Consider the following 288358-nt stretch of genomic DNA (forward strand, 5'->3'; position numbering starts at 1 on the left):
GATCCCAGTAACCCACGTTTTCGGCTTCAGGAAAACGCTTCCCATTTTCCTGGCTTCTATGCCATCTGTGAACAAATTGTTTCTACAAGCTGGGGACGTCAGACATCTGGGGAGCAGCAGCCCGAGTGGACAGGCAGGAGGAACCCAACTGAACGCAGATGTAGAGAGATCTAAACAGATAGATATGGCTACACAGTGTGAATGTAGCTATATGCAGACAGGTACACATGCGCACACAAATATGACACCCTGATAGGAGGAAATTCTACAAGAGAATCCCTACACCCCCCCCTCCCCCCGCCCAGCTTAACGCTCTCACTAGTCTGGTTCTACAACAGGGGTCACTGTTCAGCCAAAGCAAATCCGTCAAGCCCCCAAAGCGAAAGATACAGTTATGCATTTTCCGAATCTTGGTTAAGAAAATATTTATCGAGCGGGGTTGCTGCCCCGTGGCACAGGTGGTGAGAGAGGAAATCCGGGTATCTGACGGGGCTAAGATGGGCCAGAAATGACCCCGTCTCTCCAGGTGTCGAAACGAGAGACAGAGACGCGTCTGACCTAACATGGAGGATTCCTGGAATCGGGCACGCGTGGGAGAGCGAGGATGATACCCGGCTGGCCTCAAGTGAGGCCATCTTTCCCATGAGGAGGAACCTTATTGGAATAAGAGACACACAATGTTCCAAAAATTGCACGTACTATACATACTAGTATATCAACAATTATGTGAAATAACAGGGATATATGCTTTATAGGGGCAATAAAGGTACCGTCAATTGCACAGTTCATGAAAGCAGAAAATATTCTTTTCATCTGTTTTATTTATTTAGACACTGGAAGCTTTTTGTAATGACAAAAGCAAAGCAGTCTCTGATGGTGGGGCTCCCAGAGTCCTGCAGCTCTTATACTTATTTAATAAGTTGGCGGGGGGGGGAGCCCTAAGTGCAGATACTTCTCTGCCTGAGGCTTGAACCAGCGACCTCCTCGATCGCAGGCACGGTCACTCAGTGTGTCGCGCCTCCATCCATCCTCCGACCAACCAACCCTTAAGGGTTCAAAATAATGATCTGCCGGGTGACGTGACGCAATAACAGATACTGCTCTGCCTGAGGCTTGAACCAGTGACCTCCTCGATCGCAGGCATGGTCACTCAGTGTGTCGCGCCACCAACCAACCCTTAAGGGGTCAACATAATGATCTGCCGGGTGACGTGACGCAATAACAGCTAGTACTCTGCCTGAGGCTTGAACCAGCGGCATCCTCGATCGCCCCCTTATCTCCCAAACCATATGGCCCCCCCCAACGGCAACACGTGGCATAAGCATATATGTTATATGGAGATAACCCCTCGACCAATCAGAATAAGGGATACGCCCCCTCCCGCTTATGACGTCGGAAGTGGAGCCAAATGTAAGCTCCGCCCATTATACCAGGTAACATCTCTGCCATGTGACTTCAGTGGCACTGCAGAATAAGCCTTGCTCCAAACACACAGAGCTTAATAACGATTCCTAACTTCAATGGACTGATCAGGTCAACTATGTAATATGGCTACTGTATTCAGTGTTTGTTTTTTTTAATCAAATGCACGTCTCTGAGAGGTTTATTTTGCTGTCTATATAAAGACTCAGACATGTTAATCAAGTGTTAAGGGATCCGTCCTTGTGGGATTGTCTGTCAGAATCTTTGGATGGTAGAGTTAGCCTGGAACGTTGTGAGCGACTTGATGGATTACGGGAAAACACAAGAATCCCTGTGTGCCTTTTACAACTGGCAAATGAAGTGTAAGTTGGAAGGCGGGGGGAATAAGCCTTAATTATGCAACATCTGCCAATCCTAATAGCACACAGCAATTTTGTCTTAGTCCAGCCAGATTATGACAGAACTCCAGTTGTGTGGCGGACGGGCAGACATGCTGCAACACATGGGGGTCGTTTGAGGCAAAAGTGGTGAAACTGTGTCATCTGTGAAGAAAATAAGGCCGTGAGATTGTGGCTGAGGAACCCTGGGGAACGGGGAAAGTGTGATCAGAGGCATCCTGCTTTAGATGCTGATGATCAAGGCAGCATTTAATCGTGGGAGGGGGGTTTGGTGCCGAGGCGCCTGCTGTCCTTTGATTGGGCATTAAAAGTAAGATGGAGATGTTGGGGGGGGGGGGGTCCTTTTTCTGTGTATAGGAAGAAACTCGTGTTTCACTTTGTGTCCTGTGGTGACAGGTGTCTCCAAAGCTCTCTTTCAATGGACATGTGATTCAGTTCAATCACTCACTGAACAAGCCCTAAATATATCCTCTGGTGTGCAGTGAGGCGGAAGGCAAGGGGTGGGGGGGGGCACTGCAAGTTCATCATTTTGTGGCATTTTTCTGTGTTGAGTGCTCTGTAGGGAGATGCTTGTGGGGGCAGAGTGAGCCTTGGTGGATTATGACACCATACCTGTGATCAGAAGGGCAACTGATTCAAATCCCAGTGTCGGCAGAGTGATGTCACCACTGGGAACTTACCCCCCAATTGCACCACGGCCAGGGATTGTCTGAACCTGCTTTCTCAAAAAAAAGACAAAAAAGTATGTCACTTGGGGGGGAAGTGAAGTGTGAGTGTAGGTGCCCAGTAATGAGAACACAGAAAGAGATATGTGTTCCCTCCAGAAAGAGCTGGAATAACACCCTGTGCTTAAGCGTTAATCTGGAGTCTGTCTGTTCACTCCACTTTCTGCCAAATCAGAGTCACCCTGCATTGTATGCACACTAAATCCAGAGTCACTTTCATCTACTGGAGCTAGCATTTAGATCACTAGCTCACTGTCCTCCCTTCCTATTGGGCGACTAAGCAAAGCAGCGCTTCAACATGTCCACTGCCAGTTCTCTTAGCTCTCTTGCGCAGCACCCTGAGGTCCTGGTTCCTTCCGGGATGCCTGACAGTCCGCTGGAGAGGACTGTGCCCCTCTTACTCCACGGCTTCCTGCTTTCGCGTCCGATGTTTTTTTGGCCGGCCCCAGCTCGCAATGTTCTCCTTGGCATAGGGAGATCCTCGGTGCAGAGCCAGGGAGCATGGAAACCTCAGGCAGCTAGGCAGAGCAGATGGCGTCAAATAAACACTCTGTATGAAACTCATGTGGATGGCCAGCCTGCTGTTTCCTTTCCCCTTTAAATCTTACATCTCCTTTAACAGTCTGCACTGGGGACACCCTCCCAATCGACTGTGCTTCCCATTCGATCAATGTGTTGGAAACTTCAGTCGCTGGGCATTCAGGGCAGAATGAGTGAAACGGCACTGAAAGACACAAAGTGATCTGGTCAGCTCCAGCTGGCACATCTTGGTCTCCCCTGGGAAACCTCACCATCGCTGGGCGCTGCACCGGGCCACAGGAAATCGCTGTAGAGCACTCCCCTCAAGATGGCCGTACTAGGGATTAGTGCAATGTGCCAGGATCTCTGAGGCAACGCCATTAAAGTGGGCAATGCATCCCCATCTGGAGAAGTGCATAGTGTTGAATTAACATGCAATTTTGGTCAGGCCCGGATAGGCGCCAATCCATTTCCCAAAATGCACCTGGTGCCCCGTTAAACCAAATCAGAGTTAATGCGCTGAGTCATTACAGGGGGGCTTTTTCTAATGGCAGGGAGCACACTGGGAAAACGGAACAATATGCCGCACCAAATGTTTTCAGACGCAAGACGCGCCGTTTTTACAAATGCGGCTAATCTGTGAGCACGTGGCAGGGGCAGCCAAGGCCCTTGCATTTGAGTCTGCTTGTTAGTGGGTGCAAAAAATGCATGGCGGGCACAAGTGGGGGGGGGGGGTGATGCTGGAGAAATCAACGTCGGATCGCTGTGTGACACAATGAGCCATCCTCAGTATTCCTCACCTGCGCTGGTATACTGGAATTGGCAGCGGCCTGCTCCGGGTCGCACCTACCCGTAGTGTTGATCCAGGGGCCCCCGCACCCAGCCTCCGACGGCAGCCCCACATTCATTTTCCGCCGCCCTCATGGCATTCCTCTCCTGCGAAAACACTCCCCGTCCACTTTTTTCCCGTCGTCAGGGTTCCTCCCGCTGCTGGAATGCGGGAGCGGCTGGCGCTGCTCGCCGGGAGGAGGCTAGTGTGCAGCGGCCGCCATCATCGCCTCCAGGAGCCGCCATCTGACTGGATTCGCTCAGAGACCCAAACCCAGGAAGTGCCACACTGCATGTCACAGGAAACACTTACCAGCTGCCTTTCCGTGGGCCGTTCACTTGATAATACAACCAAAAAAGAAAACTTTATTAACATTATAAACATTTTTAGGCTGTTATATTTTACTGGTTCCCTTTTAATTTCCCCGAGATGCTGCAGTGGTAATTAAACAGAAACCTACAAACCCCATCCAGGGCGTCCCGCACGCTGTGCTCCACACCCCCCCATGTTCCGGTCCAGGATAAATGGTTAGGGTAAGGATAGATCCCTAAATCCCTGGGGGTCCAGACCCTGGAGAAAGAGGATGCATTCAGCAGAAGTGGCTTGCCTGTAAAGAGCAGGCAGTCCTGATATGATGGATTTGCTCAGGTGACAGAAGAGAAAGTGTCAGGTGGCCCAGAGACTGGCTATTTCAAGGGAAACCCGTTTCTTTCTACTGTCTCTCCAGCATGACAACACTATTATTAATGTAGGTAATCCTCCATAATTTTAGAGATTACACACTACCCCAACATGTTTACCCTCAATCGGACATACCCTGGTATAATCTATATAACAGTAATCAAATGCCGAGAGGGCTATTTGGCGCCCCCTAATGGGGGGGGGGGGGGGTTTATTTTGCCACATTTGATTGTGATGTACAGTAGTATACCTGAAAATTAATTCTGAAGTTAATTACAAGTAAATATTAATGCAGTTAAGCATATTATATTTATGATGATTGTTTGTCCATGCACCCTTTAAATAACGCAATCCATCTACTTATTAGATTTGTGGTAATTGGCCATCAGGGATACCTAGCAGAATGGGGAATAGTCCAGTAGAAAATGTGAGTAGAATAAACATTTGTGGTGCTGCAAAAGATGATTAATGCTTGCTTCCGAGAATGGCAACATATGGTGTTTAAGCCGGCTTTGACTGTGTAATCGAAGGACCTTCCGTTGTGTGACAATGAGGTTCCCTATTTTGTGATTTATTAAGACACAATCCCATAAAGAAGTTTCCATCTGTACAGCCTTGGCTAAAAGTTTTGAGAATGACACAAATGTGAATTTTCACAAAGTCTGATGCCTCAGGTTTAATGATGGCAATTTGCATAAACTCCAGAATGTTATGAAGAATGATTAGATGAATTGCAATTAATTGCAAAGTCCCTCTTTGCCATGAAATGAACTTAATCTCCCCAAAAAAAAAACATTTCCACTGCATTTCAGCCCTGTCACAAAAGGACCTGCTGACATCATTTCAGTGATTCTCTCGTTAACACAGGTGAGAGTGTGTGCGAGGACCAGGCTGGAGATCACTGTCATGCTGATTGAGTTAGAATAGCAGAATGGATGCTTTAAAAGGAGGGTGGGGCTTGAAATTATTGTTCTTCCTTTTGTAACCATGGTTATCTTCAAGTAAACACTTGCAGTCATCATTGCTTTGGACAAAAAGGGCTTCATAGGCAAGGATATTGCTACTAGTAAGACTGCATCTAAATCAACCATTTATCAGATCAAGTACTTCAAGGAAAGAGGTTCAATTGTTATGAAGAAGACTTCAGGGTGGCCAAGACCATCTCCTAAAGTTGATTCGGTTGCGGGATCAGGGCACCACCAGTGCAGAGCTTGCTCAGGAAAGGCAGCAAGCAGGTGTGAGTGCACTGCATGCACAGCGAGGCGAAGGCTTTTGGAGGGTGGCCTGTTGTCAAGAAAGGCAGGAAAGAAGCCAATTCTCTCCAAGAAAAAAAATCAAGGACAGACTGATATTCTGCAAAAGGTACAGTGATTGGACTGCCGAGGACTGGGGAAAGTCATTTTCTCTGATGAATCCCCTTTCCGATTGTTTGGAGCATCCGGAAAAAAGGTTGAGAAGAAAAGGTGAGTCCTACCATCAGTCCTGTGTCATGCAAACAGTAACACATCCTGGGACTATTGATGTGTGGGGTTGCTTCTGAGCCATGGTAGTGGGCTCACTCACAATTTTGCCTCATAAAACAGCCATGAATAAAGGATGGTACCAAAACATCCTCCTACAGCAACTTCTCCCAACCATCCAAGAAGAGTTTGGAGATGAACAATGCCTCTTCCAGCATGATGGAGCACCATGCCTCAAGGCAAAAGTGATAACTAAGTGGCTCAGGGAACAAAACATCGACGTTTTGGGTTCATGGCCAGGAAACTCCCCAGACCTTAATCCCATTGTGAATTTATGGTCAATCCTCAAGAGGCGGGTGGACAAACAAAAACCCACAAATTCTGACAAACTCCAACCATTGATTATGCAAGAATGGAGTACCACCAGTCAGGATTTGGCCCAAAATTTGCTTGACAGGATTCCAGGGAAAATTGCAGAGGTCTTGAAAAAGAAGGGCTGACACTGCAAATATTTAATCTTTGTATAATTACTTAATGTAAAAAAAAATGCAAAAAAATATATATACTTCAGTATACCATACAAACATCTGACAAAAAGGTCTACAAACATTGAAGCAGCAAACTTTGTGTCATTCTCAGAACTTTTATCCTCGAGTGGGCGCTGAAAAGACCATTATTATTTAATAATCTTGCGGAATTATTTACAGGACACGGTAACCCAAAGCGACATCCCGCAGTGGGACACTTGTGGGGAGATCCCTCGGGAGCTGCTTTGCGGTGTACGCCGCAGAGAGGACACTACATCGTGTTGTCATTCTCGCTAAACGTCTACCATCTCACTTTTCGCTTGATTAATATTGAATGAGGCCACGGTGGCTAGTCAAAGCTGCAATATGTATCCATTAAAAATAATTACGACAGAATGATATCCGTTCTCCCCCGAGGGCTGATGTTTTCATCATTATATCATTATAAAACAATCTGACGGATGAGTTTCACCCATGTAACTGCTGGAGGCAGCAATACTTCTGACGCTCGTTTATTAATGGCACCCGATATTTGTAAGGATTTTTGGAAGCGGGTTTGTAGTCTACAGCACAGCTCGCACGTCTCCTTACAAAAAAAAAGTTTTTCTTATGGACGATTCTTTTTTGGGAAATTCAGACATTGCATTTGGAGAGCGAGGTGCAGACTCTAATGCCTAAACGTTTCGTAGGTTCGGAAAAGACAAGTTTTAACCACCCAGTACGTCGATTATAAACGCATGCAAAAATAAGAAAACTTTCCGCAACCACTAGGTTTTCCCTCCTTTCCTCAAATGGGCGTTTTGGGATGGATGAAACGCTCATCCCAAATCCCGGAGGCGGCGTTACGCCTTTCCCGGCTGTATCCGCGACGCACCCGGCACTTCGCCAGGGAGAAAATGCCGACACTTGATCTCTCATCGCCTTTTATTTTTCCTCCAGTCTACGAAGCGATCGGCACTCCGAGCTCAGCTTCTCTCCTCCTCCAGACATCACATCCGGGTCAGTTGCCTGGGAGTGTGTGCGGAGCAGCTCCTCCAGCACGGTCAGAGTAATGCAGCCCCAGCCAGCTGCCGCGGGAGCTCGCTGACATGGACGCGGCCGCCGGCGCGCAGCGTTCCTGAAACCAGCAACTACTTCACTAAGTAGCGGGAACAGAGACGGGACTGGCAACTTGATGCCCGGACGCCCCGGTCTGATGGTATTTTGTTCTCAACCATGTCAAAAAGCCTGAAAAAGCAAAACCACTGGACCAACAAAGTCCATGAGATCGTCCTCGGCAAGAGTAAAGAAGGGGAGCTGGGGTTCGAGCTGAAAGGCGGCGCCGAGAACGGGCAGTTTCCCCACATCGGGGAGCTACGGAACGCCAAAGTGGCCGTTCAGAGTGGCAAGTTGTCCCAGGATGAGCTGCTTCTGGAGGTCAATGACACGCCGGTGGCCGGACTGACCACTCGGGATGTGCTGGCTGTTGTCAGGCACTGCAAAGACCCCATTAGGCTCAAGTGCGTCAAACAAGGTGAGGCGGAGAGACAGCGTGATCCCGGGCGTCCGCGGGCGGCCAGGGGAACATACTCGGTGCGCCCGACAGGGCTCTGCACTTTCGGTGCCGGTGTGCTTTTCCTGACCCGTCGGGACATGTACGATTGCCATGTCTCAAGAAGGCGGCCAACTCTCCTAAGGAGTCGCTGAAGTTTCGCAGATCCCCAAAGCTGGAGGAGAGGCCACGCAAAACTTTGCTTTGTCCCGTTTCGATATAGTTTTATAGTTTTCGAGGGGCGGACGCGTTACAGAATAGTGGAGGTGCGATCGCTCGCCGTAACATCGCAGAATCAACTCGACCGCGAAGTTGCTCATTGTCGCCAAGTAGCGGATCTGATGCCATGATTAAAGGGGGTGTGTTCGCCCTGGGAAGGAGTAACCGGAGCCGGGCGGCAATCTGTGGCTTCCCCTGTATCATTCATGTATCTTTCATAATGTATACACGCCTCCCTTTTCCTCTTACCCTGCAGGGACTCGAGATTTATGCCATTTGTTGCTTTAAAGAGGTTTAGCTGATCGTCCGAGAAGTGAGTTTGTGGCCCCTATCGCACGTTAGTGGGCTGATGGGTGTGGCGCGTTCTTATAAGTTTTCGTTTATCTGAACTATGAAAGTAAAACGAATCGCCAATAAAGTACAGTTTAGTTTTAAGTAGCCTAGTTACGAGGGGGGGAGGGAGGGGGGCGCAGAGACTTGCGACGTGACCCTGTACTTCCCAAAGTTACGCTGCTGAAATGTACCCGAAGGCTTCGCGATGAGCAAACGGCTGCTGACGGCTAAGCGGCGTGGCAGTAATTAGTAGTATATAATTTTTGGCTTTAGCGAAAAAATCAGCGACGCTGGAAATTGTCCGGTGTAAAGACTGGCGCTGGACGGCACGGAATAAACGGAATCACGATGTCACTGTGTACTTTTCAGGAATAATATGCAATAAACAACCAGGGAAACACATAATCAATTTATTTCATGGCGAGTTTTCATCGTCATCATCATCATCATCATCATTATTATACTTATTATTTTTTATTATACTTATTATTATACTTATTATTATTGCCTGCTAATTAACGTTATTATTGGGTTATGGTTAAATACTTAAGATCTGCATAAGATTGGTGTGTGTGTTTCAATAAAACATCCGCAAAATCTATGATATATGTCACATTTTATATTTAACATACTAAGGTACATATTATCTCTAATGTCAGGGGTGTAAGAGATCTTACAATCTACAGCCTTCTGCGTCGTCTTTATCTCTGGATGAGAAGCGTGTCTGACACGGGCTTTGGATTAAATGCACGATTTCTGCACTAAGTGGCTCGAAAGCGGCTCTTCATTAGAAGATTTGCTCGTATTACGGATATAGAGCCGTCGTTCCGACCAGACGCGTTCAAAGCGCAACACCTACGCTGCGGATGTGGATTCGGCTCCCGCACGGTGCGTCTTCCAGGGATCGCACCAGCTCCTTCCTCCCCGATCTAGGGAGCCTTCACGAAGCTTTCATTTTCGCTCCGTGGCGTTGGGTTTTATATTTAGATTTCACACTATAAACGCTCTTCAGTTGGAACACCATAGGCTAAGCGATACCCCCCCCCCAACACACGCAGGCGCGCACAACTATTCAAGTTGATTTTCTTTTTGTCATGGTACAACACTCGCTATTTTTAGTACTAGTAAAGATGTCGGATTCAGTGACTGTGTCGAAGCCCCGCTCGGGGTTTTAACCATCTTCCTTGAAGGAGGCAGTCTGGTGTGCAGGTGCACACAGGGGATGCGACCCTATTACCCACTCTGAAATCCGATACAGTCAGCTGGAGCATTTCCGTTTTTTTTTTTTGTTCTGTGGAGAACTTTAAACCTCATTACCTGTTATTGTAGAATAGGGAGGTTATTTTTACACGCAGCACACCACATCTCCTCCAGCGCCAAGCTTCTGTGGGGGGTTTTAACGTTAACCATGTCAGTATCATTATTACCTGATGAGACAGATTTGTTATGGTTAACCACCCCCCCCCCCCCTCCACTAGTGATGGACATGCCCATAAATGGCAGGACAGACCCATAGAAACAATGTTCAGGGTTTTTGCATACTGGAGGCCTTGGGGATCTTGGCGATTTCTCCATGGGGGGGGGGGGGGGGGGGTTGTCCATCTGAGCAGCCAAGCAAGTTTGATTAATCGTGTCATTAGTGTCTTAGGGGGAAAAGGGGCAAATAGTCATATTTGGGGCTATTTCAGAGGGCCTGAAAAACCGTGAAATTCCAAAAATGTCACTGTGACTTGGGGGAAGCCGCACAGTTCTGTGTGATGTTATTCAAGTAATGTGATCCGCAATTTACATCGATGGTCTTTTTCTTAATGTGATGACACATCCCTTAAGGAGCTGTACTCTTTCCTTCCCCTCCAATGGTGGTGTGGATAAAACAAGGCTTCGGGAACGCCGGGTGTTTGTAATCGATCTCTCTGCATGATCAGTCCCGCTCCTGTGACCTACCCGTCTTAATGCACGGCAGCTTTGCCCACGAGGGTCCAACAGCATTGTCCCACCAATGGACCGCGAGAAACGTGGGAATCGAATTCCCATCTGGAGGCATCGTAGACGCCCGATCCAGCGAGGACCCACAGTTTTATTCCTCACGAATATCACCCAGGGACCTCCACAGACAAAGCAACACCTACGCGTGGATCATGGCTCTAAGAAAAACTCCTCTGTACCTACCTCTGAAATAGCCTTCGATCACCTCACGACTAAAGCCTTTGAATCGCACGGCGTTCAATCTGTACATGAGACTGCCCCATTTATTATGTTTGGGGGTTATTTTTGCCGTGATAGTGGCTAATGTGGCTAAAGGTTATGTCCCCTGCAGCTGTGGTTGATTTCCGATGTGTTGGCGTGTTTTCCTTGCGTGGGATGCTCTGCTGAGACTTATTTGACTGGCTGATGGAATGAAAACGAGAGACTCGGCTTTCGTGCCGGGTCAGCCGATCATACACCCAGCCCCCGTTTCTCTCTTAGTAGTAGGCCGGCCCAGGCACCTCCTAGAGTTGAACTTGAACTCTACATGGTTACGGAATCTGCTGTCTCTCCAGTTGTGTGATGTAATGACCATGAGCTCTCAGTTTGGAGTCCCACTGCAGTGACAATACCCTATGATGCAGAGAGGCTATGGCCTGCTAAGAGCCTGGGGACGGTGTAGAAACTGTCCGCTCTTGGGTCTCTGGTCAATGTTAATGACATAGGAAACATTTTCACTGTTTCTTCTGTCTGCCTGGGGTTATATGTCCCCTGTATTCATGCTGCGATGCTATCTAAAGGTCTTTCTGGTGTGACGTAACTCTTGTTCTGTCTGCATGTGTGGGCTTTTCTGTCTATAACGGTGAATTAGAGTCCAACTGTTCATCATGGTACTCTGATCTGATATCCGATCCGTTTAGTTTTCAGACAGCGGGCAGCGTGCTTGTTTACTCACGCCACGTGAGCTGTCCTGACAGTGACGGAGCTGGCTCTGAGAGTGTTGAGAAGCCGGTTTCGTTTAACAGCAGTGCAGCGTACTTGCTTCTCGGTTCAGCCCCGCAAGTCAAGCCTGCAGTAGTTCCTCTGTTATCTCCTGTAGCTGCTCACTTCAAACACGCAGCCTGCACCTCAACTCGCTTGGCAGTGAAGCCGAGGCACGACCAGAAATCGCGGTGGAAAAAAATGTGCTATAGTTATTTCATTCTTGTTATGATCTGATTTGAAGGCTGCTCAACACACAACTAGGAATCGTCCCCTATGAGGATCCACCCAAGAATGCCTGAGTGCTAGTGCAGCATGTGGATCCAGCCAGGAACGTTTAAACCCCCCAGGTCAGCATTTAAATGTGGATCTGCACAAGAACATCTGAGCACCTGATTAGCATCCATATAAAGAACTGCCCAAGAACATCTGACCAAGGCATCAGCTTCTATATGAGGATCCACTCAGGAACATCTCAGCACCAGCTCGGCATCCATACATGCTCCTATGCCTGGTTTCGAACAGCATTTTCACATTTTAGAAAACAGAAGAGGGTGAGAACTTCCCCCCTCCTGCTCCATCACACAGTCTTTTCAGTTCTCCAAGTTGTGTGTTTTTTCTTTCTTTAACACATTGGGATGCTAACCCACGTAGCTCAAAGCGGAAGATCATTTCTAGCTCTGGTTCAGTCGATCTAGTACCGTTGCTTTTTCCCGTCCCTCAGCAGACTTCATGGTTTCCAGTATTTTTTATTGCTTTAGCTGGGTCTCTGTCTTTATATTTCACAATTTTGTATTATATTCAATTGAGTATAGATCTGTTTGGCTGTTATCCAAGCACCTCAGAATGTGTCAGAATTTACAATAGGAAATCCAGTTCTCAGAAAGATGGTCTGCTCCTTGGATAAGTATTTGTGGATGTCTGATCTGGATGCTACACTCAGACCATCTTGTAAAGCCCACGGGCCCCGGTTGCCCAACATCAACCATAATATTGCTCAAAAATTTCTACTGGGGACTTAAACTGACTAATGATTCAGTCCATCATCATGGGCAGACCCTGCAATAGAGGCAGCAGATGGGGCTGTTGGGTCAACACAACCATGGCATGGCCAGCCGCGCAATGGTATGAGCAAAGACCCAGGTGGAGGACCAGCTATCACCTTGCATCAGCACTGCTGCAACCTGTTGATAAAGCAGATGTCCTGCTGAAGGTTTTTGGAAGGAAATTCTGGTGCCATAATGAACCCGAGACACAGTACTGTTCAGAGAAGCAGGTGACCTCATTGCATGGAAGATGGAAACTGTATAGGGTTTGACATCATGCAAAAATATCCATAAATGTGCAAAGAAGAATCAGTTCACTTGGAAGAACCCTCCTCTTTCCCCAGTCTCTCCTAGCTTTAATCCATCACTCTTCCTCGGTATACAATGCTCACCCTGTTTAAAACCCAAACTGATCTGTTAGTCCAATCATGGTCAGCCATCTGTCATTCCTTGGGCTTCCCGGGCATGAAGCATACCGCACTATATCACAGTGAATTCATCACAGGCCTGTTTTTCAGGATTGTACCGTTTCATCTGTCTGCCAGGTACGTGATGTCCTGTGTGACTGTTATAGCCCTCCTACTCCAATACCTCTTGTTGAGCCAATGTACTACGTTCTTTCTTGTCCTTGTAGACGTGATCAGGAACAGGCATGTTCTGTGTCTTCAGCTAGGATGGGAACCCGAGTCTCTGCTTCCCTTCCTTGCAGGGGGGAATAAGTGATTTGTCAATAATAAGAGCAGTAATGATATTTTGTTGCCCGAAAGCAGCTCTGCCATGAAATCATCTGATGTTTACCATCTGGTAACAGTGAGCATGTCGGCTAGCAGAGGACGCTATCTGCTTCCGAAGGCCTGTAGGAAGCACGGGCTTGTGCTCTGTAAACATGCAGCCTTTATGGTGGACATCGGGATGCTGGTGCTAAGTTGGGTGGGCCTTCAGCAGATGTTGATTGCAGGACTTACATGTGTGATGGCTGGGTGTGTAAAAGAGACTCTGAACCAGAGTGTGGAGATTCCTGTTCCCTAAAGCCTGGGGTCTGCAGGTTTTGGGGGCAACATTTTAATTAGGGACTAATTTGCACTCGGCTTACAGCAAATGGGGGCTTTGGTCGAACAATTAGTACGGAATTAAAGGCTGTGCAGCCAGAGGCCTGAGATCGGCCCGGTTCTGTTCTGGGTCTGCTTCACACTGCTAGCGTCACCAACAGTCTGCCGGGAGGTTGCAAGCATGTGCCAGGCAGTGGAGGGAAGCGTGTAGGAATTAACGAGTCACGTCGAGCGATTAGACAGAGAGACGGGAGCTGAGACTTCATGGCATAGAAGAACGAGGCAGAGAGAGAGAGAGAGAGAGAGTTCAGCTCGAATCTCAATAACCCTATCACTGCCAATAAGAGGAAGCGACCAGCTTTGTGGGTGTCATCAATCAGGCAAGCAGTTCATCACCCAGGGGCATCCTTAGAGATTTTGGGTCCCATGAAAGCACATTGTGCTGGGCCCGCAACCCAGACCAGTCATATTATGATCCAAATTTTTTAGAACCCTGTTGCTCAGGGGCCCTTAGTATCATCCCAACTGTCCTACCCTTTACCGTGCCTCTGTCATCACCCTGTCAGTTACTGCACAAAACTCCCCGACACCTCAACATGTTTTAGAACAAAAGGAATCGCTGTAGCGTGAAAGGGCAGGTCATGTGACACGTATACATTCAGCTGTGGAGGGACTTGCGGTCTCAATGGGCAGAGTGTACATTTTGCTTCTGGAAAAAATGCCCTCTCCCTGCACAAATTAAGGATTTATTGGTATTTTTGGTGTTGCTGCTTGGAATTGAACTATTTTTATAGCTATTCTCTTTGCAACTTCTAATGGCAGTAGTGAGACTGCTGTTTCATGCCAGAGAAGTAGATGGAAATCAACAGTGAGACTTAAGTAAAGCTGGGTGAGTGTGTGAGTGAATAAGTGAGTGAGTGAGGGGGCAGACAGAAGCAGTATTAATTTGAGCTGATCGGCTGAACGGGCAGGTGGTTGGGGTGGGTTGACAGTAGGTTGATGGGCGTGGCCAGTTCTGTTCAGTTGAGCTTGGCTGTACCAAGAGCGGTGGAATTTGGTATATGGGATGCATTTGCCACATTTGGCTGCAGTGTCTCACTCTCACCACTAGGGGACGCCCCCAGGATCTTTCTGCAGGCATCTGACAGACCCCATACACGGTGACACAAAAATAATGTCTTCCTCAAAGCTGGTAAAAAATATTAATTCTAAAATAAAAGCCTTATGGGATGTTATATATCCAGGGGATTAGCGAAATCTAATTTTAAGGGTTAGATCTGTTAAAAACAGGGTCCCATCTGAACCAGGCAGGACTGCAGTCCTACCAGCATGCATCTCTGCCAAGGCGAAGAGCGGCAGGACAGCACGCAGCTAGCGGAGCCGGGCAGCCATCCTGCTGACCTCGTTAACACCCGTAACGAGACTGTAGACGCTGAGCGATGGCATCGTAATATCGGGGCTGTCTAGACAGGGGGTGCTGTTTTGGCACCGTGACCCAGCAGAGACACTCAGAACGCTGACAGCTGAGGGATCTCTTTCTATTGACCCTGATTGGTGGTTTGTGGTGGAGCAGAGACTTATGGGATGCGTATGGGAATCATGTAGATTCTCCCAGACCCTGGCTGAGGGACTCGCTCAGCTAGAAACTCGGGGCCTTTTCACTGATGGTTTCTTTTGGGTGACGTGTTTGATAATTAGAGAGTCTTGCAGCTTGAAACATTCAGGATTTGGGATTCAAATCCTACCCTGAGTGTGCAGTTTCTCCTTGAGTTTGTATGGGATTCCTCCCACATTCTAGAAGGTTGCTGTTTAGCTGAGTTACTATCTCTAAACTGCCAGTAGTGTGTGTCTGTGTGTGTGCCCTGCGATGGACTGGCATCCTGTCCACACTGTCCCCTGCCTTGGTCCCTCTGCTTCCTTGGGGAGGTCATATGATGGAAGGTAATGCCCCCCAGGTCTCGGGACACTCACTCAGTAAACTCTGCTACCTTTTTTTGGGTTCAGGATGACCGCAGTGTCTGTAGAACAGGGCAGCATTGTCCGGGGATGAGAACAGAATGTTCCAGTAACCGATAACGTTCTCTGGAATCGCGTGGTAATTTACTCTGTTAGGTTTGCCCTGTAGCCTGGCATTGGTGACTTGTTAGTGTGTCATGCCTGTCGGAGACCATCAAGCAGTGTTTTTACCGCAAGTGCACGTGCTCTCTCTCTCTCTCTCTCTCTCTCTCTCTCTCTCTCTCAGATTCATCTACTCTCATGCATATGTTTCTGTCTCTTTCTCCCTGTCTCTCACACACTCTGCAAGCATAAACACCCGCTCCTGTACCATATGTACCTCTCTCACACTCGCAGACACTCTTTCGCTCTGCTTCTATCCCACACAGTTCTCTCTCTTTCCCTCACTCTCTGTTCCTCCCTCTCTCTCTCTTTCTCTCCCTGTCTTCTTCCCCCTTCTCTCTTCGTCTCTCCCTATCTCTCCCAGTTTCTCCTTCTCTCTTCCTTCCTTTCTCTCTCTTCCTCCCTCCCTTCTTTCTCCCCTGTCATTCTCTCTTCCTTCCTTTCTCTCTTCCTCCCTCCCTTCTTTCTCCCCCTGTCATTCTCTCTTCCTTCCTTTCTCTCTTCCTCCCTCCCTTCTTTCTCCCCCTGTCATTCTCTCTTCCTTCCTTTCTCTCTCTTCCTCCCTCCCTTCTTTCTCCCCTGTCATTCTCTCTTCCTTCCTTTCTCTCTCTTCCTCCCTCCCTTCTTTCTCCCCTGTCATTCTCTCTTCCTTCCTTTCTCTCTCTTCCTCCCTCCCTTCTTTCTCCCCTGTCATTCTCTCTTCCTTCCTTTCTCTCTTCCTCCCTTCCTTCTTTCTCCCCCTGTCATTCTCTCTTCCTTCCTTTCTCTCTCTCTCTTCCTCTCTCTCCCCTTCTCCCCCCCCCCCCATCTGCCCAGGCTCTGGGGGGTGCCCTCATCTGCAGTACAGTTGCATGGTTTAGCCCCAGTGGAATGTCTCCACGCTCTCCTGCTTTTTCCTTTCCTCTTGTCCTATTTGTGCAGGGATAGTGCAGCCTTTTTAAAATAAATTCAGCAGGAGGGGGCAGTCGGTACCCCCTCACCCCCGTGTGGCAGTGACAGATAGACATTTCTGTGTTGTTCCCTGTGCTCAGTGACTTGGGGTTCTTTGACACGGTGACCGGGTCCAGGCAGGGGGCCGGAAGGTGGAGAGACATTGGTAACACTACAGCTTCTGCACGTTCAGATGGGATGGACGTTATGAGTGTGGCGACCTTTGACCTGAGGGCAGGATGGGCAGCCGTGCCCGTGACGCGTGTCCCTTATTAACACCACAGGGGGCATTTAATCATCAGTGTGTCGGCGTTTATATGCCCGTAGCCAGCAGTAATTATTGCTATCGCTTAATTCTCTCTCCATTTGGAGCAGATGGTCTGGAGACAGGGTGGAGTTTGTGTGGAATAGTGTGGGGGGGGGGGGGCTGGCTTAGTTGCCAAGTCGATCAGACGGTTGGGGAGGAGGGTCGTGAGAGATTTTGATGTGTCGGGTTGGTGCATTTTCGTACCTGCCTGGAATCTGCTTCTTTTACAGGCAAGATGGTAACTGTGCATGATTTGGCCCTGAAATTAAGCACACCCCCCCCACATTGGTCCAGCCCCCTATTCTTCTCTCCTCTCACTATCTCTAGCTTCTTTAATATAATTTTTTTCTGGAATGCCCAACAGCCCCCGCCTCGTCTCCTCCTCTCAGCCTGTAAACCGCAGCCTGCGGTTTCCTCATGGCTAAGGAATGCGTGGCCTTCTTCGCCGATCACTAGCCACCCCCCCCACGGGGTCCCTCGTCGGATGTGTCCCGTTTTAAGAAAAGGAATGCCTCAGAATGAAGCAAAGCAATTCCTCATTCGGGAAGTGCACAGGACTTCCGTATCTGTGCCAAGACGGGTCCTTTTAAGATGGTGCTTCTCAACCCGGTCCTCGGCGACCTCCGGACCGTCCGCGTTTTTGCTCCCTCCCAGCTCCAAACCAGTCAGGAACACCGAATACCAGGTACAAGCGCACAGGGAGCTGGAAGGGAGCAAAAATGCGCACTGGCTGGGCGTTCCTGAAGACTGAGTTGAGAAACACTGCTTAAAGAGACGGCTGGATCGGTGCCCGGAAGCTCAGCGGGGACTGTGGTGGCTTCTATCAGTTGACCCGCGTCTCACAGGCTCCCAAAGAGGAAGCAGCATCATATCGGTCACTGAACTGGACCTTTATTACTAAGTCCTTTGGGTGAATAAGCAATGCGGGTGTGCTGTGGATAGCTCTGTCATCATAACAGGATAATTACCACCCCCCGGCCGCATGCACATTACTTTAACCACCCCTCCCCTCCATCGAATAAACATCTCGGTGCCTATATTATCATGCTAGTTTACTTTAAATGGTTCCAGTTACCTGTATTCTAATTATTATAGCCATTCTGTAGTCTATTAAGGCTTTCCGTATTGGTAAAACTTACAGGCAGTATTGACGAAATGTTTTGTGTTCGTGGTCTGTTTATTTTATGAAGATAGCCTGAGATGCGTTTCTAGGTCGAAAAAGCTATGGCGGATTTTCAATATAAAATCGATATGCAAGTGAGAGAGCGGCCAGTCAGATTGCAGCTTCATCATATCGCGTTATGGACGGCAATCTTAGGAAATGAGAGGGCAAACAAGCCTGTTTAAGGCGTTACTCTGTGTCTCTCAACTGCTGGGTTGTTTTCCCAGAATTCCTGGCATGTTGGTGCGTTAAAGAGTGATCCGCTGCGGAAATCTGCCAGCGGTGCATGGGCACAGCTGCTTCAGGGGAGTTTGGCTTGCGATGGGTATCACAGGGGTGTGGAAGATTGCATTTAAAATTACATTTAAATGCAGTGCATTTTAATACAAGTCTGCTTGTCAGGACACGTACCTCGAAATCCTGGCAGTGGGTGTACATTTATTTATTTCTGTCCAAAGAGACATATTTCTGAGAGAGACCGTGTATCACATGTATGCGCTGTCAGTGAGCCAAGCCCCCCGGACATGATGAGCTAGGCAGGATTAAACTCCTCGTCGGTGCAATGTGGCTATGATTCTGCCTGACAGAACCTGGGTGATTTCCTAGTAATTTATTGAGTGTGTGGTGTAAGTTCCATGATCTCGCGGGTGATGAGTGTCTTGCGAACTACGCAGCCGTGATGGATGCCATAGCGGGTGTGAAAACGCACTCATTCAATGCTACGATTGGCTTTCGATTTATTTATTTCGCAGATGCTTTTAGCCAACATGATATACAGTTGGCAGCATGATCAGCCAGTCCCTGGAGCAATAATGGGTTATGGGCCTTGCCTAAGGGCCCCATGGTGGGTTATGGGCCTTGCCCAAGGGCCCTGTGGTGAAATCACTCTGCCAATCATGGGATTTGAACCAGTGCCCTTGATCACAAACACACCATCCCAACCTTCCCGCTGTTTGAGGGGCTTGTTCACTATTACAGTAGTGACAGCCAAACGAAGCTTCATGAACTATTTTTTGTATTTTTTTTTTCACCCCACTAGATGGCCTTGGTTTGCTGTGGGGTATGCTTAAGCCCCTTATTGGAACAGGGAACGCCATCTAGTGGTGGTAGAAAATACAGCAAATGGTTCATGAAGCTTTCATTTGACCATCCCTATACTGTGGTCTTGTAGGGTATACTATGATATTTATTGAGGGTACCCCTCCACCCCCCAGCCTGCCCGCTTGCTTGGATTTGTAATAAAGATTACAGAATTTTCTGTTGGTTTTGAAGATAGCATTAAAATACCATATACCATGGTATAATTCATCCATCCATTTTCTGAAATCACTTCTCATATTCAGGGTCATGGGGGGTCCGGAGCCTTTCCCAGAGGTTACGGGCACAAGGCGCGAAACAACCCAGGATGGGGGGCCAACTCACTGCAGGGTGCACTCGCACACCACTCACCTACACATGCACAGCTATGTAAGGTTGGGCAGGTTGTTACATTTCCCTCAGTATGTTTTTGGACTGTGGGGAGAAACCAGAGGAAACCCCACGATAACACGGAGAACATGCGAACTCCACACACGGAACCCTGCTGGAGTCTTGTACGCAGGTCGCAGAGGCATGAGGCAACAGTGCTAACCACTGCACCACCGTGCTGCCCTTCTGCCATGGTTTCATACGGATTGAAATATTGGATACCACCCACGCTTCCATGGTTGTTCCACTTGCTTGTTCCCTGCGTCGTCTGGCCTGGGCTCCAGGCGATCCTGTCCAGGAGAACTGGTTGGATGAATTGATACCATTCTAGCAAATTGAGTACATGGTTTTGTTATTTAGCGGTACAAAATCGCTCCCTGCCACTGGATTCTGTGCTGAATACTGACGTCGGCAGAAGTAACAGCCTTTTGGAGAAACATTTGGAGAAACGAAAGTTCACCGCTGGCCACTTGTCCTTACTGTAAGGTCTCGCTCTGTTTCACACTCTGTCATATATTACATGTAATAAATAGTGTTTGAATGATCCATGAAGACCAGGATAACAGAATTAGAATGAGAGGACATTTAAGTGGAAGTTTTAGGTCTTTTTATTGACCTTGGCGTCTGAAATAATAAACGGCAGATAAGGATCTTTATTGGAGGGTATTAGGCTAGACCTAATTGGCCCCATCCCATACTGAGAAGCCAATCTTTTTATTTATTTTTTGTATTTCAGGAACACTTGATTTTTGGCAGGGAAGAGGCACGACTCTGAACTTTAAGGAATTTAAGCAGGTCACAAGCTTTATCCGAGCATCGCACTAACCGGAGATTGGGGTGTGCGGCAGATAGCGCGTGAGGCTAATGGCCTTGTAGATGCGGCCTTTCAGCCGCTCGGTCTCGCTGTCAGCCAGGCTCCGGTCTGTGTGCCGACGCAGGCTAGTGCCATGATTCTGAATCCCTCCGACCTTCCCCTAGGGGTGGGCATTGGGTCACTGCCCACAGATGTCCTTTGCCCTTCCCAAGGATTAGAGTCTGGGTAGGACGGGTTGGTCTTCCACCGTGGGAATGTCATGGCAGGAAAACGCCCAGCAGCCCCCCTGCTGTCTGTCTCCCGCTATATCAGGAAAACTGATATTTGGGCACAGATGGGATTTTCATGTTTTTAGGAAAAGCAAGAAAATTCACCATTCTTAATAATTTATTCAGTCATCTACATTATTCACATTCTGCCTCGTGTACAGTAAGAGTATTGGTGTAATTTTAAATGAATGTCACACACATTTTAGAGAACAACAATACTGATTGCTTTTTTTAATGTATTTTAATCATATGACCTCCCACCCAGACCTTGTCCTGGGAGAGGGTAAAAACAGAGAGGTGTGCAAAATAAGGCAGGATGGAGTGCAGAGAGGGAGGGAGAGAGAGTGAGCGAGCGATAGTGTAGGTGTGCGAGCGCTGGCCGTGAGACATGGGGTGGGCCTGCATGGGGAGAGGCCGCCTTGGTCCCTTAGCTAATGAGGCTGATACAGCAAGGCAGAGTTCAAACGGCGGGGAATTGGGGTGCTTCAAAGCTCACCTGCCATGTGTGCGCTCACGCCCCCCCTCGGGTGTGTCTGAGATACAAGACAAATCACAAGGACTTGGCGCACTTTGGTGTATCGCTGTAATCATCTGGTCCAACACTGGGTGGCGCTGTGGCGCAGTACATAGAAATGCATACTGATTAGCCCCAAATTAATCTGAATGTGGCCTGGATGATTTGTTTAGCTATTAGATATTTAAACAAACATTCTCTCGTTTGAGAACAGGGTCTAAGCCGGATGTCTTAAGATCCTAGCGACGGTCCTATCTGTAGGGAATGCTGAAGTTCTATGGCTTGATGAATCAGAAGGAGAGGCGCTTGGTGAGCCAGGGCAGGGAGCAGGCAGACTTGCTTCTTAGTGGGGACTGGCATTTCTCCCCGGTAACAGTACATTAGGCCCCCCCCCTCCCCCCCCCCCCCCCCCCCCCCCCACCCCCGTGGCTTGGAATGAAGGGCCGTCTCGTCAGGACGACACGGGGGCTGTTTTTACAGCTGGGCTTAATGCTGTATAGGGGAGCTTCCCCGGGCCACCGGAACCAGCCACTCTGGGACAAATACCCATAAATAACCATGATTTGGTTTTTAATATCCTCAGGTGTCCTGTTGAGGTACTTCTGGCTGTCATGTGACACACTTCTGCTTGTCACATGACACGGGTAGTTCGGATTCGGCGTTGGCCACAGGGTGAGGTGTACCGGGGGTGTAGCTCAATATGCGTACTTGAAAGTACTTGCGTTCTCATGTACCTGTCTTGCATCATCTTCCAATACTAAGAACACAAGTTCTTGAGGACAGTAAAAATCCCAGGATGTTGGTCTTGCTTCCCCCCCAAATATCAAGTCGATCAGCTGCTCTGACCCTGAAATCTGAGGGATGTCTGCAACAAAGATAGGGCCCCTGGTGTCAATGTTCAGCCTCCTTATACGGAAGATTTATCACATCCTGTCTCCAGCGGTGAGTTATGCTCCATTAACAATATTAAACTCCCAGCTAGGATATGCTGGAGATGACAAGGGTAGGTCCTGTTTTATTAATTGCGTGCCTTAATTAATAATTTACAGTATTGACATTACCTGCAAAGGCCCTTGGCACTGTCATTTAAGCCATTCGACGAACATTACATTGATTTGCCGTCGATGGGAAGAGGTTTACTGCTGCCCGCGTGTGAAGTTGGGCCAGTGGGCTTTGATGGGTTCGGAGTGGGGTCCGCTAACCCGCCAGAGAGGCATTAATTTCCATAGATTTGTGGGCACCTGAGCGTGGACAGTGCAAATGCCCTCCTGTGTGTTGTTTGTAAGCGGCCCTGAGGTCTGTCTTTGGCTTAAAGCAGCTAAGCTCCACAGAGAGGGTCTGTCAGAGCCATGCCAGGCAAAAGGAAGGCTGCTTCCTGTGTGCTTCCTGCTCTGGGACTCATCCCCCTTCTAGTTAATAAAGCAAAGTGCCCGAAGCGGCGTAGAAAAAGTTCCCCAGTATATGCATTGGTCCAGAGCATAACCGAAAGAGAGGCTCGGATAGTGTGAGCCCTCTAGTGGAATGCGGCGGAACTGCAGCGTGGGGGCATATTTGCTGTATTTGCTGAAGGAGGCTTGACAAGCAATAGCAACCTTCCACTAAGCACTTGGTCGAGGGCCTACAGCTTATTCCAGGCCGCATAAGCCACAACCTGGTATCCACCTTGGACGACAAATAACAAATGGTACAAATATTCACATACTCACATAGAAAATGCAGAGTTTCTGTATAGTAAATTTATGTCAAGTCATTTTATTGTCATTGCACATGTGAAACAAAATTGCAATTCTGTGGAGCATCAAACAGCTTGGACAAGAACCGCTGAGCAATAAATACTGGGGCCAGAAGGGATACATTAAAGAAAAAAGCAATAACAGCAATATACAGTTATGGCAACAGCAATGATCAGTGCAAGTAAACAGTGGGGCAGGAGAGTTCATGTAGACCAAGGCTGCCCAACTCTGCTCCTGGAGACCTACCACCCTCATTTAACACACCTGATACAGATAATCAGGCCCTGCAGTTATATCTCAGTATGAGAACCAGCTTAACTTCAACATAGCCGACTCTAATACTGAGGTGATACTGAATTACCTGATTATCTGTGTCAGGTGTGTTAAATGAGGGCTGTACCTAAGCTCTGTAGGCTGGTAGCTCTCCGGGAGCAGGATTGGGCAGCCCTGATATAGACAGTAGACTGTGCAAATAACAGAAATTATCAGCTTTTATGAGCTAGGTGGAGCTACATGTTAAAATTAAAAGCAAGATTGAAAAGAATGAGGTTGAATGTTCTTAGGCTTGTAGTGCAACATCTGGTTGGTGAGGCCCCCATACCTGAATGGCAGCAGTAACATCTTTGGTGACTCAGTGGGGGTCCCTGGTTCAATCTCCGGGGGCCCCTGCATGCTGGCTGACCCTCTGCTGTGACCCCCACTTGTACACATGATGGGGTGGGCAAAAAGACCATTTACACGCAGCGATTAATAAAATATCCCTGTTCTTTTCCATGTGAATCAGAGGGCCAACCCTCCTCTCCTCCTTCATACCTACAAACGCTGCCCATAGTCCCATGGGCCCTCGTCGCTTCAGTCTGTGTCACCATGTGTTGGCAAGCTATCAAAGAATTCACTCCCCAATAGCAATCAAAATATTTGTCATTCTTTCTTGCGGTCTGTATGTTTTCCCAGCCTTCTCTCCGTCTCTCTCTATCTCCCTCCGATACACAGGCGTCTGTAGCCACAATGCTTCTGTCACAATGCCAGCCTTGGCAAGGCTGAATACTGTCAATGTCCAGTACAAGCAAATACCCACAATTCTCGCTGTTTCTTGATCACAGCAGAGCTGGTCCCATAGCTGACCCTATAGCTCTCATTAAACTGAGTTCTGATTGACTCCTGTAGTTTAACAAGTAGAGCTTGACATTAACAAGGTAGTTTTTGATCCCAGTGAGTGCACACAGATTGTAACCCTTTGGATGAAAGTGTCAGATAATGATTAAATGAGCTGCCTTTCACACCAAAATACAGGACAGCCCCTTTGTAAAAAAAAAAGACTGTTTAGCAAAGGGTTTAATTATACATTAGAGCCTGTGTAGCGAACATCACTAGACGTGTAGATGAGAACATGTTAAAGCACACGCCCACACACATAGGTCACACAGTGCGCCGCATATTAAATCTGACACTCATTAAAGTCCATTTGCCAAATGCCTTTTTCTTCAACGCCATCCTGAACGCTTTCAGGGGAAGCTGAAAGAGCTGTAAGCTGTAATGGAATCATTTCATTCTCAAAGTGTTAAATATCTGCCACTAGGGGGTGCTCCACCCTGGACCTCAGAAGGCCAGAGCCCGTCTGGGTTTACATTTTAATTAATGCCCCGCAGACACCTGAGGTGCTAGGTAAGGTCACTTCAGTATGCAAATAGCAACCTTAATGAATGTTCAGAGGGGTTAACGAGCAGACAGAGCAAGAATAAGCTAACTGTGATGGCTCAGGCTTCCTGACCTCACAGACATACCGGTACAGGGTCTGCCCAAGGCATAAGTGAATTAAACAGCTTCTTAGGGCCCAGCGGCCACCTGCATCCCCCCCCTCCCAACACACACGTCTGATTAGCCTATCAGAATGGGAAGGGAGATAACAAAAAACAGCTAGGTAAAACTGGGCCGGTCCTATACCGGTGGGAGAGCAAGGACGTGGTCTTGGGACAGGAAAAGTCACAGTCTGTGTGGGAGGAGCACTGAGTGCCTCCCAAATTCACAGAGCCTTGCCCAGGTTTCCACAAGCCCGCCCAAGCCCTGCCCCCATTCCTGGTGTGGGTGGAGTTATCAGCAGTGAGGGGCGGGGCCTTTCATCCCAGCAGCTCCCGGCTGCGCTTCCCGTGACCCGCCATGTTTCTGCGGTTTCTCGGTTCACCTCCTCTCCAAATTGGTCAGGCTCGACTGACTCATTGGATTTCAAAAGCTTGAAACAGAAGTCTCACTGAAACCCGATTACTTATTTAAGTTCTGCGTTAAATCACATCGTTGCAATGGCAAAATATTACTACTTGTTTCTGATTGTCTCTTATAAATACCCTTTAAATAAATTATATACTTATTATTTTTCTGATGAAGAGTGAATGGTTAGACATTTGTGTCCCTTGAACAATTCACAGAAGGATTTATTTTCTCTGTTTGGTTAATTAGATTAAAATCTGCAGCCGGTCCCGCAGTAATGTATTCCTCCGTGTTGTGAGTCATGCGAAGCTTCCAGTAACTGTCTCAGGCAAACCTAATTTAAGAGCTCGGCTGGGGCAGAAGGCAGCACACAGCCGGGGGAAGCAGGCCTGGAAAGCGACGTTTAGCTGCTTGTGAGAGCATGATTACCGTCCTCACATTCGCGCAAGCTGGGAGGTGGAAAGGGGACAGGGCTGCGGTCAGGTGACTGGCTGTCCGTAGGGATCTCTCTCTCTCTCTGTCTCTGACCCTCGCTTGGTATAAGTCTGCATGCTCTATTTTGTTTCGCTCCCAGTAATCTGGACCAACAGAACCGTTGAATCTCGCGCTGAGAAACATGGTGCTCTATTTTTTTCTCCATCCCTGCCAAAACAGCAACTTTATTTTTGTCTTCCCCTAAAGTCCTGTGCTGACCTGCCCCCACTATGTTCCAGTCTGTCCCCAAAAAGGGGAGACTTAAAATAAAGCCCCGATGTGTGTCCATGCCACCTTATCTCTTCACATAATGCCATGTGCACACTCCCATTGCTGGCCTTCACATCCTGAAATATTTGTTATCCCAATCACTAGTGATGGGCAAATCATGAACCATTTTCTGTATTTTCTGATCCCACTAGATGGCGCTCTTGGTTTGCTTTGGGGCATGCTTTCAGCCCTTTTTTGAACAGAGAGCACCATCTAGTGGTGCCAAAAAATACAGCAAATGGTTCATCAAGCTTTATTTGGCCATCATTACAGTCTCGGCTGATTCTTAGCTACCCACCGTCAGACGGGTGGAGTCCGGTACATTCGCACTTATTCAGTATCCGAAGCTGTCTGATGTTTGAACAGACTTGAAAACATCCCCAGCCAATGGGTGACGTGGTTATCGGGATTGATCCGAGTGACCTGATGCTGTATCAGGTGACATAGTTGTGGCCTCAATGGCAGCTTGGTGTCAGCTTCCAGGGCGAGGTCATGTCACCTGTAGGCGGCCGACATATGTAGTTCTGTATGTCCTGGACGCGGTTGTTGGGTGGTAACAGCCCTGGATGTAGTACCAAAAGGTTGCTGATTTACATGCCATAGATAAAAGGAGGAAATTGACTCATAATGTCTACCTTGTGTCATGTGACTGATTCATAACTAATGACAAGAACATCATGTCCCATCACTGTACGTCACGACGGGAACCTTGTGCCAACTGACTAGACTGTACTTCATGACGACAGCCTCGTATCACATGACTAAACTGTACTTCATGGTGACAGCCTTGTGTCACATGACTAGACTGTAACTCATGATAACAGCATCATGTCACATGATTAGACCGTAGCTTATCATAACAGCTTCGTGTCACGTGATTAGACTGTGCTCCTTCCCACAGTGGCATTTATTTCTGTTCTCTATGCCCCCCCTGCTGAGCCTCCTGGTGAGTCCCCCCCGCCCCCCCTGTGGACCTGCTGAAATTGCTCGGTGCCGAGACGTTGGGGCTGGAGGCTCTGTCAGTGGCAGCCGGCCTTTTCTCCTGTCAGGAAAACCCTTCCCAGGTTATTACTCTCATCTTCTGATGGCTGCCTACTGGAGGCCTTGCAGCTTTGAGTTTTACTGTAGCCTTTTCACAGTTTGGAAATAAAATGCTGCGTGCCCCCCTGGAGGGGCCTGAGTCTGCAACCTCCCTCCTTCCCTCCCACCATTCATCCCTCCATACATCCATCATCATCCATCCATCATTCATCCATCCACTGTTCTCTCTCATCCCCTCCAATGATATATGTTACCTGACCCCCTCCCATTTAACACCCTGAATGACTTGTAATCCCTTTCAAAAAAACTCACAAACAGATGGCTCTTTTTTTTTTAAGTACTTTTTCGAAGCAAACAAAGGTGTAAATAAAAAAGGTGTCTCCTTTGTGAGCGTGTCCCTGGAGTGCGCGTCGTGGGTGTTACTATCTGTCTGGGGACATTTTAGGTCACAGTTACACACACACACACACACTCTCTCTCTCTCTCTCTTCTGCTGAGTACCGATCATTCTGGAGGGGGTTGCAGTGCGTGTGAGCTGCAGGCTCCATTCCACACAGGCGCGTTGAGCCCAGGGCGGTTGTGCCTCCATGACGGAAGCTGCCCTGGCTTTTCGGTTTGGCTGTTTTGCTCTCAGCAGGACTCTGGTGCTTATGGCCGCTCAGCTGATTGTGTGTTTCTGCCTGATATGTTGAGGTTGCTGCTCCATCGACCCGGGGGGGGATCGGAGTGACAGTCGAAGGCACGAATGTGTTTCTGTAAGTGAAGGAATGAGTCACACACTGTGTGTTTGTGTGTGTGCGTGCCCACGCAGATTCCCCACAGTCCTTTGTGATCACATCAGTCGGCTGCCATGAGCCCCCCCCCCCCCCCAAGGCCCTTCATCACCCCTGACCGCCCTCTTCACCTCTCCCGCTGCACTCCCTCTGTTTTATAGGAATGGCCTCCCATGTGACAGAATCGAGACAGCTGATTGGATGGTGGCAGGCTTTTGTTAGAACCCCAGACTTTGCCATTTCGCACTCTAATTCGCCGATGCGTGTCTTTCTGCACTGACGAGCGTCTCTCTGCTCCACTTCCTGTCCATGGGGGAGCTCGGCTTGGAGGTCATGTAGCGCCTCGTTATCCCAAGCAGGGACACCGTGTGCTTCATTACCTGTCTTTGCCTCACCACGGTGCGGCAGGCGGTCACCCTTGATTAGCTGCCGCTTTGCTTTCTGTTCTGAATCTCGTCATTCAATTTCCAGTTCACTCAGCACCTCGGATAAATACAGTGACTAAGTTAATGTCATCAGCGGTGTGTTTAAATGGCACAGTGGTGGGGTGTTGTTCTGCTAGAGGCCAAGGTGACCCTAGCAACGAATACATCATTTGCAAACAAAGACTGTTGGAAGTTGGACTCCATTTGCTTGAATCACCCTGCAGTAGCATTGACTACACTGTGTCAGGAAGGGTAACACCTCAGCGTGCCACGGCGGGGTGAAAGGTCAAAATTTGTTAAGGGGGGGGGGGGGCTGCCACGTGCGGTGGCATGATTAGTCAGATTTATGCCCTTCCTGTGCTACTTCAATAGTCAGCCAGGCTGACGGATTGCAGAGCCGATTTTCATAAGACTGAATCTGTCGGGATCTTTATATGTGTGTGAGGTTGTTCACCGGTGTGAAGATGCTTAGGTGTTAGGATGTTTATAGGTGTGTCTGAGTGTGTTGACAGAAGTGAGAGGATTTTATAGGTTCATAAGAGGGCTTTTGCAGGTTTATAGCGAGACCTACAAACAGGTAAAACACACTCAGTCTGCCACTGTATGTTTTTCAGGCTGTGATGAACCTCAGTCACTGAGTTGGTCTTGGTTTCAGATCCTGGAAAGATCTTATTCTACTATTCTGCACAAAGAGACGTGCGTAATGAGGCATGGGAGGAGGAGGCAGACGGGGGACAGCAGAGATGCACAGTGCGGCTGGGAGGTCGGAGCCCCAACGGGCACCAACCAGAACGACCGTTTTAATCAGTTCAGAAATTCCAAGTTTCCTTCTGCCCTGCCATTGGACAAAAAAAGCATATCTAAGATTTCTGTGATGGAATTAATCAGAATCAAATGGAATACTGCCCTACTGCACTTAAGAAATTATCTGCCTTTGCACCTTGCATTATTCATTACTTCTAAGCTCATTCCCTAAAAAATGGTAATAAAAAGGGCAATGTACAAGTTTAGGGAGGAATCTTCACCTATATCAGTGAAGGGGGACAGGCTTCACAAACCGTGGGTAAGTTCTTTCATCTCCCGGTAGTACGATGCTTCACCCTGTTTTTATCCTATAGGTCCAGGATGTGGCTCAGGGGAACAGGAGCTGCTGCCTCTTTCGCTGGCTTCCTCACACAGCTGCCTGCATAGTGACAGCATCGTGAGGCAGATCTACGGAGATGATCAGACATAAGGCTCCCTGTGCTGATCTTCTTACCATCTACCCCTTAGTTGTAGACTAGGTGGGCTTACTGTCAGTGCCGGGGGTGTGACACACGCCACGTGACATGCAGTGGGAAGGCTTTATAATTCTCTGAGGGTGGGGGCCAAATGTCATTTTCCTGGGCCAGCACTTCGGGGTCTGTAGCAGGGCTGCACAATAAGTCATAAAAAAAAAAAACGCGACCTGGATTCACACCTTCATGCCATCTCATTTCTAAATGACAACGCTTCTTCAGCATTGTATTATGTCAAGTGCTCCTACTCTTCCCCAGAGAGTCTCAAGCGTTCCATAATTCTGCATCCTCTTAAAAGGGTGCATTCTCTTTTCCACCGCACCACATACCTTACTTTTGGTGCTTCGAGAAAGTACCAAAAGTATGGTACTTAACGGTGTTGGTTTTCCACTGGCGTAAAAGCTGATACCAACGCTGAATGACATCACAACGCAAGACAGGTATTTTGTACTGAATTCGAAAAATGACTATAGTATATTATAGGGCTGGCCGTTATGCGGTATTAATACCAACATTGCATGTTGTGCAATTCTTACTTCGCCAGTCAGCTAGATTAAGATCGGGCTTTTTCTCACTGTCAATTCCGTAAACACTCATTATAGTGCAGGAATTTTAGGTTTCGATTTTTACTCTGACATAAGAAAAAAGCTGGTCAAGTTTTGCAATTTTAATTAGCATTCCTTTTCAAGATTATCTGATATGTTTAAAATCGGTTTAAAGTTCACCTGCGCTGCTTTTGCATGAGTGCTGCATGCGTTCTCCAAGACAATCGTAATCATTTTCATCCTTGCTGTTTACGTCAGTCATAGACGGGTTTGTGGCGGGTTGTGGGGAAACTTATGTTGAACTCTTTTTTTGTTTTATAAATTCTCCGATGTTTATTACAACAAAATCACATTGCAATTCTTTTATGCTATCCTGATCTCGGGTTCTTCTGACCACATCGGAGTTAAAGCTTTCGTCACTTCACCTATCCACGCATCTGTTATTATTTTTTATTTTATTTTTTCTTTTTACATTTTTTTTACCGTTTTATCATTGTTTTCTGAGTGCGCAACTGTTTTCAATACAACGTTGTATTCAGTTTCAGAGGCAGGCTATTTGCTATTTGCATTTGACAAGCATTTCAAGTTCCACACCGAAGTATCAAAAAAGTACTCCATTGGCACTTTTGGTACGGCTGTTTTGGTTACCCTAATTGAATGGCCAATTGAGCGTTTCCTTTCTGTTGTCAGAAGTTGATATGCTGGTTCTGCATGAATCGTATGTTTAGGACAATCGTGTTTTGTTTTCTTTTGCAGTTGAGTGCAATAAATATTTTAATTTGAGAAAAAAAATCATTACAGAGAATCGTGATCTCAATTCTAAGCAAGAAAAAATTATGGGCACGGTAATCTCAAACCATGGCCATCCTGTATGTTAGGGTGGCTAGTAAGGTGAAGGTGGTGGAGGAGCATTGGGAGGGCTATGGGAGTCATATGACATGGGAGTCACATAACATGGGAGACTGGCATGGTGATGGTAGGCGGAGGGCTATGGGTGTCACATGACATGGGCATAGTGTATGTTAAGGAGACTGACTTCTGGGAGCATGGAAGCATCACTTTGGCCCCCAGGTGGATTTTGCGTCACTTTCCCGCTGCCCCCTTGCTGCTGTCTAGACCCAGAGATGAACGGGGGCTGGGACTGTCTGTCATGAGTCTGGGGGATGGTGGGCTTGGCTTGTCCTGAGCCCATCTGCTGCTGCTGGAAAGGGCTTCCAGAAAGCTGATTCCCTGGGTCTGGTGTTCCAGTGTAATTTGCTCGCCGGCCAGGCAGGTAGGGGGGGGCTATGGTGTTGGGCCATCATCAGCCGTCCGTGCTGCTGTGACGCACACGGAGGGCGCAGGCACGCCTATACACACATTGTCCTCCCAGCCGCTGCAAAGCAAACACAGAAATGTGATTAACGTCTTGGTCTCCAAAAGCTGTGAAAATCCAGAACAAATCATCTTTTGATGCGATTGGGCTGGCGTCCATTACGAAGCAGTTACAGTCCTCCTATAGAAGGCAGTAGCGGGTTGCAAGAGAGCAGTCAGTCTCTGCAGTAAAAGCATTTCAACACATAACTAATTAAGATGGTGATCATGTGTACTGGGGCGGATAAACTATGGAATCCATCCCTAGCGAGGGCCAGCAAGCTTAATGCCAGGCACTGATGGGATTCCTGGTTTTCATTACCGTAACACTTAGGAGGATGATGGGCCTTTCAGTTGGTATGAGGTATGATTGAGATACTTCAGTGTGGGGGCGGGGCTGCATGGGATTATATAAAAGGAGTGGCTCAGAGTATCTGCAACATGATTGGAGGGATGGTGGGAGGGCGGGGCTGCATGGGAATATATAAAAGGAGTGGCTCAGAGTATCTGCAGCATGATTGGAGGGATGGTGGGAGGGCGGGGCTGCATGGGATTATATAAAAGGAGTGGCTCAGAGTATCTGCAACATGATTGGAGGGATGGTGGGAGGGCGGGGCTGCATGGGATTATATAAAAGGAGTGGCTCAGAGTATCTGCAACATGATTGGAGGGACGGTGGGAGGGCGGGGCTGCATGGGAGCATATAAAGTGGGTAGCTCAGAGTATCTGCAAAGTGATTAGATGGATGTGGAAGGGTGGGGCCATGGTCTCCATCTGTTTGATTAAGGTTTAATGTGTCGCTACTGGTAATGAGAGCTCTCAGGTCCTGTCATTTTAACTTTTATGTTTTATGAGTGTGGTATTGTTTACATGTACAATGTCACTCTCCATTTAATTTATTATCTTGCTGGCTGCACTGGAGCAGGCCTATATTGCTGTTGTAATTTATTCTGCTTAGATAATTGACAGAAGGAAATATGGGGATCTACTCCTTTGTATCACTATGAATGATAAAAAAAAAAACGAATGTCTTAATGAATTGTGACACATCCCATCCAGGCTGTACCCCAGCCTTAAGTCCTCTGTCTGTCTGGGATAGACTTCAGAGCCGCCCATCACCTTGACCAGGACAAGTACTTAGAAGATGGATGGACGAATAAATGGTGATGATGAAATATTTGGCCACTGCCTTGAACCACTGTATGGACTTTTGTAGCAAGAAGAAGAGATGTCATTGGACTTGGGGGTGGGGGGGTGATTATTATCGCGTGTCTATATGGAGCCTTAGTGACAAGGGCTGCTGGTGTCAGGTGATGTTGACGCTTTCCCTACATATTCGCACGTCATCTTCAAGGGACGTCTGTGGATTGTGGAACGATCTCTGTGACTGGGACATCCGCGCCTTTCCTTGCAATGTGATGGGATCCAGATGTGCTGCGTTGGAAGACTGGCGCACATTTTCATCCAGAGCTGAATCATTTCAGGCTTGACCAGACGGGAAGCTTCCCCATCCGCCAAGCGAACACTGGATGGTTTGATGAGCCAGAAAATGCTATAAACCAGCCACGTGTCATGGCCGCCCCAGTCAGCAGATCTCCACTTGTGGGAGAATCTGGCGCTGTCAAGAAAAATTCAGAGTAATGGGATGTCTTATGGGAGAGAGGTGCCCATTCCTCACAGAGACCCAGACCCTCAGCGTTGCGTTTTGTATTCCAGGCAGCTTCTATGTCCGACAAAGCCATTCTCACCTGGATGCTGGCTAATGCGCACACTGCCTCCTCAATAGGTCAGACCGGCTAACTTTACATTCGGGATCATCGATCCTGTGGTACCTCTGAAAACGTGCACGTTTGACAATGTTGTACATTGTGAATAATTATTGTGGTGCATTGAGCAGCTGGATAAAATTAAGCCTATGATCTCAAATTCACTAAATGGCTAAGCTAACCTTTGCCATGTGATATTCAATGGCATTGAGACAGTGTTCAGGAACCATCACTAAAAAAGATGCGAGGGGGGCCTACCCATGGTAAACCCACAGATCCTCAGTATTTAAGTTGCATGGCTGCCTCGCAGCATGAGGGTATCATACTTACTGACCTTGAGAGCTCTTCTCTTAGCTGCCTTGCCTCCAATCTGATTAGCCGCTCACCGAACGCAATATAATTAGCGCTAGATCTAATTGGCTGCTCACCTTACCCGATCTGATTGCCGTTTGATCTGATTAGCTGCTCACCCTGAGGAGTATAATTGAGGACCTCTTTGTCACGGCATACGATGGCTCCCTTGCCTTTAATCCACCAGGGCTGGAGCGCGTTGCTTTTTGATCTTGTGTGTCATGTGCAGGCGGCCATTAGCCTTTCTGCAGAGACCAACGTAACCATGGGTCTCCTTCATTCTTCTCCTGTTTTTGATTATATTCTTCTGTTTTCTGGTGCGATATTTAATTGAGTACTCTGCTTTCCCGGGGCATTGTTCTGCATTTCTTGCCTGCGTCAGATAAACTGGAGGAGGATTATCAGAAATGACAGCAGTTTGGCTCGACAAAGGCAATATCACCTGTCACATTGATATTCATTTCATCTGCATACAGATAAGTTGACTGGTGCAGCTGTCTGGCCCCTCCTACTTTCCCATCATCCCCAGGTGGGGTGAGAGTCATAAGAAGATTAATGACAAGCAAACTTGTGAGCTTCTGAATGTGAGCTAAGATACAGACCTTTGTCATACGCCTTTACACTAACTAGTAACTGGGCCACGAGCAAACTTCATCCTGACAATGGGTCCAATTAAACCTGTTCATAGCTACCATGATGTGGGCACACTGGTAAATTTGATGGGCTCAATGGGACCATGGATGCCAATTTGGGTGGAGCATGTAGTGAATGGTCAGAGGAGCTGAGGTTTCTGGGTGAATGTTTTTAAGGAGCCGTGTATCCTGTGGGCTGATATCTGAGGCCATTTGTTCACAAACACACACACACACACACACGGTCACACAAACTGGGTTTCTGGTTCAGCTACATCTGTTGACACAGTCACACACTCACAAAGCATGAGCTAATATCTAAAAATGCATGCAAACACAAGCACACGCATCTTCACGTCCGGATGTGCTGGAATTTGCATCAGTGTGACTGGGGAAAGATGGAAAGCAGTGCGTTTGGGTGCATTTTTGGCCAGGTGTTTCGGGATCCACCCGAGATCGTTCTGCTCCTTGCAGAAGCCACATACAAGGACACCATGAACCCATGAATGATCTTTCAAATAACACAGTAGCACTAGGAGTCCATCACACCCTCCTGATTTTTGGCTCTTGGGTTATGTCACCTTCACATAGGGCGTGGCCCCCGCAGCCGTCCATGCTGCAGGCGTTACTGTAATCTATTTTCCCTATTCTTTGTAGGGAGGGGTTTTGCCCGCCTTAATTACCTGGAGGCTTGAAGTTGGCTGTCGCTGAATCCTTAATTAACCTCCTGACAGCTGCCGAAAATCGACACCGAACCTCGAACATCATAGCCTCGGAGGGTCGACCGGGTTGTGCGCTTCATCCAGGGGGTGGCTGGCTGGCTATATCCAGAACGAGGGAACATCTCATCTGTAAGCGTGTGCACTCATGTCCTTTTGGCATATTGATGCGGCTCGTCTGAAGGTTGTGATTAAGTCGGGATCGCCAGGGGCGGAGCGAGAGCCCATCGTCATTCTGCAGTGATATTCTACTGTCCTCACACTGGCTTAACTTGAGATTTTATGTACTTTTAACCATCCTCACTGTACCAGGCAGGTCCAGTTGCTGGCTTGCAAGATCCCTGACAGCAAAGCACACGTCGACAGTTGCATAAATTGTATTTTGCGTATGCTCTGTGCAGAATTCCACTTGTAAAACACACCTGAACTCCCCCCCGTGAAAAGCCTTGTGTTGAGTTTAAAGCCTTTGCAAATATTTTCACCGTGACTGCCTGCTGCAGCTCGGGGCCTCTGGGGGGGATGTGCCGACAACACTGTTACCCCAGCAGAAAACAGCACCTCAGCGTGAAATTCTGGGGGTCACTTCTGATTGGATGGTGGGGCCGAGGCTGCTGACTCTGATTGGTCCTGGTGCAGCAGTGCTGTTCTGGGAGTTTAATGGGCAAGAGTGTGTATTCTCACCTGTTGCCTTTTCTCGAGTGGGATGCGTGTCAGTTCTCTGTATGCCTCCCCTGTCACGTCTGTCACCTCACCGTGCCTTGTTATGTCTGTGTGTGAGCTGTTCAGCACCTTGTGCCGTGCTCTCCCTGCATGATCTGCTGTGTGCCACTCATGATCGCATTGCTTCTGTCTGGTAACACATATGAGTTTGTTTGTTAGTGTGCAGTACTCTGTATGTAGGGAGTATGTCTGCGAGACCTACTTAGGGATGTAGATTTATATTCAGAGGCTCATTACCATGGGCAGCGGCCCCTGATGGTGGACCTGTCGCGTCACATATTGGATCAAAACGAGATACGACGTTTCATTTTTCAATATGGGGCAAATCCTATAACATAGTTAGCAGAGGCCCCTGGGCTTTAGTCTGGGTAACCCCGAGCATTAAAGAGCCCCTATATCTGTCAAAAAGGTCAGTAATAAAATGTAAGTTTCATGTTAAGCTGTGTCAGGCTCCATGAGACTGGTCAGACTCTGCTGGTTTCCTGAAAGCGAGGTTCCTTCCCGGGACGGCTACCTGGCAAAGACGTTGGAATACAGCAGGAAGAAGAACCAGCCACGATTGCGCTTTAATACCCCGCTATCTGCCTTTATTGTGGCCCCGGGCGTCCCTCAGACTCGCTGCGAGCGGTGCAGTCGATTTGCCTAGCGCAATAATAAAAGTCGCATGTCAGCGAGCGAGGAGCAGTGATGTCGCACATTAATATCAGCGTGAGAGCGGTCTGCGTGCCCCGCACGCCGGGCTGTTAATCATGCCGGCGCCGATGGTCTGCTGGTCCTGGAGAATTAGGGAGTGACCCAGGGAGATGATCGAATTACGTCTGAGGGGCGGGTCGCGGTGAGGGCCCGCGGAGCAGCCGGCGGAATCGAGCTCCGAGACGATGGAGGCTGAGGAGCATCTCAATGAGCTCAGTTTCTTCGGATTTCTTCATGTGCACTCCCCAGAAAAACCATGCTTTTGATCTCACTAGGATTAGGAGTGGATTCGTATTTCCCTTGGTGTGTGACTGACCCCAGAACCAAAGCCCCCTGCCGCTCTCATGTCCTTCAGCAGCAGGGGGCTGATCCGCCAGTGGCAGACTCTGGGAGGTGACGTTCCCCTCTCTCAGTTTAGAACTTATAACCATCCATCCACCCACCTTTAAAGCACTTCCTTGGGTTGTGGTCGCAGTGTGCATACTGGCTAGACCCCTTTTTCCAAGGTCACTGACCTGGGGGGATCTCCAGGCATTCCCAAGCCACCTGGGAGGTCCGATCCTTCCAGCGCATCCTGGGTCAGCCAGGGGACTTCGCCCAGTAGGACACGCCTGGAAAAACTCGTCCGCTGGCTCCCCTCCACCCCCCCGCCTGATGTCGTATAGTTGCTGGAGTTTTATGAAGGTCATGGAGCTGAGAAGATGACGTGAAGTATGTAGACAGGGGCTGCGGGCACCTTCCTTAAGGGGGAAAACGGGATTAAGCGTCAAGCGGGCACCTCGGGTGAACAAAGGATCTTCTGCACCTGGTTTGGTTGAGAAACGGACGAGGGAAGATGCTGTTATCTGTTTGTCTACCCTGAGAAGGGATGTTTATTGCAGGATAATTGCTTGTGAGCATATGAGAAGATGTCAAGCCTGACACACAGAAGGTGCCAGAACAATATCTTTAAGTATGTATGTGTTAGGATCTGACATTCTTGCTTTATATAAGGAGATTGCTTTGCTAAACACAGCTTATCCTACTGTAATTTGTCTAGGGATAGTGTGTGTGTGTATGTGTGTGTGTGTGAGGGCAGAATGAAAAGTGATTGCTTCAGAGCAAATAAAGGAGGCGGGACCAAGACACCTGATTGGTTGGTGTCATTTCCTGTATTTGCTTGGGCCCACCCACTCTACAATCTGATTGGCTGTCTTTCTGAATCAGTCATCTGCCCTCAGAATAAGTAAAGCTCCCATGAGTGACTGTGTGTGTGTGTGTGTGTGTGTGTGTGTGTGTGTTTTTCTTTACAGACTATATGTTGCCACATTGCCAGTTTGGACTATGACAGCTTTGGGGTCTTCCTGTCTGAATGACTTTGTAAATTAAATCCAATTTACATTTACACATTTAGCAGATGCTGTTTTCCGAAAGCGACATACAATTGGGGCACATTTCAAACATACGTGCTACTGGGGAGCTAACTAAGCATAAGTGCAGCTCGGCTGTGCTTACAATGAATTCCCAGGTATAGGATTAAGCAATTACAGGGCAGGAGCTACACAAATTCTAACAAATCAATGCAAACAATTGGTTCAATGCCAGTTTTGTCTCATTTCTACATCCCTGCCATAACTGTAGTGTTTTGATCCCATTTATAACAAGCTCTCTGCATGATCCATCATCTCTCTACATTTTACTCATTTATCTGACACCTTTTTTCAAAGTAACTTACAAGGCAGGGATGCGTTATAATTTATTTGTGCTCATGGGGATTTGAACACACAACCTTTGTATTGCTGACACAATGGTCTACTGCTTGAGCTACAAGAGTAGCTCTTCTCTTTCCTGTAACTGTGATATTCTGTGAGAAAAGGGTGCACGTTAGTTAGTGTCACACAGTCGACACACCGAACAGAACATGCTGCAAACACAGAGGCACCCTGTGACGTGAGGGTGTTTTTTTTTGTTCATTTAGTCTTTGAGGGTGAATTTGCATCTGAAAGCACTTCTACACCCCTCTTCCAGGTCATCACCGGAGCTGGCACCTTGCCAGTCAAGCGGGATGAATAACGTGATTGACAGCTAACTGGAGTGAGATGTAACGATGCGGCCACCCATTTGTGATTATTTGGTGATGCCCGCCTGCTGTTTTCTCTCTCTTTTTTTTTTTTTTACTGTTTTGAGTTCTCCACCCCCAGCCATTTCATGTACATGTGCCGTAATCGGGTAGCACAGTTGACAGTCGCGTCAAATTATCAGTTTTGCTCTTCGCTTGATTCGCCATCCTGTGCATACCAGTCTCCCGCTGTGATGTCCAAATCAAACAGAGCTGCAGACTGGCTGCATGGTGCAGCCTGCAAACACAGACCCCCATGTGCTGCTCTCCAGTATTGCCAGTCGGTAGTTTAGACACCAACATTCTACCTGTACATCTCTGTAATTATAGAAACAGCCATGAAGTATGTTGGCCTTAGCCTTCTGTTTTTACTTGCGAATTTTGTCACCTGTGCCCTCACTCTGGGAGCAGAGGGGATCTAGAAGTGTCTACGCCTCACCGACTCTTGGTACGTAGCCTGGCCTTCTGTGGGACGTGCCATTGGCTCTCCGACCCTGATGTCATCATATTTACACGTGATTTTCTCTAGGTAACACCTGCCTGCTCTCTGCGTGATATTTGATTGGGTGACCATTTTGGCACAGCAGGGGGTAATAGGTATGCATTTACTGCGACACGAGAGGACGTGTGTGTGCATGTTTATGCGCGATTGCTGGGGCATCGTCAGGTGGCCACTTTTGCACACCCTGTGCTTGTGGCTGTTGAATTGAAGCTTAGAAGTGGTTGGAGCCCAGCACCCCCCCCCCCCCCCCCCCGGACTCGTGGCTGACTGTGTGCCTGTGAGGCCGCAACCCGTGCATAGACTCCCCTGAAACAGCCGCCCCTGCTTTCACACTGGGAAGAAGTTCAAGTGCCCCGCCCTCTCCCATTCTGTTTTTGAATGTGTATTACTGTAATCGAGTGGGGGGGGGAGGGGTGGTGGTGGCTGTTTTCTCTTTGAATTTGAGCTGAGGTCACAGAACTTATGGCAGATAAACCCTCCCGTGTGTGTACATATCTGTGCATGTGTGCGTAGGGCCGCATGACATCACATCGCAACATGTGGAATTTCCGCGAGAAAATTTTTTTTCGAAAACAAAAAAAAAAATTGATTCAATTACCCAAAATAAACAATGGCCTAATAGAACAAATAGTGTTGCCACAAGTAAGCGGTGACGACAAATGCGACGTGATTATTGCGCCTGTGTGCGTCGTGATGACGATGCCGAAATGATATATTTGCAGCCCTGGTGTGTGTTTGTGTCTATGTGCATGTGTGAGTGTGTGCATCTGCTCACACTGGCGTTTGGTTCTCTCCCCACAGATGTCACAGTTCCCCGCACTCGGAGGAAGCCTGCCTCTCGGGGATACTGCACATAGTGTTTAAACTCGCTCCGGGCGCCATCTGACCAAAACATCAACAGGCTGCCTACAGGCGGCGTTGCTGATGCTGTGTAGCATATCGGCTCTTCGGTGCCACCCCTGTGTCCCCCCCTCACTGTGGATGAGTGGGGATCTGTGGTTTGGGCTGATGCCGTGGGGGCTTTGAGGATTTTGGAGGCCCCTGTTACGGGACACTGCCTTCACTGCTTCCGGCATATTCCTTTCATTGGCTTGTTTCTTGGTGTCTTGTATGGGATCTGCCCTTTTTCCTCTGTGGAGACTCGGCTTACAGACCGGGGCTCGTGCCGCAAGCTTCCGCTAGGTCTTCAACAGCAATCCAGCATGGACGTCTTCTGTGGACCCTCCCCCCCAGCGGCGGTATTGTCATGCAGGCGGTGTCAAGCTCCCTGTGGTGTACATCTGATGGCTTGGTTTCCACGGTGATCAGCAAGTGTAGGCCACATGGGTGGGAGAACGGAAGGGGGGCAGCTCCTCCATTTAATCTTGCGCGTGTGTGTGGTGGGCCAGGGTATATAAGAGTCGGGTCACCTCCGGAAAAATGTGGTGATTTTTCCGGCGAGAATGGGAAGGGGCTGGAATCTGTGTTCGGGGTGGAGATGCTGTCCTGAATGCAGCTGTCCCTCTTTATCTGATAAGAAGGAAAATAGCAAACAGCTGTCTGACTGTCTTTGAATTTGTGACACGCACACTTCACATATTCGTCTTTAAGGGGACTCTCCATTCATTTCTCTAGGGATAACCTTAATCCCAAAGATGACAACCCCTACCCAGCCCTAACCTTAACCATGAGTTACAAAGAAAATACAAGTCTTTTGGCATTTTGAGTTTTTTTTTTATTGAATTCACAGAAATGTATAAGTTTGCACTTGGTATCCTTGTTGGGACCGGAAATCTGGTCCCCACAATGTAATAATTACAAACACACACACAGACAGACAGTGATGAGGTCTCACTGTAACAGTACATCTGCAGATTATAACAGCTACTGGGCTGTAGTGACGACATGTGGGGGGGGGGGTGTGAGGCTGAATGAGTAGGGTTGTTACACACGACTGGCTGCTGGATGATATTTAACGTTTGGTAGCATCACCTCCCTGCACAGGAGGGCAGATGTTGCTCAACCCAGCTGCTTCACTACCTCACATCTTCTTTCGCCATGTTAGTGGGGAATTCCTGTGCAGAGCGTGCGAGGATCGTTGCTTGTAGGAAAAACAGGTGCATTCTGTGTTATCTCTAGTGCCCCATGAGGACTGTCGGTCCTGGGTTCGAATCCAGGCGATCTGAGCGCTGATAGCTATCCAGTGCCTGGTTTTCGTTACCCTGAAAGTGTCGTGGAGCCTTGGATTGAGTGCATATTTTGGTGACACACTTTCTACTGGCTTAAAAGCCAGCTCTGATGTTCCTTCTGTGCCCCCCCTCCTTGTGCGATATCTAAATTTGGAGAGTGGTGCCTGGGGTGTTGGGGGGGGGGAGGGATAATTTCCATCATTAACCCTGCACGCACGAGCTTAGATTCTCCATCATTCTCAGTTAAGACACCGCGATTCACCCCTCCTTAACTGTGAGTTTCGCTGAGTTGCATCAGTCCTGATGCTCTTGGGACGAAGCGGCCGCTGTCTCCCCAATGACGCGCGGCCCTTTAAGGATCCAAGCGCTGCCTTGGTTAAACGGCAGCAGCACCGCCGAGTGCTGTGCTCTAATCCCCACCAATCGGCACGAAATAACCAACAACTGAGGTGTTCCCCATCTCCCGCCTGAAGGATCTCCAGTATGGCAGATGTATCTCTCACTCTCTCTTTCTCTCTCTCTCTGTCTCGCACGCACACACACACACAAAAGGAAGGTTTCGCCCAAAATACGATCGGCCAACAGCAGCAGACGTGATCGAGCAAACAGCCGGCGCTGCTCTGTGTGAGGTTGTTGGGGGAATGGCTCCTGGCTCCTCCCGCTTGGCGATGCTTCTCCATCCCCTGGGCCCCTGGTGACTCCGGCTGTGCCTCTGTGGTTCCATTTGCTGTACCTCCGTGATCCACTGTTTTCTTTAGCAAGTTGCGTTGTGTTCAGGGCCCGCCCTGTGGTCCGTCGTAGGTCTCAGTTGGATCTGTAGTGCAGGAGTGTGTATGTTGCCTGTACCTATGCACTTCAGGGGTCACAACCTGGTCAGCCTTAATGTTACGTGGTTCAGTCATCGCCAAGGGCACGTACACCCCCTCAAGGGGTCACCTTGTGCTCCTACTCCATGATGGTGGCAGTCCCCTGGGTGCCAAGCCGACCCCTCCCCCCAATGGATGCTAGGCGATGCATTTGTGATTTGGAGTAATCCTTTCCAGCCCTAGGAGCTCCGTCATTTTTTCGGAATGCATTTTTTCCCCCACATAGGCGTGTTGTCTCATTGGTTTTTCTGACTTCATCGGCAACAAACTTGCAGACATGCCAGCGACGTCTCTGCGCGATGATTTCACACGACGCCGGGATATTGGACCGCGTGCCGGTCGCAGTGCCCAAAGCCACCAAAAGGGGGCGCTCCAGGACCTCCGGAGCCTGGTCGTCCAATCAGATGCAGGCTATCGCAGCGCTAGGTCCCCCTAGGCAGAGCGCTTCTTCCTCTGTTGCCTCCCCGACACTCGCCGTCTCTCCTTCTCTCCCCCCCCCCCGTTTCTCTCTTCTCCGCCGCGTACCCGATTAACCGCGCAGGGCAGGCTGTCCACCTCGTCGGGGAGACAAACTCGTGGACGGGAAAGGCGCCGGGTGGTGAGCGCGGGGCCCCTTCCCTTTCCCACCCCTAGGGGAGTTAGCGACGGAACGATCTAAGCGGCTCATCCCGGAGATTTACCTGAGAAGAACGGCGGCCACGGGCCGGTGGCCGGGAACATCTGTAGCAGCTGGAGAAGAGCTCCGTCAGCTGCCTTTGTGAGAGTGCTTTTTAATCCTTATCGTGCATGTGTGTGTGGGTGACAGCGAGAAGCTCCTGGCTTCATTGCAGCATCTTTTCCTGTCTTTTAATTGATCCCCTGAAAAGCGGCAGACTGTTGATGTAATGATGCGCGCGCTTGGCTCGCGGGATGCGCGCGCGGCTCCCAGGCTACCCTTTGCATAGCGGCATGTATTTATTCTGCCACATGCCTGATTAACATCAGTTGAGTGCTGTGTGTTTCTGTGGGTCTTTGCCACTGGATGATACGTTTTTAGAGCATGTCTCTTCAACTTGCTCTCTGGAACACTTGCCAAAGATTGTATTATTTCTGTGTGTCCAAAAAAGAAAAAAAATAGCCCCGTGAAGCTTTAAAGCTTGCCACTTTGCGTTGTCAAGCTGACGCGACGGGTCTTTTGAAGTATAAAATCCGGACGTCGCTGCTGGTGGCTGGAGATTTGTCCCGCCATCTGAATCGATCGCCAGGTACGGTTTCAAACGAATGTCCTTAGTTAGAAGACGGCGGTTGGCAGCTCCGTGTTTATCGCGTCCGTGTTTCTCCGCATGCCGGATGGCAGTTGCAGTGTTTTATAATTTAGACCCGAAAGGCTGAGCGATTATCCTGGTTTGCTTCTGCACATCTGGGGGTTGGAGGGGGCTCACACGTCTTATAACTATCTTTCATCTAATAGGAAAATACAGTTTTTAGCGAATAAAATAAGACATGCCTATCACCCCCCCCCCCCCACAGATATATGCCCTAGTCACACCTCTCCCAGTGAAGTAGTATACGGTGATTTCTTCAGTCTGTAGCATATATTTTCATCACTGGAGTGTAATGGGGAGGTGTAGTGGGAGGGGCTGGGGAGCAGAGTCCCCCCCATCCCATCTCAGGGATTGGCTTTCGGATGTATGTGTTACCCAAGCACGTCCTTAGTAAACACACTCCTGGCTTGCTGAGTCCATAGATGTATCTGCTCACCAGGTGGAGGGTATATTATGGCCCTTACCCTCCTCGACAAGCAGCTTTTCCTGGATTAGAGAATAGGAGAGTGGCGGGCCATTTCCTGAGCCGGTTCTACACCACAAATGTGTTTGTTCTGTCGCCGGTCCTGGGTCTGACAGTTGTCAAGGTGCTGAAGGAGTGGGGAAAGTAAACAGCAATTAGTGAAGCCTGGGTGTTCCCCACTGAGACTATCTCGTTATCTGTCTCTGCAGGAGGCATCGTTGACAAAGACCTCCGGCGCTACCTCAACCTCCGCTTCCAGAAGGGCTCCGTGGACCACGAGCTCCAACAGACCATCCGGGACAACCTCTACCTCCGGACTGTGCCCTGTGAGTTTTCTTCACGTCTCTGATGCGATCTACTGGGGTTGGTGAATTGTTGAACTGACACGGGAGAGGTTGTTTTCCCAGCTGCATGAAAATGTGATTTGCTGTGGTAACAAACTCAATGGATAATTGAAGCCTTCCCTGGGCTATGAAGGATTATTATTTGCTGCTGGTGTATGAATGTGGTGTCCATGTTTCCTTCCTCCATATTGTCTGGACAGAAATGACGGCTCTATAACGATGATCTGTTTTGGTGTAGAGACTCTTTCTACAGTATGTGGCTTTAAGGTCTTTTTGTGCTGTGTTTGTGCTGTAACATACACTCCGCATGGCATCCACCACAAGGTCGCAGAACAACAGGCATCGGCACAGCCTGTGTCGAGAGCAAACGTGAATCAGCAGTCCTTAAGATGAATGCCAGAATTCCCATGTTAGGGTGCATGAGTGTTTGTCCAACATCCTTGGTCAGCCAAGCGAAAATTTGCCCCTTGAGAAACAAACGACAAACACGTTTTTGGACAGTCTGCTCACCTACTGTTAGGTATTGTTGGTGAAGAATGACATCACTGGTTGACCTTTTCTTGTGCTTCTGCCATCCTTGGTGCTTTCTGGGACATATTGAATGCTTTTTGTGCTGAGTGTCATTTTAGGCTGCTGGTCCTGGGAAACATGAAAGCACAGAATGAATGTTTATAGTTTGCGCCCACTGTGTTGGGGGGAACCTGCGTGTAACAGGGGCAGATATGTCTGAATGTCCCAACAGGCTTAAAAGAGGCTGTGTCCGAGTGGTATTACCAACCTGGTAAAGTCTCTTTCCACCCAGGCCTCTCTGCATTCACCTGGGATGCGGGGGGGGGGCTGCTGTGAGATTGCTTTCATTTGTTGCTGGTGACACTGGCAGTGTGACTATGAATGGCTTGTACTGTGGTGAATTATGACCCAGTTTGGCTTTTAAGGTTATGTAGAATGCCATCATTGGCTGCTATGGATCGTACTTTAATATTGCACAACACAATGGCTGTATACCAAGCATGATGAAGGGTATGTCTGTCCTGCTCCTGTACCGGTTAACTATGTTAATGACCTCCATGTAATCTTTTTTTTTCTTTTTAAAAGAACAAAAAGCAAGCGGAAAGGGCGATGGTGAAAGAGTTTGAAAGTGTCATAATATTTAAGGACAGTAACAGTGAATGAGGCATAATTGTAAAGGACAGTATCAGGTGGTTTGAAAGTGTCTGAAAATGTCATGATATTAAAGGACGGTAACAGGTGGTCTACTTCTCTCAGCAAGTGGCATGTGGAATATGGAGTCTATTATTCCATTATGTGTCTTTTAAGAATAATGCTTTCTTAAGACAAATAATAATAAGATATAATCATTTATAAGGTATAATAAGTGCCATTAAAAGTATTAGTTTCTCTTTTTTTGCCTTCATAAAAGGAAGATAGTTTAATGAACGTTTCACTAGGGCCTCATGTACATTACTGAAGTATATCCTTAACGGTGTGTCCTTCAAAACTCTCCTGTACTGTGGATGCAGTGGATAAAAGATGTAAATAAAGCCCTTTTGGAGTGGAACTTCAAGTAGCCGTTTGAAGTGTCTGTACAGAGAAGGAATATCTTAACTAGAGGGTTTAATGATCCCTTTATAATCGCCCCTCAGGTTCCACCTAAGCATGAAGTGTTGCTGTACACGCCTGTAATTTACTGGGTGTGACAGTGGGTTAAAAGATGCTGGATGTGGGCAGGGGATATGGGCCGGGGAATGTTGGGCTGATCCTTGGTTGTGGGGCTGGCATGCTGATCTTTTTGTTTGGCTTTTAGGGGCTTCAGTATGTGAAAGTGAGAGCATTGAGTGCCTTAAGTCAAGAGAGCCTTTTATGTCAACTCAGGGCAGTGGTTCTCAAACTCGGTCCTCGGGACCCACTGCTCTGCTTGTTTTCCAGCTATCCCTGCCCTACACACTGCTAATTACCTGGATCAGGTGTGTTCAGTCAATGAGAAGCTGAAAGACAGCTGGAACTTGTGTGTGGGGCAGGGATAGCTGGAAAACAAGCAGGGCAGTGGGTCCCGAGGACCAAGTTTCAGAACCGCTGACTTAGGGAGTGTGAAATCATGGAGTCTTCCTCTAGTGAGGAAAAGCAGGGTTACACTCAAACGTCCCAAACGGGATTGTCACCTTATCCTGGCACCTGACTTCCACAGTACCTCTGACCATCTTGGTGAAGGAGAAATATTAGTTACAGGGCCCAGGGTGGTACTTTGATAGGTGTTTCCTGGGGTTTAGTCTATGTAGAAGGGCCAAATTGGGTCAAGTGTCACTTGAGTAGTAGAGTCCAGAAGCTCTTGGTTTAGAAGGATACAGTGATCATTTGCCAAGTAAAATAAATTTAAGCATGAAGCAGAGCAAGGGGAACAATAACTGTGGTGTCTAATTCAGCCTTAATGGTGTTTTTGATGGGACCATCTAGCTCTTGCCTGATTGTTTGCCTTGGGAGTTTGCCAACACCAGCCATGTGCGGTGTTGTGTCCAGGTCTTGTGGTGGAACAGGGTTCTTTAAATCCAGTGGGTTGTGAGTGACCGCTGCCTTGTCCTGCTCCACAGCACATGTTAAATTCTGCGCTTTGGTGAGTTCTGTGTTCGCTCATGTCCCTCGAATTCTCATGGAGTGACAAGGGGCCAATAGCAGAGTTTGGCATGGAGGGTGAGACCTGCACTCCAGGTCCTGGGTGAAATTGGCTACCCAAATCACTAATCTTCAGTTGTCATGGCTCTTTGCGGCAGCACTGGTGAATGCCTGACATTACATGAATAGATCAGCATTTACACCCCCCACCACCACAACACCACAAGTGGGCAGCCATACTAAGGCTTCATGTTCTCCCTTGAAAAAGTATAGGTCAGACGCTCGGTCAGAACCAATGACAGCATATGCACAGGATCGTGGAAACCCTCAGTTGTGATGACACACTGTTGATGACCAATCCTGGACATGTGAGACCTGACTTGGCCGTACCGCTTTCACGCCTTGTTCACTGTACCGCTTTGCTCACCCAGGCTGGGAGGGAAGGTGGGGGCACATTTTTCCCATTTCCTTGGAAAGCTTATGGAGTACGGAATCCCGCCCCAGTTGCCCTCTCCCTTTTAGTGTAAATGTAGCCTCACTGTGGTGACTTTACGTATATTGACTCTGTAGGAAGGCCAGCATCGTGGAAGGTGGGAGGAGAGGCGATGGAGATTTAGCGAGGTGTGTTTTTAGTGGAGAGTGTGACATGATCTACGAGAAGGGAAGGTGGCAGGGGCACACTAATGGGGAGCTTGACTGCACTCTCTCGCTGAGTGGTGCTGACGGAGATTCCACTCCCAAGCTGAGATCAGGTTTCCCACGCTGCCAGTGTTTATCCCCTCTGCGTGGGCATCAGTCTCATCCTGCCTCCCAGAAGGATCTCATTCCCTCTCCCTGTTTATGGGTGTCAGATTGATTGATGACATTGATGATGATGATAATCGTCCGCACCCAATTTCTAAATTATTCATGGCAGCTGTATTGGATCAGGGCCACCCAGTGTTATGAAGATAGCCCCGCAGCTTCCAGGGCCATGCCTGCAGGAAAGACCTTTATTCAATTTGAATTTAAGGGAAGCAATGCCAAGCTCGTGACCTCCTTCTTTCCTTCTGTTGTGCCCATCCTCATCCTTCTCGTCATCTTGTGGGGATATCCAATGGCCAGCAGCCACGCATTCCTATCAGCTCCATCCAAAATCCAGGCTCCCACCCCAACCATCCAGCCCCCTCTCACTCTTCTGATAGCCCGAGGACAGCGCCCACCAGTTCGCTCCTTCACGTCGCTCCAAGTCTTGCTCAGGGTTGCCATGGAAACCACTGTCCCCACTCCCCCCCCCCCCCCCCGCATACGTCAGAAGGAACCCCCCAGTTATCCCCCCCCCCCCCCAACACACTTCTTGGCTGTTCCTGCTGTAGATGTGAAAGACACAACACGTGGATCACAGTGCACTGGAGGCCTCCTGCTGCTTCTTGTGAAGTACAGTGACCGTTATTGGTTATTTTTATCACCCCACGAAATTTTCTGGAACGTTCTTTGAGGTCGGCAATGTCCAAGGGGAAGCTCTCTGCTACGATTTGCCGGGGGAACGCAGATGTGGTAAACGTGTCGAGAGAGTCCGGGTGCGGCCAGGCCTCCCAGCAGAAGTACACCTGGAGCGGCAGGCTAAACAAGATAGGATACTGAGGCTAACTGAGATAATATCCCGCTAATATCTCAGGTTCCTGTGTTGGGCCAGTGCAGGACATATGAGGGTCGTGGAATATCTGGATCAGATGGCTTTTACCTGTAGGAGATACAGTCTCTCCCACTATCACTGTGTAGCAGATTAGCATTCAGGAACTGCCATGTTTGCCAGAACTTGTTTGCTGTCAGGACCAGATGGCCAGGTGAGGTCACACGGATGTAGAACTGAATAGGTTGCTGAACTAAGTGATCACTTGCCCAAAATGGTGCTGCAGCATTGCCCCTGGTGTCTGAATCAGGTTAGGGCTTTCGTGTGCTGCTCCTGCTCTCCTAATATCACTTGCCTTTTTCTTAATTTTTTTCATGATACTGCTGTGGTGGTATTGCGTAACAAGTCCTGCCATGCCCCATTTCTCTGAGAGATCCAACCTACCGGAAAAGGGTCTCAATTAAATGCTAATCTCAGAGAATTAAAACCCACTTGCGGTTCCTGTGGTCATTCTCGGCATGGAGCAGAGCTCCCCTGTTCCTCCCATCTGGCTCAGTTTAGACAGTTTTACCAGCTTTCAGAAGGTTTCGTAGTGCTGATATTGTGTTGTCCGGGTGTATAAAACGTCTTACCTTATAAATACTATGTTTTCAGCCTTTGCGTGTGGCCTTTCTGAAGTGGGAAAGTTTTTTTTTTTTTTTGAGTGGGAAAAGAGGAACAGGTGGGCTGCCTGTTTGTTCTGTAGCGGAACAGCAACGGGGTACTGTAGGCTGAGATGATGCCGCATCATATTGCCACGGTTTTGTTCACCACTTGATTGCTGTGTAGGTGATGTTCGGCCCACGAACCCAGCCCTTGTGGTTCTGGGAGTGAAACTGGACCCCAGGGGTGTACAGTGGCAGGCTGTTTCCTGGATCAGCCTTCTCAATGGGGCCTTATTCCCACCCAGCACTGGGGGGGGACAGCTGGGGTCCGGAGGAGAGCTGTTGAATAAGCCTTTGAGACCGCCCCCTGGCTCGGCCCCGGGGCCCCAAGTCGCATGCGGAAAAGGAAGGACGCTGCCGGGCAAGAGAGATGAGATTGTTCCCGCCGCCCATCAATATTCATGTGCTGGGCTGTGAGACGGGCGAGGCTGCGGGGCCACAGGGCTGTGGGTGGAGAAGCGGAGCAGAGAAATGCAGGAGAAAGAGGAGCAGAGGGGAGAGGAAGGGAGTGGGGGGGCTGTGTGCCAACTCTGCCCCGGGGAGGTGCAGTAGAGCCGCTCATTCGGAAGCAAACGCTTGGGACATCTATTATTCACCTTGGTTGGACCTGCTCTCACACACACCCCAGTACATACCATGTTTGTGTTCTTGTCAATGCGTATGTCCACCCAAGTAAACATACCATAGCGCGCTCTATCCTCAAATAAACATCACCCACACCTCAAAGGGTCTTGCTTGATCTCATTTCGTTGCTTTGCATAGTCTCTCATCTCTCGTGTGGTGGTGACGGTTAACCCTACTCCTATAAGCCCTTGTGGCTGAGGAAGGTGCTGGCTTTTGGTTGCTCTCGGTCACCTACCAGTTACACATCAACATTGGATCCCAGTCACTATGGGATGCCTATTAACATGGGTCGCATTTTTTTAGCCCATGCTGTTAGAAGGTGTATCCATCCAAGCCTCATGATGGGGAAATTCTTGGGGCAACTGAAGTCTTGCTTTCACAATGTTTTTTAATATGGTGTTGTCATTATCTTGCACCGGGTGGTATCGTCCACATTGGCCTTGCCATCTGTCTGTGAACCTTCTGTGAACACCTAGACAGTTATCTAAGTGGGACTGTAGAAACATCTCCATTTTGACCATGGATATTCCCACTCAGACTTCCCTGAATCCCATAATGCAAATCTTCCTTCTCTAATACTGATTGAAAATAAGTATAACAAACAAACCAACCTCATACGAGGGTTGTTCTCCATCTTATCATGATTTGATAACCTTCCCTGTGTCTCCTTCCTTGCAGATAGAAATATCAGAGCAGGGCACTGAGTTGTGCCGATATCAGCTTCAGTCTATTTCATACCTGACTCTTATGCTAATTCAGCAAACTACTACATTTAGGCGGAATTGTGGCTTCACTTGTTACAGACGTAGGTGGTACTGACTGAGCTCGGTGATGCTTTCCTGAATATAAAAAGGAATGATTCGGGTTAAAGTGTGACCTGGCATGTGGTCTTCTTCTTCTGTGGTTCTTGGGGTGGAGTGTACGGTCTCTCAGGATTTCGTCGCGCCTGTCATTTCCGATATTGCTTCTGTGTGGGTCCCTGTTGTCACCCAACAAAATCAAGCCTTCTGGATCTGACCATTTTTGCCAGTGTGCATAATTGTGCCCCCACCTCCCTGCCACTTCTACCCCCCACTCCTTCATCTCTGTGGGTGGGACAGTTGTACTCTTGAAGCTTCTCATTGTATCGCTATGTATTAATATAGAGATCAGTGGGAGCCGGGGACTCAGAGGGATGCCTGTTGTACCAGTTTGCGTTTTTTAGTGGGTAGCGCTGTTGGAAGTTGAATCCCACCCCTGCTCATTGTGTATGGAGAGGTATTCCTCTATCCAAAGAGTTGCCAGTAGAGTATTTTTATGTGTGCATGTGCCCTGTGATGGATTAGCATCTTATCCCCTGCCTTGTGCCCTGTACTTCCTGGCACAGGCTCCAGACGCCCTGTGGTCCTGTACTGAATCACCAGTTGGATGATGGATGGATGGATGTTGGGGGGTCATTTTCTTAAGCTCTTTCTTTTTGCACAGTTTTAAAGAATACTTGCAAGTCTGTATTTCAGGACATCTGATCTTTGGCTCCTTGGTGCAGCTATATTGGGAAAATAAATTGAATTGAATTGAACCGAATTCATTGAGTCATTGCCTCACAGGACCTGTCGCTTAGATTTGTCTTCTGCAAGAAGAGAACTTAATTTGTTGAATTAAAAAAATGACATGGGATAATTTTCTTTTGCGGTTAATTACTGGAGTTTCATTATCAAATCTGCTCTAGATTCTGTAGTGAATTTTGTTTACATGCGCGTGCATATGCATCTAGAATATTCCTCAGAATATTTCCCATCTTAGGCCGTGAAGGGACTATGACAGTTTTGGTGGGGAAGCTGTCTTTAGGTGTCACACACTGTCCCACTGTCATGTCAGCTGCGGCCATGGCCAATCATGTGAAAAAGCTGACTTACCCAGAATGCACTGCTCCTTTCCCTATCACTGTGAATTTTTTTCAGTGCAAGTGGCTTTCCTCTGCTAACTTTTTGTCCTGGTCTTGGAATGGGGCTTCATGTCGACTGTCATGCGGTAAATATGAGTTAAGCTGGTGGCTGACTATTTTGTGTGTGTATGTGTGCAAAATATATATTTTTAAATTAAAATCTATAATAGAGCCTTTATACTGGTGAAGACTTCACGTGTGGCTGTGTCTCGCCTTAATGGCACACCCCCCATCTCTAAGTGTCTGCTTGTCTCTCTGTCAGTCCCTGTGGGCTGAGCCCCTGAGTGACTGACAGCTGCCAGGGCTTAGCTGCAGACCATGTAGCGGTATGCTGGTGGATTAACTGGGACAAGACAGCAGAAAGCCCAGTGTAAACAAGGCGTCAGTGCGGAGAGTCACGCAGAAAAGCAAGGTCATGTGAGCTGGGGCCAGAGCACAGTTAACTTCATGTGGAAGGGAGGATCATGACCAGAATACATGAGGATGACTTCAATAGCCCCTCCCACTGACTAGTCTTTTAGAAAGAGCAAAAAGATGCTGTCATGGCTTGGAGTTCCAGATGCTTCACTGCTGTTACTCCTTCAAATACTCTTCTTCCCAATAGGAAAGGAGCTTTAAATCTTCCCTTGAATACAAAGGAAATCGAATAAAGCCCAGGGTGTCTCCCTGGACAAGGGTGTGTGCCAAATAGTTGTAGTGCAAAGCTGTGTGCCGTTACACACCCACCCCACCCCCCTTCTGCACTTCAAAGCCCTGGCCTGCAACGTTGCTTGAGGTGACTCACAGTGAAGTATTTACTTACACAAGTGGCTCTTATCTCATTGGTTAGCTGGAAGCAGCACGCAGACACACACTCTCCACACATACACATTGTGCAAAGGGACCTTTTCACGAACAATTCACTGGGACCTGAGATTTCTATTGAGAGAAAGCAGGGGCCTGCCTTGCGATCCTATGATGAGGAATGCGATTTAACTTGAAGAGAGTGTCTATCCATAGGTCAGTCTGCTTATCCAGCATAGGGTTGCTGCGAGTCTGGGGCCTATCCCAGGATCCACGGGGACCGAAGCATGGGACATTCTGCATGGGATGCCAGCAGTTAGAGGGTGCATGTTCGTTCTGGATTTGGATGCCATCAAATGGTGCCAGCATGGTGCTTGAGCTTGATATTTGGTCACGTCAGGATGGTGCTGCCAAAAGATGTGAGGAAGCCACAGCCCATTTCAGTGAGGATCTCTCCAGGCCTATCACGGTGCATTGAGTGCCTTGAGGTGCAGATTCTGCATAGATGCTTGGGGGGCTGTCACTCAGAGAGTGGCTCACAGACATCTGTTTTGATCATTTATCCCTTGGGGTTTGTGTGATGTTCAGTTTTCTGGGGTGCAGTCGCCATGCGCGTTTGACAGGGGGCTCCAGAACATGAGCACGCAGTTGTCAGGGGCCCCCATTAGCGTCCTGAACACTGCTTTATGGAAGGCGACCCCCACGGCGGCGGGCGCTTCCAGGAGTAACTCGGAGACATGTGTCTGTGGCCCTCAGAGCCGGCAGCACGAAGCCAGATGGGGAATCGGCTCACTGAGCAGAAGTGGGGGCTTCTGCACGCCATCTTTGTCCTTAACGGTGGACAATGCAAAAATTTCACAGCAAACCATTTGAGCTTAACGTGATGGCCTCTGTCCTGTGTTGATGAAAGCCAATCATATCACAATCAAACAAAGTAAATGGAATTTCAGATAAGTCTTTCGACTGTGATACTCATGCATTTAAGTTATTTATAGAATTAAAGCACTTTTTATTTATTTTCATGTGTGGCCTCTGTCCTGTGTTCATGTGTGTTCATTTATTTATTTCCTTTTGTATCGATGTCATTCTGAACCAGCTAGTTATCCCTGGAATAATTTGCAGTACAAGACTGGATAAATGGGCAAAATGCATAGGCCAGCTAGCCTTGGAAATTCCCAGAATGCACAGTTGTATAAATGGCAAAAGCGTCAAACTGTGCGAGAAAGCGATGAATAATAATAATGATGAGCGTTAGATTCATTATTAACATTTAAAAATAAATATATATTTTTTGCATTCAGAACATCGCTCTATGTCTGAATTAATTCTTGAGAATGTTTAATATCACTATAACAGCATTGTTTTGGTTTGTCACCCCCAACCTTAATATAAACATTGATTAACAAATTAAAAAAGGATTTGTAGTGCATGGAAGCACATTCCAACAGTGCCTGGTTGACTTATGGAATGCCATTCAGGGAAATACTCATTCCAGACTGAGAGGGGCGTGTCATTGTGTCACTGGCCTGAATACTGTTTTTTATTTAAAAAAAAAAAAAAAAAGACTAGAAACGATGTGTTTAGGGTGCAGCTTTTTCTTTCTCATCTTGGCTGTTCACCCGATGCTCCTAATAACCAACCTGCGTTCAATTATTAGCATTTAGATTTGGTTGTCCTGTAATTCGCCATAAGTTGAACATGGTAAGTGTAAATTGGAGTTGAACATGGAGTTATATTTCTCACATGCTACTTGTTCACTTTTTCATGATTCTGGTCTCATCCTCCGTTTGGACGAAATGAGTTAAGGAGACAGAAGAGCGAGGGGCCCAGGCTCTTTCCAAAATCAACTTTGCCTGCTCTAAATATAGAAGCTTTACTTTTTTTTCCTGGCAAATGGGTCGCAGTGGGTGAAAGTAAAAGCTGTCACTTGGGCTTGTGTCCTCCTGCGTTACAGCGGAGAGATTGTCCTCTGTCGACGGGAGGTGATGTGCCGGTGTGAAAAAACGTTTTCTGTGCTCAGCTAGAACCTCCCCCCCTTCGAAGAGGAAGTGTAACTGAACGTCACTGGCAGATTTCCCTGAGGGATGGGTCCGCTGTACATCCTGCGCTCTCCAAGCGTGGGGATTGTAATGAATAAACTTTCCAAAGCCCCGGTGGTCTGACGACAGCGGACCTGCTGCAACTCGCTTTCCAGGTTCCTCCTGACCTTTCGTTCCAATGAAAGGCGGTGTTTTTTACCAGAATGAAGCTAATCGGTAATGTGTCCAGGTAAATGGACCCAACCACTCAGTCCCCCATCCATTGCCCTTGTTTCCAGGGCAACTGATGGCACCGTGTTCCTTTATTCTGTGTTTTTATGCACAGACGTTCCTGACATTTTTATTCAGACTATTTTCGATGGCAGGTCAGCCCAGAAGGGTTCTGGACGTATGTCTGCGCAACCCCCACTTACAGGATGGCTGCACTTCTTCGGTGGAAAACTCCAGCTCTTATTGCCATGGAAATGCAAATGGAATGGCACAGTGTAGGGCCTTTGGTAGTTGTGTTGGGGTTATTTGCTGGAATTCTAATGAAAGGAAAAGTGTGAGTTGTCACGTCATTTGATTCACGGTATGCAAGCATGTGGGCATGTTCTTAAATGGTGACTCGGCACAGCAGGAAGACCTGAAGGACACCTTGATGGTGGCCATTGTCTACAGACGGTGACTCACTCGTGTTTATCTTCACTGCTTTCTTGAGTAGGAACAGTTGGTGGGCAGGTAAACACTCTGCTGTGTGCCTGAGAAGCAGTCAGGTTTGGAGTGGGATGTGACACTGCTGTGGAATTGGGCTAAAAAATGCATACTTTTTTGTTTCCCGTGTGTTTTTCTGAAGTTGGTGTGAGTTTTATTTCCTCAAGCACAGTGTCTTAGTCCTCTATTATGTTTGCTGCGCAGAGAAGGAGGGACTGTCCCCTGTGAGACATAAACCCCCCCATATGGGACACTTTCTTGACAGTGGTGTTTGTTGCAATGCTTCTTTGCGGGCAGCTATGAGAGTCCAGTGATGAGACGGATACCCCTTCATCCCTAGTCTTCATTGCCATTTCCAGGGAGGGAACTCAACCACATGTGAAACAGAGGACAGCACAGCAGCGAAACTGCACAGTGTGCTCAGGATAACATGGATACACAAAATGAACACTCAATCCCACTCTGACCAAAGACTTTCTGGACTGTTGAGATTATAGACATTGGTTGATGTTTGTGTGGTATTAAGCTTACAGCCTTGGAGATCTGCTTGTTCACGACTAAAATGACAGTATTCAGCATGGGATCCCATCCTCCCAGTGAAGCGTCCCAGGTTTCCACGCAACGTTCTTCTCAATGTTCCTAAAGCGCTGCGCCTTCGACATATTTGCTAGTGTTTACAAACAAACGGACTGCAGACCGTGTGATCTACTAAGTCTGATAGCTTTTGCCATAAGAGCGTTATGTAACCTGCCCAACATTATTGTTGCATAACACAAAGCTAGAAAAATGGGAAAGAAAAGCATTGGATCAAACGTGGCCATCTTACAGAAATGGCAGTATAGAAGAAGCCTGGGAGAAGTCGAGCTCGTTACGGCATGGGACTCACACATGTTCCCCATATGTGTGATAATCTTACAGCCAGTAATGGGCCAAAGGAGGTTTGTGGAAGCTCAGTGTCAGACAGCCACCTTGAGAGGGCTGGAGCTGTTAAAATAAGACCGACAGGAAGGGTGAGTGCCTGCAAAACTCATGATTAGTAATGGGCAGCAGGTGCTGCGATGCATACGGACCAGGTGGCTGGCTCAGTCGAACCTGGTGCTCTTGGCCTCAAGCGACACATTGATGAATTGCATCAGTAAACATATCCAACTGCATAAATGTTTTTCTTTTTGGGGGGGTGGAGACTGTGACCTGTGAAAGGATTAACATTTCCGAGCCGTCATCGATCAGAATCTATGTGTCCTCCCCCTTTCCCATACCAAAATTCAAACCAGACCCTTCTATTTGCCGGTGACTGTGATGGGGGGGGGGCATGTGGGAATAGCCCCAGAGGTGTTTTGACATCAGGGTTAGGGGCTTGTCTACATCCCCGTTTTGTTGTGTTGGTGCAGGATACCTTCTTATTGGCTCATAGTTTTGTCCCCCCTACACATGCGCACACACACACACACACAGGCTTTGTGGGGACCATCCATTCATTTCTATGAGCAAAACCCAAATCCGAATGACAACATTAACCCATAACCTTTACCATAAGTAACCAAACAAAATAGTTTTGTCAGATTTAGTTTTTTGATTGCAGAATTCACAGAATTTTATAAAAATGAATTTCCCCCTGTGGTGACTGAGAAAATGATCCCCATAATGACAGAACAGGTCCCCCCCCCCCACTACACACACACACACACACACAATGGTGGCTTAATGGTTAGGGAATGGTTTGAATACCCGACCAGCAAGACACCAATGAGGTACCCTGAGCAAGATACCGCCCCCAAGCACTGGTCCCCGGGTGGTGAATTAGCTGCCCCCTGCTATGTCATGATGTCATATATGGATTAAATGCAGAGGACACATTTTGTGGTTGTGTGCTGTGGTGTGTCAACAATGACCACTGATCACGTATGATCACGATCACCTCATAATTCTACATTCCACACACACAGCCTTCAACTGTACGTTTCCTCTGTTATGCATGAGTTCTATCTTTAGTTTTCCTCCGAATGGAGGGTGGCCAGAATCAGAGATCACAAAGGGTGAGTCGGGGAACGACCCAGAAAAGCATCCAATTTTTGTCACAGGCAGGCGGAGAATCTTCCCTCTTTGGCCTGAACTCCGGCAGTTACCGTGGCCCTGTTAGCTGAAAATGACTCCCTCTGATGGCGATCGTTGATTATGTGGACCGCCTGGCTGATTTGGGGCTACCTGGGAGCCAGTCCCTGCGTGGCGTGACGTGTTCCGCGCTTCTGAGGCTGAGTGTTTCTGCCAGAGAGCTCCTTTTTCTCGCCGTGCCCGCGTAGGATGTTCATTTCACAGGTCATTGCTCAGGAAACACAAAAAGACCACAAGTCATAGAGATAGCCACTCAAACCCAGCAGCTCTGTAACCGAAATGTCATTATGGAAGTGTTCTGTATCCACATACTTGCGTGTGACATTATGTCCCTCCCCCCCCATCCCATCCCCCTGCCCCAAAACTCTCCAGGAAAGAGCCTCTTTTGTCAGCCTCTTCATTCTGCCTTGGGCAGTTTGGTGAAAAGGCCTATCAGTTTGGGTTATGATGTGACCGTGCTATTTGAGTCCACGTGCGCCTGGCTTTGCTCTGTGGGTGATGCCACATGCCCAAAGGACAGGACAGCCCGTTGTCTTTGTTAATACTGGCTGACGGCTCGCCCTGTAATTTGGGGAAACGGCATTTACGCAAGGAAGCATGGGTAGGCGGGCTGGCCAGCTTATGGGAGTGCTCACGCATGCTACCTTGCAAATCCTGACTGCATTGTTTCTCTTCTGATTTCCTGATGCAGTGCTGGCTGTATAGATTCTGGTCTCTGAGATCAGCATGCCAAACCGCATTAAGCATGCCTGTGACATGAAGGGAAGGAGTCTGAATCTGTCATTCTCAGAAGCCTTGTGTGTTAATGCTACATGCACTCACGAGCTGTGCAGTACTGAGACACCTGTGTTTTTAAAAGCCCTTCAGCAGGTGTTCGGTACTCACATACCTGATATTTTAATTCTAAAAGTCTTTGAGCAGGTATGCAATACTGACAGAGCTGTATGTTTAAAAGGCCAAGAGCAGGTGTTCAGTAGTGACACACTTGTTCTTTTAATTCTAAAAGGCCTTGAGAGCAGGTGCACAGCTTCAGTACTGGCATGGGCCTTTACACCCTTATCAGGGCTAGTATCCACCAAGTACACAAGGCCATGAGGGATTTGGGGTCATCAGGTTCCAAGGTTGATGCTGATGTCTGTGAGCAGAGCCCTCCCTCCATTCAACGGGTCATGCCAAGAAGCAACAGCAGGCCGCAGACAGCCTGCCACCACACTCAGCCCCAGTACCCATCAGTACTGCATTACATGGCATAACAGGTCCATGGGATACAGGTGACATTGCAGTGTCATTACCTGCTGTCACGTGCAGCTTGGACTCGGTCGTCTTGATGTTTTTTTTTTATAGTGCCTTACAACTTTTCGCCATTCGGCTAAAGAATGTGGGGCAGGCCCCACTATGCTGGTAATGAGTGCAGGTATGAGCCATTTCCTGTCTGTGCCTCGTGTTTACGCTTGATCCTGGCAATAATGGGCATCTGCTCTGTCTTTGTAAAGAGCATGAGCTGTTCTGTGTCTGAATCCCAGGAAGTTTACCACTGGATGGCTGTCCATATCCAAAAGGCTGAGGGTGGAATATCAAAGCCCGCCCTTCGTTAATGACATGCGGAGAGGGTGGAGCTAAGTGTTGGGGGGGGGGGGGGGGAAAGAGCAATCTGACAGTGTGCCAATTGCAGGCTTCAGTGGCTGCTTCCTGCTGCCAGGTTTGAGGGATTTCCTGCCTCAGTCCTTTGCCTGCTGTGCTTTTCCATGCCACCTTGCCCATGACTGGGGCAACACTGACCCTTTAGTCTGCAGGTGAGGGATGTGCTGTATACTGCACTGGACAAAGCTTTATACCTAAAAGCACAGTGACAGTGTTTAGGAGTAACAGTGTAAAGGAATTTGTTTATTCATTATATATCCAGTGGTACTTCTAAGGGAATGTTTTATTATTTCAGTGGTATCAGCGAGGGACATTCATTCAACACCAAACTTACTTATGAACAAAGGACTGATTTGTTTTAGTTTTTGCTAGCCTAATTTGTCCAAATTCCTGGAATGAAAATGTTGGCTAAAGGAAAAATAGAACAGAGATATCATAGGGTGACTTACGACACCCGAAAGTGATGCTGGTGGAGTGTAGGGGAATCTGTGGACAGACCAACTGGGGAGGGCAGATGCTGACAGCGGTCTCTCTCCATTGGATAGGCCTCATGGCCACGCCTCCACCGCTTCTCTCTGAGTAGCCACTCTCCTAGCAGCCTCTGTCCAGGCTGTCTCTCTCCAGGCAGCCTCCAGGCAAGTTCTCTCTGAGCAGCTGCTCTCCAGGCAGCTGCTCTCTGTGCAGTCTCTCTCCGGGCAACCGCTCTCTGGGCAGCCTCTCTCCCAGCTGTCTCACTCTGAGTGACCTCTCTCTGGGCTGTCTCTATCCGGGCTGTCTTTCTCCGAGTGGCCTCCGGACAGCCGCTCTCCATGCCGTCTTTCTCCAGGCTATCTCTCCAGACTGACTCTCTCCAAGAGGCCTCTCTCTGGGCTGTCTCTCTCCGGGCAGCTGTTCTCTGGGCTGTCTCTCTCCGGGCAGCTGTTCTCTGGGCTGTCTCTCTCCGAGCACCTGTTCTCCGGGCTGTCTCTCTCCGGGCAGCTGTTCTCCGGGCTGTCTCTCTCCGGGCAGCTGTTCTCCGGGCTGTCTCTCTCCGGGCAGCTGTTCTCCGGGCTGTCTCTCTCCGGGCAGCTGTTCTCCGGGCTGTCTCTCTCCGGGCAGCTGTTCTCCGGGCTGTCTCTCTCCGAGCAGCTGTTCTCTGGGCTGTCTCTCTCCGGGCAGCTGTTCTCTGGGCTGTCTCTCTCCGAGCAGCTGTTCTCTGGGCTGTCTCTCTCCGGGCAGCTGTTCTCTGGGCTGTCTCTCTCCGAGCAGCTGTTCTCCGGGCTGTCTCTCTCCGGGCAGCTGTTCTCTGGGCTGTCTCTCTCCGGGCAGCTGTTCTCCGGGCTGTCTCTCTCCCGGCTCCCTCTCTTTAGGCTCTCTCTCTGGGTGGCTACTTTCTGGGCAACTGTTTTTCGGGCTGTCTTTCTCTAGGATGCCTGTTTTTGGGTAGCCGCTCTCCGGGCTGTCTCTCTCCCAGCAGTCTCTCTTTAAGTAGGGCTGATACATTAACTACTACTGTTGGACGATATATTGCCCCCAGAAATAATTGTGATAAATTATGTCATTGTTATTTTAAGATCATTTTATGCCACTGATATAATGAAAATATAATAGAATACAAATATATGTACACCCTTTTCTTTTCTAATTCTTAAAGATATTGAAACACTGGAATCAGAATGTCAAAAAATGTAAATATCCTAAATAAATAAAACAGAAATAACACCACACAACATAAAAATAAAAAAGATAAAATGGACTCTCAGGCTTTGTTACCAAAAATGCTTTATATATTAAACATTCAGAACATGGGTATAAAGAGCCATTCTTTCCTTTACAGGCAATATATTGCCAACCCAGTTTTGGGGCGGCTCCCTTCAGTGAACCTCGAGAGTTCATTGGCCATAGGAAAAGTTGCAAGAAGTGAGAAATAAGTCTGGCCAAAGACAGTTGACTGGGAAAGCCTGGAAATACTGGCATTTATATTGCAACTAAAATAAAATGCGTATATATTTTTGTGTCAGTGTTGTTATAATTTCGATTGTTCAATTTTGTTTTTATATTATTTTAAATTTTTAGTTGAAGTGTAGTTTAGTTTTAGGTGTGCTTTCATTAGTTTTAATTTTTATTTTAAAGATGTAAATCTAGTTCTTACTTACTTTACTTCAGGTTTTAGTCATTTTATTTCTGGGAACAGACGGAGGGTTGTACAACTTTGCTGGCTACTACAAAGTATCGCAGTGTGGTGACAGTGGCTGTTTCAGTGGTTCAACTTCATTACCTAAAAGTAAAGAAATTATTATTTTAACAAAATAATATTTGAAAATGCTAATGGAAAACATTTGTATGTCTTTTATCACAGTTGGTTTTAGAATCAATATTTATAATTGGGGTTTATTTTATTTTCTTATCTTTTTTCAGTTTAAGTGTTTTCATTAATGATTGTAACCCTGCCTTGTGTACTGTAATTACATAGTGCGTGGTTGGTTTCAGTAAAACTCTTATTAATTCTTAAAACATACATACCACACTTCATAACTGTAACTTTTAAGAGTAGCTTTGTATTGCGTGTTAGCGCTAAAAGTATGAACATTCAGGAGTGTGGACGCTTTCAACTAAAGCATGAATCTGCGCTCAATACAGAGAACAGACAAGAGGGCAGAAGGAGCCCAACTGGCTAAAATGTTAGGGGCATTCATTCTTATGTAAACATAATTTGCCAATATTGAGGTCAGAAAAAAATGATCAAGGTTATGTTCATTTATCGTGCGATAAATTGATAACATGATTATCATGACAGTCCGATCGCCGGGCAGCCTCTGTCTGAGGACCCTTTCTCAAAGCCTCTCCCCACCAACGCAAACATTTAATGGGTTACGATGCTGTTGGCTCCTACCGGTGGTGTGCATTAATGTGACACGACACTTTGTAATGAGTGTAAACACATGTCCCAGCGTGCCGATCCGGCTCTCTGGCTGAAAAGCCAAGCGGACCTTCCCAGCCCATGCCCCGTCTCCTCTATAATCGTATTATTTAGCTGTGATTTATGTCCGAAACGAAACGGTCCTGGTACCGAAGCACATTCGGTGGCAATTTCAGTATGTTTCTGCTGACGCACACAAATCTTTGATGCCTGTAACAGTGAGAGATTTCAGTGTGATAGGGGAGTCTCTTAGGGCTGGGTCACGTGACCCTCTGAAAGTGCCGTTACACATGCCGTTGCTAATGCCACCATTTTTGCATCTGTAGCCCCCATCCCAACATGTCCTTCCAGCAATCATACTCATCCCGGGCCATTTACGAATATGGAAGTGTGATTTGGGAAGTGGGAACAGCGATTCCCACTACAACCTTAACCTCTGAACAAACTGAACAAATTTGGCTGATATTAGACATGCCCTTCTCAGTGACATGCATTTTCCCGAGGAATAGGCATCCTGGAGCCATGCCGCATGACTTATGCGCCTCACTAATGGCCAGCGTTTTTCCTACTCTGCCCTTGTAAGCTTTTTTTTTGACATAATTCTCATCAGTGTCCCATCCCCCTAAGCCATCGCATGCAGCACATCTAAAACCGAGTGCAGAAATGTAGCACCTCCAATGCGTCTGACACAGTGTTGGTGAAACAGAAGGTCACTGACAGGCACAGTGAACGTCTCAATTAGCCCTGTGATAACGTGTCATCTTGAGGCTTTATGCATTCCAGGCTGTTGCAAGTTGATGATGATGAGTCAGGCTGTCAGGGAGTGCTTTTGGAACAAGATATGGCTTGGAATAGTTATTTTTCTGGCCTGAATTTCCTGTACAGGTGGGTCGGACTTATATATATTACCTGGTGACAAGTAGCAAGTAACTTTTCTTTTGGGTTTTTTCTGAATTCCAAGTATCCATGTTTTGCCATGTATCGTTTCTGTGGTTATCTTTACAGTTCAGCTGGAATGTAGAGTAGATCTGTGAACCGTTCCGGAAGTTGAAACAATAGCATGTCCAGTGCTTATAGTGGAGACCTGTAGAATACTCTGGAGCCTGTAGAATTAGTTTGGAAATGTCACCTTTGGATTGGATGGGTTTGGTCCATGTCCTGCAGCTTTGAGGCTCCAAAGAAAGTATGGAGCAGCTGAAATTCCAGTGTGTGTTTCCAGTGTGAATCAGTGTTTCCACTGGGATCTCACCACAGTGTGACTCCTGATTCTATAATCCCACCAGTCCAGAAGGTGGATGCGTGCTTCTGTGAATATGGTACTGATGAAAATAGTTTCACAGGTTGCACATGACTGCGTCATGAAACTGTTCTGTTTACTGCAAGCCTGCACGATTTTGCAATCTTCTAACTCCCATGCTATGAACTGTTGTTCCTCTTGAGGGTGGGTGTGGTGTGTGGTGTAGTCTGGCAGATATGAGTAGCATTGCGTGTGGTTTGATGGTTCATAAGGGGCTCTGGACAGGGTAGCTGGGTATCTCCAAATTATGCTGGAACGACTGCCAGTGAGAATGGTCCGGTCAAAACTGAAACAAGGGGTTTATAATCATTTATATGGAGATACAGACCAGTCAAAAATTTGTATAAATTTAATTTATATTCCAGTTATGTAAGAAATCATGACAATAAACATGCCATTGGGCAGCCTGAAATGCCATTGGGCAGCCTGAAATGCCATTGGGCAGCCTGAAATGCCATTGGGCAGCCTGAAAACCTAGACAGAGAAGAGAAAGTTCCTTAGGTTTGCTGCCTATATGGCTGCCAGTAGTCAGTTTCGACTTGATGGCACCTCATACTAATACCTAAGGCATACCATCTGGATAAGCGGAGTGGAAAACCTGCCAGGCTGCCGGCAGCCAATCCCTAGGCTGTAATTAGTGCCGCGTGTAACTGATTGGTTTATTTAGCCACTCGGCACGACGGCTCAATTGGTCACATATCATGATTGGAATGGCCATTATAGTCAAGTGCAGAGTCACAGCGGTGCAGCGCTTAAGCTACATGTATGTGGCCCAGTGAGGGACGTCCTTAAATGCAGTTCGTGAAGCAGTCAGGTAGGGGAAAAGCCTCGCTTCTGAGACAATTTCATCCTGGCTGTAGAGCTGTTTTCCTTCTTAGCCTGGAACCAGAGGTAATATATCGGTGCTGCTAAAAATGGAGGCCTCTCAGAGCGAGCAAGAGACATCAAAGGGAGCCTTGTTCTTTCATATTTCCCTCTCCATGGTCAATTGCTCTGGCATTTAATGTTGACAGGGAGACAGTCCTGCATCCGAGTCATTTAAAAGGCCCTCGTAGGTCTCGTTCTCAGCTTCTCCCGCGCTGCTGTTTTGCACGCCTCATTTTGCATGCTCTTGCATGCTTTTTCCAAGCTTGCATGCCCCTGGGCTGTGGATGAGTAGCTAGATTTTACCTACACGTGGGAGATCAAGGGAGAGAGATGCAAGCTGTCTGTCTGACTGGCTCCTTCTCATCCCCCCACAAGTCGCTGTTCACCTGGTCAACAGCTCGCCGAGTATCGCAAGGCTAATGGAAAATGATCTGTCTTGACAAACTAGTGGTCAGTATGGCTGTGAAGTGTGTCTTTGACCCTCTTGCAGAAATCAGGGCTTGGGAAGTGTAGCACAGAGAACTCTGCTCTTCAGATAGCTCTGTGCCACTTAGGCATCCCTGCTTCTTAATGCATGCAGCCTGCTCCTTTTAACAAGAAATCTTGTGGATGCAACTCAATATATACTGTATGCAGATGGGAACCAGAAGTTCAGATACGTTCAGGTATGTGGCAAAACGTTTAATCTGGTATGAGTGTTGATGCTAGATATGGTGGTCCTGGCATCACAGAAGCCTTCCTGGGATATTCACACACAGTTTCTACAGTTTACAGATATTGGTTTGGTGAACAAAAAGCAGCCACTCACTGGCATTTCTGTGGCCAAAAACACCTTGTTAATGAGAGTGGTCAGAATTATATTTAAGAAAACAAAACTCATTACCCTTTAGTTAAACAATGAACTCTTTATTTAACCAAATAACTGTATATTTAGCTTGGTAGCAAAATATTTACTTAACCAGTAAGGGTGTCACAGTACACAGTATATTATAAAATCGTCTGGTACGATACCACGGTATAACGATATGCCTGTCATTTTCCTGTACGTATTGGCGCAATTATAAAACGGCGGTTTTTCCCAAAAGAAAAAAATACATCACAAAACTGGGGTCTTCTTTTCGAGGGCTCGAATTTAAATGTCATTATACAACAGCAGATGGCATACCAAATGGATTAATTAAAGGGTGATGTGTTTCTTTTTTTCCTTAAATATAAGGATGCAGAATCCTTACCGTTACCATGGTCCCAATACTGTGATGCATGCTGAAATAGTATCGTTACACCTCTAACTCTTTTTCAAGCCCTCCACATCTGGTTTGATTGTTGTGTTTATTTTTTATGTACATTTTTATATAGCAGATGCTTTTTGAGACAACAGGGTGTGCCAGTTCCTGGAGCAGTTGGGGTTGGGGGCCCAAAGGTGAAATCATTCTGCCGACCTTCAGTTTAAACCGGCAGTCTTCTTATTACTGGCACAGCATCCTAATCTGCTGAGCCACGCTCCGCCCCCATTGTATGTAGAGCAGGGACAGGGGTGTGGGGCCCTGGGCTCAGCCTGACCATAAATGGGCCAAGGCAAACCACCTATCCTTGTGATTAGAATTATACACTGTAAATGGCAGGATGTTCAGAGAGAGCAAAGAACTTAGTGGAAAAAACTCTGAGTCCCACTGCTGATGAACCCTGAAGAAACAGTCTTAATATTTGCTCTTCTAGTCAAGTATCCAGTGGTATGAACCGATGAGGTGATGAACTATAAGATAAATGGTTCATTTTGGATTTAAACTGTTAGACAAATTTCTCAGCTATAGGGATTAATAAAATAAGGCTTATCTTGTCTTGTCTTATCTTGTTTTATCATCTTAGATACAAGTGACTTCTGTGCAATGGACTGACCATTACATTATTGTCATAGATGGTGCTTGTGTGGAATTGAAAGTAAAATGACATACATACTAGGGGTAGGTGGTACACCAGTGTCATAGTGTATTTGCAGCATATTGGTGACACTGCAAGAAATCTACAGACTGTTTATAAAAAATAAAACATTTTATTTTCTTTAAAGCTTCAGTTGTAATCTGAATACTTGTAACCGGTTTATCTGTGTTGTGTGATTTTTCTATTACACACTCTGATGGGGTGTCGTGGTAGTAAATTAACAAATTTAAAATAAACAGATTTTGTGTAATTTCACACATTGAACAAAATAACCTTGTTACATATATATAGTACCAAAATAAAGAGTAGACCATATTCACTGTATTAGCATATATATGCACGTCAGCCTTCATGCAAGGTGCATAATAAAAGGCACAACTACCCAGTTAACACTAGAACCACCGCTTTCCCATACCAGTGAGCATCAGACTCCTTTAACCTCCAAGCTAGATGTACTGTACTTCGGCGTATGCAGCCCTTTTGTTTGCACTAATGTGACATTAGTGTTAATAACAGCAGCGATTCGAACACCTCCAACCAAAAAGCCGTAATGTTCCTAACGCGCTGCTCTGTCACAAAATTATAAAGCTGAAAAGTTTTCAAACGCAGTATATAGTTTATAAAATGTTGGATAAATTGACGTAGTTTATGATTTTAGTTAGTGATTAATTGTCATTGTTGATACTGCCTCCAAGCATGTATGATGTATCTTGCTCAAGGTACCTCAGGAGTATCTTGCTGATCAGGGATTCAAACTTGCAATCTTTCAATTACAAGTGCGCTTCCCTAACCATTAAGCCACCACTGCCCTTTAGTGGCTTAATGTCCGTCAAACTTTACTTTACGTCTGCTTGACTAACTTTGTCGGGAGTTTGAATTGAAAGGTCCTTTTCATACAGGAAACTTAATGGGTCTCTGGAAACCTCAAGTCTAGAAACAACATATAAAATGCTGCTGATTCAAACACGAGCTGGGTTTATGGTGTGGTGAATGTGTCAGATGTGGTGCCTCCTGGAGAGGCTATGGGCTGCCTGTGGTACATCTGATGTTCATGACTGCTGCTGGCTGAAGAAAGGTGCACTGTGAAGGTTCAGATTAGGAAGCTGTTGTTGCATTTCCGCCTCTTATATAAAGAGTATGATGGTCCCAGTGCTACCTAGTTTGGGATTGGTTCCAAGTATGGGGCTGACAAAGCTTGTATTTAACTGCTTGTAGGTGGACACTTTACCATTTTCTGCCCTGTCAGGTAGGCCATAATACCAAGTGACTGGCTACTTTCTCATGGGTATTCACTGTATGCTTACGATTACTGATTATGATTAGGATGATTGTAAATAAAAATCGAGAAATAAAATAAAATGTATAGATTGGGGGGTCCATTGACAGTATCGCTGTGACCCCGAAATTCTTGCTGCATACCTCTAGCATTAGTTCACGGTCTAATAGGGAGCCGGACAATATGTCTTTAGCACGAGTACAGAGATTTTATTGTTGAAAAACATAGAAATGGAGGATGTTGCACTGATATTGCATTGGTGTTATGCACTTATTTTGGGACGAGACATGGGTTTTCAGTAGAGATGCATCGATCAACTGGCCAGGGATCGGAAACAGCCGATTTTCAGCATGCTCGGACTGGACCAAAGACCAGCTGGTTAGTTTCCTGTGTTTCCGATACCAAACCTGTATATTTTATGCATGTACCTCACGTCATATGCACAGCGGTGCAGGCAATAGCCTCACTGCCACAGGCACACTCACAGCCATATGGTAACATGTCGGTAAAATTTTGCACTCTGAGTGAAGACGACACAAAGATTTGTAATACATGTGAAGCCAGAGTAAACCATAGGGGAGCCACCACAAAAACGTGGTGAAACATTGGAGGTAAACTGATTATTAAACATATCCTAGGTAGTTGGAAATAGTTTTCAGAGAGGAATGTGCTGAGCAGAGGCTTGGGGGGGATCATCAAAACAAAAAATGGGTTATTTCCGATTTTGGTTTTTCCACTATAAAACGAAAATCCATTGGCCGTCATATACGCGGACCGCCTTACGACCCTTTCAGAACTTACCGGGACCCGTGGGTTTAGTATCGCTGTAGGGGGTTATACAGAGTCACATTCTCATAGCTATTTACTGAAGGGGATCATACAAAGTGACTGGCTACATTCTCACAGGTATCTACCGTTGGTGCTCATACAGAGTGACTGGGTACATTCTCACAGGTATTTGTTGTAGGAGGTCATGCAGAATGACTGCCTACTTTCTCACCGGTATTTACTGTAGGGGGTCATACAGTATGACTGGTTACATTCTCAGAGATATTTCAGTAGGGGGTCATACAGAGTCGCTGGCTACATTCTCATAGGTATTTACTGTAAGAGGTCATATAGAAGGACTGCACTGGCTACATTCTCATAGGTGTTTACTTTAGGAGGTTATACAGAGTGACTACACTGGCTACATTTTCGCAGGTATTTACGGTAGGAAGTCATACAGAGTGATAGGCTGTGTTCTTGAAGTTATTTCTGCACAGGTCACAGGTACAGAAGTTGGTTCTGGCTATAGGCACAGATGAACAGACATAAAAATCACTTGCATCTTTTTCCATGATACCATCATGTCTAAGTTGTGGGAAAAAGATGCACAGTGATCGACAGGGTAAATTGTGGAAGCACAGGTCATCTCCACTCCATCGGAGGGGCTACAACATGACTGATCGAGCTGACTGATAGCTCATCATATGAAGATATTGGTTGTCTCCGGATGCTCAGAGTGCAGAGGGGCTGGGCTGTTTCCAGAAACCCCTGAAGGGTGCTGCCTGGGGCTTGGAGGAGAGAAGGTAACAGATCAGATTGGCCTGATAGTGTTTACCTCTTGATTTCTGTGATGGCAGAGTAGGTCTGATTGGGAGGATTGATTTTCCTTGGCTTGGCTGAGCCTCTTGCTCCTAGCAACCAATCCCCATACTAACACCAGCTGGCCTAACATCAAACATAGGTGTGTACATGCACACAAATACACACGCACTCGTATTTGCTTATATGCACCTTGGGGGTGGGTAAATAATTTAATCAATGATGATACAATATTGATGTAAATGTAGAGTCTATGTTTGATGTCGTACAATGACAACAAAATCATACTGAAAATGTTACAGAATTATTGGAGACTTTACCACAAGTACAGATCTTCAGATTTGCTTTTCTTGCAAGATAATGGTTTTGGCGGCATTGTTTACTCTCATTGATACTCGGTCATTACTGCTGTGTATAGCATCATTAGGGCTTTGTGTGAGTTTTATTTAGGTTTTACTTACAGCGTGTACGCCCATTTTGGGGGGGGGGGGGGGGTGGCAGTGGACTTCTCTCATGATGGGAGACGTTTCTGACTGGAGACGCATAGATCAGCCAACACAATGCGCCCCAGTCACATGCGCGTGTCCCCAGCGCCCTGTGCAGTAACCGTAACTCCTTTACACTTCATTTCGCTCTAGTGTTCTTAGGGTAGGAAGCTGCACTAAGCCCTTCTCCCTGCTGTACCAGACACGCCCCAGCGCCGGGGAGAGCTGCAGCTCTCCGCGAAAATTGCGTCTTGGTCTGAGGGCTCGCCGGGAAATATGAGGCAGAGACTCGAAAGGCGTGCCATTACAAACGTTCGAAGGCGGCACCATGTCAGACTTTGATTGCCGCTAACAGACTCTAAGCCCTGTCTGGTATGCAAAAACTGATCACTGCCTTTTTTTATTTTTGGAAAAGAAAAAAATAAATAAAAGAGGCAGACTGGTGAATATTCAGTGGCTGGGCACTGTGACGTTTTCGGCCTGTGTGATGTGTCCAAAAATAAAAATTGGCCCATACTTTTTTTCTTTTTTTTTTTTATAGCAAGTTGGATTTCAGTGTCCATGCAGGTGTACTTTCTCCTTCATTACCTCATACACACACACACACACACACACACATACTCATTCACTCACTCACACACATAAACCCCACTGGTGTACAGCAAGCACAAGCATATAATCATATCTCTCACATGCCTCTTCAGGAAAATAACAGGGATTCTGAGGAGCTCACTGGATTCTGGAGGATGATGAAGTTTGCTTGTTTTTGTGTTGCTCATTTGTTCTCTCTCATGGTCTCTTTAGGTCAGTGCAGTGTTAATGTCTAGGGCCCTCTTCTCTGTTCCTTTCCTACATGAGTGAGTAAATATATGGGGACCCACAATAAACATGATGAACGTCTAGCCAATGCTCAGAGAACAAGTAGAGGTAGCAGTCGAATGACCAACGCTAGAAATATGAATGTAATTTATAGAATTCTTCAGGCTGACCAGCGGTTAAAAAACTACGAGGAGAATCTCTCTGCCAGGGGGAATCAGAGAGTTGTGGGCAGACACAGTTGCTGCTAACTGCAACCGGGTAATAGCAGGACCGATGATCCAGAAAATGTCCGGGCCTTTTCTTAGAATCTCACTTAAAGCCACGGGGGAAATCTGGTTGAACGTGGCTGGTGTGAGGAATTAGGCTGTGTCCAGTTGCAGCAGTCTGATCCGCTAAGTGTGGCTTATTTCTGGGAGCATCCTTTGGACTGGGGATGCAGAGATGATCACCAAAAAAGCTGCACGGTCGTCCTCTCAGGACCGTCCCTGAAACAAGTCACAGAAACTGATTATTACATTCTGAACTTCATCATTCCCTGCACAGCACACAGCTGAATCTGTATTCTTGATCAAGCATCATCAGCTATTTTTTATTTCTGGCCCCATTTTTGTATGTGTTTAATATTTCTAATGGTGGTTTACAGAAACACAAATAACTGCGGTCCAGGTGTCTGTTGAAGGGCGCCGCAGTGGAGGAATGCAGCCATGTTAGGTGTTGTGCAGGAAGTGCAGGAAAACGTGCTTCAAAACATACCACAGAAAGTAAATCTCTCTTACATACACACACACACACACAGAGGAGTGTGTTTATGACAATTTTTGACCATTCTATCAGGAGAGCATTTGTGAGGTCAGGCACTGTGTCCGCTCTACTTTATGTCAAAGGTGTTCTATCTGGTTGAGGTTAGGGCTCTGTGCAGGCCAGTCAAGTTCCTCCACACCAGACTCACCCATCTATGACCTTATGGACCTTGCTTTGTGCGCTGGTGCACAGTCATATTGGAACAGGAAGGGGCCATCCCCAAACTATTCCCACAAAGTTGGGAGCATGAAATTGTCCAAAATGGCTTTTAATGCTGCAGCACTAAGGGGCCAAGCCCAACCCCTGAAATATAACATCACACCATTTTATTCCCTCCATTAAACTTTACACTTGGCACAATGCAGTCAGGCAAGTACCGTTCTCCTGGCAACCGCCAAACCCAGACTTGTCCATCAGATTGCCAGACAGAGAAGCGTGATTCGTCATTCCAGAGCACATGACTCCACTACTCTAGAGTCCAGTGGCGGCGTGCTTTACACCACTGCATCCAACGCTTTGCATTGCACTTGGTGATGTAAGGCTTGGATGCAGCTAGTCGTCCATGGGAACCCATTCCATGAAGTTCCCTATGCATTGTTCCTGAGCTAATCTAAAGGTCACATGAAGTTTGGAGGTCTGTATTGACTCTGCAGACAGTTGACGACTCTACACACTGTGCGCCTCAGCATGCGTTGTCCCCACTCTGTCATTTTATGTGGCCTGTTGCTGTTGTGCCCAATTGCTTCCACTTTGTTATAATACCACTGACAGTTGACCATGGAATATTTAGTAGTGAGGAAATTTCAAAAATGGATGTATTGCACAGGTAGCATCTTATCACGATACCGCACTTGAACTCAGTGAGATCCTGACAGCGAGCCATTCTTCCGCAAATGTTCGTAGAAGCAATCTGCATGCCTAGGTGCTTGATTTTATATAACTATGGCTATGGAACACCTGAATTCAATGATTTGGACGAGTGTACCAATACTTTTGCCAATATAATGTATATATCTCAATAACATATCACAAAAAGCAGGTAAGAGAGAAGTATTCATTCTTACCATGAGGAGCCACTGTGTTCAAGGCAAAAATATACCAAGTGTCTTTTTTAACAAGGTGGTTATCCCGATCCCCACCTCCTGGGGACTGCTTAATCACCTCTAGACCCATAAATCTTAAGGAGATACTATTGTGACCCTCATTGCGGTTTCTTATTTTTCATTTATGTTCAAAATTCTGTACCATGGAAGAGCATCACAGACCTGTTTACATCACAGCCATTGCAAGTCACTGTATTGGTACTCTCTCTTTATTCTCCGTTTGTCTTTAAGGGAGGGACCTGGCCAGTATTCAGAAGCCACCTGTAGCATCGATGCATCTTTGTTTTTCTACAGATCATACTGTAACCTCTCGCTGGCGCCTGACGGCATGCACTCTCATTACTCCCATAGCTGCCGCCAAACCCTGCTGTGGTGTTTGATTAATGAACCTGTTATGGAAGCATAGCAACAGACTAACTTCAGCAGCCATATGCAATGAGTGAAGCTCAATACCTGGTCAACAGGTCACGTGATAAAATGTTCCAGTCGTTATATTTCAGGCTTTAAGATCTTTATCACCTTAGTTATGGGTTCTTTATTTATGAAATTAAATATTATAATTATATAATACCATAATATTTTTATAATAAAAGGCAAGGCCCAATAATCAGACTGTATAAAGAAAATGATGCTTCTCAGAATCTTAAGTGTGATCCAGTTCTGAGCAGTAATGCTTTCATTTTGTGGAGGAATGCAGACTTTCTACATTCTTTTTTTGGTATCTGTTGCTGGCGGAAGTGGAGACATTTTTATATTTTGTCTGAAAATAGATTTTTTTTTTTTTATGCTCTGGTTTGGGCGAAAGACCTAAAAATGACCCGTATACCATTATGTAGGGACCACATGCTTTATGTAAAATGACCTGCATTACTTTTTTACGGTTTGACCCATTTGACGAGGGCTGCATCAGTAGGACCCATTTCTAGAAAGTTTCTGGGTAAATATACTATTTTGTAAAGATCTCTTACCATCTTTGGCTGCTGTACCTTCTACCATGCGGAACAGAGGGATTGCTCACCTTTGCCACACCGCGATTATCTCCAAGAGCACCTGAGCACCAGTCACACACCCGTTGAGAACCTGTAATGCAAAGACTTGTCATAGGTTTTTCTATTCCAAAATTTTGTACATTTCTCGTGTCAGTAAATGCATTTTAACTTTTCGACATTTGATTTGACGTGGGGTCTGCCGTTTGCTTTAGACCCAACATTCAGAGCAAAAAAAATGCTGTTTCGGCATTGTGATTCAAGATGGCCCTTATTGCTGTTCTGTCTACATGCGTAGGACTGCCATCAAGAGCCCAACACCGGACCTCCAGCTCTAACCTATGTATAAAGAAATGAATAAAACAAAATTGAACAGCTGACCTGAATGAGTAGCTCTGGGTGGGCGACGAAGTTTGCAGGGCTGCATGAATGTGGAGATGAAGTGAAGTTTAATTCGCTCTGCCTATTTTGGCTGGGATACCCACCAGAGCTCAGGATACAGCTTCTGCATGTGAAACATGGGAGAACACGAATGAAGAATCTTTATTGACATTTATAGCTATCTCAAAGATGTCATGCTTATGGCCTTAAGTTGTGTTTTTTCCGAGTGTTGTTTATAAATTTAGAGACCTGTGGCAGCTTTACTGTGGGTGGACGATTCCCCTGTCATTGCTCCTCAGTGGACAAGGACACATTTTCAGGAACATCACTCCTCTGTCTAGTGGCTTAAGTACCAAATTCTCCGCACCTGCACCACACCGTGTCCGCCGCTCACGCCCAGGCGAGTGCTTGTTATTTACAGTCATTAATCTTGTCATGAGACGCCTCTGTCCCTGAGTTTCACGCCTACTGGACGGTCTGATGGCAAACGTCGTTCATGTGATTGGCTCTCCATCATCGTCCCCGCAATGCCACTACATATCATTGGGCAAATGATTTGTATTTGCATTCTGTCACCAGATTATGGCAGTGATTATGGAAAAGTACATATCGATGATTGGACGCATGAGAGAGTGGGCTGGGCATGCAATTTCATGGCATGTGTTCAGTGAGGCTGGACACTGACCATCACTGAAAGGGTTTTTTATAGTTCACCATAAAAGATGTCCCTTGGGAAAAAAGAAAGTGTATATATAGCAGTTCATGATTTCTTTGTGGGTGAAATTGGATTAGCTCCGCTGTAAGACCGAAGGGGTCTAACTCTCAGAAGGTGCTTCTATGTGCTCCCAAGGAGGCAGGTACCATAGTCATTTAACTGAAGAAAAATCATTGCATGCCAGAAAGCAGACGTGGTGTGCAACTTTAAAGGATCCAATTACGCTTTCTGCCGAGCCGGCGGGCTGATCACAATGGCACCATGGATTATTCATGGGATCCAGTAGCTCCTGTCCCTGAGGTGGCGAGTTCAGCACTGAGGGGGGTGGCACAAGCATCAGGTGGGATGGAGGACAGGCCGAGTCCTAAAGGGGGAGCTTCTGGGAGACTGGCAGCATGTGTCTGAGCACCAGCTCCTATTCATGGCCAGTGGGTGGGGTCTAAAAGTTGTCGGTGCAGGGCTCATCATTGAAACGGCTTTCACATGCGATGTGGTGTGTAAGGTACAGGGTCTCTGGCTAACAATTTTCAGGATCTCATAAAGGGAACTACGGCTGTACCATTTGCTGATGTGCTTTAGGTGCATCTAACAGACTCATTAAAATATATATAAAAAATATATATTTCATTCTACTGTGAGCTTACAATAGTGCTAAACAGAATTTATTAGAAGAAACAGGCATGATTTAAAGGGACTTAATTCACTGAAATATTCATCAGGGGAGATGTACTTACCTGGCCAGTTTTGGGTAATAAAAGGATGTGAGGCAATTGGTTGAGACGTGTCTCGTGGTAGGCTCTGACATCATTTTCTGCTCATTTGAGGAGACATTTGAAATGAAAGTGTAAAACATCTAAGGGAGAATGGCAGAGAGCTTATGAGCACTGGCTGGGGGCAGATAAATGCATGTTCCCAGAACGCGTGCGTCTGCTTCAAATACATATTGTTGTGGTCCCAAAATGTGCTTATACATCCTAGACCTAAGCCAAAATGAGAAAATTGAGGAAATAGGAAGAAAATAGGAGAAAGATGGCATTCCACAGAAATACACAAAAAGAATTGCAGTCTGTTTCAAAGGCAGCAAAAAAGGGTATTATGAAAGATATTGTGGAGATGTGAAAAGCTGCAGAATCAAGATCTTTCCTGCTGTTAGTAAGATGCCATTAAAAGCTGAGGTTAACCTGTGAGACAATAAGACCTGCTGCCAGAACACAGTAAATCATATCTACAGATACGTGCCAAATGCTAACGATTATAATGTTACTGTATCAAGAGGTGATATGTGGTGTTTAGTTAATCCTGGCAAAACCTCATGATATGATTTATGCAGGCAGTCAGTACAACTTAACGTAAAAGGTCATTCCTAAAAGTAAAGCAGGTGAGGATTCAGGATGCTATACTTGCTTTGTGGTAAAAATGGCTGTCACCCAGGAAGCAGCTTATTATTTTAAGTGGCTCAGGCTCCAGGTTGATGAGGGTAATCAGCAGAGTACCACAGGGGTCCGTATTGGGGCCCATTATGTTTATGAGCTTGATAATAAACGTCAAAGTTAATAAGATGGAATAATGGAATGGACAGACACTTCACAGGCAGAAGAGGAAGTATTTCATATGGGGAGCGCCTCACCCGTCCTGCATGAAGAGCAGAGCTGTGCCTTCGAGAAAACGATACGTACCAGATGCAAGATAGTCACCATATTACTGAGATGAAGTAGGCAGACACAAGGTTTGGATATATCTTTAAGGGTGCAGAATTTAAGCTCAGTGAATTGCAGTCACTCTGCAACCTTCCACTGGGTAACTTTTTGGAAGATTGAGGGGGGGGGGGCATAAAGTGCAATGATGCTTAGGCTACACAATGCTCTAGTACACAGGATTCTAGTATGAGATCTTGCAGCTATAGTCACCCTACCTGCAGTTCGGGTAGCGTGCTTTAGAACACAGTGTGCCCTGTGCCAGTGACGTTCTTGGTCTTACACTCCCACGTCCACACTGCCTGCGTGCATCATCAGATCCCACACCCATGTTACTAAATGCACTAATTCAGTCCATTCACACACACACATACTGTAGTTATTTTCCCTCAAATAATAATTTACTCCTTACGGCTACTTAGTTTGCAGGAACACATGTTTTGCCCAGAGCAGCAAGTTGAAATCCAGAACTTGGGGAAAAAAACATGAATAATGCATTACACGTCTGTATATTATTGATGGTGTTTTTCTATTAATGTGTAGATGTTAAACGTGCCGCGGAGACCTGGACACTGGGTTGTGACCCGTGACCTTAGAGGTGAGCAGGGTGTTAATGGCTGCTATTTGCTTGCCAGAAATTTGCTGGGAAACTTTGCAAAAATAACCAGGACAGCAGGTCACCACGTAAATCTTGCGGATTCAAGGCCCAGTATGAATTCTGTTGATATACCCAGGTACCTCGGTAAAATGTTAGTGGATATACTATAGGTATCTAAATGGAGTGATTTAGATTAGATATTCAGATCATGAGCTGGGAAAAATCAAATTTTTATCATAATGGTAAGTGATAATAGGCTCACTGTTTAAGAAGAAAAAATCAACTCAGAACATATTTGTTAATTTCAGTCGTTATTAAATCGATGTTGATAAAATGGTAAATATGAAGATTTTGCTAGTAGAAAAAAAGAATTAGGACTGTAGATTAATCTCCGGGGGGGGGGGGGGGGGGTTTGCCTCTCCTAATTTTGTGAGGGGGGAGACAGCTCTGCATAGACATCTTCCTTGTGTTTATGTGGGTGTCCTCCCATAATCCAGAAGCACTTGATTTGCTGGACAGTCCCTAAATTGCCAGTATTGTCTGTGTATGTGTCCTGTGTTGAACTAGCATCCTGTCCAGGTTGTCTCATGTCCCATGCTGTCTGACAGGCTCCAGGCTGACTGCAATACTGTACTGGCTAATCTGTCACAAAACATGGATGGATGGATGGATGGATGGATGGGGAGTAGTCTCTCTACATTGCTGTAAATTGTATGGTTATTAGTTATGACTTGCATGCGAATGAGTAGGAGTAAACCAGCTCAATGGTCCCTTTTCTGGCAGAACCTTGCTGAACATTTCATGAGTGCAGTCGGAGATAAAGGGTACAAAATCAGGGCCTTTCACGAAAGCCTGCTGCCTGGAAGCAATGTCTGCCAGATATTAGGGACAAACGATCGGCCGCAGGACGTCCAGCTGTGTCAGACTTGCGAGTGCAAATGCAGTCCAGTATTTGTTCCCTCATGCACTCCATATTTCTCTCATGTTAAGGGCACACGCCGCTCAGTCTTTTAGTCAGGGGGTGGCCATATGCTGAGGGCACCATTTCCATTGCATGTCATGGTGCCTGCAGGGGGCAGAATTGTGAAGGAACTGACCAGATGACCGTTGAGATGCTGATCTCAGCTTCCTTGTGCCTGAGTTGCTGTACAATCTATTTATATGTAAGTTGTGCTCAACAAGAATGACCACTAAATTGACGGTTTATCCCTTGGAATTGTTTCTTTGTTGTGCCCTTGATGGCAATGTCCCTCTAAGTCAATTGTAACATGTAAGTGGAAAGTTGTTGAGGAAAGTGGCACCACACTCTGAGAGAAGTCACCTGAGTGGGGTGCTGCTCCAGATTGGGATCTGGCCCCGTTTAAAATGATGGGCTAAAGTTCTGAACCAGTCACCCCTGATTGTTTGTGGATAATAAAAAAACATGAAGAGGAGCCCCGTCTCCTGGCCACAGATTGTGTCATCGGGTGGTAATGTGCTCACGCTCAGCCGCCTGATCCAGAAGATTAGGCTGACAGCAGCGTGCCCAGATTCCTCGTGCCGTCCGCGTGTCTGTGCAGCTCCGCAATCACGGCGTGCAAAACCACCATGCTGTAGCATCAAACCTCCTGCCTCGCTTCAATTTCCCGCCCACTTTTTCCCTCGTATGCTGACATCTCATCCCTCGTTGGTTTTCCCATAAAATGGGGGGGACTCTGGAGTAGGCCACAGCTGGGCTTTGGGACCTATGAGGTTAGAGACGGCTGCACTGGAATGCGCTGACGCCTCCCTCCCCCTCAGTGAACCATAGGCCAGGTTCGAACACTGTGAGACGAGCCCTTGGGAGGATCCCACATGCTTCTGGGGCACAGCAACATCAGAGGAAGTGTTTATGGCTGAGTAGGAAGAGTAATACACAGAAGAGGCACCAAAGAAGGTAACTGGGAGGATCTTCAGAATGGTGACCCATAAGCATTCTGGGAATTAGGTGCCTGGTAATGCAGAGGGTTTGCGAATCTTCACAGTGAGGGCTTTGAAAAAAAAAAACACAGGTAATAATCAAATGTCCTTTTCTTACTCTTGCTGTTCAATTGGCTGATGTTCTCAGTAATTCTCAGTAGTCTGCTTCCTCGAAATGATTTTGAACAGAACATCAGGTTGTGATTTGCCAGTATGCCTTGCCATGGAGAAAGGCCAAAAAAATCTTTCCGACTCAAATTAAAATGCATGAAGGACACATCTCAAATAAGCACGTTAACACTGAAATCCCATTGCCAGCACCGAGCCTGAACTCTGATTCACCACGGGGGCCGTATGTATGGTTTCTTGGGGTAAGGTGGTGAACACCTTAGAGCTCCCGTTGTCTTCTTGGAGTGTCGTAGAGGGAGATCTCAATCAAGCTTTTTTTCCCAGAGCGGTGCTGATTGATGAGTTCTGCCTCAGCAGATAAGGCTTGATTCAGATTATTGCTTCTTTTCTGTGTATCCGGTTAAAGAGCCATCCCAGGCTGCTTGGAAGATCACATGATAATTGTCCCTGTATCCCGCACTCTCCTGGTAGAACTTTGGCAATTGAACATCAGTGCATTTTAAATATTTTTAGCTAGTATTTGTTTCTTATTTAACCAGTTCTCTGTGGCTTCATCATTGTGTTAAACTGTTCTTTCTGAATTTAACACCTGTTAAGAAATGGTGTTTTCCATCTGTCCTAGACTTAATGATAACTTGGCGGTTCCGTTTCGGCTGGTCCCTTTCAGTGATGGAAGCACCTAGATTTGGGTGGTATCTAGTTTTACATATCATCTAGATATACTGAGGTACACAGTACTTTGGTGATATTTTTTTGTGATATTTCTGTTAAGCTTGGTGATAAAATTTACTGAAATTCCAAATGTTCAAAATATCACAGCATATCATATCCCAGACCTATCCTATCCCAGAGGCTAAGGGTTCAAGGCAGGAAACAACCCAGGATGGGGTGCCAACCCATCACAGGACACATTCACACAAGCACACCTACAGATAATTTGGTAACTCCAGTCAGCCTCGGCATATTTTTGTGACTGTATCTGACTGAGTCGGAGTACCTGGAGGAGACCCAACGACAACACGGGGAAAACATGCAAACTTCAGACACTTGGAGCCATGGTGGAGACTCAAACCCTGGTTCCAGTGGTGTGAGGCAACATTATTGTCCTCTGCACCACCATGCGGCTCATGTAGCTGCATACCCAAAATGTTATTTATTCTAGCATAGTATCACCCTGACCTGGACTGTAATATTCCCTTGTGATGTAAAAGTAGGTTGCACCCTGGATCACGTCACCAGTTGTTTTTTTGTTTTTTTGCGGGTATGCTTGTTTTCCACGGAGTGTTGGGATTCTACTAACGTCACAGTCTGCAGTGTATCAACCGAGGTCCGAAATCATTTCTTCTAACTGAAACACCCAAGCAGTGATGTCAGGGAGAGTAGACTGGTAGCACTAAATTCCAGAAGTGATTGGTGGGGGCTTATTGCCATGCCAACTAGTCCTGGAATGAGTTCTGCGTCATAGCTGTAGGCTGCTGGATGGGACAGGATATACTTGCCTTCTCAGCTGTCCAAAGCCCGCAGTGCTATAGCCTTGTGAAGAGAACTGGCCAACTCTGAGCTATAGTCGGTATTTCACAAATATTTTTTTTTCTAAATTTGGCACCTAATTGCTGTTTCTTGCAAAGCTAAAGGTCAGTTATTCAACTGCTGTCTCCTTCCCGGTTTTACAGAAGTGTAGTGTTCGTCTGCCGGCTTGTGGCTCAAGTTACATTTAACATTTCAGCTTGTGAGATGCTGAATAGGCAGGGGGATTTGGCTGTTTTGCATTTAGCCATCGTTGGTACCTTGGCCTCCAATTATCGCTTTTAAACACAGTAAACGTGTTTCTTTTTTGAGCAAGTAAGCGTGCTTCACGTTGCTGAAAAGACGGGCTTAGCAGACATGCAGCATCGAAACACGACTCATTATTAAAATATGCACAGGAAGCAGGTTTTCATTGTGAGGTGACCAAAGAGACCCCCACCCTACCCTTCCCGACAGCATTTCCTGTGCTCAGGCCAGTGAATGATGCCCTAATCCAGCCCTTTAGCACACCGGCATTGGGGGGGGGGGGAGCTGGCACCCTAATTACCAGATGTTTAGATTAGCGTCAGCGAAATGTACGTCCTTGCGCAAACAGTGATTGAGAGTGTGAACCACAGTGTTGCCTTAGTGGTGCTGTACCCAGGCCTGGCCCCACCTAATCACTGCCCCCGCTGCTGGCATTGCCAGGTCATAAAGGTCAGAGCTTACTAGGATACGGCCACTACACAGCGCTTACATCAGGTAGGCTGCATGTTTTGGTTAACCATGTGATCCGCGTCAAGTACAGGGCTGAGCCTTAATAAAAAGATCCAGGTGTTAAAAATGTGTAGACTGACAAAAGCATGTGTGCCAGACAGCCAGAGAAAGAAAGCTGTTTACAGCTGGATACTTTTACTGCCCTGAAGGCAGAGAGGCCCTGGGGAGTGTGCATGCGGAGATGAAACGTGGACCAAGGGCCTGTCCCACTGCTGTCTGCACACCATGTTTTCTTGGGTTAGTTTTAGAAGACACTCTATCTCTCCATGCAGATTTGTCCATGCTGCATGTTTTCAGCACTGTTAAAAAAAGTTATGGCCAGCGTGTCTGCGGAGAGCATAACCAAGGACTGTGTCAATTCACAACTGAAGAAATACTGTAAAGCATGACAGAAGCAGATGCTTGGTTAGATGCAAAATACATCCTATGACAAATGCAGCCATTCATCCATCTTTTAATGATTTATCCAGTGAATGATGTCCCAGGAATTACAGAGCACAAGGCAGGGATTGCCCTGGACTGGAGGCCAGTCCAATGAAGTGTGCAAACGATGTGGGTGATATGGGAATGAAAACAGACTAGAGGCTTTAATTGTCACACCACTACCTTTGCGTGCGGGGGCCCTTTTGACAGGAACAGGCTGCTCCTCCAGTTCTGTCCTGGCCTTGCATGGAAGTGAATTAAGAGGCGCTGCATGGCCCCACAGGCAGCTAGTCGGACTGACCTGAAGCAAATTGGTGCCTGGGGGCTCAAAACTGAAGTCCGCCCCCCAGCGAAGAAAAATTGGAAGGTGGTAAATCCCAGCAGTGACAGACATACCTGTGGGAGACCATCATCAGGCATGATTCTGGGAGGGACAGACAAGAGGACAGACCGGAGAGCAGGGATCCTTAACCAATTACCCAGAATGACTTAATTATGCCCCAGGAAGAGAAGATAGAATGAAAAAGCTGGTTAGTAAAATGTGCTGTAGCGCTCCTTGCCTGTGCTAATGGATGGACAGAGAGGGACTTCTTACAATATGAATATCTTTCACCACTTCCATGGTGAACTGCCTGGGTCCTTCCAGTGTGTCAGGTGGACGTGGGTTCTGGTACTGAAGTTAGTTCTGTGTGGGCCTTAGTAGACTCAGCCCCGCAGCTCTGTTAGTAGACACCACAAAGACTCTGTCAGCCCTGATGTGCCTCCTGGTGATGTAGTTTCAGTTCTGAACACAGAACTGCTGGACTGACCTTGTCCATGAGGAGTAAGTAGGTTTAAATACACACAAATTTGGAGCATGGGGGGCCTTTGTGGGTGAGGCTATCCTCTCTTCAGTTTCACCCCTTATATTGAGGACATTGTTGTCAGCGTGTCAGATGGGCATGGCCATGCGTGTGGATCTGCGCCACCAACCTCCCACTGACGCACCAGGTGAACACAGAGCGCCCCGGCCTTGACTGTTCCCCTGCCTCCTCTGTGGGTGCAAGTCAAATTGGTAACACTCTCATCTTCCAGATTAACTTTTTTATTATATTTTTCTTATTTCCCTCTTGTTAGGGGAGATGGGTGAACAGGAAGTTGTTCAGCACTTAGAGTATTTCCCCAGTACAAGAGGCGGTTGTTTTTACAATCACCTCCAAACTACATCCGTTTTGGGAAGGGGAACGTTGGACTCATAACTACAGTAGGTCTTAGTCTTACAGTAGGTCTTAGTAGGTCTTTAATTTGAAGCTGCGGTGTCCATACTTTACAGTTGAGCCCTTGCTGTAATTGTTTAATAAATGTGTATGTACTACCTCTCCAGTATGCTGCTAAGTGTGAACACTTGACTCTTCCATGGGGTGAATCTGTTAAATTGAAATTGTTAATCAAGCCTTGAACTACATCAGGGCAGTGATGGGGCCTGAAGGAGCTACATACTTTAATATCTCCATGACCCTATCCATCAGAGGATGAAGTGCTGAATCCAGCAGCTAATTACAGTCTTGCCGTGTTTTGCTGTCATGGCTTGCGGTCGGAGAGGTCGGCACAGGAATACACTCACTGGAAAACTCCACCCATGTGACACACGCATGCATAAAGCATAAAGCTGCCTGGCTGGTCAATGTCTGTTTATGTTTATGCTGAGGAAAGGTTTCTTGCTTATTTTCTCTCCACATCTTTAATAATTAATTACCCAGAGGGGAAGGAGGCCAGACTATTCTAAGGAGGTTATTATTTATATTTTATTCTTGGGTCTGGATGAAAGATAATCACAATACCTTGCAACAAAACAACATGAATTTAAGAGTGTTCTTTTTGGTGGAGGCTCCGAGCCTGTGTGGATTCCCAGAAGTCAGATGTCAGCTCTAGATGCCTCACATGATTGGCATCATCTAATAATGTCTCATTTAACAACAAAAAATGCTGTTTGGCACCAAAATCTTCCACACATAGAGATCAGCCAGGGGGTCAGGTTCTGTAAAGCTATTTTCTTTTCCTATTTAAGAATTTATTAATCAACAAATGGGGCTCCGAGGCAATGTTGCCAAGCAATTTAATGGCTGTAGTGGATTCATTTTCTTTTCATTACATTATTTCATGGTCGGACAGGCAGCGGTGGGGAGAGATTACAGCGCCAGGGCCAAGAGATGGTCAGTATGGCGTATTTGGACCGTCAGGCGGGATTATTGGTGGAATTGAGAGGATGGATTTAATTTGGACTGCACGGAACAGGTCGCTGCATCGCCGGTATTCCTAACAGGTTTCTGGATAAGACGACAGGCACAGAGCTCTAAGCTGTAAGCCGTGATGTCGCTGAGGTCTCTAGCCGAGGTGATGGAGGTCAGACCTCCCCAGGTTTGGGCTCCATGTAGCAGTCTCAGCATCAAACGAGTCATGTCAGGTATGTGTGTCTTGCGCCCCACGCAGATCACGCACAGCAGGCCAGCATCCACGGAGCTTTGCAGCGCCTGTCAAGTAGGGATGGTGTCTGTTGGCCAGAGTTTTCCAGCATGCAACTTTTAAACACTTGTGGGGTCAGGCTTGTGGCAGCTCAATCGTACACCATCAGTGTGCCCCGGTTTCCAAGAGCAGTGTGCGGCTTTCAGGAAATCTCAAAGGGTGCACTGAGTTCTACCGCAGCCTACTTAGCACCTCGGTGTTGCATATGCCCATGCTGACACCAGCAGTTGGCAGGACCTCCGGAGGTGATGATTAGCTAATTACCGTAATGTGGGGCGCTTTGAGAATTTTCTGCCTTGCAGGGTCGTGCATGTTGCACTTTCACAATTAAATTAGATACTGTTGCTTTTGCTTGGACTTTTGCTTCTGGTTTTTAAACGCTCTTTTGGTTCTAAGGCCAGATTCCAGAGGACATTGTGGCTGGTTCTTTGTTTGAGGGGCCTTGCGTGGATTCCGCTCCTACCTCCGTCGTGAAACTGCCTCATTTTCCACCAATATCGAAATGGATTCGTTGCTCATCCCTCGCTATGGATAAGAAAAACTATGCTTATATGAGATAATGACAGGGCAGCTACCATAGGTATTTATCCATTAACCGTTTCCTGCTAAATGCAGAATCTGATACAGTGTCAGTCAGTGTTTGAGGGCACAGTCTCTTATTACTGTAGTGTGTAGAATTAGTGCATGTAAAACACCAGGAGATTTAAGGTAAAACAAGCTGAATTTTGATGGGGTTAAAACGTAGAGATGTAGCCGATATAGTCTTACTGGCAAATATGGATCCCGCCTCGGGACACTCTTTGGCAGAAGCCTTTATGGATCCTGTCTTGCCGTGTTTGGACCTTGAAGGTGACCTTCGTTGTCCATATCCGAGAAGAGTTAACTCTTAGCTTCTTTCTCTCTGTGTCTACAGGTACAACGAGACAACCCAAGGAAGGAGAGGTCCCAGGGGTGGACTACAATTTTGTGACCGTTGACCGGTTTATAGAACTGGAGAAAAGTGGGGCCTTACTGGAGAGTGGAACATATGAAGGTAGGAGGGACGTTTGTACTTCCTCCTGTCCTCGCGGTTTGACGTGTCGCAAGTGAATCGAATCCTCCTGTCCTGTCCCTGTTCCTGCTTGTCCCCTCCATTGTGAGTACACTGGTACACAGGAATGAAGAGTATTGAGGGCCAGGTTCCCTTTTCCCTAGGAGACCCACTTCCCTTTAGGTAGGGCACCCAGACCTAAGGAATGACCTCACTGCTACTTGTTTCTCAACACTTAAGAGAAGCCTTAAAATACATTTAATCCCTTGACTGTGTGGCTTCTGGAGAGCTTCCACTCGGTCACATTTAACCCCCTGCTGAGAGCTAATACCTTGACGAGTTAAGGGAGGGATGTATCTTACAGACTAAGGGCAAATGAGACCCTAGTCCTCGGCAGCTCGAAGCCTTGTGTCTTTGAGTTCTTTGTTCCTCTTCTTTTCGGCCGGGCTTGTGATTCGACAGCATGTGGGCGTCCTGCCCCATGTGAATGTAGGGATCTCATTTCCTCCATGGCCAACTCCAACACATCTTGAAACAAATGGTTCTACAGCTAATAGTCCTGGCTTCCGCTTCTGATAGTTATTCACTCTTAGTTAAAACAAACAAGGGGAGATGCAAATGATGCTTTGGGCCCGTGAGGCCGAGTGTTGCATTTCTCTGTCGTTTTCTTTTCGAAAAGTAAATTGCAGATGGTCAATTTAACGGTTGGCTGACGACATTACAGTACCCCCCACCCCGCCACTCACCCCCCATGCGAGATTTGTTCCTTGTCTCAGTGTCTTCGGATGGATTCTCAGGGAGCGCCGTCCTCTTTCTGGATCGCTGCTCCTCCATCATTCGCCTGTTAATTTGTGATGCAGATTAAGGGAGACGAAGGGGAAGAGGGTGAGAGAAATTATGACAGATTGATAGTGGTGAGGAGGGCAAGGGTCCCCCCCACCCCTACATAAACGCCGATATCTGTCAGTGGGCAGATGAGATTCCAGCTCGTGGGGTTTCAGACTGCTGCAGTCGCAGTCTTTCCCATTGGATGATTGCGGCCCGTGTGAAGATTAAAGCCCTTTCTCAGGTTCACTCTCGTGTCTGCACTCAACCCCTTTCTGTAAAACACCTTAGCTGGAGGTACGCCGGGGCTCCTCCCTGCTCTCTGAGTCAGGGACGTCCGGCAAGCAGCTTGCGTGGAGGCCGTCGGGGCCCCCACTGGGATTCCAGAGCCTTTCACCCAGACTGGCGTTGGTCCTCCGGATAGAAATGCCGTCGGAGGCTGTTGTGTCTGGGATGGCCGGAAGTGGGCGGGAATGTCGACCGTGGGTGTGGAGCTGCTGAGCCTCCACTCAAGCTGTTGGCGAGCGGATCTCAGCCTCGGCTCCCAGCCACTCCATCTGGGTCTGCCCCTCATGTGAGTCCCGTGGCAGCCACGTGACGACTGCATGCACTGGGGGAAACGCTCATCACGCTAACGGGGGGCCTTGGCACGGACGTCTCCTCCATTGGGACGCTGTTGTAGCCAGCGCAGGTACCTCTACGTGGGCCTAGTACCCAGGATTTGGACCTGGACCCAGGGGAAGGAGTGAGTGGGTGAAGTGTGAAACAGCCACACAGGAAGGGTGGGGTAAAAAAAACACTCGGGAGGGCAGGGCTCTGTGTCCGGCCAGCTCACCGTCTGCAGGAAAGGACTGACATGCCGGATTTCTCAAGTGTCATGCAACCAGTTGGAACACTGGTCGGCTGGATTGTGCTTTGGGGGGACGATTGTATACCTGTGGGGTTAATCAGGCTGCGTTAGGTCTGTTTCATGAAGGGGTTTTCGTTTTGAACACCGGCAGTCAGCGGTCCGCAAAACAAAGAGCAACACACGCCCTCCTCCTGTCCCCCCTGCAGATAACTACTACGGTACCCCCAAGCCCCCGGTGGAACCCACCCCTCTGCTGCTAAATGTAACGGAGCAGATCCTGCCTGGCGCCCGACCCAGCGCAGAGGGCAAGAGGAAGCGCAACAAGTCCGTCACCAATATGGAGAAGACTGGAATTGAGCCCCCTGAGGAGGAGGAGGAGGAGAGGCCCATCGTCAATGGCAACGGCGTCAACATCACCCCAGGTTGGTTCCCTCCCGGCCGTGTGCCTGATGTTGGGGCAGCGGTGCAGTATTAATCACCTGTCAGGGAGACACCATCAGAGAGCCAGGGCTGCCTACAGTAATGCCTGTAAAAGCAGAACAGGCCTTCACCACCCATGGCCTTTGTGGTCAGACTCTGCTGGTGAAGGCCATACTGACAGATTATAGGGCCTCTGGTACAGAGCATCACCTCTCACGGCATGACATTGTCACGCATGGTTCTTTTTGTCATGTTTATATAGTTTGGTAAAAGTCATACTTACTTCCTGCACACCATAATGCCGAATAGGCAATTCTATGGCAGAGGTAATTCCATTATCAAAATGTCATGCATTTGGTGAAGAGTGCAACCCATTATGAGGTATAATTTGATAGTTGATGGTATTTCAAGCCAAGCGAGTGACGTCTTTTCAAACTGTAGCCAAGTTCCATTGCAATCCTGTTATCGTCGAACTGGCCAAATATATAAAATAAATATGAGACGACAAGTGAAGCAGGCGATGAATCCAGAACAAAAATTATTAAACAGTGCACAGCAGAATCCCTGAGGCTCGGGGGAGAGTTGTAGTGCAGGACCACTAGGGGGCACTGCTCATCTATCTGCACCATGCAACTCGTGGGTTCAGGTACAGCATTTCTTTGGGTGTGAATTCGGGACCCCTGTCATCTTCAAGGCCCTGATGTGCATCGGCAGCACGGGGAGCTGACCACTTTGCCCAGATCGATTTCCGGGAGTATAGAAGGATTATTCCATTATCCGTCGCATTTTTCTAAATTAGCAAAAGACCCGTTTTTCTGATCCAGTAACGAGGAGAGCAAATCAAGCCCCTTATTCAGTTATGTGCCCGTATCGATCCGTCAGAGTAATTGAGTTATCAGTCTCTGTTTTGTAGATCCTGTGGACTTTCAAATGAAAAGCAGAGAAGCCAGAGGCTTGACAACAAACAGAACGGAAAAGTCCTGGTATCCCAAGCCGCCAGCTTGGAACTGTTCCACTTTGCTAGAGGGGCGGGGTTGTAACGCAAGTGAAGCATTGGTTAGGGAGGTAGCTCTTCATTAGAGACAAAGTAATCACTTTGTTTGTGTGTGGGCTGGCAAACTAACGAATGACTGCTGATTTTTTTCTTTTCTTTGTTTTCTGATCAGCAGATCTAAAGGAAAGCAAGTCTTCGTATTCATTTTTTTCCATGGCTCCTGGGCGCCTAGTCCCAGTGATGGGCCAGGTCGATACGCTGACTCTATGATCTCAGCAGATAGCTCAGCTTCATGGATTTCTTCTTCACGCTGTCGTCTCTGGCTCCCACTCTCTCTCTCCCCCGGGGGCCGTCAGCAATCAGAGCTCTATCGAGCACCGGGGCCCCTTTCTCTCACTCTGTCTTTCTCCAGCTTGTCTGTCTCACACAATCACACACTTGCACACGCTTTCTGAGTTGTGATTCAGCGATGCCTTGTTGGCAGGAAAGAATTCGTATTGCCGGCACACTTGAACAAAAGCACTCATGAACAAAAAGATGTATAGATAGATGGATTCATATATATAACAGGCATGTTGTATTAGAGACACAAAACAGCCTCCTTTCAATATAGACTTTGTGCCCAGTCCGTTTACATCACTGCCTTTTATCAGTACTTGTCCCTCTGGCTATGGAATTCAGTCATGCCCTGAGCTCTCAGTTACGCACAGAGCCTTGTCCTTCTCTTCTCTCTCTGACTTTGTCAGTTCATCCTCTGCCTTTCATTGAGAGGGGCACGTAGCAAGGATATCAGCTCTGACTTACCTGCCGTTCTTGCTCATAGAATCCAGCGAGCATGAGGACAAGAGCACGGATGCATCGGGCGACAGCACCACCCAGAATGAGCCTGCTACACTCGCCTCCATGGAGGTATCCAAGGAGGAGGGAGATCCCCCCAAGTCACCCCCAAAACCGGATGAGAATGATGAGCTGGGGCCCTTACCTGACAATTGGGAGATGGCCTACACAGAGAAGGGAGAAGTCTACTTCATTGAGTAAGTGTAACTGCCTTTAGAGAATGGAGAGGCCTGGTCCATTGAGTCAGTGTGATTGCCTGGAGTGGCCTGCCTCATTGAGTCAGTGTGACTGCCTTCACAGAATGGAGAGACCTGGTCCATTGAGTCAGTGTGATTGCCTGGAGGGGCCTGCCTCATTGAGTCAGTGTGACTGCCTTCACAGAAGGGAGAGACCTGGTCCATTGAGTCAGTGTGATTGCCTGGAGGGGCCTGCCTCATTGAGTCAGTGTGACTGCCTTCACAGAAGGGAGAGACCTGGTCCATTGAGTCAGTGTGATTGCCTGGAGAGGCTTGCCTCATTAAGTCAGTGTGACTGCCTTCACAGAATGGAGAGCCTGCCTCATTGAGTCAGTGTGACTGCCTTCACAGAATGGAGAGGCCTGGTCCATTGAGTCAGTGTGATTGCCTGGAGAGGCCTGCTTCATTAAGTCAGTGTGACTGCCTCCACAGAATGGAGAGCCTGCCTCATTGAGTCAGTGTGACTGCCTTCACAGAATAGAGAGGCCTGGTCCATTGAGTCAGTGTGATTGCCTGGAGAGGCCTGCTTCATTAAGTCAGTGTGACTGCCTCCACAGAATGGAGAGCCTGCCTCATTGAGTCAGTGTGACTGCCTTCACAGAATAGAGAGGCCTGGTCCATTGAGTCAGTGTGATTGCCTGGAGAGGCCTGCCTCATTAAGTCAGTGTGACTGCCTTCACAGAATGCAGAGCCTGCCTCATTGAGTCAGTGTGACTGCCTTCATAGAATGGAGAGGCCTGGTCTATTGAGTCAGTGTGATTGCCTGGAGAGGCCTGCTTCATTAAGTCAGTGTGACTGCCTCCACAGAATGGAGAGCCTGCCTCATTGAGTCAGTGTGACTGCCTTCACAGAATGGAGAGGCCTGGTCCATTGAGTCAGTGTGATTGCCTGGAGAGGCCTGCTTCATTAAGTCAGTGTGACTGCCTCCACAGAATGCAGAGCCTGCCTCATTGAGTCAGTGTGACTGCCTTCATAGAATGGAGAGGCCTGGTCTATTGAGTCAGTGTAACTGCCTTCAGAGAATGGAGAGGCCTGGTCCATTGAGTAAGTTTGACTGCCTTCACAGAGAGTGTGGACTGACCTGCCTCATTGAGTTAGTGTGATTGTGTTCTCTGAGATAATTGAGAGGCCTGCCTCTTTGTGCTGGTGCGTGAGGGAAGTCTGCTCCAACAGAATTGCACATACATCCCTAGCTTTGAGCATGGCGGGCAGAATGTTTACAGACAAACACAGGCATTGCACAGTGTTGAAGAGGAGTGGTTCTTGGTGTGAGCACAGCAGTGTGCTCTGTTTGTTGGCTGGGAGGGGGTAGCTGAGCAGGATGCAGCATTTCTGTTTAAAAGGTGGTTACGTCTCATCTCCACAGTGGGTCTTGTAGCAGACAGCTGCGGACGGGTCCTTGATTACATGGGCACTCAGAGGTGGGGCTCAATATGGCAGTGCAGGCCGCTAGCTGCTATCCGGCATGCTATGTGCCGCATTCGAACACCCCTTGCCCCAAGGACCATACCCTCTAGGGATGTATTTGGCTCGATGAGGGGTGCAGCCGAAGTGAGGGGGAAGGTCAGCTGAGAAGCCGTGTTCTGGGAGGCTGCTTGTCTGACAAGATGTCATACCACTGTCATGTTTATGATAGCAAAAAGCAAAAGATCAAGGCATCAGTGCATATGTACCTCTCAAAGATGCAGCTAAGTGCTGTTTTTGCTCGCTTTCTCGGCACAGAGGGCGGCTGCTCCCCACTGCTCTCTGCTCTGCATATGCTCAGACGCAGAGGTGCTAGCTCCGTGGCCCTAAAGTAATTATCCAGACGCTTCGTTCACGTGCGTTTTCCCAACTATTTATCCATTTCACACCTTTAAGTCCTATGTGGAAATCAGGTCATGCTCAACCTGAGATCCGTCCCTATGCACGACTTCAGGTCTCATCACGGCATCGTCATAGAGCTTGGTAACCAGCAGGAGGCGCCATCCGTTCTAGACCACGCCTCTGGTGGGATGGAGGAACGTCTCTCTTTTCTAGACTACTGTAGGACGCGGTCCAACCCCTCCCCCTGGCCCTCCGCTCCCCTGCGCTCCTGCCCCCGGTCCTGTCATCATCTTGAAGGGAGCGCATTGTGGCTTTAGACGAGCTCAACAGATTCATTGAAGTTTTCTTGGCTGCCGCCCTCATCTGATCTCCGTCCAGTTTGTGCCGTGGAGTCGCAGGCGTGACGTGATCGGCCAAGTGCACAGCTGTTAGTTCCCATCACTCACACGCCTCTCTCGGGATAATTAGGAACCGTAAGCAAATTAAATGTGCCGACGGTGGTTTTGAGGAGCGTTGTTTTCCCTTTTTTCCGCCCATCGGTGAGGGAAAAAGCAAAGGTTCAGTTCTTTTTTGGAGAGAGCTTCCTCCATACCGCTGAGGCTCTTTCTCTCTCCCTCTTTCTCTCTTTCTCTCTCTCTCTCTCGCTGTAGCCACAACACCAAGACCACATCATGGCTGGATCCACGACTCGCCAAGAAGGCTAAGCCACCGGAGGAATGCAGAGAGGATGGTGAGTCTGCCTGGCCGCCGCGTGTCTCTGCTGTGATGCTGCTGCCCATTTGGTCTTGTTACACTATTTCTCTTTTTGTTTTTTTGTTTTTTTTGCATTTTTGGATCTGTTTTTGATCAGGGTCATTGGTGCTTGGGACATTGAGCCAAAGGTTTTAGGAAAAGGTTTAAGGGTTACATAGGATGTAGCGGCGGAGGAGAATGTTCTGGGGGACATGGAGGGACCGGGGCTCATGCACTGCTTTCGCAAGGAGCTGCTCTTGCTGAGTGTTTGCTGACCGACCCACCAATCATTAGCGGGACGGCCTGCCTCTAGAACAGACTCGTCTTTATGTCCCCACCACCCTGAGCGCTCTGCACACTGGGAGAGAGTCCCATTGCTTTGTGTGTGTATGTTGGTGGGGGGTGTGTGGGGGGGTGTAATCGTCCACGAGCTTGGGAAACGAAAACCCAGCTCCGCAATTGGTCACCATTAGGCCCCATCGATCTGCGGTCTGACTCTCCTGAGGAATTGAAAAGCAATATCTCTCTCGGAAGATTTAAGTGCTTTGTTGTGACGTGAATTTCAATGCCGCTTCCCTGTAGCACACCAGGGTCCAGTTTCATTTCTGCATTTAGGGAATGGGGGGGGGGGGGGGGGGGGGGGGACGACTGCAGGCTGACTGCTGAGGATGCTTGGGCGAGCTTCCTCGGGCACTGGGAGGGGTCAGCTCCGTATAGAGACCACGCTAGCTCACAGAATACTGCCGATGACCACCGTGGTGCGCAGCTGACATGCGAGTGGCATGATGCAGTCCGTGACTCTCTGGGCTGATGGACGCGCCGCCTCCATAGCACCTGACGCTGGGACCTGCCAGGCTCCCCATTTCTATTGCTTTGGTTATGCCCTGGAGGTGATCGGGCTGTGCTTTGATTGGTTTTTACAGGATTACACTGGCTGGCCTCATTGGAACATTAACCTTTATATGCCCGGGAGAGGGGGTGTACAGGGCAGTTAGGCAGACAAACACACACACACACACACACACACATACAGGTTTGTAATCATGTCTTTGTGGGGACTTTCCATTCATGTTTATGGGGAAATCCCTAATCCCAACATGACAACCTTAACCCTTACACAGCCCTAACCTTACCCATAAGTACCCAAACAAGACTTTTGGCATTTTAATTTTTTTGACTGCATTCACAGATCTTACTGAGGACCTAAAAATGGTCCCCACAACATCAAAATAACAGTTTTTTTTTACATTGCGGGGGACATTTGATGCCCACAATGTAATATAAATGCACACACAACCCTCTGATTCAATGCTCTAGACTGGACTGACAATATATAAGATCCAGAATAGTATCCAACTATGTGTGATTAAATCAGATGTGCTTGTCCATCCTACTGTGTGGTGAAGGGAAACTAGTAGGTATGTTAGCTGTTTGCCCCCTGCCTCCCCAGTGTCCCTTTCGGGAGGTGGGGGGATGTATCTGATTGCTGTCTCAGGAGTGAGCGTCATGTGATCTGAATATTCCATATTTCCTGTTGTCGGTATGGATTTGAAAGCTCTGCTTTTCTGGGCTTCGGATCGCAGATCAGGCCCCTTGGCCCATCTCGTCCATTTAGTACTCCTCTTTTTACCAAACTGATACAGAGATGCTGTATTAAGGTGATGTATTCTAGTGATTCAAAATAAAAAGTAACACAAATGCGTAAGTTAATGGCACAAAAACATAATGTGCCGTCAATGCGTCGAAAACCAATGACGCATGCGCCGCATATGTCAAACCTTGCGCTCATGCGGCCGCAGATCGGACAGGTGCCACAGATCAGGCAGCGACAGTGGTGTCAAAAAACCGAAGCGTGATCTTTTTAACTCGTCCACAAGGAGCCGCCTCCTCGCTTCTCTAACGCTCAGCTTCCACACTGATGAGCCCCTTTAGGCTCTCTCTGGTTCCGGAGTTTACAGTAGTGCATGATTTGTGTTTTTGTGTTTTTTTTTTTAATACCACCATATGCCGTATACTGGGGTGAAATGTGCAGAAGGTATGACTATTAAAAAATATATACTGCCCAAATCTAGTGTCCAAACCCCCCGCCCAAAAATATAGTTTCCTTTAGTTTCCTTTCTCATGTTCTCTGTGTTGTATTTGCTGCCCCTACCATACTACCCTTGAATGGGGCACAGATTTTGTCACCATAAAGACTCCTACCCGGCCTGCCGGTTTCAGGGATTTGGGTACCGTTTCTCAGCCCTTTTAATGGGTGGTCCAGCAGAGGTAAGGATCCTCCTCCTGCGGTTGTGTTTAGGTTTTCATGGGTGTCCTCTGGTGCCATCTGCCCCACCGGTCTTGAACCATGCATCTGCTCGTCGTGGACTGCCTGAACATGGCCTGTCTCGTTTCCCAATAGTTTAGAACATGGCAAGGAGCCAGGGAGGATGTAGTGACTAGAAATATCTGTTTACTATTTGCGTGATCCCTGTCAGCGACCTCCCCCCTAGCCGTGCGTGTGCAGCGTCTGTCTGTGTGCGTGCGCGGGTGCTCGCGTGCAGCACGTCTGCCAGCAGGTTCCCACTCTTCAAAGGCGCGTGGGGACCAATCTGCCATCAGCGTGAAGTTCTCCGGTGTGTAATCTCGCCTGCTGCTTCCACTCGTTTGAGACAGGAAAACGAAGTAACAAGAATGTCTTGCAGTCGAAGTAAGGCGCCCTCTCTTCCATCATCCACATTATGGAAGCGTTACTGCATGTTTACCAGCTGGGTATCTTCATGGGGGACCTCTTCCCCCTCTGTGTCTCACCACCTTCTATGTCGGCTCCCTCGTCCCATTGCAGCCAACCCACAACCCTCTCCGTCAATTGGGAGATTTGAGATTTTCATTCATGTCTTTGCCCTTAAACAACAATTTCCATTCAACTTATGTCTGTTTGTATTTTATTTTATTTTACTTTGCTTTTAGCCCTCTTACCTCCACAGTTGGCATACTGTGCCTGACACTGATGTAGCGAGAGCAGCATCGATTATTATCTTAAGTCTTGCTCAGTACAGAGGGTAAATCAATGCCTTTAATAAACACAGAGATACTGTTTATATTGTTGTATCCATAAGCCCTTGGCTAAGCGATCCAGTTGGATCAGAACACACGTCCCACCTAAAGGGACTCCAGGCCTCCCCCCTGGCTTTGATGTGTCCTATTTGTACAGAGATGGGATAGTCTCACTCTCAGGTGTTGACATTATCCGTCAATAGATTGGCCCCATCTTCCAAATGCTAACCTCTTAGCTTCCAAGTTGACAAGGTCTCCTGAATGCTGGGATTCTGTGAGACACACTTGATTCTTTTTTTTCCTGTTTTTTTTATGATTTGTTTGTTTTTTTTAATTTTGGTCTTTGCTGGAGTTGATCTCTGGTCAAGACCTCACTAGCTGTTTTCCAGGGGTTTATGTATGTTGTATGTGTTAAGCATTTTTGAGGGCATAGAAAAGAGGGAAAACACGGCACCCTCTGTAATTCCGGGGGGGGGGGGGGGGGGGGAGGATTTCTCTCCCTTTTGTGATCGACAGGTATGTTTTGACAACCAGCCAGCTTGCTGGCTCTCAGAACAGACCACCTTGCGTAATATCAAGTTTTCACTTCTCATTTTTGACACGGAAGAGTCAGTCTTCATACCGATTGACAAGGGTGGTTTTGACAACCGACAAACCTGTGAGTCTCTTTAGCTCTCCGGACGTAAATATGCAGAACTGGAAGCAGTCTTCATGATATTTTCTTTTTAATTTTGCGTTTGTTTTTGACAAGGGGGAGGAGCCTGTGTCAGGATAGACAGGACTTTTTTTATTTGGGACGCCAATATAAGGGCTCGGATCAAGATAACAGGAGAGAAGCAGGTCGCAGAGGGGCCGCGGCGGGGCGCAGCAGTGGAGGGTCAGCATCCACAGGCCTTTCAGAGGCATCGATTCTCACCTTGGAGGCCCTGAGGTCCGGCTTCTGCATTCCAGTCACGTCGCGGATCGTTCAGGGAGCCGTTAAAGATTGATGATGCTCCTTGTTTTTCTCCCCCTCCAAAACACAGACCCTTTCCAATGTCCATGGCCCAGAAGAACACGGACAGCCGACATGTGAGGGGCCAGAAAGACGGTCTGGCAGGTCTGTGCCTGTGCTGGTGGCGGTGACCGTCTCGTTAAAGGTCACGGCCACACATTCCGGGGTAAAAATTACCCCGTTTGTTAGCACAAACAGCAATGTAATTGATTATATTTTCTGCTGGCCTGGGCATTCGAGGCCGGACCAAAATGGGAACAGGAAGGCGATTCCTTTGTGCCAGGCTCCTACTGCGAATTGTTAAGTCCAAATAAACCGGGCCGATACTCCGCCGTGCTGCGGCTTCATAATAGCACATAACTCTGTGCAATTAGCAGGCGGAAATATAGGGATGTGAAAGAGCCTTCAGTGCAGACAAAAAGGCTTCCTCCTGAGGTTGCCATGGAAGCCGTCTCCCCTTGCAACCAGAACGGGGCTAGTGTTTTAAGGTGGCCCCGCATTAAAAAGGTGGGGATTTAAGGTGGCTAAAAAGTTTACGCTGACTTAATTCAGTTGTCTCGGCAGGGCGCTATGGTTCACAGGATCACGTTATTAAAATTACTGTATTCTTCAGAGCGGGGGGGTATGGGGGGGCTGAAGGGAGCTTGACAGGCCTCTTCATCAGCATGTACCCCCGGTCACAGGTAAATCGATTTCTCCACTGCCTGGCGACCCACAGTCCCTTCAGTCCTACAACCAGGCGAAATCAGGCCAAACACCTGCCAGCCAGACCCAGCTAGAAGGATTGCAGTTATGCTATCCTCCCCTAGCTCAGCAAGCATTGCGTGCCACTAATATTGCAAAGGTTGTGGGTTCAAATCCCTGGGAGCACACGGTTCCCTCTATTGTACGTTGCTTTAGATGTAAGTTCAGATAGATATAAAGCTTTCTTTTATTAAACACTAAATCTGGACAAGGCGCTTTCAGACTGACAAGATGGTGGTTTACTGCCATACGCATCCGTAAGGAAAGATTTATGTGAAAAAGACAGACCCCAAAAATCCATTTGCCTGGTTTGGCCCCAATATCATTGCTGCTTGAGCTGTTTTTATTTGATAAAATTAGAAAAATAGATGAAATATTAATGAAACTCAGAGCGCAGTTCGTGCTTGAAAAGGTCCCACTTTGAGATTTGCTTTTACTATGAAAACGAAGACCTGAAAGTAGAGCACATGGATACATATGTAGTAAGGCTTCATTAAATGGATTGAATAATGCAGCTGATTGACAGTGCATGAATGCCCACTGAGGCCCCCTGCTGGCACTGAGGTGTGACGCGGCTGAAACGGGAAACTCTGCACTGATGCCACGGACCGTGCCAGATTACTGCTCTACATTTATTTACACTTACATTTATTTCTTTATGCTTTTGTCTCGAGTGAAGTACAAGTGCAGCAAATTGTGGTACATCCCAAAAATACAGCTGTTAAGGATTCAAGTAGGCATAAGTTCAGCTTGGCTGACCTTCCAATGAATGCTCTAGTACAAGTGTAAGTAGTATTGGAGCAAGAGCTATACAGCATCAATCAAACATAACAAAAACCTAATAAGGTGACTATTCACATAGACAAAGTGCAACACTGAGCATTCAGGGAACATAGACTTCTGTAGGCTAATAGAGGTGTACCTGGAACAAATGGGGCCTGTGTAATTTAACAGCTCATTCCACCATCAGGGAACCATGAGAAAAATCCTGAGTGAGACTGCTAACATGGGAGGGACCTCTTAGTGCGGTTGATTTGCTGACTGGAGAGGATGAGATTGGTTGTAGCTACGGAGGGCGTATCTCGGTGGAGCTGGGTGCCTGTCCATTAATAGCTCTGAAAGCCAGCACCAAGGACTTAAACTTGATGTGATGGTCTGTTTGGAGCTGAGACATGCAGGAGTGTAATATGCTCTAAGGCATAGTTTCCCAATCCGGTCCTCAGGGACCCACAGACACGTTTTTTCAGGGAGCTGGGAGGGAGCAAAAATGTGGACTGTCTGGTAGGGAGCTGGGAGGGAGCAAAAACGTGGACCGACTGGGTCGCTGAGGACCAGATTGGGAAACACTGCTCTAAGGCTGCAACTCTTACGGATTTTGCAATGAGGGAAGGGTGTGAAATTGGTGGTAGAAGAAGGGGTGTATGACAATATCCTGGGTTCAGCTGAAAGACTTAGAGTGTACAGGGGAAAGTATAAAGAGTGTACAGGGGAAGCACATTTGGGTTTGACAAGGATGCAGAAAGAAAGAAGGCCATGTGTTTGGCTTATTGTGCATGTGTCTGCTCGTGTGTGTGTGTGTGGGGGGGGGGGGGGGGGGGGGTTTCGTGCAGCCGCACCGCAAAAATAAATCCCAGCACAATAATCTCTCCCAGAGAATTAAATAAATAAATGTATTTTTAGCACCGCTGGTACAAATGAGGTAAAAATTTGCTTGTCAACACAGAAGGTGAGTAATTAGTGCAGGTGGATCGGTGCCGTGACGAGTCAGAGAGAAGCGGGGTCACTGTCCTCAGCTGGCTGGCATTCAGCATGTGGAGGTTGGAGAACCAGTGGTATATGTGGGATACCTAAGTCTGTCGCTGTAGACCTGGGACACTGTGGAGGACCGTGTGCATGATGAATAGGCTTTGATCACCTGCGGCTGGGGGGTGGAGGCAGACTCGCAGTGTCGCAGGCGTGGGGGGGGGGGGGTGGTAAGTGCATATATGTTAGAGAGTGTGTGTATGAGTATGCATCTGTATCTGCTGTTAGTGATGGACAGGCTTCTCCAGGGATATATTGTTTGCCTTCCCAGCGGATTCCATGGTGACATTCTGTGGCAAGTGGCAAGGTGAGCAGCTCAAAGGACGGTGGCTCTTCCGCTTGGGACACTTGGGGACTGCATGACCATCCGGCAGGCAAGTCAGCAGGGCTGAGCGTCATGGAGCACGGCAACATGGGGGCTGCAGCCACCGCGACCCCTCCGATCTCCGCACGCTGATTAGTGTGGCTGAGCAAAGGGTCACTGCTGCGGTGCCAAGTGCAAGAAACATCTCCACTGGGGCCGGATGAAAAATCGGAGTGGGATCGCTTACTTTCGCTGGGGGGGTTTGTTTTCTGACACGAGGCGGGAGTCTGATGTCATGACGTCGCGGTGTGGAAATTCCCTCCTTCGGCATGAAAATAAGTTTTGGCCTCTTTTTCTGTTTTCTGCAAATGAAGGCGTCCTTTGATTTGAAAGAGCAAATAAGGAAACTCATGCCCTCGCTCTCCTGAGCGGATTGGAGTGCGGCCATTGGGGTGGGGGTGGATATCTGGGTGGTGGTTGATGGTAGCTACAGTCCAGGCTCGGTGTGAGGGGATATTTTCTCTCTGAGTGAGAGTCATGGAAGCTGTCTTGCAACCAGAATGGGACTAACATTTTAAAGTGATCCTGCATGTAAAGGCGAGGATATAAGGTGGCCCAAAGCCAGTCCCCCACCCCCACTACCAGTAGTCTCATGGTTTAATCCCAGCGTCACAGTAACAGTAGAAAAGTTGTGTCGTTGTCACATACCAAGCAGAGTCAACGGTACTCTTTCGGGAGGGATGGAAGATGACTGACTTCCGACCTGCCACAACCTACTTGCTAGTCCAGCCCGGAATGTCATACAAAGCAGTGTTCGAGTACGCCGTGGATGTCGTTAAGGAAAGGAGTGATTTACAAGATGGCGGAACCCCTGCGAGTGATGCCGTGTGGACAGTATGTGCACCGATGAAATGGGAGCGAAGGGAAGTATGCCCCCACCAGCCGTCCCACTCACCCACCTCCGCTGCAGCTCTTTAGACAACTTACAAAGTAGCCCTGTGGGATTCTGGGAACACAGCTGATGTGGCGTCTTGTCTTGCTTTGCTGACACGAGGGAAAGAGAGAGAGACCAAGCTCACACACCACCCCCGTACCTCACCCGGTCAGAGTGTCATGTTGAGGTGTGATGTCATTCTCATCTTCATTCAACGTTCTGCTGAACTAATTAACCACATATCACTGTTACCCGTTGCGCCTCAGGCTGGACCCACTTCAGGTAATGGGGAATTCCCTGTCAGCACCACGGTGCCGGCTGGACGGGATGACAGGCACCGGAGAATCCTGCTCAACGTCCGGTCACACGCATCACAGGGCCCAGCAAAATTAGCTTGGAACACGTGAATTTCTAGCACTTTTTCAGTACTGCCCTTGACTGCAGAAAGTGTATTGTCTTTGTGCCCTGCCACCCGGAATCACCCTGACTCCGAAAAGGCCGTTTGAGGTGACCGAGCTTTCGTGGCTCCCTCTTGAAAAAAGCAAAACATTCTCATCGATTCAGTTATGCCTCTTAACCCGTGTACGGAAATAACGCATGCAGATGTCCCATGAGAAACTTTTGATTTCCAGCTTGAAATGAGCTAAACTGAATTATGTGGAAGTATTGTTCAGTGCAGACAGACACCGAGTGTGGAATAAGGCAGAATCCCTCATGGGCCCAAGTGCATCCCTCCAGCTGTCATCTTCATCCACTCAGAATGTGAAACATCCTTGGCATGGTCTTGGCAAGAGTGGTCTTGTAACTTGCCTCCCAGAACAAACTTTGGAAGCAATAAATCATGGGATTGGTCTCATTCGGCAAGGATGCAACCAATGTATCCTTGATATTTGGGGTGGAGCAAAACCAACATTCGGGGATGTTTATCGTCCTCTGTGCTTACGTTCTTAGTATTGGAGCTGCTCTTTAGGTATTCTGGGTACGTGGACTGGCTCTGCATGGCCATTGTGTCCTCCTGACGTTGACTGAGCAGGAATATCAGACCCACTGGCAGCAGCACGCCTCTTTACAGAATGGCCGTAATGTTGGGTGTGCTCCAGTCACAGGGAGCAGTGATTTAAAGTGCTGTTATGGATCTGTTTCGTTACCAGTGATTGATACATTTCATGCAGTTAATATTACCATAAAATAGCAGTAATTAAATTGGTTTGCATTATGGACTCATTCTTCTGAGAATTGATTCTCCTCTCTCACTCTGTCTCTCAGGACAGTTGAATAACAGACTTACTTTTGTAATTGTTTTTCAGAACTTCCGTACGGCTGGGAGAAAATCGATGACCCAATGTATGGCAGTTACTATGTTGAGTAAGTTTCTTATTCTTTTATGAATTGCTGGTTCTCTCCCGGCATACTGCTCTGTCAAGAATTAATCATGGTCTTTCTTCTGCTGCGTGCTTCATCTGCCCAAGAAACAGCTGTATCTTTTTATATATATTTTTTTATTTTGGGCCTGAAGGCAAAGCTGTTGCTCTTGTTAAGCGAATGTCAGCTATGAGATTGTATTTGCGTCTAGTTGTCTTTCTTCTCTAATGCTGCTCCATGAGTTGTTTGTTCTTAAGGAGGAACTGCTCCCAACCTGAGATGTGACTTTGGCTCATTCTGTGTGCAGTGGCATTTTCAAGCCACAAGGGGTGCTAGACCTGTCCTGCTGCCTCTGACCCCCCAAAACCAGTTTCATCAGCCTTGGAGGAGCTGGGTTTGTGGAGATACCCTAAAGAGGCGTAGTCACACAGCAGTTCTGAAATTATTTTCACATTAACCCTCTGGGGTCAAGGGGTAGGGAAAACACTTTCACTGACTGGGGCATGGTCACACATTTCGTTCATTATCATAGACTTAATTCATGGCAAATAAATTATTTTTTATATATTTTTTTTGGCATTAAACATCTTAATCTTAGTGTACTTTGTAAATTTGTCAGATTTATGTGAAGTTTGTAATTTGACATCAAAGTATAGATATTGCAAAATGCAGTTTGGAACACTTGCAGAAACATTATAAAAGTACATAGTAAGCAATGGTGGAAGTTTGTTGTGATCACAGATATCTGATCACCAAAGTCTTGGCTACATGAAGATGACTAAATGGTGCAGTTGCAACATTCGGTTGGATAAATAAATAAGAAAAACCTAACTCATGTCACTATTTCTGGCCTCCTTTCCTTGAATATGTAGCATCTTTCATGTATATGCATGAGCCATTCACAGCTGGCCACATCCCCCCGCCCCCCTTTTATGGCGCTGATGGGGATGTATCAGGATCGCGTTTCAACGTCGCGTTGTTCATATAATTACCATGTGAATGTGGTTTGAATACGCGCTGAAGCAGCTATTTAGAAAGCGAATAGCGATCTTCAGGTGAGGGCGGCACTACACGCCCCCCGATGCAGGTAAAACAAAGAAAGGTGACATGGTTTTTTGCCGATTTAACCTAATTTTAGAAACTTTAATACTTCCGCCAACTGATGTTTTGAAAGGAAGACAGATTACAGATTTAGTCAGTGTTTTTTTCACGTTTCTACAATAAGATTTCAGCGAGTTATGAACTGTAATACAAGAGTAAGATACGCGGCATCGCCAACGATGCCGTCGACTCCAGAGGCATATGCACTGGTGGACCTTCTATTTCACACCAATCGTCATCATCCACTGACAATCCAGCAGAAATCCAAAAATCATTTTATTTTCCCATATCTCCAAGTTGGCACACAGTTAATTAAAAAACAGGTTAAAAACCTGACTTGAGGGTTTCTGACGAATGGAGCCGTTTAATTGAGCTTCTCAATGATCAGTGGCTGAACCCTAGTTCAGTCTGAGCAGAAGAGGGTCGGCTGTCGGTATCTCCACTCGACTCGACTTTTCCTTTGCTTACAGCCACATAAACCGACGGACGCAATTTGAGAACCCAGTTCTGGAGGCCAAGCAGCGGCTCCAGCAGCAGCAGCAAATGCAAAGCCAAGGCCTGTCCTCGCTGCCCCTCTCGACCATCTACAGAGGTACCTCCTTGCCCCAGCCCCCTGGGCTGCCCTCCCCCCCCCCCGCCCCAAACACACGAACACATCTTCGCTGGGTGAAAATGGCCGTGCACGAAATGACATCCGCATGCAAAGATCTTTTGGATCGTTATGAGCCAAGACCAGTTTGTCTGTTTGCCTGATCCGCCGGTAAGAGAGCGGAGGAGCCAGGGTTTGTCTTCACCTTAGAGCCCCAGGTTGCAGAGGGGAGACTGTGGTTGCCCGCTGAACCTCTCCTCCTCCACCTGCTCCCCTTGCTCATTCCTAGAACCCTGCATGGCTTGCTAAGCAGAGGTTCCCATGGCTAAGGGGAGCCGGACGCTGGGAGACAGGTTTGACACATGACCCTGGAGTGAGTGTTTATCCTTTCCCCTGTGTCCCCATGCCCTCTCATCAGAATTGACTTTGCACTTTGAGTGCCTCTCTGCTTTATGAAGCTCCCGGCAACCAATGAGCGGAAATCTTTCTCCTCTGCAAATTTTCTGCGAGCCAATGAGTGAGGGTTTCTCTCCTTTGTGACAGTCGAGGAGGGTCCCTCCTCAGCAACGTTACCTAGGCCCAAACTGGCTCACTTGGGCCCCGCCCCCGAGCGTTCCCACAGCCTCACCGACCTGTCCGAGTTTCCTGACAGCAGGGCAAGAGCATTCAGCTTTCATGGTACGTCCATCCCTAGAAAAATGCCCCCTGGTGGAGTGGAGGGATAAGTGCTTGGAGCATCAGCTGCTTTGATATGCCTTTACTCCACACTCAGCCTGTGTGTTGTCCTTCTTTCTGCTGTCGTTCCCTCTGTAAGTAGGGCACCGGAGGCTTTTTTTTGCCTGCTGTTTCAGTTACGCATGCTTACTTTTTTTTAAGCAGAACTTGTTTCTGTCGCTAGTGCGCCTCAGAGATATCTGACCGTCTTCGACGCTGCGCAGCTCGATAAAAAAGAAAAAAAAAAAAACGAGAACAAATCATGACAAAAATATGTGTGAATTGATAACCAAAGAGCTGAGGCAGACAGGGACAGAGACCGGCAGCGATCCTGTGATGAGATCCGTTCTGTCAAGGGGTCAGTCCGAAACCGATAAATTTCAATCTCTTTGTCTGACACATGGTGAGCAATTCGCCCTCATCGAGTAAATGAGTTCATTTGGAATGATAACTGCCCTGAGTGGAGGCTGATGTGTCTCCCCAGCAAGAAACACAGCTACGGAATGTTAGATATCGCACCTGCTTTGACCCCCCCCCCCCCCCAGTGAACTCCAGTGCAAGTCTGCTGCAGTGTATGTGGATTAATTTGTTAATTAGGGGTCGAAGCACCAGCAGTGCTGGATCCCTATCGATTTTGTTCTGATTATCTGTTTTGTATTTCTTTTAGTTTTATTTATTTTTTTGCTCCAGCCTGGAGTGTTCCTGGATTAATCATGGCAGGAATAACGGCTGCATATTTACAAATGTTTTAAGAGAAATGTTAGGGGTGAACCTCTGACTGGAGCAAAAACTGCGTAGCCCAAGTCCCGCCTTCCCTGCCAAAGCCGCCGTCTTGTGTCTGACGCCTCTGTATTGGTGCCTATATCATCTTAGATCTGTATTAACAGCCACCTGCCAGTCTTTTTTTCAGTTTTTAGTCGCTCCCCCCCTAGATTCGCAAGGTGCCTCCTGCCCGTCGTCCGGTCACTGACCACCTTGTGTGTGCCCACCCCTCACAGAGAAGCCCCTGTTCACACGAGACCCCGCCCAGCTGAAGGGCACCTTCCTGTCCACCACCCTGCAGAAGAGCAACATGGGCTTCGGTTTCACCATCATCGGGGGGGACGAGCCCGACGAGTTCCTGCAGGTGAAGAGTGTCATCCCGGATGGACCCGCCGCTCAGGACGGGAAGATGGATACAGGTACCTCTGCGTTACACGGCCACAGCTGCATCTGCTGTAATGAATGGCAAGGAACTGGATGTTAAATGTACAGGTAATTATGGTAAATGGATACAGGTGACTCCCAGTCCGGTCCTCAGCGATCCACAGCCGGTCCATGTTTTTGCTCCCTCCGAACTCCCTGCTAGAGAATCCTACGGGAGCTGAGAGGAACCAAAAATGCGGACTGTTTGTGGTTCCCCTAGGGCTGGATTGGAAAACACTGTTATAGCATATTAACATAGGTAACAATAGTAGATGAACACAGGTACATCCCTAGTAGATGGACACAGGCACCTTTGTGATAGAACGGCAGATATTAGATGGACATATGGACATTAGATGGCTTCCTCATTGCCCACACAACATTCAGCTTCATGGCATGATGAGGGGAGGTGCCGCTAACTTTCTTTTAATAACTCACTCTTCACTTGATCGACCAGCCTGTACCTTAAGGCTGTGTGGAATGAGACCTCCTCCTCCGTCTTGCTGGGGGAGTTTAGAAATATAATTGAACACCTGACATATTTAGTACCCTCTTTCCATAGATGTCAGCGAGCTTCTTTGGAGATTTCAAAGAGCAAATCTCTTACCTCAGCATCCTGCCTCTTGAAATACTTCCCATTGCCAGAAACCAAATGGCAGTGCAGGGAGGTTCAGCCAATTTAGTAGCTAATTAATCCAGGGGTTGATTAGGAGCCCCATCTGGAAGTGACAGAAGCTAGCAAACATGGTGACAACTGATTGGCTCCTCTGTGGACCAAAGCAGGGTGTCGGCATGTTCCATGGAGCCAGGAGAGGGTGCTGAAAGGTTCAGCGGCAGGGTGCGCTGGGAATCCTGTTCCAGAGAACCAAAAATCAGCCTCATGTCTGGATAATTGATATGCCCGTTTAGCAAAAAGGACCGGTGACATTCCTTCTCAACAACACATGAGCCTGGGCAAAGTCATTGCACAACCTGAGTTGGGACTGGTGACGGTCGACAGCATATTATTATTAAATGTCAAGTAGAGCTAAGTGTAGGCTGTGATACTAGCTGCTTGCATTATTCTTCACTTTGGAAAGGTTTTTTTTCTCATGAAAGAACACTTAATTTCAGACTAGGGTGCATCAGGGCTTGTTTTCTTGTACTGCAGCGTGACGTGTTAAACTGTGCAATCCTTGCAGTCAAGGTGTTCCAATGAGGCTCTGCGTCACAGCTGCGTAAACGCACAGGCCTCCCCACCATCTCTCTGCAGTCCCCCACCCCCCCAGGTCACGCTGCTCTGTATAAGCAGACCCCTGGGATGCGCTGCAGGTTGATGGATCGATGACGATCCCAGTATGCAGGCACGTTAGGCCTGATGTTGAGAGTGAGTCTTCCGCAGCTGTGGAGCGGCGTGAGGTTATCTACCTAGCGAAGCTGTCATGGGAGGTGCCCATGTGACTTAGCAGCCCAGGCGGGCGCATGGCCTGTGCTCACACAGCGCCTGCCCTAGTTCGGCCTCCTATCGCATGCTGGAGAGGAAGGGTTTCCGGCTGTTAATTTGGCTGCTGCTGGCCCCGCTGCTGAATCGCCCTGAGGATTCAGCACCGTCGACTGAGGCAGGGAGGAGGAGGCTGCCAGTCAACGGACCGTCCTCCAGGCTCCAAACCGTCCCCCTGTGCTACATTCGCAGACTTTGAAGGATTGAAGGGATCCTTCATTTTGGAACGCTTGTCTTCTGGTCTAATGCTTCTGTCCTTCAACTGACGGCAGAAGTTTTACACAATTATGCATATTTATAAACACAGTGGTAAATGGTTAGCTGTGATGATTTTGCTTCCACGTGTAATGCTAGCAGTGTCCTGCGGAAGCGATGCGTGATGCTGGTGACAGTGAAGTTTGAGCAGCTGTTCCGTTACCGCGCTCTCATTTTCATGCCTGCTTTTCCTTATCGGGGCGTCAGGGTCACGCCTCTTAAAAATGTAATTCTAGTGATTCTGAATTCAATGACCATGTGAAAGTCAGTGATACTTTTTCATTCCATTTTTCATTCCATGTGTGTGTGTTTGGGAGGCAACGTGTGCGTGCCTTCACACAGTTGAGTCACGCTTGCCTTGTTTCCTTGTTCCTTGTTGCCTTGGTGCAGCATCGGGGGCGGAGGGGCTTGGTAACGGTGGACGCCGTGAATGTTGAGGACGCCATGAGGTCCCTCCACGTGTGCTGGCTTTCTCAGAGCATATGAAAATATCGATTAGGACACGTGGGCTGGGCTGTCGAGCGTAAGGATGGGGATTGATTACAGTGTCACTGCACTCGTGGCTCAGCGCTCATTCACTATCCAGATCTGACATCATTGGTGGAGGTACGTCCTCCTGCCAGTCATCTTACCCAGCTCTCCACCAATAAGACACCAGAAGGCCAGTCTCTCAGGGCAGAAAGGTGAGCATCATAAGGGTGGGGAAATGTCGTGTAGGGCTTCTTATACAAATGAGGCCTGGCTGTGCACACGCTTTGCCTGGTCCTGCGATTAGCTCCGTGTTCACAATCTGGCTGAAAGCCAGAGAATATGCCCTATACTGTACAGACTCTCCTCACTTAACGACCGAGTTCCGCTCCTATGACTAAGTCATTAAGCGAATTGGTCGATGAGCGAGGAGCCGCCCCTTACTGATATTTCAAGCATACTGTACTGGTAGTGGGTTTAAATCAGCCATCTTTAGATAATGTTTTACTGTCAATTTCGCACCATTTTGCTGGTATATAGTATATTTATAAATGTTTATACAGTAGTGTACTGTATACTGTAATACACAGTGTACTGTCCCCGCTGCTCTCCGTATGTGGCAGGTGAAAACCTATGAGTGAGACTGTAGTTAACAAAACACAGAAATTCTTATCTGGCATAGAAAAGTCATAACAAGCTGGCCGGTAAGTGCTAACACTGATCATCAGCCCAATTACAAATAAATGGTACGTTAACGTATATAAGCATTTATCGCAAATTAGCGTCCTTTTGCACATTACCGAACTAAAGCGGCGCATAGAAAATAAATTCACAAGATATGAAACAAGTAAAAAAAAAAAAACGTACAGCCATTGCTTTTGAAGACATAAGAGAATGTGTGACACAGGAAAACTTTCACCTTGCGCATATCCGTGCTTTACGTGCTACTGGAGGTTCCCTATGTCACAATATAAAGCATATGCATCAAACTAAAGGCAGAGGATCACGATAAAGGTCAATCGCAAGTTCAGTGTAAACTGATACGGCGTTTCAAAACAAAGGTCAGTTACTGTGAGCAACATGCAACCTTCTTTCCCCGACCCAAATAAATCAGAAACAGAATAGAATCGACAGGGTACAGTACCGACTGGTCAAAGAGCTGGTTGTGAGTACAGGAGGTCGTTAAACAGGTGGGTCGTTAGGTGGGGAGTGTTTGTATTCTTATGGAAGGAAATGGACCGTATCTCTGTGTAACAGTAACTTTGGGATTTGCATGTTAGGCTAAATAGTTATATCAGTGTTTTATTGGAAGGCACTGAGGTCCAAATGGATGAACTTTTTTCTTCAGCTCCTTTCTTTGAGGATGTGACACGATTCCTGTTTCTCCAGGTGATGTCATCGTTTACATCAACAATGTCTGTGTCCTGGGCACCACCCATGCCGACGTGGTCAAGCTCTTTCAGTCTGTACCGATTGGCCAGAGTGTGAGCCTAGTGCTGTGCCGTGGCTATCCTCTGCCCTACGACCCTGAGGACCCGGCCAGCAGCATGATCTCCCCCATGGGGCTGATGGAGCGTCCCCTGGTGGTCAACGGAAGGAGCAATTATGACAGCTACATGGAGTACATCTCGCGGACAGCGCGGTTCGTGCAGGAACACGGCGAGTTGCTGCCCCCTGCCCAGCAGCAGCCCTCCCTGCAGGCCCACCCCGGCGACACCCACCTGGATACCACGCCACACGAGGACAATGTCTCCATGGCATCATCTGGGGCAGCCCCAGCTGAGCTGCTGACCATCACCATGGTGAAGGGGGCCGACGGCTTTGGGTTCACCATCGCCGACAGCGGCGCCGGCCAGCGCGTCAAGCAGGTGCTGGAGCCGCAGGGCTGCCCAGGCCTGCAGGAGGGCGACCTCATCGTGGAGATCAACCAGCAGCCTGCACAGGCCCTCAGCCACACCCAGGTGGTGGAGCTGCTGAAGGAGTGCCCGGTGGGCACCGAGGCCACGCTCACGGTGCAGAGGGGTGGGACAGGTAAGGGGTGCGTTGTGCTGTGTGTCTCCCCGGGCTGGGTGAGTCCACTCCGTCTGGATATGTGGGTGTGTCCTTGTCTTTGGGAGTGAACCCAGGAACCCAGCATACAGTGCAGGTGTGTCTGCTCCTTTGGCTGAGATGGTTTCTCCTGTGCTGCTCTGTCTTAACACATCACTCTATAGCAGTGTTTCTCAACCCGGTCATCGGGGACCCGCAGACAGCTCCCTGCCAAATAGTCCACATTTTTGCTCCCTTCCAGAGCTGAGTGGAAGCAAGAATGTGGACTGTCTGCGGGTCCCCGAAGATTTGATTGGGAAACACTGCTCTATAGACATTTATATATTTATGATCTAACTGTCCACATGCACGCATTTATACGTGCAGACAGTTAGATTATATGCTACAATTGTGTATTGACCTCTGTACACAATTTCTCAGAACATTCTCATTGCGCAGAGTGGGCTGGACTCCAGCGGTGACCCCACCATTTTGGTTTAAATATCTGGGCCTGCAGTGTCAGCACATGGGCTGTAAGGTGCCAACCACGCAGAGTGGGCCGCAAGGTGGCTGCATGTAACCCTGCCTGTCCTGCTTCCGGCTTCTGCAGCTCGTGGCAGAAACTTACCCTCCTGTCCCATTGATGATAGTGATATATTTTTACAACTTAATCCCCCAGTCGTGCTTCTTTCACACACAGAATTAAAGAGGCATCAGTCATGTGGAGAATAATGGTTGGATTATTAATGTAATTAGGCAGAGACTATCTACATTATTGAGACTTTCTGGTGTGAAAGTTTAATGGCTTTATGTCAACATGTCAGTGAGAGTTTCCTGGGAAGAAATTCAGATGATAGATGCGCACACACACACACACACACACACACACGCACGCACGTGCACAGACCTGTAATCATAAATTTGTGGGGACTGCTCTTTCATTTCTATGGGCATTTATTGAATGATATGGCCAAAGTATAGCAATAAGGGGCACTGATAATCTCCAGTGACTCTGAATAGCAAGAGACACCTCATTAAGCAGCAGATCTGCACTTATCAACATCTGAATTCTGCGAGAGTTCTGCCCTGCTTGCTGCCCCTGGGGCTGAGAGCGTACATGCAGTTTTGTTTGTGCTGTGCTTTACTGGCATCAAGTGCAGGATACAGGCTTTAGATTCTATTAAACATTGCTGGGAGGCGTACACTGACAGAACGCTGGAGCACAGAGCTGTTCGCTTGCCACCACCAAGCCAATCTGACTACATCTGCTTGAGGTGTAAAGGTTAATGGCTTAACATAAATGCTTCCTATAATTAACAGCTTCCTATAATTAAGAGGCGGGGTGTAATCTGGCTTTCATGTAAGAAGAGTGCAGAATTCCCTGAAATAGTGGTTCAGCTGACGGATTTAAATACCCGTAAACCCGAAAAGACCCAGTAGAGGCGCGTCTGCCTGCCGACCCGAGAAAATGTGCAGAGTTGCCGCTCAAGTGGGGACAGTGGCGAGACGACTCAGTCACGAAGATTAAAAACCGATCCGGGTAGCCAAGCGGCACGAGCGGACAAAGTCTGACATCGGCTAGCGATGTCTGATCTGCGGAGAGACGTTCAGCCTGGTGTCTTTCTGCTATCCCTCCTACATATTTATTGCTTTCCGGCAGCAGCTTAGATCTGCAGCCACTTATAAGCTCTGCAGCTCATGCACCGAGCAGTTTTAGATTAAATGTAAACGACAGCAAACTAAAAAGAGAGTAACAGTCATAAGTATGTGTTCGTTTAAAATGTGTTGCCACGGTAACTCACAAAATTTTCGCAAAACTAGAGGACGGGTCACAAGAGGTCATGGAAGTAGGGGTTTGAGGCTATCTAGAAATGGACTCACTCAGATTTGTTCAAATGAGTCGGGAGTGAATAGGCCACTGGGCCATTGTGAATGGGAGACACGTGAAACGACGGAGACTGATGGCGAGGCGTCGCAGGCATAAACTGCATGATTGGGCGTCATCGTAGCTAAGATTGAGGCGATGTACGAAATAAATCTATGACGGGTCTTTGATCCATAGAGGCATTGTCACATGTTAAGGTGTTGTGGGACTGTGGAACGGGCTGGTTTAGTCAGGGGACATGCTGAGCTCCTCCCCCATGCACCCACATGCCAGCAAAGCCTCCTCACTTAAGCCCAGAAAGCATAAGGGTGCCGTCAAATTCTGTGGTGGACGCCGGCCACCGGCCGCCACTGCTGGTATTCATTTGGTCGCATTACACCGTGGCTTATGACTCGGCCGGCATTCCACCGCAAATGCTGTGGATGCATAATTCAGCATGCGCGATGTTTTTCCCCACTTCTGACCGAATGAAACCTGTGTCAAGCACGCATCTCTTGCTGAGTGCAGAAGGTGGTCACTCATATGGGCAGTGGTAATCCAAAAAGATGGGGCTGATCCAGCTCTGGCCTTCAGCTGGTGCCCTAGCATCCCATAGGAAAAGCAAGCCAAACCCCTCAATGGATCCCACAGCGATCTTGTACTCAGTAGTTAAGCTGAAATGTGCGCTGGCCACCCACGGAGACGGCCGACGCGAGCAGCTTTCAGCCAGCCGCCGCAGTACTGGCAGCTGGAAGTGAGTCATGAGCTCAGTACCCATGTGACATGCGCAGATTCCGGGGTTGTCACGGTGACCCAGCCTCGCTGCTTTTGCTTCTTCCGGCATAATCACCCTGATAGTCCGATTGTCCCACAGGGAACAATTTAGGTGACGTGCTACCAGAGAGTTGCATTATGCACTTCAGAGTCTGATGAAGTAGCGTAAATTACCTACTGCTTATTAAGGTCTGTGACATCCACGATTCAGAATGCTTAGCTGCCATTGAGGGATGCAGCAGTTGAAGCTCAATGCTGAGGGCTGCGAGACAGAGGGGCAAATGAGGGCTGACCTCTGGAGCTCTATGGGCTCTCTGCTGTCAGGCTCCTTTAGAGCAGTCTATGACTTTTTAATTCCGAATGCCCACCAGGCGCCATCTGGTGGTCATGTGTGGCAGCACAGCATCCTTTGAGTATAATGGGTTTGACAGCTTATTAAAGCCTCATCCTCCCTTGGCCCTGTGGCACCTTTATAGCTCTTTTATTGCACGTTTCCATGACAACCCTCCATGATAGCCGGCGCCAGAGATGACAGGATTATCACAGGCTGTGCTGGCCGACAGTGATAGTCTCTGTCCTAGACAAATGCATCATTAAATGCGAAGGGGAAAGTTTTATCTCAGTGGACCATTGTGAGATGCAAATGCAAAGAGCCTTTAATGTGCACGTGTTCCAGGCTTCCTCAAGCTTTGACATTCACCTTCCCTGTTCACCTCCCCTCCTAGCCAGCTTCCACATCATTCTTTTTCATCAGAGTCCAGTGGCTGGACTTTCTTAGGGACGCAGCCTGCTGTTTCACATTTAATGCTTTCATCTGTGCCCCGGAAGTCTGTTCTGACACTGCAGAATCACGTGGTATGCATGCTATTCATTAAGAGTTAGGGTGGATTACTCATTGGGTTTAAGATACATTTACATGTATGTATTTAACAGATGCTTTTATCCAAAGCAATGCACATGTGAGGCAAATAGCGCATTACAGACATACATGGCGTCAGCTAGGTATAAGTGTAGCTAGGCTGAGCTCCAAATTAAAGCCCAGTAACAAGTGTAAGCAGCATTGAAGCTGGATGAGAACATTAAGTCCCTATTACACATGGTTTTAAAATGGGCAATCGGATCATACTGTAAGTAGTCAGCAGAGACGCCTTTACACCTGTGTCTGTCATTCGTCTCCAAGGTGTCCAACTGACCACTTGTGTTCAGATTTCGTTACTGCCCCACACAGTTATTGTAATAGCACATGCAGGATGCATTAGCGTTTATGCTACAAAAGATTTGTCAAATTAGTCCCAGACCACCTCGGCAAGTGGCCTGAGTGATCCGATCGCAGTACGTCTTGGTGGTATTTACACTTGTATTCAGCGCTGTCTACTTGCATTCTAATTGCCCAAGGCCTATTGTAAAACCAAGTATAAACAGGGCCAGAGAGGCATCAGGTTAGTAGAAGAATTCATGGAACAGATGGGTCTTGAGATGTTTCTTTAAGGATGAGTTCATCCTTATATTGTTTTATCAGTATGTAAAACATTATATTAAATTATGTAGCCATCTGTAGCTTCAATGGGAGAATCTGATGGTTACTGTCATCCCTGCATTCCTTCCATCTTCCAACTTCTTGTTCAGTAGAGTGTGTGAAGCTTATTCCAAACGCACAGGAACCCTGCAGGCAGAATTCTAGTCTGAGGCTAACCTCTGCCCAGTTAGCCCATTTTAAGTTTTTATTTTTTAGGAACAATTGTGCATCATCAGCCGGATTGGGCTGATTCAGTCATACTTCCAGTTCTATGCAGGGCATCTGCCTGCCATATCTATAATGTGTGATGTCAGTCATGTCAATTGAGACACAGTGCTAAAGAGTTTGTCTTTATGAAAACATGCAGTGAGTTATCTGTGATCACTCCAGAAAGGCAATTAGAATCAGTATGTAATGTTTTCCGTCCTCAAAGCACATGGCCGACTTGCCTGCTCCGGGAACGACACGACAGCTCTGCTCCTCGTCAGGGCTAATTATTACGTGCTGTGCAGACCTCATCATTAGTAGATATAGCCAGACCATTAACTAGTCGCGTGATGAGCACGGATACACAGATTATTCCACTGTAATTGATTTACTGTGATTCCAGCCATTAAGCGACCTTTTATGATGTTTTTGATGCGCTGGAGTGGACACATGTGAGGTCACGTGACCGCTGATGAGCACACGTGCGTGTGGGTGAAATGGGTGTCGAAGTGGAACAAAATGAAATCGCTGAAGCGTTTCCTTAAAAGAGCATGCACTCAGGCACGCCCACACTCATGCACACATACACCGGGACTGTTTGTGAAGTGTATGCTGTATAATTAGTCTCAAAACTTGTGCACTAAAAAACCATACAGGCATAAGCTCTCGTGAGCAGAAAACCCATTCTCACTACGCTCTCACTTCTACACGACACTTGCTCACTCAACAGGTTGAGTTTTGAGACTTTGGAACAGTGGCTGATATCTCCACTTCGTTAATTGGTCACTTTGAATCATATGATTGGCTGTTTGCTTTGGAAGAAGAAGGAGGAGAAGAAGATGATCACTGATCAGTCAATGAGAGAACAACCAATTTCACACTCATGATGTCATGATGTCGAAGCAAGGAAGTCTTGCACTAAGTTAACATCTTTCCGATATCCTATATTTCAACCCGTCGAGTGAGCGAGTGTTATGCAGACACGAGCACGTAGAGGGTGGATTTTCTGCTCACCAGAGCATACATATGCGTGGTTTTTATGTGCGTGAGTTTTGAGACTAATTAAATACCATACAAGTGGCATCATTCGTCTGATTGTGCTGTAGTTGTGGCTCATCTCTCTTTCCACCGAGTCATTCGGTCAGTGCCGGCGGAATGACCATGACTGCTGATGAGGATGGAGTTCTGGGCCAGTAAATCAGCCCAGGAGACGGACGGACTATTTACCAGAACATGACTTGAGGGTTATCATTCATTGGCTGAAGCTGGCGGGAGTGGGAGGCAGGCCAGGATCGTGGTACGTGGCATCCGGGCCCATGGGCCTGGTCGACACTGTGCCATTTAGCAGCGCTCTTTACGTAGGGAGATGGGAGAGATGCATGACATGACATCAGACATAAAATCAGGGCCTGGCGATGCATGAGGTCCGACCAGCGACGGAAAGGGCAACACCCCAGCAGTGTGCTAATCTGGGAAGATGAGGAAGCGGGACTTGGGTGCCCCCTGCTGGCAGAGCATGTCCTGCCGGTAGTCCAAAGTGGTCTTTATCTTCGGAACATTCCAACCGCCAATATAAGCTACTTCAGCTGACTTGCCTGAGGCGACTGTGAGGTGCACCAGTGAGGGGGATCTGCAACGGGCATGCGGATAATCACTGTGTCACTGAACAGTGACCGAAAAATGCCATGGAGTGACATTTCTCAGGCCAAATTCATGGCATGTGAAAGATGAGTGTCCCTCCATTAAATCCTCAAATTATTCAAGTAAAGTTGGGAGGCGGGGGGGGGGGGCTGTCTGTCCTCACAGCAACCAACCCCAGATTTACCGTGGAGACCCAGGGCACCTCTAGATGGAGCTGAATTATCATAAAGATTATTCATGTGCTCGGCCCATGCTTGTGTCCAGAGAGTATTTCTTAACTTACAATTTATGCGGATGGGGGGCTCAAGTACCTGGGTGAAGAAGGTACAATCAGTAGGAATTAAATAGGCAGGTCCTTGGTTCCCAGCCCAGATATCTAGGTGGGAAAAAAAAACGTCCAGAAAGACTGACAGGCTGTCGTGGGTGATGACAGCAGTGCGGATCCTGTGGTGTCACGCGGTAAGGGATGCTTCGGGGAGTCAGGTTTGGGGTGGGGCTGGGCAGCCCCCCTCCCAAGGTCACATTGTGGATGATTAGTGTGGCATGCGTGCTGGGAGGTGAGGCTTGGGTGAGGTGAATAAAGGAATGCCCATACAGCTTAACGGTGACTCTCCCACTTCCCATCGTCGTGGGATAAAGACGTGAGCGTTCATGCTTTTCCGCGCCTCTCCACAGACACCCTAATTACTGCCGTACGCGTTCAGACGGCAACGCGGTGCAGTCCGACGTGGGCCCGCCACAATAGTTACGTAACGGGATATTCACGCGCCATCGTATGTTTTGACAGCGCGCTAACATCGTGGCGTAAATACTCAGATATATTTCACCGGCGTATTTTTCATTCCTTAATGCCGCAGAGGATTACAGCGTGACGCCCCGTCTGGCTGTGTGGAGAACTTGGATGCAGAGGTGTCCTTCAGAATGTAGGTCGTGAGTTCTGGCTGATTCACTTTCACCGTGCCTGTCATTCTGGGGGGTACGAGTGCAGCTGGGTCTTGCTGTACCTTTAGACGCGAAGGCAGATCTGGGGAGAAGAGCTTCAGCAGAACTCTGTGACCCGTCCCCCAGCCTCAGGCTACGGTTCAGTACCACGGACAGTATCATTTATCCTCAACCGGGGCCATCAGCACCACAGACAGCTCCTGGCTGTGCCACCTTGTGGCTTGTCTCCAAGGACAGTGGCAGAAATGGCTGTCAGCCAGATCTTTCCTGGAGCTCAGGGCCTCTCACAAACACAAGGCAGCCCAGCAGGGTGTGTGAATGAAGTTCAGGCTTAATCTAGAAGCTCAAGTTCTATGCACAGAAGAACCCACAGTGGACCAACTGTCAATCAGACACATGGTTCATGTTGGATTCACTTGCCTTTGCAAGCAGAAATTCGATTTTCTGTGCTAAGGGTTTACAGGACAGAGCTCATTCAAGAGAAATACTGCAGCTAAAGGGAATTATCGTAATTCATTTCTTGGTTTGGGAACAATAGGTCACAGAACATAACATCAAGTTATGAATTTTGTACTTTTTATTCTTTGTGCAGCAGATCTAGTTTGGCTACGGATGAAATGTAATTCTAAGCATATCTGAATGCAACAAATCTACCAAAGAAGTTTAGTTTTATCATGGTGTCGTCCAGAGTGTATTGCTCCAGAACAGTAATATTTCTCTCTAAAGTGATTAAACAGGAGTAATAAATGAGAGGTTCTGTGTGGCTCGGTAATAATGTCATTGTTGTTAGTCGAATGGGTTGACCATCAATACCTCAGGCACATCCACTTCTGTGCAGTGTCACAAAGATTCCGGCTTTGAAATGTCCTGGTTTCTTTCTGACCAATGATGAGAGCTTGGAAAGGTGGAGTGAAAAGAATGGTGTCAGCTGACAACTGCTGACTTGAATTTCATCCAGACTTTGGCTGGGTTTATGCTTGTGTAAAATGCAAATATGTGAAAAGGCATGTAATTGCAGGAAGGTGTGGGTTGCTTTTCCTCCATGTTTTAGAAAGATTAGTTTTATTTTTAAATCTGTCACTATTTGACTGGCTTCTTTGCAGTTATTGTTCTGAAGATTTCTCAACCTAACTAGGCAGAGTTTCCGGTTTCTCAGTGACATGGCGTAACAGCTAAACCGTTTTGGGGCGATGTGTGGCTCCATAGGTCAGGCCTCTGTGCCTCTGATTGGAAGGTCGCTGGTTAAAGTCCTTTGCCTGGCAGAGTGATTTCAGAGTGTAAGGCTCTTGACCAAGGACCTGTGTTACATTTGAAAGAAGAAGCCTTTGCTAAACTCGTGTTAAAATTTCTTATACCCTTGGATATATTTAGTTGGTAAGTGGTTATTTTTAAATGCCGTGCATCCCACCTACTGTTGATTAAGGGGATTGTTTAGTATAATTGAAGCATCAAGAAAACATTAGTTAAAGTGTGCGCAGTGCATGCAGGCAGTCCCTAATCTAACGCTGGCGATCTGCATTCCCTTATTTGTTCCTGAAGGGCATCAGTCTCGACACATGAAAGGCTGGGAGAGAAATTAAATCAGGGAAATGTGCAGTGCTGCCTCACGTTTCTGTTACTGCCATGCAGAAGCCATATTTGGCAGAAACTGATTAATTTTGATGAAGATAGTAGCTATTGCTTTGTTCTCACCGTTCAGAGAGGTTTATTTAATTTCGGCATTCATTTTGAGGTCTCTATTTTTTTTGCATTCAAGAGGTATGAGTAATTTTTGTTGCAGATAGCAATGGTATGTTATGGCTTTTTCAAGGATGTCAAGAAAAATAACATGCCTCTTAAAGACCATTTTCCAAATATATATATATATATATATATATATATATATATATATATTTGGCACTCCTCTTTAGTATATAGACATATTTAAAAATTAATAATTGAGAATTAAGAATAATTAATAACACTTTAACGCAGCAGATGGCATCATTGCTAAGGACGAATTTGATAAGAATTTGATGGTAGCTGGTTCCGGTCCCAGAAAGGCCTCCGCTATTGAATCTTTTGCCGGAATTTGTAAAATTTGCAGCTGGATGAAATGTTGAGGTAGAGTTTACTGCTGCTTTGACATCGCAGATGAATTCATACCGTGTGCTGTGTCTTACGGGTTTCTTTGCATTTGCCAAGGCTGTTGATCTTAGGGCTTGAACTGTTTGCATCCCTTCCGTCACGCATGGGTGACTCTTTTGACTAGTGAGTTATGAACGTGCCCGGAGCACGTCAAGTGATGTAATTCTGCTGAAAACAGATGCAATAACCCAGTGAATTAAGGTCTGTCACAAGGCAATTGCAAGATGAAACATCTACGGCTCTAAAACTGAGATTCTGGCAAATAGGAGGGAATTCCACTTATTAATGATCGCCTGTGGTAAACATCGCTCCAGTAATATGGATCAGATGTGACTGCTCTCAGAGGCAATCGTAGCTAAATCATAAGCATTAATACCTCTGTAAGCATCTTTATTATCTTTAGTAAGTACCTTTTGGGTTCAATCAAAAGTTCAGCTGGTCATATTTGTGCTGCACTCCCATCGCTTACAAAAACTGAATTTGCATTCTAATTATTTTTGCCTTGCAGTACTTATTGCCATATCGGCTGAAATGTAATCTAGTCCATTGACAAGAGACAGGTGCAGGCTGAATGTGGGGGAACGGCATACATTGGTAGCACATATGCCTTCGTTTGCGGAAGGACGCGGGAGGAGAAGGTTCGGGAGCTTCGGGCAAAGCCCTCGCTCGTCCCATCTCTGTGTTCTCACCATGAAATCTGTTTCATGGGGCTCTGGAACACAGCCGTTAGATTAGATGAAACACCCCCTCCATGTCACTGGATCCTGTTTTTCCAGACTTTCCCAGAGCCACCCAGAGCCCGTGTTGTGGAGTACTGCAGCTGACCTCCAGTGGTGACCTGTTTTGGCTTCACTGATCCTTCCTTTGTCTTTGTCATGAGGCAGATTGACCATTTCAATCTGATGTGAGAGCTGCACTGTTTTTTAGGCTAAATGTTTTTGTTCTCTCACTGCAGGTCACTTTTCACCCTGGAAGACCCCTAAACAGGTAAAAACCCAAGCCAGACCTGAGCCCTGACATCTACTCCGTGTGACGTGTTCCTAACTCTGACATTAACCGTAGATAGCCTGTGTCGCTGTGGTTATAGCTGCCCCGTTACGACTCACCCATTAACCGTAGCCGCTATGTGCTGTCGTCAATTAGCCCCTGCTGTAACCTGGCCCTTTCTTTGTCACCTGTGGGTCCCTTCTCTCCCCGTCACTAACAGATGAAGGGCTTGTAGTTCTTATGTGGCCTCATCATAGATGTGGAGTTACTAGATTGGTCCTGTGCTGTGAAGGCTGTGGGAACATGCACGTGATTTGCACCTCTAGATGTGATGGCACCGGACAATCTTTGTTAAAATAGTATGACTTTGAATTTGAATTTTGAAGTCGCTAAATATTTTGTAAATGATGGTGTTCAGTGTGTCCAATTCATACATAGAGTTCTATGGGTCGTAAAGAATTACATTAAACTGACCATTTCAACCAATCTAGCAATTCTTAATCTATGGAGCCAAAGCTTCCTCAGCATGCTTCCTCTGCTCTTCATCCTTGACCAGACCATCCGTTTCTGCTCCCTAAACATTATTAGGAGCGTTCACTCTCGCTCTCTCAGTTCCATTAAAATCACTGGGCTTTTACAAGCCTTCTCCTGAGAGCCGTACTTCAGTGAAAGCTGAATATCCAAGTGCTGTGCTTTCATACCTTCTCCTTCCTCATATGTGGTTTTCAGTTTTATCCGTTTATTCTGTTTGTTCTGCTTGTTTATTGGCCACAGTTAGATTTCTGCTCATGATGGTGCTTCTTGATTTCGTAAATGGTCTCAGTAATTCTGTCTCACTTCAGTCAAAGAGTTTTTTTTTAACAGTCAATATCAAGCGGCGAGCACGCCAGTAGTTCATCAAGCGCCAAGATAAAGCTGAATCATGATGCCTGGGCGTGAAACTAAATGGAGTTGAAGCTAGCGTTCACCTTTATGGCGAATAGCGAGAGGAACGCAAGGGTTACAAGGGTGGAAAACCCACCTCCAGCAGTAGAGGAGATTCATCACCACACCTCCAGCTGCATCTGCGGAAAACCTTCCGGCTGCGTTCCAGAGACTTCACCTTTCATTAGGTCCCGGAGGAAGGAACATGCTTTTGAAGGAAGGCCATATTTGTTTCTTAGTGGTCATAAAGAATTCCTCCATTCCACCACTGCGCTGCTAAGCTGCCTGACTGATAACTTGAATTGCTCTCACAGTGTGTCAGTGTCAATTGAGCCCAACCTCTCCATTCCTCTGCCTATGCTTTTGGGGTCACCTCCCACCGGCACATTTGACTTCCATCACCTCCGTGTTCATCTTTCTGGCTTTGGCTGTATGCTGCCAGCCGCTTCTCTATTACCTCTAGTTCCTGTTACAGCCCCCCAGCCAGACTAATAGAAATGAAAAAGGAACACATTACTGAGCAAGTGAGGGAGACTAACAGAGATGTGACAATCCTGAAGCAAGCAGGAAAACAAAGGAATGATTATTTTGTTCCAGCTGTGGGGGAAGAACTCTCATGGTTGAGATGGGCTTCTTGGCCAAATGCAGTCACGGTATTTTCTCCGATTCCACCGCTGTTTTGCAAACACCACTGGGGACCACACTGTGACTTTCTGTTGCCTCAACAGCAATGGCCAAGCTGGTGGATGAAGAGGGTCTTATTTAACCAGGCTGACATCCTAGGTCATATGTGCTCCTCTCCATGGTAACAGCAGGACATACAAATGAAGAAGACCCAACTACTACCCCTCACTGGCCACAACTCAAAATTTTAACTGCACTTCCTGGAGCAAGTGGGGCCAAAAAATCACCAAGCAGAACCTGTTCGGATCAAAAACAAGTTTGTTTTAGACTGCACTAGAACCACCTTAAATGTTTGATATCATAACACTGGCGTGGTTATTCTTTGCTGGAGCTGGTGCTGTGGCCCGGGACCACCGAAGAAGGACCGTGATGTGTAACTGTCTCTCTTCGTGGTTGTTTGAGAGACTCTGACAAGTAGCAGCAGAAGAAGCAGAAGACAAGCAGTCGCTAATGGAGTCACTTGCCGAGGCTTTTTTGGCTGCGTTTCCTGCGCACGCAGTGTCTCGCTGATGTTCAAGTAGAGCGCTGTTGATAATCTTCAGACTTCCGTCTCGTTGGATAATGGGAGGAAAAGAAACCAGAGACTCTGCGTGTGTTGAGATGTATACTACCCGATGGACTGACATGATTAATGCTCTCACCAAGCCATGGTGTAAAAAAATCACTTGAGTTAGTTTTGCCTTTTTTCCCCCTCTAGCTCTTCACCTTCAACTTTTAAGCACACCAGCACCATTCCGTGAATGCACTCATTGCGCCATGGATGTTCATCAGAGGCAGACCTTTGGAGCTCTCTGCTGGAATTTTTTTAACTACCTGGCCAGCCATTTGGTTTGAGGGGGTTTCATTAGGCAGGGCACATTGCTAAATGACACATGTAGACCTATATTTCCTTCCGCTTAGTAACCACAAGTTCCAATACGAGTGGATCCCAGTCCTGCACACATTCTGCAATACCTAGTAGAGGAAGTTCTGGTAGCAGTGGACTGGTCTGGGTGACTGGGCAGCCTGGAGCTGCAGGAATTGAGCCATGAGAGGACAAAGCTCAGCACTTCTCAAGTAACGAACTGTGCTGCCGAAAATCGGGCCAAGCAAACCAGGGGTGTCGGAACATGTTGCCAGGATGATCCCGAACCTTGGAGAAACGACCTCAGGTGTTTCTGTTGAGTACCACCTGCCCTCAGGGCTTCGCCAGTCAGGGGGCCATCATGGAGGTCAGGGTGTCCCTCGCACCCCACCTGGGAACAGACCACTCGGGATGGTAACTGAATGAATGCCGATGTGTTTGCAGGTGCTGGAGCAGTGGGACCTCCAGGGCAGCCCCCAGACCAGCCTCTCTGCCCCTGTCCTCCCCCAGAGCACCCCATTCCCAACCCACCACCTGCACAGGGCCTCGGTCCCCGACTCGGCCGAGGGCTTTGATCTGAACAAGCCTGACCCCTATGACCTCTATGAGAAGTCCCGAGCTATCTATGAGAGTAGGCGTAAGTAACCACCCACCGTTTAATGCTCATGTTCCAGCTGGTGGCACGCCCACACACCTCATTGGATCTCATTGGCCAGTATGAACAGCATCTCTGATGCTTCTGTTGACATTAGGGTGGTCGATGAGAAGAAGCCCTACTGTGATTGTTGTGTTTGTAGTTGAGAATCTTGGTGAAATCAATGCAAAGAAGAGCAAATTTGTCCACAGAAGGGCTCAAGGGATTCGGAGTCAGTTAAAGTTTACTTGTATAGCTGGAACATCTTTGTTCTAAAGAGGTGAAACATCTATTCATCTATTCAAACATTATATCGGAACCAGCTGTTCGGCTCGGTTCAGCTTTGACGAAATATTTCCTTTCCTGTAATACTGAATACATTCCTCTTCCTGGCTTGTTTTCTAGCATGTAAGGCACCGGTTGTGTCCCCACTCTTCACATTCATCTATTTATCTGTAAAATAAGCCATCCTGTGCGAGCGCTTCTTTCGCACGAGAAATGAATGTTAGAAAAGTTAGAAAGCTGAGAAACTTACCAGGAAATAGATCATAGCTGCAGGTGGAAGATAAGAGAAGGTTTCGAACTGAACTACAAGTGGAAGACTATCAGGAGGGTTAGATCAGAACTGTAACTGGAAAGCTATGAGGAGGGTTAGATCAGAATTAACAATTAGCTATGACGATAGCTGGGTTGTCCTTATGAGTCTAGCATACTTGGGGAATGGTACCACTGCTGACTAGTGAGACGTGTATGGGATGTGTGGCACATTAAAAGACTCTGAAGAGTCCTTGTGGTCTAGTAAGGTGGATATTCTTGGGATTGTGCTAATTCTGGCTGGGATCTTACTTTCCACTCTTCTCTCCCGAAGCACTCCCAGAAGAGACAGTGGTGTTTTTTTACACACTATAATGAGGGACTCTCCTTTATCTGTTTGACACAAGTAAACCAACATCACCTTTTTTTCTCTTTAACTGCGGCCCCAGAAATAAAATAGAGACAAGAATACCGTTATGACACCTTAACATAATGTGCATTACATAAAAAGCTCTTATTCATTTGCATATGTGGTTCACTGGTTGCTTGGGTGAATGCCCCCACGTTACCTATATTTATATAACTTTATATGTAACTGCTTTTCCATTTTGAATCTCTGGTGTAACTACACTTTGATTCAGGGTTGCTGCATTTGCTTTCTTGGTTGCTATTGGGTGACACCAGTACTGTAACTCGGATGGTACAGTGGCAGCGACTTGGGCAGAACCTTGTTCCTCGCTGTGGGTGGGGAAAGACCCTGTGGTAATGTTATGTAAGGTGAATGTTTGTGGAGGTGACAGGTGCGTCTAGGGCAGTGTTTCCCCACCCAGTTCTCGGGGACCCACAGGTGGTCCACGTTTTTGCTCCCTCCCAGCTCCTTGCCACATTTCTGCTCCTGCCAGAAAGTCCCGCACCATGACCACCACATACACAAAGTCAGCAGAATTGGGTCCCAAGCATAGTATGCTACCCATAGATGTATCCGTGGTGACCATAGGCTCCACCTCAGCCTCACTGTCATGTGGATTGGCGTCGGTACGCACACACTAAAGGTTTGCTTTTTATTTTCTTGTATCGGATGCATCTGGTTCTTTAGCAGACGCATGTGCTCAGAAGATGAAAATAATCTGGATTTGTATATTACTCATTTGAAGGTAAAGGCACACCTCGTTCTGATTGACGGAATCCGAGTCTGTTTGTACCTTCTGTCTCATCTTAAACCGCAATGACAAAACACGTGCCATTTTTTTAATTCTGGTTTTAAGATCTCAAGAAGATTCCCGGTTGGTTGGGGTTCACACCCTGGTATAGTGTGTTACATACAGTCTGTACCATCGGGGTCATGCCACATTCTGCGATGAACTTCTGAGCCCTATAATGAATGATACACCTGGAGCAGCAGGCAGGAGGAATGGGCACACAGCCCCAAGACAAACGTGCGCTGTATGTGGGTTCCGTGGTGAATTTCTGTCAGGCTTCGTTGCGTCTTTTCTGTGTCTTCAAACAGTGGTCTCGGGGAAACCAAAGTTTTATAAAAAAAAAACATAAATGTAGTAATCTTTTTAATAACAGGCTGGAACTGGGAAGACTTCCGTAGCTTAGAGGAATTTTGGGGTGCATTGGAGATGATGAATTTGCTGCTGAGTTGTTTGCTACTGTCACATGTCCTTTGTCGACGTGAACGTTATGCAGCAGTAAACTGTCCAGACTTTCCATGAGAGCCCTGGGTGACGCGTGCATGAAATTTTTGTTTGAATGCTTGCCTCTATTGCTGGTGAGGGTTCCTCGCGATTCTGTTCGCCCCCCCCCCCACGTCCCCTCCCTCACCCGGTCGTCACACTTACCGTCACTCTTACTCTGTCTCCATGCAGAGCCGGGGCTGCCCCGAACAGCGTTTCGAGTGGATCCTGCGGGCAAGTACCCCGTCATGCTGTGGCCATGCCGTCGTCATACCTTTTCCAGTTCACTCAAACGCTCAGCCACCTTCTCAGTTGGACTGTTCCAAGGCTTTCTTGTCATCTCGTGATTCCCTTTGAACTGAACATTAGTTTTCATTGCTGCGATATCGTTTCTTTTTTTGTCCATTAGCCATTGAAGCCACTGTCCCGTTTACGATCCTGCTTTTTACACTCGCAGTCGCCCATGTCTCTTACACAAAGCTTCCCTAACATTGTGTCTCTATGCATCAGTTTATTTGCACCAAAGCTTCTGACCCAAGCTTTATGTTTCCATGAAGGGGGCAAGTCTTTGGATTTAGTCTCGGAAAATTGACTTTGACATACTTTGACTTTCATATCTTGCAGTGGCCATAAATGCAGTCTTTATTCTGGTCAAATGGGAAGTACAGTCAGCCTGGTAAATTAGATCTACAGGTCAATTGTCATGGACATTATAGCTCAGTATATGCAGCGAGGTTTGAGGAGAACTGGACCAGCCATAAGTCATGCCTGTAGTTTCTAACCACATTTAACAGGCCAGCACATATTGTGTGTGTGAAGGTGACCTCCCGTTGTTTATATTCCATGGGAATGGTAGTTTCCACATCTGAGACTCTGATTGCAATGACCCTCACATCCAAGGAAGTCAAAGAAACATGTTGACGTGACCATGGTGCTGTTGTGCCAGGGCCCGAGTACCTGGAACTGGACGTCCACCTGCGCCGGCAGAAGTCCGGCTTCGGATTCCGGATCCTGGGAGGTGACGAGGCGGGGCAGGCTGTGAGTCCGGAGGCTCGCGACAAGGCTCGTATGGGACGGGCTTGAAACCCTGTCGATTTTTCTGACTAATTCATCGCACCCCAGAAGCAACCGTAACACTCAGCTCTCTGTTCCCCATCACACGAAACTTGTAAAGTAGCGATATTTCAGTGGACGAATCACAAGGGATGGATCAGCGATACTTTCGTCATCATTCCATGATCTTCCCTGTCCTTCACTCTATTGAACACACTCTCTTGAGTGTATAAGTCATTCTGATTCTCTTCACATCTCACCCATGACCTTTGACCCATGAAGTGTCCTGGGTGAGCATGTTAACCCTCATTTCCATCCACAGATCTTGATTGGGGCAATCATCGAGAAGAGCCCAGCAGATCGGGATGGGCGGCTGCGGCCGGGTGACGAACTGGTGTTTGTAGATGGTGTCCCAGTGCTGGGGAAGACACACCGGCACGTCATTGACTTGATGCATGCGGCCGCCCGCAACGGACAGGTCAACCTAACTGTACGGAGGAGAATCCAGGGAACAGGTGAGCAGTCAGAGTTTGATGTTGTGCTGAGGGTCGCACCTGAAAGTACATGACAAATTAGACATGCGTACGTCCTCTCAGCCTGTTAGCCTTCTGGTCCTCCTGCTGGACCTGACCTATTACGATGACACTTGAAATTCTCAGTGGACTGCCGTGAAGAACTCTACCCGACTTAGTCCCGAGACGTGACATTTGTGCAGCCGCTTTGTTGAAGGTGTACGACGTGCCCCTGGTCTTTTGCAAGTTTATCCTGAGATGCCCTGGCTATGATTGGCATTAAGGATTATGCAGCGATCCCTCAGGGGGTTGTTAATATACCCTTTCATCCACCTGCTGGTTCACCTGTGAGGCTCCTGTAGGAGCTGACTGATAACAGCTCCAGTTCCAGCAACAAGCACATGCACCCAGCTGTGACTGGGCTGGCCTCCCGCCTCCCTTTAGCTTCCAGCCCTTCCTTTCTCTCACTCAGTTTTTCTCCAACCTTCTGGGTGTTCTCCTCACTTGAGCTGTCAGGTAAAGAGCGGTGGGATTCCTCATGATGATTGCAAGTCCTTGGTGCGTCTCCTCATTACTGCGCCCTGCTGCTCCTTTTGTCAGCCTCTGAGGCTTGGGAGCACACTGTGGCTCCCTTCCTGACTCTGCCCCACAGCGCAAGCAGGACTCTCCCCCCTGGCTTACCTGCCTCCTTCAGGGTCCATCCTCGTCAGTTGATTAAGAGGGACACTCCTAGAGATGTCGAAGGAGCTCTGAGATTTGTGAAGCTGTGTTTTATTACATTTGCATTTATTTATTTATCAGGCACTTTTGTCCAAAGCAGCGTGCAAGTGAGACAAGCATTATTACCATTGAATTTTGATCAGTAGATAGCCAAACACAAACTGGATGAGGAGGAGATTTACAATTTGCTGCCCTTCAGAAATCATTCAGAAATTTTCTTTGATTAAGCGGCTGATTTCATTTGCAGTGATTGCAAGGTTTATTTTATTATGTTTATGTAGATTTAATCTTAAACAGTCACTAGTCTGTGTGAGATCCAGAATTTTCAGTTAGCAGGATTGTAACTCCTTGGATGACTCATCCTCAGTGCTCTGTTTGAATCACTAGCGCCACCTACCAGCGAACCCTGTCCTGAGAATGGTCGGAGCCCGGGCTCCGTATCCACACAGCACAGTTCCCCCCGGAGCGACTTTGCCTCCAGCTCCTTGCCCAGCAACCTCGCTGGGGCCATCGCCCCGGGGCCGGCCACGGGCTGTGGCCCCACTCCGGAAGCCTCGCCTCCCCAGGGTGCACAGACCAGCGACGTGGTGATCCATCGCAAGGAGAACGAGGGCTTCGGCTTCGTCATCATCAGCTCGCTAAACCGCCCAGAGTCCAACGTGACCATCAGTAAGTATCCCCAGGGTTAGGCGTTGCCATGGCGTCTCCTTGGTCACAGCTGGAGAACTCACAAGTGCGGGTTCCTCTCCATTAGCTGTCGACTATTAGCACAGGAGGTCATCTGACTTTCTTCAGCAAATGTGGGTAATTAATCAATTAAAATGTGGGGTGCAAGGTTTAAGAAACAGGCTGAATGCACCTGCATGCCCTATTCCACACAGTGCCCATTTATACATTTAAACATATATATATATACATACACACACACACACACATTGGCATACCTATCTAAATAGGGACCTTCCATTCATTTCTATGGGCAAAACACTAATTCCAATCACGACACCCTTAACCTCTACCTAGCCCTAATCTTAACCATAAGTAACCAACCAAAATACAAGACTTTTGGCATTTTTAGTTCACAGAATTCACAGATTTTTATAAAATAGAGTTTTCCCATATGGGGACCGGGAAACGGGTATTCATCACGTTGTGGGGACATTTGGTCCCCACAAGGTAAGGTATACCTGGACCTTAATTTATGTGTATATTTATGGCACAACTACAGTAATGTTGTACATGTATAATCTGTCCCACTTGGGGGAGTCCATTCACCCAGCCACTTTACTCCAGTGCAATCTGTGGATGCCAGGCGAGTTAAATGGCCACAATCATCTGTGTCTCTTTATGAGACCCGTGATCTCGTTACTGATATCATGCTGACTTCTAGTGTGGGATCACATTTTACAATATGTTCAGAGCCTATTTATCAATGTGCTATTCTATATATGTGCCCCGGTGAGACAGCTTCCCATATCTCTCCAATCCAAACAAGGAGGACGTTTGTGGGGAGTTTGACAGGGACTCCATTCAGTGCCAGTCAGCACAAATCAGCAGTAAATTAAACTCCACCACGCTCAAAAATCCAGATGGGACAGATGGGAGAAATCGCATCTTTTCATATGCAGTATTTCTCATGCTTTTGTAAGTTTTTATATGAACCAATCCCCAAGCACCTGAATGTGGAGTCCATATTCATACTTGCACAAAAGCGATCAAAAGAGTGGAAGGAGATCCTGGCAGTATAGCTTTTCTTTGCTCTGTATGCAATATTCAGCAGCTTTTCACTGTCCTCCTGTCAGCTTCTGGACATGTGCTTCTTGGACATGTACTTTTATATTGATGAATGAGAATATTGAGTAGAGGTTCTCTTGCTTAATTGAGCCGTGTGTGTCTGTTCCTGTGCACGTGGCCGCCCGCTCAGCCGTGCCCCACAAGATTGGCCGCATCATCGAAGCCAGCCCGGCCGACCGCTGCGGTAAGCTGAAGGTGGGGGACCGCATCCTGGCCGTCAACACGCAGTCCATCGTTGACATGCCACATGCCGACATCGTCAAGCTGATCAAGGACGCCGGGCTCAGCGTCACGCTGCGCATCATTCCGCAGGAGGGTGAGTGTGGCGGCACGTGCCCTCATCACAGAGGGGTGGACACACTGGGGAGGGGGTCTCTGCATTTATTTAGCAGATTCTCGACTGATAGGGTCAGGCAGTCCCTGGAGCGATGCAGGTTAAGGGCCTTGTTCAAAGGCCCAATAGTGACTTCGAGATTTGAACCAGTGACTTTCCAGTCATAACCCAGTGAGCGATACACCAACACACATAGAGTGTTTATTCCTCTGTTTGGGAATTTACCTTAATTTCCAGGTGAGAATGTAGAGTGTTTATTCCTCTGTTGGGGGATATAGTTTAATTTCCTGCTGGGAATGTAGAGTGTTTATTCTTCTGATTGGGATTGTGGCTTACTTTCCTGCTGGGAATATAGAGTGTTTATTCTTCTGATTGGGAATGTCACTTACTTTCCTGCTGGGAATATATAGTGTTTTTTGTTCTGTATGGTAATGTGGCTTAATTTCCTTCTGGGAATATGGAGTGATTATTTTTCTTTATGGGAATGTGGCTTGATTTACTGCTGGGAATATAGAGTGTTTATTCTGCTGTATGGGAATGTGGCTTGATTTACTGCTGGGAATATAGTTTTTATTTCTCTGTTTGGGAATGTGGCTTAATTTCTTGCTGGGAATATAAAGTGTTTATTCTTCTGTATGGTAATGTGGCTTGATTTCCTGCTGGGAATATAGAGTGTTTATTCTGCTGTATGGGAATGTGGCTTGATTTACTGCTGGGAATATGGAGTAATTATTTCTCTGTTTGGGAATGTGGCTTAATTTCCTGCTGGGAATATAAAGTGTTTATTCTTCTGTTTGGGAATGTAGCTTAATTTCCTTTTGGGAAAATAGAGCATTTATTCTTCTGATTGGGAATGTTGAAAAGGCCGAGGTTTAACATTCCAGTGTGGGAATGTAGAAACTGTTTGTTTGTTTACGGATGGGAATAGAGACAGTGATGATGCTTCTGCACGGAGCATAAGAGAGCCCTGAGTCACAGTGTATGGTATGTGCTGTGCTCCCCTTCCAGAGATAAGCAGCCCACCCTCAGCCCCCAGCTCAGAGAAGCAAAGTCCTATGGCCCAGCAGCACAGCCCCATAGCCCAGCCCAGCTCGGCACCCCAGACCAGCCCGGTAGCCCAGCACAACCCGGTCACGCAGGCTCCAGCTGCAGCCCCACCTCCTCAGCTCTATAGCCACGATGGCAGGTAAGGTCAACCCGTTCAATAGTAACGCTGTTGTGTTTACTACGGTTAAGGAAGGGCTGCTTTTTGGCATTAAGTGTGTGAAACTGGCCTTGTGGATTCCTGGTTTAGGCTCTCTGATGATTTATGGGACCAAGTCTGTCCAGTTTGTTGTGTGTTCTTCAGCTTACCTCTTACAGACTCCTAAATTATTTATTTGTTTCACGCCTTTGAGCAGATTTTAAATCATTTATGAAGCTTGGCTTTGGGAACTGTTTAATGCAATATGGATATCCCTTCTTTTAGGTTCCCCAGCCTTTTGAATCGAATGGTCCAGCTTTTATTTTTGTTTTTTTCCAAGCTGTCGGAGGAAAGTAGTTGGTTTTACCCCCTAGTACCCTGCAACTGGCTTGGGGCTAATTCAGCCGAGTCTGTGCCAGAAAGGCAGGCCTGACTATTGTGGTTGTGCTTGACAGCAGGCGAGGCCTGTAAAGAGGTTCCATGACGCCCTTTTTTACGGGAGTTGTCTGGCAGCTACAGGTCGGAGGTGAAAGCGAGGCAGGATGTCAAACCAGACGTTCAGCAGCCCCCGTACACCGACTACCGCCAACCTCCCGTGGACTACCGACACCCCCCAGTGGTGGACTATCGGCAGCCATCCACACTCGACTACAGGCACCCGCCCCTGATGGACTACAGACCCGATGGCCGACAGTTCCCCATCTCTGACTACAGACAGCCCCAGGTGAGAATACAGTTCATAATCCGGGACAACAGACAGTCACAGTTGAGGATGCAATTTAATAACCCGGACGTCAGACAGTCTCAGGTGGACGGATGATTTAACAAGAAGAACGACGGGGAGTTGCAAGTGAGAATGCAATTTAATGATCCAAGATGACAGAGCATCAGGGTTGAGAGTAATTCAGTAATTCCTGCCTGTATGTTGTGGACATCTGCAGTACTGAATACAAAGAGGAAACAAACTAAACCATGCATCTTAATAGTCATGCGTCGCTTAATGATGGAGATACGTTCTGAGAAATGCGTTGTTTTAGGCGATTTCGTTCTTGTGCAATGTACTTAGACAAACCTACACAGTAGACCCTACTACACACCTACTGTAGGCTATATACTGTAGCCTAAATAACAATAAATACTTTTATACGACTTGCCGCACAGTAGGTTTGTTTACGGGAGCATCACCACAAACATGTGAGTAATGCATTGTGACATGACATCACAATGTCGATAGGCGGCAGGAATTTTTCTACTCCATTATCATATTATGGGAGCGCTGTCGTATATGCGGTCTATTGTTGGCCGAAACATAGTTAGGTCACGCTGTGGGGTAGGTCAGTCTCTTCAGGGGCCACACAGGATCCACTGCGTCTGATACCTTGACATGTGTCCTCACTAGCCTGTCATGTGAGCGGCCAGCCGAATGTGTGACTGAGGCATGTCAGTGCATAAATCCCAGGTTAGTCAAGCCATGCCCTCTGGGTAAAAACAGACCAGAAGAATCCTGTTATTTATCCAGTCAGACCAAGCTAACGAAACATGAACAAGCTCAGAGTTGCATCTGGTTGAGGCTGGTTGAGGCTTAGAAGCAGCCTTGCTTATCCAGGCACACAGACATGTAATAGCGCGTGAGTGCATCACGCTTGAACCGGAACAATGTTTTGTTGCCGGCGCTAAAACCATCACTCCACCCGCTGCCACAGGACTTTGACTTCTTCACCGTGGAGCTGGAGAAGAGCGTGAAAGGATTCGGCTTCAGCATCCGCGGCGGGCGGGAATACAAGATGGACCTGTTCGTGCTGAGGCTGGCCGAAGACGGACCTGCCGTCCGCAATGGAAGGATGAGGGTGAGACGACATCACCCCCAACCCCCCCCCAAACAGATTTACCCCATCACCTTGCTCGGGGCTAAGCTGCTGAGTAATCGTCTTAATTGAGCGATGATTATTGCACGTCTGTTATGACCCTGTGCCTTGCACTGGTAATTCATTGATCAAAGCAACCAGCCCTGTAAATAATGGCTAGAAGACTGTACCATGTGGTGTGGAGGGGGGCATTGTGCTCTTCTGCCTTCTGCTGATACGCCTCCTTACTTCCCTCTCCGTAATACTTTAGGAAATTCTGCATTCTGTCCTTTCACAGCATATTAACACATTCCTGCTATCTGTGCTGGAAGGGTAGCTGCTTAGTAACCAGGCCTCAGATTCAGTATGCAGTCATTTTTATCTCTGAACAACCAGGAGAATATTTAGAAGCACCTGTGCTTAAAGAAGAGCATGATTATCATCTGAAAACAAGCCCGTTACCCTTTATAATCAGCTTAATGGGCCTGGCATTTCCTCCCTGGCTTCATCATGGTGTCTAAATGCTGTGTTAAATAGTGTTGTGTTTTTTTTTTTTTTGGCTCCCGTAGTAACTTCGTTTTTTGATATCTGGGCAACAGCAGGGGATGGGATTAGATACTGCTCCGCGGAAGGAATCGCACGACATCCATCCGTCGGCACTCTTTCACTCTGGATCATCCTCCTCCTCCATAGTGATGTCAGGGAAGCCGTCATTTTTTATCCGTAATGAACCTGTCAGGGATAACGCCTCTAAAATACCCTTGAGGAATATCATTCTCCCACCGCTGAGCACTAGTAAATGCAGGCCCGCCAGTCCGTTACCGGAGCCAGCAGAGTGGAGATGAAGGATTGGCTGAATTTCATCTCCTCTCCTCTTCAGTGGGGCTAATGAGATTTATATCCCCGGTAATCATTTCTGGAAAGGCTGCTAAAAAGTGTTAACTCCGGAATTTAAACTCCGACCCTGAGCACACGCCTCTCTACACTGCCTTAAAGGCTTCCCAATCGCCCAGTGTCGGTCTTGTCGGGGTTGGGTCATTAATAAGTCTTCTTGACAGCTTATCTCTGCAATTGTGTCCAAATTATTCAACATTGTCCTATTTAAAAGCTGTGGAATGAACAGTTTTGATTAAAAGCTGTTTAAATCGTGGCTTTTTTGTAGGAGGGGAAAAAATATCGCAGTTTTTTTTTTTTTTTGCGTAGTTTATCTTCTGTGCATTGATATGCATGCATTAGTGTGGTAATTTTTCAAAATTGGCAAGGGTCAATGATGCAAAATACAAATGATGTAGACGAAAATAATTGTTGATATATGTATATTCGTTTGCCTGATTAGTTGCCTAATTGTGTTTAGGGCTGGAAATAATTGCATTTCGATTATATTTACATTTTACACAGCGTCCCAGCATTTTTGGAAACAGGGTTGTGAATAATCGTTAGTCACAAGTTTAATATGGCAGGCCACACGAGTCCTGGTATGTTTTTGAGCGTTGGGTGTTTAATAGGCAAGGCATCCAGTGTCTCACCTCTAGTTAAATGAGAGCAGCCTCCCTCGGAACGCCAGCCCCCACTAATGGGGGAACCCATTGTGCTGATTATGCTGATCAGGCCACCGGTGCATGCCGAAGCATGTCCATTGTGCGTCAGTAAAGTGCGTCATCCCTCCCTTGCTCCATCATTCCCACCCCCCTTGTCCTCTGAGAGTCATTCCTCCATAGATACGCCCTCCTTGACCATGTGGAACCTTCCTGGACTCGTCCCTTATGGATTCCTCCCCCACTTTTTTTTCTTTAATCCAGCTATTTACTGGACTTGGTGTTTCTGTGATACTGAGAAATTGCCAATTGCTTTTCTGGTGTATTAATTAAAAATGGAAAACAGCACATGCCAAACCCCGCCCCCCCATGCCTGGTGACACCGACCATTCCTCACTGCCCAAACTGTGACTGGCGCACAGTCACAAACAGCTGCATTAATTAATGCAGAGCTATATAGGTTTCGATTTTAAAGATTTATATGCGCCATAAATGTATTATTATTTATGCATAAAATAAATTGCGGTCGTAATGGAATAATAGCCTAATAATAATATTTATATTGTTTTTTTTTATTATCTTTAACTTTCATAACTGTTTCAGACACCGTAGAACAATGCATTTTTTATTGCACTAATTAATTTTAATTTTCTATGAATTGCTAATTCTATCATAATATTAAAATGTATTTGATCTCAAGATTAAACTTAAAGCTCATTATATCTTAAATATAACCACAGAAGTAGGTGAAACAAGGTTAAACAAGTTATGTTATCTGTGACAGTGTTTTTGATCCTCTGGTGGTCAAAGTAATTTCTCTCCCACAGTCCGGCATTACGGAAACCTATACCGGCTGATGTATTTTGATTAGATTGCCCTGGGATCACCCCTGAGCCTTTGGCCCTAGGAGCCTAATTGCTCCTGCTCAGAAATGTTAGGTCATGTGGAAGTTCAGCAGTGACACGTCGACACAACGGCAGCATCTCAGTTAATCAGTGACAAACACGCTGTTTCTCTTCACCAGCTGTTTTATGCATAAACTGACTCAGCCTGACAAAAATTTGACAAAACAATTTTCTTTCCACATCTCAGCCAGTTATTTAACCTCTTCCACTGCTGGCCTGAAAAGTGAGTGATATCGTGGGAGGCTCTTTGGTCAGAACGGCGGGTAGATCCACATGATATGCGGGTTGGAAAGGGAAGGAGCACTTTAAAGCTGGTGTTTCCTTTTCAGGATTAACAGGCCCGAGGCAGGGAAAGGGACAACAGAGCGAAGCATAAATGCAGCAATCAAGGGCACATGCAGTTTCTGTGAACAGGAAACATGAAAGTCGGCAGCCGCCTTTGGAGGGCAAACCACAGGGCATACCACAGGCATACCGCAGGGCATACCACAGGGCATACCACAGGGCGTACCACAGGGCATACCACAGGGCATACCGCAGGGCATACCGCAGGGCATACCACAGGGCATACCGCAGGGCATACCGCAGGGCATACCGCAGGGCATACCACAGGGCGTACCACAGGGCGTACCACAGGGCGTACCACAGGGCATACCACAGGCATACCGCAGGGCGTACCACAGGGCATACCACAGGGCGTACCGCAGGGCATACCGCAGGGCATACCGCAGGGCATACCACAGGGCATACCACAGGGCGTACCACAGGGCGTACCACAGGGCGTACCACAGGCATACCGCAGGGCATACCACAGGGCATACCACAGGGCATACCGCAGGGCATACCACAGGGCATACCACAGGGCATACCGCAGGGCATACCACAGGGCATACCACAGGGCATACCGCAGGGCGTACCACAGGGCATACCGCAGGGCGTACCACAGGGCATACCACAGGGCATACCACAGGGCGTACCGCAGGGCATACCACAGGGCATACCACAGGCTTACCGCAGGGCGTACCGCAGGGCATACCACAGGGCATACCACAGGCATACCGCAGGGCGTACCGCAGGGCGTACCGCAGGGCATACCACAGGGCATACCGCAGGGCATACCGCAGGGCATACAACAGGCTTACCGCAGGGCATACCGCAGGGCATACCACAGGCATACCGCAGGGCGTACCGCAGGGCATACCGCAGGGCATACCGCAGGGCATACCGCAGGGCGTACCGCAGGGCATACCACAGGCATACCGCAGGGCGTACCGCAGGGCATACCGCAGGGCGTACCACAGGGCATACCGCAGGGCATACCGCAGGGCATACCACAGGCGTACCGCAGGGCATACCGCAGGGCGTACCGCAGGGCATACCGCAGGGCGTACCGCAGGGCATACCACAGGCTTACCGCAGGGCGTACCGCAGGGCGTACCACAGGGCATACCGCAGGGCGTACAGCAGGGCGTACCACCGGGCGTACCGCAGGGCATACCGCAGGGCATACAGCAGGGCATACAGCAGGGCATACCACCGGGCGTACCACAGGCATACCGCAGGGCATACCACAGGGCATACCGCAGGGCATACCGCAGGGCATACCGCAGGGCAAACCACAGGGCATACCGCAGGGCATACAGCAGGGCATACCGCAGGGCATACCACAGGGCATACCGCAGGGCATACCGCAGGGCATACCACAGGGCATACCGCAGGGCATACCGCAGGGCATACTGCAGGGCATACCGCAGGGCATACTGGTTTTTGGGCTAGGTTCAGGACTGGATTCTGGGCCAAGTTCTGTGCCGGGTTTTGTACTGGTTTCTGCGAGAGGTTTTGGGCTGGATTCTTGCCTGTGGTCTGGTCTGGTTTCTGGCTCAGGTTCTGGACTGGACTTTGAGCCCAGTCCAGGCACTTACACGCACTCCCTCCCCTGCCATTCAGGTCGGGGACCAGATCATCGAGATCAACGGGGAGAGCACGCGGGACATGACCCACGGCCGCGCCATCGAGCTGATCAAGTCTGGGGGGCGCAGGGTGCGGCTGCTGCTGAAGAGGGGCACCGGGCAAGTGCCTGAGTACGGTGGGTGCTCCTGAATCCCCTGACCCCCCCAACAAGGCACCAGCACATTACGTCCCGTCAGCTCTCATTAACTCTACTGTGTCTAATAACCAAGGTCTCCAAGGTGTCTGAGACAATATGGACCACATTATTATTATTATTATTATTATTATTATTATTATTGTTATTATTATTATTATTATTATTATTATATTATTATTATTATTACAAAGTAAGTCTGTACTGGGAGTGGCATGCTGGTGCAGTGGTTAGCACTGTCGCCTCACACCTCTGGGACCCTCTGGGAATCTCCGCCTGGGTCACATGTGTGTGGAGTTTGCATGTTCTCCCCATGTCGTCGTGGGGTTTCCTCCAGGTACTCCGGTTTCCCCCCACAGTCCAAAAACATGCTGAGGCTAATTGGAGTTGCTAAATTGCCCGTAGGTGTGAATGGTGTGTGAGTGTGCCCTGCGATGGGCTGGCCCCCCATCCTGGGTTGTGCCCATTGCTTCCGGGATAGGCTCCGGACCCCCCACGACCCAGTAGGATAAGCGGTTTGGAAAATGGATGGATGGATGGAAGTCTGTACTGGATAAGTCATTATTATTGTCATTATTATTATAGTTATATTATCATAATTTTTTATGTCAGCTGGTTATGTTCTTCTCTACTACAGATTTTAGTGTTGTTTAGGGTATTTCAGTTAGTTGAACTTTAATGAGACTACATCAGCAAACATGATTGCAAGCAGCAAAGTTCAGAGGTCACGGCACAGTAAAGATGGCCACCTCCCACTGCTCCAGGCCACCTCCTGGCTGCCGGTGTCCATGCTTGTTGGTCTTTAAGGCACAGTACGCTGTTTGTAAAGGAAGCATGGGCCTTTAGTGGGATTAAATAGATAGCAGTTTAATGATCAGAGCCAGCTGGACAGGGTTTACATCACTTAACGTTGTCTTTTAACGACAGGACGAGAGTGACGTCTTCTCCACAGACGGCGTAATCACACATTTGTAAAGGTTCAGGCTGATTTGTTTCTTTAGCACCAGAGGCCACTTATCTTACTTCTGGCAGTAAATAGAACAAAACTTAACTCTTTACCATTAAGCATGCTAACTGTATTAACAAAATATTTAATTCTGTTCCAATAACCTGTATATCATTAGATAATTCTGTTTTCAGTCACTCTTTTAGACTAACAATTCTGTAACACATTCTCACTCTTTTTAACTCTAATGACTGGTCTAGGCTGTTCCTCCCCTTCCTTTAGGAATGGTACCTCCCAGCCTCTCCATGTGCATGAAAAGTGACAAGCATGGCTCCCCCTATTTCTTCCTAATGGGCCACTCTAAAGACACGGTTTGTAAAAATGCTGCATGCCTTCTTACCTCTCTACTTCTGCTGCAGCTGGTTGCAGTGTCTTTGCAATGTGACTTGTCTGGGCCGCAAGCTTCACCTCTCAGCAGGCTCACGGCTCCTGCTTCTACCCTAATGGCACCTAAATATCTGTTCTGGAACCTTCTTTGTAAGAAAGGGCACCCTACAGACTCTGCATCAACATCCTGGGCCTGCTTTCCATGTTTCTCTGTACATGGTTTGCCAGAGAGAAATTGCGAGTTAGGGATAGTTTGGAGAGGATTAGCCATAAATATGTCAATGGTTTTTTGTCGGGGTCCCCCTTCACCCCTGTGGGGTATCGATTGGTGGTGTCGTCGTGGCAACCACATGGCGACTTTCTTTGTCAGTCATGTGGAGGAGAAGTTGATGTGAGGTGAACCATGAAAAATTCTTTTTTCCTGTACCTCAGTAGCTTTTTTAAGTCAGCCCAGGCTAAGTAACATCCAGAAGGGGGCACCAGACCCCAGGCTCTTCACACCAACATCAACCCCTCAAGCTTCCTCCTCCACCTTTGTTCACACCGTTCACCCACCTGCTTTCGGAGAACTAAATTTGAGTCCTGAGGATCTCCTGCTCTGCATCTTAAGCTCAGTAACAGGTAGTTTTGAAACGTAAGAATGATCCAGAAGGCTCCTGTTTCCCAGGGGCCAGATAAGCCTTTACGCTGAGTTTACATGATCCATTTCACGCACATCTATTCTGCAGGAATATTAAGCCAAGAGCATCATGGGAGCGGGAGGCTGGGTGCCCCACCGTACAAACAGAAAGCTCAGACTTTGCCTGCACGGCCAGCAGTTATTGATGCCATTAAACTAATTGGTCATCCTTCTCTGAGCAATTGGTTCCTATTACTCATGCTAAAAATAGACACCACACATTGTTGACAGGTTTCACTGGTGACCACGTTCAGTTTTCAATAGTTCTCATTTACTGCTCTACAGTGACGTTTCAGGATTTATTATATGTATTTTCTTTTATATAATCATGCCAGAGCTGGGTAGATCCACTCCGTTGCACTTCTGAAATGGAAAAACTGGAATAACCTCAGTTGGGGTGATGACATCAGTGTTGGCTGAACGGTGCGACCCCCCAGGCTGCCAACCAGGACCCTCCTGGCAGGGAGCTGTGTGCTGCCCCCTACTGGCACTGCTGAGCAGACATTTGTATAGGATGTTTCTGTGTGGTTGCTGAGCGGATGCATATGCAGCGCCGGGTCAGCTAAGGGAGGAAACAGGGTGCTGTCGCTTATTCTGGCATCAGCGCTTAAACCGGAAAACATCCCATCAGCACAGGAGTCTAGCAGGTCGGCCGTGAGCAGTTGGTCTCAAGGGCCCTGTTATTACATAGTGCCCAAATAATGGCTTTGATCACACCAGTGAGCACTGATTGAATAAAAGCTACCCCAACCTGTTAGTGTCTGATGGTTCAGCCCTGTTCTCAGCCTAAGGACCTTCTGCCCAAACACAAAGCATTATGGCTGGTTCATACTCCGTACTCCGCATGTGTACTAGTGGTTATGACGTCATCGTGCGCCTCCGCGGCAAACGCCCAAGGCTGTGTGCTGACAAGCAGTTTGCAAACCCTACAGACCATTTACAAGGTAATAAAACATACATGTAAATGCGTGTGTATGGGTGTGCAGACTTGTCTCAAATTGAAAATCTCACACCAGCCAGGTGACCCAAGTTGGCAGCCCTGGAGCTGGGCTCTGAATTTGTAAAACGGAAATGGACACAAACCACAATGCCGTGGTACTTGTGCAGGGAACAAAAGAAAAATAGTAATGATTATTATTATTATTATTATTATTATTATTAATAATAATAATAATAATACACATTGTGAGCATGTGTAGAGAAGTATGAACCAGCCTTTATTTTGCTTATGGTCTGCAGAACTTCTTGCCCTTCCTGTCCATGGAGCTTGAGATTTAGACAGAGCTTTCTCATGGAGTTGGAGCAGGGCTCCATGTGCAGTTTCTGGGCAAACCATTCAGCCATGCTGCTGCCATGTTGACTGACAGTTGCCTGTCACTGAGTTTAGCCCCAGAATTGCAGAAAGCGTCCGGCAGTCCTGTCTGCATTGTGGGTGTCTCTGGAGGTCTGGCACACCAGTAACAGTGTCCTCTTGTCCCTCAGTCGACAGTCCCACCCCCTGGGATGCTCGGCCTGCAGCCTCCCCAAGTCTGTCGGAAGTAGCCCCATCCCCCGATGCTCTGAACGCCACGCCATCACCGTCATCGCTTCCGGCCCTTCCCCTTGACCCCCAGCACCTACTCTCCCCGGAGATGGGCCGGGAGCCCATGCACGACAGCATGGCAGAGCACCTATCCAGCCCTGGGAGGGTGGAGCAGGCCGCACCTGGGAGGAGGCAGACGGAGCGCAGGGCCAGTGGGAGGGGCAAGGAGAAAGAGGGTGGCAGGTCTGCCCATCGGGGTATCAGCGTGGGTGGACAGGGGACCCCTGAGAGCCCGGTGGGTTGGGACGAGCAGGTCCAGGAAAACTCCAAGCCCTACAGAGCCTCCCGGGGAAAATCCAAGGAGAGGAGAGGTGGTGAGAGCAGCGCCCCCCACAGGGAGAACAGGCATCTGCCACACTCCCTAAAGGCCACCGGGCTTGGAGACACACATTCCAACGTGAACGGTGGCACACCAAGCAATGGAGGCAGCACAGACAGGCCAGCCCAGGAGAAATCCAGCCCCAGGGACCCAGAGAGAGTGTCCGTCGAGGCCCCTCCCTACCGGGGATCCAAGGGAAACAGCGGGGGCAGTGCCATGGCGGGCAGAAAGGCCACAGTGTCCCCCGGGCCTTGGAAAATCCCTGGGTCGGATAAGCTACCCAGTACACTGCGATCTGGGACATCCACTGTGAGCAGATAACGCCATAAAGACTCTGCAGGCCAGGCCACACCAGACAAGACTTGGTCAGGTCTCCAACAGGCCCGCCAGCCGTCACCATCAGATGCAACACATGTTTTTAGAGAATCTTTTTTTTTATTATTATTTATATGGTATTTTAAATTATTTTGAGGTATTACACCCACCACCTTAAAAACTCAAGGCATCCATTAAAAAAATAAAATAAACTAGAAAGAAAAAGAAAAAAAAACTGAATGTGTAGCATGATGGGAAGACTCCTATAGTGCTGAATCCAAACAACCCGACTGGAGGTGGCATAGGGGTGGGACCTGCCTTTCAGAAGCTCCGCCCCTCTCTTCCAGCAGCTGGCTGCGACGCCGAATCACATGTCGAGGAGCTGGCCACTGGCATTCAGCCAGTGCTGGTTATGGCTGGATGCTTCTTGATGGGGTTTGCCTGACATGACCTTTTGTGCCGTTGACAAGGCAATGAAACAAAAAGAAATGGTGTGGAAAAAGAGGATTTTAATCGACAGAAAGCTGCCTTAAAACTATCCTGAGATAGAAAGAAAGATATATCTTTAATAATGATCATTTAGATGTATAGATATATAGGTATATTATATAAATATGTGAAAACATGTACATAAAATCATTTTGGAGTATATGTACACGGGCAAATATACTGAGATGCTATTCAAGGCAGGAGGAGTCTGGTGACACAGTAGGGCACTCTGACTCCTCACTGACTCGTTTCACTGACTCATCTCAGCACGGTGTCCTGAAGCGTGGGTTGACTCATAGAACCCAATAAGACCCGGAACAGTTTCCGGTTTCCGTGCCGCAAGAGGTCTGGGCTCTGTTTACCGCAGAACACGAGCCAAGTCACTGTGGAGGGATTCACCTTACCAGGGGGGCAGGACGCCTCCTGGCACGCGGCAGGGCAGAGTGCCTTAAGTGGAGAGACCAGGCGGAGTTGCTAGTTTGAATTTTCACCTGTAGGAGGCAGCAAAGTGACACAAACTGAGCTGTGTGCTGCAGGAGAAAAAGGAGGAAGTGCAGCAGATCTTCCTTACGCAGCGCTATATCACAATTCGTCTCGTCTGTATCGACAGCTCAGTCACCTTCATGAAGTCAGTTTGCACCAAAAAAAGATTATTTTCTTATCATTGTATTATGGAAAACCATTGTTTATGCCAGATCTGCTTTATTTTTATGTACATTTATCTGCTATCTAGTAACAGAATGATCGAATGAATTTTGCTTAGTCTGTTTTTGTCATATGAAGGATAATTAGCTAACTGTAGCTGACATCAAAATGGAGTATGGTTACAGTGCAGGTAAATTTTTGCAGGTCATACCTGTTACTTCGAGGCTGAAGAGATTTAATGTGTGGAACTAAGGGCCAAAATAAGCAATCACGCAGTGAAAGGATCCAAATCTGTAATCTGTAGCACCCCCTCACGGTCAGACGTGGTGGCGTAAAAGCACGCAGTACCGGTGGTTTTTCATTGTCATTACCGTGAATACTCAAACAGAAAGCGTTAAGGAAAAGGGCTGGTTATCTCTCTGCTTCAACTGTACGAGTGCTATTTTGTCCGCAATAAGGACATTACTGGTGTCATCGTCGTTGCAGATAAGCTCTCTTTTGTTTTTGAGCTTTTCTGTGATGTTATTTGAACAAACTTGGCAATTAAATTATGATTGGTTTCCCATAAAAAAGAAGACATCTGCTTTATAGCTACGTGATGGAAATTTATGTATTTGTCTTTTTAAAAAAATCCACAATCCATAACCGTTTACAATAAGCCAGTCGGCAGCCAAACAGGCGTTCGGAAAGCGCTGAGCGCCAAACGAAAAGTTCGCCCAACGTTGCATTCACTTTAAAAGATACGTTGTAAGAATGTTATAATTACCTGCGTTGGACTGAGGCCTCGCGATTGGACAAACAGCATCAGCAGTCACGCCTACTAGGCAATCAGAGTACATGGGTGAGGTTCTCGGTCAGAGATGACGCAACTGCAAAGAGACATCTATAATTCTATATTACTGACTTAATTGTTTGAACGCGGTTTATTTATTACAAGCGGATTTCACTTATCGCGCTAAATTCGAGCATGAATATTTAAACATCTTACCCCTGAGGCATATATATTTAATGCTTCTGGGAACGTTTTCCCTAAAAACGAAATTATTTTGCCATTAGTAGCATTTACTTATTACCGGATGTTGTTGTAAAACTGTTACATCTTATTAACGGACGGATGTAATTCCAATTTGCTGACAGCCACTGTATGGGAATGCAAGGAAAAGTGTTAAGGATGTTTATTGCCATGGTAACGTTTCAATTATTTTTAATTTTTGGAGTGACAGAAAAGATTTCCAATTTGAGTGTGAACACGCTTAGCAGAAATCAGTAATATATTCTGTGTTCAGTTACAGAAAAAGCTTGCCCCTTTAAGAATCATTCGGAATAGCTATAGATTCATTCCTAATAATACGATACAGACACCGTTGATGGCTGCAATCCCTTAATCTGTTTGGGAGACCCTGAATTATAACAAAGCACAAATATCAGCAGAAGATTGACAAAAGCCAATGGGAAGTATGTCATATTTAACCTGAGGACGGGTGGCATGTCCGGGAATAGCGCGCCGCCGTCCTGCAGTTCAGAGCGATGCTTATGTTGTTCGGTGGATTCTGACCTGTATGCTCCTTGTTGACTGGTTCAGTTTTCTGTGAACTGTAATACGTTTTCTATGGAAAGGCGATAATTAAAAGGTGAGTCTTTGAAGGGTGGCGCTTACGTGAACACCATTCCGATCAGTAAACTGTGTAGTGTTAGCTGTGTATTTACCTTTGTACAGCTGTATCTCTATAAATATGATCCATTGTATTAATAATAGTCACAAAGACTGTAAGTGAGCAACTATTTTTATGAAATGCAACACTATGGATATATTAACTTTTGCAGAAATCTTGTTTACTGTATGATATTCTAAAATATTGTCAAATAAAATCTTGACACAGTGTAAAGTATTGATTTTGCATATGGTGCTCATTTTATCGTGAGTTTCGGGTGGGTGAATTGGGGTTATGTACTTTCAAAGTACCGTGTCTATCCTGTTTAATAAAGTTGCATAACTGTTGAAAAAAAAGCCAAAGTTTACTCTCAGAACAAAAGGGTAAAAGTTCTTACCTTTGCTTGTGACTGGGGTTGTACCCTTATAATTTTACCTTTTAAAGTACAGAAATGGACTCTGAGGAACATCCAAAGGCATAATCAGCATTAATGTACCATCAATGGCGGATTATACACTAGACCATATTTTTCCATAATGTACTCATTCTTATCTTTTGAGCCAGTGCTACAAGAAGAAAAAAATAGCTGGCGGTAAAGCAACCCGTTCTCCTGTTTTAATACACCCGACACAGGCGGGGGCGCACGTGCATTTTGATCTGAGTCGTTTTCGCCGAATTGAAGTGGATTTTTTCTTTTGTTACCCGGAAACAAAACAGTGAACGTCTCTGCACCCATTCAATAATGCATCCGCTCGATACGGTATCAATTTATCCCTGCTTATTATTACAGTTATAATGTCAGTTATGCGCTTTCAGTGCAGCCTGTATTTCATCACTTATAAGCGAATGTAGATCATAATAATGGACAACAGGCAGCGGGATCTTCCGTCTTGGATGCTGGGCGGCAAAAACGAACAGCCCCAGCAAGAAAATCCCATCAAGACCAGTCATGTCCCAAGGAAGAATAAGAGAAAGAAGTTGGAAAGGTACGTTTTGTGGGGATCGGGGGACTTTTATGCCAGCCTAGTCCAAGATGTCAAATAATCAGGGAATATATTATTGTCTTTATAAGAAGTTTAACGTACGTGTGACAATTAGTTAGATATTCTGCTTCCGTTTTTATTTAGTTTCTAGGTTGTCCAGGCGCATAATAAATTAGTTCCCGATGTTTTTTATATGAAATATCTTATAAATCTGAAAAAAGGTTGTAGGGGGCAGCCAAAATAATATGAGCTGGGCGTTAATCGCAATTTATTTTTAACTAGCAGGAGACAACTTCACAAAAGATTACTAACGTTTATTAACATTTCTAACGAGTATGAATCCTGAACAATATGAATATGGTTTTTGAAATGTATACATCCATGTTCTTAAACACGTGACCAATGCTGGTGTTATCTTACATCTCCCCACCTTTTCATCATATTGAAATAATGATTTGTAATCGTACGGTCCCGTTCTTATAACCAGAGTCCGTAGGAATAAAGTAAACAATCATTTAAAAAGTGATTCATAGAAAGAAAGGTCTAGTCCTTTGTTGAAGTGTGCAGTCATTTTTTCCACACCTCGTAAACATTAAGTAGCTTCTTCCAGTTTTGTGGAGGTCGATTTGGGTTGAAGTTTGATTTGGGTTTTTGAGCCCCTCAGTAGATTTTAAATACGTATATGGTTAGATCATTGGCTGTCCCTGTGCTTCCAGGACAGCTGTGTACGGCATGAATGAGGCTGAGCTCGTGGACACGGCGCTCAGCTTCCTCAAAGAAGAAAACCTCCAGGGTTTCAGGGCTCAGGAGCCTACAGGGCAGGTAGGCCAGACTAAGCTAAGTCTGATTTGGTTAGCAGGGGAAGTTACAAGTAAATATTGTGATGTGTCATTATTGTTCTGTGTGTTCAGTGTGTTTAATGACCTTCTGCTCTGCTAGTGTGTTTTTTTTTTAAGGAAATCCTCAATTTGTGTGGTTTTCTTCTCAGAAGAGAAGCAGAAGGACAGCTGGGAGTCGCATGGAGAGGAATAAGCAGGACCGTGCAGGTGCTTTGTCCGAGGAGGAGGCTGGTGACTCCAAATCTGAAGAAGACGAAAGAACCCACGTCTCTGAGAGTGACCCGGAAGTGGTCGCCGAGGAGGAGACTGTCCCATATGGAGCCATCGCGAACTGGGGCCAAGCAGCAGGGGAAGGTGTCCAGCTGCGGTCCACGCGTGACACTGTAAAGGCGGACTCGGCTTCCGGGGATGAGGAGGCCCTCCAGCTCGTGAGAGACATATTCTTCACATGACCTGGCATGGGATTTCAGCTCAGTGTACAATTAAGGGGAACCTTACATCCTGGGATTGAATGTTTTGTGAATGTGGGAAGCATAGTGCATCCTGGGATAGTCTCCAGGCTCTCTGTGACCTTGTGTTGGATAAGATGTTCACACAAGGTGGATGGATATTTACTGTATGCAGGTACATGACAGAAGGGATGGACCTTCTCTCTGAGCTGATGGGTAAGAACAGTACCAAATTCATTCTGATAGGCGGGTGGACTTGGTCCATTGAAGAAATGTAATTAGTAAGAGAAACACTTTAAGGATCCTTTCACATATTGTGGAAGAAAAAAATTGGAAGTTAGGTGGGGTTGGGTGCATTATCGGATTGTTGCTCTGTCTTAGGCCGTAGGCAAGAAGATACTGGTGAATGATGGGATTGTTGTTCCATCTGAGGCAAGAAGATACTGGTGCATTATGGGATTGTTGTTACATCTTAGGCAAGAAGATACTGGTGCATTGTGGGAATGTTTTTCTGTCTTAGGCCATAGGCCTGGGGATACCGTTTCTTCTTATGGACTTGTGGAAGGAAGCATGCCGGATGGAACACTCTAAAACATGCTGAAGTTAGAGGGCACTGTCATAGCAAGAGTCTGGAGGCTGATCAATCCCTGTCTGTTTTGCTTTCTGTGTCAGTATGGCTTGTCTCTGCTGTGTTTACAAGCAAAGTATGGATTAATATAATCCTGCACTACTCCCTGAAAACATTTAAGTTAGGTTTAAATAATGTTTTTTATATATCATATGTTTACTATTAGATTACCTAATAAAAAATCTACTTACAGACATCAGTTTTAATGTCTGTCTTTATAGTTGTCTAGCAAAAGGACTTTAATCAGCACAATGTTTCCTTTTTATATTCACTATGTGATTTTTTTTGTGAACTTATTTTTAAATTAATTTTTGCAAGAAATAGAGATCAGTTTGTAGAAAATGACTCCTGATGGTGGACTGTTAGGATCGCTGTTTCAACACAGACCTGCTTTTAAAAGTTGCAGCGCATAATATGCGACAGTCTTATTGTTTTGTGCAGTTTTTCAAAGCTTATAATTTGTACTATATGATGTGAGAGGGGGGGCGGCATGGTGGTGCAGTGGTTAGCACTGTCGCCTCACACCTCTGGGACCCGGGTTCGAGTCTCCGCCTGGGTCACATGTGTGCGGAGTTTGCATGTTCTCCCCGTGTCGTCGTGGGGTTTCCTCCGGGTACTCAGGTTTCCCCCCACAGTCCAAAAACATGCTGAGGCTAATTGGAGTTGCTGAATTGCCCATAGGTGTGCATGTGTGAGTGAATGGTGTGTGAGTGTGCCCTGCGATGGGCTGGCCCCCCATCCTGGGTTGTTCCCTGCCTCGTGCCCATTGATTCCGGGATAGGCTCCGGACCCCCCGCGACCCAATAGGATAAGCAGTTTGGAAAATGGATGAATGGATGATGTGAGAGGAATAATGGTCAAAAAATTATGTCAGAGTTCTTTTGCAGGTGATAAATAGAAAAGTTCAATGAGATTAAGGGTGTTTTTTTCTGTGAGAAATGCATTATGGGGATTTTTGTACAGGATTAATTTCCACTGTCACCAGCAGGGGGCGCACGGTGGATTCAGAAAGATCAGTTTGATGGAGGAGCTGAACTAAATTGCCTCTGTGAATTGCAGGACTGGATATCAAGATTGGCACAATTCTCCAGAGCAAATAATTGAATTTTGTTTTATTCTGTGTACACTGATGGATAAATAACTCAGCTTTGTCTATGTTCCACTAGTGTCCCTTAGAGACTGACTTTTATGGCCTGATCCAGAGATTATTGCACTGGGTGCAAGGCAGGGGACACCCTGGATGGCACTAAACACCCCAAATCTACAAAACATACAATCCCTTAACTTTAAAAAGTGCTGACGAGGGCCGAAGCAAGCATGGACACGGAGGAACCTTCCGGTGTCTTCAGTGACATTAAGGTTTACCAACTTTAAATTGCTGTGATGGAACCTGAACCAGGTTTTGTTCAGGTCTTCAGTTTCCATGACTTTTATATGCCTTGACCTTTGGCTGACTGATGATGGTTCGAATTTCATGCACATTGACAAGTGCCCTGTGACTGTAAAAGGTTATTGTGTCCAAAATAGAGTGAGGAAACAGAAATTAAGTGTTCAGTGACAGCAGGTGGTTTGTGGAGGATGTGGGTAGATGACTGAAATCCCAGGAGAGCAACCTGTCTTATCACCGTCTGATGGTGTTGCACCCATAAACAGCTTAATTTTTGGACTTTTACGTGTTTAATTCTGAGTGCCATCCTGTCCCAAATCAGGTTGTTCAGTGTTTGATGAAGGTTTGTCTTTTCTTAGTCACTGGGGGGATACAGCACAGAGCAGGACGCAGTAATTTAATTGAGGGTGCTCTGCAATTGTGTCTTTCTTCTTTTGGGAGGGTGGCAGTCACGACACTCATTAGTGTGACATGCTTAAATGCAGAGGTTCCTAAAGGACCAGCCAAGCTGTTTAATGACAATACAAATGGTCTCCTGGGACTCCTCCCAGGGCCCATGGGAGCATATTCACACACGCAGCTATTTTCCATAGATAAAAATCTGGTCCGTTTCCTATTGTTGTTCAGTTTCCTCTTTTATGAACATGAACTTCAGGGTCTGGCTCAAACTATTATCATATTGTTGTTATTATTGGCAGGTTAAGAATTTTTGTTGACTATGGCTGCTGTGTCATTTACTAGTTTTTATGCACGAAACTGGATAAATGCAGGGGTGTGTATATGAATTGCAAATTAAAGTAACAGGTGGAGTGAGAATGTTTGAATCATAACACAGCATTAAAAGCCATTTCTAGAGTATAGAGTCTACTGATGTAAATGAGGAGGATGCTTGCATTGGTCCAAAGTGGACTGTGCTGCCCTGTGGGCAAACCTGGACTGTCCATTCAGGTGGGGTATAACACATCTGTCTGCCTCTCACTGTGCATTTCTACAGGAGACGGAATCTTCCAGTCATTGAACTAAGCTACACTTCATTCTGCATTGCCAAATCAATGTAAAACAAGCAATGTGTATTATGAGCGTTTAATCCAATAATTACAGACAAATGGAGATGTCAAAGAGGGGTTACTGACTTGCATCAACCACTAAAGGCGTGCTGTGAAAAAACATGATCACTTCTTCGCAGAAATGTGTCGTCGTGTTTAGAGCCTTTGAGTTAGGATCGACGTGGGCGACCCGCTGGTGCTTTCGCCGCTGTTTCATTAGAAAACCCTCCTGTCAACGGTTTTGGCCACTTGCTCCTGCTCTGACACGGTTGCCAGAAGACGTGGAATATTCTCTGTGGCAAATCACTAAAATAGAGTTAAAGCACATGGCTTCCTTTTCCTGCCAAACTAACAATGTTTTCTCCACCAGAAGGCTGCTCTGGTTTAGTAGTTGGTGTGTTTTGTGTAGAATAAAGCAAAGGGCAGGATTTAATGATGCCGGCATCATATTCTCTATGGAAACCCCCCCCCCCCCCCCCATACACTTTCACGGAGTTCTGGGCTGAGTGATCCCACGGTGCAACAGAGAATACAAGCGCATGGCCAGAGGCGTGAGCTCACAGTGTAGGAGACTTTGGAGGAACATGCACACAGGTCGGCCCTAATTCAGGCCTGGCCAAGGACTTCACGAAGATTTGGAAGTAATTAGTAAGAATGTGCCTTAAAAACTCAGCATACAAAGTTCATCTACCAATCTCTACCTCAAGTATTCAAACAAAATACACCCAGTATTCACTTGAGATTTAAAAACATAAATATGCAATTATTGATTCTTCCATGAGAACTTTGCAGTATTATTAATTCAAAACTTTAGTCAATAAAAATAATTGTGATGTAATTATTATGAGAAATTTCATATGTAACCTTTTAAAAATAATTTCAGACTGTTTTTTTAGTCTGGCCTCGCACCTCATCTTCTGAATATTGATAAATAATGTAACTGTGCTTTGGCTACCTTTAGTCCTGTTAAAACAGCGCCCCCTGTAGACCATCTAGAAATGTTATCAGAGGCTGGCATGTCAGTGCAGGACATCCTCAGTGTAATGGTGGCCAATAATGCTCACTGCTCTTCCTTTCTCCTTAGCCAGTAACGACCCGGTTGAACAAATGATGAAATGAACCCCCATCGTGTGACATTTTACACTGCAGAATCTTCTCGTCCACTTCCTCCTGCCGCAAATATCTCATCTGACTTACAAAGTTGGTCCTCCCTGTGCAGATGAAAAAGGAGAAAAAGGAGGACTTCAACATCCCTGGTGCACCTAAGAGGGGAATATGGTGTAAAGGAGACAGAAGACAGAAGCTGGGGTCCTGCAGCATCGTGAGACGACGATGCCCCACATCTCTGTATTCAAGATCTTCGGCTTTCTTTTCTGGGATCAGATCAATGTTTAATGTGTCCAGAAAGTCCCATCCACAGGCCATATGGTCCGAGTCCAGTGTGATGAAGTAACTCACTAACATAAGTGGAACGTGGAAGGGCTGTTTTCTGAGAGTATATAGGAAGCTTGATATCAGAATAGGCACAATATCTTGCTGATTGTTGTGAAACTGACTGATTCTAAAGTATGCACAGGGTACACAGAAGTATACAGATTTATGGCACTCATACTGCAGCTGCATGCTGTCAAGACCTCTGTATGCACTGATCATAAACCGTAGCTTCAGAAAGTACACTGACCCTGATGAATATTCATACGGTTTTCAGTTTACTGTTACAAAGTCAAATCAATATATATGAAAATCAGCATATATGACAGACTGTATACTCATATATGAGTAACAGCACATAATTTCAAAATAGGAGACATTTACATGTGTATAGCACAGACGTTCAAAAAAATAAGCAAAAAACTATTCAATTTAACAAATGAGATTAGACCAGAGGTATCCCATTTTAATGATACTGCACTAAAATGTAAACAAGGGCCATCTGTTGATCTGGGACACATTTTTGTTGAGTCGCTTGCATGATGAATAAATATGGTCAATTTAATGAGGTCTCATGATGGAAACAGCCAACCAGAGTCTTCATGATATGAAAATCAGTTCAGCCAGAATGAGACCTGCATTTATATGTGTTTTGATGGGGGAAAGACCCAAAACACATTCTGAAAACTAGTCAAATGGCTTATTATCAGACGTTTGGTGTTATGACGTGAAAATTGCTGAATCACTGAATCAGAACATGTGAATCTTAATACACAAGGCGCACAAAGAAATGTCCACAGAGACTGTAATTGCTGCAAAATGCATTTCTGCCGAGTATTTCCAGGGGGAGAGGATGACTGCTGTTGTAAATGCGACACATATTTGACAAATGTTTGAATTAAGAAATACATTTCCCCCACGTATCCCATAGACTGATTGTGCTAGAGAGAGGGAGGGAATGTTATTTTCATGCATGTAGATGATGTGGTGTGAGAGAACTGAAGGGGTGAATATTTAAAGTGACAGTTACCTCAGGTCCAGTCGAGCACTGATTAACGCACCGGGCAGCCAGTGATATCGGGTGCTTCACACCTTCATGTTTATGTGGTTCCTCGGCAGGTCATGGTCAATAGCAGCAACTCCTGCACTGTTTAAATTGGGGAGTTTTTCACCGCCCCCCTCCCTCCCCGCTCTGTCCGCCTGAGCCCAGTGCCACCATGCCCCTTCAGGATGTCAGGAGTCATAGTCGTACACCTTTCAGCATATAGAGGATGCCAGACTCTCAGACACAGGAGTAGAAGTAGCATCTGTTGTACACGAATGTATATGTCTGCGATGGGTTGGTGGCCCTGTCCTGGGTTATTCCCTGATTTGCAGCTTCCAGGATTAGGCTCTGGATCCTGCATAGGAGGAATGGATATAGAAGATGGATGGATGGTCTACTGCTATGGCCACCTGCAGCAGCCTTGCAGTCACCCAGTAATCCAGTCACTACTGAAGTGTGTCACAAACACATCACTGCTCCCTCTGCAAATACTGATTCATACGAGCTCTTGGGACGCAGAATTACACGGATGTCCAGGTCTGGTGTGACCATCACAAGTTTTTTTAGCGTGACTTTGTGTCTCCTTCCCGTGTCCCTTAGTGTCACAGCAGAAAGTCACAGTGTCCGTCTGCAGACATAGGTCACACCTGTGCCTGCACAGCTGGAGGGCACGTACAGCGCACCTTGGGGGCCTGGTGCTGTAAACATATCACCTTTAGAGAAGAAGGATGTAAACCCTAATAAGCCTCCATGTCTGCTCACTACTCTGGTGTAAACACCATGAGAGGAACACTAGGTGATCCTATGCCATAAATGACGACACACGGGACGCAGGGCATCGGCATTTCACTGGGTTTTTGCATGTCTTTCTCCAGTCCCAGGTAACAAATCCAGCTGTTTGGATCTGTACGCTAATTATCAGCAACCGGCACCAGTGGTACTTTCTGCCTGTCTATCCTTATATAAGGGACATTGGCTTGGATTTAATTTATCAGGACACTGCTGATTTAAGGACTTCAAGACACTGTAAACACAGCGGGCAGATACCTGTTCACAGTGCGTTTCTGCTGATATCTTTCAGGTAAGAGCAGTGCTAATAAATGTCATCAATGAGGTAAACTTTCAAATACGGCAGTTCGAAAAATCTCCTGATATATCATGAATATTGGCTTATCAATAGTCTAAATTTAATCATTTCTGACATGGGTTTGTTTGATGTTTAATTTTGAGTATTCCATTGGGCTGTGCAAATTAAGTATTTAATTTATAGGCGCTGACAAATATTGATTTAACAAATATGTAACCTTTCTACAAAATGAACACTTGTTTGCTAGTTTGAAAATAACAGAATAAACACTGAATATTTTGTAGTTTCATTTAAAGGCACCAACATTTAAACATGGTGAAATCTTTCTTATCCAGAGTTACAATAAAAGCAAATCTGCTGAGGCTGCGACTCTGTTCTCAAAACTGTAAGTTCATCAGAGGTGGAGACTTCCAGTCCACAGGGTACAAATCCAGACCAAGATTTTGTTCCCTTCATCAATGAGAAGCAGGGAAGAGCCAGGCTGGAGTTTGCAAAAAATGTGTATTTTACACAGGCTCATACCCATAACCCATAAACTGAGAAATGAGTGAAACTGAAAAATTTGATGCGGTGTGGGAAAGGGGGGCCACACTCCCCTGGGAAACTGTAAGGGGTTGCTGCAGGAGGGTGGTACTCGCTATGGGATATCAGTCACGATTCAGGATAGACAAGATGGGGGGCTGCTGACCGTATTTCAACAGATACACGTTCTCAATCAGGAGGGGGGAGCAATTAGTTGTACTCTGGCTTATCTTACTTGAGGTCATTGGGATGCACACTCAGACGAAGTGGGTTAGTAAGTAAGTTTGTATTTATGTATGGTTCTATAACAAATAAACAGGAAAAACAAATTACCACAGTGCTTACAATGCTTATTACCATAATACGCTAACATAATGCATAATTGTACAATATCGCCTTAGCATTCATAAGTTCGGCTATACCCAGAACAATACATCACATTAGCAGTAATTCGTATTAGAGGGAATGATTGGACGGGAAATAAACGCAAATATCTTTCCCAGGTATACAACGGAACACTCGTCAGCGATAATTATAACAGTACGCAGGTCACGTTAACCTAGCCGCGCAATTAAGTAAACTAAATAAGTACAACGTCACTTATCACTCATAATCAATAAACTTAGTACTTACATTCGTCAGTGACGCATACATAAAAACCAGGGACTGTATTTACTGCCAGGAACAACTAAACTAACTATACATAAACTGCAGCTCGCCGACGTGCGGCCTAATCCGCGCGCTTTCGTCTCACATGCACCCACAGTACTTTGCACGCACCGGTATTCCTTAAAGCTACAAGAGCCTTTCGAACATGCGAAGATGGGATTCAGAGGGACCTACCACTTGCAACTGAACAGTGCAGCATTCAAAACAGCTCAAAATAAGGGGCAAAAATACAGGCAATAAGATTAATCACAAATGGATTTTTCTCCTACTTACTCAAATACTCAGATCTGTAAAAGTTCATTTCCACTCATGAAAACACATGAAAAACACTGCATTCCATCCATCCATTTTCTGAATCCATTTGTCCAATACAGGGGTGTGTGTGTCCAGAATCTACCCAGAAAGCTCTGCCTACAATGCAGGGACATTACAGACGCTGCTAAACCTTACCAAATGTTTTATCTCACCTCCATTAAATGTACCCAAACACTGATACCCAACCCCATACCCCTCCTTGCTGTGACCCATCACCTGGCGGCTGGTTCTTTGGTTAAACTGGCCTCCACTACCATTGCTAATTAGAATCATCTCACTTATATAAAAGTTTTGAAGAGCCAACAGGATTCGAAGCCTCTTACACCTCAGGATGAATCGGAAGTCATAGGTCACGTGATATTGCATAAACTTAGCAAGCCCCGATTCCCAGCTTGAAGTCGCCGGGCCACACTTTGAGGAGGCGATTTCCAGAATCTGGGTATTAACTGTCTCATCACTAAATTCAGCACCTTTCACGATATACTACAGCATGGCCACGGTCAGAAAATGTGAGCCTGTCCTCCTCCTGAGTACAGTAAAGCTCACTACGCTCTGTGAGCACAGGAACGGCCCAGCAATGTTTGGTAGGTTTCTGCATTGTTTGCAAATACAGAATATTATCTGCGCGTAAACTAATTAAGGTAAATATGGAAATTCATACAATATATGCTGCAGAATATGAGCTGAATAAAGCATATTAAAAATGCAAAGAATTAAAAAAAATTTAACCACTGACCAAATATGGCACCTACAGTTTTTCAAATAGAATTCTAGAACATACTGTTACCACGACAACTCTGATGTCATCATTCGGAATGTATAAACTGAGCTGCAGGCAGTAATACTACTTCAAAACAAATCAGACACTGAGCAAGACGCATCTCTTAATATAATCTCAATATGAATTGGTGTTTTCTTAACTGTATTAGGCCGCCAGCGGTACCAAACGACGCTGGGGAAGGTACAGAAAGAAAGGAGGAAAGAAAAAGGAAGGACAGAGGAAAGAAAAAGAAATCCTGGCTAAGGAGGTTTTTTGCAAAAAAAGGGAAAGGAAAAAAGGCAATGGAGGAGAGCCAGGCAGTGGTGGTGGAGGTGGTGGAGGACAGCCAGGCAGTGGTAGTGGAGGTGGTGGAAGATAGCCAGGCAGTGGTGGTGGAGGTGGTGGAGGATAGCCAGGCAGTGGTGGTGGAGGAGGTGGAGGATAGCCAGGCAGTGGTGGTGGAGGAGGAGAGCCAGGCAGTAGTGGTGATGGAGGAGGAGAACCTGGCAGTGGTGGTGATGGAGGAGGAGAACCAGGCAGTGCTGGTGATGGAGGAGGAGAACCAGGCAGTAGTGGTGATGGAGGAGGAGAACCAGGCAGTAGTGGTGATGGAGGAGGAGAACCAGGCAGTGGTGGTGATGGAGGAGAACCAGGCAGTAGTGGTGATGGAGGAGGAGAACCAAGCAGTGGTGGTGAAGGAGGAGGAGAGCCAGGCAGTAATGGTGGTGGAGGAGGAGAGCCAGGCAGTGGTGATGGAGGAGAAGTGCAAGGCAATGGAGGAGAAGTACAAGGCAATGGAGGAGGAGGAGTGCAAGGCAATGGAGGAGTGCAAGGCAATGGTGGAGGAGAGCAAGGCAATGGAGGAGGAGTGCAAGGCAATGGAGCAGGAGTGCAAGGCAATAGAGCAGGAGTGCAAGGCAATAGAGCAGGAGTGCAAGGCAATAGAGCAGGAGTGCAAGTGCAAGGGATTGGAGGAGGAGTGCAAGTTCAAGGGATTGGTGGAGGAGTGCAATGCAACGGTGGAGGAGTGCAAAGTAACGGTGGAGCAAAACAAAGCAACAGTGGAGGAGTACAAGGCAACAGTGGAGGAGTACAACGAAAAGGTGGAGGAGAGCAAAGCAATGGTGGAGAAGTACATGGCAATGGTGGAGGTGTACAAGGCAATGGTGGAGCAGTACAAAGCAAGGCAGATGATGCAAGATGTAAATATTTGTAAATAAAGCATTAAAAACGAAGAAGAGTCAGGTGTTTTCAATTGAATGCGAGTAGGTGATGTTAAATGTCAGAAATATTCCAAATGTCTATTACATGTGTTGCCTATAGGGGGCCATATGGTTTGGGTGATAAGGGCTGCCTTTAAACTTTAATAGAATGAAAATACATTACATGTATTTATGTTGTATTTTTAATTACGTTTAAGGAATAAAACATAACGGGATGAATGTAAGATACACGTCCAGCGGGGACCCGTCCGGCCGCGGCCATGTGTTAGGGGTAGGCACAAGCGCCACGCCGTATTTTAAAAGAAAGCACCAAAATGTTTAAGAAAAACTTTAGCGTCGTTTTAAAATAAAATCAGGCGGAATTCAAACAAGTACAAACATGCCCGAAAGAAAGAGCAAATGCTGAGTTCAAATAAGCACAAGTGAAACCAATTAAAATACAGCACGTCGTTTTAAAAGAAAGCACTTAAACTCATTACATTTAATCAACATGCTTAAAGAATTAGAAGAAAAACTTTAGCGGTATTTACCAGTGTTAGGTTGAATAAAGCATTTTAACAGCAAACTTTCAGAATAGGCCAAAAGGCGAAATGAGCGAGTCCCAGAGCTCGGCCATAATCGGCAGGTCTGTTTGAGACCGAAGTGGCCAGCCCGTTTCAAAATGGCGACACCAGCAGAGCGCCTATTTCAAATAAAAAACGTTATGTTATAGGAGTTTAAGTAATGAAGCACTTTTCTGCCAATGTGAATAATAAAGTAAAACGCTCTAAGCATTTCAACAAGAATCAAGGAATAACGCGGTTAATTCTTGTTTAAAAGAGCGCATGCGCTCTCCTCTCTGGCTCGCTCTCATGTAGCGCATGCGCGTAGAGCCACAGTATTTTCTTTAAAGAGCCGACTCTCTTGCGTTAATTTATTTAAACAAGAATTAACTGGGTTATTCCTTGATTCTTTTTCTTTTCTTTTAAAATAACGCTAAAGTTTCTTTAAAACATTTCGGTGCTTTCTTGTGGTGCCCAAAGCACAGAATACCCACACTGCTCTGATTACGCTACCTCCTGTTAAGGGCAGGAGGAACCCCTAATGTTCCTTCTGTAACGTGGCCAAGTTCGAACCCCACGCAAAGGGACAATAACAAAGAGGCATGTAAAAATAAAATTCAATCCACTTTATTACAAATATCTAAAATCAATTAGACAAAGAAGGTTGCTGGGGGGGGGGGGCGGCTGACTATCCTCCAGATAGTAAGGTCAGGTCAGCACGGGCAGCTCTCGGCTCAGGAGGCCCCTGGTGACAAAGAAAACAGCAAAACACCACTAAGCATGCAACACGACAAACACTACACACAACAGTACAGTGTCCGCTCAGTGTGGCACCCCAACAGCAGAGAGCAAAAGCCTGTGCGGATCCAGCCTTGTACAGAAAGATCCCATGTACAAACATAAGAGGGTAGCGGCTGATGTCCACCGCCCAAAATACAATACTAAAATTACACTTACAACTAACGCCTCGGGATCCCCACAGAGGAGCTGGATGAAGTGGAGCTCGGGGAGAGGGAAGTCTGGGCCTCCCTGCTGAGACTGCTGCCCCTGCGACCCAACCCCGGATTAAGCGGAAGATGATGGATGGATGGATGGATGGATGGATGGATGGATGGATGGACACTTACAACTTAGCCCATAGCAACAACCAGGGCACTAATAAAACAAAACCAAAAGCCTATTAAATAAACCTAAAACAGTGGCTAGTCTGGTCCTTTGCAGGAATGCTTAATGCCCTCGCAACACAGCGACACCAAGAGGAAGCGTTCCAATGCTACAGGTACAAAGAAACAATCAACAAAGAAACATAGACCCTTTTATATGTCACAGTATAACCCAAGTTACCAGAGCCTCAATGTCTGTAGCCCAGCAGCCCGTAGGGGATCACGTCAAATGATAAAATTGCAGTCGCCTCCGCGTCCTCCATGAAGAGTTACATGCTGCTAGCAGTCACCCTGGTAAAATTAAAATTAAACAAACATTCAAGTTCTCAAACAAACCCTCTCCTCCTTTCCTTACCCACAGGGAAGAAGAACCCACCCCATGTCCAGTTGTAAGACATAGCAGCAAGAGAATGAGATTCCATCTTGGCAGCCTTTTATAACTTCCTGGTAGGTCATATGACCTGGCTCAAGTGGTTGCCAATATAGTGTAATTACCAGTGCCATGCAACTACTCCTACCAGCCCGTTCAGATCCCCACATTCTTTTAAAATACGCTGTGGCGCTTGTGCCTACTCCTAACAACCCGTGCCTGCGGCCGGACGGGCCCCGCTAGACGTGTATGCGCTAGCTTGCATTCATCCTGCCATATGTTTTATTATTCCTTAAAAACATAATTAAAATTAACACAAATAAATACATGTAATGTATTTTTATTCTATTAAAGTTTAACGGCAACCCTTATCACCCAAACCATATGGCCCCCTATCGGCAATATACAGTATATGGAGATAACCCCTCGACCAATCAGAATAAGGGATACGTTCCCCCTCCCGCTTATGACGTCATAAGCGGAGCCAAATTTAAGCTCCTCCCAATGTACCACATACTTTTTTTTTAGTACAAATTATTTAAATATACGATTATAATAATTAAAAAATATATTATAACATGTCATAATTATAAACTATTATTAAACTGTAATAACCCAAATCGTGCTAAATACTATTTTTAAATAAAATAATCCTTGTAATTTAAAAACACATATATCCACAATAATTCAAATAAGTGCTAAGTACAACCTATGTTTAAATAAACTGCAATAAATCAATTTGTGAAATCGCCCAGCTGCCATGAAGCAGTAGTGAGCGGAAACGATACTTATCTGCTCGTGCACAGCCCAGTTCGGGTTTCCGGTCTAAACTGGGTCGTGACTTGTGCAAACGAAGGCATAACAGTGAGGCATGTGTAAACTGTCAATAAAGTAAAACCTGCCCGTAAATTAAAGCTTGTATTAACTATGATTCATTTGCTCTTTATTTAACGTTTAATAAGAAACCCAACAGGAATGGAATATGACACTCTTATAAGGTCATGGCCACCTCCCCAAAGAAAGTCGGCCCACTTTACTTGGGGGCCACAAATTACTTAGAAGTAAGTCAGTTACTACTGAAGTACAAATCATGGACAAATATAGTCACTACTTGAGATAAATGATGCATCGTGATTTTTTATGATGAACAGATGAGCATATATTGTGCATTTGACCTTCAGTAATTCCTTCAGTAGCTCACAAACGGTTACAGAACAAACACAGTAACAAATATAGTAACAGCTTGAGATGCCTCACGATATATTAATGATGCAAACATCAGATCAGTATTTCACTTGTCTTATGTTTGTTCATCATTAATGAATGAGATCTTTGTGTAACTGAGATGTATATTGTGGTTAATACATCAGTAATAGCATAATACTATATTATTTGTGCCCCCTCAAATAAAGTGTTACCAAAAACTAGAATTAGTTAGAACTGCTACTGTGTATTTTGAAAATGTCATATTTTTTATATATAAAGCCCCGATTCCCAGCTTGAAGTCGCTGGGCCACACTTTGAGGAGGCAATCTCCAGAATCTGGGTATTAACTGTCTCATCACTAAATTCAGTACCTTTCATGATATAGCACAGCATGGCCACGGTCAGAAAATGTGAGCCTGTCCTCCTCCTGAGTAAAGCAAAGCTCACAACGCTCTGTGAGCACAGGAACGGCCCGGCAATGTTTGGTAGGTTTCTGCATTGTTTGCAAGTACAGAATATTATCTGCGCGTAAACTAATTAAGGTAAATATGGAAATTCATACAATATATGCTGCAGAATATGAGCTGAATAAAGCATATTAAAAATGCAAAGAATTAAAAAAAATTTTACCACTGACCAAATATGGCACCTAGAGTTTTTCAAATAGAATTCTAGAACAGATTGTTACCGCGACAACTCTGATGTCATCATTCGGAATGTATAAACTGAGCTGCAGGCACTAATACGACTTCAAAACAAATCAGACACTGAACAAGACGCATCTCTTAATAAAGTGGTGGTTTCTGGACTTCTTTAGGCTGCCGGCGGTACCAAAGGACGCTGGGGAAGCTACAAAAGCAAAGGAGGAAAGAAAAAGGAAGGACGAAGTAGGAAAGATGAAGAAATCCTGGCTAAGGAAGATTTTTCCTATAGGTGATGTGAGGCCGACAGAAACTCACACTGTGAGTTTGGAGATGAAACTCCTCTGCAGGAGTTCGAAAGTGGAAAAGACAGGAGTGCAGGAGGAGAGCCAGGCAGTGGTGGAGGAGGAAGAGAGCCAGGCAATGGTGGAGGAGTGCAAGGAAATGAAGGAGAAATGCAAGGCAATGGTGGAGGCGAGCAAGGCAGTGGTGGAGGAGGAAGGGAGCAAGGCAATGGTGGAAGAGGAAGGGAGCCAGGCAATGGTGGAGGAGTGCAAGGAAATGAAGGAGAAATGCAAGGCAATGGTGGAGGCGAGCAAGGCAGTGGTGGAGGAGGAAGGGAGCAAGGCAATGGTGGAAGAGGAAGAGAGCCAGGCAATGGTGGAGGAGTGCAAGGAAATGGAGAAGTGCAAGGCGATGGTGGAGGAGAGCAAGGCAATGGAGGAGGAGAGCAAGGCAATGGAGGAGGAGGAAGAGAGCCAGGCAATGGTGGAAGAGTGCAAGGAAATGAAGGAGAAGTGCAAGGCGATGGTGGAGGAGAGCAAGGCAATGGTGGAGGAGAGCAAGGCAATGGTGGAGGCGAGCAAGGCAATGGTGGAGGCGAGCAAGGCAATGGTGGAGGAGGAAGAGAGCCAGGCAGTGGTGGAGGAGGAAGGGAGCCAGGCAATGGTGGAGGAGGAAGGGAGCCAGGCAATGGTGGAGGAGGAAGGGAGCCAGGCAATGGTGGAGGAGTGCAAGGAAATGGTGGAGGAGTGCAAGGAAATAAAGGACAAGTGCAAGGCAATAGTGGAGGAGAGCAAGGCAATGGTGGAGGAGAGCAAGGCAATGGTGGAGGAGAGCAAGGCAATGGTGGAGGAGAGCAAGGCAATGGTGGAGGAGTGCAAGGGATTGGTGGAGGAGAGCAAGGGATTGGTGGAGGAGTGCAAGGCAAGATGAGGAAGATAGTAGTGGATGAGAACATATTTAAGTAATACTTATAGTCCATATGTACATACTTGTAAATAAAAGCATTAAAAACGAAGAAGAGTCAGGTGTTTTCAATTGAATGTGAGTAGGTGATGTTAAATGTCAGAAATATTCCAAATGTCTATTACACGTGTTGCCTATAGGGGGCCATATGGTTTGGGTGATAAGGGCTGCCTTTAAACTTCAATAGAATGAAAATACATTACATGTATTTATGTTGTATTTTTAATTACGTTTAAGGAATAAAACATAACGGGATGAATGTAAGATACACGTCCAGCGGGGACCCGTCCGGCCGCGGCCATGTGTTAGGGGTAGGCACAAGCGCCACGCCGTATTTTAAAAGAAAGCACCAAAATGTTTAAGAAAAACTTTAGCGTTGTTTTAAAATAAAATCAGGCGGAATTCAAACAAGTACAAACATGCCCGAAAGAAAGAGCAAATGCTGAGTTCAAATAAGCACAAGTGAAACCAATTAAAATACAGCACGTCGTTTTAAAAGAAAGCACTTAAACTCATTACATTTAATCAACATGCTTAAAGAATTAGAAGAAAAACTTTAGCGGTATTTACCAGTGTTAGGTTGAATAAAGCATTTTAACAGCAAACTTTCAGAATAGGCCAAAAGGCGAAATGAGCGAGTCCCAGAGCTCGGCCATAATCGGCAGGTCTGTTTGAGACCGAAGTGGCCAGCCCGTTTCAAAATGGCGACAACAGCAGAGCGCCTATTTCAAATAAAAAACGTTATGTTATAGGAGTTTAAGTAATGAAGCACTTTTCTGCCAATGTGAATAATAAAGTAAAACGCTTTAATCATTTCAACAAGAATCAAGGAATAACGCGGTTAATTCTTGTTTAAAAGAGCGCATGCGCTCTCCTCTCTGGCTCGCTCTCATGTAGCGCATGCGCGTAGAGCCACAGTATTTTCTTTAAAGAGCCGACTCTCTTGCGTTAATTTATTTAAACAAGAATTAACTGGGTTATTCCTTGATTCTTTTTCTTTTCTTTTAAAATAACGCTAAAGTTTCTTTAAAACATTTCGGTGCTTTCTTGTGGTGCCCAAAGCACAGAATACCCACACTGCTCTGATTACGCTACCTCCTGTTAAGGGCAGGAGGAACCCCTAATGTTCCTTCTGTAACGTGGCCAAGTTCGAACCCCACGCAAAGGGACAATAACAAAGAGGCATGTAAAAATAAAATTCAATCCACTTTATTACAAATATCTAAAATCAATTAGACAAAGAAGGTTGCTGACTATCCTCCAGATAGTAAGGTCAGGTCAGCACGGGCAGCTCTCGGCTCAGGAGGCCCCTGGTGACAAAGAAAACAGCAAAACACCACTAAGCATGCAACACGACAAACACTACACACAACAGTACAGTGTCCGCTCAGTGTGGCACCCCAACAGCAGAGAGCAAAAGCCTGTGCGGATCCAGCCTTGTACAGAAAGATCCCATGTACAAACATAAGAGGAGGGTAGCGGCTGATGTCCACCGCCCAAAATACAATACTAAAATTACACTTACAACTAACGCCTCGGGATCCCCACAGAGGAGCTGGATGAAGTGGAGCTCGGGGAGAGGGAAGTCTGGGCCTCCCTGCTGAGACTGCTGCCCCTGCGACCCAACCCCGGATTAAGCGGAAGATGATGGATGGATGGATGGATGGATGGATGGATGGATGGATGGACACTTACAACTTAGCCCATAGCAACAACCAGGGCACTAATAAAACAAAACCAAAACCCTATCAAATAAACCTAAAACAGTGGCTAGTCTGGTCCTTTGCAGGAATGCTTAATGCCCACGCAGCACAGCGACACCAAGAGGAAACGTTCCCATGCTACAGGTACAAAGAAACAATCAACAAAGAAACACAGACCCTTTTAAATCCCAAAGTATAACCCAAGTTACCAGAGCCTCAATGTCTGTAGCCCAGCAGCCCGTAGGGGATCACGTCAAATGATAAAATTGCAGTCACCTCCGCGTCCTCCATGAAGAGTTACATGCTGCTAGCAGTCACCTTGGTAAAATTAAAATTAAACAAACATTCAAGTTCTCAAACAAACCCTCTCCTCCTTTCCTTACCCACAGGGAAGAAGAACCCACCCCATGTCCAGTTGTAAGACATAGCAGCAAGAGAATGAGATTCCATCTTGGCAGCCTTTTATAACTTCCTGGTAGGTCATATGACCTGGCTCAAGTGGTTGCCAATATAGTGTAATTACCAGTGCCATGCAACTACTCCTACCAGCCCGTTCAGATCCCCACATTCTTTTAAAATACGCCGTGGCGCTTGTGCCTACTCCTAACAACCCGTGCCTGCGGCCGGACGGGCCCCGCTAGACGTGTATGCGCTAGCCTGCATTCATCCTGCCATATGTTTTATTATTCCTTAAAAACATAAGTAAAATTAACACAAATAAATACATGTAATGTATTTTTATTCTATTAAAGTTTAACGGCAACCCTTATCACCCAAACCATATGGCCCCCTATCGGCAATATACGGTATATGGAGATAACCCCTCGACCAATCAGAATAAGGGATACGCTCCCCCTACCGCTTATGACGTCATAAGCGGAGCCAAATTTAAGCTCCTCCCAATGTACCACATACTTTTTTTTTAGTACAAATTATTTAAATATACGATTATAATAATTGAAAAATATATTATAACATGTCATAATTATAAACTATTATTAAACTGTAATAACCCAAATCGTGCTAAATACTATTTTTAAATAAAATAATCTTTGTAATTTAAAAACACATATATCCACAATAATTGAAATAAGTGCTAAGTACAACCTATGTTTAAATAAACTGCAATAAATCAATTTGTGAAATCGCCCAGCTGCCGTAAAACCGTAGTGAGCGGAAATGATACTTATCTGCTCGTGCACAGCCCAGTTCGGGTTTCCGGTCTAAACTGGGTCGTGACTTGTGCAAACGAAGGCATAACAGTGAGGCATGTGTAAACTGTCAATAAAGTAAAACCTGCCCGTAAATTAAAGCTTGTATTAACTATGATTCATTTGCTCTTAATTTAACGTTTAATAAGAAATCCAACAGGAATGGAATATGACACTCTTATAAGGTCATGGCCACCTCCCCAAAGAAAGTCGGCCCACTTTACTTGGGGGCCACAAATTACTTAGAAGTAAGTCAGTTACTACTGAAGTACAAATCATGGACAAATATAGTCACTACTTGAAATAAATGATGCATCGTGATTTTTTATGATGAACAGATGAGCATATATTGTGCATTTGACCTTCAGTAATTCCTTCAGTAGCTCACAAACGGTTACTGAACAAACACAGTAACAAATATAGTAACAGCTTGAGATGCCTCACGATATATTAATGATGCAAACATCAGATCAGTATTTCACTTGTCTTATTCATTAATGATGAACAAACATGAGATCCTTGTGTAACGGAGACAAGACAGTATAAACAGAGGTAGAGATTACAGTCTGGCGGCTCCTTCTGGGCTGAGTTCTGCAGGCTTGGGACGAGCAGTGGGCCTTCCTGGGCCAGGGTCTGGAGGATCAGGACAAGCGGGTGCACCCAGCTTCTTCTGCTTCCTCCTCTTGGGATAGGGGCCAGACGTGCCACTCACAGAGGATGGGGAAAACCCCTTGTTCTCCTGGAACAGCTGTGACTCACGACTGTGGCTGGACGATGATCTCCCCTGGGCTGGCGACATGCTACTGGGGCTGGACAGCAGTCTCTCCTGGGCAGGGATCTGGAGGCATTCTGGGCCAGGCTTAGAAGAGGCAAATAGGCCAGGGGCCTCATGTATAAATGGCACGTATGCACAAAAATGTTGCATACGCCTGCTTCCATGCTTACATCGAGATGTACAAAAACTAAACTTACCATAACACTACTCACCTTTTCATGGCAGCCTCAGAAGATGCATGCACACATTTCTGTTTGGTTTCGTAAACGGGCGGCACCCAACATCAAAGCAGAGCTACTGTTTCTGTATGGTTTCCCTTTCTTTTTTATATTTGCAACCATGGCACAGGCCGTGAAATCGACAAGGAGGTAAAAGTGGCTGTCATTGGATAGGTTCCTTGTTAAAGTCACTCAAAAAGGAGAAGATTCCAGTGAGCCAACAGATAGCAGTGATTCCGTTAGTTACAGTGAAAGTCGTCCTACAAAATAACCCTCCTCTCTCTCGTCTCCCTCACACCATCCACGATTCTTTTCAAAGGTAAAATGGAGGTTAATTTGTTTTATGTATTTTTACTTTATATTTTGTGTTAATCATTTTTATATGGATATTTTTGGGTTGTGGAATGAATCACCTGAATTTCCATTATTTCTAATAGGAAAATTCACTTTGATATACGAGTGCTTTGGATTCTGGAAAGAATTATGGTAACAATCCGAGGTTTTATTGTATACTGAAATTAATTGCATATCACTTACAAATTTAATTAAGGGATTAAGGGGATACAAGATGGAGCAGGGAACTGGATGGCCAGCAACACCTGCCGGCCAAATGGGGACCAACACAGAGGACAGGGATGGATGACCACTGACCCTGACAAGGAAATAATTATAATGAATATAATGCCTTCAATGCAGGGCGAATTTAAGTGACCAAAACACATATTCATTTCTTTCTAAAGTATTGAGTATTAAACGATTTTAATCTAGTTATTACTACAATTAACTACACGTGGATACGTGAAACAAATTTGTTCTTAAAAAAATGTGAATTTGTTCATTCAGATTAAAAGAAATTCTGGAAATATTATTTATTCCATTTGTAATCCAAGTGCTTATCCTATACAGGATTTCAGAGGCACAGAGCACAAGGGAGAGGAATGTGCAGGATGAGATCCCAGTCCATAGCCGGACGACATACATGCACAAACTCCTCCACTTAGTCACACACTGGGGGCAATTCAGAGATACCAGTTAGCCTAAATGCAACTTTGGATTGCAGCAGGAAGCTGGCATCTCTGGATTATCCTTGGAACACAGAAAACGCCAGCAGGTTCCAGGTACCCAATCCTGGGGGCACGAGGCAATACTGCCAGCCACCGCACTAGAGTCCCATCTCTAAAATAAGTGCCACTTTTACAAATATTTATTTGTGTGACTGTTTTCTTCCATCATTCCTTCCACCGGTCATTGCTGTCATGCTGCCCCCATTGCCAGAACATCCTGAGGGCTGACCAGCAGAATTCCACCTGAACTGCAGCATCACACAAGTCAGTTGCACCAGAGATAAAAAGAATCAAGGTAAGAGTCAGGGTCTGTTGAACCAGCGGCGTCACCATTGTTATCACAGTTATTTACTCATCTGCGTGTCTTTCCCGTGAAGATGGCATAAGGATGCAAAATTACAAGACCCAAGTACCAAAGGCTTATAGATATTTACTATGTAACTTGCAGCCGACGCAAACATATGTATAGAGCATTTGATACTATTAGAAAGGTTCTCAAGATGCACACATTGATCGTGAGACACACGCTCCACTCCTAACTGATGTAATCTCACTCCAAACGTTTGGTGAGCCCTGTGTTACTATTAACAAAACTTTTATTACCTATAAAACCCAGCAAAATATGTCAAATGTTAACTTATATCTAAATGTTAAATGTAAAATGTAAATATAAATGTTAACTTATATCTAAATGTTAAATGCAAAACTTAAATGTAAATGTAAATATAAATGTTAAATATAAATGTTATATTTGGGACAGGAATCAAACCTACAGCCCTGGAGATATGAGGACACAGTGTGTTGTGTTTCTCACTTTCACAACATACATCCAACAGACACCAAAGTAAAGTTAGCAATGTCTTTACTAGGAATTGTACTGCATCGCATGTCACTTCTCAGTGTAGGACTATGTAGTCCTCTAACCCTGCGTATTCCTACGCTAGCCAGTCTGTATGTTAATTATTGTGGTACATACCAGAAAAGTAGTTCCTATATAATTAATGTGAACATAACACAGTGTCACCTCCTGAACCATCAGTTATAATTAGGGTGACCAGATATTCCATGTCACTTTGAGCTACTTCAGGTTTTACAACATACTTTACAACTGAAAGGCTCCTGTGCTTGGCTAATTAGTTCACTTCTCCTTGTGCTTTGATTGGCTCACATTAACTCAGTGCTTAAGTAAAACCCAGGTCTATTTAATCGAAATGGTAGTTTACAAATCCTGTCCCAGTCCAAGTGTCCTCCCTGACATGGATTACCTGGTTGCCCTAGTCATACCTTTCTGCTAATTTTATTATAACCATGTTCTGGCCAGTATCAGTCAGTAAGGCTTTTGTGTAACATCTTCAGAGAGATCAGGTACTTTTACAATGCTAATGGTTCCCAGGACATTTTGAAGACTTTTTTATTATTATATTTTGAAAGAATAATAAAAAAATATAAATGCATGGCATCCACAAATTCTTACAGAAGAACATTGCAAGACAAAGAAACTCCAGATACGTGTTATTAGGCCTACATATGAGTAAGGGGGCTTATCCAAAACCTATGTGCGAAAATGAAACCTCACAGGGTTGAGATCGCTCACTCTGAAGCTGACTCTGTGAGGCAAAGGTCCCCCCCCCCCCCCCCCCCCCCTCCGATGGGGTCAGGCCACCACCAGGTCTGCCACATGGTCTCTCTGACGCCCATTCGTTCTACTTCAGTAAGCATCTGAAGTCATCACAGATCACAGCAGGTAGCAGGTGAAGCCCTAATGATTTCCCACTTTAATGAGTCACACACGTTGTTGATTTTTAAACTGTGCACTTTCACGCTGAAGAAGGTTTACCATCATTACTCATACCTGGGGAATGATTCCACTGCGGACAGAGATGTCTGTGCAATGTGTCGCAGACAGATGGGCAGAAGCATGCCATGTACGATTCCTTTTTTATAAAATCATTTTTATCTGACTCTGGATGTTTCGTTTAAAAATTTCCACTCTTGCAAACACCAAACCAGGCTCCTGTTACACCTAGAAAGCTGATGAGAATGCATGAATGTTACATTTCTGTAGCATTTTTCAAGACACCCAAAGCTCTTTACAGAAGCAATTGGGAGCCACTTCATCCACCACCACTGTGCAGCCCCCACCTGGATGATGCGCTTGCAGCCATTCTGCACCAGTACACTCACCACACAGTAAGCTATGGTGGTGAGGGGAAGATTCACCAGTTAGATATAGGTGATGATTAGGATGCCAGATCTGAAAGGGCCCCAGTGGGCAGTTTTAGCCAGTTCATCGGGGTACCATCCCTACTCTCTTGAAATAAGCCCAGGGGTCTTTTATGACCTCAGAGAGTCAGGACCTCAGTTTTACATCTCATCTGAAGGACAGCACCATTTTTACAGCACAGTGTCCCCATCACTGCATTGTGACACAGGGGATCCACACAGACCCCAGGCTGGGCCAACCTGTCAGCCACACCGGCACCTCGTCCAGCAGCAACCCAGCTTTCCTACACTGTCAGGAAAAAATGGTACCGATTTATACCTTTGCTTTTCACTGGGGCTGTACCTTCGTGGGTCTGCCAGTTGTACCCTTAGCTGTAGGTAATTGTACTTTTTAAGATACAGAAATAGTACCATTTTGGGAACATTAATGTTGTTTGTACCTTTCTCTACCTTAAATTAGACTAAAAGGTATACTCACCTACAGCTAGGGTACAACTGGTACTCTTTCATCTTTCATCTCCAGCCCAGAAGCACTGAGTCCAGGGTCTACTTACAGTGAACAATGAGCCATGTTTGGATCTATGTTGAACACAGACTACAATCCGCACAATATAAACTGCAATATAGTCAATTTACTTTACAACATCAGATTAATTATGATCACTGGAATAGCTAATAAAAATACATATCACTTTATCTCATTAGTGTGCAGTTCTTTTCATACGGATAAATTGGTAACTGTCCTATTTTTAGAAAATGAGCTAAATGACAGACTCCATGACCTTCCTAGATGCAGCTGAGCACGTTTCTTGCTACAGTTACCTCTCAAAGCCTCACTAATGCTATCACTGCCTTTCTAACCAAGCATGGGATGGGAACCCGGCCATTATACACGAAATACACCAATTACCAAGTTAAAGCTAATATTCATTATGAACAACACCAGCCTGAAAGGGACGTGTTTTCACACACCAAAATGGGTGCAGCTTTTACCAGGATATACCAACAAAAACCCCAATGAAGCCATTGTTTGGATTGGCTTTTTGTTTCCATCAGAAAAAGGGGCCATATATATCAAGCTAAAAGTGCTTTCAGACTTTGTCCCAGGTTGTACAGTATCTTAATTTAATGTTTTTTTACATGGGGGTGATGAGCCATGTTAGACAAGACTAATCACTCATTAACTCACTGGACATTTGTGTCTCTACTGGGTGCATCTCAAACTAACATTAATATTACAGCAGAAGTGTTCCCTGTTCAGGGAAGCTTGTCTCTATCTCAACATCACTGGATAGTTGAGGCAAATAGAAAGGGTACTATACAATTCACACTGTTCAAACAGTACACTGGAGAACACAGCATACACTGCACTGCAGGACAGCATCTTGGGGGGTGGAATGATTCACATGGAGGGGAACACAGAGTACAACTCTCATCTTCTGTGCGGCAGAAATTGTACAAAATAGTGAGAAAAATAACGGGCATTGAAACGACTAGTTATACACCAGTGTACACACTGCAGTCATACACCAGTGTACACGCTGCACTGCGTGAAATCCCTCAGACTGAGATATGATATTAGACTCGGACAGGTATGTTATGACAATCATCATCCATCTACCCTGGTTAGTTTTCTGTTAATCATGAATATTTGTCAGGAATTAGCATTTTTCAAATTAACTTTTCTATGTACAATATGTCATAGAGCCATTCAGTATGGCAAATCACAGTTTTTACAGTTCTTTTCATTTAATTTTCATATGCTATATGATTTTCTCGTTTTAATATTTCTATCTTAAAGATTATTCCAGCACTATTAAAACCTGAAATTTGTTTTTCCCTCCATCCATCGAACCCCCCAACTGAATATTCTCTGTGGCAAATCACTAAAATAGAGTTAAAGCACATGGCTTCCTTTTCCTGCCAAACTAACAATGTTTTCTCCACCAGAAGGCTGCTCTGGTTTAGTAGTTGGTGTGTTTTGTGTAGAATAAAGCAAAGGGCAGGATTTAATGATGCCGGCATCATATTCTCTATGGAAACCCCCCCCCCCCCCCCATACACTTTCACGGAGTTCTGGGCTGAGTGATCCCACGGTGCAACAGAGAATACAAGCGCATGGCCAGAGGCGTGAGCTCACAGTGTAGGAGACTTTGGAGGAACATGCACACAGGTCGGCCCTAATTCAGGCCTGGCCAAGGACTTCACGAAGATTTGGAAGTAATTAGTAAGAATGTGCCTTAAAAACTCAGCATACAAAGTTTATCTACCAATCTCTACCTCAAGTATTCAAACAAAATACACCCAGTATTCACTTGAGATTTAAAAACATAAATATGCAATTATTGATTCTTCCATGAGAACTTTGCAGTATTATTAATTCAAAACTTTAGTCAATAAAAATAATTGTGATGTAATTATTATGAGAAATTTCATATGTAACCTTTTAAAAATAATTTCAGACTGTTTTTTTTAGTCTGGCCTCACACCTCATCTTCTGAATATTGATAAATAATGTAACTGTGCTTTGGCTACCTTTAGTCCCGTTAAAACAGCGCCCCCTGTAGACCATCTAGAAATGTTATCAGAGGCTGGCATGTCAGTGCAGGACATCCTCAGTGTAATGGTGGCCAGTAATGCTCACTGCTCTTCCATTTTCCTTGTGCCAGTAACGACCCGGATGAACAAATGATGAAATGAACCCCCATCGTGTGACATTTTACACTGCAGAATCTTCTCGCCCACTTCCTCCTGCAGCAAAAATCTCATCTAACTTACAAAGTTGGTCCTCCCTGTGCAGATGAAAAAGGAGAAAAAGGAGGACTTCAACATCCCTGGTGCACCTAAGAGGGGAATATGGTGTAAAGGAGACAGAAGACAGAAGCTGGGGTCCTGCAGCATCGTGAGACGACGATGCCCCACATCTCTATTCAAGATCTTCGGCTTTCTTTTCTGGGATCAGATCAATGTTTAATGTGTCCAGAAAGTCCCATCCACAGGCCATATGGTCCGAGTCCAGTGTGATGAAGTAACTCACTAACATAAGTGGAACGTGGAAGGGCTGTTTTCTGAGAGTATATAAGAAGCTAGATATCAGAATAGGCACTATATCTTGCTGATTGTTGTGAAACTGACTGATTTTAAAGTATGCACAGGGTACACAGAAGTATACAGATTTATGGCACTCATACTGCAGCTGCATGCTGTCAAGACCTCTGTATGCACTGATCATAAACCGTAGCTTCAGAAAGTACACTGACCCTGATGAATATTCATACGGTTTTCAGTTTACTGTTACAAAGTCAAATTAATATATATGAAAATCAGCATATATGACAGACTGTATACTCATATATGAGTAACAGCACATAATTGTCAAAATAGGAGAAATGTACATGTGTATAGCACAGACGTTCAAAAACATAATCAAAAAAGAACTATTCAATTTAACAAGTGAGATTAGACCAGAGGTATCCCATTTTAATGATACTGCACTAAAATGTAAACAAGGTCCATCTGTTGATCTGGGACACATTTTTGTTGAGTCGCTTGCATGATGAATAAATATGGTCAATTTAATGAGGTCTCGTGATGGAAACAGCCAACCAGAGTCTTCATGATATGAAAATCAGTTCAGCCAGAATGAGACCTGCATTTATATGTGTTTTGATGGGGGAAAGACACAAAACACATTCTGAAAACTAGTCAAATGGCTTATTATCAGACGTTTGGTGTTATGACGTGAAAATTGCTGAATCACCGAATCAGAACATGTGAATCTTAATACACAAGGCGCACAAAGACATGTCCACAGAGACTGTAATTGAGACACATATTTGACAAATGTTTGAATTAAGAAATACATTTCCCCCACGTATCCCATAGACTGATTGTGCTAGAGAGAGGGAGGGAATGTTATTTTCATGCTTGTAAATGATGTGGTGTGAGAGAACTAAAGGGGTGAATATTTAAAGTGACAGTTACCTCAGGTCCAGTCGAGCACTGATTAACGCACCGGGCAGCCAGTGATATCGGGTGCTTCACACCTTCATGTTTATGTGGTTCCTCGGCAGGTCATGGTCAATAGCAGCAACTCCTGCACTGTTTAAATTGGGGAGTTTTTCACCGCCCCCCTCCCTCCCCGCTCTGTCCGCCTGAGCCCAGTGCCACCATGCCCCTTCAGGATGTCAGGAGTCATAGTCGTACACCTTTCAGCATATAGAGGATGCCAGACTCTCAGACACAGGAGTAGAAGTAGCATCTGTTGTACACGAATGTATATGTCTGCGATGGGTTGGTGGCCCTGTCCTGGGTTATTCCCTGATTTGCAGCTTCCAGGATTAGGCTCTGGATCCTGCATAGGAGGAATGGATATAGAAGATGGATGGATGGTCTACTGCTATGGCCACCTGCAGCAGCCTTGCAGTCACCCAGTAATCCAGTCACTACTGAAGTGTGTCACAAACACATCACTGCTCCCTCTGCAAATACTGATTCATACGAGCTCTTGGGACGCAGAATTACACGGATGTCCAGGTCTGGTGTGACCATCACAAGTTTTTTTAGCGTGACTTTGTGTCTCCTTCCCGTGTCCCTTAGTGTCACAGCAGAAAGTCACAGTGTCCGTCTGCAGACATAGGTCACACCTGTGCCTGCACAGCTGGAGGGCACGTACAGCGCACCTTGGGGGCCTGGTGCTGTAAACATATCACCTTTAGAGAAGAAGGATGTAAACCCTAATAAGCCTCCATGTCTGCTCACTACTCTGGTGTAAACACCATGAGAGGAACACTAGGTGATCCTATGCCATAAATGACGACACACGGGACGCAGGGCATCGGCATTTCACTGGGTTTTTGCATGTCTTTCTCCAGTCCCAGGTAACAAATCCAGCTGTTTGGATCTGTACGCTAATTATCAGCAACCGGCACCAGTGGTACTTTCTGCCTGTCTATCCTTATATAAGGGACATTGGCTTGGATTTAATTTATCAGGACACTGCTGATTTAAGGACTTCAAGACACTGTAAACACAGCGGGCAGATACCTGTTCACAGTGCGTTTCTGCTGATATCTTTCAGGTAAGAGCAGTGCTAATAAATGTCATCAATGAGGTAAACTTTCAAATACGGCAGTTCGAAAAATCTCCTGATATATCATGAATATTGGCTTATCAATAGTCTAAATTTAATCATTTCTGACATGGGTTTGTTTGATGTTTAATTTTGAGTATTCCATTGGGCTGTGCAAATTAAGTATTTAATTTATAGGCGCTGACAAATATTGATTTAACAAATATGTAACCTTTCTACAAAATGAACACTTGTTTGCTAGTTTGAAAATAACAGAATAAACACTGAATATTTTGTAGTTTCATTTAAAGGCACCAACATTTAAACATGGTGAAATCTTTCTTATCCAGAGTTACAATAAAAGCAAATCTGCTGAGGCTGCGACTCTGTTCTCAAAACTGTAAGTTCATCAGAGGTGGAGACTTCCAGTCCACAGGGTACAAATCCAGACCAAGATTTTGTTCCCTTCATCAATGAGAAGCAGGGAAGAGCCAGGCTGGAGTTTGCAAAAAATGTGTATTTTACACAGGCTCATACCCATAACCCATAAACTGAGAAATGAGTGAAACTGAAAAATTTGATGCGGTGTGGGAAAGGGGGGCCACACTCCCCTGGGAAACTGTAAGGGGTTGCTGCAGGAGGGTGGTACTCGCTATGGGATATCAGTCACGATTCAGGATAGACAAGATGAGGGGCTGCTGACCGTATTTCAACAGATACACGTTCTCAATCAGGAAGGGGGAGCAATTAGTTGTACTCTGGCTTATCTTACTTGAGGTCAGTGGGATGCACACTCAGACGAAGTGGGTTGGTAAGTAAGTTTGTATTTATGTATGGTTCTATAACAAATAAACAGGAAAAACAAATTACCACAGTGCTTACAATGGTTATTACCATAATACGCTAATGCATAATTGTACAATATCGCCTTAGCATTCATAAGTTCGGCTATACCCAGAACAATACATCACATTAGCAGTAATTCGTATTAGAGGGAATGATTGGACGGGAAATAAACGCAAATATCTTTCCCAGGTATACAACGGAACACTCGTCAGCGATAATTATAACAGTACGCAGGTCACGTTAACCTAGCCGCGCAATTAAGTAAACTAAATAAGTACAACGTCACTTATCACTCATAATCAATAAACTTAGTACTTACATTCGTCAGTGACGCATACATAAAAACCAGGGACTGTATTTACTGCCAGGAACAACTAAACTAACTATACATAAACTGCAGCTCGCCGACGTGCGGCCTAATCCGCGCGCTTTCGTCTCACATGCACCCACAGTACTTTGCACGCACCGGTATTCCTTAAAGCTACAAGAGCCTTTCGAACATGCGAAGATGGGATTCAGAGGGACCTACCACTTGCAACTGAACAGTGCAGCATTCAAAACAGCTCAAAATAAGGGGCAAAAATACAGGCAATAAGATTAATCACAAATGGATTTTTCTCCTACTTACTCAAATACTCAGATCTGTAAAAGTTCATTTCCACTCATGAAAACACATGAAAAACACTGCATTCCATCCATCCATTTTCTGAATCAATTTGTCCAATACAGGGGTGTGTGTGTCCAGAATCTACCCAGAAAGCTCTGCCTACAATGCAGGGACATTACAGACGCTGCTAAACCTTACCAAATGTTTTCTCTCGCCTCCATTAAATGTACCCAAACACTGATACCCAACCCCATACCCCTCCTTGCTGTGACCCATCACCTGGCGGCTGGTTCTTTGGTTAAACTGGCCTCCGCTACCATTGCTAATTAGAATCATCTCACTTATATAAAAGTTTTGAAGAGCCAACAGGATTCGAAGCCTCTTACACCTCAGGATGAATCGGAAGTCATCGGTCACGTGATATTGCATAAACTTAGCAAGCCCCGATTCCCAGCTTGAAGTCGCCGAGCCACACTTTGAGGAGGCGATTTCCAGAATCTGGGTATTAACTGTCTCATCACTAAATTCAGTACCTTTCACGATATAGCACAGCATGGCCACGGTCAGAAAATGTGAGCCTGTCCTCCTCCTTAGTACAGTAAAGCTCACTACGCTCTGTGAGCACAGGAACGGCCCAGCAATGTTTGGTAGGTTTCTGCATTGTTTGCAAATACAGAATATTATCTGCGCGTAAACTAATTAAGGTAAATATGGAAATTCATACAATATATGCTGCAGAATATGAGCTGAATAAAGCATATTAAAAATGCAAAGAATTAAAAAAAATTTAACCACTGACCAAATATGGCACCTAGAGTTTTTCAAATAGAATTCTAGAACATAATGTTACCGCGACAACTCTGATGTCATCATTCGGAAGGTATAAACAGAGCTGTAGGCACTAATACCACTTCAAAACAAATCAGACATTGAACAAGACTCATCTCAATATGACTTGGTGTTTTCTTAATTGTATTAGGCCGCCAGCGGTACCAAACGAAGCTGGGGAAGGTACAGAAAGAAAGGAGGAAAGAAAAATGAAGGACAGAGGAAAGAAAAAGAAATCCTGGCTAAGGAGGTTTTTTGCAAAAAAAGGGAAAGGAAAAAAGGCAGTGGAGGAGAGCCAGGCAGTGGTGGTGGAGGAGGTGGAGGACAGCCAGGAAGTGGTGGTGGAGGAAGAGGAGGACAGCCAGGCAGTGGTGGTGGTGGTGGAGGATAGCCAGGCAGTGGTGGTGATGGAGGAGGAGAACCTGGCAGTGCTGGTGATGGAGGAGGAGAACCTGGCAGTGGTGGTGATGGAGGAGGAGAACCAGGCAGTGCTGGTGATAGAGGAGAACCAGGCAGTGCTGGTGATGGAGGAGGAGAACCAGGCAGTAGTGGTGATGGAGGAGAACCTGGCAGTGGTGGTGATGGAGGAGGAGAGCCAGGCAGTGGTGGTGATGGAGGAGAGCCAGGCAGTAATGGTGGTGGAGGAGGAGAGCCAGGCAGTAATGGTGGTGGAGGAGGAGAGCCAGGCAGTAATGGTGGTGGAGGAGGAGAGCCAGGCAGTGGTGATGGAGGAGGAGAGCCAGGCAGTGGTGATGGAGGAGTGCAAGGCAATGGAGGAGAAGTGCAAGGCAATGGAGGAGGAGGAGTGCAAGGCAATGGAGGAGTGCAAGGCAATGGTGGAGGAGAGCAAGGTAATGGAGGAGGAGTGCAAGGCAATAGAGCAGGAGTGCAAGGCAATAGAGCAGGAGTGCAAGGCAATGGAGGAGTGCAAGTGCAAGGGATTGGAGGAGTGCAAGTTCAAGGGATTGGTGGAGGAGTGCAATGCAACGGTGGAGGAGTGCAAAGTAACAGTGGAGCACAACAAAGCAACAGTGGAGGAGTACAAGGCAACGGTGAAGGAGTACAACGAAAAGGTGGAGGAGAGCAAAGCAATGGTGGAGAAGTACATGGCAATGGTGGAGGTGTACAAGGCAATGGTGGAGGAGTACAAAGCAAGGCAGATGATGCAAGATGTAAATATTTGTAAATAAAGCATTAAAAACGAAGAAGAGTCAGGTGTTTTCAATTGAATGTGAGTAGGTGATGTTAAATATCAGGAATATTCCAAATGTCTATTACACGTGTTGCCGATAGGGGGCCATATGGTTTTGGTGATAGGGGTTGCCTTTAAACTTTAATAGAATGAAAATACATTACATGTAATTATGTTGTATTTTTAATTACGTTTAAGGAATAAAACATAACGGGATGAATGTAAGATACACGTCCAGCGGGGACCCGTCCGGCCGCGGCCATGTGTTAGGGGTAGGCACAAGCGCCACGCCGTATTTTAAAAGAAAGCACCAAAATGTTTAAGAAAAACTTTAGCGTCGTTTTAAAATAAAATCAGGCGGAATTCAAACAAGTACAAACATGCCCGAAAGAAAGAGCAAATGCTGAGTTCAAATAAGCACAAGTGAAACCAATTAAAATACAGCACGTCGTTTTAAAAGAAAGCACTTAAACTCATTACATTTAATCAACATGCTTAAAGAATTAGAAGAAAAACTTTAGCGGTATTTACCAGTGTTAGGTTGAATAAAGTATTTTAACAGCAAACTTTCAGAATAGGCCAAAAGGCGAAATGAGCGAGTCCCAGAGCTCGGCCGTAATCGGCAGGTCTGTTTGAGACCGAAGTGGCCAGCCCGTTTCAAAAAAACGACACCAGCAGAGCGCCTATTTCAAATAAAAAACGTTATGTTATAGGAGTTTAAGTAATGAAGCACTTTTCTGCCAATGTGAATAATAAAGTAAAACGCTCTAATCATTTCAACAAGAATCAAGGAATAACGCGGTTAATTCTTGTTTAAAAGAGCGCATGCGCTCTCCTCTCTGGCTCGCTCGCATGTAGCGCATGCGCGTAGAGCCACAGTATTTTCTTTAAAGAGCCGACTCTCTTGCGTTAATTTATTTAAACAAGAATTAACTGGGTTATTCCTTGATTCTTTTTCTTTTAAAATAACGCTAAAGTTTCTTTAAAACATTTCGGTGCTTTCTTGTGGTGCCCAAAGCACAGAATACCCACACTGCTCTGATTACGCTACCTCCTGTTAAGGGCAGGAGGAACCCCTAATGTTCCTTCTGTAACGTGGCCAAGTTCGAACCCCACGCAAAGGGACAATAACAAAGAGGCATGTAAAAATAAAATCCAATCCACTTTATTACAAATATCTAAAATCAATTAGACAAAGAAGGTTGCTGGGGGGGGGGGGGGGCGGCTGACTATCCTCCAGATAGTAAGGTCAGGTCAGCACGGGCAGCTCTCGGCTCAGGAGGCCCCTGGTGACAAAGAAAACAGCAAAACACCACTAAGCATGCAACACGACAAACACTACACACAACAGTACAGTGTCCGCTCAGTGTGGCACCCCAACAGCAGAGAGCAAAAGCCTGTGCGGATCCGGCCTTGTACAGAAAGATCCCATGTACAAACATAAGGGGAGGGTAGCGGCCGATGTTCACCGCCCAAAATACAATACTAAAATTACACTTACAACTAACGCCTCGGGATCCCCCCAGAGGAGCTGGATGAAGTGGCCGGGGAGAGGGAAGTCTGGGCCTCCCTGCTGAGACTGCTGCCCCGCGACCCGACCCCGGATTAAGCGGAAGATGATGGATGGATGGATGGATGGATGGATGGATGGACACTTACAACTTAGCCCATAGCAACAACCAGGGCACTAATAAAACAAAACCAAAAGCCTATCGAATAAACCTAAAACAGTGGCTAGTCATTTCCTTTGCTGGAATGCTTAATGCCCACGCAGCACAGCGACACCAAGAGGAAACGTTCCCATGCTACAGGTACAAAGAAACAATCAACAAAGAAACATAGACCCTTTTAAATCCCACAGTATAACCCAAGTTACCAGAGCCTCAATGTCTGTAGCCCAGCAGCCCGTAGGGGATCACGTCAAATGATAAAATTGCAGTCACCTCCGCGTCCTCCATGAAGAGTTACATGCTGCTAGCAGTCACCCTGGTAAAATTAAAATTAAACAAACATTCAAGTTCTCAAACAAACCCTCTCCTCCTTTCCTTACCCACAGGGAAGAAGAACCCACCCCATGTCCAGTTGTAAGACACAGCAGCAAGAGAATGAGATTCCATCTTGGCAGCCTTTTATAACTTCCTGGTAGGTCATATGACCTGGCTCAAGTGGTTGCCAATATAGTGTAATTACCAGTGCCATGCAACTACTCCTACCAGCCCGATCAGATCCCCACATTCTTTTAAAATACGCTGTGGCGCTTGTGCCTACTCCTAACAACCCGTGCCTGCGGCCGGACGGGCCCTGCTAGACGTGTATGCGCTAGCTTGCATTCATCCTGCCATATGTTTTATTATTCCTTAAAAACATAATTAAAATTAACACAAATAAATACATGTAATGTATTTTTATTCTATTAAAGTTTAACGGCAACCCTTATCACCCAAACCATATGGCCCCCTATCGGCAATATACAGTATATGGAGATAACCCCTCGACCAATCAGAATAAGGGATACGCTCCCCCTCCCGCTTATGACGTCATAAGCGGAGCCAAATTTAAGCTCCTCCCAATGTACCACATACTTTTTTTTTAGTACAAATTATTTAAATATACGATTATAATAATTAAAAAATATATTATAACATGTCATAATTATAAACTATTATTAAACTGTAATAACCCAAATCGTGCTAAATACTATTTTTAAATAAAATAATCCTTGTAATTTAAAAACACATATATCCACAATAATTCAAATAAGTGCTAAGTACAACCTATGTTTAAATAAACTGCAATAAATCAATTTGTGAAATCGCCCAGCTGCCGTGAAACCGTAGTGAGCGGAAATGATACTTATCTGCTCGTGCACAGCCCAGTTCGGGTTTCCGGTCTAAACTGGGTCGTGACTTGTGCAAACGAAGGCATAACAGTGAGGCATGTGTAAACTGTCAATAAAGTAAAACCTGCCCGTAAATTAAAGCTTGTATTAACTATGATTCATTTGCTCTTAATTTAACGTTTAATAAGAAATCCAACAGGAATGGAATATGACACTCTTATAAGGTCATGGCCACCTCCCCAAAGAAAGTCGGCCCACTTTACTTGGGGGCCACAAATTACTTAGAAGTAAGTCAGTTACTACTGAAGTACAAATCATGGACAAATATAGTCACTACTTGAAATAAATGATGCATCGTGATTTTTTATGATGAACAGATGAGCATATATTGTGCATTTGACCTTCAGTAATTCCTTCAGTAGCTCACAAACGGTTACAGAACAAACACAGTAACAAATATAGTAACAGCTTGAGATGCCTCACGATATATTAATGATGCAAACATCAGATCAGTATTTCACTTGTCTTATTCATTAATGATGAACAAACATGAGATCTTTGTGTAACAGATGTATATTGTGGTTAATTAATACATTAGTAATAGCATAATACTATATTATTTGTGCCCCCTCAAATAAAGTGTTACCAAAAACTAGAATTAGTTAGAACTGCTACTGTGTATTTTGAAAATGTCATATTTTCAGAATAATATCAAACCCAATCCCAGGTGTTTTCTTCCAGAATTTTTTATTCATCTCACCAATTTGCCTGTTTCACCATTAGGTATTGTGGCAGCATTCTCTAAAATGAAGATGGAACAGGAGAGAGTCAGAAATAAGGGTGATGGAAAGATCCATGAGGATGACGAAAGAGGAGTAGAAGAGATGACATCTTTTATTCAACGAAGAGCAGGCCTGCAGTTTTAAGCATGGTGAGAACCACGTTTGCACGCCAAGGTCATCTGCGATTCTTAGTGATGTCAGACTTCTTTGCAGAAGTGGTGAAAAGAAATCCTTCACAAGTAATTGGAGCCTCTGATTGGTTGGCCAAGCTGCAGTCGGGAGGGGTTGGTTTCCACGTTATGATGGGATGTAAAAAGGAAACTTGGCAGGCATAGGGCCCGTTGTCACTCCAACTCTGGCTCGCCATGCCAAGATCACATCCGCCACCAGCTTCACCAGGGGATTAAAGCCCAGCTTGTGAGCCCTGCCTGATCCACTGGAGCTCAGTCTGCCATCCCTGGAGGAACTTTCCTTGAGAAAGTTTGCCCCCATCCTGGCTATTTCAGCTCAAAAAGTGACCCAGGAGTCCACATCATCATGGCACATTCATTGTAAGCTGATGGGTGTTTCCAAGGGGAATTTAAAAGCACAGGTCTAACAGGAATAGCAGAATACGGCTGCCATCAAACGCAGGCTTCGGTTTGCATCAAATCATCCAAATTTGCTATCTACATCACAATGCAAGAACATTTTAAAAATCAGGTCCAAAATGATCTCATTCTATACCACAGTTGGCTTTCAATAAAGAAAATTCACCTGGTCCACCTTAGGAGTGAAGTATGTTTTCACACTCTGAAGCATTACGCTTTATTAGTATGTAGTGTAGCGCGGGCTGTAATCACTGCAGGAAATTACAGCACAGAAAAAGTTTGCTGGGGACACAGTAATGAAGGCAAACCATGGTTGGTTGACACACACACAAGCGAACATCATTCCTGCTGCCACGAATCAGTAACAAAAATGATAAGCATGGCCGTCTGACTCGGAAGGCAGGACACTGGGGCTGAATGGCTGTTTGCTCCCAGTACTGGCGCTGAATGTCATCCTCTCGGTATTTTTGTAAAATTCTGGAAAATTTGATTGCAAATCCCTAAATATGCCCTGTAAAATCCTGATGTTTGTATCTTTTCATTGTTATATTCAATTAGTTGTACTCTGGCTTATCTTACTTGAGGTCAGTGGGATGCACACTCAGACGAAGTGGGTTGGTAAGTAAGTTTGTATTTATGTATGGTTCTATAACAAGTAAACAGGAAAAACAAATTACCACAGTGCTTACAATGGTTATTACCATAATACGCTAACATAATGCATAATTGTACCACATCGCCTTAACATTGATAAGTTCGGCTATACCCACAACAATACATTACATTAGCAGTAATTCGTATTAGAGGGAATGATTGGACGGGAAATTAACGCAAATATCTTTCCCAGGTATACAACGGAACACTCGTCAGCGATAATTATAACAGTACGCAGGTCACGTTAACCTAGCCGCGCAATTAAGTAAACTAAATAAGTACAGCGTCACTTATCACTCATAATCAATAAACTTAGTACTTACATTCGCCAGTGACGCATACATAAAAACCAGGGACTGTATTTACTGCCAGGAACAACTAAACTAACTATACATAAACTGCAGCTCGCCGACGTGCGGCCTATTCCTTCAGGCTCTCCCGCGCGCTCTCGTCTCACATGCACGCACCGGTGTTCCTTAAAGCTACAAGAGCCTTTCTAACATGCGAAGATGGGATTCAGAGGGACCTACCATTTGCAACTGAACAGTGCAGCATTTAAAACAGCTCAAAATAAGGGGCAAAAATACAGGCAATAAGCTTAATCACAAATGGATTTTTCTCCTACTTACTCAAATACTCAGATCTGTAAAAGTTCATTTCCACTCATGAAAACACATGAAAAACACTGCATTCCATCCATCCATTTTCTGAATCTATTTGTCCAATACAGGGGTGTGTGTGTCCAGAATCTATCCAGAAAGCTCTGCCTACAATACAGGGACATTACAGATGCTGCTAAACCTTACCAAATGTTTTATTTCACCTCCATTAAATGTACCCAAACACTGATGCCCAACCCCATACCCCTCCTTGCTGTGACCCATCACCTGGCGGCTGGTTCTTTGGTTAAACTGGCCTTCCTACATTACAGAAACCTACAGCAGCAAAATTCTAGGTGTAATATGATAGCAAACAAAAGAAAACCTGGAACAACTGGCAATGTTCCCCTTTTATCCATTACATAACAGTCACTGGGCTGCATAGAAGGATTCAGTGACCCATGTTCGCTGCCTTTTCAACTGAATATCAGAACATCTTCCAGCAATTCGTCAGCTTCTCGACTTCATAGTCTTTCAAAATTGTCATGTAATTCCAAGAAATGTGTAAAGCTTCTGGGAAAAACCATATTACCTACCTGAGTGTGTAATGACCCTCTGTCCCCTTTCCTTGATGGAATGGTACTCTCCCTGCAAGTCAATAGGAGCTGTCTAAAGCCAGCATACTGTTATTGCTCAAGGCTGCATCATTTGCTCCTAAACTGAATAACCTAAGGAGATAATCCTGCCTGCAGAAGGATGTAATCTTAGCCACAGCTCATTAGATGAGGAGAACCTCATTAAGATTCGGTGCCCTGTCCCAATGTGTGCTGTAAAGACCTTAGTCTGGAAGTCATATCACCGTGGATAGGTAACTATAGGAATGCACTTTCCTTATGCTACTAGTAGCCTAGAAATAAGAAGATCTGTCAGAATTTGATGAACTTGTCTTCAAACTTGAGTCATCAGTCCTAACTATGTTTGTTAACACATCAATGACGTGTTAATGATGTGGTCTGAAATGGACTCGGCATTGGAGACCGTGAATGATGTGGTCTGAAATGGACTCGACCACATGGCCTCCACAGTCAGGTAAATAAGCAGAAAATCAGCCACCACTATTCCAGCACCCTCAATATATTCCCACTTTGGTTAACAAAACATCGAAATGCCCTGAGAGAAATGCTGGTGTCAGAGGTTAGGTAGGGATGGAGACAGAACGTGGAGTCGGTGTACAGCAGAGATAAAATGCGGGTTAAATGTTCTTTCCACACGGCTTCGAAAAGCTAAAAATCTATCACCTGCCATTTTTACATTGCCTGTGTTTCCAGCTTCGGTCGACTTTTTTACCATAATACCGTCAGTTTGTCTACTTTCAGCTTTACTGAGATTTATTTTAATGATGTTTTTCCGAAGAGGAACTTTCCGGAACCTTGGTAATAAGCCAAACACTTGCCGGGGAGCACAACAGAAGCAGCTTATTACATTTTAGGACATGGTGTCCTAAACATTTCTGTTAACCGAATAGAGCGAGTTACAGGACAGCCTTTAAACAGCCACCGTTATTCACGCTCAGCGGCCGTCCTGCTGGGAAGCAGAGCAACTTCCTGTCTTCTGGCCCCAGTATGCTAATGAAAGATGCCCTTTTTCTATTTGAAAAAGCTCATACTGTAATCACACCTTTAAGAGAATTAATAACAAAAATATCCATCCGTATTCACCAGTCCCTACCCACTACAGTTTTACAATGAAACATAAATATCCTTAACCCCTTTTTTGCCAAAGAGTTTTGTAATTTTCATTCATACCCTTTCACCATCACCAGCAAAAGGCTCTAAGCCTTCAGTAGCAATGTAACCCTGGCTCTGTGAGGTCCCTCCTGGCTCAAAGAGATGGAAGTTAGCAGGGGAAGTTACAAGTAAATATTGTGATGTGTCATTATTGTTCTGTGTGTTCAGTGTGTTTAATGACCTTCTGCTCTGCTAGTGTGTTTTTTTTTAAGGAAATCCTCAATTTGTGTGGTTTTCTTCTCAGAAGAGAAGCAGAAGGACAGCTGGGAGTCGCATGGAGAGGAATAAGCAGGACCGTGCAGGTGCTTTGTCCGAGGAGGAGGCTGGTGACTCCAAATCTGAAGAAGACGAAAGAACCCACGTCTCTGAGAGTGACCCGGAAGTGGTCGCCGAGGAGGAGACTGTCCCATATGGAGCCATCGCGAACTGGGGCCAAGCAGCAGGGGAAGGTGTCCAGCTGCGGTCCACGCGTGACACTGTAAAGGCGGACTCGGCTTCCGGGGATGAGGAGGCCCTCCAGCTCGTGAGAGACATATTCTTCACATGACTTGGCATGGGACTTCAGCTCAGTGTACAGTTAAGGGGAACCTTACATCCTGGGATTGAATGTTTTGTGAATGTGGGAAGCATAGTGCATCCTGGGATAGTCTCCAGGCTCTCTGTGACCTTGTGTTGGATAAGATGTTCACACAAGGTGGATGGATATTTACTGTATGCAGGTACATGACAGAAGGGATGGACCTTCTCTCTGAGCTGATGGGTTAGAACAGTACCAAATTCATTCTGATAGGTGGGTGGACTTGGTCCATTGAAGAAATGTAATTAGTAAGAAAAACACTTTAAGGATCCTTTCACATGTTGTGGAACAAAAAAATTGGAAGTTAGGTGGGGTTGGGTGCATTATCGGATTGTTGCTCTGTCTTAGGCCGTAGGCAAGAAGATACTGGTGAATGATGGGATTGTTGTTCCATCTGAGGCAAGAAGATACTGGTGCATTATGGGATTGTTGTTACATCTTAGGCAAGAAGATACTGGTGCATTGTGGGAATGTTTTTCTGTCTTAGGCCATAGGCCTGGGGATACCGTTTCTTCTTATGGACTTGTGGAAGGAAGCATGCCGGATGGAACACTCTAAAACATGCTGAAGTTAGAGGGCACTGTCATAGCAAGAGTCTGGAGGCTGATCAATCCCTGTCTGTTTTGCTTTCTGTGTCAGTATGGCTTGTCTCTGCTGTGTTTACAAGCAAAGTATGGATTAATATAATCCTACACTACTCCCTGAAAACATTTAAGTTAGGTTTAAATAATGTTTTTTATATATCATATGTTTACTATTAGATTACCTAATAAAAAATCTACTTACAGACATCAGTTTTAATGTCTGTCTTTATAGTTGTCTAGCAAAAGGACTTTAATCAGCACAATGTTTCCTTTTCATATTCACTATGTGATTTTTTTTGTGAACTTATTTTTAAATTAATTTTTGCAAGAAATAGAGATCAGTTTGCAGAAAATGACTCCTGATGGTGGACTGTTAGGATCGCTGTTTCAACACAGACCTGCTTTTAAAAGTTGCAGCGCATAATATGCGACAGTCTTATTGTTTTGTGCAGTTTTTCAAAGCTTATAATTTGTACTATATGATGTGAGAGGAATAATGGTCAAAAAATTATGTCAGAGTTCTTTTGCAGGTGATAAATAGAAAAGTTCAATGAGATTAAGGGTGTTTTTTTCTGTGAGAAATGCATTATGGGGATTTTTGTACAGGATTAATTTCCACTGTCACCAGCAGGGGGCGCACGGTGGATTCAGAAAGATCAGTTTGATGGAGGAGCTGAACTAAATTGCCTCTGTGAATTGCAGGACTGGATATCAAGATTGGCACAATTCTCCAGAGCAAATAATTGAATTTTGTTTTATTCTGTGTACACTGATGGATAAATAACTCAGCTTTGTCTATGTTCCACTAGTGTCCCTTAGAGACTGACTTTTATGGCCTGATCCAGAGATTATTGCACTGGGTGCAAGGCAGGGGACACCCTGGATGGCACTAAACACCCCAAATCCACAAAACATACAATCCCTTAACTTTAAAAAGTGCTGACGAGGGCTGAAGCAAGCATGGACACAGAGGAACCTTCCGGTGTCTTCAGTGACATTAAGGTTTACCAACTTTAAATTGCTGTGATGGAACCTGAACCAGGTTTTGTTCAGGTCTTCAGTTTCCATGACTTTTATATGCCTTGACCTTTGGCTGACTGATGATGGTTCGAATTTCATGCACATTGACAAGTGCCCTGTGACTGTAAAAGGTTATTGTGTCCAAAATAGAGTGAGGAAACAGAAATTAAGTGTTCAGTGACAGCAGGTGGTTTGTGGAGGATGTGGGTAGATGACTGAAATCCCAGGAGAGCAACCTGTCTTATCACCGTCTGATGGTGTTGCACCCATAAACAGCTTAATTTTTGGACTTTTACGTGTTTAATTCTGAGTGCCATCCTGTCCCAAATCAGGTTGTTCAGTGTTTGATGAAGGTTTGTCTTTTCTTAGTCACTGGGGGGATACAGCACAAAGCAGGACGCAGTAATTTAATTGAGGGTGCTCTGCAATTGTGTCTTTCTTCTTTTGGGAGGGTGGCAGTCACGGCACTCATTAGTGTGACATGCTTAAATGCAGAGGTTCCTAAAGGACCAGCCAAGCTGTTTAATGACAATACAAATGGTCTCCTGGGACTCCTCCCAGGGCCCATGGGAGCATATTCACACACGCAGCTATTTTCCATAGATAAAAATCTGGTCCGTTTCCTATTGTTGTTCAGTTTCCTCTTTTATGAACATGAACTTCAGGGTCTGGCTCAAACTATTATCATATTGTTGTTATTATTGGCAGGTTAAGAATTTTTGTTGACTATGGCTGCTGTGTCATTTACTAGTTTTTATGCACGAAACTGGATAAATGCAGGGGTGTGTATATGAATTGCAAATTAAAGTAACAGGTGGAGTGAGAATGTTTGAATCATAACACAGCATTAAAAGCCATTTCTAGAGTATAGAGTCTACTGATGTAAATGAGGAGGATGCTTGCATTGGTCCAAAGTGGACTGTGCTGCCCTGTGGGCAAACCTGGACTGTCCATTCAGGTGGGGTATAACACATCTGTCTGCCTCTCACTGTGCATTTCTACAGGAGACGGAATCTTCCAGTCATTGAAGCTACACTTCATTCTGCATTGCCAAATCAATGTAAAACAAGCAATGTGTATTGTGAGCGTTTAATCCAATAATTACAGACAAATGGAGATGTCAAAGAGGGGCTACTGACTTGCATCACCCACTAAAGGTGTGCTGTGAAAAATGGTCACTTCTTCACAGAAATGTGTCGTCGTGTTTAGAGCCTTTGAGTTAGGATCGACGTGGGCGACCCGCTGGTGCTTTCGCCGCTGTTTCATTAGAAAACCCTCCTGTCAACGGTTTTGGCCACTTGCTCCTGCTCTGACACGGTTGCCAGAAGACGTGGAACTGCTTTTTCATCGGTGGTTCCCTACTTCCTCCTCGGCGAGCCATTAACTCTCCCCGCAGATCCTGTTCTGCTGACCCGCCCGTCCCACGGCAAAATAACAATCTCAAATCTACATACGCTAACCCACAGTCGCAGGGTTCTAAGATAAACACCTGCGCTTCGGCATCGAATTACATTTTTGGAACTCGGAGCTTCCTTGCGGCCAAGGCGCCACAATTGCCTGGCATTAAAAATAAATATTCTTCCAGAAATTAGTTGCCTTTTCAAAGGCCATTATGAGTTTCTGGCTACGGTTGGTTAAATCTCATAATACAATAGAGGCCCTGGATATCAGTGATGTAGGTCACCTTCTACGCGGTCTGCTGTGATGAAATAATAAAGAAAATTTTTTAAAAATCTGATGCAGTGATGAAAGCTGTGAATGTTTCTGGGAAAACCTAAATGGTAAGGGAGGGGTGTGGCACGGTGATTGATTCGTGCCACCCTTTCAAGCCTGTCCTCTTTTTGTGTTAACATGAAAAGCTATTGAAATTTGCAGAACGGGATAGTACTGACGGGCCGAAGGCTTAGCAGTGGCCTCCTGCCAAGCAGCGACAAAAAACACGAGGGCCACATGAAGCCCTCCTTGTAAAGTGTTCGTTCCTGCCACGGTCACTGAGGGTGAGGGCGTTGTCGCGGCATGCGGTCTGTTTGTGGGACGCCGTGTGTGGGCGTGGCTTAGTGGCCGGTTTAAGAAGCTGCAGACTCTGCATGTGTTACTGCAGTGTTGTTCAGCTGGGTCCAGTCTCATGCAGTATTTACCATGTGTTGGATAAAAATGTGTTTCTGTTCAAAATAATATCTGCCGCCTTTTGACACGGGAGGAAAATTAGCCAGTGGCTGGAAAACTGGTAGCGCAACCAGTTTTTCCATATCTACCATGAGTTTTGCATTGACCATGTCGTCACGTAAAGAGCACCGTACGTTAATCCCTGCTTTGAAACGTGGAAGGGAGTTATCTCTCCAGAATAACAGGAGTTGTTGTGTGAGGTGTTGGTTTTACAGCCATCGTGGTTTCAGATCCCAGGGTGGGGCAATATTTAGAGAGTAACAGCAAGGGAGTTTCTGTGGAATACCTACACTCATGTGCTCTTAAATATTCTGCTGTTCCAGCATATGCATGCATCGTTAATTACAAGAGGGTAGGCAACATAATGCTCATTTCATGTAAATGAAAATGCAGTTATATTTCATTACCATAACGCACCATACAGCTGAAAGATGAGGAGGGAAAACGCTGCTCATAAAGCCTTTTTCTTGTAACGGCTTTAAAGCGCCCTGACAAACGCCCCACTCAAGTTACAAGTTCAGTAAATGTACTTGATATTATTGATTTTACAATACGCATATAGTACATTGCACGAATAACACGCTTAATTGTGCGGTGATGACTGGCGTCCAAAAAAAAATGTACATCAGCGGTGACTGGGCGCGCCTCGCAGGAGGGGCGCCGGGTCGCCGCCCTGCTCCATCGCATGCTTCCTTTTCCTGCCGCATTGGCTGACAGGGCCCGACGTGGGGCGACTGGGCTTGACTCGGGACCCTGGATGCAGACGACACCAGAGATCTCATCGACGCAACGAAACGGGGGGAGAGAAAGAAAAAAAGAGGGAGGGAGCAGAATTGGGAGGAAAAAGAAAACACGGCGATCTACATCCACCCGGACGCACGTTTTCATTCCTTCCATTCTGACGCTGCCACCGACGGCGGGGAAGGAGGAGGGCGAGGGGGGGAAGAAACCCACATTTCAGGATCGGGATCCCAGCCGTGACATCGGTGAGCGCCGCACTGGTAACTGTGGTGAATCATTAAACGGCGGCACATCCATCGCCGCCGATCTGTACTGTCGGCCGGGCATCCGGGCGCATACTCGTGTAAGATACCGGATTGCAGATGAGCATAAAGCGAAAGTCGCATCTATAGCGAGGCGTTTCGCGGCTTTTTCTCCGGAGCCGGTGGGGAGTCAGCTGGCCGCCCAGCTCCGGCACCGCGGGCTTGATCGCTGCCCCCCTCCGGTAAGTCCGCTTCTGGTAACGTCGGCGGATTTCCGTGAAGGCGGCCCATGTACCAGTAGTTTAATGGCATTTGTCTTTTTCGTGATCGAAAGCAGGCGGGCTGTGTAAGGGTAGGAGTGACGGAAATGCCGGCGGACGCGTGCCGTAGGTGCGGCGGGGTCCCGAGCGACCCCCGCCGCCCTGCTTCTCCCGCATCCACTTTACAGCTCATACTTATTGCCTTATCTGTATAATTAGACGTGGAATTTTGCTTATTTATTATTTCCTCCTCACATCGCAGCAGACGGCTGTATTTTGATAAATGCGTGGTCATTTATTTTTTTTTATCCGGTGTCTCGAAGTAAAGAGATTGGGGGGCTCCGGGAAGCGGCGCCGTTTGTCGCTGTTTGTAGGTGAGGCGTGCGGGGCTGGAGCGGAGCTGCTGACGGTTTTTTTGGACGTGATTGCAGCCCACAGCCGGCATGGGGGTTTAGTTCCTCCCGGAGACGCTTTGCCATGTTTTCCCGCACTGATGGAACCCTCTGGGCTTTCTGCTTAAGCCCCGCACGCGTCCTCTGCCCTGTATTTAACTGGAAAATAATACGGTGCATTATGCGTCTTTGAAGTTGTGTCACTTGAAATGCACCAGCAGCGCTTCAGTCTGTCAGTTATGGGTGGGTCTCTCCTGTCTAATGGCCTCATAAGTCAGTTTTGCCTAAGTGTGCTGGAGTCGCCTGTCAGTGGCGGGGACCGGCTCGGGTCACTTTCCCCCCGGGTTAATCTGCGGGGCTGGGGGGCGATCGGCAGAGTTGACGGGCTCTGAGATGGCAGTACGCTCGGTCCGAGGTAAAGAGAAACCACTTAAGCTTATGAATCCAGGTCGTGGGACGTGAAGGAAGTTTCCTAAGATCACTTTCCGACCAGGCCAGGCGATTTGAGATGGATATGCGATTTTCTCATTTGATTATGGCTCTCCTAGGTTTACAGCTATCACCATCCAGCACTTCACTGTGGTAGAGGGATTATAAGCGGACTTGGGTTTCTGTAATTCTCTGAAGAGGTGGCCGTTTGGCCCGTAAGTGCAGGTGCTATGGATTGTTGGGTGTGGTGAGAAAAGAATATTTGGACAAGATGTCCATTGTCGGAAATGCCGAATTGCTGGTGACCTCAGCTGTCACCCTGCCTGCCTGTCATTGTTGTAGTATGTCTAGACGTTATCTTTACAACTCCAAATATCTCGGCCTTATTTAGGCATGAATGGAGACTTTCTTACTGTAGTTTCTCGGTGGAGAGGACACCTGTATGCAAGATGCTGTACACCTCATGGAGTGTGTGAATTCCTGTGGGCTGCAGGCACGGGGACTCGCCGCAACGTTTGCACGCAAGTCCTGCACATTTTGAAGAGTTCCCAATAAATGCCACTTGAGATTGAAGAGGACAGAAGGAAAGTCAGTGTCTAAATCTAAATGTAGCAAATAGCCATAATTATCAAGAGGCGGCTTATATTTAGTTATTCAAATGATAGCGGGAAGTGAATGTCTTGCACTGAAGTATTTTTAGTCTGTCGGCACTTCTTGGTTTCCTGATAGAGTACTTCCGTTCCAGCAATTCAAAATTTTCACTAAGGTTTTCTTTTTTCATTGTTTATTTGTGAGGATGGTTGATCTGTAATGAGTGTGTGATTGTCCGTCTTCGGGGACGGAGGCCTGTATTGGTCCAGATTGTGGCGCGGGGGGATCAATGGACAAAACTTTTTCCTTTTTCAACTTCATTTGAAGTTGTCCATCCACTTATTTTTTAAAATGAGACAACACTGCAGTGTGTATTGATGAGCATGCACTGATTCCAGCACATTGCCACACCCCCTCAAGGATGAGAACCTGAGTGCAGCTATGTGACAGGCAATACCTCAGCACCACACTAGTCCGAATGGACCAGTGTGAGTTGGAGGACCTCCTTTTAGGGCCGGATGTAGATTAACATCACATCCTGAATAAAGCAATTTGGGAATTCACGGGATCTGAACTAACAACCTTCTGATTACTGAGACAGCTCTCTAGTCTCAGAGCTACCACTCCACTCAGTCATTAGTGTATGCTCCTTATCTACCAAATGTGTATTAAATGTTCAAGTCATGTGATCGCTCCCCGACAGATGTTGTAATGGCATCTTGTTAGGTTTACATATTTCCTAACCATTATCCTATTCAGGGTTATTTCTGTAACTTTTAGTTTTTTTTTTTTTTGTTTTGATACTTATCCCCCTCCAGTGACTGGCTGTCCTCTATTACGACTGTTTTCAAGGTTGGACCTTGTGTCTCCTCTCCTGGCACTTTGTTATGAAACTAGGTCAGTAGTGAGAATCTGTAGGAAGGAATTTACGCACAATGATGTGTACGCTTTTGATTGGAGCGTAAGTGACATTGAGGGAGGGACATCAGTTTGCTGTGGCTCTTTGATTGGCTGGTGTCAGGATGCATATGTATTTTGCCTTTAGGCCCTTTCTTCCCTGGGGCATTAGGCTGGCCTGTTCTGCGACTGGTACGGAGCAGGGACTGTCAGGTCATGAGGTCTGGAAATCAAGCAAGAGCAGAGGGAAACCCACTGGAAGGTTGTAGGTTTCCCATTGGATACCGGTTGAAGGGTTTCACATTAGGTTATGATATTACCTTTTCTTCCCCTTTCAGATTGACTCCTCCCTTTTGTTGCTTGATACATGAACTCAAGAATTGGTTAGGATAAGGTTTCCTTTGAAAGAAAGCATACTAGCCAATTTATAGCCAGTCTTTAGTTGCCTCCTTACAAGTTGCAACATGTCAGTCTCTCGCAATCCCGGTAAACAGGAAACTGAAAGAGGGTGAGGGGCAGAAAATGAAGGTGTGGAGGTTGCAGTCAACCAGTTAAAGCCGAGAGCTGTGCTGTCTGGTGCACCCTGGCAGCAGTGGTGTTGGTTTGTCCTCAGTGCTTTCCCCAAGGCTTAGTCAATTTCTGTTAGAAGTCCATTAGCATTAAAGTGCTGAGATATGTTACTATCCCGAAGAACTGTCTGCATCTTAGGGTACTCCACCCCCCCGGGAATAATGTTGGAGAAATGTCTTGTTTTGGTTCCCAGTCTATAAATAAATTGCTTTAACATTTTTAGACTTCAGATTAGTATTGTACAGGTTAAGATTTAATTTCTACCTCCTAAAAAATCTTACTAATGACAGCTGGCTATTGAATATAGGAGAGTGAGTAAAATAACTGCTCATTTCTGTGTTTATGTATCTTAAGGGGTAATTGCATGACTTCTTGCAATTTTGTTTTGGTTTACTAGGTTTTGTTAAATGATGACATACAGAAACCCTGTCAGATGATCCTGTGCTTGATTAATTTTTTTTTGTCCTTTTCTGCACTTACTCTTGTTTGAAATCCTCTTTGTGTGGTCGTCGTCTCAGCATATGCTATCTGGGTGTGCATTTTCACAGTGGTGTGTGGCAGCTTTGGGTCTCTGGGGTTGCCAGGTTGTGCTGTGTGATACTGTCCCCTTTGGCCTTATCTCTACGCTGCCCAGTGTGAAAGTCACCCTGCCTTTGGGTCTCCCTGCACATCCGGTGCACTTGAGTCACAGCTAGGGCAGCTTGCAGGCAATGCATGCAGAGAATGCGTGGCAACAGAGGGAGGCCGAGGGGGGATGAGAGGGATGAGGAGAGGAGAAGAGTGGAGGCGACCAGCAGGGCTGTGAATCAGACCTCTAGTGATGGCCTGTGTTGAACAGTGTCATACCCACCCACTGAATCAGAGGTGAGGAACCTCATCCATGGAGAGCCGGTGTGGGTTTTTGGTATGACCTCTCAGTCACCCTTTTAGGCTGGGGGTGTCTGATGGGCACCTTGAAAAGTCCCTCGAGTTTGGAGGACTGGGCTTGACGGGCAGGTTGAAGGCCAGATAGACCCTTGATCCGGAAACGTCTTGCCTCAGTAGCTTAATTTGAATAATTATTTCCACATCTTAAACAACATTTGATAATACTGGGACATGGTGCATGTCTGCCTCTTTTGTCCCAGGAACAGGTTAGCTGATTCTTACAGTGTCTGCTGCAGAGTATTCTGAGAAGGTAGGCCGTGTTGAGTGTTAGGTCATGGCCGAGCTGAAGATGCTCGCAGGCACGCTTCTCCTGTTGGTTTGAGTAGACCTGTGAGACAGGCTGTGGGTGTGCTCACCTGTGTTCATAATCCCTCGTTTGTATAAGTGTGGGTGTAGCTTGCAACGTACCACATGATCTCCAGGTGATGGTGGACAACAGTTATCTGCTGCAATCTTCTGCTAAAGGTCCAAGGCCAATAAAAGGTAAACGGACTGCATTTATATCGCGCTTTTCTACTCTTACGAGTGCTCAAAGCGCTTCACATTTCATGCCTCATATTCACCCATCCACACACACGAATGGCAGAGGCTGCTATTCAGGGAGCCAACCTTCACACCGGGCGCAAATTGTGGTTCAGTGTTTTGCGCAAGGACACTTTGATGGGGTCAGGAGGAACCAGGGCTCGAACCTGCAACCCTCCGGTTGCCGAACAATAGCACTACCTCCTGCACCACCATCTTCCCCGAATGCTATGCCCTATCTCCATTCAGATACCATCCCAGTTCATGATGTCCTGCACTTGAACTTGAGCCCCTCACTCCAATTATTCTTTGTTTTGGCCCATCTTCCGCTTGTCACACGCTCGTTCTCCTGCCGCAATGGCGTCACTTGTGACGTGACTTTGTGATCCAGAATCGCCTCCCATAATCTTCCACCGCTGTAGCCAAAAAGAGGAAGGAGGTCAATTTTATCTGGCTTTCCTGTTGAAATTTTTGTTGCATAAGGCATTTGGGGAAGTTGGGCATTTCCTTTGCTGGCTTACGAACGGGGACGGATGCGCACGCCATCGCAGGTGCTCGGGGCACCCGCATCAGTCACGTTTATAAGTGCAGTACAGATGGGGAGGTGAAGACACATTTCACTTCTGTTTTTAATACAAAGTAAAATGCTTATGAGATTGAATAGATGGTTGTGTGTGAAGAGGAACGATGGCCCCGATCGGGACTGGAACCTGTCTTGCTCTTGTTTGGGTCCATGTAACCGGGCACGTTGTGCTGCCGCCCTCATTTGGGATTAACGCCTGCTTTTACCTTGTTGAAAGCCCAGTGTTTCCAGACCAAAAAGTATGACAAGTTCAGCAGAACTTAAGTTATTAAGGGGGTTTTCTGCACAGGATCACTGCCAGTAGGATGGTCAGCTGTAACACTGCTCCCTGATCCCTTTAAGCACTTTAATATTCAAAGCCAGTCGCTTGATAACCACGTTGACACTAGATAATTGTTATTCAGGTAAAACTCCTGCTAACCTTGAAGTAGCATTTTTATCAGCCCAGAGACTGAAATGATACCGGCGTTGTTCCCTCTCTGATTATCATTGGGGGTGTTGCGAGGGAGGGGGGTCGAGCATTCCTTTATCTGGTTGGCATGTGTCCACTTCTGAGAAATAATTCAGAAGCCTTTTGGCTGTGGTCCATTTGCATGACGACCAAATGGGGACAAATGAGATTGCACTGGTGGTAATGGGGAAATGGACTGTGATTCCTCAAACGGCTGATCTGAAATACAAGGAGCAAGAATTGTGAATCCACTTCACTCGTCCGTGTTCTGGTTCGTCTCCTCGGATGTAACTGCCTTAGTCTGCCTCACTTCTTAGTTATTTAACAGCTTCTTTGGACTTTAATTCCAAGTGGTGGGAATGTGTGTGTTTGGGTGGGGGGGGCGTGTTTAGCTCATGCACATCTGGGTGTTTTACTGGAGCAATTCAGCTTTATAGTCCTTCATTTTTATGTGCAGTGACTGGGTGAACCCGTTTCTTGGCCTGTGAGGTTGGGTGGGTGCAGTGTGTTTTTTCTTTTTTTGCTTCCCTCCCTTCCGTGTTCCGTGTTCCCTTCCTGCCTGTCTGCTCCTCGCAGTGAACCATTACTCCGCCTGTCCTGTGCACTGGTGCTCGTCACTGGTGCCTTCTGCATTTTACGGTCTCCTCCAGTGAGCCCAGGTGCCATGATATAGAGAAGCGCGCGTGGTCTTCTGCCCCATCCGTTAGCATCGCTGTCGCTGGGAAGCTGCAGTGGAATGCGGAACGCCGGCTTTTTTGGGAGACGCGTCGTTGCTCAGGTGTGATCCTGCATGCAGAAGGTAAAGGATCTCCTGGTCAATGGTGTGTAGACCTTCGCTTTGTAAAGAACCTACCCAGATGATCCTTTATTAGTGAATGATAACGATGCAAAGCAGGGATCCAGTCCCCCCCCCTCAAAATGCCCACAGACGAGATGATCGTAACGAATTAACCATTAGACTGCAAGGCTGAATCCTTTTTCAAAACCCCTGCTTTAAACTAGAAAACATGAGTATTTGCAGGTGGGAGGTAGCTTAGTGCATGCAATTAAAGTATCAAGCATGATGCTGACTTTTAGTAGTATTGCACTAGTTCAGTTCCAATAATCAGGTTGCTTGCCCATCCCACACATCAGTCATAATTCAAAAATGCGGAGTTACCTTATGGGTTATTTCAGTGGTTTGGCCCATGATCGGTGCCTTGATGTTGTGGGCGGCCTGTGGAATCTCATGCTGGATCTGGGCGTAGACATCCTCACTTGCCAAGGTGGCCCCTTGCGGAATCGCATGCATGGTCCTTGACACTGGTGTCGATGGTCTTTTGGTTCTGTGTCTATTGGGTTCTCACAGTTTAATTTTCACTTGTCTGACTTGTTTCGATGGAGGGTCACTGGTCAAGTTGCACCCCTAATATACCCACCAATAGTTCCAGCATCTTATCTCCAAAGATTATTGGTTGAGCCAGTGCAGGAAGTGGATCGTGATCCTCATTTAGGCAATTTCTCCACTGTTTTTAATTCACTGGCTTGCCAGATTTTCTCTTGTTTAACTGGCATGTGGCATCCCATTGGAGAATAAAATGGCTGGTATGGTTAGTTATCCCCTCGTTTTAATGGTGCAAGAGATATACATCTCCCCCAGGCCTGGTGAACCTGCGGGGCGCGCTCTCATGCCATGCCCCCTGCTCCCCCTTATATGTTGTCGTCTTTCTTGTTGCGCCAGATCTCTGTGGTTCAACACCATATTCCCTGCAGCGATGTTAGATCACCCGATCACATGGAATCTGACTGACTTGTTCCTTGTTCTTTGTCAGCAGCCATACCACCTGCATTTCAGACTAGCTAATCCATCTGAAGCTAAGCAGGTTTGGGCTTAGGAAAGCTGGGTTGCTGCTGGAAGAGGTGTTGGTGTGGCCAGCAGGTTAGCCCATCTTGTACTCAGTGTGGATCGCAATGTCCCAGTGCAGTGATTGGGACACCGTGCTGTACAAACGGTGCTGTATTTCAGATGAGAGGTCCTGACTTTCTGAGATCATAAAAGATCCCTGATGAGTGGTACCCCAGGGGTGGTACCCTGATAGCCCCCTAATCATCCTCTATTTATAAACGGTGAATTCTCTCATGCCCCTTCACCACCTTAGCTGCTGTATGGTGAGCAGACTGGCGCAGAATGGCTGCTGTGGCATCATCCAGGTGGTGGTTGAAGTGGCTCCCCATTGGTTCCGTAAAAGCGCTTTGAGTATCTCAAAAAGTGCTATATAAATGTAACTTTCAACTTTCACTGCCGATGGCTCACCTAATGCAATCTGACAGTGCTGAACTTCTTACCCTTGATCTGTTTGTTTGCTATTGCTTGGTTTTGGTTTCCAAACCAGAGTCTGACTCCAGTTACATATGATTCTGGGCCTCTAGAATTTAAGAAATGTCCCCTCGGACAGTCATCACCGAATCATCATGGCGACGACGCTGATGTTACTTTGACCTCAGGCTGAGCTGAGCTGTCTCGTCGCCTTGGAGACAAGGGTGGGTGTCATTCTCCCTGCTGCGCTGATGTCTGATGGGCAATCCTGAAGAAGGGCATTTCGATAGGGCTTTGCCTTTTCCTGCCTACGGTGTCAAGAGAATCGGCAGGAAAGCAGCCCCACCTTCCCTGAGGCCGATGTGTGCACTTACCGTCCATATTTTGAAGGAACCTCATAAGATTTTTTGGCCAGTTGAAACGCTTAATACTGCATGCATGTGCTTACTGCAGTAGTATGTTACTGACTCCGGTCTGCTCCCCCCCCCCAGCACTGGAGGCAAGCTGTCATCCTGTGTCAACATCAAGCCTCAGTGTGAGCTGGGATTTGTTCCTATGTTTCCCCAACCTCTAGTTTCCATGTGGTAATGTTTTATGATCTGAGCACGCTCTGTCCTTGCTCGCTACGTAAATGTTTGATAATGTGGCATCACGTCGGTCATTCCAGACAGCGGCCTGTGACACCACAGGGCACGAGGCCTTGGGAATTAAAAATTGAAGCCCACTCAGACATTACAGGTATTTTTACAGTGTCGTTTCCCTAAAATGAGGTCGGCAATCCGATCCTCTCTTTCCACTTTAGCTTGATTAGCCAACGGCAAGATGCGTCTGTGGTTCCGGGCACATGGTAGGGTGAGGGGGCTGTTCCGGTGGGGGGTGTACGTACGTCCTTGACTCTGACCGATGCACTGGAGAGTGCTCAGGTCCACCTGCGCGGGTTCTGACCGGGGCTTGTTCGTGGCGGTCTGATGTCATCACTCTGACTCGGCCAGGCTGCGCGCTCAGCCTTGAAAGCTGATTGTTTTCCAATTAGCTGAGTCGGGTGTGTGTTCGTGCGTCATCCATCTTCCCTGGGCTGACGCGAAGTGGTAGGCGTGGGGAGAGATGGAGGCTGCTACCCACCAAAGGGGATTGTCAGACCCGTCGTGACGCTCGAGTTTACGGCTGGCTGATGGAGTGAAGCCTGATCTGTCCGCAGGTAGCCGAGCCCAGGGCCGGGACATCTGATCGGGCCAGGAAACCAACCCTGTGCCCTGTCTCTCCCTCATTCAGTTACCGACGATGTGATTACAGACTCCGTCATGAATTTAAAGTAGCCGCTCTGTGAAGGAAAATAAGTGCTTACGGAACCAAGCTGTTCCCCTTCTGGCTGCATATAGCTGTCAAATTGGCTCCAACCTCAGTCAAAATGGGAGTATTTAAAAGAATGGAATAGTGATTTTACCATGCTAATTTAATTTTACTAGCAGTTGGCAGATAATGTTATTTTACTTCTAGGTATCACAGTGGCATGGTTTTAGTGTTTCAATAACCTCTTGTAGCACTTGAATGGGGATGATGTTTATATTCTGGGTTTGATTTGTTGACTGCAGTATGACCTACATAGCGACCGAGTTGGGTTTGGAGGGAGCTAGATGTCGTTCTGCTGAAGGTGTGGTAGCTTCTCTGCTGTATGCTCCTCCTTGGATGACGTGGTCCTTTTGTAAGGACGTTTTTCTTGCTGTGTGTGGCTGAAGGTCGGTGGTGCAGAGGAGAGATGTTGAGCTACTGAAAGGTGCAACGGAAAACTGTCCAAGGCACCTTTATCTGAAGCGTCTCCAAAGAGCATGTGAGCTGCAGGAGAGCTGCCAGCGTGTGCTACTTTAGCTCAACTCCATTCTTCCACGCACAGTCCATCTAGAGGGGGTTCTCACCCTGGAGTCGGAAGCCTGACTCTTGGAACAAAGAAAGAATCGTTTACCTTGACCTAGAAGTGCTTGTTGTCTGGATTTTTTTATTTTTTCTGGGCAGCGATCGGTCACCCAATCTACTGCTAAATGAAGGCCAGAGTGACTGTGCTCTCCTGCTGGCTGCAGCCTGGCACTGTTTCCTCCTGGATATCTGCTCTGGCAGATATTTTAGTCCTGTAATCAGTCGCATCGCAGGCTCACCCATCTCCTGGCACAGGGCGATGCTCCTTAAAGTACGGTGGAGGTGCCTCTGAGAAGGATTTAAAGGAAATTCGGCTTGGTTTTGAGTTAAATGAATGTTCTTCAACACTGTATGGGTTTGTGTGTGTGTGTGTGTGTGTTTTACTGGCAATGGGAAGGTTGTTAGGATGGTTTAGTGGACAGCTCGGAGCTACAATGCCTTGGAGGTCATCGGAGTTTGAGGGGAGCAGTGTCTGCGAGGGTCAACAGAAGCATAAGGTTGAGCAGAATAGGAAGTCGTAAACCGCTCCAGGGAAGTGTATTTATATGCGGTTGTCCTGGTGATTGGGGGGGGGGGGGGGGGGAGGCCAACATTAGCATTGGCTGTGTCATGCCCTGTGGCATCTGTACTCTGTGCTGACTGGCGATCTCCCCTCCTGTATGATACTCTGCCAGGACTATTGCCCTTCTTGGGCTCATGGAGGATTCTGGTTAATAATAGCACTGTTGAGGGAGCAGGTCCAACCATCTGGGGAGCCCTTTTTAAATTACAGACTAGAAAGCCGTCATGCTTTTGAGGTAATTTATTACCATCCGATGCTAGTCTGGGGTGGTAAACAGGTAAATAACCAGACACCCCAACCCCCCGCAGCAGAGGTTCTACTTGGTTGCTCAACCCCTAAATGTCCTCAGGGACTCATTTTGAAAATTCCTATTGACCTTTCAGGCAAGTTTTGTTGAGTATGCTCAGAATGCAGAGTTATACTCCTGCTTTTCATTTGAGCTTTTAATCATGATTCCCATATGGCCTGGATTGCTACCTGAGCCTGGCAGATGCTGATTCAATAAGATTCATTTGAAAGCTAAATAAGCGCACGCAATGATCAGTGTCATTTGAGGACGGGTTGATTCAATTAACGTTCTTAAAAATAAATAATAAAAAAATAACCCATTCCATCCTATTCTCTGATGCTTATTTCGGGTCAATTCGCGGGGGCAGCAATCTAAGCAGGGATGCCCAGACCTCCTTCTCACCAGCCACCTCCTCTTTGGGAATACCAAGGCGTTCCCAGACCATTGGCCAACTCATTTTCTGAAAGGCTTCAGAACTTCAAAGCCTTGTGAGATAGCTCCTGTCTTTGACGACTGACACCTGTTGGCACTTGTTGGAGTCTGACGCAGGGAAGCAGTGGCAATGACGTAGCTCCTAGTCCTGCTGGGTTTATTCCTTATCAGTGGCGCTGCTTGTTATGGGAAACCAAGGCCGGGGGCCCTTATTTCTTGAGCAGCTGGGATGTGTGACGTTCACCTTGACGCTGTCTGCAGCCTATGTCCAGATGGCAACAGATAATGATCAGATGCAAAAGGAAGGTGGATAAGTCACCATATCGCTTCAGAAACGTCATGCCGATGCATGATAGCGATGAACCACAGCCTTATAGCCCACTTGCCAGTGAAAGGTTAACGCGAGTTCAATCAGCTGATAAGCTTCCGGAAAGGATGGAGACGTCACTCGCTGTCCACGAAAAGGTGAGCGGGCTCTTTGCTGGCATTCCTCAGAGTTGATCGCCCAGATGGACAGCTGGGTAAACACATGCTGCCAGCCGTTCAGCAGCGAGACGAAGACTTGTTTACTGCTATGCTGGTACAGAATAGATGGTGAAAGAGTAGCTGATAATTCCCAGAGCTTGGCAGACAGTCTTTGTTCAGATAGGAGTTTAAGAGGAATGGTTAGGGGCTTTTTCAGGTCTGAGTCAGAGTCCTGAAGCATGTGGACTTCCCACTGTATCTTGCACAAGCTGCCTTGAGTCTTGTTGAGTCAAAGGGCAGCAGGAACACCCTTGGGCCACGATCTTTCCTTTCCCAGCCTCAAATGTTTTCGGCAAATTGTCCTCTGTCTAGGTTTTGGGCAGATTTTTGGACCCATTCGATACCCCTTTGCTTTACTGGCTGTGAAGTACCTTTTGGGTAACCTTGATGACTTGACTTTATTACTTCTCGCTCGAGATGCAGAAGTAGGTGTTTTTCTTTTTCCTCATGGAAAAAGTGATCATTATTATTGCTCACCTAAGCCTGTTGTGATGACATGCCCGCTTATCCATGTTGAAATACAAGATGTACTACGCATCGCATTCTTGACCTCTTACTCACACTTGCCTCCGTTTCCGACAGGGCCCACCTCAGGCAGCCTGGGACCAGAACAGCGGCGAGACCAGACTTGTGGACGGGAGGACAGCATGGCATCCATCGCAGAGTACTATGCAGGGAAGAGTGTCCTCATCACTGGTGCCACTGGGTTTATGGGGAAGGTGCTGGTGGAGAAGCTTCTGCGTTGCTGCCCCGGCATCAGCACTGTGTACGTGCTGGTGCGACCCAAGGCAGGACAGTCCATGCAGCAGCGCGTAAACGACATGATGAAGTGCAAGGTGAGAGAGGCATTGACTTGACTTGAATGGGGATGACCTGTGAGCTCATCTACATGACTGTTCTGTCATATCCAGCAGTTTGGAATAGGCCTTGGGGTGTGACTTGCCCTTTGTCGTCTCTGTCTGGGTATTTGGTTTTATGTTCCCATTGACTGTCGAACATTTAGCGGCTATTGTCAGACCTGCCAGCAAGCGAAATGAGTAAATGTCTCTTTGGAGTTTAATAAAGCTTGTAGAAGTGGGTGTGAGCTGGAGTTAGCCATGTTTGTCTTGATAAATACTACTGATACATAATACACTGAGTTCACAAAGTGTGATATGGTGTCTCAAGCTTAACGTTGGGACTTTGTGGAATGGAATGTGTGCACTGTAGCAGTCTGAACAGAGCGGTTCAGTTGGGACACTTCTGGAATACACTGATATGAGGGCACGCGCTGGGAACCTGTGCCTAGCACAGGACCGCTCTCCCCCCGCTTGCAGGCAGGTGTGGTCAGCTTGGTTGAAAGCAATTAAGCTTTGGTATGACATGTTGGACAAATGTCAACGGTCAAGCTGACTGGAGCAAGAGCAGGCCAGAGGATGCCTTGGCCGGCTTACAAGTGAACCCGGCTTGAGGTAATCTGAGAGCAGGTGCACGAGTCCAGCCTAGAGGTTATCTGGACTGCTCAATATCCTTGTTCAGCAGAGGGAATGTCTTAAGATGTGTGTTTAAGATATCTTTGGAAAATCCTAACAGATTAGTAGAATCTGATTAACTTCCATTTGGTATATTAGAACTGCTTTACTGTTGGCTTGTTTTCAAATTGTGCTTGAATGGTACTATGGGTCCTTAGCATGTAGAGCTTTTACAGAAGCATATGTGAAGCGTGCTGCATGTTTCTGCTTTCTAAGAGGGTGACTGCTGGCTGGAAGATCCGTCATCTACTTTATCTCCAAGATTTGAATGAGTTCAGTAATATCCTTGTAAAGTGGGACAGACTTTCGGAAATGGTTGCCTTATTGTGTTAGTCGCCTTGTTTCATGGTTAATTGCAGGTTTAAGTGGTAAGAAGTTAGCTTTTTAAAAGTGGTCCAAGTGCTAGCATTGTATAAACCCCATCCTTGTTTGCTTAGAATGTAAGAGCTCTGAATCTTTATATGTCAAGCCCATTTTAGCCTTTCATGGAAATAATTCCCGAAATGTTTCTAAGAAGTAGATACTTCAGAAACGGAAATGAAGGGCTATTTGAGACCATTCTGAACGCCCTTTGATCGTCCTCTCCAGTGTTGCTCTCGTAGCACCTGTTGCTTAGTGACAGGCAGCCATCGTCATGAGCTTCCAAGCACCAGTTTTGTGACTGGGTTTCGCCATTCCCCTGTCCGTTAAATCGTGTGAAATCTCGAGTCCCAAAATATCAAGGCAGTGACACACCCGCTTACTCCTGGTGCATTGTGGGAGATGGGCAAGTGTACATCTGGGGGTGGGGTGAATGTGAAGAATGTAGGATGGGGGTTGGGGGGGGGGGGTTTGGAGCAATGCTTGCCTTATGGATACTGACGGTTTCTGGAATTTTGCTGACAAGGGCTGGGTGCTTTCCAGGCAACGGCGGGGTGGGTTGCTGGGGGGGTCAGGCATGCAAAAGGCTAGCCAGGGAGATGACTGCCATCCCTCCCACCAAGCACTTGTTCAGGCAGATTAACTTCCTCTGTTTTCTAATGGTACTCTTTGTCTTCAGGCCTATGGCACAAAGCAGTTATTAAGGCACAGGTATGTACATTCCTGGTTAGACAGGTTCCTGTCATAGTAGAAAGCCAAACTTAAAACATGTTTGGTATCACAATGCCAAAGGGTGACTTGGACTATATGCTGAAGGTGTGGTCTGTGTAGCCCTGTGCACCTGTGCTGCTGGCCTCCATACAAACTGGTCCCTGGAATTACTGAACCAGTATGGGTGTGGGCAGTAGAATCATGGTTCTTGGGCGTTTGCTCTTCGAAAGAGACTTTATCAGGGTTCTTTATGTATGGCTTGTTTATACTTCTGTAACAATACACACACAGCTGATCCAGCATAATCCTGAACCCTCCTTGTGTAAGAATTGGTCTCCCAATGATTGCTCATGATGAGGTGATTTGTAATACATGTGCAGAAGTTGAAATGGGACAATGGAGCTGAAACACCTGGTTTTAGACCACGATAATTTCTTAGTTTGGTGTAGGGCCTCCATTTGTAGCCGATGCTGCTTCAGTTCATCTTGGGAATTACAGATATAAGTCCTGCACAGTAACCAGAGGGATTTTCAGCCATTCCTCTCGCAGTAGCCAGGTCACTATGTGATGTTGGTGAAGGAAAATGTTTCCTGACTCACTCCTCTAAAACACCCCAAAGTGGCTCAATAATATTCAGATCTGGTGACTGTGCAGGTCATGGGAGACGTTTCAGTTCACGTTCATGTTCATCAAATCATTGTATTGCTACGGTTGTTGTGTGTATTGGTGCATTATCATCCTGAAACACGGCACCACTTTCATAGTACAATGTTTGAACCACTGGGTGAACATGGTCCTTCACAATAGTCCAGCAGTCCTTGCCAGTGACGCGCCCATCTAGAGCAAGTAGTGGGCCTGGGGAATGCCATGACATTGCAGCCCAAACCGTCACTGATCCTCCCCCATGCTGCACTCTGGGTACGCAGCGGTCTGGGTGGTAAGTCTCTTTGCAGCTTCTTCACACCGAAACTCTCCCAGATGTGGGAAAGACAGGGAAGGTGAACTCATCAGAGAACAATACGTTTCACATTATTTACAGCCCAAGATTGTGAAATCTCAAACACTTTTGACCAGGTGTTTGGGTTTCATTGTTCAACTTCTGTACATCAATGGCCCTCTTTGTTTCGTAATCCATCTTGCGAGAATAATGGTAGGCCAGTAGTCATTAGAGATGCCGAAATATTTTTTTCTATTCCGATACCAATATTAAAATTTTGAGTGTCTGCCTGCTGTAACATTTACTAAGCTACTAAGCATTAAATGAGATTTATATCAATTAGGACTGTCACTATTAATTACATCAATGATCGAGTACCGATTTAATCTGACGATTCTTCAAGTGGTGGTTTATATGTGATGTAATATCGCTGTGTGGAAATATTTTGTATTCTACAGATATTGAGCAAAAGCAAGTGATTTGTCGTTACTGCTTTGTCTGTTGGCAACTAATGACCATACCGCCAAATTATTTAGCAGATGTTGGTAGACCTATTTGGTTTCACGGATAATTTTAAACTCTTAACTACGACAAAATCTTTATTGCAATGAGAACTTTTTTCCAATATTGTTCAGGTCTACTGAGGAACACACAATGCACTTACAAAAAATATATGGTTATGTACCAAATTATGAAAGATATGGTTAAGTGACAGGGCTATTGCTATTTTAGCAGCGATTATTTTGACATAAAGTAAATTTAAGCATGATGTCAAAGTGAAACATAGGCCAAGCTACTCCGAGAGACTAAATGGCATATGCTTAGGTAACCTTGCATTAGTGGGTGAGTCTGCCAAACCTGAGAGTCTTTTTAGGTGTATTTGCATTGCATTGGTGCTGTGGTGATATTTTAAGCTGTACGTTGCAGTACTGACAGACGTCTGCATTTTCATTCACTTTTAATGCGAAGTGCTCCCATACAACTGATGCTTTTGCTCAATGTGGACCCTCAACCGCTATCGTCTACCTTCCGCCATACTGCTGAGTAACCGAGAAGGAAAGTCTAAATCGATGCTTTTTAAAAATCAAGTAATCGAGTTTAAACAAGTGGTAACGAAAGCTCCAGCATTGCTACATGGCAAACTATCTGCATTTAGTGTTGTAGTGCCATTAGTAGAGTATGCTAAGAATAGGAAAATGTGACGATCACTTTACTCAAAACAAAAAAATGCTACACCACTACACTATAGGAGGAAATATATGCCCAACATGACCTACACAAGTCTGCTTTGTTTTATTTAGTATCAACTTTCACAAAAATGAACAGATTTCTTAAAGTGCACATTGCACAGCTGTTGCGAAATATAACGAAGATCAAACAGAAATATCACTTTATGCCCCAACGAACCACTTCCATTAGAAGTCTTCAGTACAAAATATACGATGGCGCACAGACAACTTTAATAATTAACCAAATCTTAGAAAGTGTATAAATTTTACTGTGTTCAGACACATGAAAAATCAGCACTAGCCTGACATGCATTGCGCTGGATAATGTACAGTTACGGTTTCCACACAGCCAATGTGCATTAGCCATCATGTGATCCTCACTCCTGCTATTCTGATATGTCCTGCCCAACTAGATCTATCTCGAATGGGTAATCTGATTGGTTTCTTACTCCCCTAATTTATCCAGTCCTACGGTTTTTGTCGGTATCCACCTGAATCCGATAGTGAATATTGGATCTGTGTCATCTCTAATAATCACTGGGAGAGAGATGTATACTTTTCTTCTTCCTTGAAACCTCCTGACTTTATACTCTATGAATCTGGTGGCTTGATGGACTTTGGATCTGAATCTAGCAGTGTCCCTGGCTGCTCTAGCCAACTTCGCTAACGGTAACTCTCTTGCATCTACTGCTAGTGCAGCCTTGCATTAGCAAATCGCTATTTATTCAGGTGGATCGCGGTCCAACGATCTTATCACGATTCTGTTTCATGTTGGCTTTTAAACTATTTTGCAAGTTACTGAGCAGTACAGCCAAGCTAATTCCCCTATTTTAAAAAATAAATATAGCGCAATAAAGATTCAATACTTTCAAGCGGTTTATCCATCACGTACACAGTTGTTACACATACAACATGCAGTAAAATGTAACCCTGGTTAATCCGAGCAGCTGTGCATGATAACAAAATATAGAAAAAAAAGAATATAAGATAAAAAATATATGAAATGTTCAGCTGTACATAATCTATACATAAGTGATAGGTAAGAAGTATTTTGCTGTGTAATGTAAGTGCAATGTGCGAGATGCCTGAGGTACGTGGCAACAATGTGGACAGTGTGAAAGCTACAGTACTTGTAGGATATGTCATTGTTACAGTGACTGAAGAGTCACTGTAGAGTCTGGCGGACGGCCTAGAGGCATTGAGTATTTTCCTGGTTTAGGAGCCTTATGACCTGGGGGAAAAGCTCCTCCTTGACCTTTCCGTTCTGGTCATAAGGCTGCGGAAGCGTTTGCCTGAATTCAGCAGGCAAAACAGAGAGTTATTGGGGTGGGATGGATCCTTGGAGCTTTTGGTATGTAGCTCAGGTTTTACAGCGGCTGTTGTAGATGTCTTATAGGGAGGGCAAGGCAGATCTGGTGCGGCACTCAGCTGCTCTAACCACCCTCTGCAGGGCTTGCCGGTCCTGGGCAGAGCAGTTCCTGAAACACGATGTGATGCTCATGGTCAGGATGCTCTCTGTGGCAGCTGAGTAGAAGGCCTTAAGGACAGCAGGAGAGACCTTAAACCTCCTCAGCTGCCTGAGATGATAGAGCTGCTGCCTCGCCTTGCTGACCAGAATACGTGCATGTGTGGACCAGGTGAGGTCCTCCTGTAGGTGGATGCCGAGGTATTTGAAGGTGCTCACCCTCTCCACTGTAGCACCACTGATGTAGACAGGTGTGTAAGAGCCCCACTGCCTCCTGTAGTCCACAATCAGCTCCTTTGTTTTGCTGATGTTCAGTTGGAAGGTATGAGAACTTAAAAGACAAACATACTTGTCGAACTCTTTCATGTGTTTCCTTTGATTTGGTTAAAAAGGTTCCTTGTGTTGCCATCTGACGTACAAACCTTATCTTTGCAAATCTTGCAGGCTTAACTATTACTTGCTCGTGTTGATTTTGGAAAATCAAACAAGTTCTATATTACAAATATCAAATTCTTTTTAGGGTTCCAATTCCTCAGTGCATGAAAGAGACTGAGAATTGGTGAATTGTATCTCAGGGGGCAGATTAGTTCATTCTGCGCTGTAGTTTACATTCAGATACACAAACCCAGGTCCCTTGTGTGGTTGCCCTGCTGTTGGGTGAACCTTCAAACCAGCGATGAAGCTGCCAGCTCCCAGTTTCTAACACCTTCTGGTGTGTTTCTGTGTCTCTTCCCTGCCAGGTGGTCCTGGGGCACTGAGAGCTAGTGCTGTGGGTTCCCGGTGTTATACCTTAACCCAGCCTTCACCTCCTGCTTGCTGGCCCTATTTTATGCTTCCCTTCTCCTCCACTGGTTGTGAATTTGTTAGGCCGTACTGAAGCCGGCCATAGCCAGAGATGGTCAATCTCGCCCATCTCCTTTACACTGGGCAGGCTGGATAAGTGCCCCCTCTTTCTGCAGCGTGATGGTGGAATCTTGTACCATTAGCTCTCCCTCTTCTGGGTTGGGCTTGTTCCTCGGTAATGGGACACCTGCATTACACCAGTACCTTTCAGTTAATCGTTCGGTTGATCGTGGGAGTGGTGCATAATCGGTGGTTACACCTGTTTTCAGGAATTAGCCTGGTTTTTTCAAATCTGAACGGAGCTGGCAGAAGTTCCGAGACGCTCGGAGATCCACCCATAACACTAAGGCCTGCAGCCATGTTCGCTGTTATATCTTGCCAAACCCTTGCTGGCATTCATTTCTGATTCACTCAGGCTGCGCTTTCACAAAGGATGGACTCGCCACACCCAGAAGGAGATGAGAGCAGTAGTGAGTATCGTGAGTGCAACCCCCCCCCCTCCAAATCAGTCTGGAGCTAAATGGCAGTGCTTTTTTGTGTATTTTTGGTCTATAGAATGGCAAAGGAGCAGCCCATAAGTGTGGCACACGCCTGGCGCCATTAACTAGTCCCTTTGGCACGGGGCGAGATTGACATGACTCTAGCCGGCTTGTTAAGTAAACGTGAATCTTTCCGGCCTTTCGATCCTTTATTTCCCATGGCGATGTTACTTACAGTGCATTTAGCTCTTAAAATGTACCTGATGGCTCGATGTTTGGACAGTGTTTACAGTGCATTCGCTGCCAGCAGTTCCCTATGAATTAAGCTGGGCAATAGGCCATTGTATAATTAGCCTGCAAATGAATGGGTCTTTGCGGAAGATGTAAGCTGGCACCAAGTAGTACGCCCCTGCACTAGTGCTCTGATCCAGATGGAGGACTGGCCACTTGTAGAGGCCCCCTGTGTGTAGGAGATGGGGGGGCGGGATTTCTTGTGTATCAGGACTGATACCTTGTATGGAATTTGTCTACTTGGGCTGGTGTCCTATCTTGCATTTTAAGCCTTAGAAACATGGTTAGAGTTCCAGGCCTTGGCCTTGCTGTGTCTATTTTTTTGGTGATAAAATAGATATTCATTTATTATTATTTTTTTATGAGGTTAAAAGAATCTGCTACCCATCTGGATACAAGTTTGACTTGTGACTTGACAAAACCGGTTAAAAGTTTTTCCATGTTTTAACCACTAAACGTAAAATAACTGACATAGGTAATAACTGACTTAAGTTACATGACTGACAACTACAGATGCAACGATTGATTGACCAGGAACTGGAATTGGTCGATTTTAAGTGTGCTCGTTCCGGACCAGAGTCCGGTATTTCCCGATACCGAATCATTCCCATTTACGGATCACACAGTGATACACAGAGCAGAGGTGAAATTGTAAATTTATTATGAAAATAAAATGTTACGTTGAAGAAAAGCTGATTTTTATTTGTATATGCTATCAATTATAGTTCTTAGAAAGAAAGCCGGAATTTGCCGGAAATCGGTATCGGCTGGTCAAGTCAGGTCCGGTCAGGTTGGGGAGCAGGCGCTGATGCAGCGCGTTGCCACACCCACCACACAACGAAACTCCTCCTGATTCTGGCCGGCAATTCCACCAGGCAGATAAATGGTCCAGTCCCACCCTCCAGAAATGACCATCCATCTGCCGCAGCCGGGTGTTATGTGGGCGTCCCCTTGGCCTGTTCCAGCCTCAGGATTGTGGATCCTGTGAGCCGGATCACCCTCGGGGAAACGCGCCACATGGCCATAATGCTGTAACTGAAGCTCCCTCACAATGCAGGTAATGTGCCTCCTTCCGGACTCCTCAAGCAACCGCTCATTCGACAGGTCAAACCAGAAAATACTCAATGCCTCTTCTCCCAAGAGACACAGTACCGAAGGGGTCCGGTCTACGTCTCAGGTCACTGGATGGTGTCCATGTCTCGCAGCCGTACAGCAAGACAGAGAGCACCAGGACCCTAAAGACTTGTCTCTCCAGCAAATCAGCGCATCTCCAATGACAACTAGATTTAGGCCGAGTCACAAATTTGATGAAAGACTTGAACTCGACTTTGGACTTAAGGGCATATGACTTGATTTGACTCAGGCTTGCAATGTTTTGACTCGACTTGACTTGGACTCGCCAAAGAGTGACTTATTCCCAACCCTGGAGCTAACTAAAGCAGGCTGGGTCTGTTGTGGAGAGCGTTTAAGCCTCTTGAGTAGTGTCATTCGTCGGTGTGCACAGTCCCAGGTGAGCTTCCTTAGGAGCTCTGGTGGCTGAACCTACGTGGAGGCATGGAAAGATGTGCCTATGCTGTCCTTGTGTGCTTAAGGAGAAGCTCACCAGCTGACTGGTACAGAACTGAATGTCTGATATTATAGTTATGCTGTGGGTATATGCTTCTGCTAAGCCATGAAATGCCTGTGAAACAGTGAATGTGTTCACATTGGCTTCCTGAAAATGTCATTCAGGTTGCCTGTTTCTCTATGGTGTGAAGCGTAATCACCTCTTCAGATAAGCAGGGTGAGCAGATTCTTCCCATAAACCCCCCTCAGACCTGGCAGGCTTGCAGCTTGACACTAATCTGTCACTTCTAAGAGTGCAGCTTCATGTCCACTGACACCTTTCGGTTAATTATCGTCCTTGATTTACGTTTTGAATATTGTGTTACGGGGAGGTAATTAATCAGTTCAACGGCTGCTTCTGCTGAATGTGAATGCGTCTCTCTGGCCTGTCTGGGAAGGGGTGATTTTAAGGTCCTCTGAAGGTGGCACGCTCGGGCCTGCTTCAGACTTTTTATAGCAATGGGATCCAGTCTGAGTGGCCAAAATTCTGCTGGTCATGTGATAGGGGAGCCAGAAGACTGCTTGTCATGTGATATGGGATGCCTCAATGGTATTTATTACCCGCCTCAAAATAATCAGGCGAGTGTTTTTACTATCGTCAGGTGCTAAAACACTGGGGCATAGGTCCTGTTTGTGACGGACTGGTGTCTATCTCTGAACAGCCGCATTGTATTGTCAGTCACTGAACCATGAACGTTTCCTGCAGCAGAAAAGTTCTGGAATTGCTCAACCTGTCTGCTCCCCTGCATGGGAGGAGGTGGCGCGTGACAAGGCCTCCTCTCGTCCAGCTAGCCACACCGCCCTGCTGCTCCTGCAGACACGCTCACATTTTTAATTTTATCTCTCCGGCTTACGGGATTTGGTATGGTATGTCTCCCCTCCTGGTGTAGAGTTGAAGCGGCGTTCCCTATATTTGACACTACAGAAGTGTTAGGAATTTGTCAGTTTCTCTCTGCCTAAGAGGACATTTCGTCCCGGCAGCTGGTGCTTTCCTCTGAGAAGTGTTGCTTGCATGTGTTAGTGCCTCCACCTTTGTTTACCGACATGGCTGAAAGATCCGAGTTTTCTCATAAGCGACAGACATGCGGTCAGACTGTCTTAAGCGTGGAGGTTATTCATTCTTTGTATTAGTAACCACTTTCATCTTTGTTAGAAGACACCTGTTGAAACATTAGCTATGTTAAGCACTGCTTGGAGATCTCATGTCTAAAACGGTACAGACCCTAAGATTTGCGCGGTGCCCTGAATTTCTTGGTTTCGGAGCTCTGCATTGAAGCCCTACCTCCCAGAAACACACGTGGAGATGAAGTGAGCCAGCAGAGTGCAGGAAGAGAGGAACTGACGCGCTTCATGTTACATCATGCTTTCCCATAGGCTGCAGAGCGTCCCCTCTCATTAGTCAAGGGCAGAATCACATGATGCATCTGAGGGGAGTAAAGGAATATGTGTCGTGTAATTATACATCCCTGCCTGATGTTATCCTATTCAAATTCCAGTGGCTGTCGGAAATGCAGACTGGAAGTGTGTGCACCAAGGCAGCCTGGAGCTGTCAGTCCTGCCACTTTGTCACCTCTCTGTGCTAATGAGTGCACTCTTCTTTGTTGGCTTAGTCCTTGTTTGATCTAATCCCAGGCTGGGGGTTGCTGTGCTACCTGTCATCTGTCCTTCAGACCCTTGTCTTGCCTGAGCAGGCTGATCTGGGGTGACTGGGGTTGGGTTTAGTAGGGGGTCATGTGACTAGGCCTGGGACACGTGTTCTAGTCTTACTCATCGTTCAGGAAGAAACGCTGCTGGTTTGGCCACTATGGGTAAAAATATCTTGCGTTCTGAATGTGACTTGTTTGTGCAGCTGTTGCACAATTCATGCCATGAAGCCGTTTGTTTCTTCGAGGTCTCATTTATCTTTTAAAATACTTTTAAGTAAACTTACAACCAAAGTTTCTTGTCTCTGGTCATGTGAGCAGCCTCGCCCGACTTGCCTTCCGTTATCAGCATGAGCCCCAGCTGTGCTCTGACTATTCATGTCCCGGGTCCAGTGGTGCCAGCCCGTGCTTGTCGCCGAGCAGCTGGATCGCTCGCACCAGTTAACGCACACGCACAATTGTCCCTTTCACGGCTGCGGAACCTTCCACAGGCTGGCAGGGAGGAGCGGTGGGGCCGACCAATCAGCCGGCATCCCCTCACCGCCTTCCCCACATTGTATGTCTGTGCAGGACACTCAGCGCATTCCAGGGATTTATCCAAAACGCACACAATGCGGCCTGTATTCCTGCTGCTTGTCAGTTCCTTAACAAAGGGTTCACCTCGCACGGCCTTCCCAAAAATCCTTCTCCCTAAAAATAGCTCTGCTCTGATCTCGTACGTCTTCATTTCCACTTGGCCGGCCAGCAGGGCCCGGCCTCGGCTGGGCTGTGGAATTCTGTCGGTGAAGTGGGCGAGTGGCACATGGAGGGAATCTGATCCCTTTACCCTCTGCCTCCTTCCACCCCCCCCCCAGCACCCTGCCAGGCTTTCTCTCCTGACACACGCCCTGACCGCCTTCTGGCTTGTCTGTACCAGCTTTGGACTCCTTTCACAGATGGCATCTGGCTTTAGGAATGTACCTCCATAAATGTTTTGGGAGATTAAAGGCCTCATCCGTGGATGAGGGCCGATTACATTTCTGCTTCGCTGCTGTGTGGTATGACCCCTGCTGGTGAACGCTGAGTGTCTGCTGTGCCTCGGTAACATTGCGGAAAGGTTTATTGTTATGCCGTGGGTGTTCGGCTAGATGTACCGTGAAGTTTCACCACTTCCTCATGAAGATGAACTTTGGGTGAAATGAGTGGCTGCTCCTTAATAAAGGCTATGTGTTGAAGAGCCTACTATGGTAAAAATTCACGCTGAGGTACCACACTGCTGACTGTTTTTATCCTCTCATAGTTTCTGTTGTGACTGCCTCTGGGTGGTAATAGGTGTGTGTGTGTGTGTGTGTGTAAGTGTTACAACACTGTCCTTTATTCTGCATTGGTCAGCGGAAGAATGAAGGCTTTTCTACATCAGGATGTCACCGGTTGGTTGTCAGCACCACCTGCCCACTCAAACATTGCCCTTTTCATCCATGCACTTCCAGTGCACGATTTTTTTACTTCTGCCGATCTGGAGTCTCAAGACGATGTGGTCTTTTATAGAATATTACCGGCCGGTGACTCATGACCGGGATGTTTTACCTGAAATCAGCAGGTTTTCTGTGGTACAGGTGTAGTGAAATGCAGGCTCCTTGCGTCTTTGTGAAGCTTGCTCCTGACAGGATATGCTCAGCAGTCTGTGTCTCTCCCCTGACTCTCTTGTGAATGCAGCGGAGGACTTGGTGTGTTCTTCCTGTCTGGGAACTCTGCCTGGATGGTCTGTATCAAGTGGCTGCATCTGGAATGTTCTGTGCAGGTCGTCCTTCACACACATACCAGGAGCCATGTGCATTTGTGACAGCTTGCATGTCAAGAGAACAACATTCCACCACCACATGGCTCTGTAAAGTAGCACAGGAATGTGTGTGTGTGTGTGTGTGTGTGTGGGGGGGGGGGGGGGGGGGGGGTTGGGGATCAGTTCTCTTCATTTGTGAGCTCTTACACTTTAGAGCTTGTCTTTTGTACCCACAGACTACCCTTGCCTGTTGTACTTGATACGTTATTCCTTTGGTTAGCCTATATAACATGGGGGTGATCGATCAAGGAGGCTGGTACCACATTTTGTTGTACTTGTGTATTCTCGCTTGCGCAATGAGAAATGAAAGAAAATCCTTGATTAGTACTGTGGCAGCTTAGCTAACACCATGTGAGAATTCTTCAGAAGCCAGTTTCCCCAGAGTGATGAGTAGTGGCAGGACAGCCGTGCCCAGTTGGGGGAAGTGCCAACGCGGAAACGAGAGGCCCGTCTTCCATGAGCTGCCTACGGGAAAGCGGTCATCAGTGTAGCTGCTTGTGGTCACATGATATAGAAGTTCTTGATTCAGTCCCACTCGCTTGGAGGACTGTGCTTCTTTTGAAAGTTTGACTTTGGGTTAAGGCTGCATTTTCAGAACATCACTAATGCTCCATGTGCATTTATGCAAACATGCATTAAAATAAATAAATAAACAAATAAATAAGTAAAAAAAAGTGGGCAGTGGTGGCTTGATGGTTAGGGGTGTGCACTTGTAATTGAAGGATTGCAGGTTCGAATCCCCGACCAGCAAGGCACTCCTGAGGTACCCTGAGCAGCTGATTCAAACTTTCCTGTAAGATGTAGGCTCCTGTGATGGATTGCTTGAGGCTGTGGGGGTCTTATGTGGCAGCGTTCTTGTGTTGCAGCTGTTTGACCGTGTGCGGGAGGACAACCCAGACTTCCACAAGAAGGTGGTACCGGTGAGCAGCGAGCTGACCCAGCCCGGCCTGGCCATCAGCCCGCAGGACATCACCAAACTGGCCGCCTGCGTCAACGTAGTCTTCCACTGCGCCGCCACCATCCGCTTTGATGAGCCTCTCAAGTGAGTGTTTCTTGTGGTTCGAGAGAGACTAACTAAACCTCTGTTCACCCCGGCAAACTTAGATGATGGTATCATGCAGTTTTAATTTTTATTTTTTTTTAAAACCACTTGGATGTTTTACTGGAACATTTCAGAGGACACGCCAACTCTGCTTCTAGGAGTTTAACCAGCACCCCTCCCCCCAGTAATGGGTCATCCCCTCAACTGGGAATTGACCCTGGAGAGTTCCGTATCTTAACTTCTGGAAAGGGATCATCCACTAATTGTGTCCTCGAGCTTCGTTTTACTATATTTCTGGTGGAAAGTGTACCCCTTCTGAATTCCCTATAGTCCCAAGCCAGCAGGTCCACCCACATGATCCAGACAGGAAGACAGTAAGAGGGGTCATTATTAAAGTCAGGTGTTTGTGCTGCAGTGGGGGTGGCTTGATGATCCGAAAGCCAGGAAGTGTGTGGTTTTCTGCAGCCGAGCTTTTATCATATCCGCTGGGTGCTTTCACACTGAAGTTCTGGAGCCTTGTGTCTGGTTCCAAGTTCTTGGGTTGTCTCAAGTGGGAACTTTTTTTTTGTAGCTCCTGACCTCTTTTGTGTGTCACTTTCACACCAAAGAACAGGTACTGGGACCTTTATGCTAAATAGGTTTTTTGCATGTACCGTAAGTTAAACATCACACACAATTTCTTATGAAACTACACCACTACCCCAAAACAATGGGAGATGAACTAGATGTTTTGTTACTTATTGGGGGGATTAATCATGAGAAAAAAAGGGCCTTTTATTTATTTTTGCAACCTGTAACGCATTTACAATTTAATGTTCGGACCAGTAGATTGATCTTTAGTCTTCTGCTGAATAAACAAAGTAACTCTGTCCCGTTATTAGGCACGGGGAAGTTTTTCGCCGCTGGCACTGTCAGTTAATAAAGAAAACATGTCAGTGACAATAAAAATAAACAATAAAATTTCCCAATGCATAAATACAAACTCGCAGGTAAGAGGGTATTTACTGATGCAGTAAATGTAACTGAGGTACAAAAATAAATTTGCATCTGCTCAATTTTTGCTCCACCAGCACTGTTTCTATGCACTTCCGCATAACTTCCAAGTTAATGCCATTGCTTGTGGTCAACCAGTCGGCAAGATATCACTGTAAGTGCCTCCCCAGTAGTGTTCGTGTTGGGACAACAAGTACCCAGTCAGGAGTAGGGAAGGGTTCCAGACACTGCCTCTGAGGAACTATAATCGGGTCGAGTCCCTGCAGTGTGAACATGACAAAGGTTCCTGGTTCCAGGAATAAAGTTCTGGTTCCTGAAAGTCCGTACAGTGTGAAAGCATCCATTGTTGACTTACTTTGAGGTGATACAAATTTACCTGGATGTCAAAGTATTTGATAAGCTTGATACCAGGTTAGCAAGGCTTTGATTAGCCATTGGACTTTGATAAATGGCTTTTGTTTAGGCTTTATTTTCATCAGTATGACTTTGTAGGCTGACTTGGGTCTAACGACCTATATTTCAGCTCCCATTGAACAAAGTAGAGTGTGTAGAGTTGTGGATTTTGTTTAAGGTAATTACTGCATGCATGGGCCTGTTGAGGGATCTTACTGCATAGTGGTTTCTCTTTTAAGCCATAATTGTTTAAGTGACTTTTCCCTTTAGATGCAAGCACTCACTTGCTTTTGAAACAGTTTTAGCATCTGACTGAGGACAAGGGCTTCAGCACCATACTTACCCTGGAAGCATACAAGACACCCCATATTAAGCAGAGTTGTGAGAAGTCTCTCTTTGATTTGTTCTTGTGCTGAGGCACTGTGTTGAGATGATGGAAACGACAGGTCTTGGTATGTCTGCCTTCACAAAGACCTTGAAGTCTTGGTCTTGCGTACATTGGATGCAAGGAAGCTTAATCTGCACTGTGGTATATGATTGCTGTCTTCTGCAAGGAAATGCATTGTTTGACTGATTCATACTCCACTTGGGACATACCAGGATTTGGGCCTGTGGTCCTTGTCACTCTCACGTGAGATTTAAGCCTGAAGAGGTCGCCTTCTCTTTGCAGTTACTGTAGTTCTAATCCCATTAATCACATTTCCCTAATACTGATATGGTATGTTCTAGAAAAGACATCTGAATTGAAGTGGAATCTAGACTGGAGGCATGGCGGAGGGAACACTGTGTTCTGGTCCAGTGTCGTGCGCCACCCAGTTGTGATGTGCTGCCCCTGAACCCTCTGCTCTCTTCACCCACCTCTCCATCAGACACGCCCTCCAGCTAAATGTCATCGCCACGCAGCAGCTGTTGAGTCTGGCCAAGCAGATGCAGAACCTAGAGGCCTTCGTCCACATCTCCACCGCCTATGCAAACTGCAACCGTAGACATATCGACGAGGTCATCTACCCTCCTCCCGTGGAACCCAAGAAGCTGATTGACTCTCTGGAGTGAGTACTGAGCAGCCACGGGTTGATCCTTCCCTCTGCATGTCACCCAAAATGCACCTCTGCTCGTACATTATTCTCGTCTTGTACAAGTTCAGAGCAGCACAGGCTTAACCTTGCTGTGTCGCCCCACTCCCCTAGGTGGATGGACGATGGCATGGTGCGTGAGATCACGCCCCGCCTCATCGGGGAGCGGCCCAACACCTACACGTACACCAAAGCCCTGGCAGAGTGCGTGGTCCAGCAGGAGAGCGACAAGTTGAGTGTGGCCATCATACGGCCTTCCATCGTGGGTGCCAGCTGGCAAGAGCCCTTTCCGGTGAGCATCCTGAAGCTGCCGCTCTCCCCCAATGGCCCTGATTCGTGTATCCATGTCATACTGGTGATGAAACACCATTCTCTTTGGTCATTGGTTGGGACTTGTGGCAATCATGACATCATCAGCTACGTTCACTAAAGGTTTATGGTCTTTGGCACAATTTACCACTCATAGCTGTAATTCCATTTTTGTTGGCGCTGAGGTGCTCATTGATTGAGGCTGTTGACGTCTATTTCGTGCCGATGTTTTCATAGTGGCTGCGTTAGCCTGATCTCATGGTCACCACTAACGACGAATGGTCTGGTGTTTCTCTAGCTCCCTGGCACTGGGCTAGGAGCTGGCAGAACAGGCTGTGGTTAGCAGACTTTTCCCCGGTGGTTTCCATAGCTAAGGATGCCTGTAGTTTCTAATGTACTTTTCCAGCTGGAGTAGCAGAGCCGTAATCCTGAATGATGGCGAACGGTAACTGCCGGATTAAAAGGACCCTGATAGGAAACCCCTGAAAATGTGTCGCTTGAAGGAGTCTGGCTTGTATGAAGCAGCCTTTTGCTGTAATGGCTCCGTTTTCTGCCCTGAAGAGGCACGAACCTGATGCTTGTGGGGATTTTACTCTGCCATCGTTTCCTGCTTGGGATCACATTAATGATGATGTGGCCTTAGCAGGGGCAATCCTAGATATTTTTAAGGTGGAGGCATAAGAAGCCATAATTCATACAGGGGGGGGGCCAAACTTATTATCCAATGATGTTTTGAGTCGGTGAGTGACGAGCCAGTCAGCCTTCAGCTGGGACCAGTGCCCCTGTGGGCCTGTGCCTATATATATATATATATATATATATATGCTCCTGAGCCTTGCGTTTAGTTTTCCATCAGGAAAGGGTGTGTTATCGGTAATGACAGCGTTTGTTTTAATGCCATGAAGGATTTGTCTTGATTTAAATAAAGCCCTGCTGGGGTTTGAGTGTGCCCGGGCCTCGTCCAGCTGCTTCCGGTCCGAACCCAGGCTTGACATCAGCAGGTATCCCACCTGCAGCCCAGAGAGCGTTTGTGAAATCGGAGATGTGACAGGCGTCGTTAGAGGTGTCTGGTTTCACGGCCTGCCAGCGGCGACCGGCTACAGCGTCCCTGGGGGCTGCCAGTGACATTGTGCTTAATTGGGGGGGGGGTGTAAATCCCATTCGCAAGGCTAGACAGGCCACGTGGCTCCCCACTGTATGACGCAGGTTTGCGCCATACAGTGCCTGTCCTTCTCTGGGGGGGGGATGGTTGACGTTTGTACACGGGCGTGTCGTGGGACTGTTACCATGGCAACACTGCCTGTTCTGAGATGCTCGTTCCATGGGATGTTTCTGACGGTGGAATGTGGGGCAGGATGAGCCATTGCTAATGTAATTTATTACAGTGCGTTAAATATGTTTTACTTCAATTCATTAGCTGATGAATAATTATATTCCATTACTTTGCAGGTTAGTTTTCCTGTTTTGTGCAGGAGTGTATTTGGGTAAAATGGCTCAGACTGTTGCTAAGTGCCTGACTGTGAGTGCAGGGCCAGGTGCTGAAGCTCGTGGCCCGTTGGGTCTGGGAGGGGCAGCTCCTTGGCAAGCGGGACACACAGAGTACACAGGGTGGGGCGCTCAGAGATTCCTTTAATCCTTTATCCCTGTGAGGGTCCCCTGTGGCAACTCTCCCCCTCCCCCACAGCCCATAATGCTCATGAATAACCCACAGTCTGAGAAACACCTCGGTCTCTTACAAGTGGTTTCATGCATTTTTAATTTACTAATCGATGTCTGTAGTTTTGTTTCTCCCCACCGACGCAGTAAGACCCTGTGTTTTCGCTCCTTAGGGCTGGATCGACAACTTCAATGGGCCGAGTGGGGTCTTCATCGCGGTGAGTCCCTCCCTGGTGGTGTTCAGATTCCCTGACGGAGCTTTGTCTCTTTGGCAAGCCTAGAATGCAGGGGTGGGGAACCTGATCCGTGGAGAGCTGGTGTGAGTGTGGGTTTTTGGGATGACCTCACAATCAGCCAATAACAGTGGGTCCCCATGACTGGAGTTGAGTATTGCTGCTTTATTATTGGCTGATTGAAAGGTGGTGCAGTGGTTAGCACTGTTGCCTCACACCTCTGGGACCCGGGTTCGAGTCTCCGCCTGGGTCACATGTGTGCGGAGTTTGCATGTTCTCCCCATGTCGTCGTGGGGTTTCCTCCGGGTACTCCGGTTTCCCCCCACAGTCCAAAGACATGCTGAGGCTAATTGGAGTTGCTAAATTGCCCGACGGTGTGCATGTGTGGGTGAATGGTGTGTGAGTGTGCCCTGCGATGGGCTGGCCCCCCATCCTGGGTTGTCCCCTGCCTCGTGCCCATTGCTTCCGGGGTAGGCTCCGGACCCCCCGCGACCCAATAGGATAAGCGGATTGGAAAATCCCGCACCGGCTCTCCATGGATCAGGTTCCCCACCCCTGCTAGAATGGTTCTGGGAACCAGTCGCCTTTTGTGAGGATCTGGGTCCCACCTTAATTGTGCCCCCTTCCCCTGGCTGCTGCCCCCCAGGCTGGCAAAGGCATCCTACGCACCATGAGGGCCAGCAATGACGCAGTGGCCGACCTCATCCCGGTGGACGTAGTCATCAACCTCACCCTGGCCGCCGGGTGGTACACGGCCGTCCACAGGTGACTGACGCCCGCCTCCGGCCCTTGGAATGTGACGGCCGCGCCATCCACCCCGCATCTTTCGCCTTTAGTCAGATAAGCGGTTTCTTGGTATTCCATAAATGGAGGTACTGTTTCAGAACATTAGTCATCAGTGTTCGCGGGGCTGTGGGCTGGCAGCTGGCCTCGCTTAATTGTACCAGATGCCTCTTCCTTAACCGAGTCGCCTGCGTACCTCTGCAGAGCTGCTCGGGACAGCGGGACCCTGTGCCTTACAGGGGTGGGGCCGCCGGGGCACTGGCCCCCAGCTGAAAGATGATTGGCCCCTCGGAGTGCCCCTCTCCTGTCAGTCACCAATTTCAGAGCATATCATTGGCTAATAAGGTTGGCCCCTCTGAAATATCCCCTTTCTGGGCCCCACCTTAATAAATCCTGGAATCGCCCCGCTACATTCGCAGCCATTCCTGACAACGTGCCCCAAAAATGCTACAGACAGAGCCGTGGTCTGCACTTCAGTCTTATTTCTGCACTCCTCAGGAGGTCTGGCCTCAATAACACTAACAAGTGTCTTTTATTAAAATGTAGGCTCATGAAGCACATTCTGAGGAACAGCCATCACCGTAGCCTGAAGCAGAGGTATCTTCAATCTGACTTCTTTCTTTTTCTCCACCCCGTTTCTCGTTTAGACCAAAATCTGCACTGGTGTACAACTGCACAACGGGGGGTATCAACCCCTTCCACTGGGGAGAGATTGGTGAGTGTGTGGGATTGTGGGTCGCCACGGCAGCTCTGGTGGGGGTGGGTGCTCTGGCATCCTTAGGTATTCTGTGGGCTTCAGTGTGAACTGCACCATGTCATGTCCACTTTCGGGGGGGGGGGGCGCACTGTGTTGTTACTCGGGCATTTTAAGCATTTTATTTGTAAGCGATGGATACGGCAAGGTGCTAATGTTTGCGTGTTGGTTTACGCAAAGTTAATTTACGCAATCTGGGTGGTGATTGTGCGCCCCCTGCTGGTGTGTTATGAGTCTACCTACATTGCTAAGTGCTGTGACCTGGGTAGGTGGGAGCTGGCAGTGCAGGATCTGTTGGGCTTGGCAGACTTTCGTATTGATGAAACGAATAAAATAAAGATAAATCCCTTGTGACTGAAGCCCCGTACACCTGAACCAAAGCCCCGAACCCCTCAGAGGCCCCAGCCGGCGTGTGTGGGTGCAGAGACTTCACGGAGCTTTGTGATTGAGACGCATCACCGTGCTGAGAGCTACTCCGTCTGGAGGGGAATGGGAGGCTGCGTCAGTGAGCAAATGGCTGTACAGATGAAGGGTAGGAATGCGGATGCTTCCGTTTTGGGTACCGTGCCAGCTGTGATTAGATAGTGAGGCCATTGGCCCCCACCCTCCCTTTTGGAGATGGACTCGGCTTCGCAGTGGCTCTTCGGATGGTGAAAGGATGCACAACCAAAAATTCCGGTTAGGACAGTGCTTCAAAGTCCGGTCCTCGGGGACCTACAGTCGATCCATGTTTTGGCTCCTTCCGAGATCCCTGCCAGACGGTCCACATTTTTGTATTTTGCCAACCGGGAGCTGGGAGAGAGCAAAAACCTGGACTGTCTGTGTGTCCCCCGAGGACCGGATTGGGAAACGCTGGGCGTGGCAGACAGTCGTGCCAGGAGATTTCCTCCAGAATGTCCATCCGCAGGGACGGGGCTGGGAGGCCGAGCCTGGATAAGCTGTCAGCTTGCTGGGAGTCTTTACCAGTCCTGTTAGTTTCTGAATGAAGCTCCTTGCACTTGTGGATAATCACTTCAGGCAAGTTTTTGGTAGTTAAGCTGTCATACATCGGTCACTAATTCATGTCCCGAGGCATTTTTATGTTTAACTTCTTACTATATCTGTAAAAACAGTATTGAATTACTTTTTTGTTGTTTCGTTAGTCTTACACCAAGTGGAGCAGTTATCTAAGGTCTCCTATTCGATCGTTCCATGAAAAGTTCTTTCTCAATATCAGTATAAATTTGCATTTATAGACCCAGACGAAGCTGATCGATATGTTTGGTCTCCAACAGTAAAGCATGAGAGACTGTCAGCTTTCTGACCCCAGTCCATTCCGGTGATCTGAGCGGAGCAGATACCTGTACTAGAATTACAATGGGTATCACCATGGCAACTGACTTTGGGTTTGAGGTCTGCTAGGGTCATGTGATACTCCTCTTAGCCTTCTGTGCTGACATCATGGCGGTGGCATGCCTGTCTGCCGCTTCTGACTTGGATTAGAGCCCATCAAAGCTGTAATGGGGGAACCCCAACCCCCCCTCCTCCACTGTGCACTATTTGGCAAATGCCTGTTATTGGATCTGCGATATCTGTGACAGGTACCGGAGGACACGGCAATCTGCACTGACACCATATCCCCCCGTTGTCATGCTTCCAAGGCGCCGGGAACGGCAGCGGTTTTCTCCTTGTAACGCTAGAGGAGCAGGCCAGTGTTGACAAGCTGACCGCCGCTTTGTTTTGCCCATGGGAATCTGCGGACAGATCTCGGCCCCATTTTTCTTTGAATCTTGGCCGGGTGTTTGGGAGTGGAAATTCAGCACTGGCTATTTTATACCCCCCCGCCCCCCCCATGCCCGCGCCGAACTCTCTGGGCAGTGGACACCCGTGTCTGCTGGGGTTCCTGCTCTGCTTCTGCGCAGCCATGCTGCAGCTAATGCAGACGCCTGCAGCTAATGCAGACGCCTGCGCCTTGTCAGAACATTTAATCGAATCTCGAGTACCTTTTTTTTTTTGTCTTTCTTTGTCAGCAATCCCGGCCCAGCCTTGCATTCCTAATTAGACCTCACTGTTGATCGGGGCAGGAAAATCCCAGTTGAAAAGCTGGAACTTGTCAAGGCACAGGAGGAAGGCAGGGAATCGACGGATAGCAAAGGCTGACCCCCTGGCATCTCTCATCCCACCCCGCAGCGGAGTGAGGGTCCACAGGCGTTGGGGCTCACTTCCGCTACGTGTCGTGTCTTTTGATGATGTCATTAATGTGGCTCTCTGCATACTCACACCCAGGCTGCTCAGTCATGTCCTTAAAAGGGAATCTAAATGAATCTGAGCGTCTGTCCAACATCGTTTAAACCCTGCAGTGGGAGGGTATCCTGTTTACATCAGTGTCTGACTTTCAAATGCAGTTCATGATTCGGCGCAATCCTAGCACTCTCCTGCAGATAAGAACTTGGTAGACCCCTGTGGTTCTTTTGCTTGGAAAACCAGAATTAATCTCCCATTTTTAGTGATGATCTTTGTTTAAAAGGAAAAGCATTCTTGTTCTGATAAGCGTGCAGTTCAGACCAGAAGACAGTATGGCTCCCTTGTAGTTTGACTGGGGCTTGGTTGGGGGTTAGTTTCTTATCTGCTCCGTTATCTGTTATTGAAATTGTATTATTGTTTGAGTTTCATGTAGTTAAGTCCTCCTGAGGTTTGTGGATAAGGGTTTTTTTTCTGTGCAATGCTTGCGTTGGGCTAATTTTGTCTCCCCAAACTGAAGGCTGAACAGAAATCTCTGCTGAAACACTTAACTCAGGTTTTCTGTTAAATCTGCACTTTTGCACAAGAAGCAAGTGTTTTTTTGCAGCTGCTGCGGCCGAGGAAACTGAGAAGCGGTGTGTGAAAACGTGCCCCTGCGGAGTCAGTTATTAATCTCAACTAGTTGGATTTTTATTTATTTTTTCTTCTCCAAAGTGCAGGTGATTTTAGAGATACCTTGCAGGGGGAGGGACAGTTTCAGTCCAGGCGCTTAATGTGCCATTCTGGTGGAAGCCTGATGTAATCAGCCTCGAAGGGGGGGAGATGAATCCCACACTGGTCATTGTTTTTCTTCAGGGTGCATCTGTGGTCACGTTCTCATTGCCCCCTTTGAGGAGGTCCAGGAGAAAACAACAGAATCCCCACCCCCTCCCAGAGATGCTGTTTTCCTTCATTGGTTGGGACATTGATGGATTGCCCCAATAACAGAAGCCAAGCAGGAGGAAAATTAAGACAAGGCAGCATCACCCCAGAGCACTTCCCCTGCGTGTGCCAGACCCAGCCATGTCCCGATCACAGCGCCGATCGTGCACAGATTATCCATGGGCACGTGACCCTTGTCTGGCCTTCTGTTAAGAATTATGTTAACAGCAAATCTGCCAAATCCCAGCTCCTGTTCGAAGGAGCAGCACATGGGCAAAGCGGTTAAGAAATTGGCTTGATTCACTCGAAATAAATGCGAGTGTCACTGTTAGCGTCACGCCCTTCCAGAGAGACCGCGGCGAGTTAGCAGTTGGCGTGTGACAGCCTGTTGGGGATGGGAAGTGCCGTTTCTGTGGAGGTTAGGCGGGCAGACAGCCGGAGGCTCGAGCTGTGCAGAAATCTTCATCTAGGTCAGGCCCAGGGTTCTGCAAGGATGTTGTAGCTTCTTGGTACATCTGGGCTGGTGGAGCTCCACGACGGGAACAAAGGTACTTGCTGTTTTCCTTTACTGGTTGGGACATCGACAGATAACAGAAACCAAGCAGGGAGCCGGGATCAGGGATCCGGCCGGAAATGCAGATTCTCTTGACCTTTTTCATTCATAACAATGCGAACTATCAAAGGCAAAAGATGGACTGCAGTGCATTCAAAACAGAAACTTGCACGATGTTATTTCATTGAATTCGCTCTTTCGTATAATCACTTCTGCCACATCCTGTTTTAACTTTCACACACCTAAACGATGTCGACGTCTTTGACAGAGCACCATGTGATGTCCACCTTCAAGAGGAACCCTCTGGAGCAGGCTTTCCGGAGACCCAACGCCAACATCACCTCCAATTATCTGATCAACCAGTACTGGATCCTGGTCAGCCACAAATTCCCTGCCCTGCTCTACGACCTCTACCTGCGGCTGTCTGGGCAGAAGCCTCAGTAAGGAACCACTTCCATCTCAGTGCTTAAGCATGCGGCAGGCAGTGTGAAGAACACTCCACTAGGGGGTGCTCTGATTGTGGCTGCTGATCCATAATGCTTCTGGATTCTTCCTCTCTAGGATGATGCGGATCTTCAACAGGTTGCACAAGGCCATTGGGCTGCTGGAGTACTTCAGTAGCCAGGACTGGGAGTGGAACTCTGACAACGTAAGCATGCTGATGGCCCAGCTGACCCCAGAGGACAGGAAGGTAGGTCCTCACATCCCATAATACTGTGCAGTCTGGCACAGAGTTGATGGGGGAAACCCCAAAGTTTATCCACATAACTTCAAGCCCAAATGACTGCTATATGCAATGAGCTAGATGTAACAAATGAACAGATGTGCTTGTTCTGCGTACTTCTGCATTTCTAAACGATTGGCACGCAGATGGTGCTCTGAGTGATTCACACTTGGACTACGACCGATTTTGTTCCTTAGATGTTCAACTTTGATGTCCGCCAGCTGAACTGGCCTGAGTACATCGAGAACTACTGCATTGGCACCAAGAAGTACGTGCTGAACGAGGACATGTCGGACATCCCGGCAGCCAGGCAGCACCTGAGAAAGTGAGCCCCCCCACCCCCCTGCTTTTCAGGCCTAGATAGACCCGCTGCTCTGTCAAATGGAGCCGAACCCCATGTATAAGTTTGGCTTGACTTCTTGACCACTCTCTCTCTTCTGACCTTCTGCAGGCTGAGGAACATCCGCTACACCTTCAACACCCTCTTGCTGATCTTCATCTGGCGTGTGTTTATTGCGCGTTCCCAGATGGCCCGCAACATCTGGTACTTCGTGGTGAGCCTTTGCTTCAAGTTCCTGTCCTACTTCAGGGCCTCCAGCACCCTGACCAATTGAAGAGGCAACTGGTTCACCTCGTGCCACCCAGCCCTCTAGCCCCGCCCCCCCCCCCGCCAGCCACATACCCCCCCCCCCATCCTGAACGAAACGCACAGCTATCACATGGGTTGCAGTTCCCCCACTCGGTTTGTCTTGAAGACCTGTCTGATTGTGTCAGGGATCTTGCTGGAGGGATGGGGGGGTGGTGGGAGCTAGGAATTGGAGGTGGGGGTTCAAGAATTTTGTGTTACGTTGGCCATTACATGGCTTCATCTGGCTGTTTCTCTTCCCCATGAGCAGCCATTTCTATTTGTTGCACTTCAAAGTGTTTCACAATGTTTGATTCCCGTTCCTCCCTTGCGCAATGGTTTTATCGTAAAGGATAAATTATATATGCAACTATAATCCCATTGTGTGTATGCTCCCCACCCCTCCCAGCCCCCAATCAGTTTTGAGCATCTGTTCATTGTCCCCATCCTGAATCCTAGATCCGATGCCTTGAAACAGTGTCTCTCTACAACATCCTATGACGTGAGGATGCCGTGTCTTCTGAAGGACTGTGACTGAATTTAAAGGCTGTTAATGTCAGGTGTCTGCAGTCACTCGTCACTAGGAGCAGAAGTGGTTACAGTTAGGGACCGTGTCTGCAGTCACTCGTCACTAGGAGCAGAAGTGGTTACAGTTAGGGACCGTGTCTGCAGTCACTAGGAGCAGAAGTGGTTACAGTTAGGGACCGTGTCTGCAGTCACTAGGAGCAGAAGTGGTTACAGTTAGGGACCGTGTCCGCCCAGTTCGCTCTGGCTGAGGACCCAGTTACCTCATGGAGTGCAAACTAGCTTTGGTCGTCGTCGGCAAGCGTTTTGTCAAATGAGGTGTGCAAGCGCTAATGGGTCCTGTAAGTGTTAATCCACACTGCCTGTTTGTACAGCAGTTTATAATGAAATTAAGGTTACTACTTTTTCAACTTTGTATTATTGCAGCAAATGCAAGATTTGTTGTGGTGACAGTGTAAAATATATGATTATATATATATATATATATATATATATATATATATATATATATATATATATATATATATATATATATATATATATATATATATATATATATATAAAATCACACAAATCTGCATATAAATGGACGTGTAGATATTTAAAGTTAGCGTGTAGACTACCCAGCGGAAAAGAGTATTCTTATCCTAGTTATCCCTTCCTGAAGACTTCTGTCCTCTGTAGGTAATCGCCAGTCTCTCTGTAAACATCTGACCACCTCATTTTCACAAGGGTAAATTTCAAGAGAGCTGTATGACTGCATCACTGCCTTCCTGGGCGAACCAAGCGGTTTTGACCTTACTGAGAGAAATGAAGGCAAATGCATTTGTCCCTAGCAGTGGGTTACTATGGCAACTGCAACACTGGCAGGGCTGTGATCAGATTGGTCCTAACAGTCCCCCATGTTGGTGCATTGTTTTTGCATCCCCTCCCCTGCCCTCCCGTGTCCTCCAGTATCATATGGCACAATGTAGCATCTGATGTGCTCTGAACACCTGGAGATGTCTTGGACAACAGATTGTCATGTGATTAAGTTTTGTGTGCGTTTTGTCCGATCCGTCGACGTAGTGGCATCTTCTGCTATACCCCTGCTGTTCTTGCCCATCGCTGCTTGTCATTGTGCAGCTATCAGATGCCATCACTCATTCTGCCCCTCTGTTCCTGTGCTTGGAAAAAATGTTAATAAACTGAAGCGTCAAAAAAAGATCTGTGTACAAGTCATGCTCCTCCCATCCCCTAAGCGACAGCTGGCCTGAACACGCATCATCTGCCCCCATCTCTTCAGCTGCTATGGGGAAAATGTCCTCATTTGAACCCAACCACCTGACTGATTTTTCTACATTGTATATGGCCATTCCTGTGGTCCCTTCACCGTGTCACTGTTTGTGGTTCTCTAAGTGTTTGGACTGCTAGAGATCCTACAAGGAGTGATGGCTAAAAGCTTCATGAACCATTTCATGTATTTTTTGGCCCCACCAGATGGTGCTCTAGGAGCCCTTTTTTGAATTGCACCATCTAGTGGCGTCAAAAAATACAACAGTTGGTTCATGAAGCTTCATTTGGTCATCACTACCTACATGCAGTGCATCCATGAAAAAGAAATTGCTTTAGAAGCCAGAAATTGTATCCTCTTCTGTCCACCAGGCATCACCACAGGCTCATCAGACTCTCATTATCCATAATCCTACCTAATATCTAGTTCACCCCAATGGCAGGGTTATTATACTCTGCCGATTTACATGCATAAACACCAGTTTGTGTTTTTCTCCATCCCACACAAGATTATGCTCTGTCAGACTCTGCTCCTCGTGGCCTTTGGTATGGGTATGAGTTTTGGTCCCATTGTAATTTCATATTTATGTGAATTTGAGACTGGACTGAATTTAAAATGAAATCCTGCAACCTGGAGGCCACTAGGGGGAGTCTGCCCCTTTTTTTTGTGAATGCTCCGATGAGCACAGCTATGCTTCTCCCCCGACATGCACGGGATGCATCCGTGGCTGATGACTGCAGCGGCCCTGGCTTTTCTCAAGTCCAGCATGCTGGTCTGGCAGGCAGCAAGGCCACAGTCACCCCCCCCCCCCCCACCCCCACGAGCAGCATGGGTGCTAACAAAACGAGTTACACAGGGCCAAATTTCACTAAGGGTACATGTGGTGCCCACTTTCCTTTTCAAGCTGTTATGGTCACAGTTCAGAAAAGCTTCCATAGTCCGACTGGAGGAGAAAGTCCTATACACTGCCTTTAGCCATTTAGGAACTGCACTGTCAATCCGGTGTAGTTCAGTGCAAAGGTATTATTCCATACTGACCTGGATCTAACTTCCAGTGACAGACCGCCCAACAGCAGCCAGCAGTAAACATCCTTAGGTAGCACATTAGGGGTTAGTGATCTGCTATTTAATAGGAAAGCACACGGAGCCAGACCCAAACTCCTCTGTAAATCACAGCATTCCAGATATACAACATGAAGCACTCCAGAGAATCACCTTATTGTCTTAAAGGGGGGGTCTGGGGCTGCCTAGACCCCTTACAAAGTAAGCCAAGACCTGTACTGCCCCGGTGAGCTTAAACGGGAAGTCGGTCCACTCTGTTCACGGTCAGCAGGTGGTGGTACCCTCTGCATTAAGTCACTGGATTCCTGTGGCATCATGGGTGTGTTCTGCTGCAACTGTATGAAATGGTTTTGCAAAGGAGATGTTTTAGGAAGCAGTGGTGGCCATCCTTCATTGTAGATTAAGAGTATAACGTCCTTGCATGCACTTTCCATTGAAGCGACGGTCACTTTTCGTACATGTGACACGTACGCCCTGCAAAAGGGAACCCCCCACGATACCACATGGCTTCCTCGCATTTGCACATGCGTGTGCTCTGAGATCAGGCACCCCATGTGTACAGTCAACACAGCCAAGCCGTTTCAAAGCCATCTTTCAAACTGTAAAATGATATATTTTTGTGCACCAGGAATGCCCTTTTCTAGAGGGTGAATGTCATATTGTACAAGTATTCGTTTGGTATGTTGTGTGGTTTTATCAAGTGTATCATCTCTCGTAACCTGTCACAGAAAATAAAAGCGAATACATTTAAAATTGTCATTTTTTTAAATTAAAACAAGTAAAATGTAATGCGTCCTTCCTCTAGTTTTCTTCAGTTTACCAGAAGGGCATTTAGTTTCAGCCAGTGGCATCCCTGAGTACAGTCTGGGAAAACTATGGAATTTTAAAATCAAAAGTGTAGTAGTGATGGCCGAAAACAAAGCCTCATGAGGCATTTGCGGTATTTTCTGACCCCACTAGATCTTTGTTTACTTTGGGGCGTGCTCTGAGACATTTTTGTGAATAGATAGCACCATCTAGTGGGGTCAAAAATGGTTCATAAAGCATGTTTTTTTTGCTATCACAAATTCATGGAACCGTGTAAATACCCAAAATTTCTTCATATCATTATGAGCTGTAAACAGAAAACATGATGACATCCACTAAAAAACACGGGAGTCTTAAGTTAAGGCAGTGGTGGCCGAATGGTTAGGGAAGCAAGCTTGGAATTGAAAAAGTGCTGGTTCGAATCCCTGAGCTGCAAGGCACCATTGAGCAAAAAGTACCTTAAGCAAAGTACTGCTCCCCGGGCGCTGAATAAGCTACCCTCAGCTATGTCACATGTGAGTTAAATGCAGAGAACACATTTTGCTGTGGTGTGTCAACAATGATCACTGATCTTCATATTCAAATACTAAAACTTTATAAAATACGTTTGGAAATGTAGCTCTGCAGGTTAGGACTCTGCCTGGGAACAGAAGGTCACTGGTTCAAATCCTGGCGATAACAGAGTGATTGTACCATAGGGCCCTTGATCAAGGCCCCTAACCTCTATTGTTCCAGGAACTGGCTGCTAACAAAAGACAGTTCAATTAAAATACAAATTCAAAAGTGACTTTTAATGGGGGGGGCATAGCCCCCACACATGCACAGTAAATAAAAAGGCAGTGCATTTTCCATGTCAACGGGGGCTGAAAACTTCAATAATCTTGACGCACAAAAACATCAGATGGCCACAGGCTTCACTATGTGCAGCCCGGCCGCTTCACCAGGAACCACATTTTCAGACGTTAATGCATCAAGAGCATTTCACACATTTACATGAAGGTGATCTCCAAAAGCGAATGTGGCACCCAGTTGGCTGAACTGCTAATGAGGTGTCTGTAAATAGTTCCAGTTAAAAAATATATATATTCTTGTGGGGGGTGGGAGGTGGGGGGGGATATCGAGAACATTTGAATTCTAGTAGGAACAACTTTCTGTTTAATTTGGAGACGTGAACCACAGCCGATCCGGAAGCCTTTTCAGAGCAGTATTCCACTTCCAATTGATTTTGGTCACTTCAAACAGGCAATGAAAATAATTACAATGTTAAAACAATAAAAAGTACAGCCACATTTCAACATGAGGACCATATAAATGTCAAGTTCACCTCTGGGTGCAGAAACACAACTGGGGTAATCCCCCCCCCCCAAACTTCACAGTCGTTCCTGACATCCAGTTAAAAAGCCACACTGGATACTTATAAAAACGTGATTAACGATAAACCAAGGAGACGGTTTGGGAACGAACACGTACGCGGCCAGTGACAGTGAGAGATTCAGAGCTAAACAGGCCACTGGAACCAGACCTTTGTTCAGCAGTTTTAGGAAACAGATTCGCATGTATTCCAGACAGGCACCTCCAAAGAAGTCAATCCGAACAGGCCGACTGACAGGCGACTGAAAATGTGGCATTAAAAAGCACGTAGAGAGACAACAAAATACCATGAGACCAACTCAAACCAAGCAGAGGTTTAGAACAGTGTGAAAACCATGATTACATCATGTGAATAGGAAATGCTCTTCGTTGCAGGTTTACTGCACATTTATTTTAAATTAAATCCTGACACACACACACACAATCCCAGCTCTCATAATACACACACTGTAAATCACCCACCAATCAGGGAAAAAAAAGGGGGAGACAAGGGTTTAAAAAAAAAAATAAAAAATGTATACTGCAGTAGCTGTAATTGAAACGGCAACTAAGAATCCAGAGTTTAAGTACCACTGGTTACAGAGAGGACTGGTCTGGGAAATCCATCGCGATTAAATGTTCTTGTTTAGAATTTAGCCAATAGAAATACCAAAAAAAATTGGCTCATACACCAAGTTTAACAGCGACTGTTATAAGGATAACATTTGTAAACGTGTTCACTAAAAAAAAAAAAAAACGGAAAAAAAACTCATGTCAGACGAGTGGGTCGATGGACGCCTTGTGAGCAGGACCTACCCCAGCTATCTGTCCCCAAACAGTTTATAGGAAAGCGTACAAAACAACTGCCAGTAGGATTAAAAAGCACTTCCGGGGCATGATGTGCTGCTGCCTGGCGGCATGGCCTGCAGGGGGCGCCTCTCTCAGGGAAACGGGCCGAAGGGGACGGCACTGTCCTGCTAGTGAGTGTGGTTCTCTGTCAGCAAGGGTTCATGGTTATTCAGCTGGCCATCCAGGAGGTGGATCTGAAAAACGCCAAGACAAAAAAACGTGCTATGCAAAAGTCTTAGGAAGACAAAATGTTTAAGGCTTCTTATCTGTTCAGACAACCACACACGTACTCGAATTAACAGTAAAATAATAAAACCAAACAAGATGTTATTCTGTTCTTGGAAAAAAAAAAGTTACTGATAACTTCTTGGATGGTTGGAACAACAGCAGTTCCTAAACTTCTCCTCAAGGGTACCCCAGCTATTCCACACGTTAAAGTTTACCACAGGCTCTCTTAATTAACCTAATTAGTTAAATAACTCCATGTATTGATCAGCTAAACACGGCATGCCAGTGGTTCAGTCAAAAAGAATACATGGATGTACTAAACGGTTGCTGCGAATCCTACAAATGCTGCATTCGAAGGGGTTTTGAAAGTCGCTAAGCAAACACACTGACAGGCATGAAGTCATAATTTTACACCATCATTTTCTTTGCACCAAAACTTTTTGTCTTACACATTGTCTGTCTGAATAATAGGCTTATTAGGTTCTTGCTCTTCTTGTGCACCTCCTGCTCCAATACTGTTTACACTAGTATCTGGTCTCTGGTTGGAAGCTCAGCCTAACTGCTCTAACGCCTAGTTGGCTCCAGAGTGTTCCATGTTTGTAATGAACAAAAGCATCTTTTAAATAAAATGTAAGACTGGGTGTCATGGACGGAGGGAAGGGGGGGGGGGGGGGGTTGAGAGAGGCCGCACACAGTTCAATAAGACAAGGTGTTATCAAAACAGATGAGGGACTGGCGGAGAAGCAATAAGCCGATATCACACATTTAACACATGGGGTCTTACCTAAAGACACATATTCATTAAAAGAACATCACAAATGCCAATTTCATTCCAACTGAGTACATCTGAGAGCTTGTCAGGTGCGGAACTGTGAATTTGCAAAGTTCCTAGGTAAGTATTGAGGTGGATGGCTGCTATGGATGATGGGGATGATGCTGCGACCATCACACACCAGTGCGGAAGGGTACCTGCTTAGACCTGTAAACTCCCAGCTTCAAGCGGCAGCAAACCACGTCGACGGTGAAGCCCACAAGGCCGTGGAGCATTCCTAAGCGAGGCAGCACAGGGCAGACATATCAGCTAGGGGGCGCCATACACAAGTTTGCTTCCTCTGATATTTAACATAATTACACCCATAATTTTAACACTTCATGTAACAAGTGATTGATTCTAATCGATAAACGATCGTTAAAGCCACAATGCAATTTAATCAACTAACAAATATCGATTCATATAAAAAAACAAAAACTGAATAATTCTCACACAAAGCAATCTAGAGACTCACTCTAGTAGAGAGTAGACACCTATGCATTATAGTACATCTTATGTAGTTGAGTACACCTGTGTTACTAGGTTTTCCAAGAAGGCTATACATGTACAGAAATTGTTTTTGTTGTTAAAAGTAAATACAAGATGTTTCTTATGCAAACATTTAAAGACATGAATAGTTTTTTCAACATATTCTGTTGTCAAAATGAAAGATTAAACATTTATTGTTGTCTTTTTGAATTCAAACAAATTCCACTAAAATCAGCTTATGTTTCACTATATCGAAAATATCGATCACAAATTACTGAATTGAACTGAATCACAGTAACATTTCAAAATATCACCCGATACTGAATCGCGGCCTTGCGAAATCGAGTAGTATCGTGGTGAAGCTTACGATTTACACCGCTTGTTCGAATGGAGACTGGCACTCGGAGGGAAGTACGAGGCCCAATCCGGCCCGGTCTGGCTGTGTACCTGTGGTGGAGAAGATGCCTCCCACTATGCCACACAGTCGCACCAGGAACTGCCAGAAAGGCATGTGCTGCTCTGTCACCGTCACCATCAGCGAGCTCAGGTCGTACTTCATGAAGATCCCGGAGACGCCGTGACTGCCGGCTGCGTGGTTGATCACGCGCTCCTGCAGTGAGGAGGCAGGGACAGGAACAGGGATCAATGAGGAGGATGGGCCACGCCTCTGGGACATGTGACCCTGCATGCCACTGCTGATTGGCTAAGGAGCTGGTGCGGTCTACTCTTCAAGCATTCATTTCCAATATTGTTCCCATGTTTTGATATAACACGTTTTTCTTTTATATTAGGGATGCAAAGTGTGCATGTAATAAAGAAAACGGTGAAAACAGTGAAATGCGAGCAGGTTTTGTGAATGGTTTGTGACACAGCTCTGGTAAAGCACTGGGAAAGTTCTGGGGAAGATCGGGTAAAGCTCAGATAAATCCCCAGCAAAGCCTTAATCGGTGTCATATGCAGACGCACACAGACAAAGCCTACCCGCTCTGTGACGGAGTACTGGTGCGTGTCTGCAGTGATCTTGTAGGTGTAGAGCTTGGTGGGCACTATCGTGATGAAGTACTGGAACATCTGGTTGTCTGTAAGAGAAGTGAGCGGCCGGCCGGTCAGGAAGGAGACTGCAGTATGCACCCCAAACAGCACTGCGGGCACAAGGCGAAAGCTGAAAACGCATGCCAAGCCGGGCACTGCGCCGCGATACACGTGATGTGATACATCTGGATGCCTGCTTTCATTTGCATCGAAGGACACTGGAAGGGTAACATCATGCAAATTCACACACTTGGCACAGAAAAATCCAAGAGATCCACCACGGGCAAATAAGTGAGATGAGTTCTAGTTATAGAGAAACAGCTCTAGGACACCGCAGGACAGGTCCTGCACACCCTTCCATCTCTGATCAGCAGTTGTATAACCCTTCCCCCCCCCCCCCAAATCAGCATCAGAATTTGAACTCTATCTCCCCCAGTGGGCAAGTGATTGCTGTAAGTATAAATCTGACTGGGATTTCTTAGCCAAAAGACTGGTGATTGATTCGATATGAGAGGTTGTATGCTTGATATGACTAACACCACATTTTCAAATATAACTTCACATTATATTTTTATTTGACCAGTAGGGGGTGCAGCTGCACCCGCAGTAAACTCACTTGGGCTTCCAATGAGCCACACCTGTTCTTAGATAAATACCAGGAACAGGTGTGGCTGATCAGAAGTCAGGTGGGATAGAAAACCTACTGGACAGTAGTTCTCCAGGACCGGAGTTGGCATCCCCTGGATTAAAGAAACGGCAGCCATATGGAACCTGTCCTGAGTCATGAATCCTGTATCTCAGAATGAGAGATGCCCAACTGAGGACGCTATTAGCGGGATTAGCGGGACTGTCACTGGTAGCCCCAGGGTACAGGGCTCTCTGCCCAATTACAAGCTGCCTCGCTGGGCTCTGCCTGTAACACTGTTCCCTGTTAGCGACACACACAGCTAAATGGAGGCAGGGCTCTGACAGCCGAGGGGCTTCTGCAGGCAACAGCGTGAGGGACTTAAATGAATGGCAGGCGTCTAAGAAAACCACCAGAGGGAGCCAGTCCCCAGCGAAAGCCCACCAGGTCTGCATGGATTTCTGGTCATCATACGGTAGTTCATAAAACATTAAGGCGACGTCACACTTACGATCAGAGCAAACTTTTTCTGTGCCATCCAGCGGATTTATGATGCCTGGGATTTCTTCTCCAAAAGACAAGTGATCTATTCGGTGGGAGAAGTTGTATGCTGTGGGGTCAAAGGTCAAATGTCAGACATTTTGCATGGTTACGTGACAAATTCAGAGCTGCCAGCAGCCTGTGCTCTTTGGTACCACACAAGATTTAGTCATCATCATCATCTGGGGAAACTACAGAGACCACTGGCAGAAGGTAGCTGATCTGGAGTCAGTTATAGAACAGGAATTTCTGGTACCTCAGAGGCAGCTGATCTGTAGGCAGGAAGTTTTTACGACTGCCATACAGACGTAACAAACACCAGGCCTGAAATCTTCACTAAGAAACACCTACACAGCTTATCCGATCTATAAAATGCCAAGCAGCACATTTTAGGATTAAGAGACCCATTTGTTACGTAGCTACACAACCAGTTCTATTCAGTTCTAAGAAATGTGCTCTGTGGCCTAAGAGTAGAGGGCGCCACCATGTGGACAAGCTCTCACACTGCAAAGTCATGGAGAATCGCAACATTTCCCAGCAGCTATGATGATTTTCTATATAAGACTGGACAAATGGAGGTGCTGAACTGCAGGAAATAACAGGTAGTAGTGGAAGGTTGTGAAGAATCCCAGGGGGACCTTTCACAACAGGACAGCAGAGACTTACTTTCATGACTAACCAGAGCTGCTAGATGAGCGTGTCCGCGGGGGTGTGGGATGGCCCTGGAAGACAGAGAGGAGTTACATCACCGGGCACCAAAGGAGCAGGGCCACGCCAGGGACCCGAATCTCCATCTCACCGCTATCACGCTGGGGCAGCCCCTCGACTGAGGCTACTCACGCTAAACACCTTCACCTGCTCTAAAACCTGCATGAGAGCCCAGCCCCTAAACCTACACAACACCTACCGACCATCACAGCATGCGGTTTTGTCTAGAGCCTGACTCAGATACTGGATCAATATCATGTCACTGACACAGAAACATCTGCACCTTCACTTCTAGACACTCCCATTTCTTAAAGGGACAGAAGAAATAATGTCACATAAATAATTCACTCGCCCCCATGGGTGTATCTGTGAGACCCCGTCGCTCACTTGAACCAGCATAGCTGGAAATCATCCCTGTCTAGCCAATGCTCGCTTACTGCTCGCTGAGACCATAGCATTGTGCCTCACCTAAATACTACCCCATGTCATTTAGAAGAACATGGACACCATAACAGGATGTTGAAGGGACTATGTCTCCCCCTGCAGGGCAGTAGCTACCATATCACTTTTATTTAAGGGAGCTTTTCGACCACATCAAGTACGATACTTTTGGTACAGTACTTTTGGAATTTTCCCTTTTCCATTAATTTCCGGTACCAAAAACACTGGTGGGATGGTTCTTGCAAATGTGTTCATTCACTTTTGACTGGTTATGCCTCAAACACAATACAACCACTGTCCTGAGAAAGCTTACAAACTCAGAAAACAATGATAAACTTGATTAAAAAAAAAAAAAAAAAGATACAATATATTTTTTAAATAATTTTATGTGTAGACAAATCCAAAGTCCCAAACTTTAATTGTGATCAATTGTGTGTGAGAAACCAGACGAATATCTGGATTGCATGACAAGAAATAAAGGCTGCAATATACTGGAAATAAAGTAAATAAAACCCCCGGATCTCAAACAAGGTATCGCGCTCCTTGCGATGTGAGAACTACATGTGCATAACTGACTGGGAAGCAGATGCTGGTCTTAATATCGTCCAGCCCTATAATATACTACAGCCATTTTTCAAATTCCGTATAAAATACTCGCGTTGTGATGTCATTCAGCACCAAGTCCAATTCTTATGCCACTGGAAAACCAACACCTTGAAGAACTGTACTTTCGGTACTTTTCTGAAGTGCCAAATGTATGGTACCTGGTTGCGGTGGAAAAGGGCTTTAAGATGAACATCAGCAGATTCAGAAACTTAGAGATCAACAGCTAGATCCTTTAATAGGCCTGAACCGTCAATATCGGGGGTAGTAATTATATTTGTAAAAGAGTTTGGAAAACTACATGCGGTTTAATTGCGCGAGGTTCTGTATACATGCCTATATATGTGAAAAGGCACATGGACAGGAGAACTACAGTGTCAAGGAACTGCATATATAGAGAGAAAGATCATTCCAAGGTTTGTTTCATGTAGCAAAACCTGACCCGAGATACCAATGAGCACATGAATTGAGGCACATCAGAATTCAAGGTGGAGAACGTACTTCCCCACGGTGATGTGGAAGTTTCCCGCCACTTTGTTGACGTAGACATGCCCGTGTATCCTGCACGCATTGAACGGCTGATTGGGGCTGTCCTCCCTGGGTGGGTGGGGGGGGGAAGGGGGGGAGAGATAAGATGGAGATCAGGCCTCAAAGCTCCTCTGAGTAGCGCCCACAAGCTCCTCCTTTCCTTTCAGATGATAACCTATTTCGGCGAAAACAGACCTTCGCTTAAATGCATAAGAAGACACATGAGCACACTGTGGGATTGAGGAGAATCTCCACACGGGGGGGGGGTGTAGGGGAGGCCCGAATGCATATTCAATTACTCCACATGACTCCACTCAGGCCTCTGGTCTTGACACAGTTCAAAACCCCCAACGTGAAGGGATCTCAGACTAACCGAGGTGGCAGGGCAGTAGGGGATCCCTTCAAGACGCTCTTGAACAGGACATCCTGAAGCGAGTGCTCCTCCCTCAGTCTGCTCTGTATCAGCAGCAGAGTCCTGTGGTGGGAGGGAGGAGACAGCAAACACATGCTTGTGGATTTCAATTACAGCCTGAAAGTAAACCTCCGCCCCCCAGGACTCAGCAGCGGAAGCCTAATAACCAGGAGGATCCGTGCCCTGGAAGGTTCAGCGAGTGACCCAATTAGAGGCAAAAGGGAAAACGTCTCAAGAGCGGCATGCGGCATGGAAAGTAAACAAACGGCGAGCCTTGGGGACGAGCAGCTGGGCAGCGAGGACACAGTGCAGCAACGGGAACAAAACACGGCGCAGAATATGATGTCTTACCTGTGCCAGAGTCTCTGCTGAGGCGAGAGCTCGAAAATAACCTGATAACGCAAACACACGCGTACGTTATACATAAAATACAAGCACGTCACTCATACGGTAACGACAGCGCGACTGATGTACAGTATCGTGTATGACATATACCCTACACTATAGCCAGTGACATGTCTGGGCAGGTGTGTGTCTGGTTACAACATAGGCGAACGTGTAGTGTACGAGTAGTGTAGTGTATGTAGTGTAGTGTAGTCTACTCCATACGTACATCATGCCCACAGTGTAGATTCTACGCAGAAATATAAATGAGCCTTCAGGCTGAATGCAAAGAATGCACATCAGTCACTTGGCATAACATTTACAGAACGCTCACCGGCTCATACTGAAGGCCATCTGATGCCACCATGGTCTCTGCTAAGTCCAGCACATCTGCCCCAACGTCTGAATCAAAAAGAAGGGCAGCTAAGTCACGGCAAAACATCTATACATCCATGCAAGCACAGTAATTACATGGGCTAAAGGGTCTTTTAACACATCTCTATAAAGAATGAAATGCCTTTCTGCACAACGACAAGCAAATGCACCCAAAAATCACTTTGCTTATTTAAAAGACTTTAAGAATTGACCTCAAGGAGACTCAAGCACACATCCAGACAGTACAGAAATACATAAAAAAAATTAAACACTTACGCTGACATCGCATAGCAACTGTAATATCAATATTTATTCTTAATTTGCTGTAAACAAAAAAAAAAGGGAAGACAGTTACCACTTTCAAAACAAGGGTTATACTGACACGAGATGAATTCTGTATATTGTCTCTGAAGATGTAAATTATAAACCAATTAAAGACAAAATCCTGCTGTGGTGTTTTTGATCACTACGTAAAGACTTAAGAAAGCAGTCGGGTGAGAGTAGAGGAATGGCATACCTAGAGAAGTCCTTGTCCACCTCGTAGTCATACTTCATCCAGGTGTCCCGATACACAAAGAACTCAAAAAAGGCCAGGAGGGCCATGGTTGTGAAGGCGATTAGAGACACTACAGGGGGATAATGAAAATAATTTCACAATAATGAAAAAACACACGTAATCTCATCTCTGCTAGATTACACTGCACTGAAGGCTCAGGACTGAAAAAATTAAACCATTGACTTAATCATGTCACCAGTGATTGTGAGACAGATGCAATATGTCCATTACAATATGTGAAATCAACGGTCAGTTTTTCAGTCACTATTAGTGGGCCTCTATCTGCCTGGGAAGACAGACGGCACAAGTTTATGAAGGTTTCAATACTCCTAATAAATTGCTCAAAGAAAAATTATGACAAATACAACTGTAAGTGTATAGTCAATAGGGTTGCAAAGGAGTGGAAAATGTCTGGAAACTTTCCATGGAAAGTTAAGCTGGAGAATTTTGTAAATATTGAACTCGGCGGAATATTTGTCAAATATGGCAAAGAAAGCAGACTGTCTGCATAATACAACACAGAATGTTACTTATAAGCAATGCGTTTTATGCACAAATAATTACTCACAAGCACTCATACAATGATATCACTATTAGTGCCCTCAATATGGTTTTTGTTTTCCAACTACATTTACGTTCTCTGTTATAGGCTAACCTGCAATTTGTCAAATTTCCAGTTTATTCCAATTAATTCCCATATATTCCTGCTAATTCCCATGGAATGATTGCAACCTTGAAAATTCCCAAAACCCCAATGACTTACAGTCATCCTGGGGTTGTCCAAAGTGCTCTTTGCTTCCACTATAAAAATCATAAACAGGGAAGAGCGAGGTGTCGTTCAGCCCAGACTCCGACATGTGAGAACTCACCTGTCCCCCCACTGGCTGTGGTTTCCACGTAGCTCTCTGGGATCTTGGGGAAGGCATCCAGCTCCTTCACCAGACTGAAAGCCTTCTTTCTGTTCAGTCGCCTCATTTTGGGGGGAACTGTCCACTTCCTCCCTCCTCATATATACAGCCTACAAAGGGCACCGGGCTGCGTTACAACACACCATTCAAGCTTTTACAAATACTGAGTCCCCAGATTAATTAGTGCAAGAGACACGCACAAAAAAAATCAAATTAATAAAATCTAAGAACTAGTATAACCACTAAAGGCACTTTAAACAACGATATGAACTGCCACTAAACCATACGTAAATGGGATTAAATTATTTCAATTTAAATAGTAAAAGAGGAATCACTTATAAAAGTAGTGCACATTAAAAAGACAGAAGGACATAATAATAGAATGAATATTTCTTCATGGCTGAATACGTGATAAGACGTCAGGGTGTTTTATTTTGATCTTATGCTTAATGTATTAAAACGTTAACGTTAAACGAGTAAACCGGGAAGTTATGCGTGAAGTTACAAGAGTCAGTTGATCAAGGGGCTGATCAGCGAGCTGCCCACCGGAGCGGACGCCTCCCTGGCGCCTTGCGGTCCACGTCACGTTTACGGTAGAGGAAGCTAAAGACCCGACTAGTCAAGCGTGATACACCGCCAAAGAACCGCTCACTGCAGCCCCGTCCGGTCAGGTCCCAAGCGAACCAGCAGGCAGGATACGGGCAACGTTTCGGCATATTAACCAGAGACACGACGCCGTCTGACAAGCACACTTAGCCAACATTAGCCAACCAGCTACAGGCTTCCTCGCGCATTCTTACCTGTGTGTCATGCGACCAAAATTCAAGGTGCCGAGCGTATCACTGCATTACTCGAAAGGCGAACGCGAACAGTCTCACGGGCAAAGTACCTAAATATACAGCCCTTTTGGGCGGATGTTCACAATAGCCAGCCGTCAGTGTACAGCGGTATAACCTTTCAACTACCCTTTACCATAGAATATTTGTATCATTTAGGCTAAAGGTGGCAGGCCTCCGATTTCCACAGCGCCCTCTTGCGGTAGGACTGTTATATTATCTGGATTTTCCCCAGAACATGCGCAGTATTGCTCTAGTTGATATTGTCTTGTATTGCGCTATCTATAAATTAGAACCGCCTATTCAAGAGGAAAAAGTTATTAAATTATACTTTATTCACTTTTTAGTCTAATTAATGCATACAATACTCTGCAGTTAAAATTATTACATCTTTTAAGACACAACATCGATAAAGCAGACTTACAAAAACGTACCTCTGGATAAACTGTAACTGTAACATTTCAGCACTTTAGAGATAAATCCAACAATGAACACTGAAAAAAAAACACTAAGGTCAGTTTACATATTTGTTAGCATGGACTGCTAAATTCGTACCCTCTTTGGGGTCTTATATAAGAACATTCCAGAAAATGGATCAAGCAACAATTCAGGAAACAATTCAATGATGAGGCCAATCAAATTAACCCTTTATGCAGACACGGGCCCTGGCGTGGCATCACAATAAGTTAAACATGAAAAATATATCTCCCCATATGTAAATTATTGCATATTTCCTCAACTGCAATTTCTTTCATCTCATACTGTTGGAAATATATTTTTGTAAAAAAATGACACTGGGTCTGAGACAGCAGAGCAGTTCCTGCCCAACCCTTGAGAGCATAAAATTCACACACGAGAATTCAAGTATTTTGTCTTTATAATAATCGGCGCTCTGTGAGCAGAAATGCATGGCTGTGTGAGCCCCCTTTCACCAGATGACAGGGTTTCAGCAGACAGGATGTCCAAAAAAGAAATGCCAACACCTCTGTTGTGGATATCTTGACTGTAAAGAGCATTTTCATTCCCATGCGGCTGTCCGAGTCCTTTCTTCTCCCTCCTAGTCCGGACCCTCATCCCGCAAGACGGCTCCACCCAGACTGTCTGACGTGGGCGTGTCCAGCTGCTCCTGGGCGGAGTCCTCAGAGCAGCAGTGGCTGATGGTCGGGGAGATGATGTCAGGGCTGGTGTCACATGACTCGGTGCTCTGCTCAGACGTGAGAGTGACGGTGGTGGCAGTGCTGGGGGGGACGGGGTCGAATTCTTCGTCGTCATCCTCAAGGATGGGCGACTCGTGGACGTCTGTGTGTGGCGATTGAGACGGCCAGTGAAGACCAAACTGGGATGAAGAACCCACAAGATTCACAATTCAAATTTACAAGGCTGACTTACTGCTGAAGGCTTCCGGATACTGCTTCGCAATCTTGCCCTTTAGTGTCCTAAAGGTCACGGGAAGGACAAAGGTCAAAGTTTAGTGTCTGAAATTTAATTTCTTTTTACACTTTTGTATGCATACATTGCACATAAGAATACCTGAAAATGTTTAAATTCTCACGAAAATATAAGAACAAAGAGAAATACAGACTGAAAAATGCTGAAAAATCACTGTAATACTGGGTGAAATGTAGCACTTTCCACTGTAGTTCTCTAATATTATGACAATAAAAATGACTTCATAACACAAAAAAGAATAGGTCTTGCTGTCTTGCTCATTAAACAGAACGTGAGCACTGTGAGAGAGGGCCGGAGACAAGGACTTTTTTTATTGTTAGACTAAAAGAGTAGCTGTCAGTCCTGTTCCTAACGCCCCCCCCCCTTCCACCAGCAGAAAGTTTTCATTCCAACCCACAGTACTTTCAACCTGCCACATTCATTATTAGCCTAGTAAGGACCATATAAGCCTGATTAATGTAGGGTTGGAATGAAAACATTCTGGTAGTGGGGAGTGTCAGGAACAGGGCTGAGAACCACTGTCCCCCCTCATTTTTCTCCAAAGGTACAACATTTGTGTCCTACAGGGGGGCGGCACCTAATTCTCCTGAAGATGCTGTCCAGGTCCTTCTTCATCTCCACCAGCGTGCGTGTGTGATGCAGGAAATGCTCGTTCATCTGCTGGAGCCGCACATTGGACAGTCCGTTGAAGTTCAGGAGCATCTCGTTGGTCTTCTCAAAGCGGTCCAGCCTGGCAAATGCAGAAATTCAAACATGTGGGCCAGAGTGAAGCCGTCAGTTTTTCACAGAGCTACACTTCCAGTAAGAAACTGATATTTTTCATCACTACATTAAGGGATAGATAGGACACACATGCAGATATATGGTGCATAACCATCTCTCATTTTCGTCAGTTATGGAGAGAGGGCACTTAGAACATAGAAGGCCAGGGGGGGACTTTCATTCATGCAAATGGGAGAGACCCTCTCATCTGCACGTGCCTGGTCCAAATCGCCCCCAAGTTCAGCGCCTCGTCGTGACGTGACGTACTCACATGTGCCGCTGGGCTTGGATGATGGCGTTCACGTCCTCAGAGTTGACCATGCTCAGCATGCGGTCACAGAAAATCCCCGACGCGGTCGGCTCCATGGTGCAGAGGCTGTAACCGTGAGCACATCCTCCATAACCGTGCGCTATAACTGCGATAAGACTGCAGCATAAACAGTCCTTAGTAAAGATCGCGCCAGTCTCTCGTTAGTATGAGAATGTAAGGGTGGCCCTTACACAACCGCCCTATGCTGTAAACTATTGGTTAAGTTGTATGATTCGTTTTTTTAGTACAGGACACCATCATACTCTGATGACAACAATCATCAGATTCAATCCCCTTCTTAACCCTAACCCTACACCCTGCTGTTTGCAGCAGTGAAACACAACTGCGTATCAGCTTCATGCAGAAGCGCCTCTCAGTCGCCTACTATTCCTGTTCGGTTTACATGAATTTAACAAGTAATTCTACAGCACATATAACGGCAGGGATCCCATTACAACCGCATCCACGGCTGTCGTATATTTCTCCGATATAAAGCGACAGTTATATGTAACGTGTCAGATTGGACAAGCGAGCAAAATCCAGCCAGAATTATTACACATCCGCCACCAATGGGCAAACTGGAGATGATTCGTAAACATCAACAGTGCGATAGATATACCGATGATCCATGCGGATCAAGCAAGTGAAACAACAACCTCAACACCGCAGGGACTGAGACGGCGATGCGGAGCCGGGGTCGCGGCCGCCGGCGTCACTTACAGGGAAAGAGCCACTTCGCAAGAACCGTGGATCCGGGCACCAAGCAGCCGCGTTTAACGAGCCGCCCGGTTGTCTAGACGGCCATCGGGCCCCGTTTCTGTCATCTCAGAAGCTGCACTTCCGTGTATGGAGACTTCCTGTCGGGGGAGGGACGCCGTATCACCGCTGGGACTCTCTGCTCACGCACCTTAAGCGCAGCGACACCTAGCGGCCGGGCTGCTGAGCAGAATTTCTCAAGGCAGAAAAAGCCAACTTACCGCTTTGAACGACGTCTGAAAAAGGGCATTTTATAAAATAAAATAGAAAACCTCAGTTTTAGAGTAAGTTATTTTATCGGTCGTTTTATATCCCTATGATTTGCCCACTCATATTTTCTCTAAAATGAGTCAAAGAAATGGATCAAATTATATATTCGGATTTTCTTTATCACATATATATGCAGAGATAATAGAAATTAAAATACGCACCCTTTTATTGCTATATGCATTCAATTTTTTTAATAATAATTCAATCGCAACATTGACGTTTGGTATATTTTGTGTTATTTTTGGAGGTGAGGTGTATTAATAGCGTAATGTGTTTTTGTGCAAAAATTGTGCTATTATTTACCATCCTGTCAGCAAAAATTTTGTACAAAAATTATGAAGTAACGAGAAAGCCTCGTACGTCTAACACAAATATGGACCGTTTTGTAAATGAGTGATAATATCAATGTCAATTCCAGTCTGCCTTGGACTGTAATGAAAAAGGCTCTTTTACACTCTGCAGAATATAACTTTGTTTATATGCAACTGAAGACAATCTCACTGAGGAAGAAACCGAGAATTTGGTTGTCATAGGTTCCATTGTGGTGGTGTATTTAGTCAAAATGTAACTTTTGGATCTTACCGTTTTACGTATATTTTACATAGTTCTAAATTAAAACACACATCTTCATATAGCATGGCGATTTTGCACCCAGAACAATCTGTTTTACCTTTGGGTTGGGTCACGTCAGTCAGCTGTGGGTAGTGGTGGACTTTAGGGTATAACCAATCTAATGGTCTATATATATATATATATATATATATATATATATATATATATATACACAGCCAGTGCTTCTCACAATCAAGTGTTTCAAATGAACCTCACAATCAAAAACACTGAAATACAGAATGCTGAGAATAACACTGCTGACAAAATATAATTTTATTACAGAACAAAGTAATCCAAACAAACACAGTGTTTTCTTTACAATATAGAAAGAAAAAGAAATGAATAAACGTACAATAAAAATGGGACATAATTCTTGTGAAGCCCTGCACTTCTGGCTTCCTCCAAGTTACTTTACTGCACTAAATCAAATGAGTGTCTAATAATTTATATACTCTGGAAAAATAAAATGTGTTTATTTGTTTCAGTCCTTTGGCCAAATCTTAAGTGTCACATGACTGGAGAATTCAGCGTGCCAACCTTCATCAAATTCACTCATTTAGTGTATCAAACCTTACATTTTCACCAACACCGCAATTCACAAGTAAACATTTACACGTTCAGGTTACAAAAAAAAACCCCAATAAAAACCATTAATTTTGCATGAAATCAATAAATAAAATCAGAGCACACACACAAAAACCGTTGCACTTCAAAGATTTTGGTCATAACTTGGCATGCTCTTGGAAAATATAAAAAATATCACTTCATTCATAAATTATAGCAGGAAATTACTAACTTCAAGAGCATAAAACACAGACTTTCAAAAGAGTTTTTGTTTATCTCAAAGATAAGGTACTTTTTCCACTTATAGTGACACAAACATGTTTATGCAGACATCTGACATCAAACCGTGGGGACTTGCATGCTCGAATGAGGGTTTCGTTTGCCTGAAATGTGCCTTGATTTGCTTTTTTAGGGACAAAATATCTGCTTTTTCCTCCCTGAGAAAAAAAAGACAGGTCCCATCAGAGTGTGGATTTCTTGGTAAAATACATGAAGATGCCTAGCGGGTCTGTTCCGGTCTGCTGGCGTCCCTGTAAACAGGGTTAATTTCCCTCCAATTTCCCTCCTACAGCTGAATACTATTTCTGAAAAACAGGCCACAAGCTTTAGAGTATTCAGAGGCCAAGCTAATATATGCCTATCACAGCTTTTCTATGACACTGTTATCATGTCCCCGTCATCTTGTTTCCGAGAGAAACAAAAGCGTATATCTACGTACTGGCGTGGGTAAATAAATGCCATCGTCAGGTGGAATTCTGGTTTTTCGTTCTTCTTTATGGAGATAAAAACGAACAAAAAGAATTATCAACCGTGCGGTGATATTGTGATCTAAGTTCATCTCACAATTGTCGCACTGGTATTTTTTTCCTGCTGGTTCTATTAAACATTCCGCTTCGGTGGAAATAAAGGTTATTTCTAGAAATCTCTGTGTAGACTTGATCACATCTACAGCTAAATGGAGCCCCGGACTGGGGGGGGGGGGGGGGGGGGGTCAGTGAAAGTACAAAGTAAAGCTGTGCCGCGCTCCAGTTTCTTTTAACTTTCGTAGTACCTCAATGTTTCATTGACATTTAACACACTAACTCTTGCTAAACGATATAAGTGGTAAAAAAAAATCAAGCAGTTCTCTGAGATTAATAAAGATAAATAAAATGACCTTTTATTTAAGAATGTTTAGTATTTTTGTTGTTAACAGCATTTTTAATGATTCTTTAAAGCTTATTCAGACTTTCACAGGAAGACCTGGTTCATTACAGGTTCTGTAAACCAAGTCCTTCATTCTGCTCGACGTCAGGGTCTGTTCTTGCTCCTCACTGTCCTCTGATGTCCTCTGTGTGGTCACAGCCCCCACCTCTTAGCTTCTGACCCCTGACCCCCCTCCCCAGCAGGCCACTTGGCCACGTCAGCACTGACTGGCAGACCGGGGTCCGTGTTGGATGGCTCCTCCTCCGCAGGTCACCCTTCCTCCGCACCTTGGCCGCCGGGCCTCGCTACGCCCCGTTCACCTTCTTCTCCAGCCGGTCGAGCTTCGCCAGGTTCTCCTTTAGCAGCCTGGAGCCTGGGGAGAGCTGCAAGGCCCGCTGGTAGTACAGTCGGGCTGCAGCGTAGTCCCCCTGGGGGCACGAGAACGCAACGGCGAATCCCATGAGCTGGGGGCTCCTGGCACAGATGGAACCCCCAGCCCTCTAGGTCAAACGGAGCTGCGACTTTCTTTCTCCAGCCAGCCACAGTCCTCAAAGACTGGGGGGTTGTTTACAGAGCTTCAAAGACACTAACAATTGCTATGCAAATCGCACATACAGCGCCAGCCCTCCCCCCGCCCATTTATATCTCTCTGTTTATTTATTCATGTTTGCACAATACTGTTTTGCACTAGGAGTGTTATCTTTGCACTTTGTCCAGAGTGTTATGCACTATGTGTAGCTGTGCACTCCCTGTTCCATTGCTACTGTATGCAAACAAAATTCCCACTGGGATCAATAAATCAACAAATCTTCAAACACACCTTATATTTAAGTGAAAGAGACCTAAAAGGCCTTTCTGACTGGCTTGCTGGTACCTTGATATGTTGGATTCCTCCCATGTTCATCCAGGCCTGTGACTGTTCGGGATTAAGCTCCACAGCCATTTTATAACTCTGTGGAAATACAAACTAATGCAATATTTCACTTCCTCGAGAAGTGGGTGCGCAGAGCAGTTAAGGGACGCGGGAAAAGCAGTGCAAATGTAGTAATTCAATTATGACACTAGATGGCAGGAAAACTCAAGTGAAAAATATCACTCTGGCACATCTCGATGTAAAAACAGAGAGGGGTGACATTCGATCGTAAATGTGGCTCAGGGGCTTATCCCAGAAGAAGATTCCCAGGATAAACTATAAAATACAGCAGGATCTCCCAAATGTCTTTTAAATGTGGATCCTAAAGCACTTCAGCACAGAGAGATAACAGCCACAGATGGAGAAATGCTGCATAATATTTATACTAATTCATGCACTTGCCAAATGCTGTGATGTTCCTGTCTTTAATGCCCCGTGCAGTAAGGCCCAGCCCCTTCAACAACAAACATGAAGGAACAGTTCTTGTTCAGATTTTGTTTAAGTATTAAATATCTAAGATGTAGCTTGTACCCACTATGATACTTGTTTTCTGTACCTGCTATAAAGGACCTTTTTCAAACAAGTCTCACTATTCTAAGTTGCTTTTCAAATACAAAATACAAACGTTTCACAGAGAGGCAGAAGTGCTATTGTACACTCAAGCCCGGATTAATTCTGACACACTGCAGCTGACACGATCACTGTAGATCACACGTGCTACAGCTGTCATAATTATGATAGATCACACATACTGTAGGTGCCATGATCACTAGATCACACTACTGCAGTTGACACGATTGCTGTAGATCACACATGTACCATAGCTAACATCACTGTAGATCGCATATACACCGTAGCTGACAGGCAAGTTTTTTTTCATGTCATAATACAGGTGCCTGTAAGAGACAAGATCTCTGATTTGGTTTGGAAATGGGGACAGAAGAGTCTGGCTGGAGGGACGTAATTTCCCTGTAATCCGACGGTGGCAGGTGGGGGAGAAAGGGAAAGAGAGGATTAGGTGAATGGATCAGGTCATGAGAAAGGGGTCTGGGTCCAGGAACGCGGAGGAGCGTGAGCATGTAGGGTCAGGGAGAGAGAGTCGGGGAAGACAACGGGGGCGGAGGAGAAGAGCAGGCAGAGCATGAAGCAGGGAGCACAGGGGCTTGTGGGAAGGGGGTGGGCGCAGAAGCGGGCCCCCCACCTGGAAGGCACGGTCCAGCAGGTTCATCTCCCTCAGCTGGTTGCCCTTGGAGAAATGCAGCTCAGCTCTAATGCCAGGGTCCTTGGGGTCCTGCTGCAGGGCTTCGTCCAGAGCGTCGAGCGCCTGGCAGAGAGCGTCACAGACAAACATTCAAACAGCCCTCTCACAATACCGCCCAACCTCCCCTGAAGGGGGCGCTAATGCCCCCAGGCACCAGGCAAGCCGCTCAAAAGAGAGCTATTTACAACTGAGTGCTGCACTATAAGGTTCCCCGCTAAACCCAGTAGATTTATTGCACCTTTTAAACTACACCTTACAATAATCGGCTCCCGAAATAGTTTATCACCTAATTTAATTTACTTGTTGACGATGGAGACCACTCACAGCCAGCAGGAGATAGACTTGGGGGCTTGAGGAAGGTGAGACTCGCTCTGTAGCATAACTCATCGCAGGCAGAGACAAAGCCATCTAATCCCCCGGTAACAAAATTAATCAGTCGTTTTAATTTACTGTGTACTGTGAGGGGACTTAATTCCCACAAAACTGGAGAAAAACTTGACCCTGCAGATCTCTGTGAAGCAGAGGTCTCAGACTGCCGCAGGACGCTGACGGGAAACCCCAGGAAATGACCTTCAGTGGTACACCCCCCCCCCCCCCCCCAGTGATGAAAGGACTCGTGGCTGTCTCATCACAGCAGCCCCCCGCTTTATTTTAAGCATCAAAGGAGAGTAGATTTAGCCTTTGGGGCTGTACTGTGATGATGAGGAGTCAGAGGCAGAGGAGATGGGAAGACTGTGGACATCGGGGGCAGCACAGGGTAGGGGGAAGGTGAGCAAGATGGTGATAGAGAGAGAGAGAGAGAGAGAGAGAGAGAGAGAGAGAGAGGGTGACAGACGGAACAGCGGGTAGAAGAAGAGAGGGAGAGACAGTGAGCGAGAGAGGGCGACAGAGGGAAAAAGATAGAAGGGGAAGGGGAGAGATTGATAGGGAGGGAGAGAGAATTAGAGGGTGTCAGAAGAAGGGGTGAAGAGATGTGAGAGACAGGCAGGGAAAGCAGACAGAATGAGAGAGGGAGAGATGGTGAAAGAGAGAGCGGATAAGAGAGTGATGGAGAAAGCAGACAGAATGAGAGAGGGAGAGATGGTGAAAGAGAGAGTGGATAAGAGGGTGATGGAGAAAGCAGAGAGAAGGAGCGAGGGACACAATAAGAGAGAATGAATGCGGGCTGAGCTGGAAGAACGAGGGAGGGACTGAAATGAAGAGGTGAGGACCTGGGAATGTGCCAGGCTTAAGCACGGTCCCGGCACATGTATTAGCGAGCGCTATAGCCGGCACTAAGCAGTGTGCTGCCCACTGCATGCTGGCTGGGAGTGACCGTGACCCCTGCGGGACGGGGCGTACCTCCTGGTGGCTCCCCCGCTTGCTGTAGACGGCGGACAGCAGGCGGTAGCACTCGACACAGGCCGTGTTCCTTGAGATGATCTCGAAGGTGATCGTCTCCGCCTCGCCCGTCCGACCTGCCATGGCTAGAACTTGTGCCTGAAGCCGACATCACAGCGAGCGGAGACAAGGGATTCCAGGAAAATTAAACAGGAAGCAGCCTGAGAGAGACAAGGCACTTCCTGCTGTCAGCGGAGCTTGTGCCGTGCTGCAGTAAATATACATGGTGTGTAAGTGGGCCAGCCATAGGCAGCGGGATCTCGCCCGGTCTCACCAACACTCCTTCAAATCGCTCGGTAGGACAGAGATCACAGAGAACATGGCTGCCTCAAACACGCCTCCACCCCTCCTCCCAAAATGACCAATCCCGTACTGGCACAAGAAGGGGGGGGGGGGCGGCTCCAGAGATTTGGCCACACAACCCAGACCAATCCAATTAAATTCCAAATTTTTTAAGGCCCATGAGTGGGATTGCTCTAACTTCCCCCCCGCTTATCACCACCCCTGGGTACGAGGGTCACAGGGACCATGGTGCTAAGTATGGTGACACAATGAACAGTGCGCCGAAGGAATGATCTTGTGGGCTGTGGCTCAGAGGAAGTGACATCAGGACGAATGTCCTGTCTAGGGGGGGGGGGGGGGGGTCACAGCATTCTTCCACATTCCTCGTGTGATGCCCAAATTTAAAAATACTACATTCAGCTCACTCCTCCCTGCTTTTAATATAGGCAAGATTTTTTATAATATCCAGTCCACAACACGATTTCTCAAGCGATGCAAGAAAAACCGTCTCCTTAAAAGGCTCCTGACAGATAAGTGTCAAATCGAGAACTGCAAAGTATGTCCATAATGCTCGCCTAGTAAAATATATGCTCCCGGCATAGTGAAGAGAAGACTAAACCCAGGTCATTGAGGGGGGGGCATGCAGCGTGACTTCCAAAGGCGTGCGAGAGGCGCAGACCTCCCCGAGGTGATCGAGCAGCCCTGCGCCGCGCGTGTCTGTAAATTCTGCGATTCTGTGAGAAATCAGGCCAAATGCTGGCTTAAAATGAGAGCAGCCCAGACACCTCCAGCTTCTGCTCACATGATCTCAAGCGTGGGGAGTCAAATCCCAGGAGGGTGACTGCTGGTGTACCCTTGAGTACTTAAAAGCAGCTGCTTCAGTTGCAAACTACAAAAAAAATGAGTAAAACAGTCACCACAGACTGAAAATAAATTTTGAGTCTGAATGTGGATATTTATGTGTATTTTCGAATTAGGCCCTGGTTTGGAAGAACACAGAGTGCAAAATTCCTCCCCCCCCCCGGGTGCTGGGCCACCGCAGATCCACGCCAGGGTACCCATGCCCCTCCAATGCCCCCCCGTAGCAGTGTGGGATTTTGCCGCTCATGACCCCACCCCAAAGTCCCCCTCCCACATTCCTCACCAGCGCCAATGAGATCTCAGTGCTGTCGGGCTGAAGGCCAGCTGCTTCGCGGTAGACCTGCAGTGCCTCCTCGTAGCGGCCAGTGTTGTAATACAGCGCCCCCAATGGGGTCAGGATCTCCACCTTCCGTGTCACCTGCAGCGCCCTGGTAGGTGGAGACACAGAGGCGAGGTCACACAGGTCAAATTCCTGCCTGAGGGATCCAGAGATTATCCTGTATGCTTATCGTTTACCAAAAGGCATTAAATACTAGTGATGGCCAAATGAAGCTTCATGAACCATTTGCTGTATTTTCTGACTCCACTAGATGGAGCTCTTGGTTTGCGTTGGGGCATGCTTTGTGGCCAACAGAGAGCACCATCTACTGGTCTGCGAAAAAAAGCAAATGGTTCATGGAACTTCATTCAGCCATCACTACTAAATTCCAGTCCCAAAGAATGTGATCTGCTCTCTTGCCTTGTATTTTTCTGGTGTGTTTGCTTTAAGATACTTAGATATGACCAGCTGCTAGCTCCTCCCAGCAATGACATCATTTCCTGCCACTTTCCACTCACTTTCTGTACCAGGCCTCAGCCTCCCTGTTGTTGTTCGAGGAGCGCAGCAGCCGGCCCAAGTTCACCATGGCAACATAGTGCGTCGGCTTGAGCCGCACTGCCTGCTGGTAGTGGATGGCCGCCCCCTCCCCATCACCTGGAAAGCCAAGGAGGAAATTACGGAAACGGACAAATGTTTAAAAGTCAGTATCCGCTCCACTTAGGCACAAGGAGAACGTTTGGGTTTGCCTTTTCAGGTAGTAAACAGAACCTTCCAGAAAGTGTTCTCCAATGCACAGACCCTTACAGGTAGGAGTCAAACCACTCATTTAGCACACCCTAGTACACACCTGTGTCCACGAGAAAAACTCCGTAGTTGTTGTGTAGATCCGAGCTGTCTGGGCAGTTCTCGATGCCTTGCAGGTAGATGTCATCGGCCTCTGCAAATCTCTTCTGTAGCGGTAAGACCACAACAAATGGTGGGAGATTATTTATGGGGGAAAGAGTGAGGGGGGAATCAGGAGTGTCAGCTGACCTACAGAGCCCTGCCCACTAACGTGTCATGTGATCACAAAGCCGTCCCCATAACCTCCTGTCACCGCCCCCGCTTTCCATCTGTGTATAGCGATATGCTGGAGTGATGACCTAAACATGGCGGTAATATAACGGTGAAATCATCCTGCTATGGACTGGGGAAGCCAGCTTTCTGCGCTGAAAGAGCTGCTTCTAAAAATAACTGGATGTATGATTAATTTCACAAAGGGTAAACATATACAGTCAAGCAGCTTTTTCGGACTGGATGAAGATATTTTCATGCTCTGTGAGTAGGTTAACGCCACTGAGCTGTGCTCTGAATAATCTGAGCAGCGAACAGCTGATCATCTGCGAGATACAGTAACTAATCAGGCCCCTGAATAAGCATATGGCCTGGGAATGAGCAGTCGTGCTGGGGAAGGGCTGAGTCACGTCGGTACTGACGCTGTGTGGCTGGAAGGGCGTCTCGGCACCGAGCCGTGGCACGTCGGGTCCGGGCAGTGAGACAGGCTGCGTAATCTAGAGCTTTTAATTTTGCTGTGACGAAGGCTCAGTGCAAGAGATGGTGGGGGTCTACTGGGTGGAGCTCAGAACTGAAGTACAATATTATATATCGGGGGCCCCTATAAGGTGCTGGGCCCTGTGAATATGCCAGGGTATCTACGCCGCTCTCTCGCCCCGTGCTGGATGTGCCTCCAGCCTTCAGTGATGGTGCCTCACCACTAACCCATCTCTTGTGACCCCCCCCCCTCTCTACATGGCCGGCGGGCAGAGTTGGCGGAGGTCACCTGATCTGCGTACAGCGATGCCAGGCTGGAGTAGGCGTCTGCGAAGTGTGGTCCGAATCGGATGGAGTCCTTCAGCAGTTGCTCCGCCTCCTCTTCCTTCCCCTGAGTCCTGGAACACCATTGGGGGGTGTTGGCCCAAAACAGGAAATAAAGCTCCACCCAGGCTCTCACAGCCGGGGGTGAAGGAGGACATGACGGCACAACACAGACGCAAAAGCCCAAGCCACCGACCCAGAACGTCCAGCCAGAAAGCGCAGAGTGCAGATCAGCCTGCTCCTGTGACATTCCGCAGCTGATTCGCTGAGCGCCACTTGTAAAGCTGTAATGCAACCCAGGAAAACTGAGCCAGATTCCAGACCATCTAAGCAGCCAACATTCCGGTCTGGCTGTCTGGAATTCAGCACTTGACTTTTTCCCCGGGCTTTTTGCCCCTTCCAGGTACTCTGGGATGAGATGATTGTACATTAAAGCTGATTGAGGTTCCCCCCAAGCAGGTTAGTAATTATAATATTTGTGGGGGATCCTCCATTCTAGAGACTATGGAGAAAAGTCTAATCTCAAGATGACACCCTTAACCTCTACCCAGCCCCAACCTTAACCATAAGTAACCAAACCTTTGGCATTTTAAATTTTTTGGTTGCATTTGTGGGGGAAATTTGGTCTCCACACCGCACAGTCACAGATTGTATTTACCAAGTGCAGCCCCAAACCATGACAAAAACATCACTGAGCTGGACAAGACTAAATGTAACTTAGTAAAAATACAACAAAAAAAAGTGTCAAGGGCCAGGCGGTAACTACACAAAACGTCAGGGCAGAAAATACGCGACCTTATGGAAAAGACAGACTCCATTAGGGAGCCAGAGTGTGACGGATGCCTTCATGATAAATCATCTCACATGAGCGAGCAGCACGTTCCCCTAATGTCGGCAGTAAAAGGAGTGCCTGTGAAATCTACACATCCATCCATCCATCCATCCATCCATCCATCCAATACAGAATTATGGGGCAAAAAATTTATCATAGAAAACTATCAAAAACAATTAAATGAAAATAAAAAAATGCATATATTATATACATTCTCATTCAAAATATGGTCCGAGTTGTGCTTTAGAACACAGACTTAGATCAAGGACAAGGTTTAGATCTTGCGTTAAACGTATCTGAATCACCGCACCGTTACCTGGAAAAGGGGTAAAATGCTGAGCGTTCTCTGCATAATTATCCGACAGACGAAGACAGCATGTCAGCAGCTTAGCCCTCAGCGGGGGCTATTCCAGATGTTACGGTGGCGCCGTTATCGCAGTCTGATTAAAACGTCATTCTGTTTGATTCGCGGAGCTTTCGCCAGCGTCAGGATCCTGTCACTTTCCTGGGTGCGATTCCCTTCTCGGCGCTGATTAATGTTTACTTCTGTTTTTCCACAGCAGGCACCGTGGGGACGTGGGAGTGTGAGATGTGCACAGACCATGATTAGTCATTAATCAGTCCCTGACCTTTGGGACACACGCTCAGAGTAGCTAATGGGCGTACGCCAACAGAGAACCGTAAAATGGACATAGATGACGGCCCTGTCCTTTTACAGAGACCACCCAGGCGAGCCTGACCAGGGGTAACGAAAGACGATATATCAGCAGGTTTCAATTATATACTATAATTAACATTATAACTAATAATATTATTAAATACAAAAATCCATCCATCCATCCAAACAGGACAAGGTCACTGACCATTTGGGAATATTTAAATAACTTTTCCTGAAATTACATTTAGCATTTTGATTATTTACATAAAAATATTTTTAAGGCATTATTTGTTAATCTATTACTGACTGAATCTTTCCATACAGCCAAACAGTATCGCCTGCTGTGTTCGACATCCGTCTAGCTATCGATACTGGCTGTAAAATCTCACGTCACCTCGTTCCTCAGCACAGCTGAATATGGAGCGACAGAAAATAAATGTTTTCATTGCCTTTTACTCACTCAAGTGGTTTAACAGTAACCATACCACGCTGAACAATCTTCAGTCAGGTCCTGACACATCAAAAGTGCTGGTTTTGTGGTACATGACATATGAACTGAGCTTCTCTCTCTCTCTCACCTTGCCATATACGTACAGAGTTCTCTCACTGTAAACAGCACCTCCTCCCCCCCAGCTGGCATACACTCTGCTCCAAACTGCACCTTGCTTGTTTAACTGTGTGAACACCAAGGAGGCCATGCGACGTGGAGGTAATGGAGTTGCGGAAGTGGGGGGCATCTGCCCAGATGCGGACTGCCGCGGGACTGTGACTTTCACACCCCCTGACTGGCCCCACCACTGCATTTTAATATGCAGGCGTCACAGTCACTGCTCTGGTACCAGGTCCTCAGTCAGCCCTGCCAAGACTCAAGCATCTCCGGTCTCAGAAAACTGAGGATGAGGTGACTACATAACATCACGAATACAAAAAGAAGCTAATTCACCATATTACCCATAATGCCTAATGTGCAGTAATTCACCTCATCATTGCTCTCATCTGGCATTGGCTTCCCGGAAGGACCCGGTCTCCTTCCTGCTGATGATGATTACCAGACCACACACACATGGTATTTTCTACTAGTCCAAATAGGAATCTACCAGAGGGAGCCAAGAAGTGGAATTCACTGAAAACAGGAAACACACTTGCTATACTTAAAGCCATTTTCTGCAGTGCACATTTAGTACCGGTGGCTACGTGCAACCAGAGAACCATGGCATTTCTGAGTGTTAGTTCAAGCTTTATTAGTATGTTGACGTGAGATTAGCAAAGCCTGAATTATGCCGTGCTATTTGGTCGGCGAAGACTATTACTGTGCGCATGTGTACTCTCTCTGCTATCTGAACACTTCAACTCTCACTCCCCCCCACTATGAGGTCATCAAAAAGAGACATCTGAACTAGCCAATAACGGTGGAGGTGCTGGGTGATATACTATGATAGCTGCATTGTAGCAGTTGCGTATGTTTGAGGGTGCCAGTGAGCTCCCAGCATGGATGGGGGCAGAATTAAGAGCCGTTGCACGGCTGGAGCAGGTGCCTCTGTGTGGTGGGCGCCCATGTCCGCAGGATTGCTTACTTGAGCAGGTTGGCCAGGTTGAAGAGGGCTCGGTTGTGCTGGGGGTTGATCTCCAAGGCCTTCCTGTAGTAGCTCTCGGCCTCCACTGGGTGGTGTGTCAGTGTGCCCAGGTTGTTCATGGCACTGGCGTGTCGTGGGTATAGCCTGTGGATGAAAGAAGGGCCTGGAGATGAAGACCCGATGGCAGTGTCTCCATAGCAGCGAGCACTTACTGACAGAACCGTGCTTTAAACCCCTATTCATTTCTGTGAAAGTACATTACTCTGCTCGGCCGCTCGGCAGACGTGTAATCTGAGGGGTGACCTTTCCATCACAGTCCCTACACTTTAGCCACGGGATATTTTCTGACTTTTCAGGGCTGTGACGACAGTCTGCGATCTCCTGGGATTTGATCCCCGCACTCCAAAGACCTTGAAGGCAGTGAGGTACCAGTGTCATAGTATTGATCTAACACTTCCTGTATCTGAGGGTTTCATGATATCCGGATACAGGTCTGGAATAAGAGGGATTTAAATAATTTATGTAAAGGAAACTGAATCAAACACAGATTTTATCTCTATTTGTCTTCGGGCCTGTATGACAATTATCCTGAATATCCAAAAGAGACAAAAAGACCCAGCAGAGACAAAATATGCTGCATGCAGACTATCGACTCGTAGGCGGTTCATCTCGAAATCACTGCAGCTCAAGGAAGAGTGATGTTTCCTGGCAGAAGGACAGCCATGAATTATGAAGTGTACTGCACTGAATAAGCCGGCAGAGTCGGTCTGCGGGCATGTGTGACTGATAAGCGTTCCTTCGGCGTGGAGAACGTCTCATGTGCAGTGTCTGTGTGTTAATGACACGGAGAGCCCCCCCCCGCCCACCTTGCCCCCCCAGCCAGGGACGGGGCTACCAGTGGCAAGAAGAGATATAGCAAGATATTTCGGCCACACAGGGAGGTTAGAACAAGAAGACAAGGAGATTTTGGAAGCCTGCTGAACAAATGAGGCCCCAAAGCACTGAGACCAAGGTGGCCTAAATCGTTTAGATGGCCATCATGGAGATTAACTGCGTCTGTTCGGCAGGGGGGGGGGGGGGGGTGTGCCTGGGAACGTTCAGCTCAATCTGTGAACTGCGCACAAGAGGCATTAGGGAGCAATCACTCAGGACCTCCGCGGCGAGACGGATCTCCGTGGAAGCTGGCCCAACATGGAGGATGTGACTTCCAGCACAGTCCATAAAAGGCCGAGTTTTCGGCATACGACGCATCGCCGGTGCCATGCTGTCACTGGAGGAGTTCAGGCTTCGGATTCTTCTCCAGAACATGGCAAAGAGGCCGGCTTCTCCCTTTCACTCTGGAGCTGGGACTCTGTGCCAACCTGCCCAGCCGGAGATGCTGTCACAATGACTGAGGTATATACCTCCGTTTTTCCGGAAGACTGCAGTAGGTCAGTCACTGCTGGGAAATAAATAAAGCCAATGCGTTTTTTTCGATCCCTAGTCCAAGGCTGGTGACTGACTTTATTGATCAGCTTGTGGGAAGTAAGAAGACAATTTCCTGTGTGCTGACCACAAGCTTCAGGTGGACAGGGGGAAAAATATGACCCAGCAGAGCACTGCTAACTTTAAAATCTTCTTGAATGGCGACTTTTTACAATCTTTGGTGTTTGTGTGACGCACAACACCGTACATTGTACTAGCTCCGAGGAGAATTTCGAGCAAAATGGAACTGAATTCCACCGGCATCCAACTCCGATGACACTGAGGAATCCGTACATCAGGGACTGCTAGAGAAGGCACGAGATTCTAAGGTAAACAGGTCTCATTGCCATGGTCGCCTGGGCTTGAGCAAGATTTTCATCTCAGATACAGCAGGCTTTTACGTCTTGGTACTGACCGGTCCAGGTCTCCTTAGGACACAGAGAAAGGTTCTGGGAAGGGGTGGAGTCTCGCTCGTGGATGGGCAACTTTTGCTGCTCACCTCTTTATGGTAGTACCAACATGGCAACCCACCGCTGGGTTGCCATAGCACCAGAAAGCAGTGACAAACGCGGAGGCGAGAAGAACCAGGCAGCTGAAGTCTTTGATATCTCCAGGACCAAAGGTGGACTTATTTCCTGGATAAATGCTGCAATTATTTGATGCCAACTTTAAATACAACCCGAAAAAAGGACAAACAACACAAGGTACAAGTGCAATGCTCTGCGAAATGAAACCGACTTCTCTTTGAGAACACCAGAATCGCTCCCTCCCAGAGTGTTTCATGACACTGTGTTCCTCTGATCTTCTCTGTCCAGCTGGCGGTTCGCATGTCCATCAGCAGTGAGGATACGAGCCACAATTACGACACCATGTCAAAAACTGGCCTCGGAGAACAAATATCTGCCCTTTCCTCCCCTTTGTCGTCCTCCTCAGTCGGCAGGCTTTATGAACTCGGCCTACGATCTGTAACCATGACAACGCCTTCCGTGTGTGCACCAGCTAATGTGTCCCCTTTGTTTGGACATAATGGTTAATGTGTCCCCTCCTCTCCATCAGAGATAATTGTGTGCCTGTATATGTGCACACACTATGATAAATCACTGCTAAGTTCTCTTCGAAGATTCTTTTACTTATTTCAGTGTCTGAAGGTCAGACGTATCCCCAAGAGAACGCCATCCACGCATGCCGTGTGTCGCTGCCACACGACCGCTCACTTGGGCTTCTCGTCGCTGATGAGCGAGGCTTCCTCTCATTGCGATGCCGCCACCTTGTCACCCTTCAGCTGACATATCGAGAAATCCGCAGGGAAAGCACAGTGATACAGCTACTGACCTACATTATTGACATTATTGGGAGACATGTATGTGATTCACATTTCGATGCGCGGAAGTCACATGAAATTGAGTGTGTGTGCCTGTGGGTGTGAGAGAAGGAGCTTGTGAACTGGAAACTCAGATCAAAAACATTTACTAACCACTTAATCCCCTAAATAGATCATCTGGAGAGATCAGCCTGGGTAAAACCTTACAAATTATGCAACATAATAATTCAAGATCATCCCGCCACACTTCAGTATTATTTACATGCTGGAAAAGCATGTTGTCTCTCCTCTCAACATCTCATAGTTTTTATTTTAAAGCGGACAAATGAGCTAGAATGATGAGAAATTCAGAAGGCTGGACAGACCCCAAACCTCCAATGGATTCTGGCCTGGTTTATAAAGCACTTGTGGTAGCAGCGGTTATGCCAGGCCTGGACTGGCTGAAACAACAGGCAAGCGGTCCTTCAGGCAAGCAGACACAGAGACAGACGACCCTGTGTTCGCTGCGACGTACAGACTGGCTCCGCTCGCACGGAAACGGCTAAAACGTGGCCATCTGCCGCGGGCCTGGAGTCAACCTGATGTCATCCCACTGGAAACCGCAGATCGCATGAGAAAATCCAGAGACATCCGCAGCTGCATGCTGGCTGCCTGATCCCTGTCATCATAGACAGTAGTCAGCTCGGGATTCAGACCTGCACACCCCGTTAGACGGCAGCAGAGGTGCAACCTTGACAGGGAGGCAGGAAAGAATCATCTTAACAACTTCCCCAGGGCAGGGAGGGCAGAGGAGACTGAAAAGGGAAGCCAGGCGAGCAGTGCTGTGATGTTCCTGGCGGGGGCCAAGTTCGTGGCAGAGGGCAATCAGCAGAGACCCGGGCAATCAGCAGAGACACGGGCAATCAGCAGAGACCCGGGCAATCAGCAGACACACAGGCAATCAGCAGAGACCCGGGTGATTACTGTTCTGTCCACCTTCTGCCTATTGCCACGAGGACACTGCAGCGCCAGCTGCCCCATGTCCATTGTTCTTGTCTTTGTGTCTATGCGTGTTTGCGCAGTTACAACATGAGCATTATCCTCCGGGATTAATAAAGTCTTCTGATTCTGATAGCCCTAGTGTCCCAGTGTCAGTGTTACAATTTGGTGATGACACTGAAGCAGTGTTAATTTATCTAGTGCCAGGAGTGGAAGGTGTGGCGGGGGGCTGGGCTGGGATGGAGACCCTGAGAGCTGCGGTGACAGCGAAGCGCACTCAGTGACAGCACAACGCTGCACATCCACCCACTGATGAGATGGATGCCACTTCCGAGGATACGGCCGACTCTGGCTGTAACGCTCTCCTCGCCATAATTTCCCATGCTAGCCCCACCTGTCAGCCATTTCTGTGACAGGCAGGTCGTCATAGCAACCACTAGGATATTTGGGGGGGGGGGGTGCATGCTTTCAGAGTACTGCCAGCTCAATAAAGGAGGGTAGGGAGCCCATTCATGGCTCCTCTGTGCGGTGATGCTTCCAGGATTTCTCCAGGCTGAGGCTTTATTAAAAGATGCAAGCAAGAAGATGCTGGTAAGTACAGTAATCCATCATCGCAGTCCAGCACAGAAGCTAAAAGTCCCTGCTCAGCATCACAACAAAGAAAGATGAATGCACATAAAACTCCCACAATTCCCTGCACCTTTAAGGACCCTGGCGAGAAGTGTGAAGGCACAGGAGCCATGTGACTAGGCTTGACTAATTACAGATACTATGACTGTGAACGCGAACGGATGGAGGCATCCTTCCTGTCTCCTGCATCCTAATCGCTCGCTTCCCCGACATCCTGTCCAAACAAAGTCCAAAAATACAGTAGAAAGAAGAAACAGAAACTCAACGGGAGAAGGTGATGGGCGCGATGCGAACTGGGGGCCCATTTCTGAGGAAACGCCCCAAACATGGGGCCAGCAAAGGCGGAAGGGGACACAGTGCTTATCAAACAGCAGCATGAGCTTTGCGGGGACATGAATCACATGGTAGGAAAGGTGTGATCCTTCAGGCTGATGCCATGACAGCAAGAGATAACAAACAGTCTTTAACGTGGCCCGAGTTTGGAGAGCCCGGTTCTGGGCCCTGCAGCTGAACTTAGCTCCTCTCCCTCTTTTTGCAGAACCAGCATCCTGACCTCAGCCAGTCGGCGTCCGGTCTTCCCGAAACCCGAGATGACAGTGTAAGGCAGAGGCCGACAGACTCACTCCAGTGCCCGCCTGTAATGATGAATGGCCTGCAGGTGGCGCCCCCGGTCCTTCAGGAAGTTGGCGTAGTTGTAGTGCACCTTGGCGTTGTGAGGCAGGGTCTGGATGCCGGATCTGTGGGGGGGGGGGGGGTCACAAAAACACATGAGCTAAACTGCAAGACCATACGCATGCACTTAGTGGGGGAAAAAATGACATAAAATTCAGAAACTGTGAAACTATGTTTCCCACATGTACTTTAATGGGAATATCAGCCACCACCCCCCTCCCCCCCCCCACACACACACAGGATACAGCTCATTCAGAGTATGTTACTACTATTATAAACCTGACTAAAGATACACAGTTACACACTACTTACATAAAGCAGGTTTGTCAATATAGCACATTAGTATAGTTTAATACTGGAATTGTGATTTCCCTGGAAAATCAGAGATGTAATATGCCAATATATAAATTATAATTTTTCATGTTCAGGGGCCCCAACGTTGTCCTGGGCCCCTGAATCTGATGCCCCTGCTTTGTCTACTGCTTATGGAAAGAGGCTGAACGTGCTATCCGCGGTGGTCCCTGCCTTGTTCCCGCGATGGCGTTCCAGTGTCCTGTGACCTTCTAACAAATGGGGAAGGGGCTCACGCGTTGTTTACGCTAGGCTGAAACAGATCATTAGCTCTGTGCGATTCCTCAGGCTGACCTCTGTTTAACGGCGGTCATTCATCCAGTTAGGAGAGAGAGAGACAGTCAACCAGCGTGCCTAAGCTACTGGGACTGATGCACACTCCAGCCATCCTCCAGAGGAAAGGAGTTGACAATCGGGGATTCCTTAATTTCTGTTTACCGCAGTCGGGTTCAAGGTTAGACCCCAGTGAAATAGACCCCTTTGTGAAGTAATAAGAGTGTGTAAGAAAGGTGAACCCGGCAGATGTGTTCGACACGCTGCTGCTTGCGGGTGATAAAAACCTGTGTGGCTCCATTAATCACCGTCCATAGGGACGAGGTTACACCATCACTGCATATCTAAGCAACGGACACCAGCAAACACACACATCACACACACAAAAGCAAACGTGTATCACATGTACACAGACCTCATGTAGCTGGCGGGACAGGCAGACTCAAACACAGACACAGACACAGACACACATAGACACACACACACACACACACACACACACACACACACACAGACACACACACAGACACACACACAGACACAGACACACACACAGACACACACACAGACACAGACACACACACAGACACAGACACACACACACACACATTCGACCCTCACCTGAAGAGCGCCTCGCGGGACAGCCACACCTCATTCTGCTGCACTGTCTTCCAGGAGAAGAGCAGAAGCAGCAGCAGTATGGAGACAGTGAGGGCCGTGGAGCCCCACCTGCCCCCCAGAGCCCACAGCCGGTTCAGGCCGTGGACCACCAGGATGCAGTAGCCCATACTGGGAGAGAGACAGAAAGAAGGAGGGCGTTAGACTCATTTGGGGGCAGGGGGTTATCACGGCGGGACTATCAAAGTACAGAAGCCATTATTCTCAAAGAGCCTGTACGGAGGGGGGGTTATCAGAGCGGAGAGAAAATCACACAGAGGATAGAGTGACAGGAAGAGGAAAGGGCGTCTTCCAGAGAGGCAGAAAGGCTTCTCAGCACCTGCTTATTTATTCAAATGGGCTCCTCACTCCCACAGAATTCAGCCTCAGGGCACATCAATATGCCATCTCTGAAGCGCTTAATTAAGTCACTATTTACCTACTTGTCACTAAAGTGAACATCCACAACCCCCCTCCCCCGCCCCCCACAACCTCGAAGGTCTAGCCACAAATCTGAAACGTTTTCGGCATCTAAACCAAATCTGAACCACCAAGCGAGGGCATTTAATTACCGATAGTAATTATAACTCATGATTCTATTGGCTCATTTTTCACCCCCACGAGCCTGACTGTGCTTCTTGTGTCTCCAGACTACAAGCCCCAGTGTCCCCTAAAGCAGGGCTGACATATGCAGGAGACTGAGCCCAGCAAATAGAGATACACGGCCCCTGTCACCACGGCGATCTGTCTCCACGGCGATCTGTCTCCACCTGGACCTGGTCGCTGCCCTGAGAGACGTGCATCCAGTCACTGTCATGTGACTCAGGCAGGCTGCTCGGAACTGATACAGATCACCATGACTTCAGACCTCAACTCAAGCTCAAGAAAAACCAATCCTACACATTTTCTTGAAACAAACGAGGGAGATAACAGGCAGTGAGAATCCCTCTGTTAATCCAGGAGATGCTTTTTTTTTTTTACAAGACTAACATGAAGTTCAACAGTGGCCAGGAGTGACTCCTTCTTGTTTTGAACATCCAAAAAGGCTCCTGCACAAAAGCAGCTAGAAACTTCTCTTGGCTAAGAACAAAAGAAAAAGAAAACAAGCCAGCCTCAAAGGACGGAAACCTCAAGCCTTTCACTGGTGAAGTGTCTCTGGTTGTGTCTGGTGTGTGACTAAACTCGGTAATAAAACGTGGTCGGACCTAGCCGGCTGTCTTTAATTAGACGGTAGCAAAGGAGGGCAACAATAATGTTCATCTGGCAGCTCGGAGCCTCCTCTCCATGCTGCCGCTTCAGCGGATGACATCAGCGGGCTGAACTCTGGAAACGGGGCTCTTCAAGTCTTGCAGTGTTAAGAACGCTGCACGACTCAGAAGACTTTCCGGACTCAAGAACAGGGCGAAGGCAGTTGTTTACACAGCTAGAAAGAGCTGAAGCGGGACGCGGAGAGAATCCCTGGGATGTGGCGCTCAGCGATGGTGATGTTCGACCAAGGCTCCGCTGCAGAACAACAGATGGAGGTTCCGGAAAGCAGTAGGAACGCCATTCTGTCTGGGAATGTTTTTCATGCAGATTTTTGAGGGCAGGCAGGAGGCTTAGTCGATTGGGTGCGGGGGTGGGCTCAAGCAAAAATCAGGCACACTGCCCCCACTGCTTCCAGTACAGGTTCTCCCAGAAGGTTGAGCAGCTGGCTCCAGCCCATACACTTAACAGGAAGCAGAGGCAGGGTTTGCCCAGTGCAGGGACCCACCAGTGACAGCCAGTATCCAGCACACATGTAATATCTTTTTCAATACTGTAACTATATTGCTATTTACACACCCACAGACATAATGTGTAAAGGGTGGATTCAGACTATATATATTGTTTTTTTCCTGGAGAGCTATCTAAGATAGAAACACCCTAATTCAACTACTCAGCGGAGCAAAAAAAATCACACTCCAAATGTAGAAAGTAATTACGGGTACTGCAGAAATGATCTGAGTCATCTACAGAAGTCGAGAGGGAACGGGCAACGACAGCAACTGCTCGTAAGTGTGACCGCTGTTCGCATGCGGCCCTCATGCTTCCTCGTGATTACGTCTGGCTCGATGGACATTCTCCAGATGACACAGAGATGGAGAATCAGGAGAAATCGGACACCTGCTCAGCTCTCATGAGCATCTGTCTCATGAGGATGCATAGGGGGCGGTGAACCAGCTTTGGGGTGATCTTAAGAATTTTTTTATGAATATGATTAATAGGGGGGCAGGTACCATTATGACCAGCATATTATTATTTTTTGTTATATGATTAATATGTTGATTATTCTTGCTTGTCTTGCAAGAAACCCTAAAGTAAATTCTTCGTATGTCAAAGAAATAAATGATTTTTATTCTGATTGCAATCTTTAGGGTAGATTGTCCAGTCAACCAGGAGCATTATTCACCGCACAGAAGAGCGGTAAAATATACAAGGTTCATTGACCTTCGATGTGAAATGTTCACCTGTAGCTTGAACTGCGTCTCTCGGACCATTTCCAAAACCTTACTAGGTGAATTACACCGGGTCCAACCTCACAGGGGCGTCTCGTGCTATCGATTCGTCCGCCGCTCCAATCCACGGCATTCTGGAAATGCCACGGAGATACCCAGCAGCACCGAAAGTACGACCGCATAAACTGCGTCCTCCTGACCCCGTCTGTCCAATCAGCAAGCAGCAGATCAGCTTCATCCAAAACACCACAAAGAGCAAAACTCAAAAGCGACCTTCAGCGTCCAAACCTACAACTTCATGTTCCAAGATTTCAACTCACATTTCCTACCACAAACCTCACATTCCCTGTACTGCTACAGAATGTCCTTAGAGTAAAAAGAAAAGAACAAAACATCAGTAGAAATAAAATGTCAGCCAGCGTGGCACAAATGTGAGGATGCGCGTCTGTCAAGCTGTGATGTGCGACAGCTGTAAGGCGACAGAACCTGTCTGGTCCGCTTTTCAGACTTAACCCTGTTCTCTAATCATATCCAGTGGCAAACTGTGTCTCTAATTATTATTGTGTTTAAAGGATAAGAGGTGCAAGAATGGGACTCCAGGGTAAAAAAGTAAAAAAAAAGCAAAAAGTGTGAAGCGAAAAGGCTAAAAGAGTGTGAAGGACAGAAAAACAGCAGAAGGGGAGGAAGCGAAAGTTCATTCTGTTATTCTGGCATGTAGGTCCAGAGAGGAAGCTGCAGGATGGGGCCCTCAGGGGCCAGGCGTTCCACCCCACAGGGGCCCGTCGCGGCCTTGCAGGTCTTGCTCCAGCCTCGACAGGAGAGGGTGCTGTTTGTCATGGAGTACCCAAACACAGGGTGGGTGATTCGAGGACCCCATGGCAGAATAACATCCATAATATGATTATGTACATTATGTATAGGCAGAGGAGTATGGAAAATGGGTGGAAGGGTCTGTGTCTGTCTGGATGTCTGGCTGTCTGTCTGGTTTTTTTGTCTGTCTGTCTGTCTGTCTGGTTGGCTGTCTGTTTTTTTGTCTGTCTGTCTGGTTTTTTTGTCTGGTTTGTCTGTCTGTCTGGCTGGTTGGCTGTCTGTCTGTCTGTCTGGCTGTTTGTCTGTCTGGCTGGCTGTCTGGTTTTTTGTTTGTCTGTCTGGCTGGCTGGCTGTCTGTCTGGTTTTTTGTTTGTCTGTCTGGCTGGTTGGCTGTCTGTCTGTCTGGCTGTTTGTCTGTCTGTCTGTCTGTCTGTCTGGCTGGCTGTTTGTCTGGCTGGCTGACTGACTGACTGTCTACCTGTCCACCTACCGGTTGGCTGAATGTCTCTCTTCATCACCATCACACTCCCCAAGAGGGTAGGCTTACAAATGTCTCATCTGTACTACTGTCATCACCTCTCCTGGCCTTGTGACGGGCTGGGGGCCAGGCTGCTGTGGTCAGGTGGGTGGGTACTGCTATGGGAACCGCACCAAGCAGACTGGCTGTCATATACTGCGATTAAAACACTTTCCTCATTTATTCGTCATAATTATTTTGCATCACATGTACACCAAGGCTCCCTATAGGCTTAGTCTTATATCCAGAAACCAGCACAAAACTCCCCAGCAGTGGGAGATTAATCAGAAATATTTATACGGAGAAAACTGAAGATAATAAATGAGTTTGGCATGTTCAGCATCTGTGTCGAGATAAACGTAACTATCCAGGTCTCTCACCAGGACACGGGGTTTGTGAAACTCACACCCATCCGGAGGATGACAGGGACGGGCAGGTTCAGATGCACACAAGTGCGCGCACACACAATGCCTGCATGCACAAACACGGCCCCTGACGCAAACTGACACACTTGAAGGCACGTAAACATTCAAAACACCTCCGTAAAGATGACGCCACGTTTCTCAGAGCACAGCAGGAAGCAGAAAAGGGAGTGGCTGGGCGCAGTCCCTGAGGAACACTTCCTATTTATAATCCATGTCTTGTTGGTACGCAGCCAGACAGGAAGCAAGGGGGGGGGGGGGGGGGGTAGGGGCTGGTTGGGGGAAGAGGAGCTGTCAGCTATTTAAAACCCGGATATTTACACTGTAGTCAGAGACAGTGAACGGCCATTACACCCGCCAAAGCTGATTCGCTGTCACCCTCGGCCTCCGTGCTCTGATAAATAGCTGCCTGGCTGCACGGCGTGCCGATGGCGCCTACAGCGTGGAAACACGCGGGCGATAAACGCCATCTGGACCGGCCCGTTACCCCCCAAACCGTCTGTGCTCTGGAGCAGATAACGGAACGGCGAATACCGATGCCCGGTACACCGAGACCACCTCCCCTTCGGACATTAAACCATTTCGGGGTCAAAATTCCACAGACAAAACTTTAACTTTCTCAACCCACTCTCTTATAACCTTTTTCCAATCAGAGTTTGCTAACTTGAAATCAACCAGAATGTTCAAACAAACACATACTTAAATGAAGACACATTTCATGTCCTCAGATTGAGCTTCGGCCCCAACATACAACAAAACGGCACCAGCGTATGACAATCTTCCAAAAGGATGACAGATTCACTGTGATACAGTTCAGGCTGGCATACAGCTGGCGTTAATTCCGGGAGTTGGGTTTAGGGTTAGGGTGAATGAATCTCTGGCTTTTTCAGACTGGAGGAGAGCAGACCTTCAGGGTAAGACATGATGAATAACAACACAAGTGAAGAGCAGGAGCTGAGAAGCGTCTGAAAAGTATGTGTGTGTGTGAGAGAGAGAGAGATAGAGTGAGAGGAAGGGGCAGAATTGGCTTCCTGATTCCGGATTCTGGAATGTGCACCGGCAAGCGGATGCCCTGACAGTCTGGCAGACAGGTGGGGCAGTATCCGGCAAGGTAAGCCGATTCGCACCATCACCACAGGACATGTCCGCGGGTCAGCTCTGTGCTGGGATTAAACAGTGAATAGCCAGTGGATGCAGCACTGAGTCGTCTTACTGTTAGGTCTGTGCCCCATTTACGCTGGGTGACATGAAATTCTTAAGTAACATGGAGGTCAAGTATTACTAACGGTGAGCAGCAAAAGCTTCCTGTTTGCAGAGTGTGATGCATCAGATTGCTGTGGCCAAGGAACTCCGCTTCAGGCCGAAAGGTTCTTGGTTCGAATCCCAGAACCACTCTGGCAGTAATGCGTAGCAGACTAATGTGTGAAAGAGAGGTGTAAGCAGCTTTCTGTAACACAAACACCCAGAAGACAGACTGAGATCATGGAATAAAAAATGCCTTATGGAAGAAACTTCCGGAAAGAGCTGGAATGAGAAATTCTGTGGCTATAAAGCTGTGGTGTCAAGCGTGATGGATTATTGGGGTAGGATGTGAGTCTCGGTGGGGGTATGGTCAAATGTAGGTTTGCCGGATAAGTTCAAGCATCTAGATAAGCAGAAAATCCTCTACTGTGTGCACTTTCTTGTGTTTATATGTGTGTGTGTGTGTGTGTGGGGGGGGGGGGGGGGGGCTATAATTATAATTAGTAGTACCTAACCCTCAGAGTGAGGCCTTGTACATTGCTGACAGGGATCAAATTTGGAGCCTTCAAAGCATCAGAAATAGTAAATTCCGGAAACAGTCAAAGCTGCATCTGGACTCAAGGCCTTTTCTCCAATACTGCTTCGCTCCCTTACTCTCCATAATTCTTATCTCATCAGACAGATTTCTCACTCTTCTACTTTCTAGCATCTCGCATGAGTTGAGTCATCCGGTTTAAATCTCTATTTAATATATTGCAGCAGCCATCTCAATTAATTATTCAATTATAACTAGCACTCAATTAATAAGTCATGTCTCTGAGCGCATGCACAGCTCTGTTCATACACCCTGGTGCTAATCGCTCGTCGTGCACCAACGAGATTGGGAAACGCAGCTCCAGATTAGCCGTAGAGATCAACTAGCGAAAATGTTTGCGGGTGTCACACCGAGAGGGCGTCTCTGCAGTCTTTACAATGGAAACAAACAATAAGGACGACCGAAAGGCAGACGTCTGAAGTGCGAATACAACAGCAGCTGGAGCTGCCTTCAAGCCCCCCCATAGCTGGGCGTGCTGCTGCGTTTTTGCTTGTGACAAACAAATTGGCTGCAAACAGCTGAAAACATTTACGTTTCATGACTGGCAATGTGGCGTAAATATCCTGTAAGGGACTGATCTGATGCTGAATTCCTTCTCAGTATCATAGTTTGCCAAAATAAACTGCCTCTTCTTGGGCGCGTAGCATTTCCATGATGAATATACACGCCGATCGCTGCCTCTGTTAAACGATCAGTCTCCTCGCTTCTGTTCCCTTTGATCGTTTTAGCCGATTAGGTTTTCTCCATGTCAGTCAGAGATGTTTGATTTTGTACTGGGTATGTCTGCAGTGTTTTGTGGTTTATGTCAGGACCATGTATATGGTGACATACACAAAACAGAACACCGGAGGGCCCGTGTGCATGCAATACGTCACAGCTTTAAATAACGGGTGAAACATTTGGCCGCACACTGCCTTTTCAGTACTATACAGACGTCTACACTCACAATTTGATAGGCAGATTATTAATGAGAGCCATATAACGATGCCCAACAGTTAGTAATCTGTAAAAATTTGATGTATCTTTATGTTTAACAAATGTGCTTTAAACTGCGAAAAAGTTCCGTCACACCACTGACGTCTACAGAGCCATATAATCGAGATTAAATCGCAGTGTGTTATCGTGCAACCTTAGCAGAGGGGAATATGTCCTTGTGAGCACCCCCACATTCCACTGCAGGTGTGTAGGCAAATCAGGGATACACCGGTCCCTATGTCCTGGAAACTACTCGATTACCTACGCAAAAAACGGCTGCCAGTCACTTACAATCGATGGGCGAAGGACACCTTTCCAGAAAACGCGTAGCACGGCGCCCCAAGAGTGGAGCCTGAGAACACCCTCGGCTCGGGGAATGCCGTACGGCGTGTCCTTCATATCTGCAGCTCATTGATATGCATCGCGTGTCAGCGATCATACAGCGGCGGGAAGCGGGGGGGGACAAGGGGGTGGGAGAGGGAGGTAAAGACCGAGATGGCATGTGCGTAATTAAGTATAGAAGAGGAACTTCTGCTTCCTGTTTTTCCTTATATACACCCTGGTAAACGGGGGAATGGGTATGTGTGTGTATGCGTGTATGTGTGGGGTCCAGGTATACATTACATTGTGGGGACCAAATATCCCCACAATGTGATAAAAAGCTGTTCTTTTGATGTTGTGGGGGCCATTTTTTTTCAGTCCCCACAAAGGGAAATTCAATTTTATTAAAATTTGTGACTGCAACCAAAAAACTAGAAATGCCAAAAGCCTTGTACTTTGTCAGTTTCCTCTTTCCCCTCACCTTCCCCAGCAAACGCAGAAAGCACAGCCTACACTCGTCCTCAGAGACCCCTGCATTTCAATCACTCTAACCCCCCCCGCCCCCAGCCTAGATGCTGCTCTGCCATGCGGGAGACGGGGCATCAAAGCTGCACGTGCTCCAGGCACTCAAACAACACAGGGCGGCTGTATTTCACCATCCACCCTGGTTAAGAAAAGGAGCAAACAAAAGCTCGCGAGCGAATTCCGAGCTTCCAGGATGATCTAAGCTACCAGCCGAAATCTAATGACGGCTGATTAAAAGATAACTCGCGCTCCTCAGGAGTCGGAACACCCTTAAAGCTGGAAACAACCTCCATGGGGACTTGTCTGATAGTGGCGACGATTGCGTGAGCAGAAAGAAAGGCCGCCATTGAAGGCTGCGTCTCGTCCATCTGCCTGTTCCTGGTAAGTCATGGCTGGGGGGCGGGGCTGCTCACGGACTGGCCCATAGTGCAGCTGCTGACCGCACACGCCCCCTCCACCAGGTCATGTGTCGGCCTTCCTTTCCCGTCAGAGACGCTCTTACCTCCGGCTCACCTCATATGAACGGGAGGGCGGATAATGTAAGTTATCAGGGTGTGCAAGTGGCACAGAAGGATGAGGGCTCAGGGGGCACCGCCCACCTGTGCCAGGCGGGCTGACGACCAGACGAGGGGGGGGGAGTGATCTGAGGGCTAGGATTGTGATCAGAATGTTTCAGAATGTGAAAAACATCAGCCCTGGATGGCCTACATCATAGTACCATAACAGCGTCAGAGTACTATAATGACATAGTACCACATACTATGTTTCCTATAAACATTTTACTTTTATCTTCTGATGAAAGTAGAGATATTTACATGCATCTCAAACTTAAATCAAAATGGGTGAAACAAGCACCAATGTTTTATTTATTTAGCAAATGCTTTTATCTAAAGTGAATTACAACAGAATCCAACCGTCCCTGGAAAAACTGGGTGTTAAGGGTGTTACTGAACAATGAGACTGCTCTCCCAGATCGGAGATTTGAACTGGTGACCTGCTGATCAGAGGCATGTCATCCTGACCGTTCAAGTCACACACCATCCACACACTTGTACTTTTCCTGCCTGAGTGCAAAACCCAGCCAGAGCATAACTGGAAGATATTTGCTTAAATGAATGAGATTCAGGGCTGCCATCCATTCCGGAGGCAAAGATGCTGCTGTTTTTGCCTAACGACTTCACCAAAAGAGGTGGAGACTCGTTTTGGTAGCCTAATGACTCCACCCACAGAGGTGGGGATTCGGTTTTGGTAGCCTAACGACTCCACCCACAGAGGTGGGGATTCGGTTTTGGGAGCCTAATGACTCCACCCATGTAGGTGGAGACTCTTTTGGTAGCCTAATGACTCCACCCACAGAGGTGAGGATTCGGTTTTTGGTAGCCTAATGACTCCACCCACAGAGGTGGGGATTCGGTTTTGGGAGCCTAACGACTCCACCCACAGAGGTGGGGATTCGGTTTTGGGAGCCTAATGACTCCACCCATGTAGGTGGAGACTCTTTTGGTAGCCTAATGACTCCACCCACAGAGGTGAGGATTCGGTTTTGGTAGCCTAATGACTCCACCCACAGAGGTGGGGATTCGGTTTTGGGAACCTAATGACTCCATCAATGTAGGTGGAGACTCGTTTTGGTAGCCTAATGACTCCACCCACAGAGGTGGAGACTCGTTTTGGTAGCCTAATGACTCCACCCACAGAGGTGGGGATTCGGTTTTGGAAGCCTAATGACTCCATCCACACAGGCAGAGATTCATTTGATATAATTACAAATAAAAAGACGGGGTGAGGGCTGTGCATCAAGAGAGGTGGGAATCCCAGGCTCAGCACGCCAGCGTGGGGGTGGGATGGTGGGGAGTGGAGCACATGCAGCACCGCCTTAGGTCTCCCATTCTGGCTTGATGACACGGAGGAGACAAGCCCTCAACGGTGATAAATCACCATGTACAGAGGATGCTCATAGCAATTCTCGGGCGATGAGGGATCGGCAGGGCAGGGGGGGTGGCGGTGGTGGAGGAACGGAGGGAGAGAAAAACAAAGAAATAATTCTGGAAAAAAAGCATTTTTACTGGCTGAGATGGGAGAGGCAGCAGGGAGACATGAAGAGAATCGGGGGACTGCATCACAGGCTTCCGTCAGGCACGAAGGCAGGGCCCGAGCTGGAACCTTCGTCGGGAAGGAGGGGAGGCACTCGAGATCCGGTCGTGGTAAAGGGAGCTTCACCGTGCAAACAGGGAGGGGGGACAGATAGCAGGCCTCCGTGGATTACTGTAAGGCTCACCGACCCCTCCCCCAGCCAGCCGGGATGGAAAAAATGACAGCATATCCGGCGTGCAAAGCTCTGGCCCTTCTGGTCACCAAGCCTCCCTAATGCGCCGGCGCTCCGGGAAGAGCCCTCCTGAATACGATGAGGCCTGCTCACCAGGCTTCTCTTTTCAGACACTATCCACCAGGGGTTATACAAGGGCGGGGCCACAGGTCCCAGCTGGAAGCTCACTGGCTACCGAAGTGCCCCCTTACCTGTCAACTCGAAACATCTCATTGGCTAATCATAATTACGTTTTTTTTTCTTTTTCTGAGGCCCCTCTTGTGTCCCTCACCTTAAAAAAAATCTTACAACCGCCCTGGTTCCCCCCCCTACAGACCTCCACTCTCATTTCTGTGTTTTCAAACCCTCTTGAATAACCCACGGCCCCTAACAAAGATGGTAAAATAGTACTGAATTGGGATCAGGAAATAATATCTGCATGTAATAACCAACATAGCCATGAGGCTCCTTGGAAAGCCTGGACCTGCAGATAGTCACCATGACTTTACCTCCCTACAGCTGCATGACTCAGCTGGTCTCAGCTGGCCGAGACACACTCACCTCGGCATGTAGAGGACGCGCTCGGCCACCACAAAGCCCACGCGGAAGAACAGGTTGCTCGCCGGGATGAAGGGAAACACCAGCAGTAACAGACCCACCAGAAGCTCCTGGTTCTCCAGCCTCTGGAGGAAGGAAGGAAGGAGGAGAAGCAGAAGGCCAGCTGTTATACTTTAGTGCCGCTCCATCTCCTTTGGTGGGCTCAGCCGCGTTTTTACATCGCCACGCCTCTTTTCCGACACCCATGTTTACCATAAATGGGCAGAAGAGGCAGGGCTACCTCTCTGAAGGGGGAGGGACCAGACCCAGGATCCTCCCAGTGTGGGAGGCTGAAGCACCATTTGATAGGTTTCCCCATTCCCAAGTTTGCAATGTTGGTTCCGACATCCTACCAATCGCAGCAGCCCTCACCGCACACATATATGCAGTGGCCAATAAAAATGCAGCAATAATTCACCTGAGAAGCTGATTGGTCACATCTCCACAGTACTCATACATGCCACATACTCATACATACCACACCAGCACTTCATCAGGTTATATGATACGCTGATTGCCCCATCAAGAGGGCAGGAAATATATCTCACTTTTTCAGAATTTCTCTATTTTGGATTCATTCATTTAGAGAAACTCACATTACTGAAAAGTACTGTAGAGCAGATTACAATGACTTGCTGGAAAGAATGTGATTGGACAAGATAAAATCAATGATCAATTAAACGACTGCTGGTTTTACACAATCAGTTATCAGGCTAGATTTATAGCTAAATAAAAAAATGGGAAATTGCTATTTTATTGCTTAAAAAGGATGCATTTTAAGGTACCATCCCAACAGCATCAAGGTCCAATGGGGAAACAGAAAATGGAAAAGAGGATTTCAACTGCAGCCTGTAGCTGCAGCCTCTGATCTGATTTACCGAACACCAATATTATTATATTAATATTATCACATCTGCTCTAGAAATGCTGCACCAATGAGTCTTATACTGCTTGTAATTTTAACTCATCATGCAGAGGAGGGACATCCTCAAGTCACCTGCCATTGGGCTACTCATCTCTCAATCCCAGGCCGGCTGAGGAGCCCCGAAACATTTCTGGTTGGCCAACAGAGGTGCTTTGTGTAGGTGTGCATGGAAACCCAGGTGCTCGTGCGGTCAAGCCAGCTGGCCAATCTGAGTTGTAGGTGGAGCTGAAGCCCCGCCCCCAACCCTGCCCTATCCCCGCCCTCTGGCTGGCAATACAGCGTTTGGGGGGTCTGTATGGGATGGCAGCCCACCGCAGTGAAGTACACACAATAGGCAACTTGGACGCCTAGTTAAACAGCTGCAAGTCTTTGGACTGAGTCAGGAAGCTGATGTGTGATAGAAACAGAGCAGAGGTGAGATCCGAACCCTGGAGGTGTGAGCATCTTTCCGAACATCTGCTCCTATTTTTCATCCACCAGTGTACATATTGAAGCAGGAGATATTAACAGAGCAGATATAGCCTCCGCCCGAAAAAAAGGCGCCCGAGAATTTATTTTGCATGAAGTTGTTAGACTAATTATTCTCACAAGGAGACGCGACAAACTAGAATGAAAAAGGTGAAAATTTCCTAATGGAATAATTGCCTCTTCAGAAACACCTGGCTTCACAGCAATCACAGGCAGCTGCCGGTCTGTGAGGTGCCTGCAGGCAGGAGACTGAAAGCATGGCTGGTGCATCCAGAAAGGGCCCAGATAGTTCTGGAGGACTGGCCCCGATCCAGCCACAAGACAGGTCAGCTCGACTCAGTCTGTTTGATTCAGCAGTAACGCAGGTCTTTGGCTTCTCAGCTCTGAGACACACCAGCTTCTAGCTGCCATCAACAGACAGTGGTCGTCAGTGTTGAGAAGGCATCGACACCCCGCCTCTTGGCAGGCCTTGCAAGAGACCCCCGTTTCTCAGAAACGTGACCCTTGTTGTCATACTCAGTGTAGTGCTTTTGATATGCTCACACGATACACTCTCCGTTTTTGTTCGATAGAAGGCCTCCCTAAACACTAAACACCCCCCTTTGGTGTTCAGTAGAGACCTCCACTCTACACACTTCTCAGTGTTGGATAGAGGGCCTCCTTCAGTACTCCGTACACTTTATTCTTCTCACTGACGCTCATCCTCATAGGTCCCGGAAATTTTCCTTTTCCACTACAGTTTTTATATAGACCCCATCTATCCCGGTGCTCCAGTTTGTCTCTGTTTATGGCACAGTAGGTCATGTGTCCACAGGTTTACTCTTGGCTCAACTCCCATTGGCCAGTGGCTAATGACTCGCACCAATCCAGCGGGACCCTTCCTGACCCATGCCCCACGCTTGCTGGCAGATGAAAGAAGTCCAGGCCAACAGACAAATCGTCTGGGGCAGGCAGCCCTTTCAGCAAAGCTTCATGCAATATGCAGATAATTTGAGCTTGGAGTCCATTACGACAGGCCAGAGATTTATATATAAATGTACACAAAGGCCCTAAACACAGAAATGGACCAATACATAGAATAAAACAGCTGAGAGCAGATTCTCTATACTCAATAGGCTAGAAACACAAGTTCAATGTTCACAGGCCAAGATAAAAATCTACTCTGCAGTCCTTCAAGTTCAAAAGATTATCACTGTGCTTATTCTTCACACTATTAATGACTTCATGCTTCTTACCATCAGCAGTACAAAGCATGCTGGGATATCGTGCCCTTGGGGTCGAGGCTGAGCATGCATGCTGGTGCTTTCATTACCCCACGAGGAGCGATCACCCTCCAGAACTGCTACGGCATGTTCACCCGCAACCCAGATACAGAAGCGGGAATCTGAGTCGCGGTCAGATGGAAGTTCTGCTTCCTGAACGGCTCTTTGGGGGCAAACAAGCTGGCCATCTGGACGGCAGGTCCCGACAGCGAAACCTTCCGCTTGTCAATAATCAGCCGGCAGAGACAAATGGCATTGCAGTATCAACAGTGGCAACGTGTGTCAGAAGTGATTCGGGCAACTTAAGTCCTCCCCTCCTCATCTACCACCCCGTCAGATCCCCCCACACAACCAACACCTCCCTCACCGCCAAATGTTCTACACAGTTCATCCTCCAGCCATTAAACCCTTTAAAAAAAATCAAAGTTAGGTCTAAGGCTGCACAAAGCCCACCTCAGGATGTGGAGAGCACAAGACCACACAGTAAAGAGTTATTATTAAGTAAGATTTTATTGCAGTAAAAATAACCAAGAAAAATCACTCTTACAAACAACTATCATTATCCAGCTGATGTTGCCAAAAACCAACATCATGGTTGAAGCTCATAATATTCAGAATAGTAGCAAATTAGAAAACACTTCTGTTATCTAGAAGAAAACTTCTGCAACTCAATGGCACGCTCTCTGCCTGCCACTGTTATTACGTCTTACTAGTAATGAATGAGATGATATGAGTCCATGTTATTAATTATGACTGGCAATCTTCTCTCCTTTGGCATTATGCTAATATGCTAGTTTACACCGTGGCATGCTTGAAAACGTACTCAAAGAGTAACTTATGGCTCTTTATCCCAAGGACATGACGCTGTGTTCCCTGCCAACAACAGCGCATTAAAAATGCAGCAGATTGAAATGCGATACATGTTATCTGCAGCGACGTGGCGACAGCGCAGTAATGAATTTGTTAACAAATTCATAAGCATCTTAATGACCGAGTAAAAAATAATTATTAATCTTGGCCAATGACAAATGCACAGTAAAGGAATATATTATCAGAATGAATTAGATACGCGGCCCTTTGCAAAACGAATGCGCTGATTCCTCAGCAGAATTAAAGGGAGTTTTGCTGCGTGAAACCCTGATCCCAGCCCACCTTCACAGCCACGTGGGGCACAAGTTCAGCAATCGCTGTCATGAAGTGTGAAACCTGGTGATCACTGCCTCCCGCAGGCAAGTCAAAAGGATACACAGGACACCTCAAACGAGCGCTTTAATAGAAGCAGATGAAGCGTGTGACAGGGAGGCTAATAGGGGGAGATAATGGGTCCCTTAACATTGGCGAAGCGAACAGCCTTCGCACACACAGACACACACACACACTGATGCTATAGCACACACACGGTAACACTAAAGCACAAATGCTAACGTTATAGCACATGTGCACACATGCAAATGCCTACACGCATACACTAATGCTATAGCACATGTGCACTAACAGGCTAATGCTACAGCACATATATGCACAAACACTAACGCTAATATTAACACACATGCATACACATGCTAACACTATAGCACATGCTAAAGCTACTGCTACAGCTAGCGTTACCACCTAAACCATGTCAGGAAGGACACTGAGTTACTTCAGGTTTTACAAACTGCTTTTAAACTGAGAGGCTCCTGTGCCCGGCTAAATAATTCAGCTCTTCTTGTGCTTTGACTGGTTTGATTGCTTGACTGAAAGACTCATCCAGCTGTAATCGTGTAATGCACGATTACAGGAGACTGACCCTGTACTCAACACACAGCAAGAACTGCGATCAGTACACAGCCAGAATCCAGATCCTTTGGATTGAAATGGTAGCTTAAGATCCTATCCTAGCTCAACACTATAGCACACGTATGCTAAAGCTACAGCACATATGTACACACACACACACACGCTAATGGTAACGCTATAGCACACAGACTCACTCTAACGCTAATGCTATAGCAGCAACACAGAATGTGAATGGAAAAGGCCTATTCAGTCATGGTTAATACCCATGGTTAATAACAATAATGCAGGCTGCCACAATGCAACAATGAACAACAGGGGAAAATCCAACGCAAAAGAAGCCATTAATATGAATTACTTAATGTGGCAGCATGTGAAAACACCTCTGGGGCCAGGGGCACTCACATCCCGTGGGAGATGGGGGGGGGGCTTTCCAGAATTTCACAACTCAAAATCAACCTTCACCAGCCTGCACGCTATAAATGATTTGCTCAGCCAGCGTGTCACCAGGCTCATGGGGGGGGGGGGGGGGGGGGGGGGGGCGGTATAACTTTATGCAGCTTTTGGAGAGAGAGAATAACGTCTTAGCTCAGCGGGTAGGCATGCTGCCTCTGATCGGAAGGTCACTGGTTCAAATGGACACGGTCAGCAGAGTAATTTCACTGTTGTGCGCATTTAACCTCTAAAAGCTCTGGGGACTGTCTGTCCCTGGCTTCTTAAAAATGTATCTTGCTGGATAAAAGCATCTACTATGTTAAAGAACTGCTGCATGTCGACAAAATGTATCTTGTGGTGACAGAGAGCAGCGGGACTCACTACATTAACTGGACTGGAAGATTATCTCTAGCTGATCCACCACCATCTGCTTATTCTTCCATATGCAAGTCGTACTGACTCAGATCTGCTGGGCCAAACCCTGAAAGCGACCCCCCAGGAACACGGGAAGCCTCTCCAGTCCTGGTATTTAAGTCAAAGCTAAAAACTCACTTGTTTATCCTGGCTTTGGGGACCCACAGACAGTCCACCTCCAGAGCAAAAATGTGGACTGTCTGGCAGGGAGCTAGATGGAAGCAGAAATGTGGACTGTCTGGCAGGGAGCTAGATGGAAGCAGAAATGTGGACCGGCTGTGGGTCCCCATGGACCGGATTGGGAAATGCTGATAGCTAGTTCCCACCTCCAGCTAGGGCTATAGTGTGCTTGGTCTTATTGACCTACAACCGGAGTTGGCTGGTAATCAGTGTCATTGGTTTAAAATGAACTGAGTGCCCAGTGCTGTCACTCAGGCTTCACGTGTTGTTGTTGGAGTGCTGGTGCTCAGTGATTCATCATGGCTATATTCCCCCCCACCTCTCCTGCCTAGTTAAGCTGCCGTAGTTAACCAGGGCCTCCTTATGTTCATACCGCACTACAGAATACTTCACATAATTTCAACTATCTGTCACATAGTTATATTAATGCCCTGTTCAGTTCCCTGCCTGCCTGCCCAGCCTGGCTACACATCTGCCCTCCCCATCTGCTTGCTGCTGGACCGCACCACCCCTCCATCCCACCAAAGGAAGCAGCTTCCTCACCTGCCTGTCCTGACATCAGCTGGACCTTCTGCATTTACACCTGGACTATACACAATGTTACTTCGTTAAACCGGGACTTTGCAATTTTGGATTTCCTTTGTCAGCCCCAGGAGGATGGGCTTCCCCTCTGAGTCTGGGTTCCACCCAAGGTTTCTTCCTACTAGGGAGTTTTTCCTTGCCCCTCTTGCCTCTGGGTTCCTCTCTGGGGGGTACTGGGCAGGGATAATGCACTTTAAGACAATGTAATACAACGTAATATTGTTACCTGAGCTACATAAATAAATTTCAATTGAATTTTTGTACTGAATTGATTCCAGTCAGTTTGCTCCAACCATGTTCTAACGTAAATGGCCATCAGACACTGGGGAGCTGTAGCTGAAGAGCACTTGAGGAGCACCATCACATGGGGGAAATGCAGCAAAAAGCCCCCAAATCTAGGGGAACGTCATGCATCATCTTCTGGTATGGACCAGAACAATGCGTAGTAAGCTCCTAGAGAGATGCAGTCAAGAGTTAATAAGACTAGTCTTCGACGTTTTGTCTCTCTTTTATGGACAGCATGTTTTTTGGTGCCTGGACATGGGAGATCATCTTGGCAGGGGGTTGGGGGACAGGGGACAACAAAGTCCCTAAATATACAAGTGCCCAGAAAGACAACATCATGAGTAACTGCAGACAAACGCCTGCTAGAGACACCTGGTATCTTCTCAGAGCTGCCTATTTCCCTGTTGGCAAGGTGATCCATCCAAAGAAGGTAACACTTATAACACACATTCTGTGTGCGTATACGTGTGCAAGAGATGCGTGTGCGTGTCAAGGGTTAGTATTAGTGCCTTTCGAATAAGTGATGGAGCGTCACACAGTGCAAACGTGCATATAACATTAAAGGTAAACACAGACCAGCAAGATACAGTCAGGAATCATCTCCACTCACCTGCAGTGAGGCCAGGCAGTGCAGGCACAGGCCGACCATGACCACGCCCAACAGCAGGGCGGCGATGTTGCGCACGTCCCACACGGACTCCACCAGCGGGATGCTGCCGACTTGCCAGTCATAGCAAAGCACGATTGGGGCCAGCAGCAGCCAGGCATTGAAGGCTAGCAGATAGCAGTAGGTGAGGAATCTGTAAGGGGAAGGGGTTACATTTGGTGATTATCAGGCAAGCTCTGTTACAATCAGATGACAGATCCAAAAGTGTGGATCTGTCAGTTAACAAACACACAGAGATCACTTAAAGGTTTGGGCACCACTGCATGAAGGATCTGGTCTGTAGGACCCATGAAATCGCAAACTCTACTGAAGCATCAGTGTAATTACAGCCCCTGACATTTACCCCGACAGTGTGGCTGAAGACCGTCAGACAGGACTACAGCAACAGCACACTGTCCTGCTTCGTAGACGTGTCAGAGCTGCTCCAGTAAATCCCGAACCGCGCTCACACGCCGCTCCATTTCCGCGACACGACTCGCACTCAACTGTGCCAAATCTTGGCTAAACCCCCTCATTAGCCGGAAATGCTCATTCCCAGCACCAAGGGGAGTTTTAGAACATTCCACGTGGCTTATCGGTGACAACTCCTGCGTAAAAAAAGAACGACGTTGGTGGAGGCGAGTCCAAATCGCCCGAACTAGCAGCGACACCATCTGCTCTGCCCAACGTTCTCCCTGAGCTCAGCGTCTACGGCGAGAGGGCGATTATCTCTCATGCAGAAACCCAGAGAACAGGTCTTTGGCTTAGTTACATTTGAGAAGAAACTGTTATGTCATCCCTGCAGGCAGCTAACACCCCAGTATCCATTAGCATCAGCCGACTCCGTGTGGTCCCCATGGAGCCCATTTGGCTTTTGTTACCGCTGTCCGCCGTCGCTAATGCAGGCCTGGGTCCTCCAATAATACAGAGGACACCTTTCAAGCATTACAAATGACTAAATGGTTCACAAATACAGTCATTTACAGACTAGGCTTTAAAGAAACGCAAAAGTACACTGCAAATTGACTTGCACTGATTCCACTTTTTCTTTGCCAACACCGATACCTGGGCTTTGGGTATCGGCCGATACCAAGTTTCAATCCCATACCAGTGTTTACTTACTAAGCTGTAGGATTCTGCTTCACTGTGTGGAAGAGACCGTGATCTTTTATGTGTATAGCACCATAATATCAGGCTGAACTTAAACCTTAAAGAAAGCTTTCCTAACTAGCCGTGGACCCAACACCATACCTGACATGCAACCTCCTCAGAAATGCAACTACACGTTGCGGCGACGCAGACCACATGAACTGCGACTGGTCTGCTTGGTAGCATTCATTTTTTATGGGAGTGAAGGAAGCTGTACACCCAGGTGTACTTATATGCGTGTTGGAACATATAACATTAAATAAGTTAGTTTAACGTTAGATATAAATAACACTTTTTGCTTTGCTTAGCAAACTCTAGTTTACTCAGTACTATGGTGCGTCTTTAGATGTTTGATCAAATCGCTTGTGTTAAATCACACGCTGTCCCTTCCTCTTCATGACACTTTAGCAGAACAGAGTTTACAGTCTGCTTTACTTTTGCCGTCGTCCTTTATCCTAAAATATGTCCAAACTGCTGACACCCTCTGCGTACACTTGCCAATTTGCCAATCCTGGTGATCTATGCATTTATCCTTCCCAAACATTTCCGGTTGACAAATCTCTCACCAGATGTCAAAATCTGACTGGGCAGCACAAAAAAAAAATGTAGAGGTTTTGAGTTTTAAGGTAATGTTGCAATTAAGTGGTACTGGTTCTTGGTATCGATCAATTTTTACAAGTATGAGTGTAGTATCGGTCCGATACCCGATGCCAGTATAGGTAACAGTGTGTCCCAACTTATTATGTTGAGTCAACAGATTGCATAAATTATTGCTTTTTGGCACACTGGCAGAGAGACAGGGGCAGAGGAATCAGGAAGACAGGAAAAATGTATGCCTCACCCCCGCCCTGCCCAGAAAAACCTTTACAGTTAAATAATTTAATTGTTTAGTTACAGCAAGGTGCGTGCTGTTGTAGTTCCAACTATCGAGAAAATACAAACTCCAAGGAGAATCGGTGTTTTGGTACAAAGGGTTTTCAAAACCGAGCAAACATAAGATTTGGTCTCTGGGAAGCATGCTTTGATATTTGTTGTAAAAACAGGTTATGGGAACATCCTTTGCAGATCAGAAGCTGCGTGTTCTCTACGGAGGACAGAGGACAACAACAGGAAAAGTATGTCAGACGTACGTTCGTAAGATTGCTGTTTTGGCGGGATGAAAGAATGAAAAACTTGTGGCTTTGGCTCACTGTTGGGCCGTCCCCCCCCCCCCCCCCGACATAAAATGCGACTCTGGGGGGGCTTGTGGTGGAATAGTAAAAGACACAGAGAAACGGCAGAGCTGAAAACGAGAGCGAAACTAAACAGACCGAAATGAACAATTATCATCATATGACCCGCTTCCCAGAGACAGTAACCAGGCCTCATTTTCACACCCTATTTCCAGTGTTTCCTGTTCACAGATCACAAGTAATGGGGGAAAAAAACATAGATCCTACTCTATTAAATAGGCCGAATAACACTGCATATCTACAGCAGTCAGCCTTAGACTTTGACAAGGTCGTCCTCGTCCCAAATCAGGCTGGATTGCAGGACAGAGTCCGTCCGCCCTGCCTACATCACTAACGAGTGAAGATGGCACCAAACTCGCAGGAGACTCGGAAAGGCGCTGAACGATCATACAAATATATATAACCTTCAAATCATCGCCTACATTGTCACGCAGCCTGCCATGTGTAACAGACTGGAGAAACTGCTCATCGATTTTTTTTTTTGAACAAGAATAGTACAGAATAGATAGGGCATGTCTGGCATTGATTACCACGCAAATACCCTTTTGAAGCTCAGACTACATATTGATTTTACTCAAGGTACCATAAGTACCGCTAACAGAAATTTCATCTGTCTGTGGGGAAGCACCAGGGGTCCAGTCGGAGCGGCATCGTCTTTACCGTCAAATGGGGTCATTCTCAGTACGGCAGGTGATGCCTGTGTCATATGAAAACAGTCATTCGCTTTTCCGTTTGTCTGAGAGTGTCTCCGATACTGAGCCTGGGGAGGGGTAACCATCGCAGCTCCGGATAATAGGCTCCCCCTGTCTTCCCATCAGCACAGACGAGGGAAAGTGTCAGACTGGCTCTCGGACTGATGAAGCTGCACTGTCTAACCCCGTTTCCGACAGGAAGCCTGACGGACTGGTGATGCTGGGGTGTGGCCCCGTCAGCAAGGAACTGGGGGAGGGACTGGAAATAAACTTTCATCTGGACATGAAACACAGAGTGTTGGTGTGGCAGCGCTGTTACTGCTGGGTAGACATTTGGATACGTAAGGTGGGCATCGGCGTTCGAATGAACACATGTTTAAGTAAATCGCACACAAACTGGGAGAAATGTTGCCACAGCTAGGAGAGTGATGTGAGACACACAGGTTGCTACGCTAAAATTCACATTTTCGATACCCAAATAAAAATCAGCTTCCTGCATTTAAGACAGACTTTCTGGTGATTTATACTCATACTTTTAAAAACATAACAATTCTTGTCTCCTGTGGAGTGAACAAAACACATAAAAAAAATGCTTTGTGTCATTTTAATACAGCGTAACATCATCTCGTCCACGCACACCTGCTCCGGCAGGCTGGGATCTGTGAGCTGGTGTGGGTCCACAGTCATCGGCAGCCTGGGAAGGGCGCAAATAACGCATCTCAGCCCCCGTGGAGCTGAACAGCCAGCGCATGTATGTTTCACCATAAGGCATTTGACATCTGCTGAAAAAGGAAGGTATGAAGTGTCTGTCTTCGTCCTTCTCTATGTCCTTTCTACAACAGCTTAACCATTTGCATCTGGGCACATTCTGCAGAAATGCCCAAATTGGAATGAATCCAGCTTATTTACACTTTGCCGCTTTGGTCTTTTTTTTCCTTCTTAACAGTTCATGGCTCACTGCCTGCTGGGTCACGCCCCCTTTTTCCCACCACAAGCGCAGCTGCCCAATCAAGTGTGGCTGGAAAAAGGGGGCGTGGCCTAGCAATGCCCAAACTGGAATGAATCCAGCTTATTTACACTTTGCCACTTTCGTTTTTTTTTTTCTTAACAGTTCATGGCTCACTGCCTGCTGGGTCACGCCCCCTTCTTCCCCACCACAAGGGCAGCTGCCCAATCAAGTGTGGCTGGAAAAAAGGGGCGTGGCCCAGCAGGCAGTCTACTGCGCAGAGCTCTCACTCTTGACCTCGTTCCACAAAGCTGCATATTTTCCTGCAGAAGTCTATCCATCCTAGGGCTCGGCAGCCAGCATGCCGCCCTCTCAACCGGTCACGAAACTCCACTGAGTACCATAAAGCTGGATCAGGATGTACCAGCTGGCATCGGCTGTATGATTGTGTAGTATCTCTTCATTAAACACAGAGAACACAGCGCCAATCACCAGCTGTGCTTCATTAATACGAGAGCTGCTTTTAATCAACAGAACAGTAGGCATCAAGAGAAGGAACGGTTTTATGGCATCGTGCAAAAGTATTACAGACGTTCATCCATTTTCAATAGCTACTTATCCAGCAGAAGGTCACCGGGTGCTTATCAATTTCAATTCAATTTCAATTTCTATTTATACAGCGCCTTTCACAACAGAGTCGTCCCATGCTTATCCCATGAAGTACAGGGGATGGACCAAGACACAGTTGGGACAGGATGCCTGTCCATCACAGGGCACATGCACACACACTACGGGCTATTCAGACAGCCAGCAGGAGGCCAGAAAATCCATGCAGACATGGGAAGGTGACGTGAGCTCAAATCACACTCGAGCAACGACCGCGAAGATGTGAGGCTACAGTGACAGCCAACGCCCACCCCGGTATTACAGATACACAGATCATTATTAACGCTTAATTTTTTCATAAGTTCAACAGGCAGTGAAATAAGCCGAGACAAGCTGACTAGTGAGCAAAATGCAAAACAGGTCATTAACAATTCATGTCGGTTCGCCAAGATTGTATCTACAGCGGCGACTCAAGGAGCAATTTGCTGCTAAGAAAACACTTTCAAACAGGCAGTGTAAGGTCCGGCTTTCTGTTTGCTCCCTGACATGCCTGATAAAAAAAAAAACAAATAAACAAACAAATATAAACAGCAACCAGCCCCCCTGACTTGGCCTGAAGTCATTCAAAAATAACCGTAATTTAAATTCACCTACCGTCCGACTCTCTACAGGATTAAAACTACCACCAGTAAAGGAACTATTCTAGGATGCTGGCTAGAACGGACTGTTCACCAGCAGCTGTATGTAATGTCTTAAATATCCTGAAGCAAAGAGCAGCAGGTTAAACAGAAATTATAAATCACTCGCCAAAGTTTTAATATTAATGGTCATTTCCAACAATAGCTTTGTACATAAGTTTTCTATATCATAGCCAGTAGCATAGTTTAAATCTTTGTCATGACTGTGGTCTACATAAAAAATTCTTAATTTGTTCCATACACACAGACACACACACATACACACGCACACACACACACATACACACACACACGCGCGCACATGTCGGGTAAACATATCTTTATGGGGACTGCTCAATCATTTCTATTGGAAAAAAGCTAATTCTAAATATGACAACCTTAACCCCCACCTTGCCCTAACCATAACCATAAGTAACCAAACAAAATGCAAGAGGTTTAATTCATTAAATCGAGGGAAAAAATGGGTATTCATCATGTTGTGGGGGCATTGTGTCTCCGTAAGGTAAGGAATACCTGCTCGCGCACAGGTGTACACACACGCACACAGGTTTGTAATTATATCTTTGTGGGGACTCTCCATTCATTTCTATGGGGAAAACTCTAATCCCAACATGACGACCTTAACCACTACCCAGCCCTAACTTTAACCACAATTAAAAACAAAATACGTGACTTGACATTTTTAGTTTTTTGATTGCATTGACATGTCTTTGTAGGGACTTGAAAAATGGTCCCCACAACGTAATATAAACATAATCCACACACACACACGCGCATACACACACACACACACACACACACACATATATATGCATTTAAAGTAGCTGCTATGTGAACATTGTAATGGTCATTTTAATAGTGTTTTCCTTGACTAGTAGTGGCTGGGGGGAGGCATCAAATCACCAGCTGTGCCCCCACGAAAATAATCACCCAAAGATGCTGAAAATGCACCGTTTGACCACTTAATGGATCACCAACCCCCCCCCCCCTCCCATCACACCCCCAAACCAAAGACTTTTACTGTCCTCTGTCCCCTTCCCCCCACCCGCCCCTAACACTGGAGCTCCCCTATGCAAATCTTGGGACCGGCTGTCAGATTTGTTTCGGCGTCAATGCTGCTGCTGACCAGGGTGGATGTAGGAATGTCCCCAGGGCTTGGCAGAGAGTGGTCACATGGGCAGAGAGGAGATGCAGGCAGGGAGCCACCAATCGTCACGCTGCTCACGGACAACAGCCGAGACCAAAGGGGGACATTCTGACAGTGCATCTCTCAGGGGATCGTCCTGGAGGCACCCCAGCTAATACAGGATTATGTGTCATCAGAAGACATCTGCAAAGGGCTGATTGTGCTCTTTCTTCATCTGCAGTGGGTGGGGGGGGTATCAGGTGCCTGAAGAGCAATTCAGTGCTGACTTTAGGCACAAAACTTGCTGTTAGCTATACTGACATGACAGCAGATAACAGCCCCCCTCGTGTAATCATACTGTGGACTTATGTTCTTATCTTGTGGAATTCGGGGTGTGTGTGTGTGTGTCTTATTTCTACCATACCTGGTGAGGAGGTGAGGCGAAAACGAGGCCGGGTTGTCTTGTTCGGAGAAAAGAGGCATGGAGCCTCCCATGAGCCACAGACGCAAGGCCAGGATGACTGCCACCTGCAGGGGCACAATGGCATTGCGCTCGTTACGTAACACTCGAAAAACCCCAGTCCGGCATGCAGCTGAGATGGAACTTCTGCTGGCACGCGACGGCGATGTTCGGCGATGGCGGAATGTAGGTCGAACTAACACATTTAAATCAGACTAATCCCAAGCGCATCAAACTCCTCTGATACTAAAGAATTCAAGAAAATATCACTCTTCTTAGCTATTTCTCTCATCTGGGAGAAGACCTATACACTTTTCTTGTCATTTACTGACAGCAGAGGATTTAAGAGAAAGTGCATCCCAAAAGAGGATTTAGACCGGTTTTGGAAAAACAAGCTGGAATACATAACTCTTCCACTATTCATCAGGTTTTGCAGGAAGGGTAATATGAAACTTGTCTGCAGTTTATTCTGGCAATAACAATAGCGACATTCTTGTTTTTATCTGTCCTTTGTGAAACGGCACCTACTCCACGATGCTGATATAATTATACATGGTATCTACTTCCAAGAAATAGGACTGTAATGAGTTTTTAGCTCCACAAATCAGAACCAAACGGTACCACCAAACAAATGGCAAACAACGGAAGAGAAAATTCAACTTAATAGGCACCATGCAGATAAGATAGCAGGTGAGTTCGCAGACTGTTAATGAAGGGGACCTTTTGGCAGAGGCCAGACTGCAGACCAGTCCACGCATGTGAATAAGCTTTTGGTTTTTCTAGGAGTTAAGGTCATATAGCTGACCTTAATATTAACCTCCGAAAGCAAGCATTTGCTAGTGAGAAGAGGATGCATAGATCATTCAGCAACAGACAGTGTTTCGGATGTTACATACCAGAGAGATTGGGCACAATTAAAAAAAAAATTAATATAGAAAAATGACACCT

The 288358-nt window shown here is 46.6% G+C and overlaps 8 protein-coding genes across 50 annotated transcripts in view; 4 read left to right on the plus strand and 4 right to left on the minus strand.

Moving 5' to 3' along the window:
• The first annotated feature begins 7456 nt into the window (after window positions 1-7456).
• On the plus strand, window positions 7457-142767 carry magi2a (membrane associated guanylate kinase, WW and PDZ domain containing 2a). Of its 15 annotated transcripts, none has more exons than XM_049008709.1 (24): window positions 7457-8074; window positions 43854-43970; window positions 84362-84481; window positions 86360-86575; window positions 88391-88601; window positions 91097-91176; window positions 98027-98062; window positions 100301-100358; window positions 101927-102048; window positions 102589-102723; window positions 103758-103940; window positions 107537-108178; window positions 118202-118233; window positions 121130-121322; window positions 123725-123766; window positions 124479-124594; window positions 124908-125100; window positions 126205-126486; window positions 127742-127927; window positions 128954-129131; window positions 129642-129852; window positions 130832-130975; window positions 135360-135498; window positions 139011-142767. In XM_049008709.1, exons 1-24 carry the CDS (start codon window positions 7777-7779, stop codon window positions 139748-139750), a joined length of 4674 nt encoding a protein of 1557 aa, XP_048864666.1. In that variant the 5' UTR covers window positions 7457-7776; the 3' UTR covers window positions 139751-142767. The 15 variants fall into 15 exon arrangements, with proteins under 15 accessions (XP_048864666.1, XP_048864667.1, XP_048864668.1 ...); XM_049008710.1 differs by having other exon boundaries at window positions 129648-129852; XM_049008711.1 differs by having other exon boundaries at window positions 124479-124570.
• Window positions 142768-142919: 152 nt separating this feature from the next.
• si:ch211-127m7.2 (cell cycle regulator of non-homologous end joining) lies at window positions 142920-149232 on the plus strand. Its single transcript, XM_049008737.1, has 3 exons — window positions 142920-143516; window positions 144230-144335; window positions 144502-149232. The coding sequence occupies exons 1-3, from the start codon at window positions 143392-143394 to the stop codon at window positions 144802-144804; spliced, it is 534 nt and encodes a 177-aa protein (XP_048864694.1). The 5' UTR covers window positions 142920-143391; the 3' UTR covers window positions 144805-149232.
• Window positions 149233-156067: 6835 nt separating this feature from the next.
• LOC125739050 (uncharacterized) lies at window positions 156068-181133 on the minus strand. Of its 24 annotated transcripts, none has more exons than XR_007397024.1 (4): window positions 181011-181133; window positions 156801-156910; window positions 156414-156503; window positions 156068-156201 (listed from the first exon to the last, which is right to left on the minus strand). XR_007397024.1 is itself a non-coding variant. In XM_049008730.1 (4 exons), the coding sequence occupies exon 4, from the start codon at window positions 175823-175825 to the stop codon at window positions 174743-174745; it is 1083 nt and encodes a 360-aa protein (XP_048864687.1). In that variant the 5' UTR covers window positions 175826-177108; window positions 177699-177808; window positions 177894-179462; window positions 181011-181133; the 3' UTR covers window positions 174640-174742. The 24 variants fall into 24 exon arrangements, 6 of the variants coding, with proteins under 6 accessions (XP_048864687.1, XP_048864685.1, XP_048864689.1 ...); XR_007397018.1 differs by lacking the exon at window positions 156801-156910 and adding an exon at window positions 161997-162105 and having other exon boundaries at window positions 177894-181133; XR_007397017.1 differs by lacking the exons at window positions 156414-156503; window positions 156801-156910 and adding exons at window positions 161610-161699; window positions 161997-162105 and having other exon boundaries at window positions 177894-181133.
• On the plus strand, window positions 158921-160075 carry LOC125739054 (cilia- and flagella-associated protein 251-like). Of its 2 annotated transcripts, XM_049008736.1 has the most exons (3): window positions 158921-159529; window positions 159641-159916; window positions 159959-160075. In XM_049008736.1, the coding sequence occupies exons 1-3, from the start codon at window positions 159092-159094 to the stop codon at window positions 160049-160051; spliced, it is 807 nt and encodes a 268-aa protein (XP_048864693.1). In that variant the 5' UTR covers window positions 158921-159091; the 3' UTR covers window positions 160052-160075. The 2 variants fall into 2 exon arrangements, with proteins under 2 accessions (XP_048864693.1, XP_048864692.1); XM_049008735.1 differs by having other exon boundaries at window positions 158921-159916.
• Window positions 181134-188104: 6971 nt separating the features above from the next.
• Window positions 188105-228825, plus strand: LOC125738126 (fatty acyl-CoA reductase 1-like). 4 transcript variants are annotated; one of them, XM_049006785.1, is made up of 12 exons: window positions 188105-188406; window positions 200623-200876; window positions 213800-213975; window positions 216231-216410; window positions 216549-216726; window positions 218573-218617; window positions 219279-219397; window positions 220063-220130; window positions 224132-224303; window positions 224425-224554; window positions 224785-224912; window positions 225039-228825. In XM_049006785.1, exons 1-12 carry the CDS (start codon window positions 188106-188108, stop codon window positions 225199-225201), a joined length of 1914 nt encoding a protein of 637 aa, XP_048862742.1. In that variant the 5' UTR covers window position 188105; the 3' UTR covers window positions 225202-228825. The 4 variants fall into 4 exon arrangements, with proteins under 4 accessions (XP_048862742.1, XP_048862743.1, XP_048862745.1 ...); XM_049006786.1 differs by lacking the exon at window positions 188105-188406 and adding an exon at window positions 188425-188645; XM_049006788.1 differs by lacking the exon at window positions 188105-188406 and adding an exon at window positions 194802-194824.
• Window positions 228826-229649: 824 nt separating this feature from the next.
• ergic2 (ERGIC and golgi 2) lies at window positions 229650-240706 on the minus strand. Its single transcript, XM_049006789.1, has 14 exons — window positions 240519-240706; window positions 239680-239828; window positions 238772-238880; window positions 238531-238577; window positions 238214-238281; window positions 237847-237887; window positions 237457-237558; window positions 237057-237152; window positions 235470-235525; window positions 234775-234873; window positions 233588-233685; window positions 233054-233216; window positions 232276-232355; window positions 229650-231272 (listed from the first exon to the last, which is right to left on the minus strand). The coding sequence occupies exons 2-14, from the start codon at window positions 239783-239785 to the stop codon at window positions 231207-231209; spliced, it is 1131 nt and encodes a 376-aa protein (XP_048862746.1). The 5' UTR covers window positions 239786-239828; window positions 240519-240706; the 3' UTR covers window positions 229650-231206.
• Window positions 240707-240866: 160 nt separating this feature from the next.
• On the minus strand, window positions 240867-243939 carry kxd1 (KxDL motif containing 1). 2 transcript variants are annotated; one of them, XM_049006790.1, is made up of 5 exons: window positions 243796-243939; window positions 243037-243141; window positions 242581-242733; window positions 241944-241990; window positions 240867-241853 (listed from the first exon to the last, which is right to left on the minus strand). In XM_049006790.1, the coding sequence occupies exons 2-5, from the start codon at window positions 243129-243131 to the stop codon at window positions 241612-241614; spliced, it is 537 nt and encodes a 178-aa protein (XP_048862747.1). In that variant the 5' UTR covers window positions 243132-243141; window positions 243796-243939; the 3' UTR covers window positions 240867-241611. The 2 variants fall into 2 exon arrangements, with proteins under 2 accessions (XP_048862747.1, XP_048862748.1); XM_049006791.1 differs by having other exon boundaries at window positions 243037-243192; window positions 243796-243937.
• Window positions 243940-244968: 1029 nt separating this feature from the next.
• The window catches only part of tmtc1 (transmembrane O-mannosyltransferase targeting cadherins 1), a 75113-nt gene continuing 31723 nt past the window's right edge, over window positions 244969-288358 (minus strand). Inside the window, exons 6-19 of the mRNA XM_049008521.1 lie at window positions 287375-287478; window positions 280466-280655; window positions 273493-273614; window positions 262707-262874; window positions 261413-261526; window positions 256397-256540; window positions 253298-253406; window positions 252326-252428; window positions 251997-252132; window positions 251443-251587; window positions 249978-250115; window positions 248577-248699; window positions 247337-247414; window positions 244969-246890 (exon numbers count right to left, since the gene is read on the minus strand). Coding sequence (XP_048864478.1) covers window positions 246768-246890; window positions 247337-247414; window positions 248577-248699; window positions 249978-250115; window positions 251443-251587; window positions 251997-252132; window positions 252326-252428; window positions 253298-253406; window positions 256397-256540; window positions 261413-261526; window positions 262707-262874; window positions 273493-273614; window positions 280466-280655; window positions 287375-287478 — 1797 coding nt within the window. The 3' untranslated portion in view covers window positions 244969-246767. The remainder of the gene's footprint in view (window positions 246891-247336; window positions 247415-248576; window positions 248700-249977; window positions 250116-251442; window positions 251588-251996; window positions 252133-252325; window positions 252429-253297; window positions 253407-256396; window positions 256541-261412; window positions 261527-262706; window positions 262875-273492; window positions 273615-280465; window positions 280656-287374; window positions 287479-288358) is intronic.

This window comes from Brienomyrus brachyistius, chromosome 3, assembly GCF_023856365.1.
Source record: "Brienomyrus brachyistius isolate T26 chromosome 3, BBRACH_0.4, whole genome shotgun sequence".
NCBI classification, from domain to species: Eukaryota; Metazoa; Chordata; class Actinopteri; order Osteoglossiformes; family Mormyridae; genus Brienomyrus; species Brienomyrus brachyistius.

Bases quoted from the DNA above. Each gene is read 5' to 3' on its own strand.
- kxd1 (XM_049006790.1), bottom strand. From the start codon at position 243,131: ATGGAGCCGACCGCGTCGGGGATTTTCTGTGACCGCATGCTGAGCATG. The intron at 242,734-243,036 runs GTGAGTACGTCA...TGCATTTGCCAG, and splicing joins ATCCAAGCCCAGCGGCACAT to GCTGGACCGCTTTGAGAAGA. The intron at 241,854-241,943 runs GTAAGTCAGCCT...CGCCACACACAG, and splicing joins GTATCCGGAAGCCTTCAGCA to ACGTCCACGAGTCGCCCATC.
- magi2a (XM_049008709.1), top strand. From the start codon at position 7,777: ATGTCAAAAAGCCTGAAAAAGCAAAACCACTGGACCAACAAAGTCCAT. The intron at 84,482-86,359 runs GTAGGAGGGACG...TCCCCCCTGCAG, and splicing joins GGAGAGTGGAACATATGAAG to ATAACTACTACGGTACCCCC. The intron at 124,595-124,907 runs GCTCGTATGGGA...TTCCATCCACAG, and splicing joins GTCCGGAGGCTCGCGACAAG to ATCTTGATTGGGGCAATCAT.
- si:ch211-127m7.2 (XM_049008737.1), top strand. From the start codon at position 143,392: ATGGACAACAGGCAGCGGGATCTTCCGTCTTGGATGCTGGGCGGCAAA. The intron at 143,517-144,229 runs GTACGTTTTGTG...CTGTGCTTCCAG, and splicing joins AAGAGAAAGAAGTTGGAAAG to GACAGCTGTGTACGGCATGA. The intron at 144,336-144,501 runs GTAGGCCAGACT...TTTTCTTCTCAG, and splicing joins CTCAGGAGCCTACAGGGCAG to AAGAGAAGCAGAAGGACAGC.
- LOC125739054 (XM_049008735.1), top strand. From the start codon at position 159,092: ATGAAGAAATCCTGGCTAAGGAAGATTTTTCCTATAGGTGATGTGAGG. The intron at 159,917-159,958 runs GCAATGGTGGAG...GAGGAGAGCAAG, and splicing joins CAATAGTGGAGGAGAGCAAG to GCAATGGTGGAGGAGAGCAA.
- LOC125738126 (XM_049006785.1), top strand. From the start codon at position 188,106: ATGCTTCCTTTTCCTGCCGCATTGGCTGACAGGGCCCGACGTGGGGCG. The intron at 213,976-216,230 runs GTGAGTGTTTCT...CCTCTCCATCAG, and splicing joins CGCTTTGATGAGCCTCTCAA to ACACGCCCTCCAGCTAAATG. The intron at 224,304-224,424 runs GTAAGGAACCAC...CTTCCTCTCTAG, and splicing joins CTGTCTGGGCAGAAGCCTCA to GATGATGCGGATCTTCAACA.
- ergic2 (XM_049006789.1), bottom strand. From the start codon at position 239,785: ATGAGGCGACTGAACAGAAAGAAGGCTTTCAGTCTGGTGAAGGAGCTG. The intron at 237,888-238,213 runs GTGAGCGTTCTG...TTGCGTTATCAG, and splicing joins ATGGCCTTCAGTATGAGCCG to GTTATTTTCGAGCTCTCGCC. The intron at 237,559-237,846 runs GTAAGACATCAT...CTCCCACCACAG, and splicing joins CAGCAGAGACTCTGGCACAG to GACTCTGCTGCTGATACAGA.
- LOC125739050 (XM_049008731.1), bottom strand. From the start codon at position 175,825: ATGCTTTATTTACAAATATTTACATCTTGCATCATCTGCCTTGCTTTG.